Below are 259,818 nucleotides of genomic sequence, written 5' to 3'. Positions count from 1 at the left end.
GTTTCTTTTGGCGTTTTTCTTTAACAGCTGCTGAATGAATCTGAGCTTGAGTTACAATTTAGAGCTTTAGTACTTTAATGGTTTGTTAACGTATGAGCTGCACTACATCCGTCAATATATAGGCCTATTTTATTTTCTAATTTTCTATTCAAAATATGCTCTTCTAACCTACGGTAAATGTGATTGTACAAATTGATCATCATTTTTTTATGCTCCAAATATATAGATATTGTAGGTAGCTTTTATTGTTATTATTTAAAGTGTACTTAACTTACTTGGCCGATTTAGCAATTGAGAGAATATGGAATTACAAACCCAAAGAGGATAAGCTGGTATTAGTCAGTATTAGTTGGCTATGTTTAAACGATGACCATGTTTTTTAGACTGACGTGTGGATTTTAAACACCTAGTCAAAAAAAGCTTCAATTTTTTCAAAACGTCTAGGCGAGCATCTCTATAGTGATCTCCTCTCTCCCCCTCCATAGTGATCCCCTCTCTCCCCCTCCATAGTGATCATCTCTCTCCCCCTCTCTCCCCCTCCCCATAGTGATCTCCTCTCTCCCCCTCCATAGTGATCCCCTCTCTCCCCCTCCATAGTGATCATCTCTCTCCCCCTCTCTCCCCCTCCCCATAGTGATCTCCTCTCTCCCCCTCCATAGTGATCCCCTCTCTCCCCCTCCATAGTGATCATCTCTCTCCCCCTCGCTCCCCCTCTCCATAGTGCTCTCCCCTCTCTCCCCGACTGTGTGTTCTGCTGCTGGGCCGTAGAGCACCAATGTGCAGATGAGTGCTAAGATGTGTGTGTTTGTAGGGGGGGGCTTTTATGGCCAGTAGAGCATAAAGGATGCAAAGACCCATGTGTTATAGATTGAGCCCATAAAGAGGCCACACACACACACATGGTGCACACACATGCACACGCATGCACACGTTCATGAATACACACACAGACACACTCACACACACACACACACACACACACACACACACACACACATAAAAACACTGACACACCCACACACACACACATATACACATACATACACACATAGATGTGTATTTCAACAAGAATTTACAATAAATACTCAACAATCAGTGAGTGACAGAAGCTGTTTATGGCCGAGATTAGCATGGTGCAGGTTAATAATTGAGGGCATAATTGAGTTGTAGTTCGATCACAACAATGACAATCCTCCAGTTCTGATGGTATGATGAGTGTGTGAGGGAGGAGCAGGAGGAGGAAGATGTAGTACGGGGGGGTAAGAGGAGGATAAAGTTGGGGGCAAAAAAAGAAAAAATAACAGAGCAATTGGTGTTTTTTGATGTGTTAATGGATTTTCTATTCATAACTTCTGCATCATAATCACTGGGTCCATTTTAATAACCCTGGCATTATCAACAGCTTTCTCTCTTGATCTCAAATGCACACACGGAAACACACGTGCACACACACATTTGCATATACACACACACACACACACACACACACACACACACACACTCTCAATGTGTTGCCACCTTGTCCCATCAACCTAATTACATGGCTCTGTGTTCACCCCAGAGGTCGTTACCCCATGGCCTGTTAGGCAACAAGCTGTTAAGCTAATCAACAGAGAGCCTCCTGTCTCTGGACGAGAAGGCAGACAGGCAATAACTGCAACAACTAACTGTGGACATCACAATAGACAGCAGTGTGATGACAGGCAGCGCAGGCTTTGTGACGTCACTGAACAGCGGAATAGTGGTGTAGGGTGGATGTTGATGTTGATGGAGCAGTCGTGTTAATCTAGAGAGAAAACAAATGATGGATTACGTTGTTATGATCATTCTATCATACTGCCTAAAAATGTACTTGTTCATTTCATACAATGAACAAGGATATGTTATCACCTCTAATATTATTATTACACAATTATGAAAACCAAAATGTTGAACATTATAATTGTATTATTCATTTTAGTCAAAGAGAATATGAAAACCTGTCAAAAGAGAATTGTATGTGTTTAATGTGTATCAGACACGTTTGTTTCTGCTTGTCAAACATGTGTGTGTGTGTGTGTGTGTGTGTGTGTGTGTGTGTGTGTGTGTGTGTGTGTGTGTGTGTGTGTGTGTGTGTGTGTGTGTGTGTGTGTGTGTGTGTGTGTGTGTGTGTGTGTGTGTGTGTGTGCGTGCGTGTGTCTGTGTGTGTGTGTGTGTGTCTGTGTGTTAGGAGCTGTGTGTCTCATTTCATCTCTCTGTTATTTGATTCCTCATTGTTTGTTGTTGTTAGACAAATACATTCTCACTTCTCAAACACACACCCTTTCTCCCTATTTTCACACTAACACAGTAACAAGCATGGGTCAAATTGGATGTATATAAGTTGAAAATATATCTTTTTACAACACTGTCTGCTTACAAAGTGGAGGTGACTGAAGCACTATGTGGTTGACTGCTTTAGACCGGCCGGTTGTTTAGAATAAAAGAACAGAGCTGAAACAGAGGAGCCACACATTGAGTCCCACACACCCTTTCTTCCCAGCTTAGCCAAAAGGTTAGAGAGACAGACAACGGAGAGATACAGAGAGGGAGGGATAGAGAGATATAGAGGAGAGGGGAGGGAGTGAGGATCAGAGAGGAAGAGGAGGGGAAGGAGGAACCACACAAGCGTGGAATACTCATATACGGTTTTAAAATCTCACAAACCATTTCACACCAGATGTCCCGATCAGCCTCCTCACTTCACCCTTATTTGAGCACTGCCTACAATCTACCTCTCTGTTTCTCTTTCTCTCTCTGTCTCTCTCTCTCTCTGTGTCTCTTTCTCTCCCTCTCGCTCTCTTCCACATACTTCTCCCTACCTTTTGTCTTGTCCCTGTTTTCTATTTTCTGCGTTGTGTCCTCACCCCCCCCCCACCACCAGCCAACCCCCCCTCCCTTTGCTTCAATCTCCTCCCTCCACACTTCCTCCCAGACCCACTCTCTCTCCCCCTCTGTCTCATTTTCTCTCTTCTCTCCGTTTTATTGGCTTGTTAGTTCCACTTGAGATGGAGAATGACAACAATGGCAGCCCAGCCAGCAGACCCCCACCTCTGCAGGTGCAGCGACTGACGCAGAGAGGGGTAGGATGTGAACCACACGTATCAAATAATTAAAACACACAAGCCTCTCCCGACGGTCTCAAATTTCTCCGCTCAAATTTATTAAGACTACATAAACAACGTACATATCGGTTGAGGTTATGATTTTTTCACAGTCAACACACACACACACACACACACACACACACACACACAGTTTTGGAAGGCTTTAGTGAAGTGTGCTGAACGTCACAAAGTATGCGTGGCATTTGTCATCAATATTTTCTGATGCTGGGTTAAATTGTTGACTATGCTATACTGATGATTGACTGTTCCATACTTACTATCACACACACACACACACACACACCGATAATGTATCAGTGCATGGTTGTGTTTGTGTGTGTCTGGGAGGGGGCCGTTTGAATGAACATGTGTGTTTGTTTTGGATAAAGGGGGGATAAGCAACAAAGCAGGCGCCTTCTGAGTTAATATTTACCAGCACGCTTGGTCACAGGCGTCTGGCCAAATTAACAACAGTGGCAACTGGAGCATCGCACAAAGGAACCAATGACATGCCTTATCACCTGCGTGAATTAGCCTTTATGTCTCTCTCTCTCTCTCTTTCTTCCAGTGTGAATAGGCTCTCCAACACACACACACACACACACACACACACACACACACACACACACACACACACACACACACACACACACACACACGCATACATCAAAAGGAGAGAAAACAATGTTCTGAATCATACCATTATAAATAAATAAATATCCATTTATGGATATCATTTTTATCATTTTTTTTATCATTTTTATGGAGAGTGCTCTATTTGATGTATCTTGTTGAGTTTAGGTTCCCCTTTTGTTAAATAGGAAGACGTTTAGTTTGAAGTCACGTAGCTATTCCAATCAATATTCTAATCTACTAAATAAAATCACCCAACACCTTTTCTAGTGAGGACAATGTCAGGTTGAAGGGAGAGAAGAGAGAAGATCTAAAGGGATATTGTTTATAGCACAAGTGTCATAGACCATAACTATATGAATAAAGAGTTATGATATTGTAAATAATGACGTTCAACAAGACTAAGAGTTTGTGTTAAACCAGAAGTTTAGAGGTATATAACAAAAGAGTTTTGTTATATAAATAACAAAACTCTTTTATCATAGGAATTATCTTTGGTGAAAAATAGCCTACACTTTTCTTGGGGTGGTTTGCCACCAAACCACAAGCATGTGAGGGTGCTGAATAAGCATCAAGACAGTTCAACGTACCAGCCAATACAGTTCAAACTTCTGTTTATATCTCTTCTGCCGAAGGCATGCCTACTGATGAGAAATTTGAATTCCAGCCTGTTCGTACATGGTTGGAGAAGGACATGAAATATCAGAACTCCTAAAACATTAAATTAATAATAACATAAATAAACTGGACTGCTCTTCATTTTGCTGTAATTTTGTCGTCAAAACTTATTATCTTGATCACACAGAAACATTTATATTTTACATATACACTTTAAATTTTACATTCAATCCAAATGTTGAAAGTGAGTTGCCAAGTATGAAAGAGGAATACTAAAATATCACTCATAAAGTCAATAAAGTCAATACCACAATTTGGCTTTTGGCAAAAAAATATTTAAAATAAAGCATAGCTATGCAAATTACAGAAAGGTGACAAAGAACAAGACAAGGAAAGTGTGAGCAACGACATCGTTTAAGAAATCCCTTTAATCAATTGCTGCAGGAATAGATTAATGCTTACAGGCCCCTTCGTTAGCAAACAAGCTTATACGGTTTTTCAAAGTTGACTTCAAAGTCTCCTCTGAGTTATTGAAACTGGGGCCCAGTGAATGTGTAATGGAGGGGAATGAGGATTGAAGCGTGATGGGGAATGACAGACGGCAGATTGCCGCATCCCAGAGCAAGCCCCCAGGTGAGAGGGGGGGAGCAGACAGATCCCTCTGCACTGATGTTTAGGTGAGGGCGGGTGGAGGCACAGCTGTGTGTGTGTCTGTGTGTGTGTCTGTGTGTGTGTCTGTGTGTATGTGTGAATGAGCACCGATATTTTCAAGTAAAGAAATGCTAGAAAGTGTAAGAAGCTGCATTAATTATACACACATGTGTGTATTTCTATCAAGCCCTATGGCTCAATGCCCATGTCACTAAGCAGCTGACACTCATTTTGCCACAAACTGTCTAACTTTAGAAAACTTTTGACTCCGGAAGACATAAGTCACTTTTCCTACCCTTAGTTCAACAATCTTGTATACTACAAACAAACAGGCCAACAGAAAATCTTATCCCTGACAAAATCCAGAGTATAACAGGATCCCTTTCTATGAAGTTCATTGTAGTTATGAATGGACTAACATATAGAGTAAAACCATTCAAACAGCCCTTTGAGACTGTAATGGTGATTAAGGGCTATACAAATAAAATTGAATTGAATTGAGTTGAAATAATTAAATTACGACTGCAATATGTTGTTAAACTATTCAAATGTGTCCTGCTTATTAGGTCATTGGCTTAGATAACTGAATACATCTTTGTGATAGCATCAAATGACATTCATATGTGTTGGTAAGCACCAGGAATATTTGATTTGTTTTCAGTTATCTGTTTGTCTAATATGTATTTACACTTAGGTGTGTTGTATTGTTTTGCCCTGGATGAACTGTGAGACTTTACTTTTGTTCCCATATGCCAAACCTACTCTCACTTTGCAGATAATGTAGACGTCCAAACCAATAAACAGTGAATTGAGAGTGATACCAACAGCCCTGGCTGATCTGGAGAGGGCTAGGGGTCCTTTAAGTGCTGCCTGCCCTATATTTGGGATTTCTGACATTTTAGGTGTCCTAGATAATGCCTGGGAGTCCTTCAGTGCCAGCTGGCCAGTACATTTAACTCTTATTTCTTATTTACATTTGCAAGCATGTTCAGAGCTGACGTTTTCACAAAATGTATTGATATTTCTGCTATTTGTAATGATCTTTGTCCCCAACTGGCCGACTCCCCTGACAACATCCAAATAATCCACTCCTTTTGTGTCCCTCTGTTGGACACCTACTCTAAGCAAGCCTGGATCGCTCATATCCTTAATGAAGCTGTAGAGAACTTCACTGGCTTTCTTCTCCTGGGTTTTATTGACTGCTATCTCTGTTATCGCGGTGACTGCACTGTTGACTCCACTGGTAATTCCCAGCCCTAGCCCACCCAAGGTCTGACTCAGAGATACCCCAGCTGTCACGGGGGCTAGAGCCAGACCCACAATGGCCAGGACACCACCAACAAACCCCACTGAGCTACCAGTGATGTTAGAAATCTGTGACCACATCTTCATCCTGTCCAGCCGGATGGCCGTACCCTTTATGTCACCAAGGAAAACACGCATTCTGGCTCGGCGCTCAGTGAATTGGTTCATGAAGCAAGACATGAGCTGCTTTCACATATGGACGTACAACAGTCTATTCTCCCACTATTCTACCGACGGGCCATATATGTGAATGACATATCCTGACGTTGGACCTCCTGAAAAAAGACTACCCCTGAGGTAGCATTTTAGCCAGTGGAAATGCTAATTACCTTAAATATATTATATATATATATATATATATATATATATATATATAGCCTATAATAATATGTGAATGAGCAGTAGGATGTCGGCATTTCACACTAGTTGAGTGGGCATGTTGATGACGCTTCGGTCTACGTTTGCATATCATTAAGTGGTACCCGCACCCTAATCGATCAGCCTATTGCCATTTGTTCGCTGAATGGTTTAAAAAATATTTTAATGTGGCACTGCTTTTCAGAGTCATTCATGGTGAATGCTAAATGATAGGTCTTATCATAACCCTCAACTACAACATCATACAATAAAATACATGAGTTCACAGCTGCACGCGTATAGCGTACAGCAGCGTATATAGAAAATGTTGTTTTTATTATTATGTTACACCTTTCCTGCTGTCGGCTCCCAGACCGTAGTCGAGGAGCACAGGGGAGACGTTCCCTCCAGGTCTGATGTTCTCTCGGGGGTAACGCCAGTGGGTCTGCTTATAGGTTTGAATATGGTCGGAATGAAGCGGCCACTGATTCTTGACAGGCTGTGTACTTTATTCTTAGTTTCACTAACTTTACAGTAGGCCTACACGTTTGCACAGACACAACCGGACTTGTTCATTATTTTACTAAACTGATGCGCTACCGCTCACACTCCTCGCTCGTCCAATCACACACACACACACACACACACACACACACACACACACACACACACACACACACACACACACACACAATGGGTCCATCCTGAGAAAAGGAGTTGAGGAAGATTAAAATGCATTATTTATCAATCACTTTAACATAGAGTTAGGCCCAATCCCATTACTGCCCTTAACCCAAAATCTCAACCCTACCCCTACCCCTACCCCTTAACCCTACCCCTTAACCCTACCCCTCAACCCTACCCCTACGAAATGGGATGACAACCCTTCAAGACAGTTACATTACATTAGTCATTAGTAGTCGTTGACGGGTCTTTTGATCTGTTTTTTTGGGCGTTTTGATCTTTATTTATTTATTTATTTTTGGATCTTTTGATACAATATCTGTCTCTGGAATTTTACTGTATAGTTTGAATGTCTCAACATAACATATAAAACCAGAATAAACATAGAACTTGAGGTAGTATGCCATCAATGTAAAAAAAGAAATATCATACAAACAAGAACCTGTGATATAATGTAAAATATATATATATATATAAAATTGCACATTACAAAAAGGCATTAACAATCACATTTTATCAATAACTGTTTCAAAGGGGCCCAAAAACTGTTGGTTTTAAACCATCAGTGGGTGGTTCATGTTTCTTTCTTCCTAGGGGTTGGGGGATTAGTGCTACTGAGAGAGGTGTCTGAGGTGGAGGGCTGGGCTCTGTGCTGACAGCGGCCTCAATGATCTCCTGAAAGAAAACATAACAAATGAGAAGGTATTATATGGCAGAACTGGGTGATATGGTGATATGTTATGATAGATAGATAGATAGATAGATAGATAGATAGATAGATAGATATTTCTACCAAATTTAATGAAATAAGACACTGGTTTGTAAAAAACAACATCACATTGATCCACCATTCTCGAGGCTAATAAGCATTTTATAACTAACTATTGCATTACTTGGTAAGGGATTAAAGCTTATCTTCAACTTGGAGTCCCTAGAACATGGAACATATGGATATCATTGTTGTTGGGACATATATGTCCACGGGGGCAATCGGGATTGTTGACGGGGTGGGGGTGGGGGGGGGGGGGGGGGCACGTCTCAGATTTTTTTGCCGTGAGAAATTGGATGTGTGGTGTGTGAGCATGTGTAAGCAGGCAAAAGCTGACAGGTGACACACGGTGAAACCGTGAGAGTTGGCAGCTCTGTTGTTATAAAGAAAATGCCTATACAACATTGAAACGGCATATTGATAATGCGATGGTCATCATCATCATCATTTATTTAATGATTATTAACATAGAAAACACTTACATTTATGGTTTTCGATCCTGTCGCATCTTATCACCCGCCATCTTGCCTGGGATTTTTCTTGATTTTCCATTTTCTCGCAAGGTATTGTGGGAGCAAGCCACAACCCGCGTCTGCTAGTCTGCCCATCGAAAATCTCAACGGAGGGAATGTTAGCCCTATCCCTTACCCCTTACCCCTCAATAAAAGGACTAATGGGACAACCCTACGCTGTGCATGAACACGCGACAGCGAGGGGTAGGGTTGAGGTTTTGGTTAAGGGCAGTAATGGTAAGTTACATGTTAATTGCCTAAATTACCTGGCCACAAGAATAATTCAGAATTGTGCAAAAAAAAATTGTGCTGCATGTTTTTCCAAATACATCGTTGTGTGAAAATGTCAAGGTTTGTGGATAGCTAAGGCAATTTTAATGTCCTTTGGAGTGATGCCTACCTGATAAGATATAGCTGGTTGACATGAGAAGGATGAGGATGTTTTGCATGTCATCATCAGTGAAATCTTCAGCAAAGTGAATTGAATGTTGCTTGTGGCCACAGTCAATTGGAAAAGTTAAGCCTTTTCTACAATGCCTTGTCTATCATTTGTTAATGACTTCAGGAATACATGTCTAGATGTTTATAATGAGAATTCCTACCTTGTTCCCGTTGTTGAGCAGATCTTCTTAGTAGATTGAATGTACTTGTCCAACTCCAACACAAAGACGTCCACATTCTGGAGGTCAGGTAGGGAGAAGGTGGGAGCATCTCTTTTAAATTGCAGGAGGAGAGGGCAGAGCAGCCGGGCCATGGAGATGCTGGCTCCAATGCTTTGGAGGCCGCTCCTGCAGAGCGTCTCCACAAACTCTTCCTCCAGGAACATGTGGAGAGAGGTGACAGCAAACTCTATGGCTTCCAGGAAGTAGCCCAGCTTCTCCATGCTTTTCACAGTGTCGTTCAAGAATGTAGCCAGCTCTTTCTCAGCTCTTTTCTCTTTTCGCCACCGCTTACAGTGGGCAGCATGTTCACAAAGTACTGACCCATGGCTCTCCCTCTATTGTTAGAGTTGTAGACATCTGCAATATTAAGATTCCGTTTGTCTCTCCGTTCTCAGATGTCCCTCAGCATGCATAATTATGTCTGCCTCTTCAGCTTCCATTTACAAGGTCTGTCTCAAAATTGTGTCCCGTGTATCTGAGATATACAGCCACATTTACTTTGTTCTCTCTGAATGAAGAATGAAAAATGCAGAATGACAAGGATGTGGCTATTACATATGTTCTCTTATCGGTGAAGGCTATATTGCGTTTCAGAATCAGAATCAGAATTCTCATTATTGTCATTATACATATTTATATGTATTCATGGTACGAAATTTAAATGCAATCCAGACGGTGCGATTCACAACAACATTTTAAATATATAAGAAAGTCTGAAGAAACATCTGTATAAACAAAAAAAAGATAAAATATACAAATAACAAATAAGGATAAAAAATACAGATAATATATATTTGTTATCATTTGGTAGAAATAAAGGTATTATAGAGGTAATAGAGGTATATTTATATGTATTCATGGCGTTGTATCTATTTATATACAAAAACAAAATACTCTGTCGGATATGAAAAATATGTTGCAAAGGCGGCAGAACTTGAAGTTATGCTTACATCAGTGGAGATGGTATTCTATATTCAGTTTGCATCTCAGCATTTGACACGTTACTAGGGTCCATTTAAGATTCACTAATTAACAGATACTTGATACTTAAAATAAATTAACCAAGCAAATTGTCAACTGATCAGACGGATAAGATTAGTTACATTGTCCATTGTTTGTTTGCAGCCAAAGTTGTCAAACCAAAATCTAGCATTGAACAGTGAATGTGGAATGTGGGAGAGCCAGACTCTGTTTGTTCACTACAACAGAGAGGACGATTTCAGCTGCCTTATAAAATGCATTACAACATTAAAGAAGTGCTGGCAAACTACACAAACTACAACAGGCCTTGAGACCATCCTGGAGATCAAAGTTGAAACCAACTTTCAGAAGACATAAAGCAGGTGGGACAATCAGCGCTAGGTGGAGGTAGTTTAGATCATGACTAAGCAAGGACCAGCTTAGACCAGACTCAAATTCAGTGAGAAACTGAAATGTGAACCTGCAAGATCTGGAGGTTCTCACTAGGCTCAGGGTCTCCAACCCGCCAGTGTCCAATCTTCCAGCGGGACCAAGCTTATGATACCTGTATCTGCTGCCTCCCCTCCCTCATTTGCAGCAGCACCAACACAGCCCTCTCCAGAGAGTAAAAAAGCCATCCATGACCTGCATTGCAGTGGTGAGGTGCTGAACTGAGACCATTACCAGCCCCTGAGGAACCTCTTTCTGGATGGATGGCCAGTTTATGGATTTTTCTGTGGCAAGGGGCAGAGCACCGTATGCAGACTAGATTGGTTCAGAATGTGATCAACACAGATGATGTCTGTCCCGTCTGGCCCTCGATCTGATCACCTTTCCAAACATTGAGTGAACGTACAGAATGTAGAGGAGCATAAGTATTTATAAGGGAGGCGAATTCTCGCACCTCAATGTTTACTCGTGCGAGTAAACAAGTTTGATCATGCAAACTTCAAAACACTTGCACAAGTGTTTTGAAGCGTATTGGTGGAGGAGGGGCTCTCTTACAAACAACGTAATTCTCAACCATGGCCAAGATAACCACCACTACGAATCTTTACTTGTTATGGTACCAGAGACATCAAAGAACCAAACACCGTAGTTTAGGGTTCATAATATCATCCAGAGGCGCACACGGCTTTTGGCCGTGATATTATATTTTACATTATATTATATAGATTGTTATTATATATAGATAGAGCTCCGGAAGTCAGCAAACGGCAACAATCACTTTCTCCTCCATGATGCAGTTCAACATTGACATCAGGGAGTGAACGCTGGTTCACTCCCTGAAAAGTTCTGTGAATTGTTCTCACGAGTAAAATCACGCAAAATCCACATGAAGGTTGGTGTTCGCGCCTCGCCATTCATTAATTAGCGCCGCAAAAATTTTCTCGAAATGCGTCTTTGCATTCACTTTGTTTGGATTGAAAAGTGCAGAAATATACCATTGTTGCAACTCAAGACAACCCAGAGAAACCCGACAAACTGTAGGTGAAAAGAAGACAGCAAACTGGATTGAATGCCTGAACAAAGGCCTTCACATATATTGTGCTAAACTTTATTGACACTTCAACTCGCCGAGACTCTCGAGAATAGATTTTATGAGGAAGAGAAAACAAAGCCCATACCTCCTTGTAAACCTTTGTTCATCTCGTCCACATGTGCTTGTCATGGAATGACCCAATGAGAGAGGGATATGCCATTTCATCAGAAGGCTATTCGGAGAACAACAGGAGATGCAAGCAAAACACTAAATTATGTGCTAATAATTAGGGATACGGTTACTGGTAGGAATCCAGGGGCTGGGGGCTGGGAAACCATGTTCCTACTGGGAGGACCAAATGCTTAACCACTATAGCCATAGTAGATTCATCTTATGATTCATTTTTGTATTTATAGATTCATTATTTTGTCTAAATTTATGTTTTAAATGTGCATGATTTATCTGACAAGCATCCAAGAAAAACTATGATTATAATGATCCATGAAACAAATATTAAATTGAACTGAAACATTGAGCAGCAAATGTTTGATATTTGTACTTGATAAATTACTAAATAATTAAACGATTAATCGCTTCTCAAAATTACATTAGACCAATTTTCTGTTGATCAAGCAATTTATTAATTGACTAATGTTTGCAGGCCTGACATGGTTCTGCTAGAGTTTGGATACTTCCCTGTACAATGTGGATGCCATGTGATCCTCTGCCTATCGAAGAACCAGTCCCTTCAGGTCATGGAGAAGGGTCTATACAGACTCTGAGAGCTCAGTGGAGGAGGACTAGGGTTGAGACCAAAGACTCAGCAGCACAGGTGAGCAGGAACCAGTACGAGATGACTCCAGTGAGTCCAGCCTAAGCAGCTGCAAGGTTGAGGAAAATGCAGATCCAGAGATGCGGTAATGTGTGTACTGTGGTCAGGATTAATCCTGACCTGTTCCACTGATATGGAGATAAAAGCAGGAGAGTAGAACAAAAGAGACTATTACAAATGAGACCTTGGGCATGAAACCTTCCCCACAGCTCCATTTATGGAAATTCACTGAGGACTTTGGGCACAATTTCCCATTCCTCCATCTCCATGAGAGTTTCTGAAAATGATCAGATAACACAGTATTGTAATTCATCACATTTCAAAAATATATACCCTTTGTGTTGTATATATGTATATATTTGAGCAACAACTCAAAGTAAATCTTGTCAAAGTAAATTAACTCAAAATGTGTTTTTTCTTAACCACAACTTTGATTTATGAACACATCTGATTATTGTATTTGTATTTCGGTGACTCTGGACTGGACATATTTGACACTCTGCTCAGGTGTACTGGGTTTGAAATAGGTTTTGTTATACAGTCTGAACAGAAAGTGTTGCATGAGGCAGATAAGATTCTCAGATCTCACATAACATGATACACAAAACAATGCTACAGCTAATGCTGAACCAATGTGGAATAAACCCACAACATTTTAGACAACTGTTCACAGAAACAGACAGACAGACATCAAACCCTTTTTGTAGGAAGATTTTTTGGGCGTGACTAGTGGTTGTTATTGTTTTGTACATAATTGCTAGTTGGTTGTTAGGATTTCTTAGGGGTTAACCGGTAAAGTAATCCAGCTGGACCGCTCAGGTGATCGATAGAAAAGACCACGACCTTCATTATAATCAGATTGTCCTGAAACTGTTTGAGATAAAACAGTATGCTTATCTGGCCTGTCAAGATAGGTTACCATCATTCACTTAGGTTCCAGATAGTGCTGTAAACCACCAGAGATATGAAGACCCACTGTATTTCTCATATGGATTCATTAAAACCCCACACCAAGACATGGAGTCCGTTCCTCCTGACTGCCGTCCTCTCTGAAACTTCTGACGTCTACTGTCCTCACTCTAACTTGACATGTGTTTTTCTGGTCTTTTCTTGGTAATTCTTCATCCTCAATTCACCGCGTACAGCAGTCTCAAGGCTTCTTAAAAGTTTGTATTTGTTAATGCCCAGTACTTGTTTTCTTATTGTGCGTTCACATAAGCACTGCTGTTCCATAGCCTCTGACATGGATAGATAACGTATTACGATGCATTTGTTCTCTTATAATTTTTCCACCCCCCTCTGCTTTTGTGCCCACAACAAATTGAGTGGAGTGCAACGTGCAGAGAAGGCACTATTCAAAAGAATCGATAAAAGCCATCAGTGTTTTTAAGTTTTTAATTTTCAAACAGCTGCTTCAGCTAGCTTTTCCCTTCTGTCATAACTTCCAGAGAGAACAAAAGGACCATGATAGCCTTTGTATCAGAAGCCTTCAATCAACTTAATTTTGGATAATTTAAAGAAAGTAACCTAAAGTAGAGTAAACAACTTCTTATCAACAACTAAGCAAAACCAGCTCTGCTAATTTTTTTCTCCAAAGAAAGTACATCAAAAAAGCGAAACCCCTTGGCACATCCATTAACAGAAGGTTCTTAGTAAATAAAAGATTTGATACATAGAGTAAAACGTTTCACAGAATGAAAAATGTATGCGTCGGAGCAGTGTGAGCCTTGATGTGCAGATGTAACAGGTGCAGTATCAGAACAGAAGAACAGGACAGACAGACACCTAGTGGGGCCTTTTAGAAGATAGAAAGGGGAATAAGATAGTACAACATACACACTTTATCCACACAACTTTGTCTATGCACACACACACACACACACACACACACACACACACACACACACACACACACAATACATAATTGCATATGATTAAGTATATGTGTAAATAAAACACCTAATGTGTTTTAGACATACCTTTGTTTCCATGAACTCGTCGACATATACTTCTGTTGTCCTTTTGTGGTTAACTGCTGACATCTTGTGGTTGTGGTCGACAATTGCACAATCTTTCACCACATCGCTAGCAATGTGAATATTTCAGAAAGCATATAAATTAGATTTCATGACTTTAATGTGTGAATTTGTATGTCATGAATTGCTGGAGTGGAACCATAGTTAGTTGATAGAATTACAACTTAATTTTGGACTACTTTACAGTATATTGGCCTACTCGTTTTTACTTTTGGATGTCAGGAGCCCTGGAAATACCTTGAATCATCTCAGAACTCATAATCATCTCAGAACTGAGATAATACTGCCCTGTTTTTCTGAATGGATGAGATCCTCAAAAACCATGTGAGAAACTCTCACCTCATGGAGTAGGGTGCTGGTCAGTATATCATGTAAGGTATTAGTTCACATGGAGTAGATCAGTCGATATCAGCTCTCTAGGTATTACTCCACATTAAATAGATCAGTAGATATCATCTCTCTAAGGTATTAAAGCACATGGAGTAGATCAGTCGATATCAGCTCTCTAAGGTATTAGTCAACGTGGAATAGGATGCTGGTCAGTATATCATATCTCTAAGGTATGAGTTCACATGGATTAGGGTGCTGGTCAGTATTTCATATCTCTAAGGTGTTAGTCCACATGGAGTAGATCAGTATCAGCTCTCTAAGGTGTTAGTCCACATGGAGTAGATCAGTATCAGCTCTCTAATGTGTTAGTCCACATGGAGTAGATCAGTAGATATCAGCTCTCTAAGGTGTTAGTTCACATGTCAGATTATGTCATCAAACTGGTCGCTTGACCTCATGTAACAGAAGAGGATGATTCCAGGTTCATCCTCTCATATCGGTTCAACTGATCCTGGAGAAACGAGGTAATCACATCACGAGGGTCTTTCCTTCTAAACCCTCAGTCCTGAGGTGACAAGGTGGACAAACTCATACTACTACTACTTATCTTACATCTCCCAACTTCTCAGACATCAACCAGACTGACTGAATTCAACCAGCACGACATATCTGACCTCTGAACTCCAGCTCCCAGGTGAGTGACAGCTGCTCTTGAGATTTTGAGGCATCTCATTATTTACATTAAAACTTTTCTCAGAAATCTGAGACAATTTTGTCGTTAATACAGAAAAGCAAGTGCGGAATTTATTTTCTTGAATGCATTACGCTTCCGTATTTTTCAACACGTGAAATCCACAAGTATAAATTGGAGCTGAAGGCGTCTCTGGTCGGCCCCCAAATCACCGACCAATGACGCGCGGGCACAAGGTGCGGAGCATTAGCGCTCAATCAAGACACAAGGCCTGGGTTGTGATCCTCTCAATTACATACCATTAAAGCAATCACGACAGATTAAGGTAATACCATTCTGGTTCCTCACTTTAGCATTGATTTTTACCAAAAACGAGCGTAAACCAAAATTAAGTGGACCGCCTCGATTTTTTTGTAGCTTCGTTTCGACATGGATTTGGTTGTCCTGTAAGCTCTGCTACTTTGTTTAAATTCATGTAGGCCTTTGCTGTTTGTTAATAAAATAGTGCACAGGTGGTTGTCCAATGAGGGGTTAATATTGATCCCCTTGGTAAACACGGATGTTATTAAACTGTCTCCAGATGCTGAACCCCGCACGGCTGCAGGCTCTGGAGACATGGCAGAAGGAGAACCAGGTCACCCTGTCTCAAGTGAACGGGCAGAGGAAGTATGGAGGGCCCCCGGACGGTGAGGATGCCCCAGTGGCTAAACTTCTGTTTACATGGATGGAACATTGTGCGCGTATGACAGAATGCAGTTTATTTAACATATTTAACTAGATTAGTTATTAGTCTGCACGGTTAGGGTTAGCGCGGCTTTTTATGGCCATCTTTTACTGCTTTTATGGTAAGCAAATTGAACATGCTTCATTAGATACCAAAATGTATATCAAAAGGGATATTTAAATATTTTAATATAGGCTGAACAAACGCGCGGCCTCATGGCTCGCCTCCGTTAACTTTGTATCACTTTGTATTGGAGGCATGCTGGACACGTGACTGCGGTCAAGCCAGCCGACACTTAGAGAACGACAGTCAAGCCAGCCGACCCAGCGTATTAGCCATTACGGTAATAGCGTCTCAGAACTTTTTTTTTTTTTTTTTTTAAGCATTCGTCGGGTATGCCTACATACCAATTGACAGTCAATAGAAGCTGTTATCAATTTGAAAGGAAACGCCCTGTTATCATAGCCTAATTCCACTTCAGGGTTAAGTAGCCTACACGACCCCATAGTGTGACCCAGTAAGTTACAAGACATTCTGATATATAGTTTCTAATTAAAAGCCCACCAAAAATTAACATATGAGACATATTACATGATTTGGGATTAGATTTAAAAGGAAACGCACTGTTATCAGACTAATTCCACATTATATATAATGTGGAATTATAGTTATAGTACACAACCCCATAGTCAGTGGTGATTTGAGAGTCTGCCGGCCCTAGGCAAAAATTCCTAGGGGGCCCCTCCAACCAACATTCATCACCATTATGTTATGAATAATTTGACCAAACCAGTATTAAGGCCAGTGTTCATCCATGCATAAAGCATTTATTTTGCAAATGCTGTTTTACATGCCATGGCTAGTGCAAATGATATGTACTCAAATCAAAATACATTGAATATTCACTGAAAAAGACTGAAAAAGAGTCAGTGTTCACATTATTTTGTTAGCACTATATTAATACAAATATTGAACAATACAACTAAAAAAAGATATAAACATATTCTAAAATGCACACATAACTGAGGTGTGAAGTGACTTGGTATTAATTATCTCAAATTAGTTACGGAAATTTAGTACTTTTGAATAGTTTTCTTAGGTAATTAAACCCACCCTTTTACAATTTCAGTGCTCATCAAAACCCTTAAAGGTGCTACATAAGATATTCTGTACATTAATATAACAGCAAACAAACTACAAATGCTGTTTTCTGGCCTTTGCTAGGGCAAATGCTTGCCCTAGCTCAGGGGTGCCCAGCACACTTTCAAAATGACCAGGTCAAAATGATCTACCTACATTAAATAATGCTAAACATATATTTATTTATACATACTGAGTACATACTCTGATGACTTGCACTGAATGGAGTCAGCCAGGGTTTCATAGTCCGGACAGTAGCTGCTGGAAGCTATTCTCAAGCAGACTTCCAAATGACCATCAGTGATGGTGGTACGGTATTTGGACTTACTAATAATCATGTGGGAAAAGGCTGACTGGTATAACTAAGTAGAGCCAAATAATGCAGTCAAGGAGTTTGCACATTTTCTCATGGTTGGATACTTTTCCTTTTGTGAGTAAGTTCCCAAATTGTCCATGTGCCCTGGACTTCAGCTCAATATCAGCTTGTACTGTCAAAACCTCATCCTCCACTGCAGACGTGTTCAGGTGAAACAATGGTGCAATTTTTTTTTTAACACATAAATGTAGCGATTGTAGCTATTGTAGTAGAAATGTAGATTGTATTCTTCTTGTATTCTCACCCCTTGTATTCTTCTGATTGGTCGTAGTGTTATCCAATTGCATGCAGTGATATTTTCAAATGCATGCTTGGTGCCGCCCCTTGAGTTGGGCCATTTTCATTAATCGTTGCCAGACCCTACAGCTTTCTAGATGTGGGTCTGGATTTCCAGGCTATAAAGAGATAGGAGTTAAAACACATTTTCGATAATTGCACCGCCCCTTAGCATACCCCTTAGCATACCCTTAAGTTTGGTTAAGGGTATGCTATATATAAAAACTTGTGACGAGAGGCCTTTTAAAGGTTTTTGATCAAATCCAATATGGCTTCATATATGACGTCATAGGATGTGTTGAACTCAGCTTGGCCCAAGGGTTCCAAAAATACATAGTTTGTGAAAAACGGATAAACAGGTCTAAAGTTAATAACATTAATGCATGTCCAACTTAGACCTGTTGGTGGTGCTAGAGCTCTTGACCTAGAGTTGCCTACACAGTATCACCATTTTTATTACATTATTGGGGTTGTTACATTATCGGGAATTTATTACATTATCAGGTTCTACAACCCTGCAAACTATTATCCAATGAGCATATTTCCAGCACTTAAACACTTTAAATATCAGCCTATACCGTAGTATTCAAGTCCTCCTATCATGATATATGAAAGCGAAGACAAAGACCTGAAACGCATGCGAAAGCCCAACTGGTCCCACGACCAATTGCTACTGAGCTGATTATAAACTTAATACAATAATTCATCTTACAATAAATGATTAGATAGTAATCATAAGTAAGAGTAGTAATATATGATGATTAAAGGGATGTATTACTATTAATACATGAGACAAATAATGATGGTTTAAGGCCCCGTCCACACAGACGATTTTTTTTTTGGTGAAACTGCACAAGTCTTGTGCGTTTGGGCCGACCATCCAGACGGATCCGGTGCCCGAAAACGCACTTTTCTGAAACCACCTCCAAGGGTGGATTCAAATAAAAATGGACCTATGCGGTTTCATGTTAGGATTCGTGTGGACACCTGAAACGCAAACGATGACGTCACCCCACCCCTCGACCCTCTAGCCTATGAGCTCTTAAGCCTGCGGCGTCTCAGAACGACCACAACAATGATGGTGGACTACATGCTTGTGATGATTCTGCAGCAGATAATGTCCCTTGTTGGGTTGCTAGGGCAATATTTAATGTTGCTCCACTACCAAAAGAAGCTAAAAAGGATTACAGACCCATACACCAAATCTATTTAGATCCACCGCAAAGCGCTACCTTCAGACTGTTTGTAAACAGTGCACAGGCTTTATGCGCATGCTCGCCTCTTCTTCTTTTTGCTGGAGTTCTGTAGCAGAAGCAGTGCCCCTTATGGGCCTGAAATGTGTACTACAGCTTTTCTAGAGCTTGGTGCAGTTTCGCAATGAATCCGTCTTTACGGAGATATTCCTGAACCGCATCAAAGGAAAACGGATCGGTTTCGCCTAAGTGATTTATTTATATTAAATAATTAAAGGTACATTTGTAACAATTCTGTGTGTTTTAACCATCACTGATGGTTGCGATATTCCTAAATCGTCAGAATTACAAAGTTGCATTTTCCCTGTTGCTAAATATCAAACACATTTTATCTCCAGACTGATCGGGTTATTCCTGTTTGTTGGGGATGTTATTGCATTCCGCAGTAATTCAACCACAAGTTTGATACCCTCACGATTTTGCCTATATCTCTTTATCAATTCGCAGTCCTCCATTGTCTCAAACATTTTGTCTTGCAGCAGCCATTTACATATTCTTTGTGAATATGTCTTACTGAGTTAAGAGTCCTCTCGGACTTTTAAGCTCTCCTAGACTTAGGTGCTACTTTTAGGCCTAAAATACTTTGTAAATTGCTCTTAGTAAAATAAATTTGAAGTCCTAAATTTAAGACTGACATGCCCATTATTTTTAGGAGTTTCTCCTAAATTTGCCACTTATGACCTACTTTTAGCCCTAAGATTCTTTCCGAATACGGCCCCAGAACACTCAAATTAGAAATCTTACAGAAAGCTAAAAAAGGCGTGAGGTATGTGTGTTTGTTTGGTTCTTACGGCCCCGCCCTTTCCGCACTGACCACTTATCTTAATAAACCCCTTAATGTGTAGAGTGGGATGGGCCGGTCCCGGGCAGCGGCTGTGAGGTGTTCATCAGCCAGTTCCCCCGGGAGACCTACGAGGACCGTCTGATCCCCCTGTTCAGCGCTGTCGGCCCGCTCTGGGAGTTCCGCCTCATGATGAACTTCAGCGGCATGAACCGCGGCTTCGCCTACGCCAAGTACGGGAGCCGCAGCCTGGCCGCCGACGCGGTGCGCCGGCTGCACGGCCACCCGCTGGAGCCTGGGGTGCAGCTCAGCGTCCGCCACAGCACCGAGAAGAGGCAGCTGTGTGTGGGAGAGCTGCCTGTCAGCACCCAGTGGGCGGAGCTGATGCAGGTAGGTCTGCGGAACGACATGTAGGGGAAGGCCTCTTATGGTGTGTTTCCTCTTAAGGTGCAGCTCACGTTTCCACCGCCGACAGTACCCCAGTGTTTCCCACACATAGGCCAATGTGTGGCGCTGCGCCACAGATTGAACAACGAGCGCCACAAATTGATTCCGCTTTTCTTATTTATTTTTACTTGAACGCGATTTTTAAATGTAACTCCGCCAGCCCGTAATCGCGCCTCTCCCCCCCCCCCCCCCCCCGTCAACAAATCCGCCACACGTTGCTACCTGGTCTGTGGGAAACACTGTACCCTTATGGTAGGGCGGGGTTTAAGCCGGCAAGGGCTACAATGTAGGATGTCCAAGAAGGACAGCAAACTTTTTTTCTTCAATAAACATGTCACTTAAGGTATTCATTCCATCCAAATTCAAGTTTTTGACTTGTTTTGAAAATTCACCCAGACCTCTATACATTTTCCCAGTATAGTCAAAGAAAGCCATACAATGGAAATGAAGTTTGACTCCAACTGGAGCAGATATATTTGAGAAGATATACAACATATAATAAAACTAAACTGTAAAAACACAGGTAAAAACTACAATCTGATTGCTAACCTGCCAGTCGCACGCTGAAAGTTACGCGAGACGATATCTTGGCTATCCATTGGTCAATTTGGATGATTGACACCTATCGAGGAGTCGACCGTCAGAGCCAATAGAATCGAGGGACAGTCCCCAAATCCATGTAAAAAAACACCATTCGCCGATCACAAGGAGCCAAAGACCTTGTGGGTGAAGAGAAGTACCCTACCCACTCGTAGCAAAAACAGTTCTTGCTATGTAAAGACTGTAGAGTGTCAGGAATCATTTCAAAGTGACAGTCTTGGATTAGCTGTGTTATGCCCTCAAACACAACTTTTGGTCGCAAAACAATAAAGGTAAGACATAATTTATGGTTATGGCTATTTCATTAATACACAGGATCAGATGTTATAATCCCTTGTGCCAAAATCCAAGGAAAACACATATTCAGAGGCCCCTGTCCAAACCAACCTTACAAGCATGCTGGCTACCAAACAATATGTATATTGTTTGGTTTGTATTACTGTATAAAGTGAAGTTTATTTTTGCTCTTTGGCTGCTAGTTTTAGAGTGATGAGATGTATATCATTGGAATCTGTGGAGCCTCTGCTTTCATGTGGCATATAGTTTGTGTGGGTGGCATGGAGTAGCGACATCACTGGCGGCCAGTATGCGAGTGTGCACGTTGTGCGTCTTTTTGCTACGGAATTGTGTTTTTGTTTAAGTAAAAATGGTTATCATGGGCTTTTAGCCAAGCTTCTTCCCGTTGGGTGGGTATGCACCATGGACATCTTGCAGCGTGGTGGTGCTGTATACAGCGCACGGGCTACAAGTCGGCGCAGCCGGCCCCGGGGCCGCTCGGGCTTAACAGGTTAAAGGAGGACACCTTCACCCTGCTGTACGCTCTGTAGGGGAACGACCTATAGGGGAAGGCCTCTTAAAGGAGGACACCAATAACCTGTTCTCTAGGTTATCGGCTCTCTAGGGGAAACACGCGCTATCGCATGCAACTTTGATTTTGTAATGCAACGTAACTTGTGCTGAACCCGTAGGAAGATTCCTCTCACATGGTGATTAGATGCTATCTTTTATATTGTATGCAATATTCACTTAGCTCTAGGGCAAGCTTTGACAATATAACATTTTTTCTCTATCTTATATGCCACATTTGTTATTGGTCATTATACTGCATACTCAGACCAATGGTTGAATTGTTCCATTTATCTGATGTGACTCGTCATGCAGCGGCTCAGTGTTCATGTTGTTGCTCTCAACCAGGTGCTGAGGAGTCTGAGCGACGGTGTGGAAGGTTTATCCCTGAAGTCGGGGCCGGACATCAACGGCGTGTCTGCTTTGGTGGTCTATGTGTCCCACCATGCAGCCTCCATGGCCAAGAAAGTTCTTGGAGAAGGTGTGTAGCTCAGTGGGTCAACCCTGTATTCCAGAAGTTAACGGTGTTCTAATATTGGAACATTATCGTTGTCATTTATCAGTCAAATGGTGTTTACTTCCTGTATGAAGTAAATTAAATCCAATCATAGGCACATGCCTAGAGCCTAAATAAGGGGACAAAATGAGGGGGCGATAACGCAATGCTTAAGGCAGACCTGAGCATTAAGCAGCATTTAGGGTCTTGGTATAGCGGCCTTTCTCAACATGTCATGTCCTCTCCAGGTTTCAAGAAGCTTTTCTCCCTGAGGGTCTCTGTCAAGTGGCAGCAGTTCCATCCCAAGGTCAAGAGCCTCGCGGGTCGAGAGCTGCCCCCGCGCCTTCGCCCCCCCCCGCCCCCCACAGAAACCTTCAACAAAGCACCGGGGGCCCCCGTCTCTCCGCCCCCCTCTCCCGCCCCGGTCGGGACGCCCCTGCTCCCCCAGAAGGCCCCGTGCCCCCTCTCCATGCTCCAGCAGTTGTGCGGCGCCGCACCCGTCATGAACCTGGAGTTTACCAGCGCGGCGCTGGGCGGGCATCGGGGCACCATCTGTGTCTCCTACGAGGTGCGTCTGCCCGGCCTGCCCCGCCCCCTCAGCGGCTCGCTGACCACCCGGCTGAGCATCAGTGCCGTGGACACGATGCGAGAGGTGCGCCAGCTGGTGGCCGGGCAGGTCCTCGCAGCCGTCCACCCGGGCATGGTAGGCCTATCCACCCGGGCTTGGTAAACCTGGACGTGTTTAACACTTCCCTGGAACATCGCAGGGCGTTACCCTTTTATTTATGTTTGAAGACACTGTTTGGTTTATGTTATGCATGTTTTTATTGATTTTGAATGTTGCAATCTTGCATGCTTTTTATTGTTTTTTTTGTTCCTAATATTAATCAAAATAAGCTGGTGCTTGTCATTGTAGAAGAGTATGCAGTGTGGAGTTGTACAGAGATGGAGCTATTGGGAGGTTATATTATGAAAGTGTTTCTTTATTCTGCACCATGGAATGGCATGTTGGAAATGTTTGTTCGATCTTACATGATTAAATGACTTGCCTACCATCCTTGTTAGTGTTACACTGCTAGTTAATATGTATTTTATATAGGATATACGATAAACCTTTATTGAATTGCTCGAAGGGAAACTAGATTACAAAAAAAACATGACAGCAGCAAGATGGGTTTAGGGATGCAAATGACAACCCAGGTAGTGACTATCACACTGGCTAATGGTTCAATGGACAAACGTGTATTTTGCGTAATTATGGGCTGTGGTATAGCTACACCCGTTTGTCCCTTCCACGGGTTATTTTAAGTGATTCATTTCACTATCAAGGAGCTTGTTGGCCAACATGCAGCTGAATTGTATTAAAAGCCTTCTGCCAGTCAACTTAGTAGCAGGCTGTGTGCAGCATGAGGTTTAGGTTGTCCACTACACTAACCTGAAGTGCCAAATGGGTCTTTAAAAAAGTACTGTGGAGGTCAAGTCATGTGTCGTTCCTCAGGACACTGATCAATCACTGGTTCAGCCACATTGAAGCCTTGCAAGATGGATCTTCATGGTTGTGAATCCAGCTGTCCTGCAAGGTAACTCCTACTCCCTTCCTATGGGTGGGCTGATGTCGGTAAAGGTGTGCCGACGAAAGCTCTGCACGTTTTCCACCACAGATCTTTGGGAGAACTGAATGCACTCCCAACAGTTTCACTCCTGAAAGTCCTTAGTCATCACAAGCCTGTGATGCCACTCTACTGGTGGATTGCTCACATCAGATGAACTCACAGCAACACATTCGGTTTCATACAGGACACCAGGCATATTTTAGACCACTTTATTTTTTGATATACTTAAATGATTTTTATTGATCAGTTATAAGCCATGTTTAACAAGGTTCCACAACAGATATATCAGCCAGTCGTGTCACTGCGATATGGCGAGCCTGCTTTATGTCAGTGTTTGAAAGGAGATTTTTAGACTGAACTAAAAACACGTTTGGTTTACTTTAAAATGAAATGGCTTCATTATTTAAGTAAACCTGTTTTAGCAACTGACTTCTGTAAAGGGGTACAATGAGGATTATGTATGAGAGCTGCATCAGCTTCAGCTCATCGACGGGAAGCAGGGCCGGTGGCATCTCATGTGGGATTAGCGGGAGGCTGTTCCAAGAGGGCAGAGAGGGTTTTAAACCTTGGTCTTCTTCCTGATCTCTTCTATGAGGTCCGCTCGAGAGACGTCAACCTGCAGAGAGAAAGTCATGCTCATCAGCCAAACGCTTTCATCAGAAAGAGGCCTCATGTCCATGTCAGGCACGGCTGGGTTCCATAGCGTCTAGGCCCTCAAACTGCCTCTAAACCACCTCATCACCTTATATGGTTCAAGATGTACTGAAATGCTACTAACCCCATCTAAACTAATTTGATTTTCTTCCATTTATTTTCCTGCAATCTGGCAGTATAGTGGCAGACTTATTCATGAAGAATTAAGTAATGGAATTGTTCACATCTTATTTTTGCAGCCTCCCACTCGGACAGAGATGGGATGGTTAGCAGGAGAATCGCAGAAAGGTCTGCCTCATTTGAAGATGTTTTAACTTTAGGCAGCATGAAGTGCTTCTCTGAGCTTTAAGCGCTCGGTTGAGTTCGTACTCGGGGGCAGCAGTGCTGATGCTAGGCCCATAAGGCATGGCTGGCGATACTGACTGAGCTCTTTTGGAGCTTATAGACATTAGGGATGTTAATGACTCATTTTGTGAGTCGACGTGTTGTCGACTCTCAAAATCTATCGTTTTGTCCCGTTTTTGGCCCGTAGCAGTTGCGGAGCTCAAAGGATCTGTGCTTTCCTTTAAGACAGCAGCCCCCCCGTCATATTTCAAAGGTTGCGCTCAGGAGTACACAAATAGTGCATTTTTTATGAAGTTAATAGAAATGATAAACTAAATATCACAGAGCGGGATTGTGAACGTATACAATGTCTCGTCAATTTACAAGCAGTGTAAATGTGTCAGTTGGCCGACTCTTTTTTAATAAGGATATTGATGTTGCGCGCCTCCTCTCATGGTGCTGTCACTGATAGAGATTATATTCATTAATATGCCACGTTAACATTAGCCATGTTTTCTGCAGTGTGCCTCTCTGGCATTGACCGGGTCTGCAGGATCGCACTCTGCACAACCCAATCAGTAAAAAAGTCAACGGTCACGTACGACTCCGTAGTCAACGCTGTCCAATGCTTGGACAGCGGTGGTGCTGGGCCCTGGGGGCGTTCTATCACTACACATCAAAATTTGATTGGCTGATGACACATCAGTCAAATTTATCAAATGGGAGGTGGGAGCTTCAGCGGAAGGCTAGCAATACTTCTAGTGCTGGCCCCGCTGGTCCATGTAGCTGTGAGTTTGATGTGTTGCTCAGCCTTACCAAAAAAACGTTATCCTTCTGGAATTAAATTGTAATGTACTGAAAGAATTATGGAATTAAGATGATCGTTCAGACACATTAATGCAATCTTGAAAAATAATATATATATATTATTTCGATTTGGACAGGGCCAGCAGAGAAGGCCCTGACGGCCCACCACTGATCATACAGGAGGAAATCATACCATATACTGTGCACTAAAAACACTTATGGGCGGCATATCATTTTAGTTGGTTATTTTGAAAACGGAAAGGGGTTACAATGTTTGTGAGAGAGAGAGGATTTTCCGATTTCTATTTTTAGAATCGACATGAGCACGAGTTGAGAATCGATCGTTGAGTCGACACATTGTTGACATCCCTAAAAGACATGAGGCCTTACTTCACTTTGGTGGTTGCAATCATGGTATAGGTTAGCCTGACGTGAAGCCTAAGACATCTACAATAACATTTATTAACATTTCTAAGTACTATAGCACTGATCTACAGTAACATTTACAACTAGAAAATGCATTTCCTGCAGAAAATGCAGTGAGTGCTGTAGTGCAGGTGAGGTTGAAAATATGTTTTTGTAAACCCAGATAGTTTAAAGGGGTAGTTCGGAATTTTGGACATAGGACCTAATTTCCAAGTGAGCCAGTGTGTATCATTCAGTCCTTCTAGTTGCAGAGATCGCTGGTGCTAGGGTAGCACAAGTCAACGGTTTCTGCTAGCCTGCCAATAAAAACAGTCTTACCCACCACAGTACACCTGAGGCAAATAAATTATGCCAGACTATCGATGTAAATGTCTATGTTGCTAGAATAATGTTAGAAATAAAACTACCCTTGCATCGCATTGCATTTTGAGGGACTTGTGTCAGCAGCAGCGTAGCTTATACTTCCCTGTAGTTGGTAGCAGGCTACAGCAGCGGACTGATATCACCAAGGCAACCGGATCTATTATAGTTTATTTACCTGCCGCTGCCATTTCTACAGAAGCAGAGTACAGTGCACAAAGGAATTTTATTAGCCTATTCAACAAACAAGATATGGCCATGTTTGAATGACATACCGATGTGTCTGATTTTGAAGACAATGAGGAATTTGTTGTATCCAACGAACCGTACCTGTACCAGCGGGAATACACTGAAGAACTAAGAGATGGATGCTCAAAGGGCAGAAAGAGAGTGTCTGTAGAGACAGCCCCGCTGGAGCTGCAGTAGAGAACCGGGACAGAACATCGGGAGACTGGTGGTGCCAGTGCAGAAAATGTATATAAATGCCAACAGATGACAAATGTTTTTGCTGCAGGGAGAGGGACTTAGTTGTCCCACAGATTCAAGAACTGGAGCTGGACACTAGTTTTCAAGATGTAGTTGTTTTACAATTTGTAAATGCCAACTGAATCACCATGTTGCCTACTAGGTGTCCCGACTGGAGTGCGCTTCCATTTACTTTCTACTGAATTGGTTACTACACAACTAACTGTAGCAAAGTAAAATTCTGCCGCCGCTGCTGAGAAACTAGTAGTAGAGAGAAACTAGTCTATTTTATTGGCAGGCTAGCAGAAACCGTTGACTTGCGCTAGCCTAGCACCAGCGATCTCTGCAACAAGAAGGAATGAAACGTGTTGAAACGGTCTCCAATGATAAATAAAAACACTGGCTCACTTGGAAATTAGGTCCTATGACAAATTCTGAACTACTCCTTTAAGAGGTAATGAAATGTTGTATGGTGTAAATCAAGTGAAGGGATTTGAAGTCTAAATGGAGTAAACATGACCTTACCCTAATTTGTCCCCATTTTACATAAAAAATGTAAAATGGTTGGAAACAAATAAAGTGAAGAGTTACACAACTAGCCAATGTGATCAAGTTTGAATACATTTGAGAACAAAATTGTCTGTCAGTAACTTGGAAAAGTATGTTGACCTTATTCCTTCCTACATCTAGTTGCTCAAAATAAGCTCACAGAATTATGAGGCTTATACTGTTGGACTCCTTGGATTCTTGACACTTAGTTTGTGTAGATAGCATGACGTTAAAGTTTGTTTAAAGCATTGTTTAAACAAGTAGATGACCACCCGGATATACAGCAATAACCTAGCCTCTAGCCATATAAACCCGCACACAAATGCCCAATATATAACAATCCTATTTCCAATATTTATTAATTCATTTTAGCGACAGTGAAACAAGAAATACTGTAACAGTTTAAGCTTAGCATTGTGTCTTTAGGTTAAATATTGACATTGACACATGTGCTCCGCGATGACCGAAATGGTTAGCTTTTGTGATAGCCACGCTGGTGGCTTTCACGTGATCTGCTCTAGCCCAAGCTAGAGTGTGTGACGTCATCACACTATGCTCAACGGAAGACCAACTGAAAATATACACGCAGGTATGAAATCAAACAGATTCTGAAAAAATTATCAAAGATATTGGAAAAACTTTAGATATAATTGAAGATAGAAGTGTGTTGATTTGTTTAATGTTTGAACAAACGTTAACTGTTAAACAAATTATGAAGTCTGAAGTAGTTTAAGTGTCACAGAATGGGCGGACAGGCTTTGCCGTCCTTCCATTGACTTCCATTGTAAAAATATATTTTAAAAGTAGAATATCTTAAAAAGTTTCTGCGATTCCAAGCTAATCCCAACATTTTAAAATGGAAACGGAATGAAGTCTCTAGGTGAAAATTTGTGGAAGGAGAAGGGTCCCAAAGTTGGTAGAGAATAAGAAAGAAAGAATAAAACCTAAGAAGAACAATAGTTGAGCGCTGCATGCACCTAATAAGTACTATGAAACTGATCTACAGTAACATTTACAATAAGTACTATGACACTGATCATTGTTCTGGTAAACAAGCAGGTGTTTCGAAATTGAGTTATGATTTTGTTTTTCTCTAAATCTCTTGTTGATATATTGCAAAGACTAAATTTACTTAAACCTTGTTTACTAATATAGTTCATCTATTATTAAGGTATACTCATAGTATCAGCCCCTATCTCAATTGACTGAACAGTCAATTTATTACAGCTAATGGACATTGTTCAAAATAATCTTAACCCCAGACCATAATGGAATGCAGATGGATGGATGCAGACCTCACACACACACACACACACACACACACACACACACACACACACACACACACACACACACACACACACACACACACACACACACACACACACACACACACACACACACACACACACACACCCCTCCCTCCCTCTCACCTCCTCTCTTGTTGCAACGGTGCGGAGTTTGACCATGCCATCTTTCAGTTCCTGCTCCCCCAAGATCGCAACCAAAGGGATGCCAGACTCCTCGCAATACTGCAGCTGGCTCAGCAGTTTGGGATTCTTCTTGTACATCGCCTCCGCCTGCACACACACATATTTCAGATACTCACATTCATCTTTTTTTTTTTTTTTACCCTCTGACTGATGAAAACAAAAAGTCTAAATCCCCGTGCATACCTTGATTCCAGCGTTCCACAGCTCTGTCACAAGTCTCAGCCTCTCTTCCAGTAAATTCTTCTGTGCCGAAGCCACCATGACCTGGATTTCTGTGGTGCGCACCTTCTCTGCCTGGGAAAGCCAATGCGTATCGAGTCATGAGGGTTTCCCCACAGCCTAACTACAGCGTTAACCACAGCTATGTAACTACGTGGGACGGTGCTACCGGCCGGTCCTCACCTCCACCTTCTGCTCCATGATGGAGAAGATCCTCTCGACGCCGAAGCTGACGCCCACACAGGGCACCGTCCGGCTTTTGGGGTCGAACATGCCCACGAGGCCGTCGTAGCGCCCGCCGCCCGCCACGCTTCCCACGCTCACGCCCTCCTCTGCTTTGGGGGCGCCCCCCGCCTGCGGTGGCGGCGGCGGCGCGCCCGCCTGGGTGAGCACGGCCTCGTAGATGATGCCCGTGTAGTAGTCCAGCCCCCGGGCCAGGCTCAGGTCGAACACCACCTGGGCGGGGAGAAGAAGTCAGCAGTTGGGTCGTTATGGTGACGCTAATGGAAACGTCCTCATGGTTTTCTCCAGATACCGAGTCACGGTGAGCTCCGGATTCCTGTGTTTAGTCAACAGTTCAGTCTGCGCTGAGTTTACCAGCCACGGGGGGGAGGGATACGTAAACAGCCTCTGCACTTTAACTGCTATACCCTGACCCTCATCCTGCATGGCTGAAGGGAGCAGGTCCGTCCTTATCATAACTGGGTCCCAAGAAAGTTTCCTGACTATATACTGGGGTACCCTGTTCAGCGCTTCAACCTCCGTGTGCTTGTGGCGAGTGGCATCTCTGTGAATACCTTTTATAAAAGATAGTCTCTGCAGAGTATCTGTGGATAGCTATTGTTATTCTAGCGGTTGGCTATTACTATTACTACAGACAGTCTCACCAATGAGCACCACCACATGTGTGTGAGAATGGCCCAGAATTAAAACCCTGGCAGGAAAAGCTAGGGCTTAATTCTCTCATTGAGCAAAAAAGCTGGTGAGTAAGATATAAGAGCTGAAGAAAGTGACACAACTGTTCAATTCTTAAGATGTGTTGACATGTATTATCTGTACGATTTTTGAGACTCTTGTCTTGAGTCAAGATGTGAAACAGAAAAGGTAAATTCAATCTTTTGCTCCCTTTATTATATTTTTCTGAAGTTAAGCACTTTAATTGACATGCACAATTTTCACATTTTATTTATTTTCTCTTATTTTACAATTGTATTCTAAATCTGTGGTCATACATATACTGTATGTTCAGTTCTGTTATGTGACAATTAATATTGTCGAAACGTTTTTGAATCGCACTGAATTAATTTGATTTGACAGTTATTGATTACATGCAGATGTTTATACAACTGCTAGGTTACTTAAATATATATCACACTAAATAGTTATATATCACACTAAATAATTACATTATGATCTTCTATATCTTCTTCCTTCCATTGCTTCAAGAAATGTTCTCTAACTGGATCTCTTGCCATTTTTGTTAAATACCCATGCTATATACCAACAGAAGGACTCCGTTACTAACTTGGTAACGTATTACGTTAGTTAGCCTCTATACCAACAAAATGACTCCATTACTAACCAGGTAATTTATTACATTAGTTAGCCTCTATACCAACAAAATGACTCCATTACTAACCAGGTAATTTATTACATTAGTTAGCCTCTATACCAACAAAATGACTCCATTACTAACCAGGTAACTTATTACATTAGTTAGCCTATACCAACAAAATGACTACATTACTAACCAGGTAACTTATTACATTAGTTAGCCTCTATACCAACAGAAATGTTTGATTGCCCGTAGCCAGCCAGTCTTAAGCAGGCAGGGGCGAATCTAAATGAGCCAAATACCCGAGACAGGACCAAGTCAAAATTTCAGTGTCAACCACTCTATTTCATCCTAGACCAACCAGAAAGGGGGCACAATGTTCAAAATACCGGAATTGTCCTTTAAGTGAACAAATAATCCAATATTGGATCATTCTGACCCGTCCCTAATTCAGAACGATTATTCAACATTTGATGTGAGTGGAGAGTAGCTGTGTTAATGATGGCCTGTCAGTCTCACCTTGTCTGTGACCTGGAAGAGCTCCAGGTAGCTGAAAAGCTGCTTCATGTCGTTGAGCCCTGCGCAGGCCTGCTTACTCTGGGACATCTTCGAGTCCGCAAGTAGGCGCACTGCTAGGTCCATCCCACCTACAACAACACAGAGCAGACACACAAGAGTCAGGAAGTAGTGCATGACGGGACATCAGTAGTAAAGCCTCCATTAATCATTGCAGAACTACAAATCTTACAGGTCAAATAGAATTCTGAAGAATGGATACTAGTCCACTGTGAAACTTTGTACCAAACTGAGCCATACGGATTGCTTCTTCCAGTAAAAGTGACAGACCTCAATGAACAGATACAACCACTGATCCGTTCTAAATCTCCCCCCCAAAAGGGGCAACAGTGAGGCATAATAGAACCACTGACTAATCCAGACGGTAGATGTCTTACCATGCATGCTGACATACTCCCCAATCTTGTCGGCAGCTTCCTCAGACAAACCCTTCTCCTTCACCATCTCGTTCTTCACATCCTCCCAACACATCTAGCAAAGCACAGGTCAAGGCATTCATGAACAGGCAGGGTTACAATAGCAGTGTTTCCTAGAACTGTGTCTCCGTTTGACTTGCGGGCCCACCAGGCCAACAAGGAAATGTTTTGTTAGAATGCCGTCTAGTGGGCAGAACATTTAATAGTGGCTTTGGCCTGCATAAGCCTGTTTAGTATATGCTACACGTGAACCTCCTAAGATGGCGCAATTAGATTTTCTCTTGAATTTCGCTATCTCGGGATATTGGGCAATATCCCATGATTGAGATCTCAAATTCGGGATATTGTATTCACTTTGCCTTCAGCGAATAATTGTTAAGTATACAGTGTATAAATACATGGTAAGTTTTAATAATATGCTACATTTGGAATATAATAAAAATATAAAAAATACTAAGAAATGCAATTTGAATGGAATTATAGAGGAAGATTGACAGCTCAACTTTGTTCATGATGTGCTATGTTTTGCAAAGTTCATTTTCATTGGCTTTCGCCAATGGCGGCATCAGAAAGGACGGAATGGAAATCTATGAAATTGCCGCATTAATAATCCAAGACGGGGAATTCAGTAAAACACCTTGTCCAGTTTGTCAACCGTCGAGCAAATGGTGCGAAACTTGTCGTCCGGGACTCCGCACACGGCAAACATCCCATCCAGTATGCGTCGGTCGTTCACCTGGATTGAAAGGAGACCATCAACGATGTGCTGGGGATTGTAAACCGTGTGGTCATGGGTCGGGGGGGGGGGGGCAGCGACCGCACCTTGATGTGGAAGTCCCCCAGGTCCAGCTCACTGAGGATCTCGCTCACAATCCGCAGGCACTCTGCGTCTGGGATCATGGGGTCGTACTGGCCTGCTATGTCGAAGTCCTATGAAGGAACAACATCAGTCATATGTTTGAGATGTACTTGGCTTTATATCAGAATTCTCCAGAGAGATCGGCTCAATGCAGACCCAAACCACATGTTCACAGCGTCCTTCCTGTGAACACATGATCATGTTGTTCACCTGTAGTAACCAAGTGGAATTGGTATGAGTAAACAGTGTACCCATTCAGTTAAAGATAGCTTCCTCCTCCTATGAAAGATTACAGACGGATAAAACTCAACACAGTTTACACAGAGGGATAATTTCGCTGCTCGTCATGCTGGATGTAATATGGCAACCGTTACTAGCAAACACCACTGAAAACCAAACAGTCCTGGAGTTTACCGAAAGCCACTCACACACTGGTAGAATTCCCTGTAGCGCCCACGGGTCATGGCTGGGTTGTCACGGCGATAAACCTTTGCAATGTGGTAGCGCTTGATGTTGCTGACCTTGTTCATGGCAAGGTAACGAGCAAAGGGTACCTGAGAGAGGACATGTCAAGGACACCATGATATTCAAAAGGAGGTGGGTTAGTTAGTACATAGCCTTCATTTAGATCTCTCTCAGGATACGGTGAGGTCATATCTCAGGGACAGCAGCTCGCCTCCTTGGTCCTTGAGGTCGTAGATAAGCTTGGAGTCTTCTCCATACTTGCCCGTCAAGGTTTCCTGCACAGCATCCCAAGAAACAACCGTTGGCCATCTGATGAAAGGCTGTACTTGTGTATCGTGTTGCCAGTGCCCGTGGTACCTTGAGTTCAAAGACGGGCGTGTCGATGGTTTCAGCCCCGTGGCGTTTGAAGCAACTGACAATGGTGTTTAACACTTTCTCTCTGACAGCCATCTGCTTAGGGTTGTAGTCTCTTGTTCCCTGAGGGACAGGAAGTACAGAACCCATAAGAAACTTAATTCTAAAAAGGCATCTGTTCAATACAAGCCGTCTTAAAATTTTGTGGGTGTGCAACTTAATGCACAAAATATTTGCATTATTTTGGTTATAAGTCATGCTATGGCTTGTGTGTTCCGGCAATGCATTTGTTTTTGGACTATGATATCTTGCCTACTTAACATCTCTCATATCCAATTTGAACCTACTGCCATACTTTATTATTCATTCACTATTTTATAGCCTAAAATGTTTTAGTAAAGCACTAAACTAGTCTCCTGCAGATACAGTGATTGTGTTCAGGGACAGTCTGTTAAATGTTATGTAATTTAAATGCGCAAATACATTATATCAGAAAATTCTATGTTCAGTGAAAAATTGCACATTTAAATGTAAAATGTATACTTAAATGTATGGTTTTGTTAACATTTCTGTTAATTTAAACAAAGTAATGTTTAAATGATCTTACCTTAGGAGTCTTGAGCACAAATTGGTGTTTGCCATCATCACCTCCCAATCGCAACTTCAGCTCCAACAGTTTTGCTACTTCCTCATCAATCTGGAAAACCAGAAAAATCAATGCAGGCATTTGAATTTCCTACATCTCACTGTCAGCGAATTAGGAAAAGAGCGCCGCCCCTTGGAATGGTATTCCTCGTTATTACCTGAGCGACAGTCATCCCAGAAACGGAGCGCAGCGGTCGGATCATTCCAGTGCGAAAAGCCGACAATCCAGATAATGTTCGGATGGTGAAAGATCCCAGTGTATTCATGGTTCATTCAACGGTTAATTAGACAGTAATAAAAATAAAATCGGTAGATAAATTCCCAGATTTCCAGGGATGGAGTTCAACAGAGCATCACAGGTCAAGCATTGTCCATCAGCCAGCCATGTCACCGAGTCATTCAGTCATGGTGCCAATCAGGATAGGAGTTTCACACGACGTTCCAGAAATGTCCAGAAGATAGATGAGAGAGATGATAGTTGAGGTAGGCAAGGACAACGGCGGACGATGCATCAGACCCAGGTTTGGATGATGGAGGTGGTGGTCCAAGGGCCCCCGGCAGGGAGAACAGGAGAACATGTGAGAGCAACCCTAGCACTAGGTGGGGGTCATCACAGTGGGGGGGTGGAACATGAAATGCAGGGTAAATTACCAAGCCACAACCCGTCCCAAGCAACAGGCAGAAATTATTGTCAATAGTATAGAAAGAGTTTAACAGCAAAACAATAAGCTTGTGTGCAAAGAATGAAATCATTGCTCGACAATTCCGAATAAATACAAAGATACAGAGATTTTCAAAACGGCTTGTAACAGCTAATCACACTCACACCTGGTGGCATGTCATGGGACCATTAAAATGTGCAAAGGATGTACTTGGCCTGATGGCTACAAAAGTTTGGGCTAAACTGCTCAATGGTTCAGTATTTTATAATGTTAATAATAATGTTGTTGTTTTATAATGTTTATAATTCAAACATTACTAACCCTAACGTATGAAAGAGGCCATCAATATATAGATTGCATGCTTTACACATTCATCTATAAGAACCAGTACCCATTAGTATTAAATATCTTTAAAGGATTTCATCTAGGCTCGGGCGGTATCAAGTATTATAGGGGTGCCGCTTGTACGCTTTTGCTGCTCAAAAAGTGTGTCAATTTTTCCAGATTTCTTTCGAGCTTTGCTTAAATTTTCCCAGATTAAGCACATAAATAACATCCTTCCAAAATGCACTGCAATTTTCACATACTGTATATAAAATTAGAATTATATGTTAAATCTAAATCTACATTTTTTATCTAAATCCTACATAGAAATGCTGAATGTGAAGCTAAATCACTGTTTAGAAGTGTATCCCACTAGCTTGTGTTGGTCTGTAGAGAGAGATAGATAGACATCTATATGATATATCTAACATGATCTCTCTATCCATCCATCTATCTATCTGATCCATCTATATAGTTATAGACACCTATATGTATAGATATATCTAAACACCTATAATATATCTAAACACCTATAATATATATATATATAGATCATATAGATAGAGATAAAGATGTCTGTTGATGTAAATTATTTGAGTCTATGCTACTTCTGATGACATGTTTCAAGCTAACAACAGTTATGAATGGTTTCTTCTCCACATAGTGGACAACACCATATAAGGTTTTATGAGTTTGTAGATAGGTTAAAGAACTACAACATGGCCACTCTGCCATTTCCGCCAAAACCAAGAGAGACAAGAGGTTTACCTGGGTAAATTAGAACCTATAGGCGTGGCTTATTTACCATTCAGCCCACTTCCAATATAAACTTGTTTGTTTACCAGTGTTCGCCAGATGCTCCATGAACCACCTCCAGAACGCAAGCTTGTTTACCTTGTGTCTCTGTTAGGCCTGGGCAATAAAACAATAAATTATCGTATTGTGATAGACTTTTGATCAATATAGACCATGTTCAATCTATATCGATAAGAGACTGGACCACCGAATCAAGCAGCTGGGTTTGTTACACAAACATGGTTCCTTATTAACAATATTTGAGTGTTTTTCATTGTTGTATCGACATTGGAGTATTTATCAATGAAGAACAGTGGAAGGTGATATTAAGTGTTAAACAGAAGTGTTTAAATCCAGCATGGTAATTCCTATTCTCTTTAGGTCATTCAAATTATCAATAGTTATCGATATCGATCAATATGATCAAGTTATATCGTGATGTCTTTCAGCCATATCGCCCAGGCCTAGTCTCTGTTAGAATAAATAACATGATCATTTACCACTCTCCGAGTCATACCTAGCCCGGGACGACCATACCACAGGATCAAATTCGTTTTTCATATCTATCTATCTATCTATCTATCTATCTATCTATCTATCTATCTATCTATCTTTCTTATCTATCCATCCAGTTATAGACATTGATGTAAAGATATATCTTTACATCAATCAATCCATCTATCTGTCTGTCTATCCAGCTATAAATATATTTCAGGTTAAACTTACTTGCCATATGTGCACATTGGTGGAAACTATCGCTGAATTAAAAAAAAAAAAGTGCACAAGTAAGTCCTACTCTGAGATTTGGACCGACTCTTTGGAAGAAGGGCTCATGTCCCATCTATTTATTATTCTATAGCCCAGACGTATTTAAACAGGGTAGGACTTGTCGAGGTTGACAAATTGCATATTAGACCCACCGCACTGTTTGCCAGACATGGCCTACATGATGACTTCTATCAGCAACTCATATTAGACACAGCATTGTAGGCCACTGTAGGCCATCAGCAGCTCGGCCTTCCTTTCAGTTTCAATATGGACTGGGCCGGTAGGGCGTCATCTTCATCAGTCCTCGCAAATGGAGATATAAAGTGTATATATATATATATATATATATATATATATTTTTTTATTTTTTTTTTTATAAAATTTTTTTAAACAAGTAACGGTCGTAGATGATCAAGTGTGATTATTTCTAATTCATGGTGTTGAAGATAAGATGAACTAACCGTGGTTAGTTCATCTTATCTTCAGTGAGTGGACACTTTAGTATTCTAGCAGACGGTGTCGGGTCGGTAACAGACATGCTGAGTGGAGCCACATGTACTAACCTGATCTTTGCTCGCCTTCTCTGCCTTTAGTCTACGGACGACCTCCCCTTGGACTTTAATGGCCTCTTGAGTCTCTGCTCGGTCCGCCATGTTAATAATGTTAATAATATGATGTCATATGATATAATGTGAATATCACACTACCTCACAAGAAGCCGCAGGAACCGAGTGAAAGACTTCCGGTGTCACACTGTCTTATGTCCCCACCGTGAATCGTGACCGCGGGGGGCGCTGCTGAGCATGTTCTGCAACATGCACGAGCATGTGCACGAGCTCAAAGCTTGTACGGGCACGGGGTCGTTCACGTACAGAAAATTGACTACTTTTAAGCGTCACATGGTACCGCTCCTCGGGCTCGTTGGTTGAGTGACAGGGCAGCGGCCGACGATGATGATGATGATGGTTTGTCAATTCTGAACAGCGTTTCACATAGTTAAGTTAAGTTAAGTTAAGTTAAGTGTTCTACACTTATTCATGTCTCATTCATCAGTCCACAAGCAGCAAGAAACAATCAACGATTGGTCGCATCAAAGGGTTAAATCTCATTTATAAGCCATTTTTTTCATGTGATGCGTCAGTGGGGATGTAGCTCAGTGGTAGAGCGCATGCTTTGCATGTATGAGGCCCCGGGTTCAATCCCCGGCATCTCCAAGTGAATTTTTTCATTACCTCGTTACTAACCATTCCTAGTTAAAACAAACATTATACAACTGTTAGTTCCGACCAAATAATTTGATTGGACAAGAGGCTTAATTAATGTTATGTTATTAATGTAATTTCCTTTTCATGTTACATGTTGATTGTTTTGTGGTAGTTTTGTATTGGCTAGATTGGTTTGGGTGGGTGGGTCATCATTGTTTTTCTTTACGTCACAAAGCTGTGCTATATTTTATTGAATTTTGGATGCATATTTCTGTGACAAATGGCGGACCTTACACTTTTCATGCCTACTCAATGTATTGTATTGTTGTATTTTGATGTGTACTTACTTAATAAAAATTTGATCACAAAAAATAATATTTAAGTTGAATTATGTGATGTGTGTGGTTGAATTATGTGAATTGTGTGTTCCAGATGCCTCGGATACCTCGGAAGTGGGGAAATCTCCCAGCTTTCTTGCGGAATTTCTCGGAGGCACGCCCCCTTTTGGTCATGCCCCCTTGGAATTCTGAGAGTAGTCCGAGCGATGTGATGACGCTCTCAACTAGGGGTGTACGGTATAAACGGTATACTTATTTAACTTATTTTTCATGTGAAAAGTAAAGTTACGCGAAACTACTGAAAATATGGTAACGAAACGTAGTTCATTTTTCAATTTGCCGCAACGTTACTTTTCCCAGGGACCGATTTGACAGCGATACTGCCTTCTCAGGCAGTATGCTATTGCGCAAGCACGCAGGTGCACAGCCTGCTCAATAGTCCCTTCACAAGCTCTCATTCCACACAGTGGTACGAGACAGACGCTGGTAGTGTGAAGCTGTCTCTGCATCTCAGACATCGCTTCCGCAGGCCAAAGCCAGTCCTTACGACAAAAAAAGCCAGCGCTGGAACGAAGTAACAAACGCCGTCACTGTTTACCTGTGTAAGGACATGGTTCCCTTTCAAAATGTCGATAGAAAGGGCTTTAAAGAGATGATCAAAACTCCCTGGTACACGTTACCTGCCCGCACACACTTCAGCCAAATTGAAATGCCAAAACTATACGGCAAGGTCCGCGACCAAGTAGAGAAAGAAATCCATACTATCCATACTGGAAGTAACTTTAAAAAAATAAAAGATTTAGCATTTTTTTCTATTGCAGTTTTGCTCAATAAATGTTCTTAAAATACTTCTGTAGGCCTACTATGTGAAATATTTCCTAGTAATACAAAAATAGCTGCCTAACCAGTATTGTACCCCTTCAGAAGCATTTATATCGAAATTAGAATATAAAATTAACATACCGTGATATAATACCGTACCGTCTATGCCTCAAATAATACTGCGATATAAATTTTAGTCCATACCGTACAGCCCTACTCTCAACAAAAATGGCTGCGCCCGTGAAGAGATTTTTTTCTCTGTATTTGTAACACGTTGTTCATTTTAATGTGTGTTTAATGTGATTTTAAATGCTCTTACACACTTGATTACATTGCTACTTTATTTCGGTCACCAATGTATGCATTGCACGGTCTTACTGTGCATGCAATACAATGTAAAGTTGTGTTGTCTGTTTTCGAGCTGGTTTGCTTAAGAGGCTAATGTAGCTAATGATGTGTTCCAGATGCCTCGGACACCAGCCTTCCGAGTTTCACTTGTGACGTAATTTCCTGTTATAGCGTTCCCGTTCGTCTTTGTGATCATGTCATGTCATTGGCTAGTCACTATTGTTATTGTTAGCTGACTGTTATTGATGCATTTGTGAAAGCAGATTACAGTAAATCTGTCTGAGCAGAGGTCTGAGCAGCAGAGGTGTGTGTATGTTTGTATGTGTGTATGTTTCTATGTATGTACGTGTGTTCGTGAGTACATCGTGTGTACGTGTGTGATGTGGCTCTTTGCAGTAACACAGTAAAAAAAAAAGGCTCTTAAGGCTAAAGTATACTACTCCAACTCCGTAATCCGACTCTGTAAGCACGGAAACCCCTCAAACCTTCGAAGTTCATCGTCAGGATGTCGGATACGCAATGCAATTCACTGCCCGATCAGTAGGGGTACCTACGCAAGACTGGCCTAATCCCATGATGCCAATGGTCGGTTAGGTTGTTGATTGTTGTGCTTCTGGCTTACAGTGAACATGACGTCCAAGAGAGAAAGACTGCTTTGTGAGTTGGAGCTGATAAATATTGAAACACTGCTTAAGCAGAACCAATTGATCTTATATGCAGACTACTGACCATGAAATAGGGTTGTAAATAAACTTCCAAACCTTTTCAAATCTTATTTGGTGTTTTATTGGCCCTTAATGTGCAAGGTAAACAAGGTACAAAGTAAATAAGGTGCAAAGTAAATAAGGTGCAAATTAAAAAAGATGCAAAATAAACAAGGTGCAAAAGAAGTACAAAAGTTAACAAATAATTCACAAATAATACAAATAGACAAGGATAATTAAAAAAGAAATGCTTTAACTGTAATATAAATTTGTTTACATTAATGGCTAAAAACAACAAACTATTTACAAGTGCAATTTGCCACAGTCTCTTTAACGTTTGGTTAGCTGCTGTATGGATGCTTGCGGAGTCCAGGAATTATTTGCCATTTGGGTGTCCTTGTAGCTCTTCAACGACGTGACATAGAGGTTTTGATACTTTCAGACTTCTTTTGCGAGGCGTTCTTGGATTTGATTCATTCTCTCTTCTCAAAGTACAACCGGTCACAGAGCCAACTCTTTCGAAAATGGCGGTGTTGTTGTTGTGAGAGGAGTCAAACCGGAAAAGTGATTCTGGAAATGATGTTGTTAGAGGACCAATCACAGCCCTTGCTGTCTCTGTCCGTCTCTGTTGCCTCGATAGATAGTTAAAAAATATTGGATGCGCACGTAGAGCTACGGAGAGGGTCTCCGACAGGGTCTCCAATGATGGAGAGGGCTCTCCATGTCTATGTACAGCACTTTACAGAGTAGTAAAAACCAGCCTTTGATCTCTGACTGGTTGGCCTCCTGATGTAGCCTACAGACTGGAGAATCAGTCTACAGGCATGTAGAGTGTCCTGCATGCTCACAGACAGCTTAGACCATAGGTCACTGCATCAGATTCCTCTGCTCTCAAATCACCATTGGCAACGAGACTTCCTGCAGAACAATGTGGTCTTTGTAATCATTGTGCACAGTTAGCTTAATATAAGTATTCCCTTCATTTCAGGCACGAGATATGCATCGTGGAAATATGAATATGTTCATGGTAAGCATCAAATACTTGGAAATGTATGACATGTATAGCATTCCTTTTTACAAAACATACCAAAAGCAATTGAGGTGAGGCCAGAGGAGTTTCACAATATGTTATGGACTACCATAGTCATAGCAGGTCTGTGCACACCAGGACCTGCATCACATCGTCTGTTCTACAACTGTCTGATCCGCTCTCTACAAGTAGTCAGGATCAGGAAAGCTTCTTTTCCTTTTCCTAAAATAAGAACAAAGGACACAAACAGAACCCATTTTCTTCAATACACAATTATTTTCACACTTTACACAGACCACCCCTTTCACACAGACCACCCTGGTGCCTCTGCAGAAAGTACCCTCTGACCCTTTCCACGGCTTCCATGATTAACTGGTCTGTCGTCACAGTGAAAGAAAGGGCCACAATTCTCCAATTCTTCACCACCAATCTTTAATAGTTGTGCGTGTGTGTGTGTGTGTGTGTGTGTGTGTGTGTGTGTGTGTGTGTGTGTGTGTGTGTGTGTGTGTGTGTGTGAGTGTATGCATGCATGTAGCAGTAAATACCAGATGTATTTCCACGCTCCCAAATTGCATGACAATACAGAAAAGACTGAATGTTTAGCAAAGGCAGAAGACAGAGGGGATCCACTCTCTTTTAATCTTCCTGTTAAGAGGATTACATGAAAATATGCCTGCCTCTCTCATGGAGACACCACAATGCCGATGTTCTATGGATGTGTGTGTATGTTCGCTGAGTGTGTGTATGAGTGTGAGCGTGTGCTGATGTATGTGTGTGTGTGTGTGTGTGTGTGTGTGTGTGTGTGTGTGTGTTCGGTGTGTGTGTGTGTGTGTGTGTGTGTGTGTGTGTGTGTGTGTGTGTGTGCGTGTGTGTTCGGTGAGTGTGTGTGTGTGTGTGTGTGTGTGTGTTGAACAGGCACAGATTTGGTGTGGCAGGGGGGCGGACGGAGAGCAGCATTGTTGAGTGTGAGGAGGGGGGATAGAGGAGTGGTGAACGGGGTAGTTTGAGTACAGAAAGGAAAGAGAGGACACACCGAGAGGAAGAGACATCTGCTAACTGAACATGTTGAAGAAGGAATTGAACATTCAAGGTAAGCAAATGGCCTGCATTTGTTAAAATTTGTTAAAACAAACTGTCATCTTCACTTGCTAGGAAACTAAGGAGGAAAATTAAATAGGTCACAATAACTAGGAGCTATTCAACAAAGTATTCTAAGTAGTATCAAGACATGAGTATGTATATACTTAAAATCTGTCAATCAAATGTATGAAACGTGAAACTTAAAATTGATTTAGAAGCAATAAAAGCTTATTTTTGACTGTGACACGCAGTCATTTACACGACTGCAAGCGTTTCACATTAAGGACCATCCAGGATTAGAGATGGCTGCAACATTGCATACAAAAAGGGCCAACATCGTAGAATTAAAAACAACATTGCAGTACCAATTGCCCCTTGCTCAAGGGTACATGCATATTCTTAAAAGCTTTCTTTTCTTTCATTGACCCAAACGGGAACTCTCTCCTTTTGACCTTTTGCGGAAGCTGTGCCACTCCAATCCGAAGGCTTAATGATATTCACATCCTACATCTGTCCTCCCATTCATTCCTATTTTTCCACCGGATTCTTGTCTGAACCCCCCCCCCCCCCCCCCCTTTAATTTAATCAAGTGCAGCATCTTCTCTTGACACACGACCTGCTTATTCCCATCACGCCTCTCTCTTTAGAAAACGGGTGCAACAGCCCCCCCATACCCATCACTGCAACCACAGCTGTCTCAGCATCCCGCCCCCTTCCATCTCGTAATGGAACCCCCAACCCCCCATCGGCTTGTCAAATTGATATTTGCTTTCAATTGAAGTATTGACAATGTCAATCATTCTTGTTTGACCTTCAACGTCTTAGGACAAATTGCAGTACAGTTTAGTGAATAAAGGCTATCTCTTGTTTGGGATCGGTGGTAATTAATCGGGTTGATGAGGTCCAATGCTAGATAAAAACATGTGACAGACAATGATCTAATCCTATCTTTGTCCGTTTTGATTTAGTCTAACCATGTCCATTTGAATTAGACCAAGGCCCACCTGTTACATGAACTTAGTGTGATACCATGTTTTCCTTGACACCTTGACTTGAGGCAATGTTCTGTTTTTGGCACACAGACCTGGAAACAAATAACTGATCTGGATGTTTTAGAGCACCTGTCCTCCCATTGAGTACCCCCTACTGAAGAACAGTTGGCTCAGTGGACGGTGGACGTATCCCCCACTACTGAAGAACGTTGGCTCAGTGGACAGTGGACGTATCCCCCACTACTGAAGAACAGTTGGGAGTACCCCCTTCTGAAGAAACGTTGGCTCAGCAGATGGACGCATGAACATGAACAGGAGATGATGATTTGGAGCGTTCTCATTTTGTGCCTGTTTTGCAAATGTACCAAAACAGTGTCAAGCAACGGTGGTCCAAGTTTGACCGTCCCTAAAAATTCCCCCTCAACAAAACCACCTGTGTCTGTGGCGCTGGTTGAGGACGAAAGCAGTGAACTTGTGGTAAGATCAACTCTCCTTCAGCATGAATGAACCTGAGCCTATACTCAGAGGCATCCCATCCAGTCAGCTGTCCTTGACAATTCAGGTTTTATGAAGGCGTCAACATCGTTATTGGTTTAGTTTGTTGTTATTTTATTATTTTACATTCAGCTTAGATTGTGGGCTCTGGTTTGTTTGAGCCGTAACAAAAGGGCAGTTGGGTCCATAGAATTAGCTGATGATACAAAAATACAAGATTTACTCAAGCTTATTCTCTTCTCTCATGTTAGGATTGGCTGATGAGATATGGATACCTCCCGCCCCCAGATCCATCAACTGGGCAGCTACAGGCCTGGACAGCTGTCACTCATGCAGTGAAATCCATGCAAAGGTTTGCTGGCCTAATGGAAACTGGAGTAGTTGGTGAGAATGACAGAAGCCCCTCACAATGGTTTTAAACAATAGCTGTTTTTCACCACTGAAAACATTGTTATTTGGCCCATGATTTGGTTGGTACACAAAAGATGTGAATTTGTTTTTAAATTTAAGGGCAATCTAACACAAAATGTACACCATAGGAACAGCAACATTTACGTTTTGTTGCGATTGCTATTTATGATTGGCTCACATTTGGGTGATTAATATACAAACTAACTATGGCAAGAGACACCACCATTTGAACTAATAAATGAGAGCAGTTGCATATCCGGTATTTTGTGTTTGTTTGGTCTTAACTTCTGTGGACAAATGGTCTATTTCAGTAGATGGAAAACATTAAGCCTACATTTAGTTTTGGGTTGAATTTAAGCTATATACCTAATTCTGTTTGACTGCATTCTGCTGTTCACCTTGGACATCGTCAGACAAGGAGACCACTGCCTTGATGAAGTCACCACGGTGCTCTCTACCTGACCAGGAGGAGCCACCTGGACAGCCAGCCAATCAGCTCCACGGAGGGAGGAGGTTGCAGAAGAGGAAGAGGAGGATGGCTGGTTCAACTTGGAACCGTCGGAGCATCAACTGGAGGTTGACCTAAACTTAGTAGACACGGTCACAACCTTACCTTACCAAGCACAACCTAAACTGAGTAGACATGGTCACAACCTAACCTAACCTAACCTAGCACAACCTAAACTCGTAGTAGAAATGTGGGGTATACTACGAAGTGCGCTGAACATTCCCAGGCTTTCTTTGGATAAACTGGGTCGATAAATACGAAACACGAAACTCGAGTTAAATGGTACCACGAAGCTCACTTACAGTCAACTTGTCAAGCCAGGTTTTCCGCATTAGTTTCAATGCGCGTTCCCATAAAAAGGGGCGTTTATCGTGTTATTTCACTCACCTTTACAAATGGATAGATCAAGAGCAGTATATTTCACTCAAGAGGAACAGATAGTCACAGATAATGAACTCCTTTGAGGAGTTCAAGAATCAGATAACAGCTAGGGGCAACACAGTTGCACATAATAAGGCTATGGAGGTGTGCTGGCAAAAATAGCTGATCGTGTTAATTCGTAAGTGAAAAGATTCTGCATATTGTCTTAAAAATAACTATGCCAAATGCAGAATTGTTCGCCATTAATCCCAATAGAGTGATGATGATTTGAAAATAGCACGGTACACCGTATTTTTGCAAAGATTTTCTGCATCACCAGCTGCATGCAAATATGTACCTATGGCAAAAAATCGTAGTGAAACACAGACACACTGCGCCACAGTAAGTGCACGGCTTCTTTGTGTAGCATTGACTACATAAGGTCCAACAAGGACGATCAAATAGCGAATACCCTCTGATGAGAACCTGTGTCTCTCATAAAGAATATTCTCAGGCAATGCCAAGAGTTCGGATCTGCCCCGAAAGACCCGGATAGACCCGTGTACGATACGGGCTCCGAGGTCCATGGGAACACCCACAAATGGTGACACCATTGTCAAAGGAAGGGCTAGGAAGCTGTGCTTAGCTTTAAGTAGCCGATCTAACCCGAAAGTCTGATAACCTCCTCCCGACCAGGTTTGGTTGGCAGCATAAGTCACCATGGTGATACAGCGACACTAAAAGAGAGCGACTTTCGTGTCACAGCTAACCCAGGCTTTGAGCGCAACATACCTTGCTAATCCACTAATCAAGGTTTGTAGTATACCCCACTGGACACAACCTAACCTAACCTACCACAAACTAAACTCGGTAGCACATAGTCCAGCTAAATAAATGGACCATTCAATACATTTGTATTGCAGCGATACATTTGTGATTACCATAATTACACTAATACACACTAATAATATACTCAATATCTGGCAACAGGTTGCGGTCCTACCCCTACTCCTCTGATCTCTCCAGGGAGACCATCCGGTCGCTGGTTTACTACGCCTTAAGGGTCTGGGCGGAGCCAACCTCCTTAGAGTTCCATGAGGTCAGTCTGTCTGTCTTCAGCCTGTCTTCAGTCTGTCTGCAGTCTGTCTGTCAGTCTTCAGTCTGTCTCTCTTCAGTCTGTCTTCCGTCTTCCTGCAGTCTGTCTTCAGTCTGTCTGTCTTCAGTTGGTCTATTTTCAGTCTGTCTTCAGTCATTCTGTCTTCAGTCTGTCTGTCTGTCTTCAGGCTGTCTATCTTCAGTCTGTCTGTCTTCAGCCTGTCTTCCGTCAGTCTGTCTATCTTCAGTCAGTCTGTCTTCAGTCTGTCTGTCTTCCCACAGTGTGTGCCTCTGTCAGATATTCCAAACCTTGGCATCCTATCTTCATTTTGGATTGATTGATTCTGATTCTAAAAATAATAGGTATAATATGGAAGTCAGCCAAACCATGGATTCACCATGAAAAATGTAGAACAATGATCATTATGTCAACAATCAAATAAATTGAAAAACTCTTGTGCATAGCTAAATAAAAAGAGAGTATACAAATGAGGAGTTGTTCATTTACTCCTAATAATTGAAATGCATTTCTGTCGCTGCCAGAAAGCATATGCAAGCATCAATGTTTTCATCTAAATCTTGTAAACCCTAGAAACACACTAAGCATCTCAGTAAAACATCTCAATATACAGACGAATCCCAGAATAGTTTGTAATTCAGTCGTGTACATTTGGAAACTATTACATGACGTACGTTTTGCAGATATTCTCCTGGCTTTCTGCTGAATGGTTGCACAGATAGTTCATATTGGTCCATCCTTGTTTTAACAAGCCTCTCTCCTCCAGGTGGCAGGCCCAGATGGAGCTGACCTGCAGGTGGACTTCCTCCATGGTCACCATGGGGATGGTTACCCTTTTGATGGGCCAGGCGGTGCCATCGGCCACGCCTTCTTCCCCTCAGACCCCAGAAGGGCGGGCATTGTTCATCTGGACTCAGAGGAGGACTGGTCCTTCAGGAAACCAGGTGGCTTCTCTCAGCAAACTCATTAGTTCAGTCATTAACCACAGGTCCCACCTCCAAGGGTTTCAGAGGCCCACATTACCAACACCCCCTAACCCTGGGCCCTCTAAGGGCAAGAACTCCAAGAATGATCAGGGAAGAAACGTTGGGGAGCAGAAAGAGCCCCGGGGATGGGCAGGCACGGTGGTAGCATCAACATCAAGCCAGAGAATAGAAGCCCTGTGTTCATCAATTAGAAGTAATTGTATTTATAGTGTTTACGTATAAAAATAATTAAATATAAGTAATGTAAAGTAATAATATTATTGATAATAATAAGAGCTCAGGAACGACAGAAACAAAGCATTAGCACCTCATGCCCTTAATTACCTTCTTTCCCTCCCTTATCGACTTCTTTTATCTAACACTGGCCACCCCTCCTTCCCTCCTTGTGCAGAGTCCGAGGGGACGGACCTGTTCACCGTGCTGCTACATGAGTTGGGCCACGCCCTGGGCCTGGCCCACTCCTCCGACCGCAGCTCCATCATGAGGCCGTACTACCTGGGCCCCGCGGGGGACCCGCTGCGCTACCGCCTGGGGCCCCGTGACCGGGAGCACATCACACACCTCTACGGTAAACAGCCCCATGTGATCTGAGTTCAGCCAGATAGAGAGACACTTCAGGGTGGATCCTAGTCCACCTCTAGTCTGATCATCATCCTGGATCCTGAATTGCTCTCCAGGGAGCCGAGACTGGGTTGGCTGCTTCCCCCTTAACCAATAACTAATAACCAATACCTAATAACCAATAACTAATTACCAATAACTGTGGATGAAGATTCCACAAGTCGCTCTCTGTTGTTGAGAGCCAATATTCTGGACAATTTTTCCAAATAGCTTCAGTAGCATTTAAGATAATTTAAAGATCATTTAAAGATCATGTAAGGGCAGAACCCAAACTCTCCCTGTGTTGTTTTCTGTTGCACCCAAGGGTCCCACGGGTTCTGCGTGGCATTTTGTATCTGTAACTAGCAAGTTTGAATCACTTAATTAATGGGGTTGATTCATTATCATCATCGTTGATTCAGAATTATTTTTGTAATGCAACATGCACACACAGACCAAAAAAACTAGAATTAATATTTAAACAAAATAATTTTAAAATGTATGTGCTTTACTTCTCCACATGGTAATTAACAGGAGAAGCCAACTTGCAAGGGGCTCTTTAAGTAATGAGGCTCTGAGAGCTGATTGGCTCATCCTACCTCCAGGGGCAGCTGGCACTATTGGGCAGCAGCACTAAGTGGCAAATAGTGTGTTTAAATAGTTTGAACATGACCACACTTGCTTTTGCATGCAAATTATATTTAGGACGATCAATCACCTAAGTAAAAGCCTTTTTAAATGTGTGAATACATATTGATTATCAAGCATATCCTCAGTGTAATGATTGCTGTTATCCATGCAGTATATGAAAGAGGTTGTGCAGAATGTCTATTCAAAGTAATCTGAATTTAGATGTTCCACATGTTGTGTGTGAGTGCACGTGCGTGTATATCTGTGTTTGTGTGTTTTTGTGTGAGTGTGTGTGTGTGTTTGGTTGTATTGTCACCCATTCCTGTGCTTCCTAGGAAAGAGAGCTGAGCTGCTGACTACAGACGCACCTCGACTCAGTCCTGACCCCCGCCTGCGCCACAGAGGACCAGGCAGACATGGGTACCCCCAAACATTATTATCATCACACACACAGGTCAGACGTAGAGGGTTTAACCCATCACACACATCATCACATATCGATAACACCAGCGTGGACACTGGTCCTCCCATTTAGGTTTTGCCTTCTCCAATCAAAATGTGTGTGATGTTCTTGTGATGTGTCTAATTGTTCTGTGCTGTACCACAATATGCCTCTCGGCATTGAGGTGTTCTAAGTCTAAGTCTTAGACCTTAGTCCTGTTCACATACTTTTGGGTAGTTTACCACCCTGGCTATCTGGCCTTCAGTCTCCCCATGGTTCAAAGAGACTCACTGACCTTCACCTTTCCACCAACTTCGACCTGAATGTTAAACCTCCAACAATCATGAGAAGAACAACATCTGGAAGTTATATTTTGCCTATATGTGGGCTACCAATTGTGTGTGAGTGAGTGAATCAGTGTTAGAGAGAGAGAGAGGCATATGTGTATATATAGATACACACACTTCTTGAAGGTTAACTATGACTTTTAACATTACTCTGTTAATTTCTATCTTTACCCAAGTGATTTCATTGATCGTTGCAACACCAGTTTCGATGCAGTAGCCAAGCTCAGAGGAGAGACATTTTTCTTCAAAGGTCAGCTTGTACACTACTTTCTAGAGAATTTCTTATTATGTTCCTCTCACACTACATTTGTTGGGCATTTTGGGCTTCTTTTATATTGATCGCTAGCCAAAATCTATGGCTAGTCAAGTTTCTATAAATGTTTGAATTGATTCTTTTGTTGAAATTAATTAAGGGCAACTTTGGAAGGATTGCCCCTGAAGAATCCTTCCAAAATCCTTCTGATTTTGGGCAAAAGTGTGATTCACCTCAGAGTAAAGGTTTGAAGAATAGTTGTCCAACCTTCAAGGTACGCCTTCTTCTTCCTTCCTCTGAACCCTCCCTGTGCCGGGTGTCCGTGCTTCAGGGCAGAGCATGTGGAGAGTCAGCAGCGGAGGCCTGGTCTCAGGCCACGGCGTCTCCATCAGGAGGCTGTGGGCTGGCCTGCCTGATCCCCTGCCCACCCTCCAGGCTGTGTTGGAGAGGAAATGGGACCATGGCATTATGTTCATCAGTGGTAAGCCTGTACATGGAACTTGGTACTTGGAACGGCTATTAAAAGGGGAGAAAGGGTGGTCCTCTCATCCACATTATCCCCCTCTGCAATGAGGGATGCGTCCAGATTCTGGTGCCACAGAACGTGTGGAGAAAAGAATATCAATGGCCCGATTAAGTCAGGAGTGTATGGTTTCTTACTATTTGTTTGCTTTAAATAATATGTTAAATGAATACAAATGGAAATATCTCTCCAGAAAACCATAATAGAACATACTCAGATCAAAGTCTCTCCTCTGCTGGCTGCAGATTCCAGGGTTTGGCTGTTCCAGGACCTGTCTCTGCAGGAGGGCTACCCTAGACCCCTCTCTGACCTCAGCCTGGGGACAAGGGATGGGGAAACGGACCCTGTGCTGAATGGTCTGGTGTGGGACTCTGAAGAAGGGCCTGTGTGGGGGGCGATGGGGGAACCAGCAGAGAAGGAGAACGACACCTGGGCGAGCCTCCTCCAGGCGGGCATCAATGGCATCACCACAGATATAGGCGGTGAGAAAATATGTCTGCGTCCTATGTCCTGTGTCCTATGTCCTGTGTCCTATGTCCTGTTTCTATATCCTCTACGTGCAGAGGCCTCTTGGGCGTGTTGTTTGGGGCGCTGGCATGGGGAGCCACACAATAATACAGAGAAATGAAATTATTAGTTGAAATGATGGACATAGTGAGTGGTTAGTGAGTATGGGCCACTGCAGAAGTGGTGGACTTCAGCGTCCATGAGGATATTGTAAATTATGAATGCTCTTTTAAAATTCTTGAAGGGTCTTGAAGGGTTAGTGAAGCCCTTGTTTCAGCTCCAATTCAAACACTGAGATAAAAAAAGAATTGTATTTTGGGTGTAGAGAATTAGGAAGGAGGGGGGACTTGCTATGGTACTTAAAAGTACCATGAACCACTTTTACATGTCCTAAGAAGAATCTGAGGTCAGAGCAGAAACAGTGTGGCAACGACTTGCCGAAACAGATGAGTTAAATCCTGTTTTTGGCAATAATATTAATTCATTGTGCCAAAATGGCATGGAATACTGTTCAAAATCCTAGAACACGTACGAAACATATCCAAAACTGGCACTTTAACTCTCCTTCCTTCTGTTTAGATTCCATCTACCTCTTCAAAGGAGACCTCTACTGGAAGTTCCTGTTCCCTGGCTCCTCCCCAGAGCCAGGGTACCCACGACCCATGGCCACTGATTGGCTCGACTGCCCTGACTCCTCCTCACCCGCGTCAGGCGACGCATCTCATCCCGTCGGACGCCAGGGGGTCCAAGAGAGATGGAGAGAGGAGAGAGTTGGACATGTGGCAGAGGGAGAAGGGAAAGACAAGGAAAATCTAAACAGAATCAAAGATGGGGACGGAGAAAGGAGCAGACCACAGCTCCGCGCCTGTATCTGCAGTACAGCGCCAGCGACCAGGACCGCCCCCGTCAGTATGGCCTTACTCCTAGGAACTTGGATCCTGTCCACTATGTAACGATAGCCATTAGTGAAAGTTCTCAGAGACCATTTACAACCAGCCTGTGGCAGTTAATCGACTTGGTGAGTTCAACTATACATATACAAGGTTACAGCTAGGGTTAAGTTAAGGAAGGAGGGGAAGGGAGAGGTTACGGTTAAAGTAGAGCAGTGGGGGTGTTCTGAATTGAGGCATGATTGAACTGGTCTCTGAGCTTCTACTGGACCAGTACTCTTGCCTGGACGAATGGTAATGAAACTCAATGCCATGTCATACTTAAAGCTAGGGTTGTAAATTTGGAGGAATCAGCCAGAGTGAGCTAGACCTGAGGGACTGAGGGCCTTTAGGCCTCCATCCGTCCACGACACTCAAAGGATTCAGCTTCAGCAACAGGTTTGCCCCCTGGAGGAAGAGTCATGAACAAGGAGTGAAGGGCACTCAACCCTAAACCTCACCGGGTAGGGAGACAGACAGGTAGGTAGACAGACAGGTAGGTAGGTAGACACACAGACAGACATTCAATCATTTATTGGGGCAGAAAGTAATGATTGACAGCTTATGACAGGTAGAGCAGATTTGTACATTTTTTGTCAGAGCATTTTAATTATTGATGCTGTTAAGATGTCAAGAGAATCTCCAAAAATATGATACCTTGTCAAGTCCAAGTTGCACCGTCAAGTAAACAAACTAAAGCAAAGGCTTCGGTTTGTGTTTGAGGACGCTGGCATGTTGTACGTTGTGGAATGGTATGAAAACAACAGAACATGGTATAAACAGAGGTATGTGTAAACTACATAAATATGGGGAGAAAATGTGTTTCAATGATAATGGTAAAAACAATTGAACAATATACTTTTCAGATCATCTAGGCAATATAATTGAACTAAATCTATGTTACATTATGTATATTGTATATATAACATATAATAACTTTATTATATGTTTCTCCTGAGTAAATGGTTGTATATAGATCAACATCATTTAACCTGTACCGTCATATCTTTCAACCTGTAACATCCTTCAGTACCAGTTACTTTTCAAATTGGATCATAGATAATAATACAATAAAAAGTGTAATGGAATTCCCACCACAGAAAGATAATAAAAAGGAAACTCATTTGCGCAACACATGCTTGATTTGTAACTCGCCTATTAACACTAGGCGAGTTTGAGGCCACGTTTATACATAGCAGGGTATTTAGAGAAACTAATATTTCCCCCCCTCCATTTTCAAAAGTAACATTGTGCACACGCGTTTTCAAAAAAGTTGTCATTTACATCAACCCGCATAAATACGCCGTCGAGTGCCATTATAACTATGCCAAACCTAAAAATAAAAATAAAAGGTTTTTATCACAGAGTTGGGTTTTCGTGTAAATGAGAGGCCAAACCGCGTGGAAATATCTGCATTTTCCCTTCGTGTAAACGGGGCAAGCATGCGTTGCATTGCCTCGCATAACATAATGAATTCTGGGATCTAAATGTCAGAAATTCTGGTGATAACTTCCCTATGCCACATGACTTTAAAAACTCGTGGGAGCTCCCTCCGTCTGCATTTCTGTGCACATGGGCTGTTTCCCAATGTGAAGGAAGCATGCTCAACGGCCGCCCTTTTAAGGACGCCACGTCATAGAACGCCGTCATAGAACACAACACAACCAACCCAACACAACACAACCCAGCAACATACAACACAACCCAACACAACACAACCCACACAAGACAACTCAACCCATACAACCAACACAACACACGCAACAAACCAACCCAAAACAACACAACCCAACACAACACAACACAACACAAGCCAACCAATACAACACAACACAACACAACACAACCGACACAACACAACTCAACACAACCAATACGACACAACCCAACACAACCCAACCAACCCAACTCAACCCAGCACAACACAACCCAACCCAAAACAACACAACACAACCCAACACAACACAACCAATACAACACAAACACAACACAACCAGCACAACCCAACCCAACCCAACCCAACCCAACCCAACCCAACCCAACCCAACACAACCCAACACATACAACACAACCCAACCAACCCAACACAACATAACCCAATCAACAGAATACACAACACAACATAACCCACGGTAGACCTACTGCTGTCTATAATGTAAGGCTTTAATTTAAGAAAAATAATTATAATAACAAATGAATAAAAGTATGCTCTGTCTTAGCCAGTGGAGTCAATCGTTCAGTGGAGAATCTTCAGTAGAGCTTTTGGTAAATGGATTATGGTTGGTTATGGTTTATGTGTTCTGCTGAGCTAATGCTTCACACTGACGGGTAGAGAACTTAATACTGTAGCTTGTCTTGGTGACAGAACCAGTTACGCTGGTGACAAGCAGGGCAGATATCAGCTTTGGTATTTTTCTTTCATTATGTTGCCTGGATTGTGTCCACTGCCTTGAATGAATACCGAATGAATTAATGTTTTTATTTTCCCATTTTAACCAAACCTCAGGAAAGCTACCCAACCTCACTTCTCCACTGATGAAGTAATGATCTGCTGCTCATGACAATATTTAAACTTTACCCCTACTTATTAGGCTAATTTAACACTTTCACCTCTTTGAATGTCACACTCCGATGTAGGTTGAGAATCATGTCATGTTGAATAATAACTTTTAAATATACTTTTTATGTTATATGAACCAATATTGGTAACAGCCTTTGTCATTGTTTAATGATATAATTCATGATTTAATGATTATTCATAGGACTAAAACTAAAATGCATAGCATCCATTGGTGAATCTTTTTTTGCCCGACCCTTCCGTTCCACTACATTTTCTTTTTTCTTTGTATGCGTTTTTCTTTTTCTTTAAAATAATCTGATGATATCAGAAACGTCGTCATTAATTATTGATAGATGTTGTCTTGTTTGTTTTCATTATTTGTAAAAAAAAAATTATGTTGGCCATTGTAAACATTGTAATAAACTTTGTAATACACGCTCCTATAAATTCACCTTATTACTGCACGTCCTCGTCTGCCCTGCAGTGGGCGTCGTGGGACGTCCAGGAGAATCAACACTCTGCGGTCATGACGCTATAGGCTGACACCTACTAAGGGCGGAGATGAGTTATATTATCACACATATACCAACAAGCTACAGTAATTGGGAGGCGAGTTTCCATGTTGATGAGGCCACCTGTTTGGAGATTATAGCCTGAATTGCGGATTACGTCTAAACGGAGATCACCAGAAGTTAGCTGGAGATGAGATGAAGTTTCACCCTGTTCAGCTTGTGTTCCTTCTCTCTCTTGGATGTTTATTCTCATTTACTTGGATTAATTCGATCCCCAATGAGACAGGTAATCGGTAAACCCGTTAAACACGCACCACAATATAGTCTTAGTAATAACCTAATAATAATATAATACAAATACAACGTATAATACTACTACTAATAATAATACTAATAAAATCAAGATAAACAATGGAAATTTGAAGGGATTTTCATTGTTCTTTTAAAAAAAGGTGTTTGCTACTGTTAGTTGGTACTTTAATTTCGGTCAGTGAATAAATTTTAGCCTAACAAACTAAAAAACAAGACAAAACATGAAAATCGTTATACTATCATAATACAATACATTTATGCAAAACCACCACATAGACTATATAAACCTAAAATACTTGAATGTCCCCAAAGGAAGTTTGACTTGAGGGTTTCTGCAGGAAGGGCTCTCTGACTACCCACAACAAGTATTTAGTATCCTATGTGTATTAATCTGCTAATTGTGCAGTAGACGGACTAGTTAGACCTGCTGTGACATGTGATATGACGCCAACGACATTTCTCAATTTCCTCATTCTGCAAATCCATAGAACATTACCAGGTCTGACCAATGTCATTATTTTACCAGACATTATGTGTGTGTGTGTGTGTGTGTGTGTGTGTGTGTGTGTGTGTGTGTGTGTGTGTGTGTGTGTGTGTGTGTGTGTGTACGTGTATGTGTACGTGTACGTGTAGGCCTACGTGTACAAACATAATATTTGCAAACGCGCTAACAAGTACAGTCACGTCAGTTGTAGCCTAACTATTCTGCATTTAAATCAACATAGGCCTAATATATGACAAGAGACGATTATAAGCAAAACACAATCCAAGATGTGTGTGCTTTGGATAATGGAGCAATCTAAACAGATGAGTTGTAGTAATTCAAAGAAACACTAGATTGTTAAGAATGCCGGTTAGAATGCATGCGCCCTCAGGGTTCGTTGTGCTCAGACGCACCTCATTGTTATTGTTGCATGAGATCATTGCAGTTAGCACCAAAGCCTGGCAGTGTTAATGTCAGTCTATCAGTGGAGTCCACAGGCCCTTTTGGAAGGATACGTTATAGTATGGACTCTAATGGTTTTAAATTGGACCCGTTTTAACATAGCTTTTGGAATGTACCAGATGTTACTGTTTTAGCTCTAACCCTAGTTTTAGCTCTAACCCTAGTTTTAGCTCTAACCCTAACCCTAACCTAACCCTAACCCTAACCTTAACCCTGACCCTAAACGGGTTAACCCTTAACCCCTAACCCCAAACCCTCACTCCTAACCCCTAACCGCTAACAACTTTATTTTTATGCATTTTTATAGAGTGAGAAAGACAGGAAGGGATGGGAGATAGAGGGGAGGACATGCAGCAAATGACCATTGGCATCGAACCCGGTCTCTGCAATCAGGACTGTGCCTTATTGGTACACGCTCTAACCGGGGCGCCCCTGACCCCTAACTTCTAACCATGACCCCAACAGTCTCTTCTGGCCGTAGTAAATATAATTAGACAAAATAACTTTGTTCTCCTGAAGAGCATTTAACGCGCATGCGCCCTGGCAACAGATGTAAAAAATACCAATAGCACAAACCAGTAGCCCCCTGATTCCTACATTAATTCCAACAGACTTGTAACTTCATTGGTAACACTTCAGCTTCCTCTGCGGAGTGCAGGCCGCAGAGGAAGCTGAAGAAAGCTCTACAATCCAAAACGGTACAAGTGACAACTTGCTGCTCAGCAGCAAAGTATAGGTTACAATGGTTTCATCACCAGACCGGTATTATCCTTTAACATTTCTCTTTTTTTACTCACAATCTCTTTTATTTATTTTTCCTGTAGCGTCATACGTGGAAATACAGAGTCTTTACAAACGTTTGCTGAAGGTTGAAGCATTGGGAGTGCAGGTCAACCTCGAGCTGCACAGGGCTCTGGAACGTCTCGCTAACTTCTCCACAACTACCAAGGAGCCCATCGCTGCCTCAGGTCAGTGTCTACAAGCTGTTATCTTAGTGGTGCTGAAGACCTTTTATGTGTTTTTGTTGTGTTCTTACGTGTTATTGACTCATTTAGGTTTTGCATGAACGTTTGCTGTGTGTATCAATTATTTTACTATCTTATTTTACTTTACTTTCTACAAACATTTTCTGTTTGTATTTTCTGTTTGCGCTGACTGTTTCAGACGGGACCCGTTTCAATGTTGCGCTTCTAAAGACGCATGGTACGACTGCGTTTGGCATCACTTACTTGATGTTGTTTTGATTGAAGATCGGCAGGTTGTAGTGGGTGTGGCGGTGAATGTGTGCGTGCGTGTGCGTGCGCGTGTGTGTGTGTTGCGAGCGTATGCAATTTCAAAGTAACAAACCAACTCAAAGCCGATGCATGCATCCAAAACTATTCGTTCAAAACCAAATAAACAAATCAAAAACAGCGTTGCTTATTCGCTTCAAATACTTTTTCTTTTCAAAACTTGGTAATTAATACGGCGCGGTACCGAGCGGTTGAAAACAATGTTGGCATCTCCTGTGGCTGCCTTGCTTGTATTTGCATGCATTGCTTTTATTACTTGAACGCTACATGCCACAGTTCTTTTTTTGTAATGTTAATAGTGGTTTATTTTTATTCATTACTTGAAGGCTACATGCCAGTGCCACTGTTTTTTGTAATGTTTAAATGTTTTTAATAAATTAGTGTATGTTGAAGTACATGAGATTTATTGTTTTGTTTTTGACCGTGGTATCGAATTGGGTATTGAGAATCTTCATTTTCACTGGTATTGGTATCGACTACTAAATTTCTGGTATCGTGACATCCCTAGTTAGAACTAGCGCCAACTTCCACTTGAGATTTAAGCCGTTCCATCAACGCAGTTCAGCCGCGCCTTGCTCAGGTTAGTTCAAGCCAGGCTAACATTACTTTGGATTACACGCGTTCACGAGATATGTAACCAGCCCGAAAACGACCGAGCGGGATCTTTTCCAGTGGCGAACAGAAGCTGCTTGTGGAGGTCTATGAGAAGTACAAGCATACAATAACTCAAAAAGGGAACACCGTAAACATTAATAAAACAGGGAGGCTGCCTGGCAAAAAATTCGGCGATCTATTGAATGCATAAGTAGTATTAAGCGTAACATATTTTAATTGAATATTGACCATGGATTTGATAGCAGGGCGATAGTCTCGCGTTAACGTGTCGGACTTGCACCCGGTCATCCAGGGATCAATCCCCACGTAATTAGTAATATAGGAAGGATTACTAGAGAAATCAAAGAACTTTTCATGCCATTTATTTTCCATTTCTTTGAATATTCTTAATTAGGGAATTAATAAAAATTAATAAAGGGAATTACAAACCGAAGCCAACACCAAAGCACTATGAAATACTAATGGACGCGAACTCGGGTCGTGCGTATCACAGGGCAAGTGCTAAACCATTCACCCCGCTGATTCCTGATTACACGATAATACATAGATTTGTGTAAAAATGTGTTGAAAAAATAGCCACAGTAACAATAGATAGCAATTCATTTAATTATTTCATTTGCATCATTTAATCTTAGACCCTTAGTGAAAATATACGCTGTTTGTACTTCATATATGTACATTTATGACTAAATTGTGAGGACTAGGCTTGGCGGAACCTTCTGATGGTACAATTGTTGCTGACAGATGGATTTCTCTGAAACACAGCTCAAGTTAGCCTGACAGTTAACCTGCTCCTGACCAGGTTAGTTTGGTCGGATAAATTGCCAAGGTTACATAGCGGAGATTCCCTTAAGTCATGTTCATGGAACGCAACTCTAGCTGAAAGAAGCTCGGCTAAGCGCAATAAGCCTGGCTTTGCGTTTAGCCTGGTTGATGGAATACCCTGCAGGTCTATAGAGCTATGGTTATTGTAAATAGAGCAAACGGCTATATCTCAACGGCAAATTAAACTTGAAAAAGAAACCTTGAAGTTATTTGAAAGTTTTTTATTTTATATATATTTTAAAGTAATTTTTTTGTAAAGCGTTAACTTTGTTAACTTTTCTTTTTAAATTTGTTGAAATCACCGCTTTCTCCAACTCTCCAATTTCTGATAAGTTGTATTAGGTGTCACATATCCCTACCTACGGACAAGACAAAAACACCACAACCATTTAGGCTACATATTCTACAGTTGTTCCGTTGTTTTGCCTACAGCTAACGCTGTAACGTAATCATGACTGAAAAAGGGTATTAAATCTATGTGCCAAACAGGTGTTCTGCAGACCAGCTCAGCTTTTATACTACTTCTAAAGTTCTACAAAAGTCTTAAACAAGGAAAGATCAGGAAACCACAAATAAAGTATGAGTTGAAGTAGTTGTACTTTCCACAACAATACTGGGCCATATTGAGAGGGAGTTTGTTAAGGGTTGCAGAAAAGGACCCAGGTGCAGAGCGGATATAATTGGAAAAAATATTTATTCCTTTTCTTTAGGATTTAAAAAAAACAAAAGGAGAGACTAGTCAAAAGTCAAACTAAGGAGTCAAAATTGTAACGCACAAAAGATCAAGGCAAAAGTTCCAACACAAAAAAAATCCAAAACAGAAAATAACAAGCCAGAGCATCCAAAGTCCTCTGGCAGAGCAAAAACAGACAGAGTTCGGCCGTGTCCCAATTCAGGGGCTGCATCCTTCGAAGGACGCATCCTTCGAAGGATGCAGCCTTCGAAGACCGCGAAGGCTGCATTGAAGGCCGAACGAGCGTTGTGGAATGGGACGGTCTAGCCTACGGAGCATTTCCGGATTGCGTAACCAGCCGTTAACGTCCTTTACCTTGCGTGACCACACGCCGCTCCTGTCTCCTAGCAACCCTGACAGCTGCGGTTCAAACCAGACAGCGGAGGAGAAATATGGAGCCAGAAATCATAATTTTATTGGTTATGTTTTATCTTTTATTGGAGGAGTGGGAGAAGATTCACCGCTGGGTGAAGAGGAAGCGAGGACGTTGGCTTAACGTTAATTAGTTTAACGTTATATGTCTAGCTTTAATGTCATTGAACTTTGACAATAAAGTTACATATTTAAAATGGTCCCAACCTTACTTTTATATAAAACAAATGTTTACATGTTTTGTCATTAAATATGTATTCGTTGCAGCTGCTGCTTCCGCTCTCACCGCGCCATTTCTGAAAAAATATCCAACACGCAATGAATCTTGGGATACGTTGGGCCGTGAAGGATCCATCCGATTCATCCTTCAAATCCGGGAAACGAAGGCTGCATATCTCAGCTGCATTCGAAGGAGCCTTCGAAATGGGACAGCACTTGACACGCCGCTGTGACGTATGCGGTCTTCAAATGCGTCCTTCGAAGGATGCAGCCCCTGAATTGGGACACGGCCAGTATCTCACGAAACTTGTGGAACGATCTGACAAAGACTAACTTGTGGGCTGAACTTAAATAACAGAGGGAAAGCAAATCATTGGCAGGGAGAAAACAAGGGACAGGGAAAACTCAATCAGGATAACGAACAGCTAATGAGGGCCAGGGAGTGGCACCAGGCAGGAGAGGGTGGGGTTCAGGACAAAAACTAAAGCCGTTTCTCAATACCAAGTACACGGACTACGTACTCGCGGACTTGGAAGTACGTACTTGGCAAGTCCGGACTTTCAAGTACAGACTTCCGAGAACTCGAGTATGCACCTGCAATTGGAACAGCAGCGGACTCGATGATGCATCCTGGGATATTTAACGGTCCCAAGTCCACACGAGTCACCTCCGATGCATCCTTGGTAGAACGGCCTCATCGAGAACGCATCGAGAACACCTCCGGGTTTTACGACAATAATCGCGTACTTGGAATTGGAGCAGTGCTTGGGCTACCACTGATGACGTTTACCGAGAACGCAAGTACACGAGTACACACGAGAACGTGAATTGAGAAACAGCTTAAAAGAACATGGCAAATGCAAAAAAATTCATTCAATTCCACAGAAGACCAGCAGGGCGGGCAGAGTCCATACATGATACTAACAGAGTTGTTGATCGGTAAAATCCTATATCAACATGAATATACCCTGAGGCAGTTGGATTGAGAAGCGGTTTCAAAAACAGACACCAGGTTGTGGGTTAAAGTAATGGCATTTATTCAAAAAGGTGAGGGGAAGAGACATGGTGAGAGTCCAACATAAAGTCGGAGGCCTTCATGGGTACACTGGAGCACTGGGTTCCTCTTCAGAGCCATGGGCCACATCCTTCCTCGAGGGGAGAGGTTCTCCCCCTTTGTAGCTGTCCAACCCTCTTCTGGCATCATGGCCGGCAGGTGTTCTCCGTTGGCGATCATGCAAGGCAAGGCAACTTTATTTATATAGCACTTTTCATACACAAGGCAGACTCAAAGTGCTTCACATATAAACATTGTCATTCAATAAAAGAAAATAATAGATACGTAAAAAGTAAAACAGAAAATAAAGGCAAAGTTAATAAAAAAATACAAAAATACATTTTAGAAAGTGAGAAATAAAAGCAAAGTTACTAATAAAATAAAAAATAGAAGCATTGTAGATTTAAGATTTAGCAGAAAGCTAAAGCAAACATAAAAGTCTTCAGTCTTGTTTTAAAAGCTGTCAGAGTTGGGGCAAGTCTTAAATCCTCAGGGAGTTTATTCCAGCTATTTGTTGCATAGTAACAAAATCCTGCTTCCATGTTTCGTGTTGACTCTGGGGACAATTAGCAGATTGGTCTCAGAGGATCTTAGTGTCCTAGAAGGCTTATGTAGTGGAAGCATATCAGTTAAATATTTTGGCCCTAGACCATGTAGGGATTTATAGGTTAGCAACATGATTTTAAAATCAATTCTCTGACATACAGGGAGCCAATGTAACGATTTAAGAATTGGTGTAATATGTTCAAATTTTTTGGTCTTTGTTAGAACTCTAGCAGCAGCATTCTGAACAAGCTGTAGTTGCCTTAGAGTTTTTTTGGGAGACCTGTAAGGAGACCATTGCAGTAATCAAGCTTGCTAGTGATAAAGGCATGTACACGTTTTTGTAAGTCTTCGGTAGACATGAGCCCTCTAAGTCTTGCTACGTTTTTAAGGTGATAATATGCAGATTTTGTAACTGATTTGATGTGACTGTCGAAATGTAAATCTGAATCCATGATAACCCCTCGATTTCTGGCTTTGATTGAGGTTTTCAGGGACAGAGAGTGAAGGTGTTGGGTAACTTTAAGCCTTTCGGTTTTAGCACCAAATACAATTATCTCGGTTTTGTCCTCATTTAGTTGAAGGAAATTTCGGCACATCCAGTCTTTGCTCAATGCACTGGCACAACAGATCTATGTGCTGATAGTCATTTGGTGATAGCGATACATAGATTTGCATGTCATCAGCATAGCAGTAATGGTCAATATTGTTATTTTGCATGATTTGCCTTAGTGGGAGCATGTAGATGTTGAATAGAGAGGGTCCTAAGATCGAACCTTGTGGGACTCCACATGTCACGTTCGTTGATTCAAAGAATCAAAGTCGCCAATGGAAACAAAGTAGTTCCTATTTTGTAGGTAGGACCTAAACCAATTTAAGACTGTGCCTGAAAACCCCACCAAGTTTTCTAATCTGTCCAAAAGTATTGTATGGTCTACAGTGTCGAGTCTGTGTTAAGACGGATGTCGTTTACAACTTTAATAAGGGCGGTCTCGGTGCTGTGAAGGGGTCGGAATCCGGATTGGAAGGTGTCATAGCAACCAGTTGATGCCAGGAAGTCACTAAGTTGCTGGAGGACAACTTTCTCAATGATTTTACTTATGAAGGGTAGATTTGATATTGGTCTGTAGTTGTTAATAATAGACGCATCTAGGCTCCGCATTTTTAAAAGGGGTTTGATAACTGCAGTTTTTAAGGCTTTTGGGAAAGTGCCTGATTGGAGAGAGTTGTTAACTATTTGCAATATGTCTATTGCTAGGCAGTCAAAAACATTCTTAAAGAGGTTGGTAGGTAAAGTATCAAGGCAACAGGTGGATGGCTTCAGTTGTGTCACAGTTTCCACAAGAGTTTTAGAGTCTATGACATTAAAGCATGTCATTGCCATGTTACTTTTTCCTGAATAGGGTGTTAGTCCAACATTTTTGTTTAAAGTGGAGACATTGATGGCGCGTCTGATGCCTTCAATTTTATCAGTATAAAATGCTGCAAACTCATTGCATTTCTGCGTGGAATGAAGGTCAGGTGGAATTTGTGTTGGGGGCTTGGTCAGTCTGTCAACAGTTGCAAATAGGGTTTTGGCATTATTAGTATTGGTTTTAATGATATTGGAGAAAAATGTTTCTCTTGCACTTTTTAAGTCTAAATTGTAGGCACGGAGGCTCTCTTTATAGATGTCATGGTGAATATGAAGTTTTGTTTTACGCCATATGCGTTCAGCCTTCCTGCATTCTTTTTTCTGGGCTGTTAAAAAAGCAGCTTTTCTCCAAGGTGCCTTTTGCTTTCCAGAAATCGTTTTAACCTTATAAGGTGCAATGACATCTATGACTTTCAAAATTTTCAAATTAAAGTTTTCTAAAAGATCATCAGCAGGGTTGAGAGGTGGGTAGCAAGGAGATGGCCTTTTTAAAAAGTACATTAGAATGTTCATTGATATACAGTTTTTTTTACAGTATTTGATTTTGTCTGTATGTCGGGAATAAAATATATATTAAAGAAAACACAGAAATGGTCTGAGAGTAAAGGATCAGTCACCGAGAGATCTGAAACATTGAGACCCTTTGTGATAACGAGGTCTAGAGTGTGCCCCTTACAACGAGTAGCCTCTTTCACATGTTGAGACGTTTCAAATGTGTCAAAAATGGTAAAAAGTTTTTTTGCACACTTATCATTAAAATCATCAGTATGAAAATTGAAGTCACCAGTTATAACTAGACAGTCAAAGTCTGTGAAGATGCTAGACAATAAATGTGTCTACGGCTGAACCCTTTTTTGTCTCAGCAATAAACCGCCCTCCGCTTGGGTGTTATCAGACTGTGGTCATGACGTGGGGATGGTATCATTGAGGCAGATGCAGGTTTGCTGGATAATACAGATTGTCCATGACTTCTTCCAGTGCTTGTCTTTTGGTGGAGGCCGTTGTGGTACTGGTACTGTTCCCCTTGTGGAGGGTTTTTGGCATCCAGGCCATCCACAACCTAATGAAAACGTTTTCAGACTCTTCATGAAACTCTGTTTCATTGCAACATTTCTCCCCATAATGACAAATAATTTCCAGATGAAAAACAATTACTACTAATATTGGAACTAACATTACAATGCTTCTATGCTTCCAGAATGGAGATGTATCCCGCTATATCAGGGTGTAAATGAAATTCATAGATTTAGGATTTTTAAAAATTGCTTTAATCCCTATAGAGTCTAGACTTTGTTGTATACAGGGAATGGGTTAACCTAGCAATGTTCATAGAAACAAGTGTTTGGCGCTTGTTTCTGTGAACATCCCCTTACTGTACCGACAGCGACATATTGTTGTTTCTCTTACTTCTGACAAATGTAATTATTGTAAGTTGCTTTGGACAAAAGTGTCTGCTAAATGCACAAAATGTAATGTAAATGTAGACCTTACACCTTGTCTGTCCAAACACTGATTGGTTGTTACAGTAAATCTCAGCATCAAAAGAACAGGAGCTCAGGGCTTTGCAAAGTCTCCCGGTCTTTACACTGGTGTCTAAAACCTCAAAATCCAATCCAGTCTTCTTTTATGATACTTTGTAATCCAATCTTAACTCAAATATATGTTTGCTATATAGTATACGTTAAATTACACATAGATAATACATTTGATCATATCTTTAGCGAGTGACTCCAGAAATAAGCAGTGTGCAAAGTGCAGACACAGAGAAGCAACATTGGAAAGAGAGCCACCAACAGGCCAACATTACACGTCTCTATCTTTATATCACTGCAACAAGCTACACACCTTTCTTCTCTTCTTCTTTTCTTCTGTTTAGGCCAGCCAAGACAGGAGCTGGCTTCTTCAGATCTGCCCAATACTCTTCTCCTGCCCAGCATCTTCAGCTTCCTGCCTCACCTAAAGGAGCATGTGGATGGCCTGACCCCCAACATCATCTTGGGACAGGGGCGGCGTGGGGGTAATGGAACTAATTCCTAAGATCACACACAAACATTCTCTTACTACGCTTTCCCCTTCTGCTCTCTCCGGCCTCCGTTACACTTGTCTTTTCAATGTGACCTTTGTGGCTCGTGAATAAGTCTTTAGGATCGCCCCAGGATGCGTCCTGAGGTGGTCCAGGCCGCTTTCTGATCAGGATCAGCGTAGTGTACGATCCAACCACATCTCAACAGCATTGTACTTAAAGATCCCATATCATGCTTTTTTAGGTTTAATAATTGCATTTGGGGGTACTACTAGAACAGGGTTACATGCCTGTATGTTAAAAATACCATTATGATGGTGATATCATTATCACCCCTTAAATGATTAGGGGGAATAAGAGATCTGATCACAAATCTGACCACATTTTGCATCCAAGAGTACAGAGGCCATTCAAACGCCGACAAACGACCAAACAAAAAAAAACGTAACTCAAACAATCCTTAACTCGCCGTCTGAGCTCCAAGGAGTTTATGTTGGGCAATCTGAAGTTTCATGCACCTAGGAAGTCAGAATTTGTGTTACTATTTTCCTCATTATAAGCACTTATATGAAACAGTATAGTGCACTAGTATACTATCTACTATCATGTGAAACAGTATAGTACACTAGTATATTATTTAGTACACTAGTATATTCTTTATTATTAAATGGGTGGCTTAAATCAAGCAATCTGATTGGTTCCCAACTGTTGTATATTGAGTGTATACACACAGCTATGACGCCTGTTCAGTTTACAGAGTTCAGTATCACTCCGCGCCTAACTTGAACTGTTCTTTATTTATATATAAAAGCAATAGCATAGTTCACTGAAGCCTAAAAATATGTTGATTGTTGAACTCGATAGTAGGCTAAATTGCTGGCGAACCAAGCTACCGTCTCTAGCCTAGCCTTCTCTCTGAAGGACGCTAGTGTGTTGCATAGCAACCGCCGCAGCAACTTTGCAGGCAGCCAGGAGGGACTACTTTTTTGTATTCGTTAAAAAAAATGCTTTTCCGACTTTCTCGCTTTTTCAAAATTGAGGGTGTCTATGACTTTCATTCCGCCATACTTACGTAACCGTTTTATAAAAGCAATAGATCACTTCAGTCAGTGGTATGTTCTCATTATACCACAGTATACTTTTTTATTATTATGCCACTTCGATGCTACAGTGTTAAGCATTTTACATCTCCATTGCACATTATCTGTAACCATATTACATGTTATCTTTTACCTGGTATACTACACTTCAAAGTATTTGTTACCTGGTATTACTTCCTAGTATCTGTTACCTGGTATCCTACACTTCATTCGTAGCTGATGCTTATGATTCAGTAAAACAAGGACATCTTGCTCTGTAGTTCCCCTAGCCATGTGCTTGTATGTATGTGTGCTTGTGTGTATATATATATATATGTGTATGGATGTGTGTGTCAGTTTCCTTGGTGCTAGGTGTGCCAACAGTAAGGCGGGAAAAGCAAAGCTACCTGATCAACACTTTGAACTCCCTACTCTTCAGCCTGACGCCCTCACAGTGCCAAGACCTCCTCATCATCATCTTTGTTGCAGAAGTAAAACTTGCACACACACAGACACACACATAAACACACACACACACACACACACACACACAAATATCTTTGCATTGAAAAATACAAATGACTATGACCAAAGTGGCGTCTGCCCTCCTGAAGATCCTCCTCCTCACTGTTTGTCCCAGACGGAGCTGGCGTACGTGCAGACTGTGGCGGACCTCCTCATGAAGAGGTGGGATCCTTGTTCGTCTTCCAGCCCGTTGGGGGCTCAGGCACAGCAAGACCCACAAAAGAAATGCAAGGCAGAGCAACTTAAAGTTGTTGGGCTTTAGTATGGAAAATGCAAATACAGTATTACTACGATATGTGATGAACAGCTTTTGATCTATTTCACACACAGCAGATTGTCTAAAAATGTCACCTTTATACAGCCTTAGATACATCTGGAAGCCAATTGCACTATTTGTCAAACATTTGCATTTGTATTGGAATGTTTCCAAAGTATATATAGTAAACAGGAACTACTTTCAGCACAGGTTGAACTAGCTCACTATTGTGGCCGCAGGAAGATGTATTCCAGCACCATCCCAGCACACCTATCTTTACATGGAGGCTGTGCTAATTAGTGTGGCAAATCTCCTGCAGAGATGTAAACTGTATACTGAAACAGACCTGGAAACAGACGCCTCACCACCATTTTTTGCTTACTGCCTACAGAAGTTACAGATGTTTCCATTTGCGAAACCTGATGTTATAAACAAATGATATACCAAGGTTCACCTCTTAGGTCTATTCTATATATCTGTTCTTATCAACTGTTGAAATGGGGCATGACTAGCGATGGCGGTGGCAGTGGGGGTTGGGTTGTGCTTTTGTCGAGTTTTGTTTGTAAATGTGGCCGGACACTGTGGCCTGAGGTGCTGTCTCTGTAATAGAGGACCGGGAAGCTTCTCAAACTTTCTTTGTTTCCTTCTCTCAGTTTCCCCACAGAGGCCGGCTCAGGGCTGCTGGAGGTGGTGTCCCCACCTCAGTCTTTCTACCCAGACTTCACCACGCTACACGAAACCCTCGGGGACTCCAAGGAAAGAGTCAAGTACGACAAATATGATAGCTGGTTGGACAGCAGAAAGAAGACCAGCAATGTGTCCACTTGCTGAAAGTTTGAAAAATGTGGCCATTGCACTGTGAATATTCAAACTTATGAGAAGGGTTGAAAAGAGAGAATTAGTGTGCTTGTCGTTTCCATGCCTAGAAATAGAGACTTTCTGACAGCTGCATAACGTGGCATGCTGTTTGTGGGCAAAGGCAACAAACAGCAAAATACAGTGTACAGTTTGGTAACTAGTGTTCAAATCATGGGGGTGCCATAATTAAGGTAGTAATTCGAACACTGCTTGTAACTAACCTACTATGTAATAAGGATAATAATTCAATATGAAGAAGAGAAATGAATGGTGTAATTATCAACACTTGTCTGTTGGTAGATGGAGAACCAAGCAGACTTTGGACTTCAGCTACCTCATGCTTTATGCTCAGGATAAAGGAAGATACTATGTTCAGGTTCTCATTGCAAATCCACACACACACACACACACACACACACACAGACACACACACACACACACACACACACACACACACACACACACACACACACACACACACAGACACACACACACACACACACACACACACACAGACACACACACACACACAGACACACACACACACACACACACACACACACACACACACACACACACACACACACACACACACACACACACACACACACACACACACACAGACAGACAGACAGACAGACAGACAGACAGACAGACAGACAGACAGACAGACAGACGACTTACTTCTGCAAATGGAAAGCTTAAGTTCCAAAGTACAAAGTATGTTCATATTTTTGGGTAGGGATCAATCACATTCATTCAACACATGCTTGAGCTGTCACATTGTTGTGAGGTGAGTGGTTAACGAGATAGACCTCAATCTCCTCATCAACTGCAGCAGCAGCATCATCATATCCTGTATTATTTTCAAGACACAGGTTACACGTCAGTGTACCGCAAGCATTGCTACACTGCTGTAAGAACTGTAGAACATGTCTACAGTATATGTCTGTCTTCTTCATGGCTGTGTATCTGTTTCAGCTTGAAGACGACATTGTGGCGGCGACCGACTACTATGACATGATGCAGAGATATGCCCTGCAGCAAGGTGCACACCCATGGCTGTTCCTGGAATTCTCACAGCTTGGTTTCATAGGTGTGTGTGTGTGTGTGTCTGTGTGTGTGTGTGTGTGTGTGTGTGTGTGTGTGTGTGTGTGTGTGTGTGTGCTTATTATTTTTATTCAACATTTCCACAGAAACATCTTTGTTTCTCTAACATGTTTAAATGTGTTTGTGAAAATGTTCAAGGCAAGATGTTCCACACCCACGACCTCCAGATGATAGCTGAGTTCTTTCTAATGTTCCACAAAGACAAGCCCATTGATTGGCTGTTAGACCACATCCTGTGGGTAAAAGTCTGTAATCCAGAGCGAGATGAGGTGAGCATGTTGGCATAACATAACTCCTGTCATGTATACATGAGATATCGTAATGTAGGTGATACTTAATAGACACAGGTTTTCAAATGTTATGAAGTCACACATATGAGTTACATCGAGAGGATCCAACTATGATATTTCACTATGCTGTGGGAGTTCTGTCGTCTTGTTCAGATCTTTTTACCAGGTTTTAGAAAAGTCTATTCAGTAAACCAATAGAACTCTACCCAACCCACACTTGCTTTACATTCCTGCTCAGTTAAATGTTCACAAACTACATTTTATTCTTTGAATGGGGTTTTTTAAAAGTTTATTTATTTATTTTTATTTAAGTTTGGTTATCCGGCCATTTGATCTGTGAACACACCATTTAGGTTTTATGTATAAATATATTTAGTGTTTGGAACCTCAATGTCCATTGTCTATCTGAAGAGTTGCTTCATAATGCCTAAAGGCCAAAGTATACTACTCCGTATCCGTAATCCGTAGTCCGACTCCATAACTACGGAGTCCCCTCGCGCATTTGAAGTTCTCCGTCGGGATGTCGGATACGCAATGCAATTCGCTGCCCGATCGATCTTATATGCTGACTACTAACCATGTAAATAGTGTTGAAAATAAACTTCCAAAGCTTTTCAAATCTTATTTGGTGTTTTATTGGTCCTTAATGTGCAAAGTAAACAATGTAAAAAGTAAATAAGGTGCAAAGTCAAACCGGGAAAAGTGATTCCGGAAATTATTTTGTTAGAGAACCAATCACAGCCCTTGCCATTTCTGTCCGTCCCTGTATTTCAAAGTGTTTATTCAAACTAACCAATTTTCATGTTGATATGTTCCCTCATTCAGAAACACTGCGATGCACAGAAATCCTTTATCAAACACAGACACAAGCCATCTCTCTTTCAACATGTGGGGCTGCACTCTTCTCTGTCTGGAAAAGTTCAGAATCTCAAGGTGGGCTCGCCTACTTCTCCTTTTAAAGTTGAACAACAAGTTATCATCAACAGTGAATAAACACTGGTGTGTGTCTAACATGACCCCCCCCCAATCTCTTCTCTCTGGGAGCAGGATAAGGACTTCGGTAAGCAGGCCCGGTTCAGGGCCCACAGTAACCCCCCAGCGGAAGTGTCCACCAGCCTGGTCCACTACCAGCACCACACCCTGGACAGCATCTACCTGGGACAGGGCTTTTTCTGGGGGCTCACGCCCATCCGAGGGGACCATGTCACGATTCGCTTGGCCCATCCCACCCACATCAAACGGTCAGTGTGAGGCCTAGACCTAATGCAGGGCTTTCCAATGCTGTGCTCCGTGGCCAGGCTTAATGCAGGCCTAATGCAAGCAGAGCTGAATGTTTGATTTAGGGAGTGACTCCACACAGGCACAACCACATGAATCATTCTGAGAATGATAAAAGAGCTATGATAACAGACAATTATGGAACAAACATTTCCCAGATCTCTAGGTCACACTAGGAACATCATGCTGTGCTGTTTATCGTTGTATGATGTTGTAAAGTTGGGGTGGTGTCGTGTGGCAGGACAATAAGCTATATAATAAGAGCAAGTCAAAGAATGTAACAGAATCAATTGAAGTCCTCATCAAGATCCCTCAAACTCAATCCTACACAGTACACTACTGTACTCTCTCACATGAACCCACACAATTTAAGATACACTTTTACACTCCAACACAAATATATATATTTTTTAATATAAAAGGTCACAGAACAAAAGATGTGTTCTGTTGCTTGTTGTAAGTCTGCATAGATGATATCGCCCAATATATATATATATATATATATATATATATATATATATATATATATATATACATACCGTTCATATATCTAGATATTTAAAATTTCATATGTGTATATTATTATCTATAAATAGATATAGCTCTATATATTTATGTGTACATAAATGTCAGAAGGACTTGGTTGTTCTCTGGGGCTTTTGAAATGCTGCAAACTTATCTGAGAACTGAAGTGAAACTTCTCCTTCTGAGCACGTTCCATATAAATATACAGTTATCTGTATACATATCTCTCTTAAATCTGATTCTGATTGGTCAGGGTAAGGCTTTGTGGAGTTTATATGTGGAAGAGTTTGATAGTGTGTGTGTATGAGAGTCCAAGTTTGAATTATGGCCTAAACACATCCAGGCTTTACTCAGCCTGCCATAGTTGGCCTATCAAATATCTACACACTTTTTATCATTAACGTTATCATCCCTACCATTCATTGTATACCTATTACCTATCGACCACGTTGATATCAGAAAAATAATATTTTTGGTAATATCTTAACATCATTTGTATTTACATTCTAGATACCTGTTCCGCAGCGGCAATTTTGAGTCTCATCATGATAAATTCTACAACACCACGGTCGAAGTGCTGCCCAGAAATGTAAGTGGCCTGTGTGTGTGTGTGTGTGTGTGTGTGTGTGTGTGTGTGTGTGTGTGTGTGTGTGTGTCTGTGTGTGTGTGTGTGTGTGTGTGTGTGTGTGACACTTGACACAGTGCTGGTCTTCATTTCAGCCTCAAGTGTTGACACTCTTGGATGGACAACGTACTTCTGAGCTCCCACCAAAACTCTTGGCTTACACTCTCCTGTCTGATAGTAGAGTGTGTTTCACTCTCCTGTCTGATAGTAGAGTGTGTTTCACTCTCCTGTCTGATAGTAGAGCGTGTTTCACTCTCCTGTCTGATAGTAGAGCGTGTTTCACTCTCCTGTCTGATAGTAGAGCGTGTTTCACTCTCCTGTCTGATAGTAGAGCGTGTTTCACTCTCCTGTCTGATAGTAGAGTGTGTTTCATTCTCCTGTCTGATAGTAGAGTGTGTTTCACTCTCCTGTCTGATAGTAGAGCGTGTTTCACTCTCCTGGCTGTTGGGTAGAGTGTGGTTCACTCTCCTGGCTGCTGCAGGTAGAGTGTGGTTCACTCTTCTGGCTGCTGCAGGTAGAGTGTGGTTCACTCTCCTGGCTGCTGCAGGTAGAGTGTGGTTCACTCTCCTGGCTGCTGCAGGTAGAGTGTGTTTTGGTTTGTGCGCTGATGTCATGTGACCCATCATCCATTCAAAGGGCAAGGTGTTGGTGGGAGTGATGCTAGTCATTTGGACACAAAATAACTGTATGCAGAGCATGACTCCAGGTACCGCTACATCAAGGCTAATGCCAAGCCGATGAAAACAGACCTAACCGTGACCCTAACTATTCATAGTGCTGAATAGTACATAGTCTATTCCCAATTCCAAATGTTGCCAATGTGTCTTAGTACTTTTTACGGTTTTAATTGTGGTCTTTTTTTGCAATCTGCAGGCATCAGTGTCCATGGAAGTGTCTGCTGGCTCCCCACCTCAATACATAGGATCAGATGGATTCATTGTTATCGGTAATGGAACTCACCCACACACACACAGCCCATTCTGACGGTGTTCTGCTTAAGGCTGCCCCACACTACAAGATTTTTTAATCTTATGCGTTTTTTGAGTCGGATGTACACCACACACATAAAGAGAATCTCAGCCGATTTGTTGCTCTCCGATCGTAAATACAAATACATGAGATTCGAACACAAGACGGAACACCACACACTATAGGACAATCTTGTCCGATAACTGCACTCTGCAGGGCCGTGGAGGCTACGTCATCCAGCACGAGACAATTGTAGAACTAGAGCAACTCGCGTCAACAGTGAAAATGGATCAGTGTCTTTTGACAGCAGTTGTTTCCGCGGTGCTCATGCTTACATAATATCAGAGAATATCCGCGTCAGTTTGGCCGCGTCGCAATTAATGAATAAAGATCATAAACACGTCGGAAGAAAAAAACTTTTATTTTGACAGATGTGCCCGAAGTTACTACTTTACTACTCCTGGTTCGATGAGGAGTTCCTCACTCGTACATTTGCCTTTTTTTCAATTTTCCAAATTATTTTTTGCCCGAATCAAACGTTTTCTGTTCAAGACTACCTTGACGAACGATTGGCTTGGTTCCAGGTCTAAAACTCTTTACATAACGATTTTTACGAAAAGTGGATGGTGCAAATGCATGGGAAATTTACTTTGGGAACCAGAGCTGTTGAAAAAGGGGGCAGTCACTGGTTACATTTCGTTCTTTGCAGTACGAATAAAGTCGGACAATCGTGCTCTGGAACACGATTCAATAGATACATTTTCATTTACAGTTTTTGAGCAGGTCTGCTGTAAAAAAACAGGGCAATCAGAGTTTCCTTAATACACTACATTTATCCTATGATGCATTTCTTGTTTTGGCACATAACTAGAGGGTGCAAAAAAAGCCAAAAAAGACGCTCTCTTCCTCCGGTAACTCATGCTCGATGCAGATGTTGTGGATGCAACGGAATATATGCATCGCTGCAACAACATTTAAGATGATTGCGATGAGTTCTGCCCGATCTGCCTCTGCGCTGTCTGTGGTCAATCCAAAACAAACCAAGACCCTACGTCATATCCTGCCCCCCTAAACCAGCCAGAGATTCTACTGATGACTGAGCGACACCGATGTCCGCATATCAGGCATCAAGTGTGAATAAGTGTGAATGACCCTCACGGTCGAACCTCCTGATCCACAAATGCGGAGAAAAGACGGAGGTCATATGTGAAAACGGCTTTAGATGCATTATTCATTCCACGTGTTTTTGGCTTTCTCCCATTGTGCGCTTGATCTCTCTCTCTCTCTCTCTCTCTCATTTTGTTTAGTCCAGCACGAAAATAGTCTGAGAAACGCTCCCATTCAAAATGCATTGGTTTACATTTCGTTCTGTGTAGCACAAAAAAAGTCGGACAATCGTGCTCTGGGACACGATTCAATAGATTAACGTTTGTGCGCATGAGCACGAAATCGTGTGATACCGTGTTGCACACACATACATCACAAGAACAGGCAAACATGCAAATGCTTGTCGTCTACAATTTTTAGACGACAGCTGTGAGGAGTTGTGAGGAGAAAGGCCAGAGGGTAGTATCAACATGTAAAGGGTTCTGTTTAAAAAGTAGCAATATGGTCAAATCAACTCTGTGCAGATTTATTGATATAGTCCATGGCCCTCTGTAGTCATAGAAATGTAGTGCGTCATTATGGGATGCATTGTTGTGTTTGAAACTGCCATAGTGTTTCTCTTGCGGGAAAGTTTTGATAAGCCTAGGCTACACTATATTTATGTTTATTTACTATTTGAATTACTACAACTCTCTAGAGTTCTCTCAAAATGGCAACAAAAAATCCCATTATTCATTCTGATGTACAATATACAATGATCAATCATCCAGTGAGTGGAACGGCGACTTTTTAATGATGACTGAAATAATTGGTGTGTGTGTGCGTGCGTGCGTGCGTGCGTGTGTGAGGGCAGGTGATTTTCAGGGTGGGGTAGCAGAGGGCCGTGTTGATGCAGCGATGCAGCCTATATCTGCCCTGCGTCTGACGGTGAACTCTGACTCTGATGCGTGGGTGCTGCTCAGTGAGGTATGCTGTTCTTCTGTTCTGAGCCACTTCCTTGCTTTGCTTCATGCTAATCATCTCATCTGTCATCTGTCTATTCATCTGTCTATTAGGTATTCATTGAAGTTTGACGACCATTGAGGAAGGAAATGAAAGCAGCGCTGCTGCACCACTCCACGCGGCCCTGCTGGGAGCAAATGATCCAGAACACTTAGTTAGGGTTAGGGTAATGGTTAGTTAGGGTTAGTTCCCTGGTGGGAACAAATTAACCACTCCAGAAGAGGGTTAGTTAAGGTTAGTTAGGGTTAGGGTTAATTAGAGTTAGGCTTGGTTAGGGTTAGTAAGGTTAGTTCCCTAGTGGGAACAATTGATCCAGAACACTCCAGAAGGGCATAAGGGTTAGTTAGGGTTAGAGTTAAGGTTAGTTAGAGTCAGGGTTAGGGTTAGTTAGGGTTAAGGTTAGTTAGGGTTAAGGTTAGTTAGGGTTAAGTTTAGTTAGGGTTAGTTAGGGTTAAGTTTAGTTAGGGTTAGGGTTATTTTGGGTTAAGTTTAGTTAGGGTTAGTTAGGGTTAAGTTTAGTTAGGGTTAGGGTTATTTTGGGTTAGTTAGGGTAAGGGGTAGTAAGGGTTAGGGTTAGGGTTAGGTGGGAATTAATGATCCAGAACACTTCAGAAGAGCCTGTAAACCAACAATACTGGATTTATATCACTCTTACATTAAGTAAATATTTATTTTGATCATCATTTGACATTTGACTTTGTTCCCTTTTTAAAAAAACATACATGTCATGTAATGAGTGTGTGTGTAATGTATAATGTATTAAGTTAAGTTTACTAAATACATTTAGTATTAAAATATATTTTTGTAACATATAAACCAAGCCTTTAAGGGGACACAGTGTCCTACTAAATGGGCTGCATTTAATACGTATATTTAACGGAGAAAGAAAGTGCTTTGTATGTTTGTAAAGAAAATAATAAAATCAGAAGTCCGAATCTACCGTTCACTTCCTTCTGGGTTAGTGACACAGAAGTGGGCTGACAAGGAGAACATGTGAGAAGAAGGCACTCTGTGCTCCACCTGCAGAATGGTTCATAGTGGTGTCGTGACACACCAACTTTGGGCTGTGGAGAAATAGACTTTTGATCGTTTTAGTCAGAATAATTGTCTGTATTTAATTGTTGGCTTGGGCAGTTAATTGATGTGTCACTGACTTTGTAATCAGCTTGTATTTGTTTGAGAAACTCTTATGTGCTTTCCAATTGTTCAAAGAAGCATGTATAAATTTTTCACGTTTTATTTAGACCAGGAAATGCTCCTTTATCAAACTGAGACCATGCAAACGTGTGGAATCATCATTTGAGTTAACAACATAGCCTGGCTCCATGCAGGATATAATCCACAGCAAGTCATTCATAACGACTCAATGAGTATTTGTCCGTCTGCCAACAACGTGGTCCTGGTGTAGAATAGTGAGGGTAGAGAGAACAGTGAGGGTAGAGAGAATAGTGAGGGAACAGTGAGGGTAGAGAGAACAGTGAGGGTAGAGAGAACAGTGAGGGTAGAGAGAGAAGTGGTAGACTGGCTCCCCTATTCCCATAGGGGAGGGAATGCATGTGTGCTCGCTTCGTCCTTGTCTTGAAATGAAAGCATTGAGGAAACCGTCAAAGGTTTGAAGGTTTTCTAGTCAAAGCGCGAGTCAAGTCAGCCTGCGGGTTCCCATTGTTCCAAATAGTAGCCACATGTGTCATGATTTGGTTTGACTGCACCACCGCCACCTGGACCAGTCTGCTGAGGACTGGATCTGAAGGGGAAATCAACCTGATCGTAAACACCAACATGTGTTTAAGAATGCAGTTACAGAACTAAGGTTACGTTGACTCCTAGTGGTGATAACTAGTTACTGGTGAATCTTCTGACAGAGCTAAGCTAGTCAAATGTTTACTAAACTACAACCGGTCCCCAGGTGACCATGAATTCTCAATTAAACATGATTAAATATGTTTTTAGCAACAGCATGGCAAGAGGACACCAGTTTCATTTGGATTTGAGAGCAAAAGTATTTGTTTGTTAATTTCAACATAAACATAAGTTGAGCCTTTTTTTCTCCACATATGAATTGGGATTCAAGTGGCCTCAAATATTCCCGTTGGCCAAATCCGACCAAAGTGGTTCTCACTGTTGGCGATGACCTGATTGAAATCAATACGAGAAGAACGCATGGATCAAAAGAGCGCTTGTTGTAGTCCCATCTTCGGAAAAATTGTAATTCCACGCTAGAGACGCTAGAGGTCAGCAATACCCGCCGTCGCGCAATGACGTTGTTTAGGAAAAGTGGAGTCTAATTCATTTTAAACAGTGCGGTCTTTTCCTATGTTCGAAGGAAGCACCTTTCCATCTTTCCTTGACCCGATGACGTTTTCCACAAAGGTTAAGGAAAGGAAGCATAAAGGTTAGGAGATTTGACTATTTGTAGAGGCCCACTGACTCTGCTAAAATGTTGAGTGAATGGGTCAAAGGTCAGATATTTTCCCCATAAACTACATCTTTCATACATACAGGCCAAATAAATAAAAGTGAAGACATTGTTTTTAACAGTGATTTATTGTTATCCAATTTCTAAACACATTTCAAACCATTTAAAATGGGGAAGCCACAAGTTGAACAGACATATTGAGTTGGCTTGCAATCTGAATGTGAAATCAAGGAATGCATTTTGTATGCTGTATTTAATGAATAAAGTCAAGAAAAACAAGCATATTTACTAGTGATGTCCACAATCGGAAGTGATGAGATTCACACCTTGGAATGTTAAAAGGAATTTTATTGCATAACAACACAAGACAAGACTGGACTGCACAAAACAGTCAGGAAGTTTGCATTTTGCTGACTTATTAGCCTACTAAGCCCAGTTGTACTATGCAGCAGCCGAAGTACGAGTGATTCCCAAAAATCTCCAGCAAACATAGCAATAGACCAAATGATCGTACATAGCAAACTCTGTAGGTAGCGAAGAAGTAAAAGCTGCGTCATGTTTTGAACTACACACATTTTCCATCTAGTTTCGACTAGCTTTTTGGATTGTCGGTGCCGTTAAAGTAGTACGATTATAAATGCTATTTTAACGGCACAGACAATCCAAAAAGCCAGTCGAAACTAGATGGAAAATGTGTGTAGTTCAAAACGTGACAGAGCTTTTACTTCTTCGCCACCTACAGAGTTTGTTATGTACGATCATTTAAAAACCCCATGTTATTTCCCATAGACATTTGACCGAGGGAACCAGGAGCCTCGGAGGCAGGACTTATTCTTCAGAGGTCTATGCTGTGCAAGAGTCAAATGGCTGAGTGGTTGGAGCACGCGCCCTTGAGTATCAGGTTTTGATGTTTTTTTTGCCACCGGTTCAAGCCCTGCCAGATGCGTCTTGTTTCCTCAGTTCTAATGATAGATTTTTGATGTTTGAAGTCTGTCGATCTCTTAACAGTACCTCGGCTGTATATTTCCCTCCTACAATATTTTGATAGCCTATTCATTTTGACAGGGAGGCAGCCTCGCTCAAGTTGAAATTTTTTAACTTTGCCACGACAGTCGCGCGATGACAGCCCCTGAGTGACGTAACGTAACAGCCAATCAGCGTTCAACCAGCCAACCGTTCTCTGCAGTCCGGAGTGAACCGCAGCATAGACCTCTGAAGAATAAGTCCCGCCTCCGAGGCTCCCGGTTCCCTTGGTCAAATGTCTATGGGAAATAACATGGCGTTTTTGAATGATCGTACATAACAAACTCTGTAGGTGGCGGAGAAGTAAAAGCTGCGTCACGTTTTGAACTACACACATTTTCCATCTAGTTTCGACTGGCTTTTTGGATTGTCTGTGCCGTTAAAATAGCATTTATAATCGTTTACTACTTTAACGGAACCGACAATCCAAAACACCCATTTAAACTAGATGGAAAATGTGTGTAGTTCAAAACGTGACGCAGCTTTTACTTCTTCGCCACCTTTGACCACGGGAACCGGAGACTCGGAGGCGGGACTCATTCTTCAGAGGTCTATTGAGGAGAAAGGGATTGTTGCCGTTTGCGACTCCCGGAGCTCTATATATAATATTATACAATATAATATATAAATATCTATATAATATAATATATAATATCACAGCCAAACGCTGTGTGCGCCTCCGGATGATATTATGAATAGACTGTGAATTTGACAATGAATTTGGTGAGAAATTTGCTTCTTCTACACACTATTCTCTGGGATACGGATAAGTAAAAAAATACTTTTCTCCCCAATGCTGTGCAAGAGTCAAATTGCTGAGTAGTTGGAGCACTCGCACTGAGAGTAACAGGTTCTGATGGGTTTTATTTTGCCACCGGTTCAAGCCCTGCCAGATGCGTCGTTTCCTCAGTTCTAATGATAGCTTTTTCATGTTTGAAGTCTGTCGATCTTTTAACAGTACTTCGGCTGTATATTTCCCTCCTACAATATGATAGCCTATTCATTTTGACAGGGAGGCAGCCTTTTTACCATGTGAGTAATAAGGACTCAGCCAGACTATGTTGTTGGGAAACAGTCAGGAAGCCTTACCTTACCTAGTACTATGGAGTTTAATAACTTCGGAGCTTCCTATGTAGGTGAAATGGTTTTGGGGAACACTTTCCTATTAACTGTTGAGTCCCTAAGAGGTAGGTTGCTAAGGAAGTTGGCAACTATGCTTTTGGGAAACAAACCCCTGGTCTCTATCAGTGGTGTGAAAGTAGGGGAGAATACTTAAGGGCACTGCCTACAGACCCCTGATGAACTTAATGAGCTACACCCGTTTCCTCCCTACAACTACACCTGTACGATAAAGGCCATCTTCTGAGACTATGTCCTGTCCCGGTACTCTGTTGTAAATTAATGCCCTAAAGAGGCCCCACTCCCCCTGCTTCCTTTAAAAGTAGCAACGGATGGGGATACCCTAACTAACTTCCAAAATATCACATTCTACCAATACAATGGCCTAGTCACCTCTGAACCTATCCAGAGAATAGCCTTTTCCCCGTGGCTGGACAGGGATAGGTGGGGCCCCAGTACCAGCTGTGGCCCCAACAGGCTGAACAGGGATAAGTGGGGCCCCAGTACCAGCTGTGGCCCCAACAAGCTTAACAGCGAGAAGTGGGGCCCTGGTCCCGGCTGTGGCCCCAACAGGCTGAACAGGGAAACGTTGGGCCCTAGCACCAGCTGCTGCTGCAAACCCCCTGAATGCAACAGAAAATAACATGACATCAAAATCGTAAGCATGGAAAATGCAAAAACAAGGCCTGAGGCCCCCTGTACTTTAACATGAACATCCTTTAAGACCAGTGACATGAATCAAAAGAAATTGGCATCCGTTCACATCTTGCCTGAGTGATTGATAAGTATATATATTTCAGACTATGAGAGGTATGTTCATGCTTTCTTATCCTCTGATGTGTGAGAAATACATCATTCCTATTCAACTCTTGCTACAGAGTTTGTCAATTCACGCCCGTCGCAAGCTCACAGGAGATGTGCGCACACTAAACACTTTTAAAACCTAATTCAATGATATAGTCTCCGTCATCGATATGCTATACTTCATTACAATGACCACATATGGCAAGTGACGTTACTAGGCACCAATATCAACCCATCACATAGGGCATTAGCTTCACAAGTTAGGCTGCTTTTAGGTTGGGTTTGTGGTTGACATGCCTCCAAACATCTTACAGACATTAGAATGTACACACAGTAGCATGGGCAGGAATGACGGTCACAATCCTGATTTCATCCTTCTCCAAGGCAGGTCATTCACAAAAGAAGTCCCGATTGCAAGGTGATAGACATGTGCGGTGTGTATCAGTAGAGTCAGATCAATAGTTATGTGTATCCCCATTAATGAGTCAACTTGAGACACAGGTTTGTTGCTGAGCAACTTAAGCCTCCTTAAATATTCCAGGAAGGTTTTTAAAGCATCAATTGAAGCGTTTGTGCTTTTGAAATTGATGTTTTCTTCTCTGATTGAAGGGTAGAGCAGCATGTGGTGCATAAGGGCAACAAGGTGAGCTGCAGCGAGTCACATTGGCAGGATGCTAGGTTTGATACTCCGTATGGCTCCTGCTACATCGTCTGTGAGGATGCCAATTCATTGAATCAAATAAATTGATAATTAAAGATGCCCTTTGAAGGATTTCATTTTGTAGATTGTATGTCAATAACAAAATATCACAGCAGTTATGCTGTGAAGAACATATAAAGGAAATGATTGGGACAATGAATTAGCACTACCTCATAAACGTTGGTTCATGTTCATTTAAGATTAATCTTCTGTACTGAATACTGTACTGTTCAAATACACTTGGCGCTTGTGGCTAGATGTGTTTTGGTTGAAAGTCGGAAGAGAGAGCGTAGGTGTAATCCCCCTCATCGCTCCCTCGGCTTCTCCTCTCCGTAATCCTCATGGTCTTTTAGCAGAGGTCCCTTCTGCCCTTCAGGCCCGGTGCTCTCAGCAGCTGCTGCAGGCCCAGCCTCTGGCCCCGTCTCCCCCCTCGTCCCTTCCCCTGTCCAGGTGGACCGTCCCGCCGCCGCCAGCTGCCGTGCCAGACAGCTGGCTCAGCATCAAAGGTTTCTGGGACTTCAACTTGTGCGCCACTGTCATGAAAATGGCTTCCACGTGGTCACTGCTCCCGTGGTCGCTGCCCCCGCCGCCGCCCCCCCCTTGAGAGCCCGGGCTCTTGGCTGACGTCTCAAAGAGCGGCATGGAGTGGGAGTCGGCAAACTGCTGGGCCACGTCTGTGCCCACCTGGACCGACTCCTGCAGGTCACACTTGTTGCCCACCAGGATGCGGGGTACCTCGGTGCCCAGGGAGTGCTGCTTGCACTCCTCTATCCAGGAGGGAAGGCCCCGGAAGCTGCTGGCGCTGGTGACGTCGTACACAAACACCACGGCGTGCACGTTGCGGTAGTAGTGCTGCACCATGGACTTCCTGAAGCGCTCCTGACCCGCTGTGTCCCACAGCTGGATCTGAGGATGGAGGAATGAGATAAAGACAGGGAGAGAGTATGCTGAAATGTAAAAGATCCATTCATGTGCTGGTGATGGGTCACAGGGGACACTACAACATAAAATGACCTGGAGTATGAATACGTTTAATTTATGGTAATCCCCATAAATGGTACAAACGGAAGTTGGTGGGATATAGGCGAGTGTTGGGTCACCCCGCACCTTGATTTTCTCGCCATCAATGTCGATGAGACGCTCCCTGAAATCCACGCCAATCGTTGCCTCGGTCTTCTCTGGAAACTTACCGGCACAAAACCGATAGGTGAGACATGTCTTTCCAACTCCAGAGTCCCCGATCACTATGATTTTGAAGATCCGCGTGCGAGGAGGAGGAAGAGTCGTGCTGGACAGAGAGCTTGGGAATCCAGCTGGCTCCACCCCGGCCATGGTATGTATATATATAGAGAGTTACAGTTAGATCTATCTACTCGGGATAAACCGGTTGGCAATGATAAATGCCGTTATCGACTAAATTGACTAAATATCACCTACTATCTAACCCGGAATACGTCCAAGACGAAGGCGTAGACAAATAGAGCTGCCGGTGGGGATGAGTGATCCAACACTGTCCCTCCCGTGTAACATGGATGTCCCAGCTCACGCTTATTGCCAATTGAAATTACATGACGATCGTCAAACCCAAAGTACCTCTTATTTCTTCGCAGCTTCAGCAGCGATCAACAAACACACCTTGTACTCAGATTTGAAGCCACGTAATGCGTTACAGAGCCGTGGAGATATCGCGAGACCAAAGCCCAACCACGGAGCGCATCCTCCGCGTCATCTGTGCGTAAAGGACGCGTTCAAGAACCGAGAAAAGGTACATTACGCCTAGTCCAATACTATACAAGTATGCGACACAAAATTCATAATTTTAGAATATGTGAATAGAAAACTAACATTAGTTCTAGGGTCATTCGTTTAAATACTAAATGTCACAACTTAAATAAATAATAATTGTATGTAGGACTATACTTGTAATATAATAATATGTAATATAAAGGACTACAATTTGTAGCATAGGCCTACTGGAGTCCAAACAATTGATATTGTAAGATGTACTTTAAACTCAAACACTATGCAGACCTTTCCTGTTCAAACAGTGAAGGACGTCCCATAACCAAAGTCCATTGAGTTTCTTCATGCGCACAGGACACAGGTTGACATGTCCGTAAGTAGCTTCTCTCTCATGCACCACATTTGATTCTGGATCTACATTATTATAAAGAATTTTAGAAAATTAAATAACATAAAGTTAAGCATAGGTAAATAGGAATTGCTAGTTAGATATTTTTTCACCCTATTATAGTTCTAGCCTAGGCCAGTTATTATAATGTATGGAGCATATTAACACGTTATTATATCAGAGTGCATAGTAATGTTAACCACAAGCTGTTAGCTGGTTTGTTAGCTCCAGATGTATGACCCAAACTGTAATGGCAGATCATTTTACACATTGACTTTTATCCCAGTATCTGCTTCTTAAATACAAATTCATACAGGTCCCTGTAGGAATGGAGCTGTCTCCGTCTCCCCAAGGCCTTGAGGAAGAGTATGGAACCCTCTTCACACCAGCCTCCTTGCTCTTCCTCTATCAGCTGGTGTCCGAGTTTGACAATGAGGTGGATCAGGTTAGGACCAATCAATAGATAGCAATGACATACAACAATAATATAACCATGATGATGCTACATGGTGGCTTTTACTGGACTCCTTGAGACCAAGGACGCAGGGTGGAGAGGTTTGAAACCAGTTTATTGTAAGGTTTGAAAGACAATAATCCATAAGCTGGTGCTCCATGTTGCCGTGCAGGAGATCTCCCTCAGTGTGTGTGGTGATGGCTGGTTTAACCACAAAGGTTGTGCAGCCTCACCCAGCCCCAGAGTCCAATCAGTCTGACTAACTGACAACCCTTCACAAATAATAAAATATACTGTTAGTAAATTGAGTTAACTTAGTTTAAAGGAGGACGCGAGACGAAAACAATGAAGGCTATAGTCTCAGTTTCTTTAAGGGTTTCTATCTCATTTCTGAGTCAGACTTCAGATTTTGTTCTAGTGGCTTTTGGGACAGACCCCCATGGCCATTCCTCTCTTGTATCAGCACCAGTGCTTAATAATTGATAGATAAAGTCCAAGGTTTGGTACGGGTGCTGTAGGCTCATGAGGCCTAGCTGAGGCTTGTTGGGTGAAGGTATCTCCTTGACCTGGTGGACAGACTGCTACTAATATTGTGACAGATGGTGGTTTGGTAAGCAGTATCCTTTGGTACGTTGTTTTACAGTCCTACTTAAGGTAAAAGGCAAACGCAAAGAAGATGAATTGAAACGTAGGGAACTGCTTTAGTGTTATGCTGCATACTTTAATTGCATCCATTTAGTTGCTGATGCCAAGGGCAACTGGGTTGGTGGCAAAATCAATCTCAGTTTAATGTTCATGCTGCTCCAGCCCTTCTTCAGAACAGATGCTGGTGGGTAATGGCATGTCGTCAGCAGGGTAAGGGTCTTCAGGAAAGTAATGGTCATCAGGAGGGTAATGGGCATCAGGAGGGTAATGGCGATCACGAGGGTAATGGCCTTCAGGAGGGTAATGGCCTTCAGGCGGGTAATGGTGGTGGGTAATGGCATGTCGTCAGGAGGGTAAGGGTCTTCAGGAAAGTAATGGTCATCAGGAGGGTAATGGTCATCATGAGGGTAATGGTCATTATGAGGGTAATGGTCACCAGGAGGGTAATGATCTGTCATCAGAATAGTAATGGTCATCAGGAGGGTAATGATCTGTCATCAGGAAAGTAATGGTCCTCAGGAGGGTAATGGCCTGTCATCAGGAGGGTAATGGTCATCAGGAGGGTAATGGCCTGTCATCAGGAAAGTAATGGTCCTCAGGAGGGTAATGGCCTGTCATCAGGAGGGTAATGGTCATCAGGAGGGTAATGGCCTGTCATCAGGAGGGTAATGGTCACCAACTTGAGGTAATTAAAAAAAAAAGACTTTTAACATTAAAAAGTAATTACTACTTCTGATATCCATTCCCTTGCTGCTTCTCTCTGTTCTGCTGAACTCCGCCCTGCCCCCGTGCGCGTGGTGTTCAGGTGCTGCGGCTCAGGGTCTCCAGGAAGGCCCACCTGGACTCGTCTGGTGACCTGCCCGGCTTCTCTCGGGCCACGAGCCACGTCCGGGACGACCCGTCCTGGACGGTGCTCCCGGTGCCGCGGCGGCTGCAGAGGAGACATGTGGACGTCGGGGACATGGCCCCGTGCGATACGCAGCGTCTCCTCCGGGCCCTGCGGTCTCCGGCGCAGGGCCTGCAGGTGAGACCAGTGGAGGTTGGGGCTGGTAGCAGCAGGAGGGTTCTCTAGACTCAGAACTCCAGGCAGACGTTGTCACCGTTCTCTGTTTATTCAGCAGAAGCTCTAATGTATCAGCGAAGCAAAAGGTTTAGTTTGTTTTACAAAAACAAACATTTTAAAATGAATCCCTCTTCTGAACATTCTATTTTCTTTGCTTTTTGGCAGATTGACTTTGATGATGGAAACTGCCCAACATTTTACAACCAAATTAAAGGCATTAGTAACGTACGCAAAGTGGTACACAACCAAATCCCCAGTAAGTTGATGTTTCAGTGAGTGAATGTTATGCCATTGCAGTCTGATTCCCTGCTAGTATGAGAACATCCTGTTCAAACAGCATTGATTAACACGATAAGAGCTCTAAGGGTCTAAGCCTCCTCATGTCTGTGTGCAGACGTCCCAGCCCTCCCCCAGGCTCCGGTGCTCATGCTCCGACCCCGAGCGTGGAATATGGTGGAGCACAACATGCTGGTAGTTAGGCTTCAGTCCTGTTCTCTTGAATATGATTATATATTATATATGATTTCTTAGCCTCAGACCCTTCCTCTGGCAGCAATGTCCTGGTCACCATTGCAACATGTCGATTTAACTGCACACATCTTGGGTCATATATTTATAGACGGTTCAATAAGAAAAGGATGATATGAAGGGTTTCTGAAATCAACTTTTATTTCAGTTAGTCCTGATCAAGACGTAATGTCATCAGACATGTGACATGTTCCACTGAACCAATTAGAAACAATAGTGTTGTAATAAACTTTCGGACAATTGTTTGTTTTATTTCACAGCCCTTTAAATAGAACGAAATGAATATAAATAGTTAAGCTAGTTTAGCTTAGTTTAGCTCTTTGTCTCCAGGTGAACGGTAGAGAGGTTCCTGGTCCTCTGTTTGACTTCGGACTCCTGATGTTTCACTGTGGAAAGGCTCTTTACGACAACGAGAGTGGACCCTTCTTTTACCTGTCCAAAGTAAAACACACACACACACACTACTACCACTACACTCTGAAGCTTTACATAAGGTCCATTCAAATGCATCCTTCTCTATTGAAATGCTTTTCCATCCATCTTCCATCATCCTCTTCCTTTCAACATTTGTTTTCAGGTAGAGAGTTTCATGGAAGCAAGATTATGGAATAACATATTCCTTTGGACACAACATCAGGTTTATATCCATTTCATCAATTATTTGAACTAACCCCAATATTGAACACACTTGCATTTCTTTAGATATATACATCTTCAGTTTAAATTATCTTTTATTTTTTACTGTTGATACAAGATGGTACAGATTGTATTTTTGTATATATACTTTATAAATATATGCACCATTGTAGTCATTATTAGATTCTCTAGTATGAGTCGTATTATGGTTGTACTGAGGGACGTGTTTACAGCTACAGATTCCCCGTGGAAGCATCAAGGCCACTGTGCTCATCGAGAACATCCTGGCCACGTTCGAGATGGAGGAGATCCTCTACGAGCTCCGGGAACACTCGGCGGGTCTCAATTGCGGCATCTGGGACTATTCTGCCTCCTTCGTCAATAAGTTTGGTCAGTGTTCTGTGTGCATGTTTCTGTCTGTAATCGCAGCGGGCCTGATGAATAATGCTAGTATAACCATATCTGACAAGTTCCCTCCATCATCAAGATTGTTAATATTTTTTTTAAATGAGCTATTTGCATTTATAAATGCTTCTTTTTTTTGTTTGGTTGTAAAGGAAAAAAATACCAATCTTTGTTAACTGCCAATGTGCAGCTGGTAAGTCAGTGGATTGTGGTTCTATGCTGAGTGAGTGGATTGTGGTTCTATGCTGGTGCGTCAGTGAGTTGTGGTTCTATGCTGGTGAGTCAGTGGGTTGTGGTTCTATGCTGGTGAGTCAGTGGGCTGTGGTTCTATGCTGGTGAGTCAGTGGGTTGTGGTTCTGTCCCCTACAGGACACAGGGAGGCCTTCCTCCTCCCTGACCGCAGTAAGTACGTCAACATGGAGAAGCGCTTCCTCCGCAGCTACATGGACCTCCTGGTGCAGACCTGCCACCGCCGCGGGGCCCTGGCCACCGGGGGCATGGCCGCCCCCATGCTGCCCCTGGCCCGGGACGTCCCGGCCTACCATAGCGTGCTGGCTAACGTCACAAGGTGCCATCACTACAGCCAGCGTTCATAAACCTGCTAGTCAGTGTGGCCTCATGTTATGAACCTGCTAGTCAGTGTGGCCTCATGTTATGAACCTGCTAGTCAGTGTGGCCTCATGCCATTCTCAACCTGCTAGTCAGTTTTGGGCGTCTTTGCACTGCAGAACTAGACAGCGGTATGATACATCACATTTGAATTTGAATTATGCTCATGCATTCGATATGGACATATTAACTTCATCATAGTAATTGCTTAATTAGACACAAATGGTTCAAACAACTCAAGCAGAGCTGAATAGTGAATATCCAGCAATCGAAAAAGAAAGACGTCAACAAGTTAATAATCCTCGAGGTCCCATAATGTTCACTCATATCCTCAGATTGAAGCTGCTGGAGATCAAGGCTGGCGTGGACGGCTTCATGGTGTACGACCTGAAGCTGATAGAGCCCATGCAGAAGGTGAGCGGCGGGTTGGATCGGACCGTGGTCTGGTAGCTGCTAGTGGCAGCCATAATAATGCGGACCCCTATGTCCCTCTCTGCCAGCTGTTCCAGCAGCACACTGGTGGAGAAAACCAGCTGCACCGGGTTCGAGAGGACGTCACCGTGACACCGGAGGACCTGCTGTGCATGCCTGCGGTGGGTGGCAGACCCCTGGAGTTAGGGGGCGTCCCTAACCAGGAGCTAAATACTTACTAGGTCAAGAATGTTTGAGGCTTGTGCATTTATGTTCCGGTTTTGCCTGAATGCACTTTAGATGTGACGTATGTGCAGACTCCGGAACACACTGGGCTGTGCATGTGATTTAACCTGTTACAGGTCACACAGAGGACCTGTACATCTTTAGGGAGACTGGGGTCAGGAAGGCAGCGTTCAGAAACATTGTTACAGTCACAGTAAATGTGGGCTTCTAATTATTTATCTCTCAACAGGGGGGCGTAACCCTTTATGGCTTAAAGTATAACATTGGTGTTGGCATCCTATTTATTCATGCTTGGCTGTCAGGTGAGCACACACACTACTTTCCCAATTATTATTACTCATATGGTCCAGAGATGAACGGCCTCTGCTCCTCCTAACTCTACATCTATGCCACCTTCCTCAGGGAAAGGCCATTTCTTCTACAGGGGCCAGGTCGAAGACTCTGCCACAGCAGAAATCTCCAGATCACAGGTGGTCTGAGAAAAAGCCCTTTTCTTACCCGATATACCGGTAGCAGGCTTCATTATCTTTAACCATATATTTATAAGCATGACAGGATTTGCTCAACCCTATACCCACGTTTAGGGACGATTGTACATTAGAATTTAAAATATCACACCAGTTTTTTTAATGTAATTTGTATAAAATTGAGTCCTATTCCACATGTTAGCGGTCATACTTTTTATCATAGTATTATCCCCATGTATGAGTATTATCCCCGTATCACTGAGTATGAGTTTTGTCAGGTGTGGCAGTGGATCCTCCACCAGGCCCGACTGGAGGACAGCCAGATGGTGGTGTCCCGGAACCTGGTGGTGCAGCTCACCAAGGAGGTCATGAAGGAGTTGAGGGAGGTCACCGCCTGTCAAACCGTTAGGTAGGAGGAAGGCCTTCACACACACAATGCTGAGTGTAGATATGCCTCTGTTCTCTGTTCCTGTAGCCTAGTGATTTGATGATATGGCCCTCATGTCCTTTAGGGCTGAGGAAAGGTTGCAGACTGCCGCAGAGATGTTCCTAGAGGTGGTTCTAAAGAGGGATTTCCCAGAGTTCCTCACCAGCTACCTGAACCTCGACCACACCTTCCTGAGCTCCCAGCGTGAGGAGGAGGCCGGCGTCGCGCTGATGTCTAAGCTCTGAAGGAGGAGATGCTGTCTCAGACAAAAGGGTTACCCATTTGCACCAGCTTTGTTCCCTTACTAACCAGGAAGCCTTTTGTACCTGAAATAAAATATTTAAAAATAAATGTAAGTTTTTCTTTTCTTTGCTGAGACTTAGTTGAGTAGTTTTACATCTGGCCTCAAAGAGATAACCCATTATACGTTAGTTACACTCCCAATTTCAACACGAATACAACTGGTATAAGGTTACGCAAATGCTGCTTTTATTATTCATTTAGTCAGTTTTGTAAGATATAAATTACCTTCTTTTTTTTAAAAATGTGAGAAGCAGACGTACCTACAAGGACATTTTGTGAAACACAGGAGCGCTAGAAAAAGATCTAAACTGTGTTTTACAGAAACCTCCAGTCAGAGTCCACTCCCCCCCCCCCCCCCCCCTCAATGGTCCACCCGGGTCAGTCAGCACTAACCCCAACACCGCTACACCCTTCACTCCCCACGGTCCCCCAGGTCAGGGTCGGCACTAACCCCAACACCAACAACAAGGGGGAGCCCTTTTTTGTTGTTTGTTTGTTTTTCTTAAAAAAAGTAAAATGGGCCTCATATCTTTGTAGCGTGGTCAGTCCGTTCGCGTCAGTGCAGTGGGGCGGGTCAAACGGCTGAGCTGACGATGGAAGGGATCCAAGGAACATGGCCGGCCGCTCTGCAGACATCTGGCAGGGGGCGTCTGCGTCGTGTGTGTGTGTGTGTGTGTGTGTGTGTGTGTGTGTGCGTGCGCGCGCTCCTCGCTCTCCTCTCTCCTCCTCCTCACATCTCATGGGCCATGTCATCCTGCTCCCCGGCCGACAGGTCTCCGTTGGCGCTGCTGTTGTCCTGGTAGTCCGCCTCCATGAAGGCAAGGGTGTGTGGGAACAAGGCATGGCAGGCCGCGCGGTACGCCTCCGCCGCCTTGGGGTGGCCCTCGCCCCCCAGCTGGCCCCCGCGGAGGGCCTCCAGGACCTCCGAGCACACCTGCAGCGGGACACGCCCCGGGGTCATTATTAACCTGGTCCTTAATATTAACCTGTTTAATTTAATTTAATTTATTAACCGGTCATGATTAATTAACCTGTCGTGTTTTGGCATTTTGTAAATCCATTGATTTCTGTTGGAAGACTCATTGCTTGTTGACCAGAAACAGAAGGAGGGCTGTTTATGTTTGGTTGTAGTCTTTTTGCTCGGTTCTCCGTCTCAACAGTAGGGCTAGAACCGAGTGGAAAGAATACAACCAGCCCCTCTTTCCATTTCCGGTCAACGAGCAATGAGTCTTCCAACAGAAATCAATGGATTTACAAAATGCCAAATAAAACACGACTGTATTTCCCTACGATACTTGATTTGGAACATCAACGAACACCACTAACCACTTGGTGAGTTGCACATTTCTGAAAACAAACGTTGAGGGTTGTTTTAAGGACAGGTTTGTGAATGCCCGTAGCCAGCCATTCTGAAGCAGGCAGGGCGATTCTAAATGAGCCAAATACCCGAGACAGGACCAATAACAAATTTCGGTGTCAACCACTCTATTTCATCCTAGACAAACCAGAAAAGGGCCTCAATGTTCCAAATACCAGAATTGTCCTTTAACATGTTCCCAGGAGCCATTATTAACATGTTCCAGGGAGCCATTTTTAACCTGTTCAGGAGTCATTATTAACCTCTTCAGGAGCCATGATTAACCGGCTTAGGACTCACATTAACCCGTTCCCAGGTTTTCCTCAGGGTCACCCCATGTTGAGGGAAGTAAAAAAAATGATTTGATTTGACCTAGCCAGAGATCTGCACTGGCTGCCGGCGCTACGGAATAGCTATAACGCTAACCTATGGGGGCAAGCTCTTTATCTGCTTTTGGGGCCTCTAAATACATTCAGAAAACCATTCCAAGACCTATGTAACACAAGTTGGTTCCTTACGAGACACCACCGTGCTCGTTTAACTCAAATAGTGTGGCGAAACAGTATAAACTGTGTTTTTGCATGGAGTCACTCCCCTCAGATTACCCCATTGACATATCCAGAAAGCCCTTACTAGCCGATAGCAGAACGGATGCGTGCGGATGCACAGCCACTGTGGCTAGTGGCTGGGAGCGCATCCGTTCTCTAACACCACCTCAAGCTAGCATAAAACCTTTCTCCTGTCTTTTGGTAAAATGCCATTTTCTGAATACTCAGGCTTGACCAGGTGTGGGATGTACCTGAATACTAAGACTTGACCAGGTGTGGGATGTACCTGAATACTAAGACTTGACCAGGTGTGGGATGTACCTGAATACTAAGATTTGACCAGGTGTGGGATGTACCTGAATACTAAGATTTGACCAGGTGTGGGATGTACCTGAATACTCAGGCTTCACCAGGTGTGGGATGTACCAGAATACTAAGACTTGACCAGGTGTGGGATGTACCTGAATACTGCGGCCCGTGAGCGTATCGTCCATGGCGGTGGCGAGCTCGCAGGCCATCGTGTCCGAAGACGGCTCAAGGTACACCATCATCTTAGCGGCTGTGCACAGAAACCAAAGAGAATTCAGCAGTAGGATCAGAACACAGAGCCTTGAGGAGACGTGTTGGACGCAGGCGGAGGGTCTCACCGGCCAGTCGCTGGGGGATGGAGCTGGAGTGTCTGCTCAGGTACTTCTTGTTGAAGCTTTTGGGGTCGCTGTCCCCAAACAGCCGAGAGATCTCCTGCTTCAGCACCGTCCGCACCGGCTCGGGAAGGGCGTTGCTCTCGCTCACTGGAGGGGTCGAGGGAGAGGAACACACAACACACAGCTTATTGTAGATAGTGATGTTGTGGGTTCAATGCTGTGGCTTGATCCTGGTCATAGGATAAGACCGGCGATTGCTATAAGCAAACTAGGCGATTGCGTAGGGCGACAAATGTGTTGGGGGCGCCCTCTAGTGGTGCCCTTAATTCCCACTAGTCATAGAATAAGAACAAGCGAAATTAAACATGTTTATTATTGTGCATAGAAATGCACAATCTTGATATCCCTTTTCCGTCAAACTTGTGCAATTAATGTGGCCAAAACTACCAAACCAATCGATTCCATTCAACATCTGTCTGGGCAATGACTTTTAATATTTGTAAACTTTATACTTTGAGATATTCTAGTCTATTCTTTTAAAATACTATTTTTTTACAATGGAAGTCAATGGGAGGACGGCTGAACCGTCCGCCCATTCTTTCAAAGGTTTAACAAATCAAGACACTTGTATCTTCAATAATCTGGAAAATGAATCTTAAGTTCCATGTCCGCCTCGTTTCCAGTTGGTCTCATTGATTCACGCTGAGGGAGGAGCGCGAGGACGTGCAGGCAGTGCTGCCATATTGGGAGAGTTTTCCCGCCAAGCATTTGACTACTTTTAATCACGTTAGGCTGGAAGAATTGGCATTAGGCGAGTACATTCAATTTCAGATGGTTTTAACAGGAACTGGCGGGATTATTATAATTCTTTCTACAATCAATAATTAATACCATACGTTTCATATGGCATATCGTTTGTGCAGCTAGTACCACTATTACTTCAGCTACTACTACTACTACAGCTAGTACCACTACTACAATCTTCCAGCTTTGACAGCATTACAGTTTAGCTTCCAGCTTTTGTAACAATGTATTTTTTTAAATGGTGTGCATGTTTACTCCATTTAGACTTTTGAACTTGAAGACATTTAACGCTTCTTTACGTCTTAATCTATGTGGCTTTATTAAAACATATTTTCAACCTCACTTTGTACTACAGCACTCACCGCATTTTCTGCAGGAAATGCATTTTAGTATTGACTGATTTACATTTTTAGACTGAGTTGCCGTTTGATTGACAGTGATTTTGAACTATAAAACGTTGCCGGAGCTCTCTTCAGTCCTCAGTCGCATTGCGGATTTTGCAAGCAAGTCGAAAGACAAACTGCAACCTATTTCTTGATATTTGCTTGGCAAAATTGCTAGACAATTTTCATCGTACATTTCTTACACTTACACACGATTCCTTGCTTCTGTTTAACATAATTCCCACATTTCCTTGTTCAAGTTTAATATCGTTTTGGTAGTTGGCCATCACTTTGATTCAGGGAGCCTGAGGTCTGAACTTCAAGCCCTGTATTCAGATCAGGACTTGCAGGGTGACAGGGGAAAGATGTGTGATTTCTTGGTGTTCCTTAAAGACATGGAGTTGGACAGTGCAATGCCTCAGCTTTACAAACTGTTCTCATTAGTAGCAACAATTGGAGCTACATCTGCAGGTGTAGAAAGGAGCTTCTCCTGTTTAAAGTGGCTCAAGTTGCATTTTGACGTTACCGTGTGACCGGTAGATCGCAAGATCACAAGAGCGCTAAAGAAGCAATGATGTAGTACCAGAGACGCAGTCGTTTATTCATAATATCATGCAGCGCACACAGCTTTTGGCAGCCTTTGGCCGCGCAAAACTCAATCTAGCCTAGGGCTACCAAATGGCTAGAACCGGCCCTGCATAGGACACAATGTAAAGATGGGCTCAACATCTATCCCATCCATCTATGGGTTTTAAAGGCTTGCTACTGCACCAGTTCCCCTTAATGGCCGTTTTAGTATCTGTGCAGTATCTGCCAGGAGTTGGCAAGCAGTTCTTCTTTTTAAATGTTGCTAGGAAGAGAGGCCTCGTGTGAACACAGGGTTTGTATGGCTGTCAGGGTGAGCACACACGCTACTTTCCTAATTATTGAGTTAGTGCTCTTATACGTGGTTAAAGTGGTCCAGAGGTGAACTGCCTCCGTGCGTCTCGACCGGCGCTGGGCTCACCTCCTTTGAAGAAGCGCACTAAACACTGGTGGAGCCAGGGGTCCCAGGGGTCGATGGCCACAGCCCTCTTCACCGACTGCAGCATCAGCAGGTACTTCTCTGGAACCAGGGGAGCAGCACAAGGGGAAAACGATCAGGACTGCATGTTATGATTCGGCCGTTACATTTCATGTGGTGATTAAAGGGTTCAAAAACTGAAAAGAAGTGAAGAGTGCAGTTTCTTAAGTAATCTCTCTTTCTGCAAGTGGCGCACGGCGGCAGTATGGGTTGTTGTTCTGGTGTTATTGATACAATTTTTGCTGTGCTGTTATATTGTATGTTTGCATGCATTGTGTTGTGTTTAAGCTTGTATGGTATTTGGTTTTACTTGTTTTATTGGGTTGAAATCACAAAATAAACTGATAAAGTAACATGTGACTACCTGTGACTACCTGCATGTGACTACCTGATTATTAAATGTCTACGCCTGTTGAGCTTCTAAGGACGGTATTCAACCAATGGCATGAGGCGGAGAAGTGGGTAATTGAGTCATCAGAAATCCGTCCGGAAATACAGGACCTGTTGATACCACAGCGGTGAGGAGAGAACGGCGGGCCGAACCGAACACGAGCTGCACCGCACCATACCAACGGGAGTAACTGTCGGCCCCGATCACGAGCTGCACCGCACCATACCAACGGGAGTAACTGTTGGACCCGATCACGAGCAGCACCGAGCCGAAGCGGTGGCGAACTATAACAGAGCAACGCGTGATGGGCGTGGAGAGGCGGAGAAAGCGCTGATTGTGGACCAGCGGAGGACGGACTGTGACGGAAGCACATCAACGAGGATGCCACTGCGCGGTAGAATTCAGGATAACCTGTAGACTATTACCTTTATAGGACATTGTGGACTCATTTTATATATTTCTTATTTTAGTTATTGCAAAAATGTTAACGTCCCGATTATTATTACTAACTGTTTAAAACATGCCCTTGGTAATCTGGCTCCTCCTTGGTAACAGGTAATAGTGTTGCTCTCCACCCGATCATCCTGTAAGGTTTTCTTCATCCCCTTTCCCCATCCTCCTTACACAAGCTGTTTCAATAGTAACCATTTTGAAGGCAGCAAGCTCCGAAAGGTAAAGTACTACACTGGGGCTGTATAGGAAGAGGCTCAGGACTACCAGAGGGTGGACATGCAGGCTGGTCATTCTGGTTACCTACCTTTCCTGAAGTAGATCTCAAATGCCAGGAGATGAGTTTCAATCTTGTTCCGTACCAGAGTCTTCAGAGGGATCAGGAACTTCACCGCCTCCTCCAAAGGACTCTCCACCTGAACACACACACACACACACGTAAAGCAAGGGGACCGGAGGACGCTAAAGCAGCGGCTGTTGACCGGTCAGACGTCTACCTTGGCCAGTTTGTCCGGTATGAGCTCCTCCTTGGGCCCGCCGATCTCTTCGTCGTCGTCTTCTTTCTTCTTCTTCTGGTTCTTGAGCTGCTTCTCCTTCTCTGCGTTTTTCTTCTCCTCCTCCAGCTGGGCTTTCTTCTGGGCTCGCCGCTGCTTGTTCCTCATCTTCTTCAGCTCCTTGTCCGTCAGGTTCTCTGAATCAAGGATACGGATCATACGATGCAGAAGCTTTTTCCTTTGTGCAAATCAATATATTTTGTGTTATATGGATTACGTTTTGTGTATATTTTACATTTAAATATTTATTATTCATATATGCATTTGTTTTTATGGCCATCATTTTGTATGTAGTTTAGTAAATGCTTTTAATATATGCATATTCTTAATGATTTCACATGTTAATGTATTTCTACTTCCATTTCTTTTTTATATTTTCAATTTTATAAAAATGTTGAGCAGATCTTGAGCAGAGCAATTTTGACACAATCTCCTCTGAGAATGAATAAAGCACTCCATGCAGCCCTCCCAGACCCACTAGTGATCCCTCTCTCTGACCCACTAGTGATCCCTCTCTCTGACCCACCAGTGATCCCTCTCCCAGTCCCACTAGTGATCCCTCTCCCAGTCCCACTAGTGATCCCTCTCTCTGACCGTCTAGTGATCCCTCTCTCAGACCCACTAGTGCCCCCTCTCTCAGACCCACTAGTGATCCCTCTCTCAGACCCACTAGTGATCCCTCTCTCTGACCCACTAGTGATCCCTCTCCCACTAGTGCCCCCTCTCTCAGACCCACTAGTGATCCCTCTCTCAGACCCACTAGTGATCCCTCTCTCTGACCCACTAGTGATCCCTCTCAGACCCACTAGTGATCCCTCTCAGTCCCACTAGTGATCCCTCTCTCTGACCCACTAGTGATCCCTCTCAGACCCACTAGTGATCCCTGTCCCAGACCACTAGTGATCCCTCTCTCAGACCCACTAGTGATCCCTCTCTGACCCACTAGTGATCCCTCTCAGACCCACTAGTGATCCCTCTCTCAGACCCACTAGTGATCCCTCTCCCACTAGTGATCCCTCTCCCACAGACCCTCTAGTGATCCCTCTCTCTCCCAGACCCTCTAGTGAACCCTCTCTCTCAGACCCACTAGTGTTCCCACTAGTAATCCCTTTCTCTCAGACCACTGGTGATACCTCTCCCACTAGTGATCCCCTTCTCCAAGACCCTCTAGTGATCCCTCTCTAGTGATCCTTCCTCACCGGCGTCCGCCTGGCTCTCCTTGCTGTCGTCCGCCAGCGGCCGGTCATGCAGCTCCAGGTAGATGTGGATGGCGCTGCGGGCCGCCTTGTAGTAGAAGGGGTGCTGCCGCAGGACGTCCTCCAGCTTCAGCAGGTCCACGTAGGAGCGCAGCGTCATCTTACGCATGCAGTACGTGTGGAAGTCAAACTGGTCGTCGGTGATCTCCACAAAGTGCTGCAGGGACAGCAGTCGGTGCTTTAGTCAAGCAAACTACCGTTGAGTCTGGCTTATCAGTTCTGCATGCTTGCAGATTAGTGCTACCACTATATCAATTCATATTTATATAATGTATGAATGGCATAAAAAAACAACATAATAATTGTAAACAGATCATAATTACAAACAATGTTTTGAATGAACTAACATGACAACTTAGGTTATCCTTAGGAAAGGTTCACGGTTTAGAAGATTATTCTTGGAGCCCCTTTATGCGGTCATCGTCCCAACAAAAGGAATGAGGAGGATGTGTCTTGGACTGAAAGGCTTACCCTCTCGATCTCATGGCACTTCTTGAGCGCCTCTCCAAACTTGTTCATGGATTTGTAGGCGAGAGCGCACTCCGTCTGGAACCACATGCACTGCATCTCGTTCAGGTTCTCCACCGCAGACGTGCCCTCCTGTAACGCACCACAGATGAGCAGGAGGTCTTTAGGTACCGTCGGCCTTCAAATGCTGGTCCGGACGTCTCTCCGCAAACCCACCCTGGTGAACTTGGAGCACATGTCCTCCGCCTCCTTGACCAGGCCCGCCTTCAACATGTACTTGGCACACTTGGAGTTGATGAAGCGGTCGGCGGTGTCCAGGGCCTGGGCCTCGTCCATCCAGCGCGCCGCCTCCTTGATGTTCCCTGCGTGCTGCACAGCACAACGTCTCAACCCCTCTTTCAGAGGCGCCGTCCGCTCCTTTTGAATCAGAGACATGTACCAACCTTGTAGATCTTAGCCTTGACCAGAAAGAGCTCAATCAGCGTGGGCGTGCTGTCGATGGCCGTGTTGATGTAGTCCAGTCCTCGGCTCTGCTGCCCGATGAAGTCAAAGTGCTGCGCCAGGAAATACTGCACCCAGAGCAGCGTGGTGGGGGGCTCCACCTTGCCTTCATCTGCAAGTAGGACATGACAGTCATCACAATACAAAGATGCCATTAATAGGCCTGTTGAAAACAATAAGTTGAGTTGTAAGCATTTTCTTCAGATGTTGATGGCAAATGTGAATAGTCTTGAATGATTGGCAAAGATGTAAAAGTGAAATATACATGAATATATCAGGAAAACCGAATGAAGAAAACTTGTTAGCTGTGATAAAAACAGGAACAATACTCAAGTTCTTAATTTCGCTAATCCAACATTTCCGTAATTTACGAGGTTAGTAAGCATCACTCACCATGTTGACTAAACATCCGACAGTTCTTCAAACAGGTTTCATATCCAACTACCAACTCTTCAATGATGGCAACCTGAATCAAGGCAGGAAACCAGGTCATTCACAACATCTTTCAACAGTGACCAGTGTTCCCCATACTTAGACCAATGTGTGGCGCAGTGCCACAGAATCAACACCGGGCGCCACTAATTGATTGCATTTTATTTCGGACCTCGAAAAAAACTCGGACCGCAAGTATTAATATTAAAATAATGTACCCAACCTGCTTCCCGACCCACTTATTTTAAAGGTATAGGCCATGCTCTTGATTACCTTAATCATAGCCTTATTGGCTAAAGTAAAACTGACATCCCTGAGTCATATGCATTTAAAACAAAGATATTACAATGTTGACGCATAGCTAGCATAGTATAGTTTAACGTGAGGAACCTGCATTATTGCATCAGCCTATTCTATCCCGCTTCAGCATTCATGCAAAAGTTAATACTAATAGCTTAACATTCACAATAGCCTACATAAAATGTTGTTTGAGCAGTTACTCGCGGGATGCCTAATTGATGCCATCTCCTAAGCATAAAATCTGAATATATGAAGAAACGTCTTTATTAGTGGACACTCTAAACATCCTGCAAATTGCAACCTTGGTTCACCAGGTCAACAAATAACAGGCTACATATTCAAAATAAAACGGTGACCTAAATCAGACAGTTACCTGGTCTAAGAAAAAAGAAAGAAAGTTGTCTCTACGTTGGCACCTGGAAAGCTCGTGCTGCAGCTTTGCGCAAGTCATTCAGCCAATTATGTCTTTGTCTTTTATACGATATAGCCTACTTAATGAATTACAAAAGTGTATTCGGCATCTTTATTAACCGACCCGAATATCATTAAAATATTTTTTGGTGACTCAACCGCTCAATTTGGATCAACCCGCATATCACTGGCACATGCACGCGCACTCACAGCTGATTCGCCCCCCCACTCCTCCTCTCCACGCGCAATGCTTGAGGCCTATCAAAGGAAAACCCGAAGCAGCAGGATATTTGGCCAAGAGAAGACGGTCAGCTATTATATTTATATTGTTACATTATACTATTTATCTTGTTTTGCAATTCATTCCTTGAATGTCACAGAATTGCCACTAAAATAGGCAAAAATCAGGTAAAAACTAAACTTTAACATCAATTTTGGTGAGTAATTCTCAACATTAAACTTAAAGACCGGGTAAACCAAATTCAGTATTTTTCTTCTTATCATATTAATTAGGCCTTAAATGTGTCCCTCAAAACATGTAAAAAATATTTTTCCCATTCATCATTTCCTTGAGGAGCTAGGCCTCAGAGAATGTTCTGTGTGCAGGTTTAAAATGGGCGGGTCTACATCGAAGACCGCGTTACGTAAAGCGGTCTTCGATGTAGACCCGCCCCCTGCTGCCCTCTAGGTATAAATACATTAACCGCGCACTAGCATTCTGTGGTTTCACCCGTCTATGGTTTTACCGCTCACGAGTCTGATTTGAATTGTCAGTTTGCAGCTAGCTTGCCCGTTGGACCTCTCCGGTGATGGGCGTGGTTTCCTGGCCTGCAGCGCACACGCCCCCACCGTCCTGAGCCAGGGATTACTGCTCATTTTTCATCAACTTTGAAGCATAATTTTATATACTTCGCGATTTTTTTAGTCCTTCAAATTTGGCAGGGTGGTTAATAATATATTTTCCTGTGGTATTATAAACTCAAAACCCATAATTATTTTTGGTTTACCCGGTCTTTAAAAGACAGGTCTTCCTCCAACATAAAGTCCGGGTATTTGTATGAGCTAACTAATTATACTGGCCTGCCTGCCTACCAAGCAGGGTTCTGGTAAAAATGTTTTAGTTGTCTTCTCTCAAAGAACTTATTTTAAAGAATTAAGATTGAGCTGAATAATTTAGCTTTCATGTAGCTTTAAAATGGTCTCAGCAGGTGACAATAGATAAGCATACAGTTGTATATTTAACATAGCAGCTTCAGAAAGTGTGTGTTTGAATGCCCCCCGCTGCAAACACTCTGCATACACCCCGATGACCGACTCCACCGACCGCCATGGCACCGTGACACTCGATTCCCCCACCGGCACCAGGGGGGCACCACACATTGCTACCTGGTCTGTGGGAAACACTGGTGACCTTTGGTTGGCTCATCTTTCAGCGTGTACCTTAGCCGTGTCCGTGTAGAGGGACTTCAGGGTGGTGAAAAGCGGCGGGCAGCCTTTACTTAAGTTCATCCTCAGGTAGTAGTCCAGACATTCGCTGAATTTCTCCCCTGCCCAACACAAGCCAAAAACACTTTATTAAAAAGGCACTTCAAATATAACCTAATCCTCTTTGTTCAAACTATGCATGAAAGCCTGAATAATCTCAACGCACAATCACGATCAATGTGAAAGGACCGTACAACATGTGCTCTGTACCCAATATTATTATTTACTTAGCAAGAAAGAAATGTGTATTGGTAGAATGCCCTCTAGGGGACATAGGGGACATGGCATTAGCAATGCATAAGCCTGTACAGTGTATAGGTTCATAGTAAATATTAATATCAGGCAGAATTTTAGCATAAAGCATTCAAATATAATTTGAATATATATATATTTGAATAAATATTCTCCTGTCTGCACATCACTTCCAAATAGTTCCCGCTTGGAGCCACGATAACAGTATTTTTGAATTTATATCTTGCCGTCAGTTAAGCTTGTAATTGTGGATGTCTATGAAGCAGGCTGATATTGAAACAAAAAATTTACAGGAAAGGCAAAACTTTTTTTACCCTAATTTCTAATGATGTCATGGTTAATCTATTTCCATTCGTACTAGTATTTTCAAATTTTTATGTTTTTTTATTTTGCCTACCAATAAATAGTGCATTGCGTACCACCAGTGGTGCGCGTACCACAGTTTGAGAACCACTGCACTATACTAACATACCATTGATAAAGTATTATATGCATGAATAGTCATGGGAAGACGTTTGACTGCATGGTGATGCAACCTGGTCTCCCCTCCTGAGGGGAGTGTCAGGAGTGATGTGCTTTCTGCTCAGCAGTTACCTGTGAGGAAGGTGAGGGGCAGCCTCCTGGGCACCAGGCCTTTGGGGAACTTGACCCACGTCTCCTCATAAAGCTTCTGACGCTCCTCTACATTACCTGGGGTTCAACGGATACATGGGAGTAAACAAACCACAAGTACAGTGCTGAAGACCCACATTAAGCCAAGTTCATGTTAACACCCTCAGCATGAAGAAGCATCCCATCTGGACACAGGATGAGCTCTGCCATTGTCCAACACATTGGGCCCAACACGTGAACTCTGATTACTTGGCTTCAGGGCGTTCTCCAGGCCGTGGTAATAGGCCCAGTTCTCGGGGTTCCTCTCCTGGAGTCTCCTGTAGACCTGGGAGGCTTCGTCCGCTCGCTCCAGTTTCAGCAGCAGCTCTCCTGAGGGAGCCAGAAGGGGAGAAACGGTCACAGAAACGGTCAAGCCCAAGAGCCGCCGCAAAAACCATCAAGGGCCAGAGGCCAGGCGCACCTCGGATCTCCTCCACAGCCATCTTGTCACAGATCTGCTTCTCGTAGCTGTTGAGATGCTCCAGGGCCTCCTTGTAGAGACAGGCCTCCCGCAATACCTGGTTCTGGTAGAGCAGCAGCTCACTGTACTCATAGTCCACCTTGTCTAGAGAGGTCTGGCCAGAGACACACACAATAAGAACTGTAATACCACAACACACTCACCAGAGCAGTCTTCAGCTCTATCATCTCACCAGGGATAATGATGGCTAATGCTTCAACAGACCTGTTGTGTTTTGCGGAACTCCTCCACGATCTTAGCTGCCATTTCAAAGTCCTCCAACAGATGATAGGCAACGGCGTAACCAATCCAGGAGGCCCGCTGGGCTGGGCGGAGCTGCAATAGTTGGTAACGGGTCTCCTGTAAGGATAAGGACATTCACTCAAGGTCATCGAGTGATAATGACACAATCCCATATACAACACAAGGGATTGTACACCTTACCATTGTGTTTTACTTCGTCTTTACAGGACAATGCTACTTACCCGGTAGCCCTCCAGGTCTCTCATCTGGACCTGCAGCAGCGAGAGGTCCCGCAGGATCTGCAGGTTGTCTTTGTCCCACTTCAGGGCGTTACGGTAGCATTTGATGGCCTCGTCGTACTTCTTGTCCGAGCGCTGCAGCAGCCCATACACGTGCCAGCCTGGCAGCAGCGCCGTTAAGGAGACAACGTGCAGCATCACCTCGGGTTCAGAGGGCTACTAAGACTATGTTTGAGCATGTTACACTCATCAGTTGTGAACTTCTGGGATTATGACGATCGTTCTTATTGTCAACAAAGCGTGTAAACTGAAAATGGTGCAATTTTAAAAAGCGATCCTCGTTAGAAATATGTAGGCTTTAGATTTGTCTGTTCTTGGTCATTTTGCAACTTGTAAACACGCCAACTCCTGGCTGTAGGCAGAACCCTGGTTCACACTTGGACAGAAAGCCCTTGTTGCCTTATTATCATACACATCATACATTTTAGAATTAGGGCTGAATGCATTGACCTGAAAAGGATACAGACATGGCTTTTGAGGTCATTGCGTAGACCTCTTCTCACAAGGTCATAGGCATCCTCCTTCTTGCCTAAACAGTTCATGGTCAGCCCCTTCATTGCCAGGGTCTCTGAGCGGACCAGGGACACGAATGGTGGAAGAAAACATGTTTGGAAATGTTAGACTTCATTACTTCCATTTAACAACCAACCGTTAGATAGGGTATATTGGTCGAAATATAAAGTCACATTATACCAACACATAAGCCCCTTTTCCACCGACAGTACCAGCACAACTCGCCACGACTTGGTTTGGTTCCAGGCACTTGTGTTTCCATCTAGAAAGTACCTCTTCAACGTGGGCGGGTCGTCATAGCATGCATGCGGGAAACTGCGACACATACGCGTCCATGCAACACATAAACAGACAGGGCTACGCACCGGAGCGTCTCCACCTCCGTCATGGCCCACGGCGTGTTCTTACACGCTGATCCTGCCATGTTCAATAATCAATCACTATTGTTGACTGAACGCTGATGCTAGTATTTAAAGGTGTCGGGTGTCAGGCTTGGACGTCGTGCTCATCATTATTCGTCCAGTGGCATCACTCTCTCAATCAGTAGACGTTTTTACACTGCCAAATACGCCCGTCTTATGCACGCCTTTTTCCCGGCATGGTCCACTCGTTTACACTGCCTGAGGTAAATTGCCGGCTTGAGCTAGCACCTCAATTTACACTCCCGGACCCTACACACATTGGTGGTTTCATTCTGATGTAAATGCGATTAGACGGCTCCTCAGTTCCAAGGGCGGGACTTGGGTAGAGGTGTTGCTGTGTTGTATAGACAGAGACAGCATAGCGATATCAACATGAGAGATTCTAACTGGAGAGACGGTGAAATCCACAAGCTGCTGACAATCATGGGAGAGAAGGTGATGCAGCATTAAACTAAGACGGGGAAAGATGGTGCGATCTACGAGAAAGACGCAGAGGAACTGTCCTTACGAGGCTTAAGTCGGGATAAAAAACAAGTGGTCTGCAAAATAAGGAATATTTTGGCGTTTTTGCACTTGTAAATAGTTGATCGTGTTTGTATCCTACACTCAGATGTGAACTCATTCTTGCATGCGGAAGTCTTCATTCATAAAAAAAACAAAAACATTCAGGAGTATGCAAATTATTCTAAAGAGGTCTACTCTCCATGTGTAGCCCCGCCTTCTCCAGTGAACCAAGAAAGCCCGCTCCGTGAAGACGGTTTTACACAGGCTTTACACAGGGCTTTACACAGGCAAGACGGTGAAATTGCCGGGCGTGCCAAGCCGCGACGAACCAGCTTGGCAGTATAAAAAGGCCTAGTGGCCAGCAGCCTGTTTACGTAACACAAAAGATCAGCTCTCTTAGAACCTCAGATGAGCTCTCTTGGAACCTCGACGGAGGTGAGACTAAAAAAGTACCAGGTACCTCATTTTGGCGATGGAAACGCAAAAAAAGGCGAGCCGAGTCGAGGCGAGTTGAGCTGGTACTGTCGGTGGAAAGGGCAATAGATGGATCGTAGTTAATACATAGAGCATTATGTGTTGCATCAGAAGTGACTTACCTCCATGCTCCGAAAACTTGGGGTTGGATAGGATCTGTTTACAGAACTTCAGTCCATTTCTGTATTGCTTGTGTTCATAACATCTCTGCAGCATAAAAGAGAAAAAGTCTAAGGTTACATGCTCCATCACTATGGTGGTGTGGAACCAACAGCCTTTCAGGTCTGATTCACATCCAGAGCCTTCAGCATCATGTGGAACCAACACACAGCCTTTCAGGTCTGATTCACATCCAGAGCCTTCAGCATCATCTTGAACAAACAGCCTTACAGGTCTGATTCACATCCATAGCCCTCAGCATCATGTGGAACCAACACACAGCGTTTCAGGTCTGATTCACATCCAGAGCCCTCAGCATCATCTTGAACAAACAGCCTTACAGGTCTGATTCACATCCAGAGCCCTCAGCATCATGTGGAACACACAGCCTTACAGGTCTGATTCACATCCATAGCCCTCAGCATCATGTGGAACCAGCACACAGCCTTTCAGGTCTGATTCACATCCAGAGCCTTCAGCATCAGCAAGGCTTGAACAGTAAGTCAATATCAGGTGGCAAAATAAATCATGCATACAACATACTTATGTTTTTGTTTCTTTAAGTTTCTTTATACAACAGTCAATAAGTAGTAGTAAATATCATATGTTGTAGTAACTGTATGTTAGCATAGTCAATATGGTTAAGTGATTTGACTGATAAATATTTTGATAACAGCTTTAAACAACTATTTATAGAGCATCTATAACAGCAAAACTTGTAAAAGACATTGTTAAAGGAGCCAATGACCAGAAACTATATTAAGACAACAGTAGTATTCTGTTACAAATCTCTGATGATGACTGATGAGCCAGTGATTTCCAAACATCCGTGTTGCATCACAAACGCAAGGTGTAAACAAAGCAACGTAAAGTGTATTAAATCTTAAAGCTGATTGACGGATGCATTCCTTGACCACCAGCAGGCTAAAACATCCAATCAAAGTGTGCAGCAGTTTGACAGCTTCGGCTTGTGGTTTGAGTCTCTGTTACTAAAGAACTAACTGTATTACTAATGAACTAAGATATACATTTACAAAACATAACTATTCATAGCAGTTAATGATACCAAGCATTGTATTGAAGGTTATCAAAACCACCATGTAAACACGAAAAAGAATGTATTCAAATGCACAAGTAAGCAAAGTATTTTGCCAAGTGCTAAAATTAGCTCCCGGCTGCATCAAATGAAGTGTGATGACAGCCTCTACTGAGCTGGTCTAGCGACTTTGGTCTAGCGACCAAATACATGGACTGATACTTAAAATAAACCAATACAGATGTATAATAACATACCTGTATGACAGATGCTGAACTAGTTTACCCTTAAATTGTGGCTATCCCAGTGTTACCAGTGCCTACCACAGCTCAGCTTACTTTGCCTGCTTAGTGGAATAACTTGACATCACACAACAATTCAGACATCAACACACAACACTTGAGTGTTTAGTGTTAACTAGCTCTACGCGGTAGTAAGGAGTTGTGTTGTTGCTGGGATTCAAACTTAATATACTGTCATCTAAATGTCGATGACTTTATGCCAGGGGGTCTGATCTTCTAACCCCTCATAGAGGAGAGAGCCTGACTTCTACCACCAGGTCCTGGCCAGCCATGGGTCCAGACACCATGCTAGGTGCTGTCCAGGACCCACCCATACTAGGTGCTGTCCAGACACCATGCTAGGTGCTGTCCAGGACCCATGCCAGATGCTTTCCAGGACCCATGCTTGGTGCTTTCCAGGATCCATGCTAGGTTCTGTCCAGACACCATGCTAGGTGCTGTCCAGGTCCCATTCTAGGTTCTGTCGAGGCTGGCGGACCACGTCACTGCCTGCTCTGGAGAGATTAAAGGAGCAACTGAGGCCTTAAAAGTTGACATACTAAATAAATATCCTTTTCCCAAGCGACTAGATGCGTGGTGTATTCTAAAAGTAGCGGCTTCTCGGGCCACTAGCTTAAGCATTAGCTTCATCGTGAGCATTAGCACACCGAGGCGTCCAGCCTACCAGGATCCTCTTGAAGAGAGCGTTCTCCTTCGGCGGTAAGGTGATGGCGGGCATCGTGTCGTGCTGCGACTCCTCTGGAGCTGGGCATACGAACGGCCTCCTGAGTCGGTGGGGTTCGGGGCAGGGCTGGTCCCGGTCTCTGGCGGGTCCTGGGTCTCACGTGGTGACAGCCGAGGCCCCCTCAGCAAGATGGCCGCTTCTCCTCCGGGTCAAAGGGCCCTGTGTGCAGGGGGAACAGTGAACACACAACAGTGAACAACACACACCAGGGAACGCAACAGGACCAGAGCTTCTGATGTTTGTAATAATTAATATTTAGGACCCCAGAGGTACAGGAGCTAATTATTCAAAGGGATTGACGTTACGTTTCAGTACGATTACAGTAGGTCGTTGAAGATATCATCGTCACCTAATTCACTTTTATTTGCTCAACCTGAATAAATAAATAATAGCGTTTTCGTCTTTAAGTCTCTAGACGGTGCAGCTTTCAGTTACATATAACGAATTAAGATATTTTGTTATTTGCCATCATGCTATCTGTGATCCTCTATCGCCAGACCAGGGCTGCCAGGATTTGTAATCAATCGCAGATTGTTACGGTCGCAGTATCCAGACGTCCTGTAGCAAACATGACTCTCAGCAACCTATTGTCTCGTACTGTCAGTAAAGGTAGGTTCATCCTTTAGCAGTACTTTAATCCTTATTTAATATAATGGCCTCTCGTTATAGTAGGATACAATTAGTAAGATGCCCTCATTGATTGTAAGGCTTGACCTTTGCTTAGCAATAGCATAGCACTGTTAGCCACCACATAGTCTGTATTATGGATTCATACTAGCATATATATTTCCTAGGTTTATTGGATAATGTATTATCTTTATCATTATTATTATTATTATTATTATTATATTGTTATTATGTATTAATCAAAAGTATTCTTTGTTGGTGCAGTCGGGAGCAGGTCTGTGTTCACAGCCTCCAAACCAGACACGGTCCATCCCAACTGGCTGCGGGTGGGACTCTCCTTCGGGACGGCTGCTTTCCTCTGGGGCCTGGTAACCTTATTAATATTACCATACCTTATTCATATTACCGCCTTACCTCATACAATCTGTAAACCTTATTCATATTACCTCATTAACCCTTTTTCATATTACCGTATTAACCTTATTCATATTATCGTATTAGCCTACCGAATTAACCCTTATTCATATTAACGTATTAACCCTTATTAATTTTCCCGTATTCATATTACCTTATTACCATATTTATACCTCATACAGTCTCTATTAATACCTATTTAATACAGGCTATTGTAAACCTTATTAATACATATGTAATACAGTCTGTTGTAAACCTTACTAGTAGGCCTACCTATTTAATACAGTCTGTTGTAAACCTTATTAATACCTATTTAATACAGTCTGTTGGTTTTTTGTTGTCACAAGCTGTCTGTAGTACAAAAGAAGGTGTGAACTTGGAATGATCTGGATCATGTCCAGGTCTGAACTTAGAATGATGTGATGTCCAGGTGTTTTCTGTTGTGTGTTTAACAGCATCTCTCTACTTGTTGACCATCTTAGCTCTTCAAGCAACACAGCACTGATGTGAATGAGTACAAAGTGAGGAATGGCTTGGAATAAAGTAAGTGTTCCCCTAAATTAAGATCATATATACATGATACTCCAAGTAAGTGTTTTTTGTATTAATTTTTCCCATTTCTACACAGGATGCTCTGTCCTTGCGGCTGTGGTCTGTCCTGTAGGATGCACTATTTGCCACTGTCCCCCGGGATCTCCTTGTATTTAATTGTAAACCATGACTGTAATAAAATGTTCCACATACACTGTGACGTTATTATTGTTTGTGGGAGAAAAACAACATATAAACATACTAAATACAATTGATTATAATATGTACCTAAATGTAGTTTAATTGATGCCATAAATCTGGTTCACAATCATCAATTAAGAACTTTTGTAGAGACAATGACTATCTAGCCTATTTCTAAAAGATAAGTATAATGGCTGAATCAAAATTGAACCAAAACAATCTATATACTCTTTACTAAATGTTTCCTGTTTAAAAGTGAATGATTTCATGTTTCATTCAAGATATTTTATTTTGTTAAATGTTTTTTAAGTAAACCAATTTCAAAGTCAGGAAGAACAAATGAGAAAAAAAGATTAAATAGCCATAAAGACTTTTTGGGAACTTTGAACTTTGCGCCCGAGAAATGATATTGATATTCTTTCTCTTACCCCTTTAATTGAGTAACAATAACAACACCAAATGTACGTTTGTTGACAGTATGCATATCGTTTTGTTTCTTTATTTTTCGTTGAATATGCATTGTGCACAAGGCTTCTCAGACACACATCCTACCGATCTTTGTCCTATCCTACCTATATGTGTCTTATCCTACCTATCTTTGTCTTATCCTACCTATCTTTATTGAATAAGGGGAATGGGTTTACCTAGTAGCTGTAAGTGCATCCTTTCTGCACCGACAGCGATACATTGTTGTTTCTCTTTCTTCTGACAAATGTAATTATATAAGTCGTTTGTATAAAAGCGTCTGCTAAATGTAAACCTGTAGTTTAGCTCATAGTCTCATTACCTTTAGTTAAATGACATGTGACGTCAAAGGGGGCGGTATCGGTGGCGTGCGCGCCTACATTGCGCAAGAGTTGGCAGGACAGACGAAGCGTCTGCAGTCCACGCGGTCAGACTCAGATTAGTGAGCGGCGCTGCTCCAGTCCTCATCGAGCCTTTTGCGAGACACCTTAATCTCCCATCTGTACTAGCCGCATCCCTGCAACAACGATGTTTTCCTGCAGAGCAGCCTGGCAGAAGTGCGGGCCCTTGGTTCGGAGAGCAGCCTTCAGGGGCCCAAAGGACGGTAAGGACTACCGATGGCCAGACGTCGAGTTGGCTCTGGTATGTGCTGGATCCCGGTCCTGAGACGCATAGGGTCCGTACATTATTCCATCATGGCGACCGGCTGGGATTCGTACTTCACCAGAGGCCTGCTAGAACATTTTGTTCTATTATGTAAGATGTGTTCATACATGCAACCAGAGGGATGCAGCGGGTCGTAGACGAAAGCACCTGAAGGTCAAATTGTATTTATGGATATCGCAATTTAGTTTGAGATGTCCTAGGCCTATTCTACCATATCAAATATAATGAATATGCAGATTTATTACATCTTTACTGACTTATCGGTTTTGCTGTTTGAAATGTGTGCACGCCATGTACAAAAACGACGTGGCTGTATGAAGGCAATGCCATCCAACTCGTTACAAACCTCTTGTGATCTTAATTGGGTTTCTGGTTCTTCACTGCGGGTCGCATTGAAGCATCGCTATTTTAAATGACTGAACTACCCCCGGACATCCTAAACGGGATTACCAAATGGAAACAAGTAGGCCATTGCATCCCATCCTAATGTCATATTTGGGACAGTAGGCCTACTATACATTTACAAAGAAATGCGTTAAGTTTGACCTTCATCTCCATGGAGGGAGCTGCGTCACGTGGTGCGTGACACTGACGGGGTCTCGATGTAAAGGACGGCCGCGTCACAGGAAGGCATTCATGTTATGTGCTGTGCGTTTTGGGCGTCCACCATAGCACAGCTCTCACGAAGCGCAGAGGCCAGAGCAACTTGACCCCGCGCTATACTAGTGGCTAAGCTGAACTTTCCTCTTATCAGGAACTACATAAAGATTAGACGAACCTTGCTCAAGTTTTAGTGTAATCCTCTTTATTGTCTCCAAGGGGGACCCAAACATGACTCGGTACTTCGCATGAACCTGCTGCTGCCCCTTTATTTAATTTCTCCGCTAGTGGACCGCTTAATGAGAGATGGGGGGGGAGGTTGAGTTTTTTAACATGACATAACAAAGCTGTCATTCATTCCATAACTAAAGAATATAATTTCCTAAGTAGTTTCTTGATGTATACCCTTGAATAAGGAATCGACCTATTGATTAATGAAATTGTTCAAGCACCAGACTAAATAAATATTGTCAGAAACACAAAACAATGTGTCCCTCTGTACCTCCAGTAAAAGGTTTTCCGACCTGTGACCCCAAGCTAAATAATCCATTCTGCCTGCAGTGTGGACCCCCCCCCCCCCCCCCCCAGTCAATGTAAATTGTGTGTGTTAGTTATACCCATTGGAACTGCCCATTCAGAAGTAGACTACTGAAAATACCAGTTTGATTTAGAAATTTGCCTCCGCTTGAACTATGGCAGCTGAAGATGCAAGGCAACAAGTCAGGTTCTACCAAATCTATTGTGGAGACTGGGTATACTGGCTTGTATTTGACACGCCAGCATGCATATTTTTGTCCAACTAAATCTCTTGCCAGTCAGGAAGGGAGTGGTCATAAGCCTGCGTTAAGTCTTCACCTCTCTCATCCCCTCCGTTTCGAGCTAATGCTTGTTGTGTTGTGGCACATGTAAAATGTGATTGATCATATTACATTAAGATGACAACTTGTCATTCTGTTATAAATTAGAACTTTTATATGTCAGCTGTTTATGTTGACGGTGTATGTACTTTAACATTCATAAACTATTGGCTTAATAAATGATCATGCCAATTTTCTTGACCCATCATTATTGGCACAGTGAAATTGGAAATAAAATGTTAGATCCAGTAATGGAAAACATGTAGGCCTTGATATATATATTATATATATTTGTAATTGTGTATATTTCTTGTAGTTGTGCAGCGGCGGCAGATGTCCTCTGTGCCCGGGGGCTCGGGGGAGAACATCGTCTACGCTCTGCTATGTGGTGGAGCGTTCGCAGGCTCCCTCGCGTATGTAAGTACCACGTTTTCCATTCACCTTTTGAAAATAGAATCAAGATGTATGTAACATTTCCCCACTAAAAGGACTAATCCTTTGTTGTATCTTGTCGAGTTTTGTCCTCGATTGAACACTGTCACAAATCATTTGGGATAATGCAAGAAGAATCTGTAGTGTTCACTGGATCAGCAATGGCCTCATATCCACTTTGCAGGCTAACTTATAGTTATTTTAGCTTGATTGTTTTGACCGCGTATTACGCCTCTGTCTCAATTAAATGTTTGCTCCTGCTGAATGGATAGGCCCCGCTAATGTGGACTTACAATTGTATGTTAACTACTGTTACTATCTAATTAGACAGACTTGAATACGAAATAAGACCTAACGGGACTAACCATAACGTGATAAAACTTAAGTATGACTGCTAGTCTAGTTACTGAACATTTACTCAGGTACAAACTCATTTACACCATGTCAAATGAGTTGTTGGTGTGGCAGCATTTGGGTTAAGGATGACAAAGTGACCGCATTCTAAACGTTAGGCTTATGGGGACAACTCTACAATATTTGGACTACAGTATCTATTTTAAACACTAGGTGTCTATGTTGCATATTTTGCCTTTCTTAAAGCCTCATGGCTCCTAACTTTTCAATGGGACACTGAACCTAGAGGAGCGACGGTCATAAGAATGCTTCTGTCCAGTTTGATGTTAATACTTGTGTTATGGGTTCTCATCAGGTGTATAACACCGTGTCGACCGACCATACCCGGTACAATGACCGCGTGGAACAGATCCAAGCTAGACCTAAGACGGACTGGGTGCCCAAACCATGGCCACCCAAGAGTAAGTACATTCCCTTTTGCCTGTTGGTCTTCACAAGCTTTAGTCACTGAATCTCCAATGTTTAGAAATGGTTTATTTTCTTGTTAAAGCAATGTACTCGCCCACTATGTTGAGTCCTGCCTTTCATCATTTAACAATGAGATGAAGATTACTGAAAGTGTTTCATGAACAGGTTTGATTCTCATGGGTTTCCTGGTATCTAACGAGGTGGCAGTAAAACGCATGTTAACACAACATGTGTTTTACTAGGTATTAACAGGAGATGAGATGCTAAAATATTGTAAGGCTGCAAAGTATTTGGCATGCATTTGTTCCCATACATTTCATGTAAGTGCATCACTTGGGATTGCCATATGCCATAACATCTTCATTATTATTATGCTAGAGTTGGAATGTTAGGCATATTGAGCGTACCTGATATACTTTGGTAATTCATTCTGGCGACTTGGCAGTTGTGGTTCACATAACCTCTTCTAATGAGAGCATTTTATTTGTATTCTGTGTTGCAGGTCAAGGTGAGTTCTGCTGATGTCCTTCATAAGCATGGCCTGGCTCTCTTTCTGACTAATCACTGGTGGCATGGGGTATGATCTGTCCTGTGCATTTTACTACAATAATCCTTTCATTTATTCTTGCTCTTTACCATAAACTCATTGTGTGGGAGCACAAGTGGCAAAGTTTGTATCATCAAACAGTTCATGGTGGTATTTGTTTAAATTCATGCCACCATCTTTGTATTCAGGTGGGCGTTTCTCATCTTATTCTACTGGTTAGCTACTGACTTAATTTTTTTTGCAAAGGCATCATGTGACCCAATCTATACATAGATTGAGTCACATGATGCACATATGCTTAACAAATGGCTCTTGGGTATTATTGACTATGAATAAACGATGGATTTTCCATAGTTGCATTTGAGCTGGCAGAACGTTGACAACCCTGTTTTCCTCCACCTTTCCTGAATTCACCTTGTTGTCCAAAGACCTAAATTGGTGCGAACAGGGACCTAGGCCCCCCTTCTTTCTACTGTTCCTGGGCACATCTCTCCTTCCCTTCTATCCTTGACACCTATTATTTTTGATTTACCAAAACGAATACATTTGTATACAAACAAATGTTCCCAATCCGTTCCCAACCTGTGCACCAAGTGAGAACAACAGACAGACTCCTGAGTAGTGTGCTATAGTCAAAGTGTTTTGGAGCAAAATTGCTGCACATTTTCCATGAGTCTTGCAATTCACCTGCTGCTCATTTTCCATGAGTCTTGAAACCATATTTCCTTTTTGGTTGATTTTGGAGTAACTATGACATTGTTTAGTCTAATTTACTGGTAAACCCTAATTCTCTTTCTTTACTCTTTCCAGCTTAATGCTAACGCTAAGTTCCCCGGGACCCTCGGGCTTCCCCTCCTAGAACTGGCTTTGATTTTTGCTTTTTTGTGGACCAGCGACTGAACAACTTTTCATCGCTCTTTTCACTCTTCCTGTGAACAAAAATATCGTCTCAACACTGAGATGTGACCTTGCTTTGAACTTTTGGTGCTGCTGCTCCTCTATTCGATTCTTCACACACAAACATTTTCATTAGCAACCTTCTGGGAATAGGAGGAATGGACTTGCTATGTACAAAAATCTGTAATTACTGTATTGCATTATATTTGGATGGCCAATAGGTTTGCTAATGCCTGAAATGTAACAGCCAGTGTATTTGGGAGGGATTAAAATCTGCACAAAGTAAACTACTTTGGTTGTCTTGATGTACGTCTCACTTCTCACTTCTCTAAACTGTTTTGACTAGTTTATAATTAACCGACCGCATGTTAATGATGGTAAGACACAATATATGCCCGCCCCACTACCTCCCTTCACTTTAACCTGCCTTTCTTTAGTTTAATGTCTGCCCTTCTCCCTATTGTCCTGTTCTCCTCTCTCCTTCCTTTGGGTTTGCATGCACCTTTTTGTAGTCTGACACGCTAGCGGTGTTGGGCTCCTGCGGTTGGGACGAGCACCGCACAGGGAAAGCTGGTAAGGTCTCTTGGTGACGGGTGCTACGGCTGTTCCTCAAGATGTACGGGATCGCAGTGGTTACAAAATGACGAGCAATGTGATTAGCCAGTAAATGGTTTTTTTTTGGAAAGTGTTTCACTTTAGTATTTTTAGATATTCCCTTTTTAAGATTTTTTTTATTTTCAATTACTATGCTTGTGTTTCTAAGATTTGACTCTTAAGTTGCCATGTAATTGCATGTTTTATATCCGTGTTGGGCCCTTTTTATTATCTAGGGATACGAACACCTCCACTCAAACCAGGACTAACCCCTCCGCTGTCTCCTTGGTTACAGGTGAGGAGGAGGAGGAGGAAGCGGCCTCTGAAGAAGAAGCTGCTGAGGTAGAAGCTGAGGCTGCCGAGGAGGCGGAGGCACCTGTAGAGACGGTGGAGGTGGAGGCTCCTGGAGAAGACTCAGTGGTGGAGGCTACTGTGGTGGAGGAGGTGGCCGAGGTGGTTGCTGAAGCCGCCGAGTTGGTGGTAGAGGCTGCAGAGGCGGTGGTCGAGGTTGCACAGGAAGTGGAGGCAGTGGCAGAGGAGGTGGCGCAGGTGGCTGAAGCCGTGGAGGAGGCGGCCCAGGCGCTGACGGAGGAGGCCGGCCAGGCGGTGACGGAGCCGGCGGCAACCGAGACGGAGAACAACGGTACGGCTGCTGCTCCCCTTGTGGAGGAAGCAGATTCCTCCTAAGGTCTGAGCCGGGGTGAAGGGGAGCACGGAGGCACAGCTGTCCACCTCCTAAAGCCTTTTCAGACCCCCCCCCCCCGCCCCCCCCTCAGCCAGTGTAACGTCCCCTGCTCCTCAGTCCTAGACACTAAATCATCCCAAATGCATACATTGACCCCACTGTAGATGTCTAATATTTATTCTTGGATGGAGCCAAATGTCCTAGCTTCCAAGTTTTACAATGTGTCAGCTCTCCTCATTCAATGCATCGTTATGAGAGCCTAGATGTGGAGTGGAAGTCCCAAATGTACCCCTGGTTATTGGAAGTGGGTAAATGCAATGAATGAACTTGTAAAACCACTATTGGTGAGATCCACAGATAGCATTTATCAAACTTTCCTCATCCAGCTACCCTGTAATACCACTTTGATTTATGCTTTGCATTAACCTAATCAGATTCTTAATGTTAACCTGTCCACTGGTACAGAGGCAATGTTCCCATTTATTAAATGGCAGCAGGTGGAACAATTCATTTGAATGCGTTAGTATTCTTCTATTTAAACCAATTATTCAATATCTGGATTCTCTTTATGGGAGACTTGACAAACACTGTACATTTTTAATTTATAATTGTGTTTCTTTGCCATATATCAGAGTGAGTGTACATTTTTCTTTAGTCATGCGGCTGTGACTAAACCTAAAAGCGATGGATCTGAGATTGTGTACATGCTTTTAATTTAGGGGTGTGATTTTTTTTTTTCCAACTGTTGATCTGTCATAATGCAGAGGGAAAAGTAGCTAATGAACAAAACTCCAACGATGTGTAGACTCAATGGGTTAAAATTGGTGTGGGAGGTTACTCATTAAGCCATACAATAAAGTTCTATCAACATGAAAAGGATTTACTCCAGTCTTTTTGTCTGAATTTGGTCTGCGTGCATCAATATATATATTGGTGCTTTAAATCTTCAAGGTATTGCATATTATAGAAAGTGTTCCAATAGGTGTTTTCACATGTAGTTCTGAAGGATGATTTACTCAATGTTTTTTAATTTATTTATGAGCACATTTGGTAGTTTGCTATCGAATGTCATGTTTATACACTCGCCAACTTGCCTTATTAAGCAAACTATATTTGCATTTCTTTCATATCTACAATCATAAACTCGCAGCACTTTATTTGTTGTGACGAGAGTCTGTGATGTTTTGAATGGCTGGCTTTTGTGTTGCAGTGCTCGCAGCTGCCTCTACGGTTGAGACACTAAGGGTTGCTGAGATAATCGACGCAATCCTACCTGTGGAAGAGGCCCCTGTCCCACTTGAGCCGGTCTCTGTTAAAGCTGTGCAAGTGGAAGAGGCCCCTGCGCCCGTTGAGGCTGCACCAGTGGAAGAGGCCCCTGCGCCTGTTGAGGCTGCACCAGTGGAGGAGGCCCCTGCACCAGTGGAAGAGGCCCCTGCGCCCATTGAGGCTGTGCCAGTGGAAGAGGCTGCGCCAGTGGAAGAGGCCCCTGCGCCCGTTGAGGCTGCGCCAGTGGAAGAGGCCGCTGCGCCTGTTGAGGCTGCACCAGTGGAGGAGGCCCCTGCGCCCGTTGAGGCTGCACCAGTGGAGGAGGCCCCTGCGCCCGTTGAGGCTGCACCAGTGGAGGAGGCCCCTGCGCCCGTTGAGGCTGCACCAGTGGAGGAGGCCCCTGCGCCCGTTGAGGCTGTGCCAGTGGAAGAGGCTGCGCCAGTGGAAGAGGCCCCTGCGCCCGTTGAGGCTGCACCAGTGGAGGAGGCCCCTGCGCCTGTTGAGGCTGTGCCAGTGGAAGAGGCCCCTGCGCCCGTTGAGGCTGTGCCAGTGGAAGAGGCCCCTGCGCCCGTTGAGGCGGCGCCTGTGGAAGAGGCTGTGCCAGTGGAAGAGGCCCCTGCGCCCGTTGAGGCTGCACCAGTGGAGGAGGCCCCTGCGCCCGTTGAGGCTGTGCCAGTGGAGGAGGCCCCTGCGCCTGTTGAGGCTGTGCCAGTGGAAGAGGCCCCTGCGCCCGTTGAGGCTGTGCCAGTGGAAGAGGCCCCTGCGCCCGTTGAGGCGGCGCCAGTGGAAGAGGCCCCTGCACCCGTGGAAGTTGAGGCCCCTGCACCTGTTGAGGCGGCGCCATTGGAAGAGGCCACACCATCTTTAGAAGTCATTGCTGCTGAAGCTGCATCAGCAGAGGCTGAGGCTTCAGTGGAGGATGGTTCCCCAGAACCATCTGGTCCGGTGTCCGCATCCGCTCCAGCTGGGGATGTTGACTCACCCGTTTCGGAGGAGACCCAGGCCAACGAGCCCAAGAGGGAGTACATCGTTGTAGTACTGGAAGGAGCGCCCAAGAGCGAGAAAAACCCCAAAGTACTCGGTGTGGGGCCGGCGACTGGAAGACTCATCCCAGCGCCAGACGATGACGCTCCCTCTGAGGTATCTGGAGAACTTATTCACCACAGAAATACTTAATTATTGCTGTTCAATGATTAATCCATGGCATTGGTAGTTACTGTATTGTAATGAATGTGGAAAGTCTAACATGTATTTATACATTGTCTTTTAGAGCCAAGAGAGGGTGCTTCTAAGGATGCAAATGCAGTAGATCTTGCGAGAGGTACTGTGGCTTTCCTCTTAATCAGGAGCATTAACTGTGATCACATTGCATTTAAGGGGTTACTACTTCCAATTTTATTACGTGGCTTTTTAACAGTTTCTTTTTCCCAACAGTAAATTAATCAACAAAGACTCCCTCCGTGCAGAATGGATGGATGTGCCTTTTTCGATCCCAAGTTCTTGTCTCTAGCAGTTTTTGCAATAAAAATATAAAGTTATTTTACAACTCAAAGTAACTGCTCAAGCAACTTTATCAAAATGCATTGTGCAACAATGAGCCATCGAAATGACAATAGTAACCTAATGGCACTTTATTGCATGCCATCAACGATCCACTACTGAAGCCCTACATCACTGTGCTTATGGAAAACGTTCCATGTTTCACAGAATGGATAAACAGTTTTGGGCCTTGATACTTTCACTCCACTTGTGATACTTGGCAGAAGGGATAAATATGAGAAATAGTCCCTCAAAGAAAATCTTTGCTAAAAGATTTATTTTTTTTAAAGCCCAGTTAATTCAGCTTTATGATGTGGTACGCATATTCAATGAAATGTTCTGCAAAGGGAATGTGCTCCTGTTTCTGAATGTTGATGGACAATAGCTCTCAGCCACTTTTACACACAGTGATGGAAGACTTGAGTTGTTTAAGACATGGGTTGACCAGGATTTACATGTAGACCTTGTTGTTGGAAATGTTTTTTGTTTCCTGAGGAAGGAATAAATGCAATTGTGTATGGTTAATAAGATACGTAAATTGGATGCTGGTAAGCTAATTAATGTTTGAATTGGAGAATTATGAAACGGTTGCTTTATAAGGTGTTTGTGTTTAGTGTCAAAGGAATATGCTTGAGGAGTAGAGTTCTTGCTATGTTACATTTTACAGCTAGCTAAATATGGAAATTAGTTTCAAATACTTTTCCAGCTATCTTTTCCTTCTGATTACTCAATTTGCTTGTGTTTGCTTATACTTTAAAATACAATTCAGGAAGAGTGAAGATAAGGAACAGGAGCATATTGAATAATGTCTATTCTGCACATTTTCTTCTGTCATGGTTTACAGAGGTCATAATTAATTGTGAAACCTTTTGTGTAGGTTAAATGTGAATGTGAATAAAAAAGTAAAACGAATATAATGGTATGGTTTTTACATAAATGATACAAATAATTATCGTACACGAATGCAAATGTACTTGGGTTACATAGTGGGCCATTTGCTCGTTTAATAACACATTTTAATAATTAGAAAGGTACAGGCGGGGGGTTTGTTGTTACTGGAACCCGTCGTTGCGTCATCACGTCATGTGTCATTCCAGCGGGCCGCAGGAGGTCCTACGGCTCAGAGCTTGCGTCATGACGTCATTACGTCATGCGTCATCCCAGGGCAGCAGGAGGTCCTACGGCTCAGAGCTGGCGCGCCGGAAAGCAACGAAACAAGGATTAATCCAAATACTACTGATGGAACTAAAATTTGATTTTGTTTCGGTATTTATTGTTGAAGATACCTTTTCAATGTAGTTTTCAGTAACTGCATCTTGATCACTTGTTTATTCCAACACAAGGAAGCGCTCGGCCCTGCTAACTATTAGCTCACATTAGCTCCAGTATACTCTGGTAGCTAACATTAGCTCCAGGAGGGCCCACTACGCGGCAGAAGGAAACAGTTTATCCTGAAGAAGCTCAAAAGGTATGGGGGAATAAAGAACAAGTAGTATCTGCCCGCTGTTGACAAGTGTAGCTTGCTGATTAGATGTAGCACGAAGGAAGAGTTAGCGATCTCTGAAGCTAAGCTAATTGTTTGTTAGCTGGAGCTACTGTGCTAAGGACCGCTACCGTTGAGGAACCTGGAAACTTAACATTAGTGTTTAATGCTCTCATTGAGTCATTTTAACCTTAATTTGGTGTTAGTAGCGTGTAACTTACCGTAATGCGTTGATATAATCCTGCAGATAAGCGTTAAGTTGAAGAAGCTGAGCCTCTCAGCTAGCGCCTCATAAAGTAAACACAGCGTCAGGCTCCAACACTGCAGCACACTAAGGCTCCAACACTCATGCACACTACAGTACACTAAGGCTCCAACACTGCAGTATACTACAGTACACTAAGGTTCCAACACGAATGTACACTACAGTACACTAAGGCTCCAACACTAATGCCCACTACAGTACACTAAGGTTCCAACACGAATGTACACTACAGTACACTAAGGCTCCAACACTAATGCCCACTACAGTACACTAAGGCTCCAACACTGAATGAATACAGGGGTCTCCAGGAGCAGAGCACACGATAGCCTGCTTGTATAGAAATGCAAGGAGAAGCCAAAATTCTGTCATCGACTTACACTTATTGAACCTTGGTGTTTGTTTTTTTTTGGCAGGAATGAGTGATGACTTCTGTTGTGATGTCAGACAGCGGAGGGAACATAGTTGAATATGTCACCGTGATGGAGGACCCGCAGCAGGTAAGCCAAGCTCCTCTTCACACCGAAGACCGTATGTAGGGATAACACTGTTTGGGAATCAAGCTCAGGGCTGCCAATATGGTGGGCTTCATTGGGTTCTATCCATTGGGTTCTATCCAAGGTTATAAACCAAGTACAGTGTGTATACACCATCTTTTATTTGATGAGTACAACTCATCAAAAACTGTCAGTTTTCTCAGTAGGGCCCTATGATTTCCGCAGTGCGGAAATCGTGGACGGAATCGTGGAATCTGGTACTAAAAATGGAATTAACTGTAAAACGTGGAATCTGGCAGAATTTGCGAAATTGTCCATAATATCCGACAATTTCCAGAAATAATATCAAAATTTGGCCTGATTATTGTAGTAACCTAATGATTTAATAGTTGTCAAATTACAGACATAGTTGGCATAAATACACAAGTCCATTTTCCATTGCAGCGTTTTGTGAGGGTGCGTAGGATTGTCACCTCACAACGTCACTACTTTGAGAAACATGTCAAAGTCCTCCCCCACGTAAAAACAGCTCCGTGTTACCAGAGCATGCCACTTCAAACCACCAGAACTTGTACAAATGATCCGCAGATTCAAGACGCAAATCTATTAAGGACTTTGTGGCTGAGCGGAGTCTGACGTGCCCTTAGAAAAAACTGAAAAGCTTGTTTCTAGTGAAGCATTGCGAACAGGGGAGAGTTGCGAGATAATGAGAGCAGTCGCCGACAAACTCATGGCCCTGTGTGTTAGACTAAAAGATGACCCTAACCCTATTTATTGAAGATCGTTCTAAAAATCTTAATTTCTGAGCTGTCTGCATGAATATTATTATTCCCAAACGACCGTTATGAAATATCACGATGCTGTCAACAGCTGTCTGCCTCTCCATCTAGCTCACTGTCGTTACATAGTTCTAAAGATTTACTGTTATATATCTTTGTTGACATTTTAGTAATTCATAAAAGCATCTCTGATGATAAAATGAGCAAAAATCTTAAAACACAGAATTCTGGAAAAAAAAAGGAAAAAACGGAATTTGGAAAATAATAAAACGGATTTCATAGGGCTCCATCTCAGCAACAGTATCAGACTTTTGTGACTGTGGTCGTGTCCATCCGTATGCATGAGAAGATCTCTATTTCAATAATACTAGTTGTTGGAAATCATTTCTAAATTGCTTTCCCTTTTGCTGATTTAAGATTATTTTTTGGATGCAAACAAGGTAACACTGCAATGATCCATGGATGATTTGATTTGTGCCTCCTGATGTTGGCTGAGCAGAGTGACCCATATGCTTGCGAGGAGGAGGAGGTGGTGCAGCAGGAGGAGGAGGTGGTGATCGAGGAGGTGACTGTACAGGAGGAGGAGGAGGAGGAGGAGGTGGTGGTCGAGGGAGATGATGGAGGCATGGTGCTCCAGGAGGTGGAGGAGGAGGAGGAGGAGTGCCCGGCGGTGATCGTGGAGGAGGTGCCCAGTGCCCAGGTGGAGCAGTGCTATGCTGCCCAGGTGCTGGTGTACGGCGACGAGACGTACTTGATGCAGGACGTGGCCGATGAGCAGGAGGTGGTGACAGAGGTGGTCGAGACAGGTGAGTCTTAACTGTGTTCAAGAGGAGTTATTAAGGATGCATTTGATTCTAAATAATCAACATAACCCCTCTGAGCACCACTTTTGATTGGGGGCACAATACAGTGTTATGCACATCAAAAGTTTTTTGCCTAAGCACCCAGTTTTGCAAAACTGGGTTTCATGTTAAAAGCATGTGTAGACCAAATGTAATATATCGTTAATGCACAGTTTAGATTCTGCTTATGTGTAGTTGATTATCTGGCATAATCTACCAATTGTGAATGGTGTCTTATGTACCCCGGAAACTAGGCCAACTAGGTCCACTAGACCCACATACGTTTTAGAAACGGTAAATAATAAATATGAAGGTAAAAATAATAATAATAATTTGCTAAAATAGAACAAATAATTTGACAATGGTGTCAGCTTTTGGTTCTGGTTGGGTATGAGAGTGGCTAAAGGTGAGGGCAACACACTGTGAGAACACAGGCTGTATACATGAGCAGACATATGTCCCAATCAATGAAATGGGTGCATTTCATAATAGAACACAATAGGTAAACTTTCTTTGGAGCTATGCCGCCCCCTGCTGGTGATTCTCACATCTTGTATCTTTAACAGTGTTCATGGTTGGGTAGAGGGGCATTACCCTAAAGAATTTTCTCGTTCAAGTTTGTTGGTTTAAACTAACCCTGTTTTAAAATAAGATCCTTGAGAAAATATAAGCTCTGTGCAGTAGGTTTAGGGTTCTAAAGGGTTTTAAATCTCTGTGCAGTAAGTTTATGCTTCTAAAGGGTTCTACAGCTCTTTGCACTAGGGTCAAAATGGGTTCTAAATCTGTGTGCAGTAGGGTTATGGTCCTTAAGGGTTCTAAAGCTCTGTGTAGTATGTTTAGGGTCCTTAAGGGTTCTAAAGCTCTGTGCAGTAGGGTTAGGGTTCTAAAGGGTTCTACAGCTCTGCGCACTAGGGTCATAAGTGGTTCTAAAATTCTATGCATGTATGTTTAGGGTCCTTAATGGTTCTAAAGCTCCTGTGCAGTAGAGATATGGTTCTAAAGCTCTGTGCAGTAGGATTAGGGTTCTAAAGGGTTCTAAAGCTCTGTGCAGTAGGGTTAGGGTTCTAAAGCTCTGTGCAGTAGGGTTCTAAAGCTTCGTGCAGTACATGATGTCTTCCGTCTTCTGGCTGTGCTTTCCTAGTGGAGATGTCGGGTCATGACATGGTGTGTTTCGACAAGACGTTCGAGGCGGCCGAGGCTCTGCTCCACATGGAATCCCCCGGCCTGGGCCTCCACCCCGAGCGCAACTCGGGTCAGTCCCCGTCTTCTCCTCCACATTCAGCGGTGTCCACAGCCCATAACTGTAGTGTCGAGAGGGTTGTTGTTGTATGGTCACGTGACGTGTGTGTTCCTCAGAGGACGTGATGATGGAGACGGTGGTGGAGGTGTCCACGGAGTGTGCTCCTGTGGAGGAAGACACTTTCCCTGTTCCCTCAGAGTGCGAGCCAGCGGTGAAGAAGAGGAGAGGCGGTGAGTCACACTAGTATCCATGTTCGCTGGGCTCTCTTCAGAAACATCTGGAACACCAGTCACTACTCATTTTGCATTGGTTAACTAGTAAGCCAATTATCTCACTGGTTGAAGAGCATTCTTTCTCTGTGGCTACGTTTTGGCATAAACCAAAGTTAAGGAAGTATTGCCCCAAAAGAAGGAGTTTGATAACGCGTCTGTGATCTTGGCTTACTAAAACTTTAATGCACACATTAAGTGACATGGTTTTAAGATTCACTATAAAACAGTATTTTTCTAAAGGTATATCTGTACCCTTTCAGCATATTGTATCAATTGGCCATAATACTGAATTAGAAAATCTCAATGAATTGATCAACTGTGCTCACATCAAGTTGATGTGTGGCCCGTTCACTTGTTTGCCCTACACATGAACAGGTGTCCTGGAGATTCATCCTCATGTTACCTCAGCCATCACACTTTTCCTTTTTGGTTATTTTGTTGCACTCACAATAAACAAACATGAACTGGCTCTATGCATCTGCAGGAGGACGCAAACCGAAGACGCACCAGCCGGCCTCCAATGGTTCCTTTGAGCTGGGGATCAAGAAGAGGCCCAGGGAGAGTAAAGGTGCGCTGAGAACCTCCTGAAGGAGACCGCCCGCATCCCATCTTCACTCGACACAAGAAACTTGTAGAGCACTAGGGCTGTGTTATTTATTAGAGTTGTTCAGAGAGAGGGCAAACAAGGGCAAACGTATCATGCACAAATATGTGCATGATAAGGTGCAGACACACCAACCGGATTGTCGGACAATCTGGCAAAATCGGGGACACGAGTCTGTTTGGTGTGTTCTCTGCGATCGGCCGTCTTCAAGGCCGCCTGTGTTCTTTTTTCCGCCGATTCCACATTTCGAATCGGCTATGCCCAAACTGTTCAGTCTGATCAATCTGATTGGTGGAGTGCTAGCCCTTGACTAGTCAATTAGTGATCGAGAAGTTTATTATAGTTATATTATTTATTATAGTTCTTATTACAAGCCATCGTATTTGTTTTGATTTTTCAGTTCAGCGAGTAATGACAACAACAATCCCTCTTAACTACTCAATACTCTCTGCTGACAACAATGACTGACGACAGCATGCTCTTGTGTTTTGGCCTAAGGAGATGTTCCATCATTTCCGGTTTTAGTTTTTTTGGGCCACAATACGGATAAACGCTGCCTGCTGTAATGGAGACATTAAGTCTTGCGCAAGCGCAGAACGTACACTCAAGTCGGTAGTCGGGTCAGGTGTGTTCTCTGCAATTTTTTGACCGTGTCGGGGACACGGGAGCCGACTGATCCGTCCGACTGCCTTTTCTGGTGACGATCGGCAGTCGGACTGGTGTGTCACAGGCTTTAGGAGTGTTGTTTGATGCTCTTCCAGGAAACACCACCTACCTGTGGGAGTTCCTGCTGGAGCTGTTGCAGGACAAGAACACATGTCCCAGGTACATCAAGTGGATGCAGCGGGAAAAGGGCATCTTCAAGCTGGTGGACTCCAAGGCCGTGTCCAAGCTGTGGGGGAAACACAAGAACAAGCCCGACATGAACTACGAGACCATGGGGCGGGCACTCAGGTAAGATGTACAGTTGTGTATATAATGTGTATCTAACCAACCATTTGCTGCAACTCACATAGGGCAGGCCCCATAGGAATGTTTAGGATTGTCCAGACATTTGGTCAGGTGATGACCCTGACTACCAATGGGGTGGTTTGTAGTTCGGTCTGTTCGGTCTCGGTGTTGATTGAGCTCTGTTTCATTGTGCAGTCCCAGCTTCACTGTCCTTGGTTTAGGGTTATTTTATAGTAGTCACGTAGTAGTGGAGGGTATTGAGATTTATCCAGTATACCAGAATCAATTCTTATTATGGCATGAATGTTGTGCTAACCCTTTTATACTCGAGGACCCACATGGTTGCCCGGAGTGATCACAGAAACAAAAGGCCTAAGCTCTCCAGTGCTTTTGTTGGGTCATAACCCAACTCCGGGATCGAAACAGAACACTGTGGCAACACAATTAGTTGCACACTTTTCAATACTCTTGACTGTGTGTCCCGCAGCAGCTTGATTATATTCTATATTGTTATTATTGATACATTATATATGTTGTTAGTGGGCTTCCCGCAGTCTCTCTGTATTCAGGCTGTGTGTTCCCTCCATCAGGTATTACTACCAGCGGGGGATCCTGGCCAAGGTGGAGGGCCAGCGCCTGGCCTACCAGTTCAAGGACATGCCCAAAAACATCCGCGTGATCGACGACGAGGACGGGGAGGAGGTGGAGGACGCCGAGGGGGTGATGGTCAACGAGCACCAGATGGCCGTGCACCACCTGGCCCAGGAGCAGAGCGGCGTGGGGCTGCCCCAGCACAGCTACGTCACCGTCATCCCCGCCAACGCCGGGGCCAGGTGGGTCCACCGCCCGACTGTAGAACCAGAGAGAGACGATCCTAATGACCTCTGAGAGAGAGAGTCTACGTCTGAAAAATGGGATTCTGTCCTGCACGTCACATCTTCTTTCCTGTTCCGACTGGCAGGTGATGTTTTGTTGTGCTTCCCCTGCAGGTCCATCCGCACCATGCCCATGGTCATGACCAACTCGCTGGGCCAGGTCACGTTAAACTCCTCCCCCATCTTCACCACCACCTCCACCGCCGGTGGCCCCCTCGCCATGGGCGGCTCGTCCGGAGGCCCGCCGCCCAAGCTGGTGATCCAGGCCATGCCCTCGGTGCTGCCGGCCGCGGGCGCCAAGGCGGGCGAGAAGATCACCATCATCACCATCCCCGCCAACCAGCTGGCCAGCCTGATGCAGGCCAACTCGGCGGGCCAGCTCACGCAGTTCCTCCAGGCCAGGACACTCGCTGGGACCCACCTGACACAGGTGGGCCCCAAGGCGCCCCCCCCCGCCGCCACACTGCAGCTGGCCCCTGGCCGGCCGGTGCCCCAGCTTATCCTCGCCAAGCCGGCCGCCCTGGCCCAAGCGCTCCCTCAGCTCTCCGTTCAGCGTGTTGCCCCGCCGCTCTCCGTCGTCACGGCAACCGTCCACACGTCTCCTGCTCCGGCGGCAGTCTCCGTACGGGTGGGGCCGGCGCCCACCCCTCAGACTGACCCGGCCACCACACGCGACCCACAGGAAGCAGGGGAGTCACCCACCACAGAGGACCCGAAGGACTCCTAGTCTACCCCCCCCCTGGCCAACCTCCATCCTTCCACTCTCCATGCCAAAAACCCAGGGGCCCCGGTGTCCAGAGGCCCCCCTCAGGGCCCGGGGAGGGTTTGGCGAGAGAGAAATGACTCTGGACTACTGCTAGATATCAGCACATAGTTCGCTGGACGTCCCCACGCAGGCTGAACACGGGGCTCAGGGCCTCCTCTCATTGGCCCAGGCTGAACACGGGGCTCAGGGCCTCCTCTCATTGGCCCAGGCTGAACACGGGGCTCAGGGCCTCCTCCCATTGGCCCAGGCTGAACACGGGGCTCAGGGCCTCCTCCCATTGGCCCAGCTCTGCCATCTCATTTGGAAACCTAATTCTCCAGGAAGGGCTTCAAAAGTCCCCACAAAGCTGAAAACAAGGGACCCTATTTCTACGTCCGCTTCAGAGCTCATCCTATCAGACATTGATGGGCAGCCTTAGATTGTTAATTGTACAAATGCATTTTGTAATTAAAACAAATATGAAAAGCCCAAGCAGACTTTGTTGTATATAAAAGCGAAAAAATATTTTTTTTGATACCCACCTGGCATGTGTCATTGCAGCAGACACTAATTGCTTTGTTGTTCTGCTTTTCTTTCTCTGGTTTGTCTGAAACACCACCCCCCCCCCCCCCCCGCTCTGTCCATTTTTTACCATACATAAGGGAGTGAAAGGATGTCTTCTTAAAGAAAAAATACCTAGACATTTTGCGCTTTTTGAATAATATACTATTTTTTCTTGTACTATCAGTGTATTGATGTAGATTTTACTTAAATATGTATTATAAAAAGAATTGAATGAAACTGTCTCAATTGATTTATTGTACTCTTCACATGTTCACATGTACTAAGCAATGTAAACCTGTCTTATGGAACAACATTTAGGAACAGGAGCACATTTTTTTTGTTTGGGGGGGGTGATAAATACAATATAATTTACACCAAAGAAGTTATGAATTTAGTTAAGTTTATTTTATCACAGCAACAATTCCTTAATTAACTTGTACAAAATAGCAATAAATTAAACAATCGTAATATAACACCATTAGCCTTTGTAGAAAAATATAATTTAATATTTTAAAATATTTAATATTATCTTAAGTGCAGATGCTGGTCCAAGGAAAATAAATAACAGTTACGCTTTCCAGTGTCAAGTAACTTTTTCAAACTAAAAAAAGGAAGTACAAATCCCATAATTTCCCCTACAGCTGTTAACGTTACGAGTGAAGTGAAACCCATTCCCTATGGATAGCCTTACGAGGTAAGAGAAGTGGAACTCATTCCCTCAGGATAACGTTACGAGGCAAGTGAAGTGAAACTCATTGCCTAGCTGAGCAGCCCGCCCACACGGGGTTACATCAGCCTATGAGGGAGCTCCCTGAAGCTGATGTCACAGAGCAGCGACAGGTGGTCCGAGGGGTAGTGGTAGGAGGGGAGGCGGTCGGGGCCGATCTGCTCCTCACTTGGGATGTCCAACAGCGTCTCCACGCTGAGCGAGTCGTGGCTGTACCAGATGTAGTCCAGCGTGCCCCGGCTCTCCCCGGACGGGCGGATCTTCCAGGTGGTGTAAGGCGGCTCCGTCAGCCCGTCAGAGCTCAGCAGCCTGTAGGCCGAGTCTAGCCGCAGGGACGACGCCAGGAACCGCCGGTACACGTCCTCCGAGGGCTCAGCGTTGAAGTCGCCGCACACCACCAGGGGGAGGTCCGCCTCGCAGCCCGCGGGGGCGTCCGCCTCAGAGGTTGCGGTCCGGGACGTGATGGACTGCAAGCGGCGCAGCAGGTCGGCTCCCTGCGCGCTCCGCATCCTCTCCCAGCCGCTGCGGGCCTTCAGGTGGGTGACGGCCACGCACAGCCCCCGGCCCGTGGAGCGGCAGCGCAGTGTCTGCACGATGGCCACCTGGTTTGTGGGCAGCATCATGGCCGAGAGCCGCAGGTGGTCGGTGGCTGTCGGGGAGAAGCGCTCGTGGCTGTAGAAGAGGGCACAGCCGTCAGGCCCGTTGTTGCGCTCCACGTCCAGGCAGGGGGAGCGGGGCTTTGCTAGGAAGCTGCCCCGGTAGCCCAGGCTGCTCAGGACGGGCAGGAAGGTGTCGTAGTAGTGGTCGACCTCCTGCAGGCACACCACGTCAGGGCGGTGGGTGAGGATCTCCTCCAGGATCAAGTACTTCCTCTCCTGCCAGTCTAGGGCGTCCAGCGGGCAGCGCACAAAGCCGTCCTTGCCCTCCCCGAGAGCTGCAGGGGGAGGAGAGAGAAGGAGTACGCTTTAGTAGGACTACGGATGACTTTAGCTTGGTGTGTTTTTACTGTTGTGTCTGCGTATTACTATATGGATGATGATGATGATGATGATGATGATGATGAATAAAAGGTATCATTAATGTGGAGTGAAGAAGAGAAGAGAGAAGTGAGGTTCATGGAAAAGGAGGGAGAGGTGAAGAGTGAATCCAGACAGACGGATGGGGTTAGGAGCCACTCTCACCCTGGGCCAGGACGTTCCACTGCAGCACGCGGACCCTGGGCTCGGCGCTGTGGTGGCAGCAGTTGGCCGGGGTACGGGTGGAGACCAGGTCCCGATGGGGCCGGGCCGGGCGGCTCCGGAGGGCCTCCTCACACTGACGGAGCAGCTGCTCGGGGTCCGCCTGGGGGTCCGCCTCCTTGTCTGGGTGAAGCCCCCCACCGAGCGGCTGGGCCAGGGTGCTGAAGGGCCGGCTGCTCCTGGAGCCCATGGGACGTCCTGTAGACGACAGGGGAGGGTTCAGGGAGGGGCTACACACACACACACACACACACGGTGTGTCCTGCGGTACAGTGAACAGGGAACACAGAACAAAGCTCACTGCTAGGACTCCTCCAGAAGCCTCTCCTTCAGCTAGTACTATTGAAAGGATATGAAGACGCACATGAGAGGAGATGGAGACACTTGCATACTGAAGGACTAAACAACAGTGTCCCTTTACCTCAGGAACTCAGAAAGAGCGGACCTGTTGTCTTATCAAACAGGGGCGGGGTCAGGAAGAACTGACCTGTTGTATTTCAAACGGGGGGCGGGCTCAGGAAGAAACAGCATGTGTCTATCAAACAGGGGCCGGCCACAAGTTCTTTATTACACACACACACACGTTCTTACAAATTTTGAGTGTGGATGAAATGTCATGTTGATGCCTGCTGGGGTATGGTGGTTTCAGGGCTATGCTTGAGAAGGGTCCAAGTTAAAGAAGTGGTTTATTCAGAAATATGAGGTAAAAAGGTGTGGGCGGAGGATAGGATCCTACAGGGTCGGATTTATCAGAATCACACCTCCATATGCTGTTGTCCTGACCACTAGAAACCAGTCGGAATTGGTGCTACAACGTGTGGTCCAATGAGGTCATGATATTAGCTCTAATATCGTGTGGTCCAATGAGGTCATGATATTAGCTCTGGACCATTTTTTGGTCCGGACCAAGAGAGCGAACTAAAGGACTTTCCTGGCATGAATACGCCCTAATATCGTGTGGTCTAATGAGGTCATGTTAGCTTAAATATCGTGCAGTCCAATGAGGTCATGACGTTACCTTTAGAATTGTGTGGTCTAATGAGGTAATGGAACAAACCATGCATCGTGGTATCAACACTTGATGCACATAAAGACTGAATAATATAGCTGCTGCCATCTCGGGTAGGACCACTGAGCCTCTGATTGGTTACTCATCAACCAACATGTGATGAGCACATGGACCAAAGCCCACGACCGTGGCACGCTGCAAAACTCTCCTCTGCGTTTCGCGTGGAGTCGGTAAACTTTGTTGGTGGCCTGTTTCTTTAAATATTGCCACCGTAAAGGATTATGGGATACCAATATCTCCTTTCCTTTCGTAAAGGTTGCTCAGGAGTAACCTATGCTAAAGGATAAAGGATGCATCGAGGCTTCTTTCCTAAGCATTTTTAGAATCCAAACCACCTTTCCTCCCAAGTACTTCTGGGTCATCTCCTTAGGAAAGGAAATTTCCTATGCAAAAAGGACTATTTGTAGAGGCCCCTGGTCCCATGAAAAATTATATTCTAGTATAATTTTGAGAAGCTGTCAAACCTGTCCCTTTCTATGGCATCCTGTCGTAATGTAAAGTTTAGTAAGTAGTCCCCCAAAATGTAATGTGATCATTGCGATACAAGGATAGTTTTATTTCTAATATTATTCTATCAACACATTTACATTTACCTCGATAGTCGGGCATTATAATTGGTTTGCGTCGGGTGTACTTTGGAGTGGGTAAAACTGTTTTTATTGGCAGGCTAGCAGTTCCCCTCGAGTTGCGCTAGCCTAGCACCAGCGATTTCTGCAACTAGAAGGAATGAATGAAAAGTGTTGAAAACAGTCTCCAATGATAAATAACCCACTGGCTCAATTGGAAATGAGACCCGATGTCCAAAATCCTGAACTACCCCTTTAACATTTGCCCGCTCACCTTTAATTCAACCCCACGCCCAATGTCTTCTTCAGCCCAATCTCTGCTCTTCAGCCCAATCTCTCTTCTTCAGCTTAATATATCTCCTCTTCGGCCCAATCTCTTATGATGGGCCAGCTTCTTCCTCTGCTCACTTCTATTTGGCTCTCTGCCTTAATGTCCGTGTCTCTTCCTCTCTCCGCTCGCTTGGTTCCGCTTTGTCCGAATGCAAGGCAGAAATGTGCTGAGATGTTGTGTTCACCACCAGTCTGCTCTACTGGTATGTACTTGTGCGTTTATAGTAAGAACCATCTGCATGTGGTGGTATTGAGACGTTGAAGACAGCCTTTAACTGATGACCTATTCAGCGGGGGGAAGGGACACACAATTGCCTACCCAACGTCTTCTAATTGAGTTAGATGAATGTAATAAGAATCCAGGCGTGATTACTGAGGAAAGAATTGAGTTTTTGGAATTATACCAGACATGTTTTTCTATTAACTATTTCTACTTTTGTGTACTAACTTGTTGAAGGAGGCATTTTCTGACCACTCACAGCTTAATTCGTAGGTCATTTGGATGCTGTGTTCGTTTAAATAGAAGGTAAAAATTGTGTTAGCTGGTCATTTATTAGGAATCCTGAACTGGAGCGCTCTGGAAGAATGTGAATCATGTGACCACCCGACCACTCAGCTGGGGTGGCTGGATGGGATTGCGTCGGTGTGGGTGGATGGGATTGCGTTGGTGTGGGTGGATGGGATTGGGTGGGTGTGGATTTAAGCTAAAGAAGCCTTTTCTTTTAAGGCTGCCGGAAATAGAAAAATAAGAAAATTATAAATGAAAAATTAAAATTTCATTTGTGTTTTAGGACTTCATTTATCCCTGAGAAAGGCCTTCAAAAATAGTTATGCACGGTCATAAAAAAAAAAATTCGGTTCTGTGTTTTGAAATATAATGAACAAAAATTCAAAATTCAAAATAAGCTGAATTCTACCTTAGTATAATAGAATACCAGTGTGGCATACTGGCATTACATCTTCTTTGAAATCGTACAATTCACATCAACCTCAAAACGAATTCCTTCCATTGGAAGGGGAACAGACAGAAGGAGAGAGTGAAAAGTGACATAATGCACACGCATGAGAGCACAGGAGTGAGAGAGTGAAACGCTCTCACTTAAGAGGCCCGTTACATAACATGTACCAGTAAAGAAGATCCATTACAATGTTCTCCCTCTGTAGGGCTATAGGGAAATACAAATGGAACAATGACATGATAGTGCCATGTTTCTGAGTGCAGGAGAAGGTAAAATCTATAGCCACTTATTACCACCAACTTTCCTGCTGGAAACAAAATAAAATAGCAACCAAACCTGTGCCAGTGTGTGAGTAGCAGGCTACTACAAGAAGCCGGCCGCTGAACCTTTGGCCAGGGGCCAACACGGAAGACTGTGCTCTAATCCGAACTACGGAGCCTATTGGAATTACATTCTCACTCCAATTGGATTAATTAAAGACAGACATATCGACAATATACGAATTATTTCTTAGATTTGTAATTTCCTCCATGTCATTGTGTAGGTGATTCCACTTTGGGGATGTGTAGGCCGCAGAGTGGGTCCACCGTCTCCGTGTCATCTGACTCTAGAGGAGCCTACCTGGTCCTGTGTTGTCCGTAGTCCGTGATGCTCGAGCCGCCTCCCACGCGGGCTTGCGGCTGCCGGCTTCCGCTTCCCCTCCTGCCCCGGTGGTGTGCCCGGGTCTCCGTTTGGGGCTGGACGGGGACGCGGAACAGAACCCACTCCTGACAGAGAGTTGTCCTCGGGATGAGACGCACAGCGCTGCCAGATGTCGGCTGAGGAACAGCGAGGCGGTCATTCCTGCTCGGGGGTCCAGAAGAGGTCAAGGTCTGACGAGCGAGTCACGACCACCGAGTCTTCACAGTCTGGTCACTTCTGTTGACTCTACTTGAGGGAAACCATTCGAATAGTCTGTTATATTCTGTTCATATAGTTTCACCGGACAACCTCTCTACTATTGTACTGAGTGACTTGACTAAGTGTTACGTCACGTTTCCAGGGGCGGACGGCAGATGGATCAGTCCTAAACATGAACTAGAAGCGGCCACAACAGTCCAGTTTGATGTTGTTTCCAAACAGAAATGTTGTTATGCTTTCATATTAATAAATACCGTACTAAATTATTTGAATGTACGCTGATAACTATATATACGTACAATGCCACCTGTTGTGGAAGTGGTTCCGTCTGCCAAGGAGGAAGTCTGTTACACATCTATCCGAAAGAGGCGGGATCTATTTATAGACGTCATTCCACGTGACGCAGGGACTCGTCACCGTGTTGTACTGACAGAAGTGTGTGCGTCAGTGGAAAAATAAGAGGAATGAATGAACAGTGAAAAATAAGAGGACTATTATTATTTACATTCGCCTTTATTATTAACATCAATAAAGGCTAGTCCTCTTATTTTTCACTGTTCATTGAATATGGTTGAGAAGTAAAAACCGGAACGTATCTAGCAGCCCACTGAAACAATTGTTTTAATGCAAACACTGGCAATCACCAGGAGACCACATGCAACCACTTGATTTATTGATCTTTTACGGGTCTATCAGCGGTCGAACATGAAAAAACTCTTACGTGATAAATATGCTAGACTAAATCTAATATTTGAATATGTCACCATTTAAGATAGATAGACATTTAAGATAATTAATCAATTATGTCTCATTCAAGTGTATAATTCGAATGAGTTTGTGGACTAGAGGAGGCTAAGGGAGGCATGCACCCGTACCCGCAAGTTAGTCAGCTGAATCAAGTCTCTTCCTGAGCATACTTAATAGGTTGGTATGAACCCAGTCATCCTCATACTTGTACAGGTGCAGTATTGAGAGCAGGGTTGTTGGAGCACATTCTTGGCAGAGAGCCCTACAGGACTATACCCCACACACACTGGCTCAGGAAAGCGCTCAGGATTATCAAGGACTTCCAGCACCTGCAATACTCTGCTGCGTGTCGCAGGCCAAACCGGGACTGAGGGACAGCTGCTTTACTATAGGCCTATCAACCACGACTTCTTTCTCACATTCACATGTCACTAACCATATCAACCTAAATGCCTCATAAGTGCGTATAACCTTGACTTTTGCACATAATCTGCACATCACACAACACCTAGAGACTCCATTCCAATTTTAACAATTTCAGATTAGCTTGGAATCACACTCTTCTATTCAGATTTTTTAAATATTTTAAACTTTTTAAGATATTCTACTTTACAATGGAAGTTAATGCCGTCCGCTCATTCTCTGACTTCAGACTTTGTAACTTGGAAGTTTTTAACCGGTAACCTTCGTTCAAAAATATAACAAATCAGTGAAATTGAAACGCTTGAACTTGTAATCAAAGATTTCTTCGACTGCTGTTGAGTTTGCAGTTTGCTCATTTAGGACATGCTCATCACATATTCATCATACCACTTCATAACATGGTCACCCATAGCCATGTTCTGTCCCAAGATTCAGCGTGTTGTGTAAAATGTTCAGTCTCTATAAATCATTCACCAATATGTTCGTCAACACAACAGGTTTCCTAACAAACGTCCCGTTTCTCTCCGAACTGCACTGTGGGGCAATGACCTCCTGTGGTTCAAATCACACAGCAGGGAAAACAATAGTTTAGTACTTTCACAAAAAGGCCAGAAAATTGGTAGAACGTCATGAAATGAATATGTCACGAAAGAAGACAAAACAAAAACAAGCAACAAGTGAACTTGGATGGGGCATTACAAGAACAACATTAATCTCAGTCCACATGGACATTGGCTCTCAAAAGATTGGCTCTCCCATGTGGTGGGTCATGACTCCTCATGTGGCACAGACTCACACCTTCTCCCAAGCATCTGTTGGAACCAACAGAGCAGAAGTACTGGATGTATGACCTGTGTTTATTAGTATGTTTATTCTGTGGCTCTGTATGACCCTCCTAAAGTAACAACGTAACAATAAGGACCACATCATAAGTGAGTGGAAACTGAGATTTTGCCGCTATCGGCTAGCCACAAAACTCAACCAAGAAGATGGCGAGATTCAAGTGAGTGCACGAAGTGAAGCTGAAAAGATATTCAGTTTGTTTGAGTTCGAGGAGGAAGACGGTAAAGACGACTTTGAGGTAGTCATGGGAAAGTTTGACGAGTACTTTATTCCAAGATGCTATGTCATACATGAACATGCATGCTTCTACATGCTTCTTCTTCTCAACATTAGTAGCATTCCGGAGAATCGGCGGAGATGTACATTAGGACATTGTATGAAATGGTGGAACACTGTCAGTTCGGAGCTACGAGAGATGAACATATAAGGGATCGTCTTGTAGTAGGAATTGCAGACAAAGAACTTTCGCGCCAATTCCAGCTCAAAGCAGACCTGACTCTTGCGCAGGTTATTGACCGTGTGCGCCATGTGGAGGTGGTAACGAAACACGTCAGTCTTCAAGCCAACAGACCAGAACCTCAGCTAGCCAACATTAACGCGGTGAAATGGAAAAGTGGACAGTATGGAAAGAAAAGCCATGACAACATGAGACAAGGTAACAGCAGCCAGGGAGCCTACACAAAGGGGGAGTGTGGGAGATGTGGTAAGCCACAACGTTCTGATGAAAAACGTTGCCCTGCATTAAAAAGTAAGTGCAATAAATTTCACAAGAATGGACACTGGGAACGTAAATGTCTAAAGCAGTCAGGGAAGTCACAAGTGAACAGCCTGAACAAACATATTTCCTTGGCGCTGTTGATCATAAGAATGGAGAAAATAAATGGACTGTGAGCTTAACCATAAAGAATGTGGTAGTAGCCTTCAAAATCAACACAGGAGCTGACGCTACCATTATTGATCAAGGGACATTATCGATCAATGTAGCTAAGCTGAAAGCCACATTTACACGATTCGGTATCCTCAAAGTGATAGTGAGTGATAATGGGCCCCAGCTAGCTTCAGCAGAGATGAGGGAGTTTAGTGAGGACTATGATTTTGTACATATCACATCCAGCCCTCACTACCCCCAGAGTAACGGGCAGGCAGAGAGGGAGGTTCAGATAGCTAAATCTATATTGAGTCAGAAAGACCCCCTCCTGGCCCTAATGACATACAGAGCCACACCCACCTCATCGACAGGAATCAGTTCAGCAGAACTGTTGATTGGCAGGAAAATTAGGACCACTTTGCCCATCTTGCAGGACAACTGAGACCTAACTGGCCCAACGAGGATGAGATCAGGCAGGCTGATGCTGCAGCTAAGCAGTGGCAGGCCTATTTCTACAACCGCAGAAATGGAGTCAAGATCCTACCACCCCTGAGCCCGGGGGACTCCACACTAATGAAACTGGATGGACAGAAACAGTGGACAACGCCTGCTGTTGTTCATAGCTCTAGCTCCACTCCAAGGTCCTATATCGTGGAGACAGCACAAGGTGAGTGCTACAGGAGGAACAGACGCCACCTGCAGTCTACGCCTGTCAGTGAAAGTTCTTACCAGGTGACTCCAGAGGTCACTGACACTGGGGACACACAGGGTGCGGGGACACAATACACTCCCACACGACCACAAGGGACTGAGATCGTCACTTGAGTGAGCAAGCCTTCAGTCAAACTGAACTGGTGAACAGGGACTATGGGGCTGTTTTGGGGGAAAACTCAGGGTCAAGAGACTTTGCAGTATGGACTTTGGGGGAGAGAGAAAAAAAAAGAGGGGGAAATGTTTGAGTAATGAATGATTTGTTTGATTAATGAATGATTTTGGTTGCAGAAAATGCACTTTCATTATTTATGGTTTACATTAACAGGAAATGCACTTGTTCAGGAAAGACAAGACAGTAGGTATGTTATGTTTTGTAACAGTATGAATAGAGATGGTACATTTTATTAGACAACATTAAGGTCTGACGGTTGTATACAGTCACGTTTCAATAAGAAATATTGTTAACATACAGAAGTGTTAAATGTTTACTAGACACCAAGAGTTCATGTGAAATGATAAGGGCAACATCTTTAAGGGGGGAGATGTAACTCTCCCTCCTCAGGTAGTGACCTGAGGAGGTCAGTGTCATAGCCTAGGGCATTGTTCTGTGTCAAGTAGTTGAAGAAGTTAGCTACGGACATTACATACACAATACCTTGTTTCAGTTTAACTGAATTCCAACATTTCCTTGTTCGAGTTTAATATCGTTTTGTTATTTGGCCATTTGATTCAGGGAGCCTGAGGTCTGAACTTCAAGTCCTGTAGTCAGATCAGGAGGATCAGATGCAGGGTGACAGGGGAAAGCTGTGTGATTTCTTGGTGTTCCTTAAAGACATGGAGTTGGACAGTGCAATGCCTCAGCTTTACAAACTGTTCTCATTAGTGGCAACAATTGGAGCAACATCTGCAGGTGTAGAAAGGAGCTTCTCCTGTTTAAAGCGGCTCAAGTCCTACACCCGTAACACAATGGGCCAAGGCCGTTTAAGCAGAATAGCTCTGCTGGCCATTGAGAGGACACTGGTCAAGTCACTGGAAAAGACAGAGACAGAGCATTTCCTTGAAAAGGAACAGAGAGCAACATTTACATAAATAAATGTACAATTTATATGATGTAGGCCGAAAATGAGCTTCCCCTCTTTGAAAGACCAGCAGCCACCACTGATGTCTTGGATATACTATTCACCACTAGATGGCACTAAAGCTCCAGATGTTCACTCCTGCACGCAAGCCGATATTTAATTTCCCAAACAGATTGCAATTTTTTTTTGTTGGTCAAATAAAGAGGTGGGTATCATTATTTCAGATCAAGTAAGCGAAGTGCCACACATTGGACAATTTGTTGAAACATGAAACACATATTGCTGAATTATGTTAAACAACATCAATTTTGGTGACATTCAGGACCTTTTCACTCTATCACATTTCTTTTCAGACATTCTGCTGCTATGCCGTCCAGTAGCTGTAACGTATTTGTTTTTACAACAAAATTGACTTTATGAACCTGGCCACATGACATGGCCCACACATCTACCCTATCAGCTGCTTAACTTTTTAAGGTTTCTTATGGGCCAATAGTGGTCAGGTTTTTTTTTTATTTTAAGAAAAATTGAAAATAGTCTGGCCAATCCAAGGCCCCTTGCACACCTGGGCCCCTAGGCTGCAGCCTAGGATAGCCTGTGCGGTAATCCGCGTCTGCCTACAGTATCTCATGCTATGGATGCTGTGTGTATTCTGAAACCTTGAGGCAAAATCAAAGCTCTGCCGTAGCAGAGTCAGACACCGTGATTAGGCAGTTTTGCTTTTAGCAATGTCAAATGAACACATTTTCAACAAATTTAACAGCTTTAGAAATTAAATGAAAACATCTTCAGGGGATTGTGCGGCGGAGGTCTTGTGGTCTCATGTCGTCTGTGGCTGGTCTGATTGAACAATCCTAGCATGTAGCGTAGGCCACGTCTGTAAGTACACACATCAGCCAATGTCTGTGCTGAAGACATGACTTCTTCCCCATTTCCCAAGTTTCATAGCTTCTATCCTTACCCAAACCATAACAAACGATGACTGATGCGCTTTGAGCACTGAGTGCGCTCTGCTCTGTCTGCATACGGCCGCGGTCAGGTTTCAAAGAGCTCTGCACGTTTCTGACCGAGGCCTGGGTGTGCAGTGTATGATTACACACAATATATTATGGAAAAAGGTTTGCGTAATAGGTGTGAGAAGAGAAAATGTGGCGTGAGAGCGTATGAGAGGGGCATTGGCTTGCAAGGTTATGAAATGGAAGTTTGAGTGTCTGCCAATGAATTGGTTACGGCCTACATCTGTCATAATGAGTGTAGTTTAATTTAGTCTGAAAACCTTCAAGTCTGTGACCAGATCAACATAGGCCTATTAGACTATTAGTCCTATTAGTCTACTTTAGCATTCAGAGAGCTTGTTCTGTTGTGTGTTTCCAAAAACTAGAGAAGGTCCTTTCTTCCCTTGTTGTTTTACACTTAAAAAAACTTACTTTTTAAGGAAAGACTGGTACACAGCCATCCTTTTTTTCACTGACAGGCGTAGATTGCTATGCGACCGAACACACAAAGGCAAAAGCAAGCTTTGCAAAGCCACATGGGCCAACAGTAAACACAAGGATATGAGCAATCGATGCCTCCCCTGGCTGCTCAGTCGGGCACTATCGATTCCCCCTCATCTGGCAAACGGTAGGTGTTGATGGACCAGAGGTGTTGCTCATGGGAGTGGAAGAAAAACCCAGCGGCATGGAGCCTGCGTGTGTGCGTGTGTGGAAAGTCCAATAGATGGATGTCATCCTCACTGCACTCACAGAGGTGTTGAAGGTGAGGAGGAACAAGCTTCCCATCCTCCTTGCTAACCTTCCTGTTTTAGTTGTGTTACAGTAGACCTTTCCAGGCTTCTACAAGCACATAATCCTGTGTGACTCTTGCAATTGTTTGCACCTTTTACCCCCTTCAACCCCAACATATTTCTCATCAGCAGACAGTCCAATCCTCTGTGGCACTGTGTGTCCCAATACCCTAACTCCTACCTCTCTCTCCCTCCCTCCCTCTCTCGGTCTCTCTCGCGCTCTTGGTTTCTGACCCTATGGTGTCCATTCCCTTTGCAAGGCAAGGCTCAAATCAATGTGTGGAGTGGATTAGCTTTGTAAGCACAAGGTTGGAGTAAGGTCTGGATTCACCATGGTGACAGGCAGAGCTGTCAGAGATCAGGGGTGTGCAGAGAGAGCGGTAGTAGCCTGGGTGCATGGGTGTGCTCTGTTTGAGGATATATGTCAGATCTGTTTAAACACACTTGTATGTCTACGCTGAAAATTATCATGTTCACTATGGTGCTGTTGAACGCAACGCTTCTTTCATTCTTTACACTTACACTTACACACTTACACACACACACACACACACACACATACACACACTATTGCACTTTAATAAATGTATCGACCTAACACAAAAAGGGGGCAGAGGTTTAGGCAATCTTCTGAATGGTTACCTAAAAGGAGCCTTCGTGTGTCACTCTTCTTTTACTGTATAAACTAGGCTCCTAGCCCTTCACTAAGGGCCCCAGCAGAACAAGCTCAGAACCATTTTATGAATCAAATATATAAAAAGGGGGGGGGGGGGGGTGGTGGCCCATTCAATTTGATTATGGCCACAGTTACATGACGTTTATTAAAAAATATTGTTGGTTGGCTCGGCACCTGCGCATGTTAACTTGGTTATTTTTAGGTGCTGGTAATGGCTTACAGATTACAGCAGGATGTGGGCTGACAACAGAGCCTCATAATAAGGACTTAATGAAAAATGCGCCTTCACACCTTCTCTCCCTGTAAACATTTACATTGAGCAGATTGTCTCGGCCCCTCCTTTCTGCTTTTCTTGCGTTACGTATTTGTATGTAAGTGTACTTCTGCATCTCTCTGCTATCTTCAGAGACCATGACTGTTCAAAACTGTCTGGAGGTGCAGATATGGGACTGAGGGAATTTTAATTAGGGATGTCCCAATCGGATCCATGGCATCGGTATCGGGCCGATAATGGGCCAGTATGCTGGATCGGATATCGGAGGGGAGAAAAATTATGAGCATATGATCATAGCGCGAAGCGTGTCACGTGATAACAACAGTAGTAGCCAATTAGGTGCATGCGCATAAGAGATAGCGAATGAGAGCTACCTGTTGACCGGTAGAAGCTAAATGCTAATGTAAACAATCTTTTTCACGTTATGCTATCTGTACAAATGATATGTCATATGAAAGAGACCAACAGTACAAGCCTTATGCTTTTGTGAGCTTATCTTGATTAACTAGATGTGAAAGAATAACATAAATAACACTTTTCTTGGTTACTACAAGTGATGACACACACACACACAGGCACACGCACACACACTTGATTTAACCATTTCACACTATCAGCTTTAACAGCTCAGCTAGTCTGTTTTATCTCAAATGTATTCAAACTTTATCACTTTAGCTATTTCTTTAACTCTTCACTTTTTATGTTTCCAACCATTTTACATTTTTTAAATGGTGTGCATGTTTACATTGTTTACACTGACTTTTGAACTCTGTTCAAATCTTTTCACTTGATTTAATCCATTCAACTTTTTTTTTGTGAGATGTTTTTTGGTGGCAAATTGGCAATAATGAGAAAAGTGCTTCCATATATTTGATTATTATTATTTGTTCAAGAATAAAACAAAGTATCGGACTGATATTGGCATCGGCAGATAGACAAATTTGCAGCATCTGTATCGGAAGTGAAGAAGTGCTATCGGGACAACCCTAGATTTAATACTACTACATGTGAAAGTTCAAAGAAGTGCATAAATCATGAATGAACATATACTACGTGTGCAGACAGGTTTTGGTAAAACATTCTATCTGTAGAAACGTAAAAGGCTAGGTTGATTTCTGGTTGTGAAAATATTTGCCCACGAGACCCTCCAACAACTCTTGAATCTCTTTTATTAGTCAGTATAGATTTAGGCCCTGTCCACACTGAGCCAATGTTTTGGTGAAACCGCATAAGTCTTGTGCGTTTGGGCCGATCGTCCAGACGGATCCGGTGGATCCGGTGCCCGAAAACGCACTTTTCTGAAACCACCTCCGAGGGTGGATTCAAATAAAAACGGACCGTTTCGTGTTGACACCTGAAATGCAAACGATGACGTCACCCCACCCCTCGACCCTCTAGCCTATGAGCTCTTAAGCCCGTGGCGTCTCAGAACGACAACAACAATGATGGCGGACTACATGCTTGCGATGATTCTGCAGCAGATAAGGTTGCTAGGGCAATATTTAATGTTGCTCCGCTACCAAAAGAAGCTAAAGGATTACGGACAGACCCATACACCAAATCTATTTAGATCCACCGCGAAGCTCTACCTTTGGACTGAATATTTGTAAACAGCGCGCAGGCTTTATACGCATGCCCACCTCTTCTTCTTCTTTTTGCTGGAGTTCTGTAGCAGAAGTAGTGCCCCTTATGAGCCTGGAATGTGTACCACAGCTTTTCTACAGCTCGATGCGGTTTCGCAATGAATCCGTCTTTACGGAGATATTCCTGAACCGCATCAAAGGAAAACTGATTGGTTTCGCCCGTGTGGACGGGGCCTTATGTGTAGACAATATATGCAAAATCCATGGCAAAAAGGCAACACTTGCCCCATGTAATACATAAACAACAAAATATAATTGTCATTCAGCAGAGCAAGCTAAGATGTTTCCTGTGTCTTTGCAGTTTGTTCAGAAGCATGACATAGCTGTGAAGAAACCTCTCTTTCTCCCCACCATGACAAGGTGACCTACTGTCCTTGATCAAAGTTGTGAAACGGTAAATGGCTCTGCCTCCTCCTAGCCCTGGTTGTGGCGCTATACAAATACTTGAGCAGAATAGCAGAAGATTGGACTGTCATTATCCATGTCTCTGAGTTATAAGTGGGGATCACTGGTGTATAGCCTTTGTTTCTCTCTTGCCCCTGTTTCCACCTCTCCCTTGCTATCTCTCTTTGTCCTTGCCTTCTGCAGATATTGTCTTTTTTTGTGATTGGACAGCACTCAATTTTCTTTGTTGTTGTCACATAAGGCGACTCTGGCTTCTTGAATGTTTATGTACTGAGTTGAACTCAGTGCCAACTTTTCATTTTATTAAACCTAATCAGTTCTATGGGAAAATGAAGCGCTGCAAGTGAATAGGACACACTCCTCTGTTAAGAAGAACGATAGAGGCAGGCGTGTGCCGTCCATATGGGCAGGTGGGGCAGCGAAGGTACTTGCAAAAGCATGCTCCCAAAAAAATAGTTAATCAGTAAATCATTGCTCCAAGTCTATTTTTGAATAATGTGATTGTCACATTAACTATCTATAGTTTCTGTAGGCTTTCCGACTATTTTTGGTCGGTTGACATCACATTTTGGATGATGGTGGCGATTCTAGTTGAGTTTAACGTGTCATGCAATGTTGGGGCAGGGCAGCTCAATGACTGCGTCCCTCCGTATGTTTATCGCATAACCCTGCAGGCTGCAATAAGAATTGCAATCTGCGCTAATAGACACCTATATGGTCGTAAAGTAGTGGTCATGGTCATATTCTAGAACTGTTGTTGTTTTAACTCAAATTATTCCGCCAGTATCTTTCGTTGTTTCTATATCAGATGCAGAAATGGCGAGTGGTGTTGCACCCGTGATTAACATTGTTGAGTTTCTGTTAAAAAACCCATTTGAGAGGTTAAAATTGGAAGAGAAGTTAGCTATCAAACTACAGGACAAGGAGATTTATAGACCACGAGTGTGAGTGATGTGAAGCCTATATATATATATATATATATATATATATATATATATATATAAAAATACAATATTATATATCATGTATATAATATGTACATATTAAAAAACATGTAAATTGTGGGTGTGGTCATACGCCAGTATGACCACAGGGTCACCTCACGCTACTGGATAGAGGATGTGCAGGAAGGCATTCAGCTAGAATCACTAATATCCAATGTAGCAGTGTGTGCATGCCTGTGGAGACGGATGGAGACCTGGCTATGTTGAGTACCTTAAAACTTAGTGCTCAACATAACCTCAACCTCCACTTGAACTCTGGCATTCCAGATTCTCTGATGCTCCTGAAGTAAAGCTTTTAGCCAACTTGGCCTCTCAGTGACTCTAGGGCGGGTGTTTTAGCTATCCCCAGAATGAAGAGGAAATTAATAGTAAGAAATAGGTTTCCACCAGAAGACGTTAATGCAACATTCAGTGAAAGGCTTTGGATCAATGAAGCCAAAGGCGTTCAGCCTATTGCACGGTCTGACAGCAGCCTCTACTAGTAGCAGCTTTCAATGCCCTTTTGCAGCACATGGATAGGACATGCTTTCGCTTCTTGTTCAGGATGGAAGAAAAGTCTCTTGGCCGCTTCGTACATGTGGGGTTAGAAAGTTGTGGTCTGCAACATCAACTCTGTTTCTGAAAAATAAATTATTGAAAAATTGGATCATTGATGTAATTCCACCTCTTTCAAAGGATCATACCAGTCTGGGTGATTTAACCATGGTAACCATCTATCCTGGCATCACTATAACAACTGATTCCTAAATAATTTGTCGAAATGACTTTGTTGTATCAATTCTGCTTTTCTCACAAGGAGAGTAAACAATACAAGCATCCTACTGACTATTGGCTCTGAGGGACTCAGAATACACTTTGAATCTGTTCATATATTGTTGACCTTTGAACAATGTTCCATTGAATCCGTTATTTGGAGTTGTAAAGCTTTTCAAGTAATAATTGTCAATAATTTAAATCTTGAATGCAATATTAATTCAAAATTGGCTCAATTAACGTTCAATATGTATATTGTCACAAAATGACCAGACATATGTAGTAAGTGTTAAAACAGCCATATTTAAGGGTTCAATTACGTGTTGCTAGCTAGAGTTGCTGTGCAAACTATGGCCTTCTTAGGTCTGCTATGAAAGTTCCCTAATTAAGGCTAATTGGGGGAACTGGTTTATTTGACATATGCCCCATGAAGGGGATCCTGGGATACGGAGGACCGTGGTGTAGACGGACTTCAAGGGAGACACTCTCTCCTCCATCTTCGACGCTGGCGGGGGCATCATCCGCGCAGAGAACTTCTCCTGGTAAGACAATGAGTTTGGCTACAGCAACCGCGTGCGCAACCTGATCTTGCACATGTACTCAAAGGAGTGAAGCCGCTACACAAACACTTCCTGTTCCTAACCCCCTCCCCTGGTTCCTAGCTTCTATGATGGTTCCTTGCCTCCTCCGCTGGTTCTTAGCGTCTACAGTGGTTCCTAAGCCCCTCCCCTGGTTCCTAGCTTCTACGCTGGTTCCTTGCCTCCTCCCCTGGTTCCTAGCTTCTACGCTGGTTCCTTGCCTCCTCCCCTGGTTCCTAGCTTCTACGCTGGTTCCTTGTCTCCTCCCCTGGTTCCTAGCTTCTACGCTGGTTCCTTGCCTCCTCCCCTGGTTCCTAGCTTCTACGCTGGTTCCTTGCCTCCTCCCCTCTGGCGGTCGCCACACCGCCGCCAACCCGTCCCGGCTGGCCTTCCACATCAACCAGCCTCTGCTCATTCACAGCAAATAAACATTTGGACTTTACAACCCTCGTCTGTTGTCGTCAGTTGGGCTCCCCCTCCCTCGGGCCGTAACAATTAGTTTGTTAAAAGAAGGCACGAACAATGTTTTGTTCTTGTTTTAGATACGAAAATGTGTACTTTAAAGAAATAGCACAATGTACCTCACAAACCAGCATAATGGGGCTCTTTCCACACAATAGCAGTGGACTCTCTACCCTGGGAACGCTGTGAGAGATCCTTGGTCCCAGCAGCAGCTGAGAGGCAGTCCAGCACACAAACTGCACCTGCAGCGAGGCCGCAGCTGAGCCTCGTGAGGAGCTGGAATCACCTGCAGCGAGGCCACAGCTGAGCCTCCTAAGGACCTTGTATCACCTGCCTCAGCCTCCAGCCGGACATTGATTCACAGCAGGGCACCAGCAAGATCTTTTCAAAGGTTAAATTATTAGTTATTTTATTACAATTTAAAAATTGTAACAGCTTTTTACCATTTTGCTTGTCCATTGTCATTCCCGCGTGTCTGAAATGCACACTATACCACACAGAAGAATAGTCATTTGAATTGAATGATTTGTGTTTCATTTAATATGATTCATGAAGAGGATATTAATCATATGATATAATAGTCCTATTATATGTTATCCATTATTTTATGGAATGGATTTTTTTGACACAGTACTTCTTTTTTATAAATACATTGACTTTATCCTCGTCTTTAATAAACTATCTTGAGATAGTTTTATCACCTATATAATTCACCGTTGCCTTTCCCCCTTCCTGGTTCGTCATGTGCGTGGGCCTAATGGTCTACTTTCATTAAAGAGGTCCTGTGTTGTATATGAAACATGTAATCATTGCTGGTAAGTGGTGCAAGCAGAACATACCACTCCAGGGTGTCCTGTTATTGGAGAATTCAGTGGGGATGAGCAGCCTCTGCGTCTGCCGCCTCCCCTTCCATCATTATCTTCCAATAAAGGGACACTGTGGTTTTCTTCTCTTACCTAATGCTGGCAACATTCTGGGGGCATTTCAGTGTTTTCCATTTGCCTACTGTGGTACTCAATATGATCCCCCTGGTTTGGGTTAATGGAAAGGGATTGCAACTGGGTAGAACTTTATAGTATTAACACATCTTTAAGGAACCTACTTAAAGATGTTGAATTGGTTTCTTTGGACAGAACACCTATATAAAACATCAGACAGTAATGGAGCTTCTTCAAGTCTTCAACTTGTTGTTGCATCAGTCCTAGTACCCAGTCCTAGTACCAGTTGAGTGATGGGAACACCAACCCTGTCAGGGGTTCTGTCTTAGAATAACTTCTGATCCACAGTTTGCAGTAAGAGAACAAAGAGGTGTGTTGTTGGGCTCACGCTGTCAGCCTTGTATATGGAGAGTGGCAATAAAGTAGGAAAATAACACACTGGAACAGATCTGTTAGAAGCAAGTGATCGCAAGCAAACCTTACAAATAACGACACAGTTCAATACAACATACATCATCTTTTTATTCTTGTATTCATTCATAGTATGTTTTATTATTGTTTATGCGTGCTTACCTTTATTTTTTCAAATGTGTAGTACAATCACTTTGAGTGTGTGATGGCGATACTGTAATTAATAGTTACATTTACACTCAGACATTTACACTTACACTCATTAGGGCATCTCTTCACTGATTGGTTCAGGAAATCCATCATGCCTGTCATTCACAGCTGCGCGAAATGCATCACTTTTCAACGGCATGGAAACGACGTGTGGCGAGTTGTTTAGCCTCTAAATGGTGCTCTCATCTCCTTTGTTTTTTTTACTTCATCCCTTTTTACAACACTCAAATTACCTACCTCCAACAGCTCATGGACACAGGCCTCTGCATGGCGCTGATCTATTATTTTATTAAGGTGTAATAAGTGTGTCATAAAGAAAAAAGTGAAAGGCAGCATGGACACATCAGCACAACCGGCTCCACTCAAAAAATACCTTCTCTGAGAGTTCCCTACTAAATAAAATATATCAGTTCTACTGTATCCTCACTTATGTGAGTGCATATCGGTTCATATCTGATCACCTCTTCTCGGTGGAAGAGATCAGTGACTCTCTGTGTGTTCTATCACACACACACACCAGCTGCCTCACACATGCATACAGACATTACGATGATTTGTGGTCATTTTCAACTGCAGGGGGCACTGTTGTCTCATAGTAGACGTAAGGAGACACGCACACGCACACACACACACACACACACACACACACGCACACGCACACGCACACGCACACACATGCACACACACAGACGCACAGACAAAGGATCTCTGATTCTAAATTCTGTCTAACGTTGAGAAAACAAAAAAATTAACATAAGACAGCCCTCTTTGTAAAACACCCTCCCGCTACATACATTTGTATTCTGTCCTGCAACATTAATACTGTAATCTAGAGCGTAGACTAGTTGCAGGTGCTAATTTAGGCCATATGCAAATTATTTAATGCACAAGAAATGATAGATGACCATGACAGAAAATACATATAAAGAGCTCTTCATCTTTGAACTTGTATATGTTACGTGCATTTGGATAATTAAAATAGAAATGTGTATAAACAAATGTAGGAATTTGTTCCAGATGCTGTACAGTTCAATGCAGTGATGACGGTCTAAGACTGGCTCTTTGGTGTAAATGGCTCTTTTGGTGGGGGGAAAACGCTGTCATTCAGGATGTGAATGCAAGCTCTTCCTAATGAAAAAGTTGCGTGTTAAAAAGCATCTCCTGTAAACAAAGCGGCGAGCAGCTGCCAGTCTGCCAGGCGTTGTGTGGAGAACTAAACGTGGAAAACAAACTTAATTGTGTTTCTCCATCAGATGAGCTGACAGCCCATGTCCTGCCGCAGGAAATTGCCGCCACAGGGAAGCGACACGTGAACCTTCATGTGTGCACCTCGGCAAAGGGAGAATAAATCAATGTGTGCACGCCGACGCACACACACACACACACAAAAAAACAAAAGACTTGTACACCGACGGCAGTGTCAACAATGCGAGGCAACAAAGCCTGTTGGGAGGCTTTCATTGTAAAGCACTCAGAGTGGCTACAAAAGCATCACATAAATGCATCTATTTACCATTCACCACACACACACACACACACACACACACACACGCACGCACGCACGCACGCACGCACGCACACACACACACACACACACACACATAGGACATTGCAGCCAATCACACACGACACGTAGGTCCACCTGTGGCTGTTTTGGGGGGGGGCCAGGGGCCCAGTGGGACGGCTCAGTGGTAGAATGCCATGGAGCCCAGCGAGGGGCCCGGAGGGGGGGGGGGGGCTATTGTTCAGCCCTCTCTGATCACCCTTGGGGTCCACCTCAACAAAACCCCCTGAATGAGTGTTCATGTGCATCCATATCACATGAAGGATTAATGTGGTCACACACACCAAATTCTGAGCCCTATATACAAGAAGTCCTAATGTCTCCCCCCACCCCCCCAAAAAAAAAAAAAAGTTTTACTAGCAGGCAGGATGAAATAGCCATTTTGTAATGCAATGACGTCTGCGGCTAACTAGCCTATATGCCATAGGTTATTATTTATCATGTAGCCTAATAACGGCCTAGTATTAATTTGATATTAGGTTGCTTTAAATCAGTAGCCTGCTGTTGCAATATTAGCCTACCGGACACTTTATTTATCCTTTACCTTAATAACCAAGGCCTCATCATTTGAAAGTGTAGCCTATTGTCTGCTCTTGCTTTGGGTTGTCTCTGTTTGTTTTAGCAACGATAACGGAGTTAAGAATGGGGTTTCATCTTGTGTGTTTAAACGTTTTATCACCTTCCTTAGAAAATAAGTTAGTCAGAACCTGACTTCCTCAGTTTTGTCTTCTCTCCTCTTTTTGAGAGCCAGACTTCAGAGAATTTATGTAACTGTGGCTGTGACATATTGCCGCATGACATTTAGTATGTTATTAAACTATTTGAACAACAATCAAAAAATACATATATATTTTTTCAAATTTCCCATGGGCCCCCCTCTGCCTTGGGCCCCCCCAAGCCTGTCCCCCTTACACCTGCAGTCCGTCGGCCCTGGTCACACAACCAAGTATGTTATTCTTTTAAAGTATTTCGTATTTTCTCTCTATTTATGCCGTATTCGTTTTTGACATCTTTTGTTTTACCTCTCACTTCTAAAGCACTGCAGCTCTGTCCATGCACTCACCCGCTGGGCTTTTTCTGCGCAGTTTCTGGGCATTCAAGGTTTAAATGAGGGGCAGTAATAAGAGATGGCAGGGATGACCTTTGAGACATCCTGACTCTGAGACCCCTGCCAACCCCCCCACCTGAAGCAGCACTGTCCGCTCCAATCAACAAGAGAGGTTATTTATTTAGAGGAACGTGTCGTATTCTAATTATAACTCATTTATATTATTATATATCTTTTTGTTTTCAGTGCTCATCCATTCATTTATTGAATCATTTCATCCAACAAATCTTTTCTTTAAAGGTGAACGACTGGTTGACCTAAAAGTCTGAAGTGAGGCTGTAGACGTAGAGTTGTTTCATGAATGTAACGTGCATTATGTATACACTAATGTATATCACTGTATATTAAGGTGTCCATTTATGATAAGCTTGATCTTTTATTTATTCTAGTTTAATATTTAATTAGAAATGAAGTTTTTTTATATAAACAACATCTTGCTACAGGGGTTGGAACAGTCTGGGGAATGAACTAAGAAATTAATCCTAAATCTGGAAGGAAAATGCAATACAAGTAAGGCAGGTTAACTTCTGGACCAGAGCTTCCATGTTAAAAATGCTTCCATTTACCAAAATAACCCCATACCAGGGTCATTTGAAAGTCGTTTTTGTGGATAGTAATAAACACCCCATCGGGTGACTTCTTTATTTTTGTGTAAAACCACATGACTTCATAGAAAAAAGAAGGGGGACATGAAGTGAACGCTGAGGCATTTCACTTGAATGCTATCTTGATTCCACTATCTTCTTCTGCCAGCATGGCTCTCAGTCCCATAGTAGGCCTACGTCTAGAACCCAGACGCTGTTCCTTTAAGATATCAAGAGTCTGACAACAAACTACCTGCTTTGAAGTGGGAGGGTGGAGGGGACAGTGAGACAAGAAAGAGAGAGGGTGAGAGAGAGAGAAAGAGACAGAGAGAGAGAGCCAGAGATAGAGGGGGAGAGAGAGAGAGAGAGAGAGAGAGAGAGAGAGAGAGAGAGGGAGAGAGAGACAGAGAGAGAGAGCGAGAGAGAGACAGAGAGAGAGAGCGAAAGATGACAGGGCCTGAGTGAAAGGCGCGACTGACAGAAGATGAATGGATGACCGCTGTCATGCATCTGTGGGGAAACAACAGGCAGCTTTGCTCCATCTATCTCTGCTGTCATGTAGCGCCCGTTTCCTCTGAGTATGGCTTCTAGGGAGTGGAGGGAAGAGTGTTTGTTTTGAATTTTACACAATGTCTTTTAACTTAGATTTGAGAGGCACCTAGGACAAGAAGAGGAGAAGGTAACCCTACCTTTTCTGTCTGTTACACAACACAACAAACATACAGTACATACACAAATACATACACACAAACACACACACATACAGACACAAATACAGACACACAAACGCACATACAGACAGACAGACAGACAGACAGACAGACAGACAGACTCACCAAAATGATGAGAGATAAAAATGTGCCTATTATTTATGAGGAAGAACTATGTGTGTGTGTGTGTGTGTGTGTGTGTGTGTGTGTGTGTGTGTGTATCTCTAATTAGTGAGCTCTCCAAAGACTGGGAGCCAGGACACAGTGCTTACCTAATACTCTTTCATCTGCTCCAAAACCCTGAGTGACAGACTGACACTATGGAAATGAGCCACGCTGTGTGAGTTATTGAGGAACTTATCGTACATCATGCAAATATGTTTGTGTGTGTGTGTGTGTGTGTGTGTGTGTGTGTGTGTGTGTGTGTGTTTTGGCTCAGAATGTGGATATGAGACCTGTCCTTTGGCCAACCCCCCCCCCCCCCGTCTTTCTAGATTAGAACAAAAGTATAGTTTGACAAGCAAGGCCATGGAGACAAAAGAAACAGAGGCATAAAGTTTAGATGCCTCTGTTCTCTGGCTAGAACACCAAAGAAAACGGTTCTATTTGGAAAATGACAGTTATTAAATAATTGTTTAACAAACCAATTAAGCAAGCAGATATTACAACTGGGATTCAAACATATTGAGTTTATCTTTCCTTGGAGGTGGGGACCAATCCGACTCCTTCCAGCATGGGTTTGGTTTCTGTAGTCGTGTCGTTCATCAGGTTGCATTGTGGGACACTTGTCAGGCAGACCACGATGAATGGCCTGTTTGTTGCACTAATGCGTTTCAGTCACTCATTATGATCTCCGTGGAGAATATAGCTAATAAGCACTCTTGTCTATAGGGGGGATATTCATTATTACACTACATTTGGATGAATAATGCTTGTGTGTCGGTGTGTTTGTCTGTGGCATGAAAACGCACCGTTTGCTTAATGGAAGGCCAGCGCTGGGAGATGTTTTGCTGCCTATTGTCTCACTTTGTTTTGAATGCAATGCAGAGTATCTCACAAACACAACAGACGTGCATGCAAAGCCACATACAACCACATACCACAGCCACATACACCCAAAAAATATTTATCAGAATTCTAAGCAGCAATTATCTACCTCGCCATATGGGAACATCAAACGGCTCCCGTCACGGAGCAGGCGGTGGAAGGAATAGATCATATTCTACGCCGCGCTGCCGCTTCTCGCTGTTGGCGCTGGACTCTTAGAAGGGTTGAACTGAGGCCATAATACACCAGCCACTATTATGTTCTCAAGACCCAAGCTCTGGGATTCAGCTCTATCTAAAGAAATGATCCGTTTCCCACCTGGTGTTCTCACTCATCCTTCAGAGACGGTAGTGGAGGGCTTTGATGAAGGACTCTCCCAGCTCTTGATCTATATTCTGCCTCTTCAGGGACATTCTGTTTAGTGTAAGTAGTCTAATGCACCTGAAAATAAGAAGGATACGATCACTTGGAAAAAAGTGTATTTCATTAGAACTTAGTTTACGACAGCACGACTTCCTGCTGCTTGCCCTCACAGCACCGTAACACATCATAGTTCAGGGCAGAGTGTGATGAGAGGGCCCAAAGTGGCTCAAATAATAAAAAAGAGGGACTTGAAAAAGTCCAATCCTGACAAGAACAAAAACCAGGGGCAGGGTAATTAGCATTAGAAATGTGTGTGACTATTCTATCCACCTGCTTCTCGTACCCTCCACCTAGATCCACATAGACTGAGTACTCCCTTCACTGGAAAAAAACATTTTGGGAGAAAAATATATAAAATGAACATAAATAATGTATGTGCGTTCTATTTGGCAGTGTAAACATGAACGTTAAAATGATGCAAATACTCACAATTTAGTGACAAACATGGGCTTGTGCTTCATGCAACTGTTAATGCTAATTTCCTACTAAAAAAGAAGCACAACGCTAGCTGAGGGTCAGAGCATGTAGAGGTGAATCCCATTCAAATATATTCCTCCTGAAACTGACAGCATTTTGGTGATTCTGGTTTATTTTTCACAGATTCTCCTTTCACCGTGTTTTCAGATTTACATTTCAACACTTGTCCATTTTCTCGTTTTTTTTCCTTCATTTAATTAAAAATGAGTACCCCCTGCAGGTCTTCAAATTAACCATAGGGGTAGGCATACCCCCATTCGAGAACAGCTGACCTAGAGGGTACGGTCATGGTGCTCCAATCTAGAGTCATCTAGCCATGGAATTCAAGCAGCTTTAAAGAGGAACAGGAACACACACTACTCGGATTGATTCCACATATATACAGTATATATATATTTAACAATTATTCGCCAAAGGCAAAGTGAATAGTGGGGAATAGCCCCCATTATTCATGGAGCCTGAGGTGAATAATTGTTTTAGTATATACTACACGTGAACACTCCAAAAATAAACAAGATAACACTTTTTGCCGGGATTTATTTGTTTTTATTAGCGTGACGAGTCGACCATCACGCCCGACATTTTGCGATGAAAACAATATCCCATGTTTGAGATCTCAACCATGGGATATATATATATATATATATATATATATATATATATATATATATATATATATATATATATACGTATATGTGGGGTAGGCTACGGAATTTCAGCATAGCCAGTTTGGGTGTGAATGTTGCACTTGATGTGCAAAGTGTTCCCTGACCTAGTGGAAGATGGATGAAGGAAGACTAAGGCCCTACATGGAAACGATTTTTGTGTAAAAACGCAGACGCTTTTCACGTTTGGGCCAACCGTCCAGATGGACCCAACGATTTCTGTGCCTGCAAACACACTTTTTTGAAACCAGGTCCCAGGGTGGAAAAGAGAAAAGCGTCTGCCTGCGTTTTGGTGTTAGGATTCGTGTGGACACCAGGTACGCAAACAATGACGTCATCACCAGGTGGGCGACGTTAGATTTCTGTCTAATTATGTTTTTTTTGTTTTATTTCATTTGCATTATTTTTGTAGCTTTAAATACAGCCCATAATAAATTTAATTACTAACTACATTAAAAAGTGTTTTCTGCTCAATCTACTAAGGTTAAACAACTGCTGTAGTTGTTCTTCGGTTTCTCCTCCTCGACTGTATGTTTGTATACAGCGCACATGCTCCATGCTCTGTCTTCCCCTTTTTTTTTTGTGGAGAAACAGCACCACATATAGGCCTTGAATATGTACTACAGCATTTCTACAGCTAGATGCGTTTTCGCAAATTTCTGAAATGCTGCCAAGGAAAACGGGGGTGAAAAGATTGTTTTCGTTTGTGTGGACAGGGCCTAACACGCTTTGCCATCTTTAAGTGTGAAGTGAAACGCTTCCTTCCTTATACGGCTGGCTGATGCAGCCAATCATAATGTCTCTGCTCAATTGAAGCTGCATTTTCTCAAGCTCAACCTTGAGATTATTGCATCATGTTACATTGCCTATGTATACATGTTATGAATGCCAAAATGAAAAAAAAAGGATGCATTATTAACAAGTATGTCATGAGACAAGTTGACCTTTTCAATTCTGTACTTGGAAAGAAAGTCAAACAGTCGATCCACAGCTTTAATTAGCCAGAGCTTGGGAGCATTGGCTGGCGTTCTGCTTAATAGCTTAGCTTTATTGAAAATTGAAGGTCAGAGTTTGCATTTGGACTTAGATTCCTGCTGTTTTTTTTATCCTAGCACCAAAGTATTCAGGCCGTTCAAGGGTGGAATGAAGAGATTCCAGTAATATACAGTTTGGACTGGACAGCGAATGGCAACTCCATTTTCAGGTCCAGCAAAATGACTGTGGGTTAAGACTTAACCCCACAGGATCACGATAAACAAAACAAATGGGTTTTATTTATCAGTGGAATGAATAAGATAGTGAAATAAAATGTCCAATGTTCTCTCCAACACCGGGGTATGAAAAAGAAAACTAAAGATTCCCTTTTAGTGAGTTTCAGGATAAGAAGCAGTCTTCAGGCCCTCCATTGGCACCAGCCTCCTTTTGGCCAAAGGAGGAGTTAATTTAGTCCAGGCATGCAGCGGGCCTAGATGAAGAGCGATTAGCTCCAGGTGAAGACGTGGGGCTGGACTCAGACCCAACATGGATCCACCGCTCTAGAGCAGTTCTGCATGTCCTGCCTGCTCGGGAGACGTAGTCTGCTTGAGTCAAAGCAGCATGTTGGAGTTTTAATGACCAGTTTACTGTAGTGATGTACAAGATGTCGCCACATGGTCTGTTTCTACTCTTTTGAAATCCCCTTTTCAGATTCACAGCTCAAATCTGAACGCAGCCTGTTGACATTCACTCGAGATTCATTCCTCCACAGTAATAGACGTCATACTTGATGAATAAAGGTGTTTGACTCTCTGTACTCATGGGGGGTATGGCAGTATTAGGGTGTAGCAGTGGAGGAAAGTGCAAAGAAGCCAAGAATTTGAACACTGAGAAGTGATGGTATAGTCATATTTGTGTGCATGTGAAGCAGCTAACAGAAGGAGCCCCACTGCGCCATCTATCACCCACACACTCTGCTCTCTCTGGGAGACCACCTAGCGAGAGCAACTGTCTAGAGCCCAACCTGCTGTTACCAAGGGACGGCACACACACCCTGAGACACACACACACACACACACACCCTGAGACACACACACACACACACACCCTGAGACACACACACACACACACACACACACACACACCCTGAGACACACACACACACACACCCTGAGACACACACACACACACACCCTGAGACACACACACACACACACACACACACACACACACACACACACACACACACACACACACACACACTTATAGACACACACACACACACACACACATCCTGAGACACACACACACACACACACACACACACACACACACACATCCTGAGACACACACACACACACACACACACACCCTGAAACACACACACACATCCTTAGACACACACACACACACACACACACACACACACACACTTATAGACACACACACACACACACTTATAGACACACACACACACACACACACACACACACACACACACACACATCCTGAGACACACACACACACACACACACACAAACACACACACACACACACCCTGAGACACACACACACACACACACACACACACACACACACACACACACACACACTTAGACACACAAACACAACCTGAGCCACACACACAAACACACACACACACACACACACACACACACACACACACACACACACACACCCTGAGACACACACACACACACACACACACACACACACACACACACACACACACACACACACACACACATACAAAGACAGTATTTTCATGTTTTTTTTTCATGGTTTAATGTATGTAACACACACAGTGTGTGTGTGTGTGTGTGTGAGAGAGTTGGAGTGTGTGTGTGTGTGTTTGTGCTGTGCTGGCAGAAGAAACCGCTTACAGGAGAAGCCCTGAGCCATAATTCACCCCACAGGCTACCCTGCAGGTGAGACCACCTAGTCAGAGCTGTCTAGAGTGCACACACACACATGCATACATGCATGCAGGCACACACACACACACACACACACACATGCACACGCACTCACGCATGCACGCACACACGCATGCACACACACACACACACACCCATGCACGCAAGCACGCACGCATGCATGCATGCATACACATCAATCCAAGATCGTCTAACTTCACTGAAGCAGTTTATATTGACATATTTATAGCTTTTGATGCTGTTGATGCCATCACTTTATTTTAAATGATGAATGTTTAACGAATAAAACCAACCTATCCACCGATGGGATGGCTGGGGATGTAGACATGTATGCCTATTGAAATAATTTGTCTGAATAGTCTTTGGAGAAAAAGGTCAGACAATGCAATGTGTAACTGAAGTTATGGGTGCAGTTAAAAGTGACATGCAGTCATGGACGCAAACATAAACAAAAAAAGCAAACAATCAAATCATAAAGAATCGTAATAAAAAAGCAACATTTAATTAAAATACAACTTGCTATCGATATCGAAACATAAATGCATTGGCTAATGCTTCAAAATTTGTCCCAATCCTAGAGCCCATACATCTCTATCATTTGAAAATCGATTGCTCCTTGCTATGGATTTTCATGTAATTGTCTAAGAAAATAATCCAAACAAGTGGTTCAAGTGGCTGATGTTCCTTGTAATTCTGTGTTATGGTCTCTATTAGCAATTCAACGGATGGATTTATGTTGATGAAAGGGGCGCTTTCACAGTCCACAGAGGAGCACTGCAGTCAATCATTAAACGTTTTTACACCGGCATGGTCCACGCGTTTACACTGACCAAGGTAATATACTGGCCTGAGTTCGCACCTCAATATACCCTCCTGGACCCTACACATATTGGCGGTTTAATTTTGATCCGCGAGCTGCTGATCATGTGAAAGAAGGGGATGCAGTCGCATTTAACGAAGACGGGGAAAGATGGTGCGATCAACGAGAAAGACGCAGAGGAACTGTCCTTACAAGGCTGTTGGGATAAAAAACAAGTGGTCAGCAAAATAAAGAATATGTTGGCGTTCTTGCACTTGTAAATAGTCAATCGCGTTTGTAGCCTAGATGTCGTCTAAAACATTTGGATTATGCAAATTATTCTAAAGAGGTCTACTCTCCGTGCGTAGTCCCGCCTACTCCAATGAACCAAGAAAGCCGGCTCCTACGAAAGTGGAATATACCCCCTCGGTTTACACAGGCAAGACGGTGAAATTGCAGGGTGTGCCAAGCCGCAACCCTACCGGCGGAAAATGATGGATAGTCAGCCTGTTCTTCCTTCCTTCCACCTCCTCCTCCTCCTCCTCCGACAGACAGACAGACAGAAAGACAGAGGGCAGACAGATAGACTACACCAATGGTCAGCCTGTCCTTCCTCCGACAGACAGAGAGGCAGGGTGTTTAAGGCTGTGTGTTTTAAGTCAGGCATTTGGGCACAGGGCGAGTGGTGTGGGCTGGGGTGGAACAACATCAGCATGGAAGGATTCCTGCTCTACAGCTGATGTTCCATGGTGCAGAGATCTTCAGAATCCAGGGCCCTTTCTCTTTGTCGTTCTTTTACAACGCTACAACGTACATTGACATAACTTTCATTTGCATCTTTGGCTAGTGTTTTCAATTGTTTGGTTAATAATGTATTCCATTGCACAATACTATTCTCTGCATACTTGAATTTTGCTTTTAATGAGCAATTATTTTTGCATTCATCAATTATACATTTTCAATCAATTTAATTGATACAGTTCATTAAGTATAGATTTATTATTACAGTACCATCAGAGATAAATGTTTGATATTTTCCTGTGACCAAGCTTTACCGCACAATCTAACAGATACTATATAAACCTCACAATATACTGCTCTTCATGGTCTCCATTGTATGAAACTTGGGACCCCCCCCCAAAAAGGGGGACGGCACTGGAAGTGAAGAGACTGTGGCCTTGTGCAGACATGCTGCATAATGACTGTGTGAGAGAGAGCGGAGAAGGGAAGGATATAGCAGGGGCTGGAGCTCAAGAGATATTTACTGAAATTAAATGAGGTCATCTTCGGGAGACCGTTCCAGAGGAGTGAAAGAGAAAAGCCACCCCCTCCTTGCGGGGCTCCTCATTTGATTTGGTGGAGGCTTCATGGCAAGCTATGAACAGATCAATTTACTCTCCCACCACAGCTTCAGGGCAGCTCTCCCACTACCACGTTTCCTGGTACTTTCCAGCTCCATGCGATTCTAAATCAATGGAATGGAAAAAGCAAACTCTGTCAGCGAAAGAGATGAGGTGGGAGCAACCTATAGACTTCACCTTCGATAGAGAACAGAATGCCGACTTTAAAAACCATCCATTTCTGAATCGCCTGGTTGAAGCAGCCTTCATGTGTGTTTGTGCACATGGATGCACGTACAAAATCACAAGAGCATGCATGGCCTGCTCGTGGGTTCACACAGACACACGGCCGCAGAGGGCAGCACCACATCAGAACGTGGCTGTGTGATAATGACCGGCCTGCATCGTGGCATGGTTCTGACCATTTGGTGCAGGTGCATAATCATTTCTGTTCTGGTGTGTATTAACTTTCAGCCAGGTAAGTCTCAGACATTTTCTGTGTTACCTTATTGATCTCCTACACACACACACACACACACACACACACACACACACACACACACACACACACATGGTGCCCGCGGACCACAGTCAACACCATGAGACGGCGTTATGGTGGGAGTTCACCAGCATGAGTCCCATGTTCATATGGAACACCTGCAGACGGCTGCTTTAGGCCTGGTTTAGGGGGAGGGTGACGTGTAAAGGCTGGTTTATACTACTCCGTAAAATGCTGTAGGTAGACAAGGAGAGCCCTCTCCGTCATCAGAGACCCTGTCGGAAACCTTCTCCTTAGCGCTACGTGCGCATCCAATATTTTCTTAACTATGGAGACGGCAAGCGCTGTGATTGGTCCTCTAACAACATCATTTCCAGAATCACTTTTTCCCGGTTTGACTTTGCACATTATTTACTTTGCACCATGTTTACTTTGCACATTAAGGACCAATAAAACACCAAATAAGATTTGAAAAGCTTTGTAAGTTTATTTACAACACTATTTACATGGTTAGTAGTCAGCATATAAGATCGATCGGGCGGCGTATTGCATTGCGTATCCGACATCCCGATGGAGAACTTCGAAGGCTCGAGGGGTCTCCGTGGTTACGGAGTCGGATTACGAATTACGGAGTCGGAATAGTATACTATGGCCTTTAGGATGATACTATTTTTAACGTAAAAAACTTTCTTTGTAAAGTGCCTTGGGTTCTGACAAGAGCGCTCTTTCAAAAATCGGATATTATGGTCAAGAAAAATCTTGAGGACATTGATCATGAATCAGCGTTCACAACGTTGGCAGAATGCTATCACACGTTTCTCAGTAGAAATACAGGTCTTTGTTTGAGGGCTTTTGAGCTTGTCAACCTGGTTCAGCTCACAAATGCCCTGAAACATTCTCTAAATCTCACACACACACACACACACACCTGCCACACATACACTTTTAACAGAACTGCCTCATAACTTTCCCCTCTTTTTCTTGCTCTCCCTCTATTCTGACAAATCCCTTCTTGACCAGAGTGTCAGCCTGCACTCGGAACTGCTGACAGTGCAGTCTGCCCAGCTTTAACGTCCGCCTATGTGCTCTAATGATGAATTCCGTGCTTCTTTGTTCAACCGTTAAATTATGGGCCAGCTGTTAGGTCCATGGCAAGGGACAGAGGACAGGGGAGAGAACTGAGGTGGTCTGGCTGCCAAGCTCGGCTTGAAGCTTGTGTGTCATGTTGCGTTTGCTGATGTGTGTTGTAGGTTTGGACTTGCACTATGAAACTTTGCACTATGAAACGAAACAAAGTTTGGCGTAAAGAAAAAAAAGTTATAGTAAAAGTATGAGCAAACACATGAAATTGATGACCAAAATGGTTTGTTTGTTCTGTTCTTTGTTCCATAGGTGATGCAAGTGGCTCGTGGTGCTCCTATAGGGCAGATTCTGTCCTAGATGATCACACGATACTGATAGTAGGTGTTTTACGTGTCACTAGTGATTGAGCTCTTGTGTGTGTGTGACAGAGGTGTTTGTTAGCGATCGTTATTATTTAAGTGTCAGCATTAGGGCGATGCAGAAGGTCACTTTATACTCCTGCAGGTGCCATTAAGCAAGGCACTAGTAGACCAGGAGTCGTCCCTGGACACTGTACTATGGCTGCCCACTGATCCTAGTGCTGCTAGTGATGATTAAATACTCATAGTACTAGTGATGGTTAAATGATCCTAGTGCTGCTAGTGAAAGTACAGTACTTGTACCACACATAAGACTAACGCACACTGTACTGTTTTGGAGGCATCAACACAACAACACAGAAGTCATGGCCAGAATTAAGAGTTCCTTCTTACACTGCTCACCCAATGGAAGAAAGAAAATGTCAAAGAAGAACAAACTATTCTTTCTCAATGGACTGAGCTCTCCTCCCTGCCTCATCGATCTGTCAGGTCGCTGGCCCAGAGAGAACAGGCCGAGGGAATCAAGACTTGTTAGTGAATTTTAAAGATTTTTAAAGACTTCTATGAATTCATCCCATTTGACTCTGACTCATTATGTCTGTTTGAACTTTGGATGGAAGCAACGTAAATGTAAGAATGTAAGAATCTTCCTCCCTACGGTGGAGTTTATAGACTTATTGTCAGATCAAAAGCACCCTGGGGTGCTTCAGTGGTCACCATGCCAACTGCTGCCCTCCTCCATTTAGCTCATGATTCACTCTGGAGGAGAACAACACCAAGACAACGTGCTTAGGAAGATCTAATAGAGAGAAACAGTTGGAAATACATAAGAAAAAGTTTTCTCGTTCTCTGTTCAAGAGGGACATTTTTCCTCTTCAGATAAACCCCATCTGAACAGAATTAAGAATCAAATGGGTAAATGTGCATGCAGATATATCAGTATGCTTCAAACTTTTTATGCTGTCAAATTTGTTCTTGGATTTTTGACATAGGTTTACTACATATCTAAGCTGACTTGCATTAAGCTTTGTATCATTAGTAACCCAGTCATATTTTTGAATGGTCCTGCATCATTCCCTCATTTTCCCCTGAGACAGGAGAGGTCTGTATCTACCTCTAACACTAACCTGCTTTAAATGACGCAAAATTACGATTTTTGCGTCATTTAAAGCAGGAAGTAAATGAGGGGGGCACTCTAAAAAAACAGCAAGCACTAGTTCCAGTGGGTGGGACTTAGGGGTGTATGGTATAAACGGTATAGAGAGTACACCGGTGTACAATTTGCACTACGATATGGATGTTGACGTTACCCTGTGACTGGTAGATTACACGAGCGTTAAAGAAGCAATGATATAGTACCAGAGACGCAGTTGTTTATTCCTAATACCATCCGGAGGCACACACAGCTTTTGGCCGTGTTCTATAAGATATTCTAGAACACTCCGGGAGCTCCGGGGGAGACCTGGACCTCTATATCTAAATAATATAATATATAGACATCTATAATATAATATATAATATCACGGCCAAAAGCTATGTGCGCCTGGATGATATTATGAATAAACGACTGCGTCGGGTTCGCCGATGTCTCCGATGGGGGGGGGGTATTATAAGTATTATAATAATTATAATACTTTATAAATATGACAAATCAGATTTTTCCACTAGGCAAGTGCCCTTAGTGATTTAATTTGGCTGTAGACGTTAAACTATTCCTGAGTATTAAAGTGAGTTCTGAGCTTTGGTGTGTGGGGGCTTTTGGAGAAGCTGTTACGCCCCCTTTTGATGCATCCTGGTGAGTCAGGCCTTGCACTAACAATTATTAGAGGTCTTGGATTCGTCTTCGCTGATCTGCCATTAGAGACAAGTAAAATGAATATAGCCTAATTAAAAGCTTTTTTGAATTGTATTTACCATCGGCTTAATCAGTCAATGCACTGACTAAAGCACAGACTTCTTATAGTGTTGTCAGGATGCTGAGAGCTGCTCTGTCCCCCAATAAAACTAAAGTATTGGTTAACCAGATGGTAATCTATCGATTGAACCTCCTCAGGATGTCATAAAGGGGGTCGTGGCTGTGCCCTATCAGTTGGAACCCTGGCCTGTCCCTTGCCCAAGGGGGTCAGTTGCAGCTTTCAAACACATTCCCCGAAGGGTTTTACTGAACAGGCACATTCCAACAAATACAGAGATACAGAATGTGAAAATAGAATTTCCCATTAAAAATTGCATTCAAGAATTTAAAATATGGTGCAAGAAAACCATCAGCAACCTCTGCTGGACAGCAAACGCTGATGACATTTGCATGGTGGAAGCTTCCAACACAATAACAGCAGCCTTACCAAACCTCTCTCCTTCTCAGGGATAAGATCTCTGTGGAGGGCATCCCAGAACGTCAGGAGTTTCCGGTTGTTGTATGGACGATTCTTGGGATGTGTATACTCACAGCATTCTCGGATATTGCAGCACATATTAAAATATTGCCCTTGTGGAGGCCCTGCACCTTCTCTACTGCTCAAAGGCCTATATAACATTTGGGCAACGCCTCCTGCCTTGGAAGATAGGAACCAGCTTCATCAACAAACAGAAGGTTGTGAAGGACTTCCAGCTCAATTATACTTGTTACAGTAAAACAATAAATAAATTCTCAAATCAGTTTTACTGTACAAGCATACTTTTACAGCAAAGTAAAAATGTTACGTGTTCTTCTCTGAAACTATACTTTATACAGTGATGAAGGCAAACGCACACCACTGATCACTATACTGGGGGGAGTGACCTGCTCGCTCAGTTTCTCTCAAATGGTACGTGGTACAGTTGTTTCATGGCCCATTGTCCTCAAACCACCCCCAGGATCTCTCCCTGGGGGTGATAGCATGATTTGCTAACACCATGTCGAAGATCTGTTGCTCTTGTTGCATTGTAAACACTTCTCTTCTGCCACCAGCCCCAGGTAGTCGTCTCGTCCTACACATTGGAACTCACTGATGTGTGTATGTGCTCACTGGAATGCACCATTCTGTGCTGTACTGTGTGCCTTATTTTTTACAGCATGAGTCTCAGATATGCATTGACTTTTTTGGACTTTAAGTAATTCTACTGTATTTAGTTTACTTTATGTAATTCTGAACATTTAAGACATGTAGTAGGGTTTAAATTAGGCCATTGTTAAGCCATGGTTAATTACATGGTCCACATTTGTGGCCCATACTTCTCTCAGAGCTTTATGTCTTACTCTAGGCTCTTCCTCTACAGTAAACCACAATGGATAATTACTCCTCTTCCTCAACCCTGTTCATTATGTAACTGGCCCGGTTCCTCCATGCTCAGAAACTGTAGGAGTTCTGCTGCGGTCAAGCTCTATAAATATATTTGGCAATGAATAGTACCTGTCAGCTAACTGGACATAATATGTGATTGGTTGATCAACTCCCCATTTCGTTAGTGATGTTTCACCCCACCAAATGATATTCATGGTATATGTGCCTGACAGATTTTGACAATTTAATTGACTATTGTGCATGTCATGACTTACACAATCAAATAGTTCATGTTTTGGAGAATACAGCTATTCAGCTGAGAAGCAATATAAGAAGTTTTGATCTGTACGATATTTTCAATGTGCAACTTGTAGACAATTCTAGTTACTCATTTGCAAAGATGTGCTAAAACATTGGCCCTTTGTTTTAAATAATAACATATTCAATTATGTTTTGTGCTGATATGAAGTGCCCAGAGGTTTGCACAGGATGTATTTAATATATTCATTATCATTTTACTATTGTGGCAAAACAATTGAGAACAACTCATACATATTACATGTATTTTGGTCAATTTGATATTAATTGGATATTGCCAAACAAACACATTTAATTTACAACTGGATTTAGAAGGCGTCTCCATAGTCACATGAGATATTGCTCTCCTTCTGACTTACAGTGAATTCAAAAGGCATTGTTGGACCAGCTGAAGCAGTTCCACATGACGTGCCCTCACTCTCACTAGGTTTTTCATGAGGAGAATACATTTATTTTATAAATATATACTGTTATATATCATATATTGTTTGTTTAATTGTTACTTTTATCAGTTTTTACAGGTCCAGTTTAGGATTTAGTGGGATCTAGTGGTGAGGTTGAAGATTGAGCTGAATACTCCCCCTCACCCCTCCCTTTAGAACACCGTAGAAGAAGCAATGGGGCCAGCACAGGCTGGCCTGGAAGGTGCAATCAGGTACTTCCAAAATGCCAATGTCTACAATCACATCCGTAGCCAAGTGAGGAGGTTCCTCGATTGACTTAAGTGTTGTAGTATTGAGAAGTATTGTATATAGCTAGTCTGTAAAACGATTATGTCATAGCTAAAAAAGTAGGATTGTTATTTTTTCTGTCCATCGGCTCCTCAACTCTCCACGGGGAAGGTTGGTTCAACCCCTCTGTGTGGCAATATCTAAACTGACATAGACAAATTCAATAGTCACCCCTCCTCCCAAATCCCAGGTCTCTAGTCTTAAGCCTGCTTCACAGCACAATTTGACCCTGCAATAATCGCTTCTTTTAGCGTGGTGACCATTGTGAAAGTCACCATTTTTAAATAGTCTGACCCTGGAATTAGAAAGAGCCCAAGGCAATATGGAGCGGTCCTGATGGAGCGGTCCTGACGGAGCGGTCCTGACGGAGCGGTCCTGACGGAGCCGTCCTGATGGAGCGGTCCTGACGGAGCGGTCCTGATGGAGCGGTCCTGACGGAGCGGTCCTGATGGAGCGGTCCTGACGGAGCCGTCCTGATGGAGCGGTCCTGATGGAGCGGTCCTGATTTATTTATTTATTTAATTTATTGGTTTATTTTAACAGGGACAGTGTACATTAATTAAACATTCCTGTAAATGCACCAGAGTTAGCCAGAAGGCTATTTTCCATCTGTTGTCCCTGGACAGTTGTTGTAAGTCAACCTAAAAGTAAACTACAATACATGTACAATACATGTAAATGTTTTAATGGTCACACACATCTGTGTATGAATTGTGTATTGTGTATTTTTTCAGGTGGAATTTAAAAGACGGATGTGAGTCCAATCCCCTAATGTGAGCTGGAATGGTGTTCCGTTCCTGTGCTGCTTTGTGTGAGAATGTGGATTGATTGATTTTCCTGAGTGGGATGATGCAGTCCCCTCTTGCTGCACCTCTTGTTGAGTGGTATGCAGATGTTCAAACTTCGTGGAAGTCACTGAGGTAGACAAACATCTCTGCAGTGGCAAATCCCCAGGGATTAATGAAATCCAGCCAGAAATGCAGAAAGCTCTTCGTGTTGAGGGGCTGTCTTGGTTGACATGCCCATTCAACATTGGGTGGCGGTCTGGTACAGTGCTCAAGGAGTGGCAAACCGGGGTGGTGGTCCCCCTGTTCAAAAAGGCAGACTAGAGAGTGTGTGCCAATTACCGGGGTATCACACTACTCAGCCTCCCTGGTAAAGTCTACTCCATGGTGCTGGAAAGGAGGGTTCAGCCAATCGTCGAACCTCAGATTGAAGAGGAACAATGCGGTTTCCACCCCGGACGTGGAACTAAAGTAGTCTAATGCAAGACTACTTTAAAGGAGACATTTCTAATAGAAAGCTAAGAAGGAGCTGCCTAAAGTTTTAACTGAACACGTCAGAATTACAGCTTCATGATGCTGATTCGTCTTGAGCAGCAATATGACGAATGAAGGAAAGAGGAAATCTTTGCTTGTCAGGAAACTCCTATATCTCAGGTCATCTCAGAATAGCAGAATACGTATCGACCGTGGCAGACAGTCAATGTAAAGACTAATGGCTTGTCGGCTGTCCTGTCTCCCAACAAATCATTCACGTGTTCATGGATACAGGTTTGCCAGGTGAATTAGATGAAGAGGAAGAGCAGATGAGGAAGGGGAGGAGCCATTTAATAACAAACAAAAGAAGATTGAGTTCTCTGCTGGTTTCCCTGTGCTATTGTGACCCACAGCCTGAGGGCTCACTTAGGAAACTGTGTGCGTGTGTATGCCTGTGACTAGAATGTGGGTGTGGTGTTCTATGTAAGAGGTGACTCAGAGTGTAAGGTATCAATGTTCATCCTTACACGTTGCACTGTGTCTGTCTGCTTTATCTTTTTTTGTCAGTAAGACATTGTTTTTTTCTTCCAGAGTCCCTGCTCATTACTATCTTGGTTTCTTAAAGACCAGGTTTCATTAACGTGAAGACCAGGCTGGTGTGTGTGTGTGTGTGTGTGTGTGTGTGTGTTCTTGGAATATTGATAACATCATAGAAAATGGCCTGAACATACAGCTATATTACTTATTCTACCTCTTAGCTCAGTCATGGTTCTATTTGTCTTGGCATCTAAGTACTCATTAAGTCATTAACCCTAGGGTTAGGTTTAGGCTTAGTCTAAGGGTTAGGGTTATGAAGGTTGGGTTACCTTGCTGGTTATAATGTTTTGTGTTGTACGCTGACAGTATACACAAGTATGAATATCCTAATGACATTTACTGGGCAAAACAGTGAGATGTCGATTTGGGACATGCACTTCCTGCCAACTACTTGAGATATGAAGTCCTCGAATATATTTTTTATACCAAGTCCTATGTTTGGGATTCAGAAAGTCCTGACGATGGATAGTGTTCCTGGCAATCTTGGCCATATTGTTATGGGTGGTTGTTAGGATTCCTTAGGATGGATAGTCCTCCTCATGTCTTCCTGGAAGAAACCTTTGCTGTCCTAGGTCAGGGATGACTACTGCAGACAGGAAGGTAAGACATCAAACGAGATTTGATGGTATTGATGGTCGTATTTCTGTCACCAGTCAAATGCCAATTATAAGGCCCAATCCAATTACTGCCCTTACCCCAAAATCTCAACCCTACCCCTAGGAAATGGGATGACAACCCTTCAAGACCCTACGTCATTAGTAGTCATTGACAGGGTTTTGATCCTTATTTATTTATTTTTGGATATTTTAATACAATATCTTTCTCTGGAATTGTACTGTATAGTTTGAATGTCTTAGGAATGCAACTTTACCCACATGGGAAAAACATGGTTTGATTAGATAAGAATATTATGTTAGAAACTGCAATCTTTCACTTTATTTTGGATCAAACATTATACAAGGGGTCCCAACAACACAACACAACACAAAGAGACACCAGGGGGCCAATACCAGGAGGAACCAGGAGGCAAACACAAGCAGGAACCAGGGCGCCAACACAACTCAAAGGGCCTAGGACACAGCAGTGTCCTACTTACAAAAAAAATAAAAGACTTTACGACAAAGCATGCTGAGAAAACGATTCCTTCATCAGAAGTACAAATATGAAACAAAAGAGTTTAGCACATGTGCAGTTCTTTGAACGGTCTCCTACTTAATCATGACATTCATCAAATCAGCACGTAACAGCGTTGTGGGCCAAACCTTGTATTGATATTACTATTGGCCACAGGACTGTGATTCGAATGTTCCTTGATGCTCCAAATAAAACTCTACCAGTCCTTCACCTTCCAGGTAACATCCTGTATGCCAGACTAAAACACACATACACATTTGCAATTGAAGAAGAAAGTTAAACATTCCATGAAAACAGTAATCTAATATTGAAAGCTGTTGCCTTCTGTGTTGAAAGCTGTCTCTCTATTCTCCAGAGAATGAAACACAGCATTTATTATACTGGATGTGAATGTCAAACCATACATCGGCAACGCTGGAGTGAGAAATCGATGCATCTGTCCCATTTTCAGATATGTGGGCCCGTCTTTTCCCATATGACATTGGGTCCTGACGCTCTCTCTTAATGGATAAGTGGTAATTTGATTAGGAAAACAAATGTGGGTTGAAATGCTATCACACTCTGCGAATGACTGATCTCACCAAAGACTATTGAATTTCACAAATGATGGATTTAGCTAAATGGCTTTGGGATCTATGAGAGATTGATCTACTTTGGGATGGGGGTATGAAAACAATTGAACTGAAACAACAAAAAGCACACAACTGTGCATGCATGTTATAAACAAACACAAATGCACCCACCTCCCCGTGCATAAACAATGCAACCATACAAAACCACACAGGTGTATCGAAGAACTTAACACACAAATGAGTGCATGCACACACGCATAAACACACAAGAAGGCATGCACAAGCTGGCGAACCACACATGCTGTTCGCAGTGACACCTCCACAACACAGCAGTGATCTAAACAGCTACTGCTGCTGGGAATATTTATTGCTCTAGGTAAAAGATGCTGACACTATATTTCTTGTGTGGGGCCAGCAGGTGTTTCTGTATGCGGTTGCATGTGGGTAGGGGTGTGCATGTGGGTAGGGGTGTGCACGCATTACTGCTCACATGGATAGCTGTATGTTTTGCAATACAAGGAATTATGTGTGATAGCGGGATACTTTGGTGTTTGTGTGTGTGTATATACGTTTGTTTCACATATAGATCATCGCAACAGAGTTTACTTTCCCATCTTCAACTGAACTTCTTACAAAACAAGTGGACACACATTTTTTTTTTCATTTTATATCTTAACCTTAACCATGCTGACAATGACATGGCTATATTAAAATTAGCATGATATTGAGGCTTTTGTCACTACTGCTTAACTTTAAGATGTATATAATATATGATACACTTGGTGGCACTGTTCTCCCAGTCTTAACATAGAGCACTAGCTTGGAGACAAAAAAAAAGTATTGGGAGAGAACATGCAACCCATATTATATCTATACATATACATAGCCACACCAAACACACACAATCAAACACAGAGCAGAACTGTTCATTGGATGCATGGGTGACGAGTGCTAATTTGCAGAGAAGACCAGGAACAGGTTAAACTATGGCAGAAATTGCAGATGTTGCACAGCCTACACACACACACACACACACACACACACACACACACACACACACACACATCCATATTGCCAATGTCAAACCATTTTACATTACATTTCCCTTTTGACCAGTGCACAGATGGCAAAGTGACCAGGTCCATCTAGAGCCTACCTGCAGGATTAAGGTATAGATTTGGGGTGAATAAGAGCTATCGTTTCTAAACACCACTTTCAAATCAATACTTAAACCAATGACAAGGACCCGTTTGGATGGATATCAACCCCATGGACCCCGTCTGGCCTTCAGTAATCCAATGTTCCATAGCAACAGACCGGCACTTTGGCCCCTGAAACAGCGCACTCTCACAGTACACTGCCACGGTGTGGGTGTGTGTACACACACACACACACACACACACACCCTGGCCTCTGGTCCAGCCCCCAGCTCTGTGGGTAACAACAGCGGGAGGAGGGCATACATCTTCTAACATCATCTCACACCGAAACACAGAAGAAGAAGAGATGAAAGCACAGCAAGTGAAAGAGAAAGCGAGGGGGGAGTGGGACCGGGTGGTCAGATCACTCAGAGGAGAGAGAACACAAGAGAGAGAGTAGGACGGGAGTGTGTGTGTGTGTGTGTGTGTATGTGTGTGTGAAGAGGGAAAAAAGGAAAATAAATGGTTGGGGAACAATGAATGCCGTCAGGCATCAGCAGGATAAAAACAGAGTGATGGAAAGAGAGCCAAAGGTACAGAGGGAATGAATACCAGGATACAGGGGCAGGGTTTAGGGTGTGTGTGAGTGTGTGTGTGTGTGTGCGTGTCAGGGTAGTTGGACAGCTGAACTCTAGGGATTCTGTAATGGAAGATGGACAGCCAGTGACACATGTCTGTGTGTGTGTGTGTGTGTGTGTGTGTGTGTGTGTGTACCCGTGTCTGCGTGAGTGTGTGTGTAAGAGAGGGGCTCAGAGCAGGGCTGTGTGAGAGAGGAAGCATAAAAGAAATAAAGAGTGTGAGTGAAAGAGGGGGAAATGAAAGTGTGTGGGAGTGAGGAGGAAGTATTGTGTACGAGGAAGGAGAGACAGACTTCTAGGAACAGGCCGCTGTGGGTTTGCATTGATGTGTGTGTGTGTGTGTGTGTGTGTGTGTGTGTGTGTGTGTGTGTGTGTGTGTGTGTGTGTGTGTGTGTGTGTGTGTGTGTGTCCAGGAAGAGGCTGGCCACTTTTATTATAGGAATCTACCCTTCCTTTCTTTCTTCTTGCTCACCTCACTCCCCCCCCCTCCCCTTTCCATTACTACTTTCTTCTTTTCTTTTTCCCTTTGATGCAACCTTCCGGTGTGGATCACCTGTCGGTGTAATTCCCTCCCCCAGGACCAACACTAAGGCGCTGTCCACACAGAAACGATTTTTGTATAAACCGAGCAGGCAGTTTCTGTGCAGCAGCGGCATAAGAGAAGAGGGAGGGATGGCCCATATTCTATTAGATTGATGTAAACGCCGATGCAATCATTAGTTTGTCTTAGTTTGATGTCGGCCCTTGTTCCGCACCCATGAGTCCATCTTGTCGTTAAGGTGTTCTGTTATTCTCCCTTTGGCTGCAGATAAATACAGATTAGTGACCTCTGAGGGGAAACAGGCAACATTCCCATTACCGTGGTTTTGGTCCATGAAGGGACATTGATAACAGTACGCCCATATCAATATGTTGCATTGTTTTTAAAATTGGGACATAGTGTGCCAAGATTCATGAGCCGGTCCCTCTGAAACCCAACATCAAGGTGGTCTCATTATGTGTGCTAATGTTGACAAAGCAATTACTCAAGTTAATTTAGTAACTATAATAGTTCAAAACTGGCAGGGCTGTTTTTGGATAAGGCACACCTGCACACACGCTCTAAATTTATACTGAAAAATGTTCACTGCCGTGAAATACTAAGATCCTCCCTTCCAAAGAGACCCCGTCACACGCCACAGAGAGGTGAGCCATGAGACCGCAGCCTCACACGTCTGCAGCCCACAGAGAGGTGAGCCATGAGACCGCAGCCTCACACGTCTGCAGCCCACAGAGAGGTGAGCCATGAGACCGCAGCCTCACACGTCTGCAGCCCACAGAGAGGTGAGCCATGAGCCCTACAGAAGCTACAGCCACGCTTGGTGGGAAAAGCGCCGAGCTCAGTAATAATTCACCAGTACATATACAGTATGTTTGTCTACGTGCTACTCAGCCACTGAAGTCACTGAGCTTGTCATGAGGTGCTGAGGTGCTCTGTCTTCATTCTCATGCATTGCCGCTCTGTCCCCCTCGCGCAGTGGCAGCTCCTGAAAAAAATCTCAGGGGGGCCAATTTTTCTGATAATGATTAAGGTGACCTATTCAATAGGTGTGTAGCAGTATAGATGTGCTACCACTAGTGGCCGTCAGGGGGAGAGTATAAAAGCAGCCACCCTCCACCTGTCTCTGTCTCTTTGTGCCTCCGTCACTTCCGGGCCAAAGGTGGTCAGGCCAAAGGTGGTTTGGTCCGCTGCTCCGGGTTTCCCCGTGCGCATTGTGGCATAATACTAAATTGGTGAGTACTCTATCGTCGGCAACATGTTGGATGCTATCTGGTGGCTAATTCTCAGTGTGGTCTCAGGCAAACGCCGAGGACGGCTGGAGTTCTCTCTCCCTCCCTCCTGCTAGGTGAACGGGTGTGTGTGTCCGAGTGGGGTCAAAAACAGGTACGTGTTAGCGTATCGAATAAACAGCATTCCTAGCAACATAGCAGAGCTAACATAACTTTCTCAAACAGGACCGATTGCAATCCGCTCCTTGGGGTCTCTGCTGCTTTGTCCGCTGGCATTCTCCATGCTGCTCTCATCTGCTGTTGCTGCCGTCACGTATTACATTTATCCTACGTGTGTTACTCCGGCTGGTACTTCGGCCCACTGCCGCCTGTCGCTGCGGCGCATCCCTCCGAGGAACCCTATCGGGGACGTTTATCCGGAGTGTATTTTAAACCGGGGCTTGTCCCCCCGTGTGTGTGAATGAGCGTTAAAGTGTGTACTTTTGATTATTTACCTAGCCCTGAGTTTGTATCGTGTTTGTTTTCTTTTGAGCTTTTGTTTTCATATTCCTTTGTTTATTTCATGTAAATTAATAGGGGGCAAGGTTGTTTTTGTCAATTGCCCATTGATTCATTTGTTTCTCCTTTTTAGTGGCTGGAGACCGGTGGTGGTGTGCTGGTGTCATGGTGGTGGTGCCCCCCCTTTGTTTCGTTTGCTGTGGTTGGGTGATCTTGGTTTTCTTTATTTAGGTGGAACCTCCTCCTGCACTAAGTCATCATTTACTTGCTTGGCTCCAAGCCATTATTTGGTTTCGAGTGAATGTTCCAAAAGACTGTTTTAAAAAGAGAATTGATTCAATAAATTGTACCCTTTTATAACTTCCTAAACCACGTCTCATGCCTGTCAATGTGAGTGACCTTACCTGTGTGCCTTGCACGTTAAATCAATTCCCTGGGTGAAATTCCCAGGGTGGCGTTGTCGGTTTCTTTTCTATTTTTTAGTTAGATATTTTGGTTAAATTTCCTTTAGCTTATCACCTCGCCACAAACTTGGCGTTGTCGGCAGGATCACTCTTTTCTTTTGAACGGCTGAGACGTGTGTTCCTTTGTATACATATCTATTTGTTTTTTTTTGTGTGTTGCTCACGCTATTTGTGATCTAATTTTGTTTTGTGCATGCAGATTGGAGCGCTCGGAGACAAAGCAGCAGTGGCCCCTCCTGAATCTTTGAGGTGTTTACTATAGGTTTGACTTTGGTGCTTTTACATCATCGTAGTGAATCTGTAGTGATCATGGAGGAGGAAACTCAGGAACTTAGAGAGCTGATTGCACAGTTAAAAGCAGATAATGAGCGGTTACGACAGGGACAGGCTGGCCCAAGCGTTCTACCGTCTACCTCTTCAGCAGTACCTGCTGCCCCTCCTACTGCTGTAGCAGAGAGACTAATTTTTGTGCCTAGAGATAGGAGGTGTACTATCTTTAGGGGAAGGACGGGCGTAGGATTGAGTGAATGGGTGGAGGAGGTGCAGGCGAGCATGAGGGCTCGGCATCTGTCCCAGTCTGACCAGGCGTTTTTCCTGTTTGACCACCTAGAGGGAGAGGCCAAGGAGGAGATAAAGTATCGCTCTGCCGCCGAGAGAGAGGACCCCGTTAGAATACTTGCCATTTTAGACGAGCTGTATGGGTGCTCGGAGTCGTATGTTGCAGTGCAGCAAGCTTTCTTTTCCAGAGGTCAACAAGAAGGAGAAACACTTCAGGAGTTCTCCCTCGCTTTGTTGAGCCTCATGGAGAAAGTGAAGCGGAGCGCCCCCGCTGACATGCCACCCGCCGGGGCCCTGCTGAGAGACCAGTTTGTCGAGCACATCTTGAATAGTTCCTTGCGACGGGAGTTGAAGCAGTTGGTGCGTCGCCAACCTGGTTGCACCTTGCTTGAGGTGAGGGCCGAGGCTATTCGATGGGAGCGTGAGGGTTTGCCTGGTGGTGTGAGAGGCCGCAGCCAATCGGTCCCCTCAGTGTATGGTGTCCAGTATGGTGTTCGTGGCGCCCCCCAGGCTATTGTCCCATCTACCTCGGTGTCTGAGATGAGTGAGATGAGGGAGATGTTGAAGCGTCAACAAGAACAGCTTGATCAGCTTGTGGGAAGCATCGCTCAGCTGCAAAACGCCAACCAGTACCGCCGTCCACCACGGCCTGGGCCTTTAATATGCAGGCGTTGTAACCAGCCGGGACACTTTGCAAATGAGTGTGATGGCGAGCGCGTTGCCTCTCGTTCACAATTTCCCTCACGACCCCCCTGGAATGCTGGCCGACAATCTCGCTCTCATTCCACGTCGGAAAACTAGTGCCCACCGAACTGCAGAGCCACAGTTTGGGTGGGGCCGCCACTGGCTCTCAAGCTGTTTCACGCAACGTGGATGCGTCGGGATTGATTTCGTCTTGCCCCCATTTGGATGTCGAAATGGGTGGCGTGAAGGTCCCTTGTCTGGTGGACACCGGTTCCATGGTGTCTACCATTTCTGAGAGCTTCTTTCGCCAACATCTTGAGCCTTGGGGCCAGGAGCGGCTCCGCTCTTGTCATTGGTTGGAGCTCAGAGCTGCCAACGGTCTGACTATTCCTTACCTTGGGTATTTGGAACTTAACGTGCAACTTTGTGGCAAACTGATGCCGCAATGCGGTGTTTTGGTGGTGAGGGATCCACCTGGCGGTGTGCCTTCTCAAGTGCCTGGTGTCCTGGGGATGAACGTAATTCGTAAGTGCTACCAGGACCTTTTTGGCCAACATGGTGTAGCGTTGTTCTCCCAGGTGTGTATCTCCGAAGCCCCCAAGCCAGTTGTGCAGGCACTACAACAGTGTCATCATGCTAGTGGTCTAGCCTCTTCAGACACTCCAGGGACGGTGAAGGTCAGGGGTAAGAAGAGCTGGAAGATTCCTGGTGGTGTGATGAGTATCGTGGCCGCCACATGTTCGGAGCAGTACTCAGGTTCTACGGTACTTTTTGAGCCTTTGAACACTGGTTTGCCTGCGGGGTTGCTGACTTCCCCTTCTTTAGTTCGTGTTATAAGGGGGACAGCCTATATACCGGTTATTAATGTTGGCTGCAACGACGTTATGTTGTACCCTCGCACTGTTGTTGGCACACTGAATTTGGTGAACGTGGTTAGCCTTCCTGCGGGAGTCACCGAGGTGCCATCAGAGGTGGCCACGGTGTCTTCCCACACAGCGTCTCCCAGTGTGCAGCAGCAGGTGGACGATGTGGATTAGTCGCCATTGTCTGTGGAGGAACAGGGTCAGGTGAGGTCACTACTTGAACATTACGTTTCGGTATTTTCCACCAGTGACACCGATCTGGGTTGTACTAATCTCATCTCCCACGATATTCCTTTGACTGATGATACTTCAGTGGCACAGCGCTATAGGCGCATTCCACCCTCAGAGTATGAGGTTGTGAAGGAGCACATCAACCAGCTGCTCTCATCTCAAGTAATTCGTGAGAGTAGCAGCCCCTATGCGTCCCCGATTGTGTTGGTACGGAAAAAGGGTGGCGCCCTACGCATGTGCGTCGATTACCGGCAGCTCAATCAAAAGACCCGCAGAGACGCCTTCCCTCTACCACGCATAGAAGAGTCTTTAGACGCATTGTCCGGTGCTCGCTGGTTCTCAACCCTGGACTTGACCAGTGGCTATAACCAGGTGCCCGTCACTGAGACCGACCGGCCAAAGACCGCGTTTTGTACGCCTTTCGGGTTGTTTGAGTGGAACAGAATGCCCTTTGGGCTCTGTAATGCGCCCAGTACTTTCCAAAGGTTGATGCAACGCATCTTTGGTGACCAGCAGTGTCAATCTTTATTGTTATATCTGGATGATATTGTTGTGTTCTCCTCCACTGTTGAACAGCATCTGGAGCGACTCAAGGTGGTGCTGGAGCGGCTTCAATGTGAGGGCCTCAAAGCAAAGCTCAGTAAGTGCTCATTCTTTCGTAAAGAAGTGCACTACTTGGGCCATGTGATATCGGCCGATGGTGTCTCCACAGACCCGGGCAAGATTAAAGTGGTTGCTAATTGGCCGATTCCCACTACTGCCTCGGAGCTTCGTTCCTTTCTTGGTTTCGCCAGTTATTATCGGCGGTTTGTGGAGGGATTCGCCAAGCTGGCAGCTCCTCTGCATAGGGCTGTGGCTGAGTGTGGTGGCACCAAGAAGTCGGATCAGCGGTTTTCCAGGTGTTGGACTGAAGAGTGTAACAAGAACTTTGACACACTGAAAGCGAAGCTCACCACTGCGCCGGTGTTGGCTTATGCAGACTTCACTCTTCCATTCATTCTGGAGGTCGATGCAAGCTATGGTGGCTTGGGCGCAGTCCTCTCTCAGACTCAGGCGGGCAAGGTGAGGCCGATAGCCTATGCTAGCAGGGGCCTGCGACCTACAGAGAGGAACATGGCGAATTACAGCTCTATGAAACTTGAGTTCTTGGCCCTCAAGTGGGCCATGACAGAGAAGTTCCGAGAGTATTTGTTGGGAAATAAGTGTGTCGTGTACACTGATAACAACCCCCTCAGTCATTTGTCTTCTGCTAAGCTGGCTGCTACTGAGCAGAGGTGGGCAGCCCAGCTAGCCTCTTTCGATTTTGAGATAAAGTACAGATCAGGGAAGAGCAACACCAATGCAGATGCTCTCTCTCGTCAGCACCCATCTGGTCCCCAGGACGTTGCGGTGATGCTTCCAGGTACAGCCATGCCAAAGTCTTTGCAGCAAGCGTTAGGTTTGGGAAATGTAGAGGCCACCCAAGCTACCATCACAGCCATGCCACAGCTTACTCCGCCTGAACTTCGTCTCGCTCAGCAGACTGACCCTGTCATACAGGAACTGTTGGTGTTTTGGAGGAGGAAGCAGCGTCCTAGTCGTGAGGAGCGGGCACACCTCTCCCAAGCTACGCTAGTGTTACTGCGGCAGTGGGATCGCCTGCTTGAGAGAGACGATGTCCTTTACCGAAAAGTGTTCAGACCTGATGGCGCTGAAGCCATGTACCAGCTCTTGTTGCCCAATGTATTGAGAGACGAGGTCCTAACCCAAGTACACCAGGAGCATGGTCACCAGGGGGTGGAGCGAACACTGGCGCTCCTCCGGTCTCGATGCTACTGGCCTGCTATGTCCTCTGATGTAGCCCGTTGGTGTCAGCAATGTGAGAGGTGTCAGGTGGCAAAGGATGTTCACCCAAGGGCACGCGGCGTCATGGGACATCTCTTGGCTTCCCGCCCCAATGAAATCCTTGCCATCGACTACACTACTTTAGAGCCGGCCCAGAATGGTGTGGAGAACGTCTTGGTGCTTACTGATGTTTTCAGTAAGTACACCATGGCTGTCCCTACTCGGGACCAGCGCGCAGCCACCGTAGCGAGGGTTGTGGTGTCGGAGTGGTTTTATAAGTTTGGTGTCCCCGCTCGGTTGCATTCTGACCAGGGCCGTAACTTCGAAAGCTCTCTCATTCAACAGTTGTGTAACTTGTATGGTATTGTAAAATCACGTACCACCCCGTACCATCCCGAAGGAAATGGTCAATGCGAGCGGTTCAACCGGACACTCCACAACCTGCTGCGTACTCTGCCAGTGTCTCGTAAAAGGGATTGGCATACGTGTCTTCCTCACGTCCTTTATTGTTACAATACAACTCCCCACCAATCAACAGGAGAGTCCCCCTTCGTCTTGATGTTCGGGCAGGAACCAAGGCTACCACTCGATTTCTTGTTGGGCAGGGTCGAGAGCCCGGTCGGGGGGTCCATCCACGAGTGGGTGCAAGAGCACCAAGCCCGCTTGCAGGTGGCCTTTGAAGGTGCAAGGGAGCGCTTGAAACATGCCGCCGATCGGCGAAAGCGAGCCCATGATCAGCATGTAAGAGATTTGCCACTGCAGGAGGGGCAGTTGGTGTACTTGCGAGACTTCAGTGCCAGGGGGCCCCAGAAGACCCGAGATCGGTGGAGCTCGGCGAAGTATCGAGTGTTGAGGATGCCTAGAGAGGGTGGCTCAGTGTACACTATTGCGCCAGTGGACGATGAGACAAAGGGCAGACAGGTCCACCGCACTATGCTGAAGGCAGTCGTAGGGGTGGATTCATCTCGTCCTGCCTCTTCCCACGACTCATCACCCAGGGACGAACCATCCCCAGAAGAGGAGCCTTCATTTGAGTACGATCTGTTAGTCCTTGACCAACGACCTTCTATGGCCAATTCGGCCATGCCATCCGCCGGACCAACTCCGTCCCAAGTGCCTTCATCCATTCCAGATCCGGGGGCATCCTTATGTCCTCCTTGGGTCGCTTGCCCTGATTCCAGCCACATGGGCCCACGTCGGACCCCACGTCAAACGGCTGGTCAGCACTCTAATGTGCATCGTCTTCCACGGCCCGCGGGAGAGGTGCAAGCGGCCGACCTTTCTGCTTCCGTGTCCAACTCAGTGTCTGCTTTGTTTAGACCTTAGAGTTAGCTGGTCGTGTTTAACTTACTTTGTTGATCGTCGGGACGCCGATCCAAGAAGGTGGGGTAGAATGTAGCAGTATAGATGTGCTACCACTAGTGGCCGTCAGGGGGAGAGTATAAAAGCAGCCACCCTCCACCTGTCTCTGTCTCTTTGTGCCTCCGTCACTTCCGGGCCAAAGGTGGTCAGGCCAAAGGTGGTTTGGTCCGCTGCTCCGGGTTTCCCCGTGCGCATTGTGGCATAATACTAAATTGGTGAGTACTCTATCGTCGGCAACATGTTGGATGCTATCTGGTGGCTAATTCTCAGTGTGGTCTCAGGCAAACGCCGAGGACGGCTGGAGTTCTCTCTCCCTCCCTCCTGCTAGGTGAACGGGTGTGTGTGTCCGAGTGGGGTCAAAAACAGGTACGTGTTAGCGTATCGAATAAACAGCATTCCTAGCAACATAGCAGAGCTAACATAACTTTCTCAAACAGGACCGATTGCAATCCGCTCCTTGGGGTCTCTGCTGCTTTGTCCGCTGGCATTCTCCATGCTGCTCTCATCTGCTGTTGCTGCCGTCACGTATTACATTTATCCTACGTGTGTTACTCCGGCTGGTACTTCGGCCCACTGCCGCCTGTCGCTGCGGCGCATCCCTCCGAGGAACCCTATCGGGGACGTTTATCCGGAGTGTATTTTAAACCGGGGCTTGTCCCCCCGTGTGTGTGAATGAGCGTTAAAGTGTGTACTTTTGATTATTTACCTAGCCCTGAGTTTGTATCGTGTTTGTTTTCTTTTGAGCTTTTGTTTTCATATTCCTTTGTTTATTTCATGTAAATTAATAGGGGGCAAGGTTGTTTTTGTCAATTGCCCATTGATTCATTTGTTTCTCCTTTTTAGTGGCTGGAGACCGGTGGTGGTGTGCTGGTGTCATGGTGGTGGTGCCCCCCCTTTGTTTCGTTTGCTGTGGTTGGGTGATCTTGGTTTTCTTTATTTAGGTGGAACCTCCTCCTGCACTAAGTCATCATTTACTTGCTTGGCTCCAAGCCATTATTTGGTTTCGAGTGAATGTTCCAAAAGACTGTTTTAAAAAGAGAATTGATTCAATAAATTGTACCCTTTTATAACTTCCTAAACCACGTCTCATGCCTGTCAATGTGAGTGACCTTACCTGTGTGCCTTGCACGTTAAATCAATTCCCTGGGTGAAATTCCCAGGGTGGCGTTGTCGGTTTCTTTTCTATTTTTTAGTTAGATATTTTGGTTAAATTTCCTTTAGCTTATCACCTCGCCACAGGTGCATTAAGCAAGACCGTATAAATTTCTTGTTAGATGGTTAACTCATACAGAGATCCTTCTTGTGTCCACTAAATGGCAACCCCATAAAAAAAGGTGTAGTTCCACAATTATTTACATGAATCTAATGTTGTATGTTGTAAAAAAAAACATACATATTAAGTCAAGTATTTATTAACTGACCTTGAAAGTTTTGGCATACAAAAGCAAATTAAGTTATCACAGTGGTATATAGAGATTTAATTTTACATACCTCAACATTGCACAAACAATGTCTTTTCATACACAAATTAAATACAAAATCAGTTGAAAATACAGCATCTTGGCATTTGTTCAGATTGTAGGATCAAGAGCTTTCACAACCTTTGCAACATTTCAAAGGTAGTGTAGTGAAATTATCTTGCTTATGCATTGACTTATGCTTCTTTATTTTTAGACATACATGTAAGTCCTGATATTCTCCTGATGGGCAGGCCCGTATTAACACAATGTGGTACCTGGGCACTATACCTCAACGGCAATTTCAAATTCAACAATTTCAAGTGAATAATATAACAATTTACGAAAAATATTTTTAAAGCTTGTTTCATGTTGTGCCCCCCCACTGGTTGTCAATGGTTGGTGCCCCTGGGCACGGGCCCACATGCCCTTATGGATAATCCGGCCTTGCTGATAGGCCGTATGTGTGAACAACATATCCTGACATTTGTAGGCCTACCCTGAAATTCTCCTGAAAAAATACTACCCTTGAGGTAGTATTTTCTCAGAGGAAATGTAAATGACCTTATGTGTGAATGAGGAGTAAAAAGTTGGTATTTCTCACACCACGTGAGTGTGATGACGCTTCGGTCTGCATTTGCATGTCATTGAGTGGCACCCCCTCTCCTGGAACCGTCACCTTATCGTGGTGGAGAGGTTTGCGTGTCCCTGTGAACCTGAGGGCTGTGTTGTCTGGAGCCATGTGCTCCTGGTAGGGTCTCCCATGGCAGAGTGGTCTCAGGTGAGGGGCCAGACTAAGAATGGTTCACAAAGACCCCATGCAAGAACAAGAAAGAGGACGAGAGACCCTGCCCGGAGGAAGCCCGGGGCCCCCGTCTGGAGCCAGGCCCAGACGGAGGGCTCACCGGCGAGCGCCTGGTGGCCGGGTTTGCCACGGAGCCCGGCCGGGCACAGCCCGAACAAGCTACGTGGCACCCCCCTCCTCTTCGCCCTGTGGGCCCACCACCTGCAGGGGAGTCGGGTGCGCTGCCACATGGGTGGCAGTGAAAGTCAGGGGTCCAGACGGACCAGACCCGAGCAGCAGAAGCTGGCTCTGGGGACGTGGAACGTCACCTCACTGTGGGGAAAGGAACCGGAGCTTGTGAGGGAGGTGGAGCGCTACCAGTTAGATCTGGTGGGGCTTACCTCTACGCACAGTCTCAGCTCTGGTACCGTACTCCTGGATAGGGGTTGGACTCTATTCTTCTCTGGAGTTGCCCAGGGCGTGAGGCGCCGGGGCAACGGTGTGGGGATGTGGGGGGATACTCATAAATCCCCAGCTGAGCGCCGCGGTGTTGATAACGAACACCATGTTTGAACATAAGGGTGCTCATAAGTGTACCTGGTACCAGAGTACCCTTGGCCGAAGATCGATGATCGATTTTGTGATCGTGTCAGCTGATCTGAGGCCTTATGTTTTGGACACCCGGGTGAAGGGGTGTGAGGGGCAGAACTGTCAACCGACCACCATCTGGTGGTGAGTTGGATCAGGGAATGGGGGAAGATTCTGGACAGACCTGGTAAGCCCAAACGGGTAGTGCGGGTGAATTGGGAACGTCTGGAGGAGGCCCCGTCCTAGAGATCTTCAACTCACACCTCCGGCTGAGCTTTTCTAGCATTCCTGTGGAGGTTGGGGGCATTGAGCTGGAGTGGGCGGTGTTCAAAGCCTCCATTGCTGAAGCTGCGGCGGTGAGACACCGTGGTGGACACCGGTGGTCAGGGAAGCCGTCCGACTGAAGAAGGAGGCCTTCCGGGGTATGTTATCCCGGAGGACTCCTGACGCAGTTGCAGGGTACCGGTGGGCTCGAAGGGCTGCAGCCGCTGCCGTGTCGGGGCTAAGCAGCGGGTGTGGGAGAAGTTCGGAGAGGACATGGAGAAGGACTTTCGGTCGGCACCAAAGTGTTTTTGGAAGACCATCCGACACCTCAGAAGGGGGAAACGGGGAAACATCCAAGCTGTGTACAGTAAGGGTGGGACTCTGTTGACCTCGACTGAGGAGGTAGTCAAACGTTGGAAGGAACACTTTGAGGAACTCCTGAATCCGACTAACACGCCCTCTATGATGGAGGCAGAGCTCGAGGTTGATGGTGGTTCGTCGTCAATTTCCCTGGTGGAAGTCACTGAGGTAGTTAAACATCTCCGCAGTGGCAAAGCCCCAGGGATTGATGAGATCCAGCCAGAAATGCTAAAAGCTCTGGGTGTTGAGGGGCTGTCATGGTTGACACGCCTATTCAACATTGCGTGGGAGTCTGGTACAGTGCCAAAGGAGTGGCAAACCGGGGTGGTGGTTCCCCTGTTCAAAAAGGGGGACCAGAGAGTGTGTGCCAATTACCGGGGTATCACACTTCTCAGCCTCCCTGGGAAAGTCTACTCTAAGGTGCTGGAAAGGAGGGTTCGGCCGATTGTCGAACCTCAGATTGAAGAGGAACAATGCGGTTTCCGCCCTGGATGTGGAACTACGGATCAGCTCTTCACTCTCGCAAGGATCCTGGAGGGGGCCTGGGAGTATGCCCATCCGGTCTACATGTGTTTTGTGGATTTGGAGAAAGCATATGACCGGGTCCCCCGGGAGAAACTGTGGGAGGTGCTGCGGGAGTACGGGGTAAGGGGTTCACTCCTCAGGGCAATCCAATCTCTGTACACCCAAAGCGAGAGCTGTGTCCGCGTTCTCGGCAGCCAGTCAGTTCCGTTCCCGGTGGGTGTTGGCCTCCGCCAGGGCTGCGCTTTGTCACCAATCCTGTTTGTGATATTCATGGACAGGATATCGAGGCGTAGTCGTGGTGGAGAGGGGTTGCAGTTCGGTGAGCTGAGGATCTCAACACTGCTCTTCGCAGATGATGTGGTCCTGATGGCATCATCGGCCTGTGACCTTCAGCACTCACTGGATCGGCTGGCAGCCGAGTGTGAAGCGGCTGGGATGAGGATCAGCACCACTAAATCTGAGGCCATGACTCTTAGCAGGAAACCGGTGGATTGCCTTCTCCGGGTAGGAAATGAGTCCTTAGCCCAAGTGAAGGAGTTCAAGTACCTCAGGGTCTTGTTCGCGAGTGAGGGTACGATGGAGTGTGAGATTGGCCGGAGAATCTGAGCAGCGGGGGCGGTATTGTGTTCGCTTTACCGCACCGTTGTGACGAAAAGAGAGCTGAGCCGCAAGGCAAAGCTCTCGATCTACCGGTCGATCTTCGTTCATATCCTCACCTATGGTCATGAGGGATGGGTGATGACCGAAAGGACGAGATCACGGATACAAGCGGCCGAGATGAGTTTTCTCAGGAGGGTGGCTGGCTTCTCCCTTAGGGATAGGGTGAGAAGTTCAGTCATCCGGGAGGAACTCGGATTAGAGCCGCTGCTCCTCTGCTTAGAAAGGTTCAGTTGAGGTGGTTCGGGCATCTGGTAAGGATGCCCACTGGACGCCTCCCTTGGGAGGTGTTCCAGGCACGACCAGTGGGGAGGAGACCCCGGGACTAGGTGGAGGGATTATATCTCAACACTGGCCTGGGAACGCCTCGGTATCCCCCCGTCAGAGCTAGTCAATGTGGCCCGGGAAAGGGAAGTCTGGGGACCCTGCTTGAGCTGCTGCCCCCGCGACCCGACCCCGGATAAGCGGATGAGGATGAGGGGCACCCTAAATGATAATCAGCCTGTTAAAAAATATTTGCATGTTGACACTGCTTTTCATAGTCATTTGTGGTGAACGCTAAAAGATAGGTCTTGTCATCACCCTAAAAGTACACATCAAACAATAAATTACAATAAATTAGTTCACAGCTGCACGTGTAAATAGAAAATATATTTTAAATTATTATTATTTACAATAGTTAACAGAATATGACAGGGTCCCAGCCTTCCACTCCCTGTTTTCTCAGTTAAATTGTAATTAAGCAAAAAAAAATGCTCTTTCTCCGGTAACGCAGTCGTTCGCAACGCCTTTCTTCTTCATCGTTACTTTGTCTCCAACTGCTAATGCTCCAATCTTTCATTGATGTTTCGGATGTTGTGGATGCAACGGAATATATGATGTATCATTTAAGATGATGTATTCGCATATGAGTATGCAAATACATCATCGGGCATATGAGTTCTGCCCGTTCTGCCTCCATGCTGACTGTGGTCAAACCAAAACAAACTAGAATCTCCTGATATAAAAATGCTGAAAAAATGCGGAGGACATGCGGCTTATGAGAGACTCTTGGGGCACTTTTCCACGTTATTGAAATTGCCCCAGAGAGGCAGCCATTTGAAACACGATTTGAATCTGACGAATCTGATTGGACAATGACAGATGATATGACTAGAACATGATAACTACCTTTGCTGTGATTGAATTGGTAATGCATCGACCAAATCGCCCCTATACACCGCCCGCCCTTGCCCTCGTGTTTGTCTTATCCTGCAACGTTAGGCTTATTTAGATGGCCAGCTGTGAGTGTGTATGTGCACCTGAAATCGTGCATGTATGTTAACCAGTGCTGTATACTTACTTACACATAAATTGTGTTTGTGTTTGTGCAGTAGCGGTTCTACATTGAATTACGGCCTGGACAAGACCCACTCTGTGTGCCCCCTCCCCCCCCCGGGAGGGGACCCGACTACGGGCTAGCGAAGTTGTTGACGGGGGGGGGGGGGGGGGGGGGGTATTATCAATAATAGAAGATGCACGGGTGGCTGCCCGCTTCGCCCGTGCCTAAATCCGCCACTGTGTTTGTGTCTACTTCCCTGTGCGGTCCGAGGGTGAGCTGGAGGTCAGTTGGAGAGACGGGTCAAGCAAACAGAGCTTTGGCTTCATCATCCGTATGAGCTTAGTACCCTATAGCGCTATATCTTTAATAAAGGGCTGGTCCACAGATATTCACAAATGACTCCCACAATGCCCCCCCCCCCCAGGCTTCAAACTAAGATGGAGTCCAATATGCTGCGGAAAAGGAGAGATGGGCACGGAGCCTTCTCCTCTTACCCTGGGCAGTGTCTTCCTCAGCAGATAATCTCTTCATCACTGGGCAGTTCTGTGTAATTGAAACATGTTGAAAACATTTAAGCTGACCAATATACCCGTGGCCACGTTAACTTGTTTCCTAAGGGATTTCTAAGGTTAAGTCTAAGGTCTAAGGGTTTTTCCACATACCTGGTGGTACACGAGGGTACTGCAGGTGGTAGGGGGTATTTTCTTCTTGAGACATTTACAATAATATAAAATAATACAGTCAATTGATATATTTATTATAAAGATTACTCAGTAAATATAGTATTATGGCTTGTTATTATTTCAAACACAGCTTTGTGCATTTCATTATTTATATATTTTTCTGTTAATTTGTTTTCTAAATAAACTAATTTGGGAGCATGGGCAGCTTTGCTGACATCTTCTTTTCCCACAGGCCATGGCATTCCTGCAGTCATAACTGTGTATAAAGGGCACTTCCTTTGTCTATGGTATGGGCTGCCATTCACGTTCAGTAATGGTGAGGGGTCCTAGGTGAGGGGAGGGGCCCTAGGGTCTGAGAATGTGAACACGGTGGTCAAGTTATAACACATACTGGCTTTAAAAAACATAGAGAAATTAAAAGATAGGAACTACTTGCCCCTTTTCCATAGACTGGGTAGCCCCGCCCATTCTGCCGATTTGAGTTCGCCCTGCAGAAGGGTCTGGAGAAGAGCAATACATTTCTTTCTAGTTTCGATACGTTTTTGCGGGAGCCAATCACCAAGCCAGCTGTTCCCTCTGGCTATTGGCTGGTTTAACACAATGATGACAGGGAAGCAAAGGCAAGCAGCCAATTGCGTACAGAGTCAATTTACCATTGCCCGTTGATCACGCCTCTGGTGCTGAAGAAAATGACAGCAGCCTCCCCAGACCAACGTGCAATCTATGATTGAGCTTGGTCTGGCAATAGCCAGGCTACCTTTTCCATATTTTAGGTCCAAATCTCATCGAATACTGTTCGGATTACCCAGTTTATTCAATCAATTCATAGTAACGCACCGCATTTAACGTTCAGTAACGATAACGGCGTTGTAACGACGGAAACAGTAATTAGTTTGATTACCCTGTTACTGAAAAAATAACAGCGTTACCTAACACCGTTCTTTTAAACAGCATTATTCCAAACACTGTTCATAATATCATCCGAGGCGCACATAGCTTTTGGCCTTGATATTAGATATTATATTATATAGATAAAGAGCTCCAGGAGTCCGCAAACGACAACAATCACTTCTCCTCCATGTTGTGGTTCACTCTGACAGCTGATTTGTCAATGGGCAGCAGCTCATTTGCATGAAAGCTACAGACACCATAAGCAGCATATTCTGAAGGGACTGAAACAGAGGGGAATAGCGGTAGGTGAGTTTTTTTTTCCTAAAAGCTATTTCCAGCAAACAGCTGTAAGTTTTAAAGCTGTATGTTTTCTGGAACTCATATACTATGTTTACTTGTTGGGAAAACACCATCATATGTCTCCTTTAATAAAGGACTTATTAACCTTCATAAGCATTGTTCCCGCTTAAGATCCTGTACCTGAAAAATGCATAATAACCAGTTTAATAAAGGATTTATTAACCTTAATAAGCATAAACAATTCTTAGTAAAGGTTTAACAATGACATAATAGGTAAGTTTGTAAGACTCAATAAATGGGTTTGTAATGCGTTTATTAACAAATATAAGAAACTCATAAGACCATTATTAATGTTATTAAGCAATCAATAAATAGTTTGCAAGTTTCTTATAAGTGCATAAAAAGTCTTATAATCTCACAATAAACATGTTTATTATATTATTATTAACAATTATAGATAGTCTTATTAGCACCACTTAATGTTAAGCATATAATAAGGGTCTTATTACCTATTAACTAAGGCTTATTACAAGGACCTTAATATAAAGCGTTACCTTATATTCTACTAAAACTAAAGGAAAAACTAAACTAGGAACTGCTGTGATAGGAACGAAACACAGTGATGAGGATCATTAATGGTTATGATTCAAGTACAGTTCGTATTGTGTTACCGGTCCCAAGTGGCCAGGACGGTAGTAACAAATAGATGTTGAGCGGATTTCTGAAAAGCAGGTTGATATTAGTAAAAGGAACAAAGCAACAAAGCTTTATTATCGTCTTCCAAAATCTGTCTGTTTATTTCACAAATATCACATATAAATATGGACTCTTCCCTGGTTAAAATGTAAATTGTCCCTTTGTAGTTTCTCATTACAAAGAAAACATAACTAAAAAATTGCAATAAAAAGTGAGGCTCACATGTATTGTTCTTCTCCTCTCCTAATTCACATTCAAAATTCACATTAAAGTTGTGCCTGTATTCAGCTTCTTCGCTGGTTGTTGTAAACTACCTCACATAGTGCAATTATTACATGTTTTGGCTTTAACCCACAATAACAAGTCATTCAAAAGACTATTCCACCAAAGAAGACAATAAGACAATAAACCACCTAGGGCAGGGGTTTTCAAACTTTGAGTGTGTGTGGCCCACTTTTTATAATCAAGAATTTTCGCAGACCACCTTATAATACACATAATAAAATATGTCTACACACAGTCCTACCTGAATTACCTGCACCTCTTAATAGGCATATATTAGCACTAAAAGTAACATAGCATCAGTACAACAGGCTTGTTAAAATAACGTTTACTGTCTGCACACAACGGCTGGCACATATTTAATGTATTTATTTAGCACCCAAGGGCGTAATCAGGTTCATTTGAACACCAGGCTTATATCCATAGCAATGATAATGTAGTATTAAATATGTACAGTAATATGTACAAACAAACTGAACTGAACTGAACTGGATAAAGTCAAATATCAAGTCTTCTCAACGTCCTCAACGAACAGGCTGGGAGTTTGTCCAAGTAACATATGCAAAACATTTCAGAAACGGGAGATCAAGAAACTTACTGGAAATTAAAATAATAATAGCCCTTATTTCTTCCATTTATAATTTAAAACAAATCATTTCAGATGTACACTGCCTATATATAAAGGCTATGCATGTGATCACAAAGTTAAGTCATTATTTGATAGGCAGAAGAGTGGTAGCCTCATGGAACCTAAGCAGAAGCTTGAGGAGTACTTGGAGGGAGTGCACCAAGACAGGCAGAGGTTCAGAGAGATGGTGCTTCCCACTGATATCCCACCTATTACCTAAGTAGTCGATGATAGCCCACCAAGGTGGAAAGAGGTGCAAGAAGTAATAAAACATGCAAAGGCCCCGAGACCTAATGGAGTGCCCTACCGATTGTATAAGAGCGCGCCGGATGTTTTAAGATTCTTATGGAAACTAGTAGTATTCCCAAGGCATGGCGTAGGGCTGGGGGAATATTTATTCCCAAAGAGAGGGACTCAGTGGAGATTAATCAGTTTAGACCAATTAGTCTGCTGAATGTTGAAGGGAAGGTCTTCTTCAGTGTTGTGGTTCGGAGATTGACAAGTTATCTTATAAAGAATAGACTAATTGATACCACGGTGTAAAAAGCTGGAATCCCTGGTTTCTCCGGGTGCTTAGAGCATACCAGCATGATGAGTCTGTTATGGGAGGCCTGTGATTATTTCAGAATTCCAGGTAGTATTAAAATCCTAGCTAAAGGATACTTTCTGGATATTCAACTTTGTTTTACTACGGCAGAGTACACCACAGGGTGGCAACAGCTTGAGGTGGGAATCATGGTGGGATGTACAATCTCCCCACTCGCATTCACAATGGCAATGGAGGTCATTATCAGGGCCTCAAAGTGGGTAGTGGGTGGGGAGAAGTTGCAGAGAGGGCCATGCCTCCCCCCAATTAGGGCCTTCATGGACGACATGACAACCATGACGTCAACCGCTCCATGCACCAGACTTTCTTCTCGATCAACTCCGATCTGAACTCTTCACAGCTTCCGTCTGCGACGCGAGATCTGGTTGCTTGAACCTGAAACTCCTGCGTATGGTCTCGTAATATGTCTTACAGGTAGCTGGAAAACAATTAAATGAGTGGTATGAATAAAAAAAACGTCACAGTAAAATTAAACAAGGAAGGAAAAAACTGTAAAAGTTACTTACACACAATGTTGTCAGTATCAGCATTGTGTAAATCTGGACTTGCAGACAAAGCTCTGAGCAAATAGGAGGTCACGGCCTCATTATGAGGCAAGGTTAGTCTCTGAAAACAAAATGTACGGTTAGGGTCGGTATCTATTTACGTATCTATTTCCATATGTAGCGGACAGAACCTATGTCCGCTTAGTAGGGGTAAATCACTCTTCCCTGAATGGCTGGAAATCAGAGGATCTAGGTCCCTAACCCCCAGGCCTATTAATCTTGTGTCTACTCTGCCTGCTCAGTTGAAGTACAATAGTTTAGGCTTTAGGATTTAGACCTGTCATAGTGAAGACCTAAAGAACACCAGTAAGTAGCGGTGTGTGTGACTTACCCTGTATTCCCCCTAACTACTATACTTAAAGGACAGACGGTGAGAAGCCCCTACTTCAGAGAAGATGGAAAAACTCCACAATAAAAACAATAGTGTAAAAGTTGAAAAATAAATGTATATTTATTATGCTAAATACTAGTTTTCTTATGCTAAGTAAACTAGAAAAGTAAATGAAAAATATAAATAAACACACACACACACACACACACATATATATATGTAGAAATCACATGTAAAGCATATAGGAATAGCATCCCTATCCACCTGTAACCACTATATAACGTTCAAAACCTTACACCAACATCCACTTCACCAGAGTGGCTCAATAACACTTTCACAAGTTGGCTTAACAACACTATCACACAACAGTAACATTAGTATGTCAATTGTAACCTCAGAAACGTTTTGCACCATACACATAATAACACTCAATAACAATATGTCCACTCTTGGTTCAATGTTCCTTTTGGTTTGGATTATCCATGTTACGTATGTGCCGACCGTTCACCAATTAGACATGTCCATCACGAGCGCGTTGCTGTCCGTTGAGAATGATAGTCATGTGTGGCAGGGTAGCCTATTTACTCACCCACCGCACCGTGCATTAATGGCGGGAGAGAGAGAGGGAGAGAGAGAGGGAGAGAGCAGGTGAGATGAGCCACAGACACGTCCCGGTCTGTAGCAGTGAACTGGCTGGCTCTTCGTCCTCTGGCGTGACAAGCTTCCAACGTTGGCGACGGGCTAGTAATATAACTGAATAGTCAACACTTTGCACTACCTAGCGAGGACGGTCGCCTCGCACTACGCAAACTATACTTGTTCATGATACGACCCTGAGATGAATCTTCAGCGCTGATGGCGTGGAGTCTTCCGCTCTTCCACACACCACTCAAGCCGTAACTGTTCCGTAGCTCAGATTAAAACATGTCGCACACGCAATAACTAAGAGCTAAACTGTTAATCAACTGATCTATCATACCGAAATCTCTGTCAGCATGGGACCTGTCCGAGCGCCGCTATCTTCTTCGTTCTTCTTCGCCAACTCTCTCAAGTCCCACTCTCTCAAGTCCCGCTCTCTCCTCTCATTCGCCAGTGCACCTGCATGCAAGTCATTGATTGGCCGAGCCTATGGTGTTAGTTCATGGGTGCGATTGGGTGAGGCTATTTTGAGGGAAAGGTTATCGTAGGGGCTACATATCAAGAAATACATGCACACTCTAGGTGTACACCTACACTTATACAGCAGAATGAAAGCATATTCTTTAAATCTCACCCTTGCTCTGGTTTGTAGCACCAACTTCACCGAGTTGTGAAGACGCTGTACGGCTTCCTGTAAATTACAAGACCAAAAAAATGTACACTTTTATAAAGCAACTTACACTGGTTCTGCTCACTTGTTCTTTTACAAGGCTACTATGCTACTTTTAGCTTGGGCTGGGCTAATTAGGCTACTTTAAGCTTAGCTAGAAGTCATCGAACATATTCTTGGTTTCCGCAATCTTGGGATTGTGCACCCATCTTCTCTTCTTAGAGTTAATGTCAACTCCAAAGCAGCCAACCTATCCTCTATGGACAGCAACCTGGAGTTTACTAGTGAACTGCTCTTTCACATGGGCACCAAACTAAGAGTATGCTGACAAGACTCACTGATAGCATTCAACAGTGTCTTCTCGCTGGTCTGCGGACTGGCTGAAAGGGGTTGATCGCCGTCCAGCCATTGTAGATAACGAAGCAGCAAAGACACAAGCAAGGTCATTGTTATATGGAAGAACTCGCGGGAGGTAGTGGCGTCACTAGGCTGTTTTATTCGGGGCTAAAGCCCCGGATATTATTTAATTAGCCCTGAATATAATTTTTTGGTAAAAAATAAAAATAAAAATAAATTCAACTTTCAGCGGTTCAACGGTCAATTCAACGGTCCTTGAACGCCCCTCGTTTACCGCACGACAACAGAGCAACAGGTGAGTCAGTACACTTGGTGTGTTTGTGAATGAGGCACTTTTGTTTTTGGGCAAAGGGAAGTTTGTGAAAAGTGTATTTTTACCATTGGTATTTATTGGTATATTTACTGGTAACCATGGAATGCATTAATTAAATTCAGTCTAGAAGTGATGAAATTATTCTAGTCACTAATGGTAGTTAGTTATTTGTTGGATGTCCCGTGTGCTTTACACTAGAAAGAAACATGGGGAATCCAGGGGCATCTCAAAATAAAGTAGCCTAGTCCTTCTAGAAAGCAAATAAATGGTTTAAAAACATAACCAGACTGTTTACCACCTCAAGTAAATTAACTTATCATATCCCCAGTCAGATCCACATTTGTTGTTTGTTTTTGCACCACCACACCAAAAATAATTCCTTGCATGTGTAAACTACAATACTTGGCAATAAATAAGATTCTGATTCAGATTTTACTCTTAAATAACTTGAATGGAACTTTAGATGTCTGGGCACAGCAGTCAGGTAGTTATTTAAAGCTATAATAAACTGTGTATTTAGTTTATTTAGGTAAAGCATGATGAAAAAATGTACATGCGCAATAGAGCATACAACATTTTTTGAATCCTTTTCCCTCTGGGCTGAGCCCCGGATGTTTCAGAAACCTAGAAACGCCCCTGGCGGGAGGTACTGCATTCAAACATGTTATTGCGCAAGTTTCCTGGCTTCATCCCCATCCGGACAGACATTTTTATGGAAAGCCAATAGAAGTTTGGAGCTTGCAGGGAACAGACACGTCATACCCAGTATAATTTCTGCCTGTTGAGCACATTGCTGGGAGGTCTGTGGTTAACACATCTACTGTGCATTTAAGCAAGACCAAAGAAAAGGCCACTGTAGTCATGCCACTATGCACAGTGGTTGAGCTCTAGGAGACTGTGATGTTGTTTGCATGGAATGCACATTTTACCTTTGTGGCAAAGCCTGATTAAAACTAATTGTTGAAATAAATTGTTTTGTGAATCTTTTTTACGTAACATTGGCCATTGCTAATGACATACACAGTAATTAATCTAGCATACTTTCATTAAATAAATAAATTCAAACTAAAATGTAAGAGTCTATAATAAGGCTATACTGAGCCTGATCTATTAATACCAGAGATTTTCTTAATATACCTTGTCACCTGGGGTAAAACTCCCCCTGCTACCCTGATTTGCATTTGTATAGCTCACAGCATCTTCATTTACATGTTAAAGCCGCCCCTAGAATTAAGGCCCCAGTATACTCGCCGTTCCCAAGTTGTCGCGCGACAATGTGACGTCAAAATGACGTAGATCTCGCCGGCGCGACAGGATTTAAGCCGTGTCGCGCACCACTCTTTCTTTTTTCAGTGGCGCGCGACAAAGCGGAAGCACAAGACGGAACATTTCGAAGGCGGACTTGATGCAGAGTGTGGATCCCCAGGTGCATGACCAGTTGAAACAAAAGCTGTTACAGACTATGTTAGAGCACACCCAGCAGCACCCACGAAGAATGTGTGAACATTGATGCACATTTAAATGCGCGTTATTGTTAAGGTTTTTTGTTTGTTTTATTGTTTCTTTCTTTATATTTTAAATTTTATTGTGTGGTGTGTGTATATATATATAATCATCCATAGAATCCAATATCGTCGCCGACATTGACTGTGACATCATTGCTGCTGCCAGCTCTGCCATTGTTTACGTTTTATTCTTCTTCTAGTGCGTGGAAATAGTAAAAAGTCGGTAGCCTTTCCTCAGTGGTGACACCTCTGTTCAGGAGAAGACTGCAAATAGTGTCGCGGCCACCAGCGCGAGTATAAATAGTCACAGCGCTCCCGTGACTTCACAATGTCGCGCGACAATTTGGGGACGGCGAGTATACTGCGGCCTTTAGTGGGTGGGGGGTGATGGGGGGACAACTGCCAAGCAAGGCCCACGTCAATTTCCGACACTTCACGGCAGTTTTTGGTGTTGCCTGCAAATTGCCGTGTGCAGTCGTAAACCTGAACTTCCACGACAATCTACTGTGCCACTTACTGACGACAATCACACTTTTCATGCAGTGCAATGGAAGAGTTATGTGTCAAAGCGTTATTCAGGGAGCAAACACTGAGGTGTTTAATCGGTGAGTGAGTCTGGGTTTGTCAGTTTAAAGGAATGGAGGTGGACAGGCTTTTAATTTTTTTCTCTTTTTTCTGCAATCAATTTTTTTCTCCCCCAGGCAACCACCCTGGAAATCCAGAGTTGTCGTGAGAGCACAATTTGAATTTGCTCAGCAAGTCACTCTGGGAACGAGCAATTTACTCACTCCCTGATTTCCCTGGCCCAGATCATTAACCAATCACATCGGTGTATCTGATATAGGCAGGCCAAAAGCGTTGCTGTTTTACTGTCCGGATACGTCCAATTGCGTGCAGTGATATTTTCAAATGCATGCTTGGTGCCGCCCCTCGAGTTGAGTGTGTGTGTGTGTGTGTCTGTGTCTTCGCGTGTGTGTGTTTGTGGTGTGTGCTGGAGCTGTGTTAACACGGTCTGACAGTGTTATTACTGCAGCTGCTTCTCTGCACAAATAGTCTATCAAAACAACCACGCACACACACACACATGCACACGCATGCACGCACACGCATGCACACATGCACACACACTCGCACATGCACACACTGTTCTTGAATTTGGTTTTTTGTCTTGCACCTTACGTATTTGTGGGACCACAGCCTGAGACACATTTCATCATTTCCACCTGTCATCTGAAACATCTGCCTATTTATATATTTAAATGAAAACTTCATTTAAAATCATTTGATGACATAACCAATTCAAATTCATGCCTAAACGTAACCATATCTAACCATATTCTGTATCCTAACCATGTAACTACATATATAACTTCATAACATCTCTAACCTAATAGACCTACTTAATTAAAAAATACCCCGGAGCCCTAACCAAGTATTTGGTATATTGCAGCTCATTGGTTCTCAAAATGTGGTACGCTAGGATGCGCTATTTAGTGGTACGCAAAGGAATTTCGGAAAAAATTGGAAAAAAATATTTTTAACGTAATATCAAAATACTAGTACGAATTTAAATACATTAACCATGAGACCATGAAAATGGGGTTTGAAATAAGTTGTGCCTTTCCTGCAATATTTTTGTTTGAATATCAGCCTGTTTCGTAGTTGGGTTGTAGCTAAAAGATATAAGCGCTAAAATTATGAATGGTTAAAAACAGACATGAGAATATTTAGAGCAGAACTGTAAAAAACTGTGACAGTAAACCGAGCACAGGTGGTATGTGGTGATGTTCTTAGAAATGAATCCATGAAAATTTTCCTAACAAAACGTGTCTGATGAAGCAGTCAAAGTCCACGATTCAATAGTCAGGAACAACATCATTGCATTAAAAAATATTTTCTGAGGTGGTACGCGGTATGAAGTTTGAAAACCACTGTCGTAGCTAAACACTGTCTTACACAATGTTTTATATCTATTGACGTACTGGAAACCAGTGAGGAGAGATTGGTGGGGAGTATACCCAGCTTAATAAATATAGACCTTGTTCACAATGCAACAAAAGTAGCCTAAATCTGATCTTTTCAATTCTGATTTAGGCCACTTTCTGATGTGGTCCTAAATCAGATTTCATGAGACTTCTAAGTCCGCCTTGAGCAACATTCCTCACTATTCTGTGCTGGCGATAAAATAATGTGAACAACCAAACGTGCTGAACTCCATCTACATGAATGCAATATGTCCTATCTAGAAGGTAATTTGTTTTAATCTTTTCTTATCCAAGCCTATGTCATCGAACCTCTTCAGCAGAGTGCACAGTGTAGTGTTGCAATGGTGATATTATATCAATAACCGATAGTGAAGCAGCAGTGTGTATGTGCTATTTTAGATCTAATTCCGGATTGGTGTGTATTGTTGAATTTTCACTGCAATTGCGAATTCATACAGACAATAATTTTTGCTAAGCGACAAAGCTTTGAGAGGGGCAATGATTATTCAGATCACTAGAGCTTCTCATACACATGAGCGCCTTGTTGCTACCGACTCTAGTTTGAACCTCTTCTGCTCACCTGAGGATGACCTGAAAGTGGCGACACCATTGGGATCTATGGGACTATTTACAAATTATTATCATACCGTTATTAATGTTGCCAAAGAGAACGAAACAGAAATCTTTGAGATTGACCCTTTAAATTGGCATTTGAATTTGTGTAAAAAATTACGGCAGGTTACTTCATGTACTTTGATTTGAAATGATTAATTACACACATATATATTTATTGTTTGTTTTGTTTTTGTGTACACCATTTCATTTCAATGCATTTTGAATTTTGTATCTAGGTACAATGGAAGAGTTATGTATATCAATGCGTTATTCAGGGACCTAACACTGGCGTTTTAACAGTGAATGAGTTGGGTGTATCAGCATAAAGGAATGGAGGTGGACATGCTTTTTCTTTTTTTCTATGTACTTTTCTGCATTGTTGTTTTTGTTTTACAATGGAAGAGTCATGTATATCAATGCGTTATTCAGGGACCTAACACTGTGGCATTTTAACAGTGAGTGAGTTGGGTGTATCAGCTTAAAGGAATGGAGCTGGACATGCTTTTTCTTTTTTTCTATGTATTTTTCTGCTATTTTCTATTATCTTCTATTTTTTTCTCTCTCATTGTCTCCCCCAGGCAACTCCTTTCAGCACACCAAGTTGACCAGTGTGTCCTGTTTTCAGGAGGTGTGTGTGTGTGTGTGTGTGTGTGTGTGTGTGTGTGTGTGTGTGTGTGTGTGTGTGTGTGTGTGTGTCGTAGGGGGCCCAGGGACTTTTCCTCCCACAAGGGCAAAACAAAAGAATGAAAGAAACAAAATTCTTTTATCCTTATTCCTGCTCTCAATCTCTCTTTCTGCTACCGTCACCAGTGGCAACATACTGCTGCCATACAGACACACACACACACACACACACACACACACACACACACACACACCACACACAAAGATTTGGTGCCACAGCTATTGGACCACTTTCCGTGGCCCATTTTACTTGAAACTCCACTCTTCACTACTTTTGAATCACAAGCACACACACACACACACACACACACACACACACACACACACACACACACACACACACACACACACACACACACACACACACAGTTACTATTGTGGACAAAGGCTGTGGCATGTTATGGTTTATCATGGGGTCCGTTTGCACACATTGAAACGTAGCTATGCAAATGTTATATAACGTAACTGATTTGAAAATAATGGAATTCTTTAATGTCCAATCTGAATTCCAATAAAGATAACACGCCAACAGTCCACAGTACATCGTATCAAACATATGTAATTGTAGAAATAAATATTAATATTTACTGTAAAACTGTAAACAAAGTACAACATTTGTATTGTCTTAAAATTTGGGGGCGGCAGTAGCTCAGGAGGTAGTGCGGGTTGGCTGGTAACCGCAAGGTTGCTAGTTCAACCCCTCCTTCGCTCCCTCGCTCCTCCTAGCTGAGTGTCGAGGTGTCCCTGAGCAAGGCACCTCACCTGACTGCTCCTGACGAGCTGGCTGTCGCCTTGCATGGCTGACACAGCTGTCGTGTGAATTTGTGCATGAATTGAGTTGTGAATTGACATTTTTACTTTTGTGTCTTAACTGAATATTTGGTACGTACAAAGACTATTAATAATGAGTCCCAGTTACCTCATTGGTCATTGCATCTCATCTACTTTGCAACAGTTATCTTGTTATTGGATCTTAGTTCCCTCAGATATGGTGCATAGAATAATAATGTTACTATATAACTAGAACTCTGGTCTGGTCTGCTGCTCCTAAATTTGTTTGATGTTTGTTATGAAAAACACAATTCTGAAAAACAACAGTATCTTTCAAAATTATTCGGGGTGAATGAAATGATTTGACAGGTTTATTATAGGCCACATTTTTTACTGTATTTTCTCAAAGCATTTGATTAATTGGTTTTGGGATGTAAAGATAATTTCAAATAATATGACCAACATGCTTTGAAAACAAACTAGACTAAACTAAAGGGCCAATGGCTTTAGAGGCCATACATGTACATTGAACCTAGTTGGGTTTGGTGGAGTCTTAAACTAATTGTTTAGTGTTGATTCTTGTTTTTACGGCAAATTCTAATGACTACAGTGTGGTGTTTGTTGGTGGGTTGGGAGAGGCTGCACACCTGTTGTGCATTGAGCAATCAATATGCACAGATCAAAACAGCCATCACCACACACTGGAGAGATCTCGGAAATGGCAGCATGAAACACTTGATTTGTAAAACGAAATTAAAAAAATCTGGCCCTATCATTGGGCCTATTTGTGCCCTCAATGACTGAAGCTATTGGTTGTACTTTGGCTATGTTTATTTTCAGCTACAATTGTCAAAAAATTAAGACACAAGACCAAAAGTGATGCCATTTAAAATGCATCATGCTCTGAATCATTCACTAACATCCTTTCCACAATATTAAACAGAACGGTCAGAGTAACAAACATTTAAAAGAACAACAAGAACATAATTTCACAACTATTGACATGGGCTGTAAGCCTTACATTATTTGAGACAAATGTGTATGTTAATGGATGTTTCAGAATGTTGGTCATGGTGTTAAGCCAAATAAGATTGTGGGACTTAATTTATAGATCAAGTCAATCCACCCCGCTGTTTGTGTTGCAAAGATATCAGTGACCTGGTCATACCAAACGGGATATTTTTTAAGTGATTTCAGAATAACGGCGAGTGTAACTCCATGTTATCGCCACCCTTTCAGACGGCTTGGTAACCCAACGGTGGAGTACTGAAAAATAGGTTGATTCATTTATTTTGGTGGACTTTTGGCGGTAGAAACGCTAATATAAGGGAACCGAACCGCACCGCTCAGTGGAAACGCCAATATAAGCGAACAGAGCCGCACTGTACCACAACGAACAGTAGCGCACCGCTCGGTGGAAACAAGACATTCGAGTGGGTTTGTTGGTTCTCGTAGCCTAGAGACTTGAGGGGATAAACCCTCCCTCCGGGCTGCTCCACAGCCAGGGCTCCTGCTTAATGGTTCATAGCGCAGCCAGGGCTCCAGCCTATTCGTGAATAGACGTTGACGCGATTCAGAACCATTAGCTAGTCCCACCCACTCAGAGGACGACTTTCCTCCTCTCTCCCATTGACCCCCATGTTATTCACCGGCCGCCAGTAGTGCCCGAGAAATGAATGGGAGTCAATGGAGGCTGAAGGAGGAACGTCCTCCCCGAAGTAATATTCAATAGGCGATAGGGGGTGCTAATATCCCTTTACCCAGGGAAACGAACATTACATATACAAAGGCATTAAAGTAGTTATATTTAAGGGCATTAATTCTTTACAGTAGTCTGGGCAATCTACACTTTTTATTCTCAACAATGTTAAGGAGAATCTTCCTCCCTCTCCTCACTGGAGAAGCCTCCACTGATATATAGACCACCAGAGCTCCTCGAAGCAACAAAAACGGTCTATTAAATTCAAGATGGGTGGCCGAGAATAGGGATATAATGCCATACCGTCAATATGAATTTAATTTATAGAATTTCCGAGAGGATGGTCAATGGTCAGATACAGATCTTGTTATAACAAGAATTTATATCGATGTAACGAGAAAGGATGTAATGATAACGCCATGAAAATAAAGGCTACTTGTTTATAATAATTAAAATATAATTAACTTACAAAGCATATAACGAGACAATCTAGTTGTGGGCCAGCAGAGGCTGAATTTTAACCAAATTTGGCCTATAACCTTATACATATATCTATAGTCTAACTCTATATACATGTCAAATGTATGATATGCTGTAAGTATAGGCTAGTTTTTATGTTAGAAATATTTAAATATTGTCTGGTTATACCTGAACCACACTTCCTATAGAAAAAGTACAAAGCTCACTGATTTAACAAGCCAGGGTTATTTGAAACAATGAATTAAGTGAGAGTGTGAGAGGTCATTCCTCCTCCTGAATGTGCTTCCTATTTATGTCTAGTGTACCCCTACTGTCCACAAGCACCCCCCTCCCTATATGGATATGGGGAATTGTTGCCACGTCCCAGTTGTGGTGGTGTCATATTTGGAAAGGCATTCAAATATACTACAATGATCAATTAGGAGGCCGAAGCCCTAAAGGAAGTGATGCAATAGCTAGAGGCGAGGACATTAACAAGTAAGCTATAGACCTGGGATCTCTTTTATATCAAAGAGGGTCTCAAACAACGCATACAATTATCAACTTGGGTGCTCCAGCGCTACAGGAAAGGCTCACACAGCATCATCAAATGCTCCATTGAAACGCATTGGCAGCAAGCCGTTGCTAGAAATGAAGCTAAATTAGTTGACGAGATGGAATTTTGTCCATTAGAACTTCAACCGAGAGCCATTATTATATATTATTGTATTGTGTTTTCTGCTGTGGACCAACCCAGTTTTACTACAATCTGGTGTGAGACTGGGTTTAGGGGACGTGGTTAGTTTCAGATTTGAAATTGTTGTTTCGACGAATCCTGCGCAGCCCGCTCCCCCTTCTGAAGTCGAAAATAATCTCCTGATTGAAATACATTGGTTTAATATTGAATTAATTAAATATTTAAAAATATATATTATATATATAACTATACAATTATTTACCATGTAGCTATTATCGGTATAACAAGATCTGTATCTGACCGTTGAAAATCCACTTCCACCAATCCAATCAACGCAGCGGGTTGTAACACCAACTAACACGGTGTACTTTTTCTATGGCGAGTGTGGTTCAGGTATAACCAGACACTATTCAAATATTTATAACATAAAAACTGGGCTATACGTACAGCATATCATACATTTGACATATATATAGAGTTAGACTATAGATATATGTAAAAGGTTATAGGCCGAATTTGGTTAAAATTCAGCCACTGCTGGCCCACAACTAGATTGTCTCATTGTCTCGTTATACACTTTAAGTTAATTATATTCAAATTATTATAACCATATAGCCTTTATTTTCTTGCCGTTATTATTACATTCTTTCTCGTTACATCAATATAAATTCTTGTTATAACGAGATCTGTATCTGACCATTGACCATCCTCTCGGAAATTCTATGAATGAAATTCATATTGACGGTATGGCATTATATCCCTATTCTCACCCACCCATCTTGAATTTAATAGACCGTTTTCGTTGCTTCGAGGAGGTGTGGTGGTCTCCATATATAATAAATAAATAAATAAATATATAAATAAGCCCGCCCCCCGATCTGAAGTCGAAAATAATCTCCAAAATGAAATGCATTGGATTAATATTGAATTAATAAAATATTAAAATATATATATTACATATATAAATATACAATTATTTAGTTATAATATTATATATAATACCCGACATAGCCTTAATGCATAGCCTTAACCGATACATGTTGTGTTATTAACAAGGACACGTTGGTGTAGTTGTGTTGAGAAATGTTGCAGATTTCACTGTAAAATAGCTGTTAAAGGTCCCATGGCATGAAAATTTCACTTTATGAGGTTTTCTAACATATGAGTTCCCCTACACTGCCTATGGTCCCCCAGTAGCTAGAAATGGCGTTCGGTGTAAAACAAGCACTAGGTATCCTGCTCTGCCTTTGAAAAAACAAGGCTCATACGCGCTGATTTATAATTTTCCCTGTATGTCGTCATACGGGGAAATGTTACCTCCCCTTTCTCAGCTTTGCCCGCCCAGAGAATTCGGCCCGCCAATGAGACAATGTGCTACGACCGTGCGAGCGCCACGTGTGTGTGTGTGTGTGTGTGTGTGTGTGTGTGTGTGTGTGTGTGTGTGTGTGTGTGTGTGTGTGTGTGTGTGTGTGTGTGTGTGTGTGTGTGTATGTGTATATGTGTGTCAATACACACACATAAACAGTTGTGAATTAAAATTAACAGTGTGATTTAGGTTAAATCTGATTAATGAATCGTATTATTTTTATTAGAAAAAAGTGCAGACCCTCGTGTTGATCGCACAACATCTATCTGCAAGGAAGTGGTCAGTACATTCTCCTTCAGCTGGAAGAAAAAGAGGGACATGAGTAAGGCTCAAACAGAGCTGAAACTACCTCAGCAGAAACTCATCACGAGTCACCAACACGATGGGGTTCCAGACTCAACATGATTGAGAGTGTTTGACCAGGAAAAGGCCATTTCTCAGGTCCTGAAGGCAGACAAGACGAGGCATTTTGTGCCATCGTGGCAAGACATTGATGTGATGTAGTCTGCGAAGAAGGCCCTGAGTCCACTAAGTGACAAGGGAATACAAGCCAGAGCTGTGTCTGAGCTGGAGTCCTTACTGACCGTACAAGCACAGCATCCAGCAGCAATGGCTCAGCCTCAGCCTACATCTACCTCCACACCACAGAGCCCTGAGGCAGAACAAACGCCATCAAAGAAAGCATAGAAAACGCTGGCCACCTTTTTGAAAACCTCAGGTGCTGTAACTGCAGCCACATCTGCTTCCCCATCTCTAAAAGAGGCAATAGATTGGGAATTGCAGGCCTACCTGTCCACACTAAATGCAGACAGTGAGATGGATCCTCTGGAATGGTGGAAAGTCCACAAGGGAAACTTTCCAAGGGTTTGTCAACTAGCTAGAAAGTATTTGTGCATTCCAGCAACAAGTGCTCCCTCAGAAAGAGTCTTCAGCACTGGTGGCAATATTGTCACATGCTAAAGGGCAACTCTTAAGCCAGATAAAGTCAAAAAATCTGTGACCATGATCTGTCATACTTTGTCTTCTTTTAGAAAGAGATGTAAGTTGTAAGAAGATGTGAAAGATATGTTCTAAAGCTGCTGGGTTTTTAATAGTCAGGATTCAGACATTATTGCACCTTTGTTTGATAAGCTATTTATAGTGTTGTTTTACCTTTTGAAAATGTTCATTTTGGGAGTTATGCTAAAGTATCTGATTGCACTTGAAGTCTAGAATATGTTAAAATTATTGTTGAATGTTAATAGTTTGCAGAATTGCATTAGATTATAAGAGTTTACATTTTTATTAAACCTTTTTTTAAGTAAGCTATTTATATTTAGCTTTTTATATATGTTTGAAACTGGCTTTTCCTCATTGATCTCTTGTTCTTTTGTTTCTATTCTACTTTCCATGTTTATTAGAATGTTACATACTGCTACCTCAAAAAACAGAAAGTGAATAGCGGCTTTGTGAGGATCTGTATCTAATAAGCTACCTGACCTACCTGTTCCTATCAATGTTAGATTTTGTTTTAATGTTATGTAGCAAGAGTGCACTTTACTTGAGTGTTGTTGTTTACCTTTTGAAACCAATGTTCATTTTAGGAGTTATGCAAAAGTCTCTGATTGTACTTGAATACAAGTCTAAACCATGTCAAAATTCTTGTTGAATGTTTATACTTTGCAGAATTGCACTTGCACATTTGATTAAAATCAGTTTGAAAAGGAACATTTTCACTGTTCAGTAACTTGCAAAATAGTCTTAAAAACCAACATGAAAAATAATCGTTATAAGATTGTGGATCGTGATCCTGCCTGAAAAAAATCATGATATGATATTTTTGCCATATCGCCCACCCCTACAGGTTAGTGCTGCTCCTCATAACTTTGCAGCTTTGTTATTATGTTATATCTTTGAATAATTAATGTGAATTGGTTTTAAATATAGAACAAGACAACCAACGGTTTCTTCTCATGTCAACCCATTTTAATTGACTTACATATAGCATAGCTTTGGTTTTATAGTGTAAAAATGTAAAATTAAACATACAATACAATACATACGATACAATTATGTCTAAATTAAAGGTAATGCTAGAGGAAATGTAACAGTGAATAAGGCCACAACTCTTATCATTGTGATTCAGCAGAAAAGTAAGTGACTCATAACATTGTTATGACATTGTGTGTGTGCGTGTGTGGGTGTCTTCACAGTGAATCAACGGTAACGGTTGGTCTCTGTCTAAACACTTGTTATGTCAAACTGGCTGATCCACTTCATGTATACAAATTAGTTGTGTGTTGACAATTTATCATGAAGCAAGGTAGACTAAGATCCGCTATACAACCTAGGGTCTTGCAGGTATGTTAAATGATCTTAACGTGTTGCATGTTGAAACCCCCCACACTGCCAGCTCCAGCGGGGGGGGGGCTCTCCCTGGTCCTCCGGGCATCGCCACTTTAAAGCTAGATCATAGATTGTGGGGAGGGAACGTGAGGAAGGTAGAGACAAGCCTGGTGCAAAAAGTACGTCTGGGGGGTGTGTTGGGGAGAGCTGACTGGATCATAGACCCTCTGGGGGGGGAGAGAGAGCTGACTGGATCACAGACCCTCTGGGGGGGGAGAGAGAGCTGACTGGATCACAGACCCCCTGGGGGGGAGAGAGATGACTGGATCAACTCAATACTCAAGGTGATGTAAGGGTAATATGAAACCAAGTCAGGAATGTTGTTTGAGTGGCATCAGTTGACGGTAGTAATTCTAAATGACTAATTGGGAAAAGGACAATTCAGCATGAGTAGGAGTGCGGGCCAACAGCTTTGATTGGCTGTACAGAAAGAGGCAAGAATGAACATAACAAAATATGCCAAAAGGAAGAGGGGGTGTAACCTCACTTCAATGAAAAGGAGGTTTGAGAGAGACAACACAGAAAGAGTACCTAGTGGGGGAGATAGTTTTCTTTCCTGGGGAGAGCAGGGTTTTTTTTCTTTCAAAAGATTTGCAGGACTGAATAGGCCGGCAGCCCGGGGGCAGATGATTGGAGAGCGTGCGTGTGTGTGTCGGAGGTTGTCTGTGCTCAGTGCTGTGTGTGCTCAGAGGGGGTGTGTCTCTGTTCAGGAATAGTGGAGAGCTTAAAACTTTGAAAGCCACACACACACTATGTCGTGAGTTTCAGATGGTGCCAAAGGTGTCGTAAGAGACACATCTACGCTCCAGTCGGAGAGAGAGAGGCTGTGGGCTTTTAACATGAACAGGAGGTCTCAGAGCGGCGCTGTCAGCAATGGAAGCAGAGCAAACAAACACGGGGCTTCCCAGAACGGAGCTGGCTATACCGAGGTCAGCGGTGAAGCCCCGGGTTTGGAGGACCCCGAGGGTAAGGTGGAGCTGGGGAAGAAGGTGACGCTGCTCCGGGGCATCTCCATCATCATGGGCACCATCATCGGAGCGGGAATCTTCGTGGCCCCAAAGGGCATTCTGAAAAACACCGGCAGTGTGGGAATGTCACTAGTGGTGTGGATCGCGTGTGGCGTGCTGTCCCTCTTTGGTGAGTCCCAGTCATCACAGGCTGGTGATTGATGAATAACATTTTTAAAATTAAAAAAGATTCACAACTACTTCAGGTAAGAAGAAAGTAATGCTAGACAAGGCCAGACGAGACAAAGGCGTGTACTCCGAAACAGCAGTTGGGATAAATGTTACTCTAGTTCTACAGTGAGAAGTACGAGTACAATCGTACAATAGTACGAGTACAATCCAGTCATGTGACTGAAATGATAAGACACGCCATGTGCACACAACTGTGTTCTCCTCATTTACATGTTCCTTTGTTGTGGTTTATGGTCAGATGAAGATTAGACATGTAGTAGTTGAAGATGTGTGCACTAGTAGTAAGTAAAGCAAATGTTCACACCGTAAATCGGCTATGGATCCCTTTCAAGCATTAACAGTTAGAGAGAAGAAACCCTCAAGAGAAGAACAAATCTGAACTGTGTCAATGTTTAATTCTTCAGCTGCTAATCTCTAACAATTGTCAAAACATGGACTGAAAACTTATTGAATTGTGGAAATTTAAATGTTTAATCTTACTTCTAAGTATATTTCTGATGAAAGAATCTCTTTTAAATATGAACATTTCGAGTTTAATTGTGATAGATTAATATATTTCAAAATTATAGTTAATTTAATATATTGTTTTTTATATTAATTGTCAGGTGCTTTTAACAGCTAATGCTCCCACCGGAAGATAAAGCTCCATACCAAAGTTAAAGGTAGGGAAGACCAAAGTAAAGATTAGACCTCCATTCAGGCTCCCCTCCAAAGCCACTCCCCAGAAACAGGTGACTCCCTTAATTTGCTTTCTTAAGCAGTAGGTCTGAGAGAGTTGTAGAAGACTCGGGTCATGCAATGAGTGCACAGGCACAGTGCGTACAGCTGAACAGGCCTATGAAAGGACAGAAAACACAGAAACACATTCTTTACCACAGAATTTGGTTCATTGTTTGTGGTCGGGATGTAAAGATAATTTCCACAAAATGCTTCTCAAATATATGTCCAATTCTAGCTTTAACCATTTCCTTGTCAGTCACTCCCTAATCATGCCGGATGTCTGGCAGTTGTGGATAACACATACAACCAGTGTGCTATTAATAGGAAAAATCAATCATTTACCACTTTTCATTGCAGGAGCGCTTTCATATGCAGAACTGGGAACCTGTATCACCAAATCAGGCGGACACTACACCTACATCCTCGAGGCCTTCGGTCCCCAGCTAGCATTCATACGGATATGGTCTGACCTTATTTCTATCAGGTGGGTGGAGAATCCCCCGTCAATTATGAAATACTCACAGAAAACAGAGGAGATGCACGTTGGGTGCGCGGGGGGGGGGGGGGGGGGGCGTGCTGAAAGGACCCCTGGGAAATGGGGATTGTAAGCAGCAGGAGCGCAAAGCAAACAACAGGGCCAGTATAAACTCTCTGCTATCCCCGCCTCAGGCCCAGATCAAGAGTCAATGGGAACGATGGGAAATGAACAGGAGGAATGGTACACAAGAGCCAATGAGAGAGAGAGAGAGAGAGAGAGAGAGAGAGAGAGAGAGAGAGAGAGAGAGAGAGAGAGAGAGAGAGAGAGAGAGAGAGAGAGAGAGAGAGAGAGAGAGAGAGAGAGAGAGAGAGAGAGAGAGAGAGAGAGAGAGAGAGAGAGAGAGAGAGAGAGAGAGAGAGAGAGAGAGAGAGACTCTTCCAGTTCGTGGCCTCTTCCAGCTACGGAAGCTTAATGGATTTTGTGGGAAATTAAGGGGGGGTAGATGCAGAGCAGAACTGTACCAGGCTGACCTTATTTACATTCCTGTAAGAACCAAGCTCTTGTTAAGAGTTGTAAAGCCCCCCTTTCTTGCTCACACACACACACACACACACACACACACACACACACACACACTGACATTAGGGTAGAAACAAAACGGTTAACCATGACAATGCATTGTGATTGATGGAGCACCTAACAGGAAAATACAAATAACAATAAACCAACAAATAGCCAATATTCACAGTGTACAAATGGGTATTTTACCTGTAAAAGTATCACTCCGCTTACTTCTTCGCATGAGGTTGCTCATGCAAGTCTTCCCATTGGATGTTGGCCCAGCTTAGCGTTTGAACCGTGTAAGCAGAAGCAATGGCGGTTTGGAGTATGGACCGAGGGGACAGCAATTTCTGATTTCCCACGGTCCTGGCGGAGATATAGAAATAAAAATACAATTTAGATGAGGATAAATGTACTGTAATCTGTTTGATACTGTTTGATTCTTAATAATGTAAAACATTTATGGAACTGGTAACCAACATTACATAAACAGAAACATGATTCTCATAAACCTTTATATATGAATATGTATGTATGAATATGATTTAGTAAGTAGGACCTTTCTCTTCAGGCCGGCGGGGATGGCAGTGATCTCGCTGGCCTTTGGACAGTACATCCTGGAGCCACTGTTCATGCCCTGTCCTGTCCCCCCCATGGCCGCCAAGCTGGCTGCTGCCATCGGCCTGAGTATACATTCTGACATTCTGACTTCCTGTTTGACATGTACTTTTGTTTGTGCTACCTATCTGTACAGACATTTATCTGAATGGCTGTATACAACAGGTAGCATAGTTAGTTTGTATAGCTCAAAGTGAATATGTGAGAGTTACGTTGTTTGAAGTAGTATGATGCTTAAATACAATCAAATAATTCAATCATTTTATTAATTCAACATTTGAATTATTGAAATTGAAAATAATGACTTAATCTTTAAGGACCTGTTGGGGGCGTCTGGCTCTCTGTAGGCTGCAGACATCAGGGATTTTACCCAATATGTATCGAGACCTTATTGATTACCCCATGAAAACGTAACTGTTAACATTGTAAAAAGAAAATCTAAATAGAAAAGCACTTAGATGTGTAGATTAGTATATATGATTAATATGTGATTCTGTGGTTCCTCTCCCTGAAGCTGCGGTCATGTATTTGAACAGCATGAGTGTCACCTGGACGGCCCGCATCCAAATCTTCCTGACAGTCGCTAAACTCCTCGCCATCTCAATCATTATACTACCAGGGATGTACCTGCTGTTTAAAGGTGAGATGCTCATCACATTACGTCACATGGGGTCAATCGTTCAATGACCTTTGACCTTTGATCCATGCTTCAGTAGACCCTTTCCGCAGAGGCGTCATCGTGGGACAGACAAAGGTGTCCTCTACTAATCCTTCCCTAGCTCAGTATGCTCTGCATACCGGGTGATAGAAGCCTGTGATGAGGAAAGGTTGTTGTTGCAGGGTCACTGAGCATGTTATCTCTATGAACAGATCTGCATATCAATGCATAATCTGTAGGCAAGGGAATACGATTTTGGTATTGGAAGCATTAGGGTTTCCGTTTGTGGGCCAAGTAGCATTGACCAATCACGTTTGAGCGGGCTTTGGCTGCATGCAGGTAGAAACAGTGGAGCAACAATCTCAGAACCCATCGGCTATTGTCTAACCACAATTTAGCTTTTTATTAGCTTTGTTAAGCAAATATATTAAGGAAAGCCGTTGAAGAGGTTTTAAAGTGTTCAGAGTGTAAGCTGCTATTGAATCGGGTCATAGAAGTCATGTCATCAATCAACTCCAACTCAAGGTGCTTATCAGACCATTAGCTCCCATGACATGCCACCAGGTGTGAGTGTAATTAGCCGTTACAAGCCGTTTAGAAAATCGGGCTCTTATGACATCGCAAGTGGGCATGTCCACCTAGATGTACGCTGGATAGATCAGTCTACCAGCCTACCCAGTGGACTGTAGCAAACGTTGCTCATCTATCCGTCACACATCTAGGTGGACACGCCCACTTGTGATAATAAGATAATATAAGACATACAAGATAATGTCATAAGAGATTTAAGAGTCATAAGAGATTTTCAAAACGGCTCATCATACTCACAGCTGGTGGCATGTCATGGGACCTTTAACAATGGCAGCCAGGAGAGGAAGCTTGGATATCCGTTATCTGGACTCCCACATGTGAGATACGAGGATCCACCAAGAACTAAAGAGTTTTCTGTTCAGCGTGTACACACCAAATGTAATTTCCATGAAAAACTTTATTCCTAATGAGTTTTGGTGTGCATAGAGCCTGATTCAATTAATTTTCATGATCTGATTCCATTCATTTAGCTGTCTAAAAATATATAAAATAATAATATGGAAAATCAACAGCACATTTGGTCTAGGCAGCTTTGATGTTGACACACCCAATATTAACGATTGACCTGATGTTTCAAATTAAATCAAGCAAATCAACTAATATGTTGGGATTACAGGAGATTACAATCAAAGTGTTAGCTTCAACATGCTAAACATCAACTGGATGGAATGCAGAGGAACCAGAACCCCCCCCCCCCCCCCAAAAAAAGCTACATGCAATTCATCCATTGCCCCCCACCCCTAGGAGGTAGGCTAGGTGGGGGGAGCCCACAAGACACATATAACCTCTCCCCCTGGCCTCGATTAGGACCATTGAGCCATCCTGTAATCTCTTCTGGTGCCCTGCGCGTCAATACTGAACGGTTTGTCTGGATCCACCTGCTCAGCTTCGGGCTCTGAGCCTGTAGCGAGCCAGAGACAGAAGACCGGAGACTGTGAGGTGACAGGGGACACCTGGGGTGGGATGGATTCATTAAATAGCAAAAAAGCAAGCATTTATCATTGTTTTTCGTTGTTGCATAAAGCGTAGTGGGGCTCCCCTCCATGATTTAGGACGGTGATACATTTTAGAAACCCTCCTCAGATTGGTGATTGCTCTTGTCTTGCATCAGAAATACAAAGTAGGGAGGTTGAACCGTTTTTTTCATTTTGTGTGTGTGTGTGTGTGGTGTATGTGTGTGTGTGTGTGTGTGTGTGTGTGTGTGTGTGTGTGTGTGTGTGTGTGTGTGTGTGTGTGTGTGTGTGTGTGTGTGTGTGTGTGTGTGTTTTTTAGGGGAGACAAAGAATTTTGAGAATGCCTTTGATCTGAACACTATGAACCTGGCTGACTTGCCATTGGCCTTCTACTCTGGGATGTATGCCTATGCTGGGTGGTAGGTATTGTCTCACACACACAAGCACACACACACACACACACACACACACGTGCGCACATACACATGCATGCATGCACACACAGACACACACACACACACACATACAGTCATGCATACATGCACACACATAGCCATGCATGCAAATATAAATCAACACACACACAAACACAGTGAGACGGCTGCTGGCAAAACACAGGGTCTCGCAAAAGCTGTAAAAACAGCTGTCAAAAAGTTTTGAAAAGTGTCTCTTACAAATGTTATTAACCTGTGTTATTATTCTTATAGCGGTAGCTGATGATGTATTTTGTGTGTTACCATATGTATTGTATGATTGTGTTATTTTGTCTATGGTTGTCTAACAGACTTATGGACAATGATTCATTTTGTGTTAATAGGTTCTATCTTAACTTTGTGACTGAAGAGGTGGATAAACCGGAGAAGTAAGTTCCCTGTTAATTTCCTCTATCCCGTACGTTGTTTCTTGACTGGTTTACATGACAACTGTCCAGGAAGGACAGTTTTTTTAGAAAGCATCTTTGGCCCAAAGCGTAATGCATCGCTAGACTACCTATATGAGTTGACTGCCCTCTAATGGTTAAAAACAGGCCTGAGGTCTGTAGTAGTTTAGTACAAATAGATAAATGTACAGTCAAATTGCTTGCATGTGTAATTTGAATGGCACATGAATGTGGCTACTGGTTTCTCTGCTGGTGTATGAGGACACTGGAGTCACAGTGGCATGAGTCTGTTGATACAGAGGTTATCAATATGGAGGCACAGGGGCCAGAGTCTGTTGATTCAGAGGTTATCAACATGGATCCATAGGGGCCTGAGTGTATAGATACAGAGGTTATCAATATGGAGCCATAGGGGCCTGAGTTTGTAAGATACAGAGGTTATCAATACAGAGCCATAGGGGCCTGAGTCTATAAGATACAGAGGTTATCAATATGGAGCCATAGGGGCCTGAGTTTGTAAGATACAGAGGTTATCAATATGGAGCCATAGGGGCCTGAGTCTATAAGATACAGAGGTTATCAATATGGAGCCATAGGGGCCTGAGTTTGTAAGATACAGAGGTTATCAATATGGAGCCATAGGGGCCTGAGTCTATAAGATACAGAGGTTATCAATATGGAGCCATAGGGGCCTGAGTTTGTAAGATACAGAGGTTATCAATACAGAGCCATAGGGGCCTGAGTCTATAAGATACAGAGGTTATCAATACAGAGCCATAGGGGCCTGAGTCTATAAGATACAGAGGTTATCAATATGGAGCCATAGGGGCCTGAGTTTGTAAGATACAGAGGTTATCAACGCCCCCCCTCTCTCCCCAGGACCCTCCCCCTGGCCATCTGCATCTCCATGGCGGGCGTGTCCCTCTGCTACGTGCTGATCAACGTGGCGTACTACACCGTGATGTCTGCAGACGAGCTCCTGGCCTCGCAGGCCGTCGCCGTGGTAACCACCCACCCAACACGCTATGGGGTTCAGACACATGCACACCTCTCATGTTATTAACTTACGTGGGCAAATGAAACAATAGGTTGTTGTCCATATACATGATGATACATTTGGATTAATGAATCGATTTAGATTCATCAAAGCCCCTTTGGGTTCTCCACACCAGTGAATTCAATAAACACAGAAGACAGATGCAGATGCAGACAGAGTGGAGTCTCATCCCTGCCTCGGCCGCGGCCAGGGTTTCCTACATTGTAGGTCCCCCTAAAATTAACATGGGTTCACAGGAAACGTATGACTTAAAAGCACTTGTGAAATTTCTGTGAAGAAATAATAATTTATAAGGTGAGAAGGGTCTCAGAAAAGGTCCTGATTCATAGCAAACTACTACTTATCACTAGCCACGTTTATAGGGACACTTCTGATCTGATTAGAAGTGGAAGAACAGCTCAATCAGAATCAAAAATTATCATATATACGCCTCAATCGGAATACAATTCTCTGATCGGAATAGAATTCCATGCGGAATAGAAGAGGTGGTGTAGTCCGCTATAATCGACATGTATACACTTATTCCGATTTGTTTGGGGTGGGTGCGGGTAACTTAGAGAGATGGCAGCTGCAGTAGTTCGCAATTGGTCCGTCTGTACTTTTATGCACACCGAACTTCACCGCTGTCAAGGAAAGTGGATTTTTTGCCTGATTCATGTTCACTTCGCAAGTAGTCTGGTAACTTATCAACCCCAGCGACGTCAATGTCTTTTCGGACTATTTCTCTGCTGATCAACACTAGGAATGCTGGTAACAAATAAATTGTAAAATTTATTGTGTCTTAAAAAAAAGACACACTGTGTGAAGTTATTTTTTTGTTTTGCCAAGTAGCCGTGTAATAAGCAGGATAATGTATAAAACGTCGCCGGTCATTATCTAAAATAAGCCCCTTTGGGGCGAAGCAAGACAACTCCACTTCGCATCTGCGTCCGGTTCGCCCTGTCGGGGCTTATTTTCCCGATAATGACCGGTGTTCTATACATTATCCCTTACATAACAGCACTCTCTCCCAACAGTCTTGGCTGTGCACTCTCATCCATATACGTATTGTTTGCGGTGGATGAGGGGTTAAATATAAAGACTACAAGAAACTGACGTCACTGTGGCAGGCAGAGAAAAGCTCTTTCCTGCTGGGCTTTCATTAAAATCAAATACATAAAAATGTCAAATAGTGATAAGACGTCCATTATGTCGCCGCCGGTCCAGATGTGTCAGGTGTGCGCGAGAGACATACGAACGTACGCTTACCACTTTTGTAAATGCCATATATACAGTACATTCGGATCGCATGATAGGAATAGATCTATTCCGATCTATTCAGATCAGAAGTGTCCATGTATACGCAGCTACTTAGTGTGGTGCAATTTGCATTTATGTACCAGGATGTTGATATTGTTTGTTGGGGTCGTCAAAATGTGCAGACCTATAAAAAAGGGGTCAGGTTTGGAACCCGCTGCCTCAGGGGTTGAGCAGACTGTAGCTCTTGTAACGGCTGTGATGGAGATGGGTCCACCTGACTCGCAGCCCTGCGTTAGCTCGTCTCTTATCTACTGAAGGGTGCCTGTGTGTTCACCCCTGATGTGCACTTTATGTGTCATCATTAGCAGACAGGCCTTCTCGACAGATTTTAATGAGATTGCTCTAGTTCCTCCCTGATGATGCTAATCACATCACACAACAGTCTTACTAACCCCCCCCCCCCCCGTCTACAGCACGGAGAGGGGCACCTGCACCGGCATCGCAGCCCGAGGTGCTCATAGCTTCTTGTCTCAAAGAGCCCTGATTGGATAAGCGCCTCTCTAATGGGGTTACATGTATTGCTCCGTACACACTCGTCGTGATTGGAAGCACCTTAAAGGGGTTGTGCTAAGAGTGTTTCTTAAGAGGATGCAATTGGATACAGGAGTCCACTTTGTTCCTCCATCTTGTGTTGACATTTGTGCACTGAGAAAAGTTCACTTCTTAAACTCAATTTGGCAATAAATTGTTCTGTCTAGAAGTACTGGTGAAACGTTTTGATTCAATTTGCTCCCTTGCTTATATGAGCGATCCTGTAATTCAACAATGAGCACATAAAAGTATGTTTAATGTGCTCTAAAAGGCAACAAAAACTGCCTATTTTTTTTAAAAAATGGCAAAAGAAGCAGCATTATTCGGTAACACCTATGATTATAACATGCATTAATACATGTTTATATCATCTTTATCACTTACAGGAATTTGCAAGTAAGGTGATGGGAAACTTCTCCATTGTGGTCCCTTTGTTTGTGGCCATGTCCTGTTTCGGCTCCATGAACGGCTGCATCTTCGCCATTTCCAGGTAGCTTTCTCTTCCTCATGCACCCATCTATCAATCTATTGTGTCATTTCTTGCGTCATAACACATGCGGTATTCACAGAAATCACAGAATAATTAGTGGTTTCATTTGGATGTGTCGGTTGCTCAGTGAGTCATGATTCTTTCTAGAATTGGTTTCAACCCCCAACGTGGCTCTAATGTGTAGTGTTGGTGTTCTCCCTGTCTGAACATGCGTTGCCACTCAGTATTTATGTGCTTTACAGCCATGCCTTCAAAGACCAGTGTGTAGCGTTCAAAGATAATGTGTGCTCTGCTGTTCTGTGGATACAAAGAGGTTCAAATCCCTGGTTGCTGTTTTGAGGATTTGAAAGACACACAGGCGTAATAAACCCATGGTATCCCAACCTTCCACAAGTATAGAGCGCTTCTCTTTCAAAAATTAAATGAGAAATTAAAAATAATTTGAATAGTATTTTATTGTCATCCATTTCTCATTCTGCAACACAATGTTGTACTTGCTAGAGCTCAAAAGGACTGGTATAAGCTTATAATGTCAGGACAATTAGTAGCTGTGATGTCATGCTGATGTCACGATCATCGAGCGTTGTGTGTATGTGTGTGTGTGTGTGTGTGTGTAAATGTGTCCCACCAGAATGTTCTATGTAGCGTCTCGTGAAGGTCAACTTCCAGAAGTTCTGTCCATGATCCACATCCGCAGACACACTCCGGTGGCAGCGGTCCTCACCATGGTCAGGCCCTGCAGAACCACCCGCATGCATACACACCAGCATGCAATCACAAGCATGCATACACACCAGCATGCATACACACTGGCACATACACACCAGCATGCATACACAAGCATGCTTACACACTAGCATGCATATATCCAGCATGCATATATACACCAGCATACATACACACCGGCATGCATATACACCGGCACGCATATACACCGGACTACAGTCCAAACGGCATGCAGGGACACACACTGCAGCAGGACACACTCCAGGTCTCATTGGTGCTTTAATGTGCAATATTAAGTCTCCCCCAACATGGCCAACACATAAATACTGGAGTGCATTACAATGGAAATGATTCTTTTCCGTTGGGGTGTCCTTAATACGAGGGACCTAAAATGATGCCAGTTCCAATAAAGTGTGTCTGGAGATTATTGCATAATTAGTAAAGATTTATGATGTGTTGCATCTAACGGCAGGGGGATGTAATGTTTTGTAATCCTTTCTATTTCTTCAGTTGCAGCTGTCCCTGCTATTTATTAACTGTTTTGCACAACTTAATCACACATTAGCAAAAAGTAACGACAAATACTTCAACAACCTCACATTGGGAAACAATAAGGACAATAACATCTCCACACACCTCCATACACCCCAACCCCTGCACCAACAATGTCCTTGCCCTGACATCTGCTGTGTGTGTGTGTGTGTGTTTGTGTGTGTGCGTTTCCTTGCACAGTACCCGATGTCTTTACTCCAGCTGTTTGTGGGAGACATCTACAGCCTTTTAAACTTCATGAGCTTCCTGCGCTGGCTGTTCATCGGCATGGCCGTGCTGGGATTAATCTACCTCCGGTTCACACAGCCTGACCTCCCCAGGCCCTTTAAGGTGCGTGTCATCACCTGCTCCACTGGGTTCAGCCGCTAACAAGGACCTGCTCTCTTGGGACCTGGCTACTTATAGACGCACAACTGTGAGTGTGTCAGAAGTCTGCTCTCTGCAATCTATTCTCCATGGAAAGACAAAACACGGTGTCTTTGAGACCCCCAGGCCGCTTATTTAACCTTTCCAAAAGGTATTTTTTTTGCTGAGGAAATATAGGTCTATACAGTGTATACTTTATTAGTTGCTATTTTGCTTTTGCTAAAATGAATCATGACTCAAGAATTTACTGATTAACAGATGAACTTTGTAAAGAGTATGTACAAATTGTTAGCAATATATATAATGAACAATCCAGGGGAACTTGGTCTGGACAGTTGGCCGCCGACAGTTGCTAATGGACATTGACATGGGGTTTCAAATGGGGCTATTCGCCAACGTTTTTGACTCCTACAGCAAACGATAAAGAGCTCCATCATAAAGCTTCCCCACAGTAAAATGTGTACCATCTAAATGTGAAGACAGATACTTGCAAAGTTTTGAAGGTTAGGACCTTAAGGCACCTTCAAAGGTTGATTATGTTTATGTATAATGTTCCTTTTAATGAATATACAGTTAAAAATGTCGGTGTTGATCTGTTATAGCCAATAGATTATGTTCCACATTTACTCATGGAGACATTGAATGAGGCATCCATGTGTCCTCCCCCCAGGTCCCTCTGATCATCCCGGTTCTGTTCTGCCTGACCTGCTTCTTCATGGTCTTCCTGTCCCTGTACTCGGACCCCGTTAACACCGGGATAGGCTTTGCCATTTCCCTCACTGGCATCCCAGCCTACTACCTGTTCATCGTGTTTGACCGCAGACCAAAGTGGCTCCAGAGATGTCTAGGTACCACACTGATCACGCTTATAACAATGACTGTGATAAACAGTCAGTACATCTTCTAATACTTCTATTACTTATGAAAGAGATTGTATTTAATCTAACTTCATTTTGACATAAAAACCAACTAATAATGTAATGTAAAGATGTTTACATGAGTAATGACATGTTACCGTGCCATATTGTGTCACATATATTGTAATTGTGTCTTACATATGTACAATCCAGGAACTTTCTTTTGTTCTCAGATTCTTTCAACAGATCCATGCAAATTGTCATGGAGGTTGTCCCTGCTGAAGCCTAACACATTCCAACAGTGGATCACCTCAAAGTTTGAACAGTACTGGGACAATACTTCAAGAAGTTGATCTGTTGATATCTTTTCTAAATTTTTGTGAGCATATCAGAAGAAGGAATAATAGAACCAGTGTTGTGTTTTCCGTTAGTGGCTAAATACTAGTGCAGGGTAGGCCTACGTATGTATTTCAAAAGTAAGACAGAAGTTAAACTAGTAGTGCTAAACTAACTAATACCCTTTTTACAATCACATTTGCACGCAGTTACAGATTTTTGAGCACAGAAACGCCTGCGCAAAATAAGCCACTTTCCCCATTTCTTGTTGACGTAAGACAGGTAGGCCTAGGCCTTTTAACGTTTTCTTTCTGCTGTGTCACATTTGACGTCACAAACACTTCAGGAACCATGGTTGGTAAACAGTGGAACGCAGCACAATGGCCATTGAAAATGTTACAGTGTTTCAGGTGGAAAATAAAGGAACTTTTCAGAAAAGTCCTGCCGTCGCCACGGTTACTTTGTCACCCAATCACAAGTCATGTCAACTGTAAAACAAACATTTAATTTCGGTAAAGAGTAGGTTGTTGCATGTTATTTACACTCAGTTGCTTTCACAAATCCAAACTGTAATGTTTGTGTCTGCATGTACTGCTTATCCCCATGGATGTATTACAATATGTTTTTGCTGAGATTTTGAGGTATTAGCTATTTGGCAAGTTGTCAAAGATGCTCAAAGCATAGATATGCACTTTTTATTTTCAGCGAACCAATACATAATCCCAGTGCTTCCCAGCGTCATGCCAGCACCTTTCTGACACAATGTGTGACATATTCAGTCTGAAACTGGGTTTGAAGAACAAAATTGCCACCCTAGGTCAACCCAGGTGTCGTGGTTCTGGTGGCGGCTGGTGATTCAATTTGAGGGGTTGAATTTGATAGATGTGATTCCAGTGATATTCTGGTGCATTTTCAGGATGGCCACTACCTAATAATTTATTCAGATTATAGCCTACATCCTGACTTGCAGGGCCTGAACAAGCTTACACTTTATATACAGTTATATTCATACCTACTTTATGGCCATTCAACCAGCCATTGCTATTTGACCCATTGTTGTTATTCTGATATTGAGGCAAATTGTTATCACTGTCCTATAGCGTCCTTTTTTTGTGAATCTCAAGGTCTATTTCAAATGCAGTTAGAAATCTGGGACAGTTGCTTCATTTTGTTTATATGTAATTGGCCGAAATAATTTATATGTAACTTACTTGCTCCTTTGAAAGGACGATTCCGGTATTTTGAACATTGAGGCCCCTTTCTGGTTTGTCTAGGATGAAATAGAGTGGTTGACACCGACATTTCGACCATTGGTCCTGTCTCGGGTATTTGGCTCATTTAGAATCGCCCCTGCCTGCTTCAGAATGGCTGGCTACGGGCAATCACAAACCTGTCCTTAAAACAACCCTAAACGTTAGTTTTCAGAAATGTGCAACTCACCGAGCGGTTAGTTGTGTTTGTTGATGTTCCCAATGAAGTATCGTAGCGAAATACAGTTTCTGTTGTGTTTTATTTGGCATTTCGTAAATCCCATTGAAATGGAAACCGGACCAAAACCGGAAACGGGGGCTGTTTACATTTGGTTGTAGTCTAGGGCTAGACTGTAACAGTAGGGCTAGACCGAGGGAAAAGACTACAACCAGCATCTCTTTCCGTTTCCGGTCAATGAGCAATGAGTCTTCCAACAGAAATCAATGGATTAACAAAATGCCAAATAAAACACTACAATACTTGATTTGGAACATCATCATTTGGAACAATGAACACCACTAACCACTCGGTGAGTCGCACATTTCTGAAAACAAACGTTTATGGTTGTTTTAAGGACAGGTTAATGAATGCCCGTCGCCAGCCATTCTGAAGCAGGCAGGGGCGGTTCTTAATGAGCCAAATACCCGAGAAAGGACCAATAGTCAAAATTTGGGTGTCAACCACTCTATTTCATCCTAGACAAACCAGAAAGGGGCCTCAATGTTCAAAATACCGGAATTGTCCTTTAAGTATAACATTGTTTGGGGAGTCCAATTCCTCCACTGAAAAGGGTGGAAAGTGCTTTTACATCGCTCTGCTAGTTCTATCTAGTATCTATCGCTTCTCTGCAAGTAGAGAAGCGATAGGGAGGTAGCCTATTTGATTAATTTGTTGAATTGTCCAATCATGTGGTGATAAAAAAAAATATGAAAAACAATGCCATAGAATAAGTCCCGGCGTTTTGAACCGCACACATTTTCCATCTAGTTTCGACTGGCTTTTTGGATTGTCGGTGCCGTTAAAGTAGTAAACGATTATAAATGCTATTTCAACGGCACCGACAATCCAAAAAGCCAGTCGAAACTAGATGGAAAATGTGTGTGGTTCAAAACATGACACAGCTTTTACTTCTTCGCCACCTACAGAGTTTGCTATGTACGATCATTCAAAAACCCCATAGACATAGACATTTGACCGAGGGAACCGGGAGCCTCGGAGGCGGGTCTTATTCTTCAGAGGTCTATTGGTCTGGGCGCACAGAGGTGCGAAATTAAGTTTAATATTCATGCGCCAATGAAAAGCCGTCTCTGCTTGATAGGCAGCAAAAAGGAAGGGCGGCGCCCTAGCGCCCTCTGACCCACTGCCACTGCGTGGTTCCTTCGCTGCAACTCAGAGCTGGAGCCGCTGCATTCCTGGGACCCCTCATCTGTCCAGGGAATGAATGCTGATTGAAACCTTTACACTAAAGACACAAGCCAGATGTTAGCCTGTGATGTCAACTATAGTGTGGAACTAAATACGTATGCTTGTGTCACTACAAGCCTTCTTTGATTTACAAGAACTTTGTATCTAACCGAAGTAAAGTAAATATAGTTAGTAAAAATATAACCAAAATAAAATGTTTTAAAAGCCAAATTTAAGCAATGTACAAAAAATACATTTAAAAAAATAGCGACAGCAGGTCAATTAATTCTATATATTTGTCTCACTATTAGCATCTCAGTGCTAGAGGCTATTTAAGAGACTCTTAAATAAAACAATTCATCCCTGCCTCCCAGATTCATTATTATAAATAATTTTCTGTGTCTCCTCACCCAAGCAGACTGAAGGTCACCGGAAGCACCAGCTGTGACAGCAGTCCCCCGGTGCTTCAAGTAAACTGGGTCCACTTGGCACAACAGTTACTATGCAGCGCCATGACCTTAACTGAACCACTGCTGCCCCTTTGTTTCACCTCAGCCCTCCAAACCACATCACATACACTCCTGCATTAGCAATGAAGAGGCTCAGCCTGCTGGGTTATGGTCATGGCATTACTGGGTGTGTATGTGTGTGTGTGTGTGTGTGTAAGCACCTGCCTGTATAAATGCAGTGAGTCAAAGGAGAGGGGCTCCATTCTCTCTCCAGGTAATCGGTGTGTAGCCACTGCCCTGAGGCCGCTTCGCTCAGCTCCGTGTCTTGTAAAAGGAGGGCTTTCCATGTTGATGTCCGGATTGTGGAGCAAGACTGAATGCCCGTCTGAGCTTTTTGCAAAGGGGCCATAAAAACCCTTTCTAGCTGAAACCCAGCTGGCGTGAGTCCTACTGCCACGCAGGGCGGTGGTTAGTCACAAAGCTTACTTCAAACATGCTCGAGGCATAAGCTTCTGCTGGCTAATAGGCTTTTCATCATTGGAGGGAGAACGCTCAATATCCGCAGTGATCAGTTTGGACCGGAGAGGAAAGTTTTTAATCAAATGCAGAAATGTATTTTATTATAGGAGGTAAAACAAGTGTTCTAGGTATTTCAGACAAAATGTAAACATTGGATTTCTGGATTCTTTAATCATATGTACAATGCAGTGATGGTATTTTTTATTTTTCTTAGACCTAATGACATTATGCCACCAAACTATATCTGAAATTTTAGTCATTAGTGTTGACAATTTGTGTTTGTGATTAGACTTTCTTTGTTTAAGGGCATATTCACACCAGGTAAGTCCTTAAGTTCGCACTCTTTGGTCCGGACCAAAATACAATGTTTATTTTTTGGTTTGGTGCCGTTCCTTTTCACATTGCAATTTTCGCAACAGTCCCAGAATTTGACAACAAACATGTGTGCAAAGATCGTTCAATCATTGGACAAAAAGGTATGGGGCAGGGTAAAGCGTTAAATAAAAAAGGGGGGGGGGAAGCGCTGGTGAAAGTAAACAATCAGGGATATCCAGCGTGATATACATTGATCTGCGGACCGGTCAAACTCCTTCTCCCTCATCCTGGTGCTGAATGTGTTAAATGCATCAGCATTTTTATGTGTGTTTTCCAGCATACTTTTTACGTACTTTTGTCGGACCGTCAGGGTGAAAATGAGTCATGGCTCAACACGGAGCAGAGGAGATGGAATGTCTATTGGATATCGGACCAAAAATATTAAACAATATCAAACATCAAAAAACGAATCAACCAATAATTCCCATAATGCGCGCGACTGAGTGGGAGCCTGTTATGCCCAATGAGGCGTGTGATTTTTAGAACTGGATCGGACTGAGGTGCGTTTGCTTTCACATCTCAAGCGAACCGCAAAAGGGTTTGTTTGGAAGCAAACCGAGACCACCTCTCCGGCTGGGTCTCTGTCCTACTGTTTGGTCCGCACCAGAGTTCAATGGTTTGTATTCACACTAGCCCAAAAGGTCCGCACCAGCCATTTTTTGGGTTTGGTTCGAACCAAACAAGGCAGGTGTGAATACGCCCTATGAGATCAGTTAAAGAGACTATGGGCCCTATCTTGTGCCCGGCACAATTGACTTTCTACACCGACGCATGTGTCGTTGCTAGTTTGCACCCGGTGCAAAGCTGATTTTCCCCTGCAGCAACCAGACGCCACTACACTTGCGCCTGGAGAGGCGTGTCGGCGAAAAGCAGGGGCGTGTTCCGGCGCAAATGATACTTGGTGCTATTTTAGTGATCTAAAAAATGCGCCAATGCAATTGCGCCACTGACCAAAAAATACCTGGTCTCTGGCGGACGGCGCAGTTGTTGCTATTTTGACGTGCCATGGCAGGTCGGAACTACCACATAACCTACGCTTACACGTAGGCTATACACAGCACAAACATGTTAACTATTATTTAATGATTGTGGAAACATTTTTTTCAATAGGGCTGCATGAATGAACATGAATGAAGTATAGTAGGCTATGGCATGCATTAAAATAATAATAATAACTATAGGCCTAATACATTCGAGCAAACTATATTCCAGGCTTCCAAAACAAAATCTAAAACAAAGAACAGCTGATACAGCGGTAAGTTGTACTTTTAAATCAATGCATCTGCAAACACCGTACAGCAAACACATATGTTCTTGACACAGACATTGTGTACAAGCCCATTACTTTTAGGATTGATGAGTATTTGATCGTGAGAAAAAAATAGTTTAATTTAAAACTAATAGTTTTACCGTGAGTGTTTAAAAGAATGAATGAATGCGGGTGATGCTTGGTGCGCGTACCCATCTGTTTAAACACACGCAAACTAAACACGTAACGCATAATACAGTCCATGGCGATGTATATTAATGGGGGGACACATGCATATTATGAACACAAGTCGATAACGATAATGTATACAATACTGGTAACAAACAATGTTTGTTAATGTATTGCCGCATATCATTAAATAGACCCACAGTTGCGGCCATCGAGGACCGCGTCCGCATATGTTTTAAGTTGGCTTTGCCGCAATTTACATGACGAATCAGTGTTTCTGAAGTTGGAGAAGAAAACGCTATTCCATGTGTGAATTATGCCTATTATTTGGCCATAAACTGAGCCATTTGAAGTTTGAAATTCATGTGGTCATGCATCTGTCTCAGCGGAGACTGCAAACACGCTGTCAAACTATCAACTTGCCAAGTCAAATACGCTGGCTCTTAAAGGGGATGGCAGGTGGAACTCTCATTGGTTTATTGCACGTTACGCCCAAAACAGACCTACAGGTTTCAGCCCAACCCATTTTAGATTTGCGCCGGGCGCAAAGCTCATTTATAAATAAAGCTCATTTATTTATTGTCTCTTGCTGCGTTGTCTCTCGCGGCTTGGAGGCTGCTTTGGAGGTCGGGGTTCACTCACAAATATTGTCCATAGCTTGGTCAAGTTGCCCGCATCCTCTACCATATGTGGCAACCCGCCTTGGTGAGTGAACCGCCTTCTTCCGTCACCCACGAGTACCGGTCTCTCCGAACACGAACCACACCTCGGAGAGCCCTCAGGTGCTCTGCATGTAGAAGTAATTGGCCCCGGCTCCAATGTCCTCAATACTACCATCTGGCTTCCAGGGGCGCTGGGCCGGATCCGGGTTGCCACAATATATATATATATATATGCCTGTGTGGACCGAAGCACAAATGAGTATTTGGACCATCAATTCCACATGCCAATCAGTATGATTATTTTGGATCACCAATTGTGTTTTGTAAGAATGCACAAAAGCCTCGGAAACACATTTATCACAGAAAGGAGCATTTCTGCCAGTAGTAACACACACACACACACACACACACACACACACACACACACACACACACACACCCAAGTAAATGTCAAGTACTTGCTCTATCCCAAAGGTGTCTATGCAGCCCCATGCCTGAGTCTTGGCTAATAAGTGCTTATTGAGAGAGGTGGGGGGATAAAGACAGGAAGGGCTTGCTGAACCAAATAATACATGTAAAACTGCCAGTATTATTATAATCATATTCATGCACTTGCAATAATGTACACTAATATAAACCTGTGATTGCATGAAATCTGCTAATCATGATACATTGTGGGTTAATAGTTTGCAATTTTGAGGCATGCAACCATTAAAAAATCCTTCCCCATCACTTGGTATAGCCCATCAACTGGAAGTCCTCCCAAACACAACCCTGAGCATATGTTAAACCACATCACTGTAGTGAGGACAAAGGCAGCTTACAATCATAGGCACTGGGAAGCAACAGCATTATAATCATTTGTTGTATTGTATTCAAATGGCGCTCCTGCAAAAAGAACAATGGATGTTAACACTAATTCCCAGCTTTGGTCAGTGTTTATCAAGCCAGTATTAACCTGTAATCAGCAACATCGCTACAGGATCTTAATCGCTACTCCTCTGGGATTTCTGTATATGGATGATTCACACCACACACAATATAGTCATCAGACACACATGTACAAAATTGTAGCCTACAAAGATATACAAGCTATAATAATCTTTCAATCATGTTGACTGAAGGATTTTGATTGCAGTGGCATGAGATTGATTGTTTATTGGAAATATTCTCCATCACAAATTGAATAGGATTTTAAAGCACAACTCATACTACTTAGAAAAAATAATTATACTCTTGTCACCAAGTGACAAAAGTTGGTCCTAGCTGGACTTCCGGAATGCAGTGTGTGGAGTAGACGTGTGCGCAGCTCGCTCCCACAACCAAGCTTTTCATTTACCTTTTTATGCTAGCCTTTTTCTGAATATTCTTTTGCAACAGGTTTTAGAACTAATGTTGACCATACAGGCAACCTCAAAATGTCCAAACTTAAGGGCAAAGTAGATAAAAGCCATCCTGCAATGTAATCTGCTAGCGCTAGCATCAGCATGGCGGAGATTAGCTCTCTACTGAAGGAACACAGGCATGTGCTTGCTGCTGACTTCATATCATCATTTGATTTGTTGACTTCTACATTGGACACCCTACACACAAAGGTCACTGACAATGGGCAACGAACAGCGCGCCGAGTTCAAAACCTGCATGGCTGAGCTCTACCAGCATGGATACAAGCCGGCTCTGCTCTATCCTGCCAAGCTACGCATTACCCTGCCTAATAGAGAGAGGGCATGGCTCCCAACTGTCGCAGAAGCTACTAAGTTTGTTCATGGTTTGCAGGTGGAAACACGCACATAGGACAAGAACATAGGACCCTTTTTTTGTTATTTTTTCCACCATCAGTGCTAATTGCCATCAGTTACAGGCCGCTTGACGTGCATATCCAAATAGGCCTAGATGAGCAGAGATTAGGCTGTAAATTGGCTTTTGTTTTTGTCACATTTGGACAGTTTAAATAAACGAAACTAAATAAACAATAAATACTAATAATAAATACACTAGGGGAACCGTCAGGGCCCTCTAGGCCCTCAGAGAGGGCCTAAGATATTCTAGATATTCTAATTTTATTTTATTAATTCATATTTTATTAATTCATAGTTTGACAATCAACATCTAAACAAAAATGTTTCTGAGGAAATAAACCCTTCAAACCTGCCTATTTAATTTGTGTTGGAATGTGAAGGGTTAAATTTTGTCAGCCTATCAGAATTTTGCTGACTCAGCAGAAGGAAAATGCTATGCAGCTCTGTGATTGGTGGTCCTGCTATAATTTCACAGAGGGTCGAATAATAGTAATTCAATGAGACTAATTTCAAAAAAATTGACCAATCATATCTTCCCTTCCCGGTGGGCTTTGTTATCGATAACTTTATGACAAGTTCCGCCCGCTGTGAGGGACACGAATCACAAGCCATAAACTAGCTAGCTAGCTTATGGGGCATGATTTGGTTTACTTGACGATGGCAGCCGCTGCGAGTAACGTAACCGAGGAGGAGGACATTGTTTCTGATTTATTATCTACGCTGTTTTCTAGGTTAACATTTAATAAAAAAGTTGGAGTTAGTCGTAACAGGAAGAACCACACCAGAGCTAAAATTGGTTCTGAAAACCAAAGCTTTTGAAAGGCATTTCAACTCCACCAACTATACGCGATACCCGAGGATGACGGGATCAACCAAGGAGCAAAAGTAAATTAAATTAAAAGCAAAGGATCAGTCGCCATCAACCACTTCATCCAAAAAGGACAGGAGGATGGACTTTGTTTTCAAGTAATGCGATCATCAAAGGGTAAGTTATTTAAAACGTATAGGCCGCCGTGCCAACTGATTTTATTCTGGCCGCCTCTGCCACTGTTTTGTGTATGTTAAGGTTTATTTGGGAAAACGGTCATTGTGCAGAATTAACAGTCAATCTGTAAATTTACCAACTCAGTGTTCATTATGCACGGTAAATGTGCATAACATTTCATGTAATGCTGTGTGCGCTGTATCATGACAGCGCGTACACAGCAGCGACAGACCATGGACAGTGAGAAACCGCAGCGTGTGTCCGGCGTGGCTGGAGTCCACGGACCCGCTCCCGAGGGGGACACGGATCAGCGTTTCGCTGTGTGTGTCGTTCCTTTCCCGGGGCTAGAGTTAGGCTGCGCGTGGTTGTGTGTGTCCGGCGTGGTTGTGTATGTCCGGCATGGTTGTGTGTGTTTGGCGCCGTCTCCCGGGATTAAAACCTAATGACAACCCGCCCATGTTGGAGAGGTTATTTTCTACGACCCGCCCACGTTGAAGAGGTACTATTTTGGATGGAAACGATAAGATAAGATACAAGAATTTACAGCCTAATCTCTCCTCATCATATTTGGATATGATGAGGAGAGATTACACTCCACGTGACGTATATATACGTCACGTGGAGTGTAATCTACTGTAACAAAATGCTGAATTAAATCCGCGAATGCATGTCATGCAATTCGGCAATTATGGTGGAAAAAATAAGCCCTTTCTAAATATTATTAGGACCCGTTAAGGAATTGCGGGGAACAATTTTTTTTTTCAGAAAAAGGGTCCTATGTTCCCCGGTATGTATTGCGACCGGGGAACATAGGACCCTTTTTGGGAAAAACGGGGAACATAGGACTCGGGGAACATAGTACGCTCCCCCCACACTTTGAGAAACAAGGGCCTATGACAAAAGGCGATGTTAGGCGAGCACATGTACATCTACGTATTTACATTTAATAGTGTAAGAAAGAATGAGTAAAGTGTGATGTATGTAATTGCAGTAACAACTGTGATTTAGGGAGTGCCAATATTGCTGGTATGGTACATTCAGTAAGTTGTAGCACTGCTGTTTGTAATCAGTCCCTGTTACGTGTCCCTCCTATTCCTATGGTGGCCAACTAGTTGCCTGACAGTGGCTTAATAGGCTACACCTTGTGATTGCCACCGCTATTACCTGTGCCTATTATCTTTCACCTGTGTCCAGGTGGAAGTCCTGAGTGGGAGGCGGGGCCTCCACTATAAAAGCCCTACACACCTGCCATGGTGCCGACTTCTTTCCCGAGAGACATGCTGGATGCGTTGGCCTTGTTAACTGCCGGTTCACCCGTGTCCATTCTCCTCTCGCTGCCGCTACCAACGCTATTTGTCTTTTTGGCATAATTGTTTGCCTAGTTTTTGTTAAATACGACCATTTTCTGTTAATAAATCCCCTAGATTTTGAGCCCTTTGTGTTGTCTCTCATGTTCGGTTTCAGCCGTAACAGGCCCACTTTAAAAAAATTTACCCAAATCTGTGGGCGGCTTCTCTTGAGTCGTCCAATTCATTTGTGCCTTGCATGGGGTCAACCACATCAATGTGGTTTGAAGGGGCATGAAGGTACCATGTCTGTTAATAAATCCTAGATTTTGAGCCCTTTGTGTTGTCTCTCTCATGTTCGGTTTCATGTTCGGTTTAACAGGCCCACTTTAAAAAGACAACAACCTGACAGCTGACTAAAAACTAAAAAACCCACCCCAGGAATACCTCTGGTCCAGACATCCATGAGTCCAGTTGAAATCATGAAGTCATTCGACAGACGCAGCATGCCCCAAATTGGACTCCAATTAATCAGATCTTTGGGCTGGCATGCTGCTCCTTCCATTTTAAATGAGTCATGACCCTTAAAAGGCACAGTATTGAGTTTGAATCCTGCACGTGGTCACTTGCTGCATGTCCTCCCCTCTGTCTCCCATACCTATTTCTCTATATAATAAAGCATAAAATATACCTCTTTAAAACAGTAAAAAGGCAAAAAGTATCAGACCTTAAAACAATTGACTTATGTATGTATAATATGAAATCCATATAAGCAAAAGTTACCTTCAATCAAATTGGATTATTAAATCCTTTTCAGTCTGCTGTATGTAATACAGATGCAAGTGTTGTCGGTCAGAGGGATGTTATGTTTTAAATCTAATTACAGGCTAACTGTAAATTAGGCAACTCTGCTAAAATAACCTTGTGATGATTATACAGAAACAACCATTCTTGGAGCCCCTACACACACACACACACACACACACACACACACACACACACACACACACACACACACACACACACACACACACACACACACACAATTAAAAAGGAAATGTAACTATGGTTAATTTCTATAATAACCAGAGAACACCCAGAACGTGACACATTGACAATTAACATACTGAATACACAACAGAGAATAAGAAGAAACGTTACAAATGATTATTAACACAGGAGTTCCTCTGCAGTCATCCCCAGGCAGACCGCATGATACCACCTCCCGCATTTGTCACACTCGATCTGTGAGAATAATTGTGTTCAATGATATAATGGTAAGAAAATGCTAACATTAATCAGCCAGACAGAAATGATTATAGGCTACAATATTGCACTTGCACTGGGTATATCCTTTTCATAGCGACACATGCGCCAGTACAAACCTGCAGTCGATCTCTGTTGAGTTGACCATGGACTAAAACTGAGATGGGTTTTACATGATGACAGTTGGCATCATTTTTTTTATGGATAAGGAGGCAGACATTTTTATCTAAATATAGTGTAGGGCAAGGAGAACCAGGAACAGTTAACCATGTGTGTATCTACTTTCACTCAAGTACAGGATTTGTGTACTATGTCCACCACTGTTCAGATTACATTTCAGCTAGGTGACACTAGGTGAAACATCTTAAAATCATCCCTGAAACAGTGTAATGTCCCAGTATGTGTAAAAACCCAATCCTATCAAATACCAAATAATGCTATTGTTGCATTTCAGCTCTACATTTAATATTATTTTTAATATTATTCCAGCAGATTTAATGGTCTCTGTCCTCTGGGTGATGCCCACTTTTATTGTTGTACCTCTTTACAGATTACACATTGTGAAGAGAACATTTTTGGGCACAACAGAAAGACTCACAAGCTTCATAGTGTCCTTGCATTATGCATACAGCTTGCACCCTCTCTTTCAGCTATTCTGACCATATTCTACAAAGTGACTATTCAGAGCATACTAAGGCCTTTCAATGGATTGTGTAGAGCAGCTTTCTCAACCAGGGTGCCATCTCCCCAGGGGTGCTGCGAAAATGATGGGCCTGTTAGGGTAATGGATATTTGAAAGCACACCCACTTTTCTCTGTTGCAATTTAGAGCATTATCAATCTATTATTTTCCTCACTCTAAACTTTGTTTATATGTAATGTACATATCCTCAAAATCCTCAAGTTCTCTGAGTTTTTGTCTTACACTTACACTGTTTCTTTTCACAAAACAGCCCACTTCATAACAACATTGGCTTGAAGGATATCCTAACAGACCCAATCAGGATGTCCTCATGCCACTCATTTGCCTATCCACTCAATACTAGAGCCCAACATTGCTGTGTGCTGAGGTACAAGGGGGAAGTTCCCCTGCTTCCAGATGTTGTTTATTTTTGTTGTCACCACAACACTGAATTATACAAGGTCTACGGTCACATCCACAATGGATTGAACTTCAAACATATGCACTTCTGTGTACCTCAAATGTGGTGCAAATGTGAAAGTATATTAGTGACTTAAGTGTGGATTAGTTGGGTGTAAAATGGCCTGTTTAGTTGATTCAATCATAGAGCCACAACTAAGAAGTATAACAACAAGTATAGTCTTACCCAATCTGTGCCACCAGCTGCATCAATAGATTTTGGAAGATCCTCTTCTCCGCAGAAAGAACAGAACTCGGCCTTTGAAACTTAAACAATACATGTCCATTAATGTTTAGGTTATGGGTTAATATGGGTGAATATTAAAGTGCTTAAAACGTTAATTTAATATTAGAAATATTACCTGATCCCTGGAGGATTTCCTGGGCCATCTCTGTTTTCAGGTTTCGAATAGATTTCTGTGATGATGGAATCCTGAAGCTCTTTGGAATGTTGGGGAATTCCTTCATCACCATCTGTTTAGATCAAAATGATTGCTTATGATCTACAGTAGAGATATTCAAGAAAACATCCATAAGCATTAAATAATCACCTCCATCACAAACACCATACAGATTGTGCCATCTTTCTGACAGTTGTGTGAAATTGTGCCAGGCTGCCACTTGATGTTGACCCAGTCCTCCTTGCCGAGTCTGTTACGGCGCATCTTTAAATACTTTCTGTAGATGATAAGAGAATAAATAATCATTTAGTTCACATTTTGAAGACATTTGTTTATTATTAAAGGTGCTTTTGTTACCTATTTATATCTTGCATTTCATAAGCGTTTATTTACCCAAATCTGTGGGCGGCTTCTCTTGAGTCGTCCAATTCATTTGTGCCTTGCATGGGGTCAACCACATAAATGTGGTTTGAAGGGGCATGAAGGTACTATGTACAGAGTAACAAAAATAACAGAAAGAGCAAAAACATTACAATTATCTTCTTTCGGCCCCCACAACCAGCACTGGCCTCGGCCAAGGCCACTGCTGGAACAACAACTCCCCCTGAAGAGCAATGCAGTGAGACGCTCTCTTTGCGTTTCCTTCCCCCACTCCACAGACACCTGCTGATTGTTGACTCTGTCTGGGACCTGATCAAGGTTGTCTCCATGGCAACTTGCTGTGTTATCGCATGACATCCTGCGGCTGAGACACCATGGTTGTGATGCCAGGCGAAGTGACTCTCCAGGCCTACACATACACAGACTCTTACATAGATACAGATATGCAATCACCCCCCCCCCCCCCCACTACCCCCATCCCACGCCTTCGCCGCTTTGTACCCCCAGTCTGACAAGATGGGTCTTTGTCCAGCGCCTACAGTGGCTGCAGGACCGGATGGCTGCTTGCCTGCACTGGGTTACCCCCTCCCCCAACCCCCTCCCCTGTTGCAGGTTGTGTGTTTTCATGTTCTAAGTGTACTGACTATGTGCTTATGTTGCTGAGGTGTTTTTTTCTGTTCCCACACTGTACTCCCCTCAGGAGCATAGTCTGGGGGTTGCCTTTTTTTCCCCCTCCCCTCTCCTCATGTTATGTTATGCTGTATTTCCCTCAATAATTCCCCCCCCCGGGGATAAATAAAGTATCTATCTATCTATCCATCTAATAAATACAAAACAATTTTACCAAGTCATATATGTTATTTAAATGTCATTGGTGATATTTAACTACAATTGGGGAATATACATGTGTAATTAATGTATATTTTTTCAGACAGTTGATTTTAGCAATTGAAATATACAAACCATGTGCTCCATTTGAAGAATGCAAAGGTTCATAAACACCATAAGTATGTGTGAAGCAAAACTTACCACAAATTTCCAGTGGACATTACTGTCATTCACAAATCCAATGATGCCATCGTAGATTTCACCTGACAAAATATAGAGGAGAATATAAAAATTAGGGATGCACCGAAATGAAAATTATTGGCTGAAACCGAAAACCGAAAATGAGGAAACCAAAGCCGAAAACCGAAACACCAAAATAAATTATTATGCCAATTATTAGTAGGCCTACCATTGCATTTATAGCTATGACTGTGTACTAACCTCACTAAAATCAAGGCATTGCAATTCAAAGAATAAATCAATTACAATTATTAAAAGTATAAAAATATTTATTTAGCACTGAAACAACAACAACACCGTTTTCCGTTTTGCACTTTGCAGACGGTCCCTAAGCTCGCGGATGATAGCCGACAGCTCATGGAAGCTGTCGGCACTTTGCGGACGGTCCCTAAACTCGCAGCTGATAGCCGACAGCTCATAGAAGCTGTCTCATAGCGAGCCGTCGCTAAAGACGGCTCGTTTGGATGAAAACAAGTTTGTAGCTGGATGTTGGCGCAGAGGTGCTTATCCAGACAAGCGTGTGCTGGCCGCGGTTTTTGTTTGTGTCATCACAATTTCCTGTTTCGGCCGTGTTGTTTCGGTGATGAAAATTTTCGGTGGCCGAAATTTCGGTGCATCCCTAATAAAAATATAGGAATTCAATAGGAATTTAGGGATCAAATCAAAAAAAGTTAGACTGTGATAATACAAAATGTAAATACAATTCCAACTATTCAGTCTCCAATCTGAAGTCTGTAGGCGTGAGTTCAAAACAACTGCAATTGAATAGGAATACAATACATGGCAACATTGTGCCTGTTTTAACCCTTGCCTGGCCACCTGTTCTCTTGTGCCATGTAAAAACACTCATGGTGTAGTGACTCATTGGTAGAGTCGGCCCATTGTGCTTGTGGAATTTAGGGAGGCTCAGAGGAAACATTCTATCACCTTTTTTGAAGGGTACATAAAAAAAATCTATCATCATCATCAATGTCAAGAAATGTTTCAAAGTCTGAAGTTAAGACAATGCATGTATGTAAGTGTCAATGTATGCCACACTCATGAAGAAACAAGTTTGCAAAGCAATTCACTTACAATTTAGTAATGCTATTTCTTTGTGCTGCTGTACACAATTTCTCACAAAATTTCCACAGGCATTGCATGTGGAATGCAATGCCACATTGCAATGCAATGTGGCATTGTGAAGCAACAATGTGGCACAATGATGCATATAATTTCATGAGTTCATTAAAACATTGGGGTATGACATTTTCCATGAAAGACTTGCCTCGCCTATGACAAGGTCATCATGCCTCAAAGTTTAGAATTCTCGATGCCGGAGGATGTAATTGTGGACAGCATTAATAACAGACACAAAAAATTAAATTGCTTGTAATGTCCAAAGGGCATCAACCTACAATGAAGAAAACAAATCACATAGCACAGCATTCATCAGTGAAAATGACATTAGTACACATGCCATTGTTTTGGTATTGAAATCTGTAATGTAAACTAGGCCAATCCACTTTGCATGCATGATTAGCATTCACCCTACATGAAATACATACTGTTTTGACATTATTAATGTCCATGAAGATTTCATCATAATAAACAATAAATACCTCATTGTCAGCTATAAAACCTTCACTTGAGAGGCCACTCTTTTCTGGGACCTTTTTCTGGGAATTGTTTGACACAGACCCTTTCCTTGGGAGGATACTTTCCCCATCTTTCTGGGCTGATCTTTTTTTCTTTGGAGCTGATGCTGTGTCAGGATGTGAAAAATATTTAGACTTTTTCAGCCTTTTTCTCTTCTCTTTTTGCCCAAGTCTCTTGGGACAAGCTGATGTCCTTTGATGGCACAGGCTCTGAGAGCAATTCTTCACAGAGTTTGTGGGCCAGGATATGCTCCCTATATCGTCCCTGCATGGAGCGGTACATTTTCCTAACAAAGGCTCCTGGCCTCAGCCGCCTCTGCTTATTTAGAATTCCATGCTTCACAATTCCAAACCATCTTTCTACATGGCTTTTGGTCTCCCTTGTCCTACCAGGCCCGAAATCATACTCCTCCCTGTCCACTGCATATCTCCTTGAATCCCCTAAAAGGAGTCGACTCCAAAGAGGTATGATGCCAATGTAGTGGTCAAAGAGAACATGTATGATCCCTGGACACGGTTATTCATTTTCCTCGAGCTCTGCCTCCTTTGTTTTTGTTTCCCTCTTAACAACTTCCTCTTTGAAGACCTTTCTGAACGCAACGGTGAAGGGAGATCTACTAAGAATGGTCTTTGCACATCCCTCTTCATCGTCCTTCTCCACTTTGCTGATGGGCCGGTCTTCAGTAGGAGTGTCAAGCAAATCAAGAATCTTGTTTTTGGTTATGAGGTCCTGCAGGGCCTTGACCTGATCCTGTACAGTCACTTTGTACTTGGCCATTAGCACTGTCCATAGTGACTGGAAGAGTTTGAGAGCAAAAGAGAACAAAGGTGAGGCACGAGATTTCAGCAGGAGAAATATAGGCTAGTAAGTGTAGATACTAGAGCCAGGTAGGAATATCTACCACGGTATATCGAAGTATGATCTGGCGACGACTGCAGGGAAAACTCTGGGAATTCTCTGAAATTTCATCAACCAATATGAAATAGCCGGAATGGAGTGGTCATTGGTGAGCATTTCAGAGACTGGCAGTGGGGGTGCATCTTTGCCACTACCAGGGAGAGTGAGGGCATAGTAAAACACTCTTCTCCTGACCAGGCACTTTGCACACAACATTGCCTGTCGCATCCAGATGCAAAGTCAGGGATGCCCTCCTCCTAAGGTGTTGCACAAGTATGTTGATCCCCGCCTCCGTATACAGGTGCACACCAAAGGGATTTACCTGGTAGTGTTGTATGTATCCGGGAAATTTTTGGAAATTGTAGTCACACTCCATGATGATGTTTTGTGTCATATGTATCTCTATGAACATGTCATCATGGAGCCTTTCCTTATTGCTCATTTCATATTGAATCATTCTCAGGACATCCTTTGTAAGGCATCTTGTCAGGTTACCTGAGGCCAACTCTTCTATGGGTGCTTTTCGGAGTTTACTGTAAAATTAGTTTGTCATTCCTTTCCTCAGAGCCCTCGCAATTCTTCCCCTTTTCGGTCGTGTAGCTGGCCGAAACTTTTTTTCTGTTTTTCTGTGTTTGATATGTCCAATTTGATTCACATTTATTTTTACTACACTGCCTTCTTCAGGTTCCCTTTTTTTGGTGAAACAGTATTTGGCCCAGCATGAGGGGAAGGTACACACCACTGTGATATTTAAATATGGACAATTAACCTTTCGGCTGAGGGGAGCTTTTACATGCTGGCTCTTGAAAGAAAGGGTACAGCATGGGTTTTGTTTTCGAAAACTATTATATAAGACATGAGTCCATGGCTTCCTTAATTTTCTGCCCATGAGCGGGACAATTTTTTTCCATTGTTTTTTTCCAACAGTTATGGTAAATCTTTTGCTGGTTCTTGGCAGTTTTCGAAATTCCCCCTTCTCTCTTCCCTCATCACCTTCTTCAAGCTTGTCTTCGGCCCTGTCCTCATCGTTCGGCCGTACCACACGTTCGGCCGTATCCTCATCACTCCCACTCACATGTTCCGTCCCATCCTCGACACTCCCTTCTTCAGCCCCATCCTCACCACTCCCTTCTTCAGCCCCATCCTCACCACTCCCTTCTTCAGCCCCATCCTCAACATCCACACCTTTAGCCCCATCCTTATCATCAACATCTTCAGCCCCATCCTCAACATAAACACCTTCGGCCCCATCCTCGACAATCCCTTCTTCAGCCCCATCCTTATCATCAACATCTTCAGCCCCATCCTCAACATAAACACCTTCGGCCCCATCCTCTTCACTCACACTTACATGTTGCCCTTCGTAGTCACTGCTCTGGGGTCTCTGCTCTTGTTCATTTGCTTCATGTTCGACCAAATTGTGAATGCCATTTCGGTTATGGGTCCAAAAAACCCACAGCCAATGCCATTTTTTTTTTTTGTCTTCAATGCCGAAAATGTCCAAGGATAATTGTGACCAGAACGAAGATGAATAGGTTGTATCTTCTTTGGTGATGTTATTTCTCCTCATTGTTTTGACTACAACCTCAAGTCCACCAGATTCTTCCTATAGGTCCTCTAGTGCCTTTTTTGCACCTCCCCATTGCAAATGGCCTCTTTGCACCTCCCCATTGCAAATGGCCTCTTTTCCCCATTGCAAATGGCCTCTTTGGCCTCTCAAGGAAAGACAATTAATTTTAGATCTACATTTCATGAAACTAAACATTCAAACAATTGTGTATTTTACTTCTTTAGGTTAATTCCTTCACAAATGCTTTGTGTCTAGGCTACTAAATTGATTTGATAGATAATAATTAATTTTTATCATGATTTTGACTTATACGGAGTGGTCATTGGTGAGCATTTCAGAGACTGGCAGTGGGGGTGCATCTTTGCCACTACCAGGGAGAGTAAGGGCATAGTAAAACACCCTCTTCTCCTGACTGACACTAAAACTTTTGCCCTCCTAAATGATACAGATAACTTTGATTAAATAATTACTGTAATTGAACAAGTAATAATACATAAGCTATGATTGGATATTGAAATGTGTCAATTTAGTTTCATTCACACTTTTTTGCTCTCCTAGAGATATCAGATAAAACATGCCAGTAATACTGATAACTTTAAATAATTTGAACAAAACAATAATGCATAAGATAACTTTTGGTCTCATCAGTGTAATAAAATGCTGTTAAGATACATTCTCCCATGTGTTAAACTTTGCAAGGCTCCCTCTTGTCACGGCCATATGAGTTTCCTTTTTGGAATGTTCATAAAATCAGTTCTGGTTCTGTGGCGGCGGCAGGGGGCGCTGCAGCTCCCCCCAGAATAGCCATAGCGCCACCATAGCACGCCCAAGAAAATTAGGGTTTGTTTGATATTTTTATGTAATTGTATTCTGTTATTTATTGTGTGATGACAATAATGTTTCACTGATAGAATAAAATAATAATTAATTAAGAGATGTTTTATACAAAAAGCAATTCAGTCAATAAGCTTTGACACAATTTTCAGGTCGCAAGCGTTGTGATGCTAGAGGAGATGTGACGTGACGAGGTAACACGTGTTAACACTTCATGGATCGGTTTTTGGTTTTCCATCATACCTAGCAAGTTCCATCAGTTCAAGGCACGTCAGCGCTGGTCTGGAGTCAAGAGTAGCCTAGCCTAAAAAAAAAGTGTTCAGACAAGTCGTTGAATGTTCATGACATCATTAATTGAAGTAGCCTATGAGTAGCGAGTGCATAATTACATGACACCACCAATGTCACGCTTAGACACAAGCCCAAAAAATAATTCAAATGACCGCCCCAATGCCATATGGGCATACTGTGAAATACAGATGCAGGTCAGAAAAATATAATTTAATACTGTAGAAATTCTAAATAATACCCCGCGATTGCGGGCTGGCGGAGTTTAACTTAAAAATCGCGTTAAAATAAAAATAAATAAGAAAAGCGGAATCAATTTTTGGCGCTCGTTCAATCTGTGGCGCTGCACCACACATTGGTCTATGTATGGGAAACACTGGAATCAGTTTGTGTCGGTCAGTTCGCCAAGAAGAGTCGTTCGTTTGTTTGTTTGTTCGCATTTCCGGTAGCGGTGAATCATGATTCTCAGTCACTGAGTCGGTCAGACTTGGCTCCTCCCTCGTTCTCGTTCAAACGAATTGCGAATGCACAGTTCTCAGCCGAGTCAGTCAGACTCGGCTCCTCCCTCGTTCTCATTCTCAAACGAATCACGATCGTGCAATGGTGCAAACGGTCATCAATCAATTAATTAAATTAAAAGTTCCTTTTAGCTGAGGAGTGCTTCATGTTCGGAATCAGGATGTTGTTGCCCGGCGGACTTCTCAGTCCTCGAGTCTTCACCGCTAAACACAGTCAGTGAACGAACGGCGACTCACGACTCAGTGACTAGTGGGTGGAGCTGGGAGTCGAGTCTCGGCGAATGAACGATACGAATGAGACGAACTGAAATGGGGAATCAGGTCGGTTTGTTCATGTTAAAGAGTCGTTCGTTCGAACTGATTCGTTTGCGAACGAGCCATCACTAACACACACACACACACACACCTTGAAGGAGTTTTTCACCCGCTCCGTATCCAGCACAGCAAAGCGCTACATGAACCAAACAACAAATGGCCCGAATGTATTTTTGATTTTATTTTGTTGTAATTGAAAGAGCTACATTCTATGACTTTGACAACATGCACAAGGACAAAACAACATCAGAACAGGCCTTTGGAACATGGAGGTTATTTTCTCACAAACAGCATTCCAGAGGGAGCCTTGAACTGTTCCAATTATGTAAATATTAAACCTGAATATAAAACCACTAGGGTCAGATGAGTCCAGCTGATATATTCTGAAACATTATTGCAAGTAGGAAGCGTCAATGGCCACCAAGATATTACAATAGTTGTTACATTCCATGTTCTTTAGGTCTACCACAAGGATGGGTATAGGAGATATTTGCTAAAGTAAAGTTTTTCCCACATTACGCCTCATCTTTGCACCCGATCATAGTCCATCAATTATATGATCCGGCAAAAATAAAAGTGAAAAGGTAGTGTATATGTGATGACATATAAAGACTCACACAGAGGAATCAATGTAATGGTTTCCACAAAGGGAAAATCAGCACGTTGTTTGTTGCTGCATCAACCTGTAGGTCATCATCAAGCAAATAAGGACCACAACACCCTTCCCACAGTTCAATTGCTCACTGAATGACATTTAAACTGCCTCCAATACCAGTACATAAGGATGACAAATTGTCATGTCCTTTTCATTAGTTATTACATGACTGCACTTTTTATGTCAGTGCTATAATAAAACAGAAATCAGAGCCAACACATGATGTAATGTAAACAAAACCCTTCACACACCATCCACAGCATCATGTCATGTCATGTCATGTCATGTGAGAGATGAGTTCAAAGCAACTGTTGGCAATCTTAAGAAAGAAAAGCAGAAGTAGCCAATCAGCCGCAGACAAGGTACCTTGAAGGTACACATTAGTATATAACAGCATATTGTAATACCATGGTCCATAGTTTCGGTTGTGGTTGGGTCTTCAACAGCAACTTAAAAATTCCTTGAAAATAAGCAGAAATATATTTTTGAAAAATGAAAGGTTGTAGTAAGACCATAAATAGGCCATGCCTCTATGGAACAAGTTGTGGGGCTCTAGAGTCAATAATGGCAACACTATTGAAATTGTTGCAAACAAAAAAATGTATATTGAAATGTTTGCTAAATAAAAATACCTTAAAAATTAATAGAGATATATTTTTCAAAACTAAAGGTTGTAGTGAGACCATATAGAGGCCATGCCTATATGGAACAAGTTTTGGGGCTGTAGAGTGAATAATGGCGACGCTAAATTTGACCATTGTGGTCGTTTGTTTTGCCCTTTGCAGACGGTCCCTAAGCTCGCGGCTGAAAGCTGACAGCTCATAGACGCCAATGCAATTCACTGTTCGCTAAAGACGGCTCGTTTGGATGAAAACAAGGTTGTAGCTGGTTCTCTAGGTTACTACATTTAGCTAGAGGTGTCAATTGTGTCACAACGATGTTTCACTGATGATCTATTGAACCACAAACTGCTGGCAGAATCTGCCAATTTCTTTCCAACTTGACGGAAGTATATAACAGACATTTATTCAGTTGATTGCTCTTCTAAGTGACTTAGAAGAGCAATCAATCAATGCAAAACTTTGCCTGTCCTTGTTATAAAACAATGTGCATCCAAACAACTTTAGCCAATGCAACCTCCTATGTCAGTGTTGCTTTACGAATACCCTACTATATATTGAATTATCAATAATTGTTAAGTGTGTGTGTGTGTGTGTGTGTGTGTGTGTGTTGTCACGTAGGCTATAGATATAGACTGATTGTCTTGGCTTGCATCCATGAAATATTGTAATGTTATAGGCCTACTGCATATTGAGAACATTTAGATATTGGGCAAAAATCAGGGGATGAGGGCCCCCGAATATTGACGGGTATTTCGCACACTGCCATATCAATATATAGCCTAACATATCTAAATATGACACTGTACTAGACACAAATGCATTTTCCACTAGCTAGTGGTGGTCATTACATTGTAGTGGAACTAGTGACGACAACAGCTATAGGTTACGGTGTAACATGGTAGGCACTGCAGCTCTCGTCATTGCATTCATTTGGTCTGGCATTTCTCTTCCCCGATTGGTTACAAAGCCTTCAAACTTAGTGGTCAAGCAAAAAGAGAGAGGAGCTTATTTTGCATATGGTCCAGCTATGAATATTCATAGCCGGGCCGAAGCCAGGCCATAGCCGGAGCTCAGCCGGACCATAGCTGGAGCTTCGGTCCAGCTTCAATCCGGACTTTAGAGAGTCAAAGCCAAAGTTCCTTTCCCCCAATTCTTCTCAACCATGGCCGAGATAACCCCCACTACGAGTCTTTACTTGTTGTGGAAGTACCAGAGACGTCAGACGCAGTCTTTATGATTGATAATATCATCTGAGGCGCACATAGCTTTTGGTCGTGATATTAGATATTATATTATATAGATACGTTATATTGTATAATGTATTATTATTATTATATAATAATAATAATATAGATATAGAACTCAGAGAGTCCACAAACAGCAACAATCAATTCTCCTGCATGCTGTGGTTCACTCTGACAGCTCATTGGTCAATGGGCAGCAGCTCATTTGCATGAACGCTACAGACACCAGAAACAGCACATTCTGAAGGGACTGAAACAGAGGGGAATAGCGGTAGGCAAGATTTCTTTTCCTAAAAGCTATTTCCAGCAAACAGCTTCAAAAACATGTTTTCTGGAACTCAAATATTATGTTTACTTGTTGGGAAAACACCATAATATGTCAAATATAGCAAATTAAGATTTTCAGCGTGCCAATATTTTTATGGTGTGACATACCCTTTATGGAATGAAGCCCATTCAGAATAAGACGCTATTTAACATATTTATTATGTTATGCAAGATGACACATATGAAAGAAAAGTCTGTTTACATTCCATTGATGTATATTAACAATAACTTTAAGAGCAACAGGCAGATTGGCACCCCCAACTAACTTACTAGTGAGTAAACTGCTCTGTGAGAATATGTGTTCTGGTTGATGGTGTCTGCCAATGCTTGGGAAAGTTTCCATTTTAGACCTCCTGGCTCAGTTCTGACCAATCAGGCATTTAAGCCATCTCTTCCCTGATTGGCTTGGGGGCTCCTTCTTTCCTGTCAATCTCCCAACTGCTGGAAAATAACCTAGGGGAAACAACCTTCTTTCCCAGTCTCTAATCAACCTCTCTCAATCCAAGGACACATACACACACACACACACACACACACACACACACACACACACACACACACACACACACACGCCCCCCCCCCCCCCCCCCCCCCCCCCCCCCACACACACACACACACACACACACACACACACACACACACACACACACACACACACACACACACACACACACACACACAAGCAGGGTGTATTTGGGGAGTGGTGTGTGAGTGTGTGTGTGTGTGTGTGTGTGTGTGTGAAGAATGGGAGGGATGCCATTTAGAGATACTTTATTTGGCCTGCAGTGATGTAAAATAAACATTGCTTATTTAGAAAAAGGTTATGACTTTTTGAGGTTGTACACACACATATACATATACACACACAAACATACACATACACAGATTGGCACTCACTCTCATCGCACGCAGGTGCACACACACACACACACACACATTATTTTGCTATCTGTTTATATGGGCAGACAAGGATGTGCAATGAGAGAGAGAGACCACACAGGGGTGCTAGAGTGCAGTGGAACGCTGCAAAAGTAAACAATTAAGAACTTCCAAAAGAGTTGGCAAAACTGCCAGCCCAACAACGACATAGTCTTTTGTAAGAGATTACTTACTCACCATCCCTGGCACTGGACATTATTTTACACTCACTACTGAAACTAATCCACCATATAGTTTATAAAAGGAAAACAATCGCTAAAGTTATCAAAATCACAGAGCCTGTTAACAACATACAGAGACGTTTCTTTTCATACCATTTGCTGTTTTTGCATGGCAAAACCTACTGCTTTACATACATAGCATGGACACATAAATACACACACACACACACACACACACACACGGACACACACACAAACACAGACTAAGAGAAGATATAGAGAACAGAAATATGTACAGACAGAACACAGATAGAGAGACAGCATGTGGACAGAGAGCGACACACGCATGCCCATTACATTCACGTTACGGCTACTTAACAGGGTTCAGAGGAGCAGCGTTTGATGCTCAGCAAGCCTTGCATGGTAAATACAAGTTTAAAAAAGGATGCATTGTAGGAGGCTTTGGCTGGCTCGGAGGCCCACGTCAGAGGGAAGCTGTGTGGGGGGGGGGGGGGGGGGGAGCGCAGCAGACATGGATTGGTTACGTGTCTGTGCCGGTCGTTTGAACCAGAAGTGGCTGCGAAGGGTGGAAAGTGGTGTCATTTTGTTGCATAAAAAGCACTCTTTGAATTGATTTGTGTTGAAGAGAAGGCAAGTGACCGTGTTGATAGTGTTTAATGCGTGTCTAGGTGTGAGCGTGTTACTTCTATGTGAACCAATATGAATTTATGCTCTCAATATGCTCTTGAGGTTTAACAAAAGAGCGCACTCAATTGGTTGGCTGAGAGGTTTACTCAATGACCTGGTTTTTTAAGACCAGGTCATTGAGATCAAATTTCGACTTGATATAAAAATACTCAAACATAACACAACAAGACGGTTAAAGTTGGGTTACAGTGCTTGTGTTACAGTATAGTTACAGTAGATAAGCAGCTTGGCCAACTGTAACAATGGGTACGCCACATGTGTTACCCCAGCATTGTGTAATACTGGATTCTGATTGGTCCCTAACATTCAAATGGTGTGCATTATTTATCAATAGAGGCACACCTTTACCTATTCCCAACTGCCTAACAGTTGCAAATTCATTTGTTAAACAATAAACAATAATCCAATAATATTATTAAACTTTATTATTAAACTTCTGTGTGTGTGTTAGAGTGTGTGTGAGTGTGTGTATGTGTGAGGTAGTCCCTATTAGAGTTACTCCAGGTAAGTAGGTTAGACCCACAGGGTTTCTTATGGGGCCAAATGGAAGTGACATGAGAGTGTGTGTGTGTGTGTGTGTGTGTGTGTGTGTGTGTGTGTGTGTGTGTGAAAAAGAGATAGATGCCATTTAGAGATACTTTATTTGGCCTGCAGTGTTGTAAAATAAACATTGCCTATTTAGAAAGATGTTAAGACATTTTGAAGAAGCACACACACACTTATACACACACACACACTGGCTCCTCATTGATCTGTGCATAGGGCCCCCCAGGTGGCCTGTGTGTCAAAAGCTGAACAATAAATAAGACGAGTGACACACTGTCCAGGAAGATGTGCGTGTGTTTCAGGTATAGTGGTTCATGCTGAAACTCTGAAGTGTATGAGAGGTATGCACACATGAAGTCACTAACTCAAGTGGTGCTTTGAGACACAGAAGACAATTAGGAATAGGAATTATCTTTATTATTTTGTAGACAGCACCAATGCTACTATTGACCTGATGCCAGGCTAAAATAGTGTTTCATCAAGTATAATATATCTCAAATGATAATCCAAGGCCAGTAAGGGCTTGGTCTACTTCTAGACGTTCATTCCTTAACAGTTTTCTGTCGCGTAGAACAAGAAACATTTTTGCTAGTGATTCAAAAATGTGCTTTGCTTTATTTTAAAGGCTGGTAATTTCAAATGATTTCCTTAATTAGTAATTAACCTTGTTCACTGTGTTCCCTACAGTATGTGACAACCCATGGTGTTCATTGTCACTGTGAAAAGAAAGAACAAAGACGGTAGAATTCAAATATTGTCAAATGAACATTATTATTTTATTTTTTATTTAACCTTTATTTCACCAGGAAAGTCCCATTGAGATTAAAAACCTATTTTTCCAAAGGAGTCCTGGCCAAGAGGCAGCAAAAAAGGCAGCAAAAGTTACAGTTACAACATACAGACAGCAATTAAAATTATGAAAAACAGTTACAAGTAAAGGAGGTTGTCTCAAGTGCTCTCAGCCTGGATTTAAAAGCATTCAAAGAAATCAGTTCCGTTATTTTCAAGTCTTTTTGCAGCATGTTCCTTGTAGAAGAAGCAGAGTAGATGAAAGCCCTTCTTCCCAATTCTGTGTGGGCAAATGGAACAGACAGCAACAACTGATCATTTGAACGCAAACTGTAAAAATCAACACTTCTTCCGTGTGATTAGATTACAGATGTAGGAGGGCAGTAGTCCAAGCATGGCCTTGTAAATAAAAGTGCACCAGTGTCCCAGCCTCCTGGTGGACAAAGAAGGCCATCCCACTCGAGAATACAATTCACAATGATGGGTCAGGGCTCCACAGTTAGTAATAAACCTCAGAGATGCATGGTAAACAGTGTCAATCTTACTTAGATATTTAGCTGAGGTGTTCATATACATCAGGTCCCCATAATCTAAAATGGATAAAAAAAGTTGCAGTGTCAAGCCGCTTTTCCACCTCAAAAGAGAAACAAAACTTATTTCGGAAGAAGGAACCCAATTTAAGTTTGAGTTTCTTCACAAGATTGTCAATATGGGGCTTGAAGGTGAGGGAGTCATCAAGCAAGACACCAAGGTATTTGTACATATGAACTACCTCTATGACATTTCCCTCAAGAGTGGCCACTGTGGGGACAATTTGAGGTACTATCTTAGTGTTTGAATGGTGTTTGATTAGTTTAGTCTTGTCAGCATTGAGGACTAGTTTTAGCTGCAGGAGTGTTTGCTGGACCACATCAAAAGCTCTGTGCAGAGATTCAACAGCTTTAGCATGAGTTGATCCAAAACTGCAAATAATCGTGTCATCAGCATAAAAATGCATGTTAGCATCTAACACATTTTTTCCCAACTCAATTATCACTAAAGCATATCGGTACTTTTCAACCATTTCAAATCCTCATTCCCCAGCTAGCATTGTGTGTCATTATGTTCTCAGTGTGTGGCCACTCAACCACAATATAAGTTCCAGGTACTTTACCCTCTCAAATGGCTAGCTCCTTGTTGCCTGGCAAAGAAAGACCACTTTTTTTTCCCTGCTTTTTTTTGCTATGAAGACCCTCTACCTCGTGTCGCCATTGGCTGCAGGAGTTGTTCAAAATGTGCCTCACTGTTGCCATAGCATCTGTCCTGTCGGAGGGGGGAGGGCGTGCTGTGTGCACACGGGATGGGTGTAGAAAGAGTCTTTAGAAAGGATGAGGAGAGGATGAGTTAAAGTGTGTCCGAGGGGCATAATGAGAGGGAGGAATACCAAATTATGGGAGGAAAAGCAACGGACGAGAGGAAGGGGGAAGAGAGGTAGGGACGTAGGACGAGAGACAGAGTGGAGAGAGGTAAAGGGATGTAGGAAGAGAGAGCGAGGGAAGAGAGGTAGAGGGATGTAGGATGAGAGACAGAGTGAATAGAGGTAGAGGGATGTAGGACGAGAGACGGTGAAGAAAGGTAGAGGGATATAGGACGAGACACTGAGTGGAGAGAGGTAGAGAGATGTAGGAAGAGAGACAGAGTGAATAGAGGTAGAGGGATATAGGACGAGACACTGAGTGGAGAGAGGTAGAGAGATGTAGGAAGAGAGACAGAGTGAATAGAGGTAGAGGGATATAGGACGAGACACTGAGTGGAGAGAGGTAGAGAGATGTAGGAAGAGAGACAGAGTGAATAGAGGTAGAGGGATGTAGGACGAGAGACAGTGAAGAAAGGTAGAGGGATATAGGACGAGACACTGAGTGGAGAGAGGTAGAGAGATGTAGGAAGAGAGACAGAGTGAATAGAGGTAGAGGGATATAGGACGAGACACTGAGTGGAGAGAGGTAGAGAGATGTAGGAAGAGAGACAGAGTGAATAGAGGTAGAGGGATATAGGACGAGACACTGAGTGGAGAGAGGTAGAGAGATGTAGGAAGAGAGACAGAGTGAATAGAGGTAGAGGGATGTAGGACTAGAGAGGGTGAAGAGAGGTAGAAAGATGTAGGACGAGACACTGAGTGGAGAGAGGTAGAGAGATGTAGGAAGAGAGACAGAGTGAATATAGGTAGAGGGATGTAGGACGAGAGAGGGTGAAGAGAGGTAGAAAGATGTAGGACGAGACAGAGTGGAGAGAGGTAGAGGGATGTAGGACAAGAGTGAAAAGAGGTAGAGATATGTAGGACAAGAGACAGAGTAGAGGGATATAGGATGAGAGACAAGAAAAGAGGGAGGAGGTGAGGGATAAAGGGCAGGATGCAGGGCTTGGAGAGTTAGAGGTGGAAGGCTGGGTGCGTGTAGGAAGGTGTGAGGAGGGGGTGGTGCAAAGGTGGGGTGCTGAGGATGGGGAGATCAAAAGAGAGGAAAGACAGAGATCAGGAGTGTGTGTGTGTGTGTGTGTGTGTGTGTGTGTGTGTGTGTGTGTGTGTGTGTGTGTGTGTGTGTGTGTGTGTGTGTGTGTGTGTGTGTGTGTGTGTGTGTGTGTGTGTGTGTGTGTGTGTGTGTGGAGGGGGGGGGTAAGAGAAAGACACAATGTACAGTGTGATAAGGTTTCTGGGCAGAGGAGAGGAGTAAGTAGCCCAGTCAGGATTTGTACCATTTACCCACAAACTGTCTGGTCTAAAATAACTCAGTGTCTTGGACCAAACAAAGCTACTTTAATTCCTGATGTGGTGTCTAGGCTGTGCTCATGTACATAAACCAAACTAAATACAATTTTCAGTGGTTCTACTGTGACAGTGAACAAGTAGGACAACCTGGGAAATCAAAGAAATATAAAACCTCAGCAAACGCAGCTAGGTGAGAGGAGATATTTCTGTGTGTTGGTTTGTGTGTGTATGCATGTGTTAGTGTGTGTACATAATTGTATTAGAGGTGACTTAATGGAGGGTAGGTTGTGGTTCTGTTTTTTTTAGCTTAGGCTGGTGATTTATGAGTGGAGCATATATCCTGTTGAACAGAAGAGTACAACACAGGGGATGAAGAGTGGCCTTCCAATGATGAAGCACAGCCTATTATGCTCCCACAGTGTTTAACCTGTGTGTGTGTGTGTGTGTGTGTGTGTGTGTGTGTGTGTGTGTGTGTGTGTGTGTGTGCATGATTGTGTGTGTGTGTGTGTGTGTGTGTGTGTGTGTGTGTGTGTGTGTGTGTGTGTGTGTGTGTGTGTGTGTGTGTGTGTGTGTGTGTGTGTGTGTGTGTGTGTGTATGCATGCGTCCATGCATCTGTGTTCGTGTGTTAGTAAGGGGGGGATGATCCTGTAAATCCAGCCCTTTCCCTTGGTGGATAAGTCCCCAAAGCCTGCACACTCTGAAGGCCCAGTACCTCCACACTGCCCCTGATCTGCCCAGCTAGGGACCAAAGGAGGAGGCTTATGCTTTGCCGTCCGATTGGCTGCGGTTGTGGAGCTGATTATAGGATGTCAGTGATGGCAATGTGCATGTGATGGTTTTCAGAGTGAAGAGGAGGCAGGCTATTAACATAATTTTTTGGTTGCTAATTCCCACATTTTATATTCTGCAGCAGTCTAGCAGACATTTACACGTGACTCACAGCAAATGTCGTTTTTATTCATTCTTTCAGGGTGCACAATCTTTCAGGGTGAAATGAATCTGCCTAGACATAGACTTGGAGCAGTTCTTCAATAGAATAGAAGTAACAATATATTTACATCTTGTGAAATCGCTTTTTATAATATATGTATTTAGTATATGCTACACATGAACCTCCTAAGATGGCACAATTTGATTGGTTCGCTATCTCGGGATATTGGGCAATATCCCATGATTGAGATCTCAAACTCGGGATTGTTTTAGCGTGCGTGACGGTCGTCTCGTCACTCTAATAAAAACAAATAAATCCCGGCAAAAAGTGTTATCTTGTTTATTTTTGGAGTGTTCACGTGTAGTATATACTAAAACAATTATTCACCTCAGGCTCCGTATATAATACTCCACTACTCACTTCGCCTTCGGCGAATAGTTGTTAAATATTAGGGCTGGGCTATGATTAAAAGTTTTAATCGCGATTAATCACTAGTATTTGTGAGTTAACTGTTAAAGTTAAATGAGATTATAAAATGTACTTAATGAGCAAAAACTAGACCAAGTGATCTTGAGGGAGTTTTATTGACTCACTCAGTGTGGGTTGAATATGAAACTTACGGAACACCACAGATTTGGGAATTGTAAACAGAAAGTTACTACAAGTGTAGTTAAATTCAAATAAGTAGCACCACAGATTTGGGAATTGTAAACAGTCACTTACTGCAAGTGTAATTGAATGTAAAGTATGTGGAACTAAAAACAATAATGATTTCTGATATGAATGTTGACATTCTGTGGGCAAAACCTTTCAAAATCAAAGTGAAAAAAAGAAAGCGCTGTGCGTTAATACATAAATTTGTATTAATCGCGTTAAAGCGTAATTAACGCGTTAACTTGCCCAGCCAGAGTGTATATATATGTAACCCTTTTCTCACTGGCTGGCCATGCCAAGCAAGCAAAATTACAAAAGCCTAATGCTACCAGTTACTAAAATGTTACAAAGAAACCACTGTGGTGCAATAGGATCCTGAATTCTCAGTGGTTATATGGTGAGCTGGCTGACCCTCCTGTGTACTAGTAGGCTAGTGCCATAGAGCGTAACAGTGACTGCCCCCCCCCTTTTTTTTTTTCTGGTTCCAGAAGTAAATTTCACATTCATTTCAACGTCTCTCTTTTCATAAAATCGTCATATAAAGAGTTTTAAGCCTGGAACCAAGCCAATCCTTCATCAAGGTAGTTGTGACCATAAAACCGTTTGATTTGGGGCAAAACATTTTTTGGAAAAAGGAAGAAAAGGCAAAGGTACAAGACTGTGTACATTTTTTTGTGAATGAGTGAAGGAACTCCTCATCCCATAAACCAGGGGTGGGGAACCTTTTTGACACACTTTTTTTAGGCCTTTAAAAATGCTCTTTACTTCACCTAAGAAGTAATCATCAGTCCATTTCTCCTTGAAAACACGACATTCATTATCAACCTTTCATTTCTTGGCGGATGCCATGCTAGCCGTCAATGGTTAGATTTAGAAATGACACTGCAACTTGTTTAGGCTACCCCAATGTGACCCTCAACATTCCAAAGTAAACAAAAAGGAAAATAACCTTTTTCTCCTTAATTAATTTTGTTCAAAAGTTGTCACTTATGCTTGTATAACTATATTGTAGGCTAGGCTATATGCTTTGTTAACATTTTATTAAATACAATTTTTGTTGCCCTTGCCTCCGTGGGCCGGATGAAAGGCTTTGTTGGGCCGTACGTTCCCCACCCCTGCCATAAACCATTGCGGACCTTTTCGCAATGGTTCCAACCCAATAGTTTAGCGTGTTTCTTGCATCTTATAACTTGTGTCATTATTATATTCTTTATATTGTTAATATAAGTTGTCATATATTGTGTGTGTGTGTGTGTGTGTGTGTGTGTGTGTATGTTAGTGTTTCATATAGTGTATAGCGTTGTCATTGACATGGTACGTCCCTTTCGTTGGTGACTGCAGTCACCACGTAATAACGTTACTCGTTTTTAATACATGTGAATTCAGTCTCGTATTCAAATTACGTATTCATTCAACATTATGTATTCCTAGCTTTTAAATGACCAAAATTACTAAAAAGCATTGCTAGTGCTATATAATATATTTTTATTATCATATATTCTATATCTACATACTTTTCAACATGTAGAGCTAATTTCCTCTACAGCTCTTACAACAACTCTAACTTTCCATTAATCTAAGGGAAATCATGGTTGCTGTGGTAAGCGATCAGGTTCAGTGACAGCAGTCATCAACGGCTTGACTTTTGCAGGTGCAGTAAACGTTCCCTGGTAACAGCGAGCTCCACCAATCAGATGTTGTGTCACACTTTAGGATTATGGGTATATATATGGGTGTAGTGGTTTCAAAGACATTGCGAATAAAACATGTTTTTTGTAAAAACTAGATGTTGCCCCGTTTAAGTTGTGGCTTCTACAGGAGCAAAACAGCACACACTTAAAAGATAGCCTGGGTTACTTGTCTAAACAGGCTGCTGCTTGCAACCCAACAATCAATAAACAACAACTATTAACAGTTAAACCGTGACATACATGAAAAAGCCACACCCAAACAAAAAAAGAGCGTGCTTGACGTCGGGGCCTGTTGGTGCACAAGGTCTGTTCTCAGTGGAGAGAACCAGACAGCCACAGTTGGCTACGATGCCCATCCAAATGTCTGACATTCCGAGGGCGATAGAGTTTGTGTGTGGGTCAGTATGAGTAGTTATACTCACAACCCATCGGTCATGAGTTCGGGAAAACACTGTGCGGTCCCAGGCGTTGTCCTGAAAACTATTTACACAATGTGATTGGCTTACAGATTTACAAATGCCCAGCAACATATAAATAAAGATACAAAGAACAAATATATTTTATTATGCCCACGATTTTGCAGGCATAAACTATTTATAGCAGGGGTCTCCAACCTATTTTCCTCTGAGAGCTACCTACCTTAGAGAATAAAAATGACAGAGAGCTACTTGTGTTTTATATTATGTGTAACATTTATTCACATGGCCAGTTTGTATCAAAATCACCGGAATAAGGTCATCCAACACACCTCAAATTAAACTAATTTATCTGTCTTTTTAACTATCACACACTGTTAAACAACATATTTTTTGCATGAACATTTTCAAAATACTGGCAGCCAACTCCCAATCTGTCAAAATATAGAAATTGAACTCTTCAATATGCATATCTAATGCATTTATTTATCTTTTCAACTATCACTGATAAACTCACATATTTTTCCATAACATTTACAAAACACTTACTTCTAATACTCACACCTTGTGTGAAAACATAGCCTAAAATTTAACTCAGCATATATATGCATTTATGCATTTCTTTATCTGTTCAACTATCCAACACAATAATAAACTCATATTTTTGCATGGACATTTACAAAACACTGACCTCTAATTCTCACACTTTGTCAAAACATAAAGGTTGAACTAATCAGTTTGTGCAGGCGTTTCTTCACCTTTACAACTCACACCTTTGAACTCACATAGCGGCTGAAACCATCTATACAGCCATGGAAGCCATGGAACTTATCGTAGTCGTCCATGTGCCAAAGTGCATTTGGCCCTCTACAGCTGTATTGTCGTCTTTTCAAGTGTCCTGCTCGCCTTAATTCGACACCTTCTGGATCAACCAACTTGATAATGCATCTTATGGTATCTTGGGAAACAACAAATCCCTGTTGAACTGTGCGACAATGTAGCCAACGGTACCCCTGCATCTGTCCATTGGTCAAGATCTCATTTAGGACAATAGCCAGCACTTCGTCCAAGTCAGTCTGGTTCTTCCTTCTGAACAGACTGACACTAAGTTCTGACACTAAGTACTATATCATTGCTATGTGCTAAAATGCGCAAATATTTCCTTGTTACTGAAAGAAAGTCTGAAGTAGAGTTTAATTAGCTCATCCAATTCTGGCATTGTAGGTAGTGTTGTGAGCAGTTAAACTGCTGTAATTCATAATAATTTAGCGAGGAGCCTTTTGCAGAAATAGAAGGTGGAAATTTTAAGTTTTGGCCTTTTTTTTTAGCCTTTTTTAGCCTTTTTCTTTTTTCTGAATTGAATTGAATGTAGATAATGAGGGAGATAATGTGTTTCATGTTTGCATTCAACCAAACGACACACTTAGATCTGTCAAATAATTCAATGTGTGAATGACAATATCCTGTTCCTCTCTCCTGAAGAGAGGAATGCAGCCACGTGTCTTCTGTATTTAAGTCTTCAGGGGATCAAATGAGCCAACACCCACGTCCTTGAAGAACAAGCCACGGCCCTTACAACTCAACTAGAAAGATCTACAATCACGTCTCAACCTGGCAGTGGTGGGTAGTAGGTTGTTACAATTAACGCAAATTAGTAAAAAAAGTACTTTTTTCGAGTAAAGAGTACTTTTCACGTTCCATTTAAGTGTGTAAAAACACACCAGAGTTCAGAGACTTCACGCCAGGAGAGTGTTCAGAACTTTTGGTGTCTATTTTATTTTTGCTCATTTTTCATCGCTGCCCTCATTTCTTCCATTTCTCCCCCCCTCCACCAAAGCTTGTATCCCACCCTCTCCCCCCCCTCCCTCTCTCTCTCTATCTCTCCCTCTCCCTCACACCCACTAGCTGTATCCCTTCTCCTCCTCCTCTTTCTCCCTACCTCCTGCAGCAAAAAATGTGTTTATCTCTGAGTGACTTCAAAACGAACACTCAGAGCCTCAAATTCAACCGGTGGTGACGACTAGAAATCTGTCAACCGCAGCCTTGCACGCCATTTTACCCTACATGGAAGAGACAACAGTGTTCGTTTAGGGTGGTGAGAGAGAGATAGAGAGTGTTAAGAGAGGAAGGCCTGAGGGAGAGAGAGAGAGGGGGGACTCTAGGGTATGCGAGGACAATATGGCTGAGAACTGGATAACAGTTTAAGAGAGACAAAGGGCATCAATTGGTAAGAAGAAATGTTGATTAATGTTTTTGTTTGGTGGTTTGTTGTTCGGTTTTGTGGTGGCTTTCCCCATCATCACCATTCAATGACGCACACACACACCCACGGTCACAGGTACACAATCCCCCCCCACACACACACACACACACAATGTCAGAGGTACACATACCCACACACATGCACACAAACACACGGGCACAGGGACACACAAACCCCCGCACACACACAAACAAACACACCACAAATCTGGGATTCAGAGAGTCCTGAGACTTCTAACCTGGGACTCAGCAGGTCCTGAGACCACAAACCCGGGACTCAGCAGGTCCTGAGACCACAAACCTGGGACTCAGTGGGTCCTGTATGAGACCCCAAACCTGAGCCAATCTGCAATGCTTTTCTTACTTTGAAATCTGTACCGAATATAAAACAGCATCAGTCACTGTGCCCCAGTGCAAATGCCCTTTCTAATGAAATGTGAATGGCCGACATTAATACAGATGGGTTTATATAGTACAGTATCAATCAAAATTAAAAACCAATGAACAGTGTGAAGTGATTGCCTTCCCTTCTAAACTTGTGCCACTTATTTACAGTTTTTCTCAATCGTTTAAACACTAGAACAATAGATATTTATATATTATATTATATAATATCAGCTCCGGGAGTCGCAAACGGCAACATTCACTTTCTCCTCCATGCTGTGGTTCACTTCGGACTGCAGGGAACGGTTGGCTGGTTGAACACTGATTGGCTGTTACGTAACGTCACTCAGGGAGTGAACACTGATTGGTTGTCATCACGCGACTGCCGCGGCAAAGTTCAAATATTTGAACTTGAGTGATGTGTCGCGTCGTGTCGCGCTACTAAATCCTTGTGAACGCGCTCGCCCGTACCAGGGCATTCATGCGGCGCCATTCATCAAGTCGCGCCGCGGGTTTTTCTAGCGACAAAAATCGCCTGATACACGTCTCTACATTGACTTTGTATAAGTTGTGTCGCCCCGTCACTTTTGGTGTGAACGTACAGTTAAGAGAGCATCAATTAAACACTGGTTTGATAAATTGAACACTTCCATCAAAATACTTTTTGCATATGTTTTGGCTTCATGAGGCCATGTTACATATTCAAATGTATAAAATTGTTTAGAAATAGCTTCCTTTTTTAAAGTTGAATAGGTTGCAATTGTATGGTACATACTTTATAAAGACTGTTGCCATATTGTAATACAATACTGTGAATATATCATATAAATATTGCACTGACACAATCGTATCAGAATAGGATACAATGCATATTGGTCTATCCAATGATCTCCAATGGGCTAATCTCACAATCCCAGCATCCCAGAGTCATATTGTACATCCATAGTTGATACTGCAACATTGTTGGAGTTCTGAGAATACACTAATGTTACCTATTTTGGCAAAACTCACAGTAATTACACTGATACGTTAGTCAAATGAAAAACACTACAGTAAGAAAATGTTTAGACTGTCTTTCGGGGGATGTAATGATGAAATCAGTGCACAAGTACAAAAAGGTAAAAAAGCTCATATTTATTTGTTACTGTAATACGTTGAAATGTTCAGCTGAACTGACTGCAAAGCTTTTTGTAGGCCAACAAAAAATAAAAATAAGAATATAAATGTGATGAAACAGCTCTACATGTAAATAAGGCCAGAGGAGCTAATCTACAACACAGTATAGCTCACCAGAGGCCTCTTTTATGCTCACACATGATTGAAGTGTTTAGCCAGTTGAGTTGAAAAACAGTGAACAGGTGAGAAGTGAGTGAGACCAATTGGTAATTGGGTGTGGCGTTTTGGAGGCCAGTGTTTTCCAGGTGAACCAAGTGTGCTAAATGATGAGATTTGTGCTTAGAGTTTTGCAAAAATGTGATTTAGAATTTCTATATGAGTGAAAACAATGGAATTGTGCTTAGAGTTTAGCAATCTGGAGTCATGTAGTTGATACAAGTTTTAGAATTGTATGCATAGTTCCATTTTTGTGTGTGTATACAATCGAGAAAAACTGTAATAACCATTGCACTGTAAATTATACTGTAAAATATCCCAGGAAATTCTTTATATTTTGAAAATCTAGTTCACAATCTTCCTCAGATGTAGGTGAGCTGATGGGCCCTTAGCCTCCTGGAAAACCATCCCAGCGACCCAGGTTCCATCCTGCCTCCGGTCCTCTGCTGTCATTTCCTCTCTCTCAACCCACTTTCCTGTCCATCTGCACCTCCTCTCAGAAGGGCGAACGTGACCCAACCATTTGAGCCGGCACTAGATGTGTTTTCCCACTAGCAGTGTGTAGCAAGTGGACCAGAATAAAATGATTTTTAGAGAAAGTCCCTTGATAGATTGACTCATGGACGGATGTGTTTTATTCTTCAGAAACTTTATAGTCCAGATATTCTTTTATGGAAAAAAATATCTGCAGTAGAAAAGGGACATAATACAGTAGTAAAATAAAAGTGTATGTGTCAAAGTAAAAGGTAACAATCCCTGTTTCCCTTGCCATCCCTATATCCATACCAGGATCTTCTGTTTGGCATTAAAAAGACTCATCCCATCTGTGTCTCTACACGGATATGAAATCCTGCTCCACACGGACATGAAACCCTGCTCCACACGGACATGAAACCCTGCTCCACACGGACATGAAACCCTGCTCCACATGGACATGAAACCCTTCTCCAACGGTGTGGAGTAGAAGGACTCCACTGATGCTTCTCTCTCTGAAGCTTGGCGGCTCGCTATGCACCATCCACACGACTGCATGCCACTGCTTCTTATGTTGGATGTATAACACTTGCATCTGCATAATATTATATAATTAGTCAAAAACACCGTGACCAGTAAGTGGTTTCCTTTTGGATGTTTGTACAGACCCAGAGAGGGTCCTGGGTGGGACTACAGGTGGCCCCATCCACATGACCCCCTCCCTCTCAGAATGCCCCCAAACCTACACCCCTAAATAAAACATCCTAGTAATTCAGATTTGGCTTATGTTTAATGGATGAGACACAAATCAGTGCAGAGGCCAAAGCGATGAGCATGTTGACATTATGTATCCGTGTTCCAGGCCATATGTGTGTGAGTGTGTATGTGTGTGTGTGTGTGTACATTTATCTCTCACAGAGTGCAGCAGGACTGCGGGCACTTTCCCATCATTTATTAATCAGAATAGCTAATGTCCGCTTGTGTGGCCGTCCTGTGAAACAGATGAAAGCCACTTAGAGCCACCAGTCCTGTAGTGTACAGTACGGTACTGGACCTGATGGTCACAGTTCCTCTCTAGAGAGGTAGACTGATGGCTAGATGGATTCATGAATTAATCGATTTGGACAGATGGGTAATTTGTCAAGCTTAAATTTTTAATAGTATTTTTAAGGGAGATTGAGAATTCATTTTTTTATTTAACAATTTTTGTGGTTTTCCTTGGCGATGTAATATTCAGCCTCATGTCCTTGAGCATGATAGAGGATATGAGCACGGGTTTGGTCTTAAACTGATAAGGGGAATGTGTATTGGAGGGGCGTGTGCGACTTTATCTCACTCCTGTCAGAGTCTGAGCAATCTGAATTGGATTTGGCCTCTCGCACAAAGTGTTTGAATCGTTTGAATCTCTTAATGCTCAGTGAATCATCAAAGTAAAATTGAAAGTATTTTATTCCTCAAATAATTTTAGGGTACTACGTATTGCATGTTCCGTAACGTTGGTACAAAGTGTTCCCTATCTGATCTTCTCACCTGGACCAAGAATTGGTGTGTGTGTGTGTGTGTGTGTGTGTACGTGGGAGTTGCTGCCACAACAGAGTGGCTTCCAGAGACATAGACAAATGCCATCTGGCACTGACCACAACTCAAGGGACCCCCCCCGCCCCCCCAACTACACTCAGCCCCTGCTCCATCAAGCCATCCATCCATTGACCCGGACATCCCCCCATCTCATCCAGGGCCCCACTAGGTACAGCCATTATCTGCATGTTCGGGTCTGGGGGGTGGGAGTCCATTTGGAGCAGTCCCGGTGGAACTTTGACACGGTAGAAGGTTCTGGAGAACTTAGAGGGGACATCTGTTGCCCTTTGCTATCGTAGTGTGTGTTGTTGAGACTGGGCGTGTGTAGATGAGTGTGCGTGTAATTTTCTGTGTCTATATCCATGGTGTGATGTGGTGATGTTTGTGCAGCAGAATACTGATGAGGATGTGTAAATATTGAATTAGAAGGTTTATAGCATCGGGGTTCTAGACCATGGGATTGCTATTGCATTGGACAAGGTTGGACGTCTGTGTGTACTTGAATACATGGAGCTATCCTTTTATCTAAAATCTAATAAAATGTTGATTCATTGGCAGGAAAACTAAGATAACAAAATAATAGCATAAGACAATAAATAACTATTTATTATCTCGAGATCTATCAATATCTATCTCTAGAATTATCTATCTATTTATGTATCTCTAGTATCTATCTATTTCTAGTTTTATCTATATATCCATCTATCTATCTTTAGTATTATCTATCTACCTACCTACCTATCTACATACCTACCTATCTATCTATCTAATACAAATGCTGCACAACACATGTATTTCTCTCACTGTGTTCTTTTTGTGTGTGAAGCGTAGTGTTGGCTGCGTTCTGTATGTGCCTCTCTCCCTCTCTCTCTCAGGTACAGTGTGACGCTGACAGTCACGAAGAGCATCAACTTGCTGCAGTCAATTACAGAGCAGAGACCCCATAGCCCCGCGGCACGACCACTGCTCTGGGCTCCTCTTCCACCTCCTCCTCTCTCACCTGAGCCCTCTCCCTTCCTCCCCCCTGCTCTCTCTCTGTCTCGCTCTCCCTCTCCCACTCTCTCTCTCTATAACAGCCCCAGAGTGTGTCGCTGCAAGCCAACGCTCCTTTCATCTCTAGCACATCAACTGTCGCTGTTGTCAAACGCTGCCCCCGCCCCCCCCCCCCACCTCCCCTCCATTTCACAGGGTGATGTCTGTGAATATCTGAAGTGGTTGTGGTGGTGGATGTTAGGTACGGTTAAATAAAGTGAGCTGGGTCTAGGAGAGGAGGGAGAGAATATGTATGTACAGGGGAGTGTACTAACACACACACACACACACTCACAGTCTCACACACACACACACACACACACACACCTGTGGCGCGCATGGTGGAGGGGAGGGTGAGCTCGGCTGTCTTGTTTGGGCCCTCAGGAGGAGGGAGGCAGCGGCGTGCTCGTGGTGACATTGTGTGTAAACAGGCTCATCCATCCTCCCTGCAGGTCCGGGCTCCTCCTTCCTCCCTCAGGTCCAGGCTCTGGGACTCACTTAAGGTGGAGATGTCTGAGGATGTGGGCTCAAATGAACGGCTGCATTGTCTGCGTTTACACAGGCCTATAGCTGTTGTGTTTCCGTTTGGTTGGATACAGTAAGCTAGCCTGACGTCGCCAGACTCATTTGCAGATGCGTATCAGTCTGGAACCTCTCCATTCCGAACGCCAGAGCAGAGAAAACATGAGCATTCGTCTGGTTCCCAACATTAAGCCACACTTTAGATATATACTGTGTAAACTTTGACTATATATATACACATACAACTGTATAACTATTTAACAATATATATATATATATATATATATATATATACAGAGATAGAAAGGGAGAGATGGAAGTCTAGATGTATGGATGGATATTTATATCAACACAATATCCCTCCACGCCCCCCCCCCCCCCACCACTCTGTGTTCATCCCACCTGGGAGCCATTAAATGAAGGGCCATGGGAGCGGGAGAGGGGGGGGGGTTACACATTGATCTCTGACTTTGTCGTCTCCTGTTCTTTTCAATTCCACGTCTAATCTGTTTCACTTGGTTTGGCAAATCATGAAGTTGTCATTGAATGGAATTCTGGTAACTCCTTAAACTCAATTAAATAATCTGTTTAGTGTGATTGTTTTTTAACTTCCCATTATGCATACAGATGCATCTTAACTACTTACCAAGAACCCATCCTGCTTCACCCTTTGCAAGACAATCTACTTCATCAGAGGTACTTTATCTCCCCATTATCCCTGAAAAAAACAACTATGACAATCACCAAACCTCAGACACAGAATCCTACGCCTTTTATTCATTCTATTTCAGGTTAATAAAACAGTTCATCATAACTTTGAGCAATTAACAAACCTACACCATGAAGTGAAATCCACAACACAACACTGCGTCTTATTAAAGGGGAACCAGACACACACCCACACACACATCGAGTGGAAAACAAATCTGAGGTGTGATCACACCCTTAATCTCTGGGACACTAGGCAGCTGTTTCTCACTTCACAGCTCACTGCCTCGCCCTCCGGTCAACTAAGAACGTGCTCGTCTTACACCTGCGGATTAGAGTGTTGGACGGACATAGGACAAGGAGCTGAACACACCCACAGTCAGGGCAGGTGACGGACAGGGTGAGGCGGGGGGAGCCACAGCCGTCCTCTTCCACGTGTTCCATGATGCTCCTCTTCCACAGCGGTCCTCTTCCACGGCGGTCCTCTTCCACGGCGGTCCTCTCCCACGGCGGGCCTCTTCCACCGTCCTCTCTGGGTGCTTTGTTACACTATCCTAACAAATGGTTTCAGGAAAGGTGCATGAAAATGTTCTTTGATAATGTACTAGGTACTAATTACAGTAATACTACTGAATGACTAATGAAGTAATAAGAGTGATTAGTGTGTGATAAATTTATATAGGCTTTGTTTGACCTGAATGAGGAATTATTCCTAAACCCAAAGCACATGCCTTAATCCAAAGCACAAGAGTCTTAAAACAATATGAATCTATGTGTGCTTTGGCCTCTACACCAAAGCTTATACTTGGGAAAGACAAGTTAAAACACCCTGTCTGAACCTTTTAAGAAAAAGTGTGTGTAAACTTTTAAAATCAGCAGTGTGTAGACTGGGATATACCTCTTCCTTCTCAAATCTCCATCTTGCCCCTGAGTAGCTAATCGGTTGAAGGCTGTGAGGCCATCTGACGATGTGATCTGGGATGGTACAAAGGTATTACACATTGATAAACCGAGGACAGAAGCACAGAAATCCCCCCTCCCTATCAGCGTGTTTATTCACCGGTTTTAAACAGGGAATGCTGTGAGGAAGAGCCTGTTTTACATGACAGTTCTGCTCTAATACCTGAGTAGCAGCGGTGAGGGCTCCTGCTGGCTACCTTGAGGAGTGTGTGATGCCGAACGCAACCCTTTCATCATCGGTTCACTGCTGCAGAGCAAAGCCCCCAATCCATTAGGGGGCATCTGAACATGAAACACATGGAATAAAGTAAAACGCCAAGGCAAGCCTTTTTGAAGTAAACTTACTCTTGTCAACATGCTGGTCCCTTCATCTTTCTCCCTCTTTCTCATGCACTCTGTTGCTCTCTCCATCTCTCACTTCCCCCCTCTCAATTCTCTCTCTCTCCCTCCCATCCCTCTCTCTCTCTCTCCTCCTCTCTCCCCCGCTCTCTTTCTCACCACTCTCTCTCGCTCTCTCTCTCCCGCTTTCACTCTCTCCCCCTCTCTCTTTCTCCCCTCTCTCTCTCTCTCTTTCCCCCCGTCTCTCTCTCCCCCTCTTTCTCCTGCTCTCTCTCTTCCCCTCTCTCTCTTTCTCCCCTCTCTCTCTTTCTCTCTCCCCCTCTCTCTCTTTCTCTCCCCTCTCTCTGGATCAGTCATGGCTATTGTAGCTGTTTTGCCATGAGGAGAGTATGGTAATGTCTCATGCAAGAATGTCAAGACTGTTTCATCATTTTTTAAAGTAATGTATTGATGGTAGTGGAGATTATCTTATCTTAATCAAGTTCCACTTTCCAGTCTTTGTACTAATGGGTAAAGCAATGAGTTTATGACAGCAAAGCAGATCATTTACATTACGATACGGCTTTCAAATTGCTTTCGCTCCATCCAAAGATGATTTGAAAGAAAAGTTTGCTACAACTCATAAACCTTCTTTCATCTTGTCTTTCCATGCAGAGCTAATTAGGCACGTTAAGTGTTGGCCAATTATTCCTATAAACCCCCCTCCCCACTCGCCTCCACCGCCACTTCCAAACACACTCCAACAGCATGAAGCTCATGTAACCTCACCATATCAAACTTGACCTCCACTACTTTCATCTCCATGCCTCCTGTTCATTTTGACACACATCTATACCCCCTTTCATCTTCCGGTATCTGTCCGAACCTGCCAGGGCGAACGGGGGGCTCTAGGGGGCTCTTATCCAGAACCCACAATTGCTTTGCGCCAGTCTTCCGTATTTGGTAGAGGTTGAATGGAACGCCGGTGGGTTCTTTTTTTCATACTGCAACCCCTTGGCATTTTGTTCATCATCTTTTATCACGGCTGAGCTCCGTAATCAGCTCTCCGCGTACGATGAGACGTCAGATAACAGATACGGTCTGGAGGTAATTACTGATCTTTACCTTTTAATTCTGCGGTTCAGCGGTAGGATGGGTGGAGGAGGAATGTGGTGGAAACTCTTTTTTAATTGGTTATGCGGGCGCTGCCACACGCTGCAGTCCTCAGGGCTCATGGAGAAAAGCTGGGAGAGTGAGAGAGATGTTCTCAACTGAGGTCTAATGTCTACTGTTTATGCCCAGAGCTCAATTGAACAGTTGTCAGTTTTCTTTTAAAGTGCTTGTCTGTTGTAATGGCCCAGACCCACATAGCGAGCATCTCTTTGAAGATCATGGCCTCAGTTTAAACTCTGGCATGTTGTCAGCATGGTTGAGCCTGGCATGCCATGACACATCCTTGCTGGCATCAACCCGTCTCTCCCTGGCAAAGTGGGGGGCTTGTTCTCCCAGAGAGGGAGAAAGAAAGACTGTGCAGGTCGTGGTATGGGTACATAGAATAAGAGTTCAGTCAAGTGGGAAGAGGGGTGTGTGTGTGTGGCTGGGGGAGTTTGTGTAGGTGTTTATGTATGATGCCCTCCTTCCTCCTCCGTCAGTGGTCCTCCTCTTGCATCCCAGTGTCCTATCGTACCCAAGCACCAGCTGGTGCCAATGGTCTGAGGGGCCAATTGTCTGAGGGGAGCCCAGTGGTCTGAGGGGAGCCCAGTGGTCTGAGGGGAGCCCAGTGGTCTGAGGGGAGCCCAGTGGTCTGAGGGGCGGGGGAGCCCGGGCCCGGTCAACCGGTCGAATGATGGCAGTGACAGTCGTGTTTCCTTCACTCCTAAGCAGGCAGAGTTTTTTCTCTGGTTTGCTCCAGTGGTCTTCTGAGTACCAGAGTTCCCACACAGGCAACTAGACTGGTTGATCAATTTAAAATAAGCATAAAAAAACAGAT

At 43.3% G+C, this 259,818-nt stretch overlaps 13 protein-coding genes, 1 long non-coding RNA gene and 1 other non-coding gene across 18 annotated transcripts; 10 read left to right on the top strand and 5 right to left on the bottom strand.

The window, feature by feature from the left end:
- Nucleotides 1-3,011: 3,011 nt before the first annotated feature.
- Nucleotides 3,012-9,537, bottom strand: LOC311345256 (uncharacterized protein; the record flags this gene model as incomplete). Its single annotated transcript, XM_084469622.1, has 3 exons — nt 3,012-3,086; nt 6,147-6,420; nt 9,257-9,537. The coding sequence occupies 3 exons, from the start codon at nt 9,535-9,537 to the stop codon at nt 3,012-3,014; spliced, it is 630 nt and encodes a 209-aa protein (XP_084325748.1).
- A 6,691-nt stretch (nt 9,538-16,228) lies between these two features.
- On the top strand, nt 16,229-23,317 carry dnd1 (DND microRNA-mediated repression inhibitor 1; the record flags this gene model as incomplete). The annotated part of the gene is made up of 4 exons (XM_084469621.1): nt 16,229-16,334; nt 20,263-20,588; nt 22,440-22,572; nt 22,836-23,317. The coding sequence occupies 4 exons, from the start codon at nt 16,229-16,231 to the stop codon at nt 23,315-23,317; spliced, it is 1,047 nt and encodes a 348-aa protein (XP_084325747.1).
- Nucleotides 23,318-24,393: 1,076 nt separating this feature from the next.
- Nucleotides 24,394-37,666, bottom strand: hars (histidyl-tRNA synthetase). Its single transcript, XM_084469429.1, has 13 exons — nt 37,480-37,666; nt 34,330-34,419; nt 33,726-33,845; nt 33,548-33,643; nt 33,332-33,457; nt 32,867-32,974; nt 32,682-32,780; nt 32,006-32,099; nt 31,572-31,699; nt 29,681-29,953; nt 29,462-29,572; nt 29,219-29,365; nt 24,394-24,816 (listed from the first exon to the last, which is right to left on the bottom strand). The coding sequence occupies exons 1-13, from the start codon at nt 37,567-37,569 to the stop codon at nt 24,760-24,762; spliced, it is 1,539 nt and encodes a 512-aa protein (XP_084325555.1). The 5' UTR covers nt 37,570-37,666; the 3' UTR covers nt 24,394-24,759.
- Nucleotides 37,667-38,058: 392 nt separating this feature from the next.
- On the top strand, nt 38,059-38,130 carry AC3HAE_019844 (transfer RNA alanine (anticodon UGC)). The gene has a single exon. It is a non-coding gene; the product is annotated as a tRNA-Ala (tRNA).
- A 4,256-nt stretch (nt 38,131-42,386) lies between these two features.
- Nucleotides 42,387-51,608, top strand: mmp17b (matrix metallopeptidase 17b). The gene is made up of 12 exons (XM_084469422.1): nt 42,387-42,453; nt 43,526-43,912; nt 44,182-44,314; nt 44,755-44,917; nt 46,200-46,308; nt 47,090-47,267; nt 47,701-47,877; nt 48,875-48,959; nt 49,505-49,583; nt 49,918-50,062; nt 50,350-50,586; nt 51,191-51,608. The coding sequence occupies exons 2-12, from the start codon at nt 43,754-43,756 to the stop codon at nt 51,562-51,564; spliced, it is 1,839 nt and encodes a 612-aa protein (XP_084325548.1). The 5' UTR covers nt 42,387-42,453; nt 43,526-43,753; the 3' UTR covers nt 51,565-51,608.
- A 3,199-nt stretch (nt 51,609-54,807) lies between these two features.
- Nucleotides 54,808-74,665, top strand: LOC311345254 (alpha-1,3-mannosyl-glycoprotein 4-beta-N-acetylglucosaminyltransferase B-like; the record flags this gene model as incomplete). The annotated part of the gene is made up of 14 exons (XM_084469620.1): nt 54,808-54,898; nt 56,695-56,838; nt 64,814-64,954; nt 66,397-66,530; nt 66,680-66,726; nt 67,474-67,587; nt 67,979-68,054; nt 68,660-68,774; nt 68,927-69,057; nt 69,904-70,011; nt 70,126-70,319; nt 71,392-71,470; nt 72,380-72,452; nt 74,436-74,665. The coding sequence occupies 14 exons, from the start codon at nt 54,808-54,810 to the stop codon at nt 74,663-74,665; spliced, it is 1,677 nt and encodes a 558-aa protein (XP_084325746.1).
- Nucleotides 74,666-78,411: 3,746 nt separating this feature from the next.
- Nucleotides 78,412-82,405, bottom strand: rab33ba (RAB33B, member RAS oncogene family a). 2 transcript variants are annotated; one of them, XR_014633679.1, is made up of 3 exons: nt 81,754-82,405; nt 80,817-81,552; nt 78,412-79,765 (listed from the first exon to the last, which is right to left on the bottom strand). XR_014633679.1 is itself a non-coding variant. In XM_084469873.1 (2 exons), the coding sequence occupies exons 1-2, from the start codon at nt 81,976-81,978 to the stop codon at nt 81,034-81,036; spliced, it is 744 nt and encodes a 247-aa protein (XP_084325999.1). In that variant the 5' UTR covers nt 81,979-82,405; the 3' UTR covers nt 78,412-81,033. The 2 variants fall into 2 exon arrangements, 1 of the variants encoding a protein (XP_084325999.1); XM_084469873.1 differs by having other exon boundaries at nt 78,412-81,552.
- A 282-nt stretch (nt 82,406-82,687) lies between these two features.
- Nucleotides 82,688-89,019, top strand: ugl (ureidoglycolate lyase). 2 transcript variants are annotated; one of them, XM_084469871.1, is made up of 15 exons: nt 82,690-82,762; nt 83,094-83,222; nt 84,682-84,900; nt 85,105-85,195; nt 85,334-85,410; nt 85,798-85,908; nt 86,045-86,104; nt 86,337-86,493; nt 86,878-87,076; nt 87,453-87,531; nt 87,618-87,710; nt 88,004-88,076; nt 88,177-88,244; nt 88,520-88,650; nt 88,754-89,019. In XM_084469871.1, exons 1-15 carry the CDS (start codon nt 82,757-82,759, stop codon nt 88,911-88,913), a joined length of 1,653 nt encoding a protein of 550 aa, XP_084325997.1. In that variant the 5' UTR covers nt 82,690-82,756; the 3' UTR covers nt 88,914-89,019. The 2 variants fall into 2 exon arrangements, with proteins under 2 accessions (XP_084325998.1, XP_084325997.1); XM_084469872.1 differs by lacking the exon at nt 88,754-89,019 and having other exon boundaries at nt 82,688-82,762; nt 88,177-88,283; nt 88,520-88,649.
- Nucleotides 89,020-89,153: 134 nt separating this feature from the next.
- LOC311345467 (N-alpha-acetyltransferase 15, NatA auxiliary subunit-like) lies at nt 89,154-106,198 on the bottom strand. Its single transcript, XM_084469870.1, has 20 exons — nt 105,998-106,198; nt 103,959-104,043; nt 102,387-102,491; nt 101,867-102,024; nt 101,607-101,741; nt 101,343-101,496; nt 101,132-101,251; nt 100,865-100,960; nt 99,974-100,080; nt 97,784-97,856; nt 97,333-97,502; nt 97,106-97,258; nt 96,893-97,021; nt 96,365-96,578; nt 95,109-95,302; nt 94,919-95,027; nt 93,714-93,812; nt 91,524-91,667; nt 91,338-91,435; nt 89,154-89,905 (listed from the first exon to the last, which is right to left on the bottom strand). Exons 1-20 carry the CDS (start codon nt 106,049-106,051, stop codon nt 89,702-89,704), a joined length of 2,601 nt encoding a protein of 866 aa, XP_084325996.1. The 5' UTR covers nt 106,052-106,198; the 3' UTR covers nt 89,154-89,701.
- A 356-nt stretch (nt 106,199-106,554) lies between these two features.
- Nucleotides 106,555-107,843, top strand: ndufc1 (NADH:ubiquinone oxidoreductase subunit C1). The gene is made up of 4 exons (XM_084469874.1): nt 106,555-106,666; nt 106,949-107,052; nt 107,581-107,641; nt 107,727-107,843. The coding sequence occupies exons 1-3, from the start codon at nt 106,627-106,629 to the stop codon at nt 107,638-107,640; spliced, it is 204 nt and encodes a 67-aa protein (XP_084326000.1). The 5' UTR covers nt 106,555-106,626; the 3' UTR covers nt 107,641; nt 107,727-107,843.
- An 867-nt stretch (nt 107,844-108,710) lies between these two features.
- Nucleotides 108,711-118,024, top strand: mgarpa (mitochondria localized glutamic acid rich protein a). Its single transcript, XM_084469980.1, has 7 exons — nt 108,711-108,899; nt 110,735-110,835; nt 111,560-111,665; nt 114,006-114,353; nt 115,606-116,801; nt 116,932-116,982; nt 117,096-118,024. The coding sequence occupies exons 1-6, from the start codon at nt 108,824-108,826 to the stop codon at nt 116,968-116,970; spliced, it is 1,866 nt and encodes a 621-aa protein (XP_084326106.1). The 5' UTR covers nt 108,711-108,823; the 3' UTR covers nt 116,971-116,982; nt 117,096-118,024.
- Nucleotides 118,025-118,372: 348 nt separating this feature from the next.
- Nucleotides 118,373-126,532, top strand: elf2a (E74-like factor 2a (ets domain transcription factor)). Of its 2 annotated transcripts, XR_014633644.1 has the most exons (10): nt 118,373-118,668; nt 119,362-119,445; nt 120,721-121,027; nt 122,205-122,315; nt 122,420-122,533; nt 123,060-123,143; nt 123,941-124,133; nt 124,721-124,963; nt 125,120-126,018; nt 126,058-126,531. XR_014633644.1 is itself a non-coding variant. In XM_084469221.1 (9 exons), exons 2-9 carry the CDS (start codon nt 119,371-119,373, stop codon nt 125,730-125,732), a joined length of 1,740 nt encoding a protein of 579 aa, XP_084325347.1. In that variant the 5' UTR covers nt 118,373-118,668; nt 119,362-119,370; the 3' UTR covers nt 125,733-126,532. The 2 variants fall into 2 exon arrangements, 1 of the variants encoding a protein (XP_084325347.1); XM_084469221.1 differs by having other exon boundaries at nt 125,120-126,532.
- Nucleotides 126,533-126,663: 131 nt separating this feature from the next.
- Nucleotides 126,664-132,557, bottom strand: nocta (nocturnin a). Its single transcript, XM_084469542.1, has 3 exons — nt 131,825-132,557; nt 128,223-128,477; nt 126,664-127,975 (listed from the first exon to the last, which is right to left on the bottom strand). The coding sequence occupies exons 1-3, from the start codon at nt 132,042-132,044 to the stop codon at nt 127,101-127,103; spliced, it is 1,350 nt and encodes a 449-aa protein (XP_084325668.1). The 5' UTR covers nt 132,045-132,557; the 3' UTR covers nt 126,664-127,100.
- Nucleotides 132,558-177,445: 44,888 nt separating this feature from the next.
- On the top strand, nt 177,446-178,489 carry LOC311344963. Its single transcript, XR_014633647.1, has 2 exons — nt 177,446-177,625; nt 177,692-178,489. It is a non-coding gene; the product is annotated as an uncharacterized lncRNA (long non-coding RNA).
- Nucleotides 178,490-203,313: 24,824 nt separating this feature from the next.
- On the top strand, nt 203,314-215,299 carry slc7a11 (solute carrier family 7 member 11; the record flags this gene model as incomplete). The annotated part of the gene is made up of 12 exons (XM_084469545.1): nt 203,314-203,611; nt 204,751-204,877; nt 206,004-206,119; nt 206,565-206,690; nt 208,572-208,671; nt 209,070-209,114; nt 210,012-210,135; nt 212,406-212,509; nt 213,141-213,237; nt 213,968-214,117; nt 214,824-215,001; nt 215,244-215,299. 12 exons carry the CDS (start codon nt 203,314-203,316, stop codon nt 215,297-215,299), a joined length of 1,521 nt encoding a protein of 506 aa, XP_084325671.1.
- Nucleotides 215,300-259,818: the final 44,519 nt, after the last annotated feature.

Source organism: Micromesistius poutassou (genome assembly GCF_964030765.1).
Source record: "Micromesistius poutassou genome assembly, chromosome: 6".
NCBI lineage: Eukaryota > Metazoa > Chordata > Actinopteri > Gadiformes > Gadidae > Micromesistius > Micromesistius poutassou.
This window is presented reverse-complemented; position numbering and strand designations above follow the sequence as displayed.

Coding starts and splice junctions, on each gene's coding strand:
- hars (XM_084469429.1), bottom strand. CDS start 37,569: ATGGCGGACCGAGCAGAGACTCAAGAGGCCATTAAAGTCCAAGGGGAG. Junction 34,420..37,479: donor AGAAGGCGAGCAAAGATCAG/GTTAGTACATGT, acceptor CTGGTTTTCCAG/ATTGATGAGGAAGTAGCAAA. Junction 33,846..34,329: donor TTGTGCTCAAGACTCCTAAG/GTAAGATCATTT, acceptor CCTGTCCCTCAG/GGAACAAGAGACTACAACCC.
- mmp17b (XM_084469422.1), top strand. CDS start 43,754: ATGATGATTTGGAGCGTTCTCATTTTGTGCCTGTTTTGCAAATGTACC. Junction 47,878..48,874: donor GCACATCACACACCTCTACG/GTAAACAGCCCC, acceptor TGTGCTTCCTAG/GAAAGAGAGCTGAGCTGCTG. Junction 50,063..50,349: donor TGGCATTATGTTCATCAGTG/GTAAGCCTGTAC, acceptor TGCTGGCTGCAG/ATTCCAGGGTTTGGCTGTTC.
- rab33ba (XM_084469873.1), bottom strand. CDS start 81,978: ATGGCCGGGGTGGAGCCAGCTGGATTCCCAAGCTCTCTGTCCAGCACG. Junction 81,553..81,753: donor TTGATGGCGAGAAAATCAAG/GTGCGGGGTGAC, acceptor CTCCATCCTCAG/ATCCAGCTGTGGGACACAGC.
- ugl (XM_084469871.1), top strand. Junction 85,196..85,333: donor GGTACACAACCAAATCCCCA/GTAAGTTGATGT, acceptor GTCTGTGTGCAG/ACGTCCCAGCCCTCCCCCAG. Junction 88,245..88,519: donor CAGAAATCTCCAGATCACAG/GTGGTCTGAGAA, acceptor GAGTTTTGTCAG/GTGTGGCAGTGGATCCTCCA.
- LOC311345467 (XM_084469870.1), bottom strand. CDS start 106,051: ATGCCCGCCATCACCTTACCGCCGAAGGAGAACGCTCTCTTCAAGAGG. Junction 102,025..102,386: donor TGACCTCAAAAGCCATGTCT/GTATCCTTTTCA, acceptor CGCTGCTGCCAG/GCTGGCACGTGTATGGGCTG. Junction 97,857..99,973: donor TCTACACGGACACGGCTAAG/GTACACGCTGAA, acceptor GCCTTGATTCAG/GTTGCCATCATTGAAGAGTT.
- ndufc1 (XM_084469874.1), top strand. CDS start 106,627: ATGACTCTCAGCAACCTATTGTCTCGTACTGTCAGTAAAG. Junction 106,667..106,948: donor GTCTCGTACTGTCAGTAAAG/GTAGGTTCATCC, acceptor TTGTTGGTGCAG/TCGGGAGCAGGTCTGTGTTC. Junction 107,053..107,580: donor CTGCTTTCCTCTGGGGCCTG/GTAACCTTATTA, acceptor TGACCATCTTAG/CTCTTCAAGCAACACAGCAC.
- mgarpa (XM_084469980.1), top strand. CDS start 108,824: ATGTTTTCCTGCAGAGCAGCCTGGCAGAAGTGCGGGCCCTTGGTTCGG. Junction 108,900..110,734: donor CTTCAGGGGCCCAAAGGACG/GTAAGGACTACC, acceptor TATTTCTTGTAG/TTGTGCAGCGGCGGCAGATG. Junction 111,666..114,005: donor CAAACCATGGCCACCCAAGA/GTAAGTACATTC, acceptor CCTTGGTTACAG/GTGAGGAGGAGGAGGAGGAA.
- elf2a (XM_084469221.1), top strand. CDS start 119,371: ATGACTTCTGTTGTGATGTCAGACAGCGGAGGGAACATAGTTGAATAT. Junction 122,534..123,059: donor GGTGAAGAAGAGGAGAGGCG/GTGAGTCACACT, acceptor ATGCATCTGCAG/GAGGACGCAAACCGAAGACG. Junction 124,964..125,119: donor CCCGCCAACGCCGGGGCCAG/GTGGGTCCACCG, acceptor CTTCCCCTGCAG/GTCCATCCGCACCATGCCCA.
- nocta (XM_084469542.1), bottom strand. CDS start 132,044: ATGACCGCCTCGCTGTTCCTCAGCCGACATCTGGCAGCGCTGTGCGTC. Junction 128,478..131,824: donor TACGGACAACACAGGACCAG/GTAGGCTCCTCT, acceptor TGTCGTCTACAG/GACGTCCCATGGGCTCCAGG. Junction 127,976..128,222: donor GTGGAACGTCCTGGCCCAGG/GTGAGAGTGGCT, acceptor CTCCCCCTGCAG/CTCTCGGGGAGGGCAAGGAC.